This window comes from Tympanuchus pallidicinctus, unplaced genomic scaffold (genome assembly GCF_026119805.1).
Source record: "Tympanuchus pallidicinctus isolate F22 unplaced genomic scaffold, pur_lepc_1.0 scaffold20, whole genome shotgun sequence".
Taxonomy (NCBI): Eukaryota; Metazoa; Chordata; class Aves; order Galliformes; family Phasianidae; genus Tympanuchus; species Tympanuchus pallidicinctus.
This window is the reverse complement of record NW_026294722.1, coordinates 5,460,713-5,745,270: the sequence shown is the minus strand read 5'-3', so window position 1 is coordinate 5,745,270 and position 284,558 is coordinate 5,460,713. Positions and strand designations below refer to the sequence as shown.

At 43.5% G+C, this 284,558-nt stretch overlaps 10 protein-coding genes and 1 long non-coding RNA gene across 17 annotated transcripts; 8 read left to right on the top strand and 3 right to left on the bottom strand.

Annotated features, from left to right (window-relative positions):
- The first annotated feature begins 7,903 nt into the window (after positions 1-7,903).
- On the top strand, positions 7,904-33,411 carry SLCO4A1 (solute carrier organic anion transporter family member 4A1). 3 transcript variants are annotated; one of them, XM_052683902.1, is made up of 14 exons: positions 7,954-7,977; positions 16,043-16,121; positions 16,396-16,481; positions 19,945-20,845; positions 21,654-21,744; positions 22,550-22,671; positions 22,895-23,006; positions 27,266-27,420; positions 28,060-28,255; positions 28,800-28,965; positions 29,612-29,784; positions 29,927-29,991; positions 30,513-30,661; positions 31,495-33,411. In XM_052683902.1, exons 4-14 carry the CDS (start codon positions 20,083-20,085, stop codon positions 31,642-31,644), a joined length of 2,142 nt encoding a protein of 713 aa, XP_052539862.1. In that variant the 5' UTR covers positions 7,954-7,977; positions 16,043-16,121; positions 16,396-16,481; positions 19,945-20,082; the 3' UTR covers positions 31,645-33,411. The 3 variants fall into 3 exon arrangements, with proteins under 3 accessions (XP_052539863.1, XP_052539861.1, XP_052539862.1); XM_052683901.1 differs by lacking the exon at positions 16,043-16,121 and having other exon boundaries at positions 7,913-7,977; XM_052683903.1 differs by lacking the exons at positions 16,043-16,121; positions 16,396-16,481 and having other exon boundaries at positions 7,904-7,977.
- Positions 33,412-55,467: 22,056 nt separating this feature from the next.
- NTSR1 (neurotensin receptor 1) lies at positions 55,468-104,481 on the top strand. Its single transcript, XM_052683955.1, has 4 exons — positions 55,468-56,433; positions 87,171-87,372; positions 96,496-96,586; positions 98,917-104,481. The coding sequence occupies exons 1-4, from the start codon at positions 55,777-55,779 to the stop codon at positions 99,164-99,166; spliced, it is 1,200 nt and encodes a 399-aa protein (XP_052539915.1). The 5' UTR covers positions 55,468-55,776; the 3' UTR covers positions 99,167-104,481.
- Positions 104,482-120,871: 16,390 nt separating this feature from the next.
- Positions 120,872-122,889, top strand: LOC128081133 (uncharacterized). Its single transcript, XR_008207014.1, has 3 exons — positions 120,872-120,956; positions 121,892-121,985; positions 122,654-122,889. It is a non-coding gene; the product is annotated as an uncharacterized LOC128081133 (long non-coding RNA).
- Positions 122,890-149,912: 27,023 nt separating this feature from the next.
- Positions 149,913-155,214, top strand: MRGBP (MRG domain binding protein). The gene is made up of 5 exons (XM_052683963.1): positions 149,913-150,147; positions 150,864-150,985; positions 151,512-151,593; positions 152,588-152,662; positions 153,957-155,214. Exons 1-5 carry the CDS (start codon positions 149,913-149,915, stop codon positions 154,145-154,147), a joined length of 705 nt encoding a protein of 234 aa, XP_052539923.1. The 3' UTR covers positions 154,148-155,214.
- Positions 155,215-155,560: 346 nt separating this feature from the next.
- Positions 155,561-166,634, top strand: OGFR (opioid growth factor receptor). Of its 2 annotated transcripts, XM_052683663.1 has the most exons (9): positions 155,561-155,872; positions 157,660-157,713; positions 160,085-160,132; positions 160,752-160,814; positions 161,108-161,192; positions 161,589-161,667; positions 162,142-162,208; positions 162,510-162,658; positions 163,109-166,634. In XM_052683663.1, exons 1-9 carry the CDS (start codon positions 155,654-155,656, stop codon positions 164,472-164,474), a joined length of 2,130 nt encoding a protein of 709 aa, XP_052539623.1. In that variant the 5' UTR covers positions 155,561-155,653; the 3' UTR covers positions 164,475-166,634. The 2 variants fall into 2 exon arrangements, with proteins under 2 accessions (XP_052539623.1, XP_052539624.1); XM_052683664.1 differs by lacking the exon at positions 157,660-157,713 and having other exon boundaries at positions 155,562-155,872.
- Positions 166,635-166,760: 126 nt separating this feature from the next.
- Positions 166,761-199,841, top strand: COL9A3 (collagen type IX alpha 3 chain). The gene is made up of 32 exons (XM_052683665.1): positions 166,761-168,262; positions 169,438-169,506; positions 173,822-173,857; positions 174,533-174,604; positions 175,374-175,427; positions 178,866-178,901; positions 180,094-180,117; positions 180,566-180,619; positions 181,276-181,329; positions 182,038-182,079; positions 183,425-183,481; positions 184,100-184,153; positions 184,624-184,677; positions 185,225-185,278; positions 186,047-186,100; positions 186,710-186,763; positions 187,381-187,434; positions 187,728-187,781; positions 188,428-188,481; positions 189,242-189,286; positions 189,893-189,946; positions 190,193-190,246; positions 191,157-191,210; positions 191,855-191,926; positions 194,087-194,122; positions 195,070-195,114; positions 195,624-195,656; positions 195,776-195,922; positions 196,516-196,570; positions 197,140-197,322; positions 197,519-197,596; positions 198,825-199,841. The coding sequence occupies exons 1-32, from the start codon at positions 168,197-168,199 to the stop codon at positions 198,998-199,000; spliced, it is 2,028 nt and encodes a 675-aa protein (XP_052539625.1). The 5' UTR covers positions 166,761-168,196; the 3' UTR covers positions 199,001-199,841.
- On the bottom strand, positions 199,783-205,678 carry TCFL5 (transcription factor like 5). Its single transcript, XM_052683666.1, has 6 exons — positions 204,942-205,678; positions 204,117-204,303; positions 202,978-203,140; positions 202,150-202,393; positions 201,627-201,768; positions 199,783-200,963 (listed from the first exon to the last, which is right to left on the bottom strand). Exons 1-6 carry the CDS (start codon positions 205,553-205,555, stop codon positions 200,817-200,819), a joined length of 1,497 nt encoding a protein of 498 aa, XP_052539626.1. The 5' UTR covers positions 205,556-205,678; the 3' UTR covers positions 199,783-200,816.
- A 1,332-nt stretch (positions 205,679-207,010) lies between these two features.
- DIDO1 (death inducer-obliterator 1) lies at positions 207,011-254,645 on the bottom strand. Of its 4 annotated transcripts, XM_052683404.1 has the most exons (19): positions 254,597-254,645; positions 254,472-254,507; positions 243,149-243,336; positions 241,683-241,878; positions 240,234-240,344; positions 239,035-239,932; positions 238,415-238,733; positions 235,604-235,816; positions 234,659-234,884; positions 223,518-223,974; positions 222,534-222,693; positions 221,760-221,876; positions 221,431-221,538; positions 221,074-221,209; positions 220,400-220,943; positions 219,383-219,536; positions 218,626-218,715; positions 217,754-217,949; positions 207,011-212,122 (listed from the first exon to the last, which is right to left on the bottom strand). In XM_052683404.1, the coding sequence occupies exons 3-19, from the start codon at positions 243,311-243,313 to the stop codon at positions 208,752-208,754; spliced, it is 7,461 nt and encodes a 2,486-aa protein (XP_052539364.1). In that variant the 5' UTR covers positions 243,314-243,336; positions 254,472-254,507; positions 254,597-254,645; the 3' UTR covers positions 207,011-208,751. The 4 variants fall into 4 exon arrangements, with proteins under 4 accessions (XP_052539364.1, XP_052539365.1, XP_052539366.1 ...); XM_052683405.1 differs by lacking the exons at positions 243,149-243,336; positions 254,472-254,507; positions 254,597-254,645 and adding an exon at positions 253,610-253,742; XM_052683406.1 differs by lacking the exons at positions 243,149-243,336; positions 254,472-254,507; positions 254,597-254,645 and adding an exon at positions 253,610-253,742 and having other exon boundaries at positions 241,683-241,875.
- Positions 254,646-256,719: 2,074 nt separating this feature from the next.
- On the bottom strand, positions 256,720-258,679 carry LOC128081199 (basic proline-rich protein-like). The gene is made up of 3 exons (XM_052684222.1): positions 258,648-258,679; positions 257,447-258,124; positions 256,720-257,205 (listed from the first exon to the last, which is right to left on the bottom strand). The coding sequence occupies exons 1-3, from the start codon at positions 258,677-258,679 to the stop codon at positions 257,190-257,192; spliced, it is 726 nt and encodes a 241-aa protein (XP_052540182.1). The 3' UTR covers positions 256,720-257,189.
- Positions 257,516-264,835, top strand: GID8 (GID complex subunit 8 homolog). Its single transcript, XM_052683407.1, has 5 exons — positions 257,516-257,617; positions 258,734-258,863; positions 260,017-260,213; positions 260,741-260,938; positions 261,264-264,835. The coding sequence occupies exons 2-5, from the start codon at positions 258,746-258,748 to the stop codon at positions 261,435-261,437; spliced, it is 687 nt and encodes a 228-aa protein (XP_052539367.1). The 5' UTR covers positions 257,516-257,617; positions 258,734-258,745; the 3' UTR covers positions 261,438-264,835.
- Positions 264,836-267,523: 2,688 nt separating this feature from the next.
- Positions 267,524-282,783, top strand: SLC17A9 (solute carrier family 17 member 9). Its single transcript, XM_052683966.1, has 13 exons — positions 267,524-267,682; positions 273,570-273,767; positions 274,518-274,657; positions 275,760-275,859; positions 276,381-276,511; positions 277,228-277,324; positions 278,009-278,105; positions 279,733-279,820; positions 280,118-280,152; positions 280,238-280,353; positions 280,713-280,768; positions 281,082-281,111; positions 281,193-282,783. Exons 1-13 carry the CDS (start codon positions 267,570-267,572, stop codon positions 281,354-281,356), a joined length of 1,365 nt encoding a protein of 454 aa, XP_052539926.1. The 5' UTR covers positions 267,524-267,569; the 3' UTR covers positions 281,357-282,783.
- Positions 282,784-284,558: the final 1,775 nt, after the last annotated feature.

Here is a 284,558-nt window from a genome sequence, read left to right as displayed (position 1 = left end):
CATCAGGATCCCCAAGTCCAGCCCCAGCCCACCCCACTGTGCCCACTGCCCACATCTCTCAGTGCCACATCTCCACAGTGCTTGAACACCTCCAGGGATGATGACTCCACCACTCCCTGGTTGGTGTGCCAGCTGTGCCACTGCAGCACAGCTCTTTCAGAGAAGATATTTTTCCTAACATCCAACTGAACTCCCCTGTGCAACTGAAGGTGTATTCTTGGGGTGAAACACTTCTTGGCTATCCACATCCCAGGGAATCAGTTGACCCCCCTCCCCCCAACATTACTTTGGGAGCAAAAGAATCACACCCCGTTTTCTCCTCCTTTTCTCCAATGCCTTTCTCTTCCAGGATTGTTGCATCATAATGCTCACGGCAGTAACGTTTCTTTCTGCAAAGATTAAAAATGTGCTGATGCAACAGCTGCACTTGCAGGAGGGGAATTTGTGGCCCCATCTGACACCGGCAGCTGCACGCAGAGGATGCCCTGTGGCATTCATGCTTTGCTAAATTTACTTTCACTGCAGCATTTCCCATCTCCTGAGGCATTGCCTGAGCTTCTACCGGAACTGAGTGTGTTTGGGAATTCTAAAGTAGTAGAAACACTTTCTCAACCAAACCAATAATTGCCCAATTTGCCTATTTTTTTGTTATTAAGTGGTTTGGGGCTTTTAAGACTGAGCATGACTTCTTCCTTTTGGGATTTCACAGATTCTGGAAGAACATTTATACTGCCAATTTTTCTGACTCTGACAGAATAGGAAAATACTGCAACTTTGGGGGCTTTTCTGTCTGCCCAACCTCTTTAATTTGCAATCTTTGTAAAGAAGTGACTCAACTGGTTTGTTTAATGCTGGGGACATTTGTGCCCTTGAATGAAATAATCCTGACACCCCTCCATAACTGTGTCCTCGTTGCCTTTGCAGGGGTTTCCCAGCTGCCATTACCCAGCCAGAGAGAGATAACAGCCTCTTTGGAAGAGGAAGTTGGGTTGTAACGTCTTCTGGGTGTAATTTCTTCTGTTTTCCATAAGCAAGTCATCCCATCCCATGCATGTAACACCACTGCATTGCTCAGCACGGAGTCATGACCCACCCAGGCACCATGCTGAGAATGACCAGCTTTCCCAAGAAGGGAGCAGACCTCTTACATTTGCTGTAATTGCAAAAAAAAATTTGCTTAGAAGCAGCATAGTGATAGAAAATCCAGCTCTGGCAGAGTCAGGGCATGCCCAGTGGGGCAGCTTCTGGCTGTCATGTAGGGGCAGTGCAGGAACACAGAGATGGGGACGGATGTACCATGGGATGTCTTGAAGGGATGGGGATTTGTGTGTTTGCTTCTGCCCTTGGGCAGCAGTCTGCTTCTTCCCATGCCCCTCATTCACAAAGTTTTGGGTGAGCAAATGGGAAAATGAAAGCCCATGCACACAGGGCCACTGCTGTGACTCTGTTCTGCTTTTCTATGCTCCAGCATTGCCATCCCCTTCCTATTGTCTCCCTTTACCACCTTGGAAGGGAATTGAAACTAGGAAAGGAGCTAGCTGAGGAGATAAGCTGTGAAGAGCCTGGTGGTGGGGTGCACCCTTGTGGTAGGTGCAAGGGACCTATGGGACAAGCACACTGCTGGGACCCACATCTTTCTTTGCTGACTACAGGAGATGGTGGAGTTTGCTGCCCTTTGCCAACATTCCAAATGCAAATGAGCATCTCGTTCTTCAGGAATGAAGAATGAGATGTTGAGCTGATTAAGTTCCTCTTTAATTATAAAGAGGAAATGGCACATGCAAGGATGGCTTCTGCTGCCAAATTAGAGACGCTCCTGGGTGTATCGTGCCTGCCTTCCTGATGCATGGGGCTCAGGAGGGTTGAGGGTTGTAGGGTTGAGAGGGGAGAGAAAAAGTTTTGGGGCATGTTCGGAGCTATGGTTGATGGGGCATTCTATGGAGTGCTCAGCTACCTGTGATAAGTAGGGTATAGTCCAGGACAAGGCACTGGCATGCTTGGCATTTACTGCACTCATAACTCCAGCAGCAGCAGAAAGGGTGCAAATTCCAAACTTGCAAAGCACCAGCACTGAGGCCGGGGTGGGGAAGCAGATGAGCAAAGTGCCAGGAAACATGTTGCTGCAGATTGCAGTCTGAGAGCTTTGGTAGCTGGCTGTTAGCATTGCAGCATCTGCATCGTGATGGTGACTAAGGATAGTTCTGTGGACTGGGGGGTCAGAAGAGTTTCCATTCCCCAGGGGTACACACAGCTCCCAGCCAAGTGCTGCCTATGCTGGGATGCATGGAGGATGTAGGATGCTTCATGGATCTGGGATCTCTCCACAGGGGCACTGGGCAAAGGGTGACAGGGAGCACAGGGCACAGATTAATGACAAATGCTCCATGGTGAGCACCTCTGCCTGCACAACAGGGTCCCTGCATGGCAGAACTGTAGCACCAGCTGATGCTTGCTTGGATCTTGACCTCTTAGCCTCACGGGTGCTCTCAGTTAGAAAGAAGATAAGAGCCAGTCTCTCCTTTGGACCTTGATCCTGCAAAACCTATAAGGATGAACTTTTAAAATCAGACAGCTGGCAGGATTTAGCTTAATCTGAGATGGCAAAATCATCAGCCATGTGATTTCTCCTTGGTGTTTACGGTAGCAGTATTTCTCCCAAGTTCAAAGTCTTTGCAGAAAACACGGTGACGTGTTTCGCAGCGATACTGTAGTTTTGGTGCAATGAACAACTACAGAAATCAATTTCTAGAGCAATATTTTGTATGCTGGTAATCTCTGAACTAATTACAGGATGGGAAAATCAATAGCTATCTGGAAATCTTTCCAGTGCAGCCAACCAAGCATGCTGCATATCACGCTGGAATATATTCTTCACATACATGTGAGGCTGATGACTCCTGGATCTTATATGCAGATGATATCACTGTCAATAAGAGTCTGCACTGTGTCACACTGTAATGTTTAGCAAAACCTGCAGGGGGAATTGAGCAGAGCAAATAGCATTGAGCAGCATTCAGTGCCAACTCTTTAAGCCTGCAACAAAAAGAGCTGAAAGTCTCGGTTAGTTCAACAGGAATCTTTCTTTGAAAAGATTATGAAATGAAGTCATTAAAAGTTCATGCCTGAGGTAGAATGTTTTTTCATCAGATTTTTTTTTTTTAAATGTGAAACAGTGACTGACAATAACCTCTCTCTGGTCTCCCATCTGGAGAGAAGCAGGGTCAATGGGTGGTTCAGTGGGGCAATCTCATTTTAAAAATAAATGAACAAAGAGGAAGGGCGTTGCTCTGATGAGAAGATCTTTCCAGGCTGTACACACTGTGTTGACCATGGCACACCACTTCTAACCAGGGCCCAAACCTCACAAAGGCTGGGATGGGATGCAAGACGTTGCAGCCCCGCTCCTAACCTGTGGGGGCTCAATGAACTCTTCTTTGGCATGGTGGCATTCATGTCGTTACCACATGAAGAGCAAATATCTCCATCAGACACAGTGCCAAAAGTCCAGCAGGTGGGTAGGAAGCAAAGACTGCAGTGCAGTTGACTTTCCTATGTTCCTGCTTGCATTGCACACAGCAATGAATTCTGAGCTGTCATGCAACCATGAAATATTGGCTACCATTTTATATGTTTACATTTAATTATTCTCCATAACTGTTTCCCCTGGAGAATGGAGCCATGGAAAAACAGGACCAGGTGGACACTTGCCTTGCTGGACATTCCTGCAGATCCATGCTGCTGCAGTGGGACCCTCATTTGGACTAGGGCTCCAGATCCAGCATCTGGAGCAGGTAAGGTGCAGTGAGCCTCAGCACACCTCCAGAAACCAGGATTTATATCCCCCCTAAATAAAAATATAGCGGGTTAGTTATGCTTACAAAGCTTGGAACTCAGTTTAACCCATGTGGTTACCTGGATTGCAATTCTTGCTCTTAATAAATATTTGCATTTTTGTACATAGGTGTACAGAGCTGCACATATGGCACCAAGAAGGGAGAGCTGTGAGCTGCTGATGGCTCCAACAGGGCATCTTTCCTTTCTCGTTCCTTTCTCCTCCCCTTTTCCTTTCCTTCTCCTTGTTTTCTCCTTCCTTTCTCCGTACCATCTCCTCCCTGACCAGAACATGCATGCATGGGGTCACTGCTGCTCTGGGCTGCAGTTGGAACAACACTGTCCTTGTCATCTCAGAGCCACAACTCCTTCTGAAGTGAGCTCGGTGCTCAATCAGTGTGGTTAATTGTCAGGTACTCGATGGGATGGCTTGTGCAGTGAGATTGAGGGATATTTCTCTTTTAGTGATGCAGGTTGGATTTTCCCATGATTCTTTCTTCAGTAATGAATATCATTTAAATAAAACTCAATAGGAGTGTAAGAAATCACTTCTCTTTCTTTCCATTCTAGGTGGACAAGGCAGCATTCTGCACATCACCTGATGGAAGCGACCTGGCAAGAGGGAGCTCAGCTCCTCCAGAAATATTTCAAGGAACAGCTGAAGGAAAAGTCACAGCTTTCCCTCTTTTGCTGTTAACACATCACACTTTGTGTGTGCTCAGCAGCGGGGCTCCTGTTGCCATTTCCTGGCAGTGCAGAGCTGCAACCAGAACTGCAGGACTGGCGAGGCCAGCAGAGGCTGTGGCACAACACAGCAAGGACACAACACGCAGCACAGCACTCACTCCATCCTCAGTGCTCTCCTGTCCCTGGCAAACCGTGGCTCAGTGCCATCCCCAACAGGAGGTTTGCATTGAGATTATCAGGTTTAACAGCCGCCCAGGCAAATGCCATTCAGGAATTTGTCTAATCCCTCTCTGAACACGGTTATGCTTTCGGGCTCCACAATGTCCTCTGGCAACGGTTGCTGCTATTAATGAGGAGCTGGGAAGAGGTTGCTTCCAGCCTCCTACCTGATCCTTTCATTTAGAGGATCCCTTACACTCACAAGGATAAACACAGCAGGCAAAGCCCTACGGGAGGAGACTGATGGAAGCTGCTGCTCTCTGGTGTGACACCAGCAGTGTCTCACAGAAGTACAGCAACACAAAGACCAGGAAACATCCCAGGGGAGGTTTTCAGAGGTGCATTTTCCACTGCCAGCCCTTGAAAAATAAAGCCATTCTTATTGGCTATTTTTTATACATTTCCTGTGAATGACTTTCTGGCACAAATTGGAGTTATAATAGAACTCCAAGGAATATCTTGCAGAAAAAAAAAAAAAATAAAAAATCCAGTTCTGTACTTCCTTCCTGGAGATTCGCTGCCTGTTCTGCAACAGGAGATGTGAATCATGGAAGTATTTATAACAGCAATATTAGGAAGAGATCATTAAGGCACCAGAAATCTGTGTTAGGCAGTACATCTTTAAATAAACTGTTCATGGCTGTGTTAACTCAATCTTGTAAGTGCATGCACACTTAACTTTATTAAAAATGAACCTGTTCCCCGAACCAGACTTTGCCTGATGAACGTTCTGAAATTCCCCATCTTCCCCAGTCAGTTCTGTGGGTCTTTAAAATATGAGGATGTTTTCATTTGATTGGCATTAGTAAGCTTTATGTCTGCACAGATTTAGGCCAAAGATTGTCGTGATCATCCCAAGTCCCACCTCATTCAAACGTCCGAACCTGAAGAAACATCTCCCAACAGTTTCGGTCAATGGAGCAATTCCAGCTCAGAGTGCCCTCCTACAGCTCTGCATCTGCATTCATTGAGCCCAGAGTTTTAATGATTTAAGTAGATTGATCAGGGAGAGCAGCCCAGGAGTATGTGTCTGAACACCTCCCACAGAGGTACGAGGTAGCATAAATCCATCCTGGTGTGAAATGCTAAGTGAGCAGGCAGCTCACACAGTCATTGCACTGATATCTGCAAGTGTTAGCTTGACCCATAAAGTCAGGGTTTTCAACGAACTAAAATGATCAGAGCTTCCCAAACTCAAGGAATAGCAAGCCATATAGTAGTAAGGATACAATGATGACGGTGTTGGTCAGTGATAACACAAATGCAATTACCACCTGGAGGTGAGAGGATTCAGCAGGGCTGGCAGATTGGCTTGCTATATGCCACTGCCAGGCATCTCCCAAAGATTTCTGTAGGACACATTTCTTCGAGGTTACCACTGCCCTTCCTTGCCAGACCTTGTTCTTCAGACACATCATCAAAGCCACTTTGAGCTCATGCAAATCCATAGATTTACACCTCAATCACCTGAAAGGTAAAACGTAGGGAGCTGCTGTATGAAAAAACACAGCCTGGAATTGAGCCAAGTATTTCTTCTGCACCTTTGAAGAGGCGGAAGAACAGGGACACAACACCAGCCGAGCACAGCTTGGTGATGGAGCAGAGCAGGAAGCTGGGGACGGGGGGGAGGTTCTCCAGCTCTGGTGCTTTTGACGCACCATTTCACCTTCGCACATCTGCTGCCCTTTCTATCCTGTTTAATTAAAATATTAACGGTTTGCAGCAGGGCCAGGTTCGTCAGTGATGTACAGCACCAGCCAAAGCACTGCTCTAATTTCAGTGCACAGCTTATGAAACTATTCATGTTTAATAAACCATCAGAGTGTGGCTACGGAGCAAACACTTCCTGTTTTTCCTGACCACAGCACATCACAAGCAGCAGTTCTCCTACTTTTAATGTTGCATTAAAAGCTTATTCAGCAGCTCCCAATTTAGCCCATTTAGTGGAAGCAAAACCTGCCAGAAGCGCCAGCACCTGCAATTCACTGAGCACAGTGAAAGAAAGGTGTAAAGGCAGCAGCTTCCAGCACCATGCAGAGCTGCTGCCTCAGAGGGTGATGGGAGGCAGCCCTTACCTTCTGGCCTTGCCTTTCCCTTGCTCTCCTTGCTGTGCAGCACCAAATGAGGATTTCCATTACCCAGCTCATCCTATGCACTCTGGATGATGGAGAACTGATTGTGCTTTGGAGAGCTAAACACACAGTGCCTGAATTATTTATCTTTAACATGAAGAAACAGGCCAAATTCCCAGGTGATATGGAATGACCCTGATAAGGAACACAGAGATGGCTGTGAAAGCTGCACAGGAGCTGCCCCCCATGTGTATCTGTTGTGATTGCTGAGATCCTTCCTGCCCTGAGGATTTGTGACCTGGAGTGCATGGGGAGCTCCTGTGTGGATCTGCCCTATGCCTGTAACATTGAGCTCTGTCACAGCAGAGTAGGCACAGGCCCAGGAAAAGGGGTTTGCCCAGTGTCTCAGCACTGCTTTGGCTCTCCCAGCAGATTAGGCACTGGAGCAGAGCTTCCCCTGCAATCATTAACCCTACCACACCTGCCCCAGTAACAACATTAGGCACTATACTGCACCAATAAAGATAACGCTGCGATAGCTGTGTTTGTGTCCCAAAATAATACTTATGCATCAGTTCCCATTCCATTTTTTCCTCCTTTTATGTGAGGTAGGTTTGTTGGAGCAGCCAGAAGACAGGGTTAGGTCCTGCTCTGCTATCACAGCTGCATCCCCTGGCAGCACAGCTTCCCCTGAGGTCTCCCCTGGCCATTCCTCACAGCTCCCCCAGCACACCCTGGAGGCAGGAAGGCTGCAGTGCCCTCCAGCAAGAGGACAATAGTTCATTTTTCCTATGAAGCACCTGCTCTCTCTCACACCTGCCCTCTCCCTAGCCAGGGTCTCTCTTCCATCCTTTTCCTTCCTTTTCCATCCTTTCGCCGACACTCTCTTTTGCTCTCTCTTTCCTTCCCACCCTTCCTCCTTTCCCCTTTTCCCTCTCCTTCTCCCTCTCCCCCCACTGCCCCCAACCATCTCTCTCCTCTCCCCCCGACCCTCTCTCCCACTTTCACTTTACCCTCCGCGTCCCCTCCCGCCATTGGCCGCACAGTCTCCGCGCTCCGCCTCCGATTGCAGGAAGCTCACGTCCATCAGGACTCAATGCCCGCGCCCTCGATGCGGGCAGCGGAGCGCGGGGCGGCGACAAGAGGGCAGCGGCGGCAGTGGCGGCAGGTACCGGCCGGGGGGACCGGGACCGGGATCGCAGGGACATGGGAGTGATGGAGGGCTGTAGAAAGGATGGAGGACTGTAGGAAGGATGGGGGAGCACAGGGTGGGTACCGCGAGCTGCTGGCTGCTCCGTGATACCGGGAGGGTTCTGGTTGCACAGCCGAACCGGGGACAGTGTGGGCTCTGGGAGCGGCGGGACCACCGATGAGATCCCCTTCCCCACAGCTCTGCACCGCTCGGGGAGCCCCGAGGCGACAGGGATGGGCGCGGGAGGAGCCGTAGAAAAGCCCCGCGATGGGGATGGGGAGCGGACATGGGGATGGGGGAGCTGGGATGGGGGTGGAGGAGCGGGGATGGGGATGGAGGAGCGGGGATGGGATTCTTCACCGGGGTCCGGGGAGGAACGGATGGTGCCATGCGAGTGTTCTGTGGTCATCGTGTGCGGAAACGCGTGTCTCGCTTCAAGGGAAAAAAAAAAAAAATAGCCGCACGCGAATCGAGACTTTCCATTTGGGCTTTCAGCGCGATGCTTTCAGAACGATACTTTTTACCACGGTGTAACTGAAATTCGTCAGGACTGAATCATTTCTTCTTTTTCTCCCCTTCCCCCACCCCTCCCGTTACCATATTTCTACGGGAAATTAGAAAGGTGCAGAGAAGGAGTGGAAAGTAGGAAGAGCTGGTGTGGAGGCATGGCACAGCGATGCTTACAGCAAGTGAAAGGGATGTGAGCAATACTAGCATCCTTATTTCAAGGGAATAGTAACTAAGTTAGAGAAGGAAGGCACAGGCAGCACGCTGGGCTAAAATCGCAGTGCTCTCATTGTTTGACCTGTATTACTTTTGGTAACCTATTTGCTCAGTTGATATGAATCTGGAGTGTTGTAATAAAAACGTGCTTTTCAGCTTTAAGTCCTCAGAAGACTCTTCTGGATGACATTTATCACATGAGTTTGTTGCATGTGTCTTTTTATAACCATTCTATAGTCTGATTTTACCGAGCAAAACGCTACAAACGTGAAGTTATCCCAGTCTGCCACTTCCATTTCTCCACCCCCCCCTCAAACCCTCCCCCTTTTCTGGGCTCCTATATGGAGTCGCTTGGTTGTAAAAGCACACATTGAGATCGCATCTGATGGAGAACTAAAACAAAGGGGATCTTTAGAGACATATGCCTTGAGCTGTTGTAAACGTGATAAGTAGGATGAAACAGGGTGGGCGGGGAGAAGGAGTTAGTCAAATAACGAAAAGAAAAAAGAAAGAAAAAAAAAAAAGCGAAGCTATTTTTATGCAAAGAGATCCAGCCTGCAGGCTAGCGCAAATGATGTGAAGCGCTGCTCACAGCCCTGTGCCTTGGGGCTGCCCGCTAACTCCTGCCCTGTGTTTGGCACTGAGCGGTGTGAGTGTGCCCAGGTGTGCCAGGAGTGTGCAGGACAGTGCTACGTGGATCCTGCCCTCAGTTACCCCCGTGGAGATTCTGCCCTGGGATGGCAAAACACTGGAATTCCAACAGCAATCGATGCACGTTGTAGTTATTCCTGGCTCTGGGAACTTAGGAGCTACCTGAGCAAGTGCTTACTAGAAATCTATACAGGAATTAGAGATTCACAGACAAGAGACAAGATAGGATCAGCCATTACCAAAAGAAATAACCCCTGTTTTAGGAATATCAGCATCCAGCCGCTCTCCCCCTCATGATTTCCAGTTTCAACCCATCGAGGCTGCCTTAGTCTCTTTCATGTGCCTGAAGCATGCTGGATGCTGCTCCTGGTTTGGATCTTTACACCCTGCAGCAGCCTAAAATGACTCATGGCTCTGCCTTGTGCCGATCATTCTGTTCTTTCCCTGCTGAGCCCTTGTTCTGCTCCCCTTTACTTCACAATGCACCAAGCCCTGCTACCTGCCTTTCCCTGAGGGTTTGGTCACAACCCATGGGTGAAGGTGCCAAATACTCTGTTTTGCCATTTGGGTTTGTGGGTTTCTTCGTTCTGTTCTCTGAGCTGCTGCTCATGCATTGATTACTCAGACCCTGGGACATTTAAGTCTTGCACAGTCCCATTAATGCAATGATGAGCAGTGGAAATGCTTCGTAAGGTGCATGGCAGCACTTAGCAGAGCTGATAGCTTGCTGCTGGCGTTTCAGGATAGTGAGATGCTGGGCACGGTTTCAAGGGGAAGGTTCCCTTCCCCCTTTGGGTTCTGTTCTTGATAACAGGACGCTGGTGTTACAGCAGGGTGCAGGGTGGATAATGCTCTGAAGTGCATTGATATTCCAGTCTTTATTTCAGTGCCTGATATGAAATGAGTCCTGCTTACCCAGGATTCAAAAACTGTGTTATCTGGGCCCACTTCTGGGCTGATCTGTGCTGATGAGCACAACAGCACTGGGACAACAGCAGCTCTTCCTGCCCCATGCTTGACACACAAGCACAGCATGTTAGCAGCTCCCCCAGCTGCCCTAGGAGCTGCTATTGGAGCTGCTACTGTCCTTTTCCTTTTCAGAATGGATTCAGTGCTAGACCTCCCCATGACATAATTAGTTCTGTGCCGTCTTGGCCCCGAACAACATCCCAGTGATGCTAAACTGGGCGATCCAAGAGGAAAGAGATTCTGCAAACACTTCCATGGAAAGTGCTCTGAGGGAGCACTCATCTGTTTGATGAAACCCAGGCAGAACTGCCCATCCCACCCCAGAAGTCGGGATGACTGATTGTAGATGAGTGCTCAGAGAGGGCCACTAAGCAGTGGATGTTACATCAGACTTTTTGTTTGTACCGACAAGATGAGTAAGTGTAGTATTTAATATTGGCAGAACGATGTTATTCTAACTTTAAGTCTCTCTTCAGGCAGAAGTACTGATAAATCAGGGCAACTACCATATTGCTGGTACCAAAAATAATGTCATTCCAGGTTTACCAGCAATGGGAGTATGTCAGTGGTGGGAAATCTCTGCTTTATTCTTGTTATCCCTGTTGAGTGTTCAGCAACAAAGATGTTAGGCTGATCTCCCACTGTGGTGGTGCTGGGGAGCTGGACAAAACAACCTTTAAAGGTCCCTTCTGACTCACATGATTCTATGATTCTATGTGTAGTTACACTAAAACTAAATTTGATTCCTCTTCTTTATATATATATATAAATAACATATTGCTGTGTGATGTCAGCAGTCTTCAGCCACTTGAATTCTCAGATCTTGGGCTGGGTCTTCCAAGCATGAAAACGAAATGCTGACAAGTTTTTTTAACCACTGCTTGGTGGTTTGAAGGAGTTTAGGAGTCTTTTTCATGTGGAGAAAGCAAGGCCAAACACTTTTATTTCCCAAAAGATAGTTTGACTTTGCAGTGCTCTGGCTGAAAATAATCCAAGAAAAAGTACTTTTTGGCTTTTTTGTAGATACGCATTTGTGAACTCGAGTGCTTCAGATACTCTGAGATAGGGGTTAATTTTCTAAATGGCACTAAGAGATAGAAAAAGAATACATCTAGGTGACAGAGTTCTGCTAAGTGATCCTAACCCACCGTACAGAAATAAACAGTTCCCCACAGCATCTGAAGGGCACGGGCGCTGCTCAGTTTTCTGTTCCCTTGCATCCTCTTCTATGAAACTACATCAATATTTTTGACCTACCATCGTCCAAATAAAATAGATTTGAACTTTTAACTCAAGCTTTCTCTCACCTCACAAGCTGCACAGGAAACAGAAGGCTGGCTCCTTGTGGGACTGACCTGCTTCTGCTATGCTTTGGTATAATGGAGGCCAAGGCAGATGCCACAGGGCTTCGCGTTAGCATAAGAATTCCCCCAAAAAGGGATTGCCTGTCAGTGCTTTCAAAGCAGTTTTACGCTTTGTATTTTGGAGTGGAGTCAGTGCTGAGGAGGATTCTGACCAGATGTGGGGCTTCTTTACAGCGTTGCCCCACGGAGCTCATGAGCCCCTTAGCGTGTGTTCCTTTTATTTGGCAGAAAACCTTGAAGGGACTACTTTAAGATGCTGAAGAAAATGAATTTAAAATGAGTGCAGAGTAAATAACCAGGCTGTGTTCATGCCACACAGGACTGCAGGGGCTGTGAGGGGCAGGCAGGTCCTCAGCAAGGCAAACCAAAAAGTTCCCAAGTCAGAAACAAGAACCACGCCGTGCTGCTGCATGGGAGCAGGAATCTCTTGAAGGCAGTTTTCAGATTTCTGAGTATATCTGTCCCCTCACAGCTGCCCTCTGAGGCTGCGCTTCTCATCCATGAGAGCACAGAGGGTACAAAGCAGAAGCCGTGCCCACAGAAACGCAGGGACAGCAAACCCCTCTGAATTCCAGCAGATGTTTTGGGTTGACAATGGGAACATTATATGCCTGTTTATTCCTTTATCTCAGGAAGAAATACCATTTGGCAGCAATTTGTTCCCTGGCAGTGGGAATGAATTGCTGGCCTGATTGAGCCTTGTGAGAGGAGAGGGGTGCCATCCTGTAAGAGCTTTGCAAAGCCAGCAGCGTTTGTGCTGGCAGATCACACACACACACCTGTGCACTCACTGTCCTATGGGCCCACCTCACCACGTCATCAGTGCTGGTGCTGATCTGTGCTGATGGCTTCAAGCATTTTTCCGCCAGCATCTCCCAAAGTAATTTCATGTTTTCTGGTCAGCAGTGATTTTTACTCCTTGTGCTCAGCCACGTGGAAGCATCAGGCCATAACACAACTGCCTGTGTGCACCCTGCTGTGCTTTGTGGCCATCCCTGAGACATTCTATGCCTTCTGCATTAAGTCATGGCTGCAGCCATGATAGGGGATTGCAGCAAAGACATTGGTGAGGACTCAGCATTTTGGAGGTTTCTTTCTAAGGAAGCAATGACTTCAGGCTGGCTTCTCAAAACCTCCTGCAGTTCTCAGGCCATAATATTCACCACGTCGCTTCTGCCTGTCCCCATTTGCATGATCAGCAGTCCTGCACACTGCTCATGTGCTGCCCTCAATCTCTGATCCATTCTCTTTGGGTCTGTGTTCCTGCCTAAATTTCGTCACTGCTGTAGTTTGTGGTTATGGTACCAGTTTGGCATTTTGAGTCAGAGAAGGAGGATTCCTTTGACGGGGATCATCATTTCCTCTTGATTGCATAATAAGGATATGTTTTTCTTAAAGAAATCTCCAAACCATGATGTGTTGCGTGATCAGATGCAAACGAACCCCAGTCTGACGTGGTGTTTATTTTAAGAGGATGAAATACGACTGTTTTGTTTAGCTCATCATAGGAGGGCAGATAGTGAGTACTTGGTGCCATGAGACTGCAAGGAAGCACACACTGAGTCAGAAGTCCCACAGCTACATGACCTGAGCACTGGTCTGGTCCGAACACCCTTGTGTCACATCAGCTTTGTGCCCAAGGGGTCATTTTGCACCATCTGGCTTTGTGCTAGATCAAATACAGTTTCTGTTATTGTAGCTAACAGGAGACCAGAGTATATTCAAAATAATATGCTTGGCTAATCCAACAGAAATATGATTATATGCCCATTCCTGCTCCAGATCATATCTGTACTAATGGGTGATTTAGAAACACAAAAAGCAGTGATGGTGGAGACATGGCTAGAGAGCCATAAGCAAGCTGGACCTGATGATCTTTTCACAGTGAGCAGTAGAGACGATAGGAATGTCCAACTCCAGTTAGATATTTAACTTTTAAACAAGTGATTAAGAGAGAAATCCCATTCTTAATGCAGAATGACATTGCAGGGAGTCATCTGAGTCAGAGAAATCAGGGTTATTTAACTGTGTGTTTTGCATGCTGTAGTGCCTTCCTAGGTGCTCATCTGAGGTTAACCAAAAAAAGGAACAGCTGGAGTTCTATGGTAGAGTGCCAAATGGCCCATTTCAAGCAGCAAGTTCATTTAAGTGCTGTCTGGGAGTGCTGTGCTGTTCCTGTGCTTGGCAGGAATCTCAAGACTAATACCTCGGAGGATTAGAGAGCATCACTGAATGTTAAACAAGATCCAGGCTAAGCGGTGTGCACCAGTGAGCTTGTGCTCTGGAGGATGTTTGGAGAAGCTATTACTTGCTGATCTGGAAAAAAGAGCGAGCTTGTGTGGGTAATACTCTTCCTTCAGCTGAATCCTTCCTGTATTGGCTGTCTCTCTACCCTTCTCTCAGCCTGTCTTAGGGACTCATGTGCTCTCTGAGGATGGTGAATGTTGGGGGATGCACCTTGTGGGTTGATTTGTGGGTTGGTTTTTTTTGTGTGTGTGTTGTGGTTTTTTTTCCTGTGATGCGTTCATCTCTTCTAATGTGCTCTCGTTACCCCTGTATTATCTGGGTTAGGACAGGAACTGGGGAGGAATCTAATCCACCAACAAGGCACAGAGCTGGAGAATGTGTCTTAGAAGGCTGTGAGCTGCAGATGTCCTGCAGCCTGTGCTCTACTGGTAGAGCAAATGGCTCACAATGCATGGTTGGCCGTGGAAAGCCCACCTGCTGTAGAAAAGAGCTGCTGGAAAGCAGTCTCTTCTCAAGAAGAAACAAAACATGAGTTAATCTGGATATTGACATCCTACCCCACAGCCTACAGCATGTAAAAGTGGTGTAGAGGCTTTGTCCCATGGCAGATCTTCTTCCTCTGTGCAGGAATTCATAATGCCTGGGATTTCATGTCATTTTCTTCCCATGCTGCAGCAGTAAAGAAAAATGTAGAAATGTACATGTGTCTCCTGATTGCTTTGGGTGGGCTTTTTTGCATGGGAGACAGTAGTAAGAGGGGCAGCGGTCTGAGCTAGGGTATGGGTAGTTATAGCTGCAAGAACAACAGCATTTCTGCTCTTGCTGCGTTACAGTAAAGCCAAATTCCCAGTTCCTGATACTCTGCAAGGGGAGAGCAACTTGATGTAGTGCATGAATTGATTGTTCAGGGGAAAAAAAGCCAGATGGTGATATCTCAATGAAAAGCCTGTTCCAGCAGCGATGCAACAGACAAGCATGTGGAAAACCATGCAGAGGCTTTGCTGCTCCAGCAATGACTGTTACCCTCTATTTATGAAGAGGCTGCGCTACTGATATATAATGTTAATACACCACCTACACCACATCTTGCTGATGCCAAATCCACCTGTTTGTGGCAGGGCTTCCCCAGAGTTTCATGGTATCATTTCCTCTTTTCATTCCTACCTTTGCACTCATCTAACCAGGAAGTTTTAAAAAAAAATGTTCCTGTAAGTGGTGTTAGTGTCAACATCATGATATTATATTTATCCTACACTCAGCATCCTCGTATTGCATAGCATAGGATGTTGCTTTTTTAATATAATTGCTTTAGACACAGCAAAGAATGGTTGCTTCATTTTCATAATTTGGCCCATTCAGTTTGGTCACCTCATCCAAGATTTGCCTGAATCATCATTTCTTGGAAGCAAGAAGGGATATGTATAGGAACTAAGTGATAATCATGGAGGAAAGCTGACTCATGGTTTATGCAAAAACACTGTCCTGGATATCGAGCTTCCTTAAATGTCCTTAAGAATCCAAATGCTGGAGAATAATGTGTGTTGATCTAGATCATGGGAAAATACTGGGGCTGCATCCGCAGTGCTGGCATGGAAACTTTCTCATCATTGATCAAACTTAGGGGAAGGAAAAAGACATTAAAGCAAGAGTGACATTAGAGAGAGGGAGTTAGGCATTATGGCATAAAGGAACCTTTTGTCTGGCTAATCTTTGCTGCAGCAGAATATTGTTGCCTGGTTAAATCTGCTCTGTGTATTGGCACGGCAAGTTTTTGAAGATGGGCTGAGGCAGCTGCAGCCAATTGCGTTTGCACAGATAAGCTGGAACAAATAAGTAAGCTCAGAAAATCTGGCTAGATTTATCTTCAAAGCATTTTCAAGCAGCTAATTGAAAATTATCCAAGCCACCTTCCTGATTTCTTGCATATTATTGCATTAATTTGCCAGCGAATGGAAGAGTGCTTGGAAAGCATACAAAGGGTTTTGTGAGTGCTAAGCTTTGCTAGCTGGACGTTATTTAATTATAATTGTGTCCTTGTTCCGGTGATAATTTAAAGCCAGCTTCTGCTGCTGGTTTCTGTGTTTCAGACCCTGGTGGGACTGATCGCTTGACAACACACCTCTGGTGCACCTGCAGCGCTGCCACTGGTGGGGAGCACAGCATTAGGTATCCGTGAGCTCTTTGGGTGTGTTTCTCATTCCTGAAACATGTATGTGCAGAATGGTGCTGTTCCTATTGGAATTGCTGATGAAAGGCTGCTCCTGGCAACAGCAGCCTCCCCCGTATTGCTGAGCCGAAGGGAGGCTTTGTAACTGTGCTGTAACAGGAGGTCCTCACATCCCCTGAGTAAAGTTCCCCAGCTGCCAGGACAGCAATTTGCCGTGTTGCACATCCAGAGAACAGCCCGGTCACCGCGTGCCTTCTTTTATCTCCCTCTCAGCTGAAGCAGCCCTCGAGGACAGACGTGTTCTCAGGACCACGGTATGGATTTGTCTCACTTCTGCGAGGCTTTCCCCTGGTAAACCAGTGAGTGGATTACGCTTGATCCATATGGTGTGCATCAGCTGCAGCAGAATAATACCGATAATCCTCCAAGCCAAGTGCAACACAAATTCACTGTTTGTAACTGAAAGAAATTAAGGGTCCAAACCTCGATGAATTTTTATCCCTGTGTGGAGTGATAGCAGAGCCTCGTGTGTGAATGTGGGCTTTCCCAAAGGCAGGTTGGCCATGCAGCCAGGGCAGGCTCTCCTGTAGATCAGGGAGGAGGGCGGTTGCCCTCGTGGTTCGCAACACATTTTCTGATCACTTGTTTTCTCTTAGCAAGTGTGCTGCCATAGGATTGAAGAAATTATTAAATCTGCCCTGTGCTCGGCTGTGGAAAGCAGAAATGATGAGTAGATGACATTTGCCACAATAATACCTCATGAAATTCAAAAATCATAGAGTGAAAGGAAAGATTTGCTTCAGCAAATAGGATTATTTCACATGCCAGTTAGGAGTTAATTAGTGACATTAATCAAAGGCCTCAGCAGAGACAAAGCTTGTTTTTATGGGTCCTGTGACTTGTTAAGTGATCACCTGATGAAAAGCTTCTAAGTTTTGCCATTTTGCTATTGATTTAATGGTAAATATTGGGGAGAGGGCAATCTTTACAAATTTCATTATAAGATACATGCTTTCATTGCCTTGCTACTGCTATAGTGTTGATTTGGTACTGTTGGCAGTCTGGAATCAATTGTATGTCTTCAAAAATAATAACAATAACGAGAACAAGTCTTGCAGCAAAATGAGGACATCTATAGCTTTGACATAATAGTATTGGGACTGGTTCAAAGCAAGCAAGAACTTACCAGCTGAGTCATTAAAAACAGAGATGGATGAGAAGCAATAAGTAGATGAATAACAATGATTGGGAAGTGCATGAAGTAAAGTTTTATTGTGTGTGTGCATTTTTTGTTGTTGTTGTTGTTGTTCTAAAGTGGCACATGGCTCACGTGGAAGCTAATCTGCCCAGTGAATGTGTCAGTTCCAGTTTGGAAACACTTGGTGAGATAGCGGGCTGTGAGGTAGGCACAGCGTGCAGCACAGGGCTGCCTGCCTGGAGCACTGGGTGCAACCCTTCTGTGCTGGTGCAGGGGTTGGATCAGAGTGTGAGGCTGCTGGGCACGGGGGAGGCATTTGCTGCTCCTGTAAGGGATACACTGAAATGCTTCATTCCATGTTTACTGATAACTCAGTAGGATTAAGGGTAACAAAAGTCGGAAGGGAGGATGCTGCGGTCACTTGGAGCTGGTGGCCAGACTCCTCCTCCTCCTACTTTAAAGATGGGAAAACTTTAATGCTAATCTCTAATCTCTTCCTGACTCATGAAATGTGTACTGATGGAGGCATCCTGCTGCTGATAGAGGCAGTACGAGCGCTTCCCCCTGGGTGCCCCTTTGGGAACTCTTGGCTCTCCATCCTACAAGTTAGCAATATGAGATGGGCTTATTTAACCTGCTGAAGTTGGTGCTAGCAAAAACAGTTGCCAGCTAAGCAGCCTTCTTCATGGATAGACAAATGTAATGGCAAATGTGTGGACTGCATCTGCAGTCTGTTGATTTACGCTTTGGTACGTGACCCATTCTGCTCCTTAACGCCTGATCCAACAGCCAGTCATCCCTTCTGAGTTTATTTATTGTTTGCAATATTGCAAAGATGAGAAAAATAGATCTAGAGCCGCAAGAGTCATAGGGACAGTAGAGGGACAAAAAAGAGAAAAATTACAGCCATACATCCAAACTATTATCCTTTTATGCCAACACATTACACAAGTCTGTCCCTTCAGCTATACTTTGAAACCTGCAGATAGTTTTTGCATTTCCCTGTGTTAGCAGTAACACAGGGAAGGTTTCTAGTGCAGGTTTCTGTGCTGACAGCACCCACAGACACAGCTCTGGGTGTGGCAGTGGCCCTTTTGCTGTGAAATTCACCCTGCCTCTGTACTATCATCAAATTCCTACAGAAACCTGGACACAGATGTAGTCGGTGCCCTCTGGTCCTCAGAATGGGCAGTTATCTGCAAATGAAAGGCCTCATGCACTGATGAGTGCATCTCATCTGCTAAACCAGTGCTGTTGTAGCACTACTGACATCCGTTTATATGGGGTGTATCCTCTGACCTTCCGGGGTGGAAGCAGAACCTTGATAATCTTCTAAGCATCAAATTCTTCAAGCCTACCTGCCCTGGTGCCTCTAAGAACCAATGGTAGAGGTCAAACAATTCTACTGTTTACAGGAATATTCCTGCAACATTTCCAGGTTACAGCAATCTGAACGTGGCTCATTTTATTGGGACAACAACCTCCTCTTTTCTCCCATTCCCTTAGATAAATCTAAAGAGGAACATTTTTATAGGAGGCCCTTGAATAAATATTGACAGCAAATGCTGGGCAATGCTGAATGCTTTGAAAATATTCTGTAATAAAGCAGTTCTTGCCCAGTATTCGTTGTGTATTTAAGATCTGCACTCAAAAGAGAAGTTTCTTTTTTACATCATTTATAGTTCAGCCAATACATTTAACTAAAAAAGCTCTTTTTGTAAAAAATTTATTTTCTTTTTTTCTGCAATGTTGAGGTGCTGGGATGCTGGGACAGCACAGGAACTGTTTGAAAGACAGTCTGCATTGGTAATCAGGTTAACATCAGCTGCCTGTGCCCTCCAGCTTGCTCTGCAGCAGCACGTAGTCTAATTAGTTATAGAAAGGATTTTACTGAATAGTTGTAAACACATCTCAGGGCCTGGGATAAAATCAATCCAACTGTGGAAACTTCTCAGGATAATTATAAACTGTTATTAGCACAGTGTGAAAGAGAAACCAAAGGACTTCTAACAGTGGGAAACTTGTAGCTTTCCACAAATTTCTCTGCAGGAAAAAGGGAAGGGAAAGAGGCTGTGCCTAAGAGGGGAAAGGTCCAGCATCGAACTGGGATCACTTTTAGGGAGAAGTGATGAAGGACTGCATCAGGCAGGGAGCTGGTCTTCAGTGTAGCTTTTTAATGCTCATCTTTTAAGATAAGAGGTGGTGGTTGTAGAGGATGTTCCAGACGGATGGAAACATTTATTCTCCAGAGTGTGGTGATGCACTGATATAGGCTGCCCAGGGAGGTGGGGTGGATCACTGTCCCTGAAAGCATTCAGGAGCCATGGAGATGTGGCACTGAGGGAGATGTTAGTGGGATGGTGGGGTGGGCTGGGGTTGGACTTGGTGATCTGGAGGTCTTCTCCAACCTTCATGATTCTGTGATTCTATAAACATAATTTTCTTTTCTGTACTATTAATGGAACCCCAATACCTGAAGTACTGGCACACTGTGGTGGAAGGCAAACGCAGCCAAACTGCACAGCGAAATGCTGGTACTTACTGAGAAAAAGCATTCTACAAAAGGAAATACAATTATAGGTTATAGCATAGTAAAAGTATATGTAAAATTTCTCTGTTCACAGATTGCAATGATCCTGGCTCAGCCCTCTGCCATCTAATGTGTGTGCCAAAACTCACAGCCCCTCAATAGGCACACGCTGACCACCCCACAGAGCAGCCCCAGCCGCAGCCAACACTGGACCCACTCTGCTGTGCCGTTCATGGCAAAGCCCCATCACTTAACGGGAGAGAATGGCTTCCACTTCTCCCAGCCTCTCGTCTTCCCCAGCCCATCCCCTGTGGGTGAGGACAGCCCAGCCTTCGATTCAGCAAGCGGCACGCCACTGAGCAATGGCACTCCCAGCGGCACCGAGTCCTGCGGGCTGCCCCTCTGCGAGGCCAAAGGCATTAAATACATCTCAGCCGAGCAGGAGGAGCTGGCGTGCGGCTGGGGAGGGTTCACCCCTGGCTGCTTGCAGCTCTTCAACACCTCCAAGGGCGTTTTGTTCTTCCTCTGCGTGGCTTCCTTCCTGCAAGGCATGACGGTGAACGGTTTCATCAACACGGTCATCACCTCCATTGAGCGCCGCTTTGACCTGCGCAGCTACCAGAGCGGGCTGATCGCCAGCTCCTATGACATCGCCGCCTGCCTCTGCCTCACCTTCGTCAGCTATTTCGGGGGGAACGGCCACAAGCCACGTTGGCTGGGCTGGGGCGTGCTGGTGATGGGCCTGGGCTCCTTGCTCTTCGCTTTGCCCCACTTTACCACGGGCCGCTATGAGGTGCGCTCCTCGGCTGAGGTGGGCATCTGTGCCGCCAACCAGAGCCTGCCCTGCGCTGCGGCTGCATCCGGGCTCTCCAGCTACAGGTTTGTCTTCATGCTGGGGCAGTTCCTGCATGGGATGGGAGCCACGCCGCTCTACACGCTTGGCGTCACCTATTTAGATGAAAACGTCAAGACTAACTACTCCCCTGTGTACATTGGTGAGTGGCTGCCAAAGGGGCTGGGGGGAGGTCCGCTCCATCTGCCTTGGCAGCCCTGGGCGTTTTCACAAGAGCTGCTCCAAGTCTTTTGTTCCTGATGACAGACATGATGATAAGTAGAGAGAAGCAGCTGTCTGGGAGGTTTTCATTATTTTTTCCCCCTTCCAGTTATTGGCAGGCAGGCGCTGTGAGTGCAGCTGGGCATTTTTGCTCCTGCAGTCCTGCAGAGCAGGAGGCGCTAGTGTTCCTGGCACAGCCATCAGCTGAGGACAATCTCTCCTGTGTGCATGGCATTACCTTCTCTGGCCATCAATCATGTCCATGCAAGGCATTGCCCCTTCAGTACCAGAACACGGGAGGAGTGTTTGTTCGGATGCTGCTGGTGCAACATACAGTGCAGCTTTACTGAGAAAGAATGCTCCGTTCATAGATTTGTAGAATCATTTTAGTTGGAAGGGACCTGTAAATACCATCTGGTCCAACCCTCCTGCAATGACCAGGGACATCTACAGCAGGGTGCTCAGAACCTGCTCCAGCCTGACATTAAATGTCTCCAGGGAGAGAGCAGCCACCACTTGTCTGGGCAACCTGTTCCATGACAGACCAGACTGAAAGGTCTGAACAGACCTTCCTTGTTGCCCCTCTTTAGATGCTGAAAGGTCGCTATGAGGTCTTCCCAGACCTTCTCTTCTCCAGGCTGTTCATTCCTCAGTGCTGCTGGTTGTATTGTGGGTATCAGCACTCCCCAGCAGCAGCCCATCCGCTGTAGTTCTGCAGGTTCTCTAACACCGTTTGTTTTCCCTTTCAGCTGTTTTCTACACTGCTGCAATCCTTGGTCCTGCAGCGGGTTATCTGGTAGGAGGAATGTTTCTAAATATTTATACTGAAATTGGCAGAGAGTAAGTGGCTAAAAAATAATCTTGTTCCTTTTCCTTTATGCTGTATGTTTCCTTTGGGGTAAAAAAAAAAATCCAGGAAAATAACTCAGTGGCTGGGGGGAAAATGCCCACTGTGTTCAGCAGCATTTCTGTGGGGGGCGCTGAGGCTGGAATGGTTGATTGCAGTAATGCTGTCACTGGAAGAGAATTGCTCATGAACCTGTCAGCCTAAATCCTTCCTTATGCTGCACTGCCTGCTGTAACGAGGCTGGGAGCAGCAGGTGAATTTTTTGAATGAGTTCCCCCATCAGGCCAGGCTGCCAGCAGTGCAGCTTTTCCTCCTGGCTATCTGGCCACAATGCCTGGTCTGTCTCTCTTCGCTGTTTATTGCTTCTAATTTATTTTATCACCTCTTAGCCTATAGGCTCTTTGGCAGATGAATGGGCTGCAGTGGTTGAGTGGGTTTTTGGGGAAGGAATGGGTTATTTCCACCAGCTGTCTTGCTGAAAGGGTGGCTCTGGGATGGAACAAGGCTCATTGCAACCCCCAAAGCAGAAATGAAATGGGATGAGGTGAAAAACGCAAGCGAGAGATGAAAAGAGAAATAAATGATGTAATTTCTCAGGCTCACTAAGTGCTGTGCATCTGTCAGGCAGGACAGATGGTGGACATGGCAGAACTCTCCAGGAGAGGCAATTTCCTTCAGTGATATCCCCATCATTCCCCCAACCTCGGCCAGCTTTAGTGAGGGCAGTGCCCAGCTTTTCCCCTCTGTTTCAAACCACCGCCTCTCTCCCTTGTGTCCTTTTGCTTTTGTCTCTTGCAGGACTGACATCTCCCCAGAGAACACGCTGTGGGTGGGGGCATGGTGGATTGGCTTCCTGGGGGCTGGAGCAGCCTCACTCCTCATCTCAATCCCCATCCTGGGCTACCCCCAGCGCCTCCCAGGTAGGCAGCCTGCAGGGTTGGGCTGTGCCTGCACCCTCCTGTAGCAGGGAAGACAGGGTTGGACATGGAGAATGAGCTTCTAGTGTTCTAATTGTAATTAATACATTAATTTCACCCCTTGGCTCTTCAGACGTCTGTTTTCCTGCTGCAAATCCACCCCTTCGGTAACACCCATGTCTCATGTCTCACCTGTTCCTTGTTCCCATTTGCCTCTCATCTGCAGGGTCCCAGAGGTATATTGTTATGAGGGTGTCGGAGGCTCATCAGCTGAAGGATGGGAGCCACAAAAAAGCATCAGATCCAGACTTTGGGAAAACAGTTAAAGACCTACCTCGGTGAGAAAGCTGCCCGAGAGGGTGATGCACAGAGAGCTGGCTCATTTTAGTAGAGACAGTCACCTCCTTCACTGCCTCTTACAGCCTTTTTTGTTTGTTTGTTTTGCCTTTGTGTCTTCTGATCCCATTTATGTGTTACTACCTCTTAGCTCTCTTGCAAAGCAGTGATGCAGCAGCAAGTGAAATCCCAGGGCATGTCGTGTGGGCAAGCACACTTACACAGGTTTGGTAGGAAATGGTTTAAAGGAATCCTGGAACTTTGGGTAAAAACAAGTAAGAGGCCAAAATGAAATCAAGTCTTGGATCTTTGAAATCATTTATGATTTTCTGTTTTGCTGTTTTGAGTTTTATGTAAATGGAGATGCTTCTTTGTTTACTTGGCTTGGCTTCAACTGAGCATGGAGCTGTGGGTGCTGCAGAGAGATCTGGGCATTGCTTCATTTTGGATGGCAAGCTTGACATCAATAAAGGAGTTTTTCATTTTTGCATTTCTCCCAGGACCGTTCTTAGGGAGGAGTTTGCATCTGCATGTGTTGGCGACATGTTGCCAGAACCCATGCTGCTGTTATTTCAGAACTTTGTGCAGGCAGAGGAGGGCTGAGGCAGGTGCTGAGTGCAGGAGCTATCAGCAGCACTCCATCCGTGTTGAGTAATGCGGGTTCTCACACAGTGAGGGGTAGTTAAAAATCCTGGAGACCTCATGGGAAGTTTACCAGGGGTTAAGGCAGTTTCATAAAGAATATTACATGGAATAGATTTCAATACTGTTATTAAATGGCATACTTGACTTGGTGCCATTTTCCAAGGTCATGACTTATTCTCCACACGGAAATTAAATTCAAAACCTGCATTTAAATGACGATAAGGTTATGACTGAAACCAACACAAACTGGGCAGCAGGGAGGGATGAATTCAGAGTTTTGTGTTTTGCTTGCTTACCTTGAGCAAAGCTCCTACTATTCCTAATGAGGACTGTCCTAGCAGTAGTTAGAGGTGTCTTCCTCTAACTAAGGTGAGGAGTTAGAGGACTGTCTTCCTTCATGCCTAATGCCCTAAGAATGAGCACTGAAAGCAGCTTGGCTCATCTCGCACCATTCAGATCAGTCCAGTTCTCAACGTGCTTTTTTCTTGTTTTTAAACCTCAGAAATTTCTTCTCTTTTGAATGCAAAAACCCACCAGACATTTGTGTTCCCTGCTTTTGATTAATGAAAGGGAAGTGCCTTAAAGGCTTGCTGTACTGGAAACTTCCATTAAAGAGGAGACCACATCTGTGTGCAGCTCTTGGGTACGTGTGGCCCTGTGCACAGAGAAAAGCCAAAGGACACTGTTGCTTTTGTTTAGATAACAGATTGGCTGCTACAGATTTTCTCACAGTACAGACAGTAAGAGTCTCACAAAGATAAGAAGAAACACAGATGAAATAGAATACTATTCCACACCATCAGGTCTTTTATAAGAGAGCTTAATGCATTGCTGTATTCACAGTGCTCCCTAAAAGCAGGAGCGTGCAGGAACAAAGCCCAGACAGCTTAAGCTTCTGCCCTCTGTCTTAGTTTTTGGGCTGAGAAGGCATGATAAAAGAGCTCTTTCCTTCTGCTCGCATGACTGCTTGCATGGAACATCCCCTGATGTCCATGTATGGGAGTTCAAAGAGAAGACACATAGAGCCACAGCAAGGCAGCACAGAAGACTTGCTCCTTACTAGCAAGTAAGGTGGAGCTTGAAGATCACTCATTGGTTTGCCGATCTTCAGGGCAAAAAGCTACAGTCAGTATTTCGCTTGTCTCCTTTGGGCTACTAGGTAGGATGGGGCTTTGGCATGTGTCATGGCCTTACTGCAGCATCAGTATGGTAAGGAGAGGATGTTTTTCATTCCTCTGGGACATGAATGCTCCCGTCAATCCACTTGGTAGTGGTGATTGATCCACTTGGTGGAGCAGATGTCATTGCTGTGTGCTGGAAATATCCCTGTTCACATGATGTAAGATTGCACAAATGCTCATCTATCACTATTGACTGCTAGCACGTGGCTATGTGGTGTTACAGTCTGGCAGCTTGCTGTCCTGGGCATGCACTTCTCCTCAGATATGTTCCCCGTTCACTTAACAGGACCATTACAAGAGGAAAAGGTGCCCACGTGTCTGTATGAGTAAATATTTGTAGGATGAGGCTTTTATACATGGAAGGATACTTCTGGGAGGGCTGAACTCTCTGAAATCACTTTGGCTGCTAAACCCAAGTGCAGCCAAGACTTCTTGAAAATTATGTGGTTTCTGGGTGTGACTAAAATCCTGCTGCTAACGATAAAAAGATGTGTTGACTTTGTTGAGGTTTTATATGCATTATTTCCTAAATACCTCTTCTGTCTGCAAACAAGAAATGACGCAGGCCATTCATCATGCTGAAAGTTGTTCCTCTTAAATTTCCTACCTGCAACCTTTGTCCAACAGGCACAAAGTAATGCTTTTGCCAGGGAACCACTCTCCTCTTTTCTCTTCAACTGTAAATGGTGAAGGCATTGTATGTTTTCTACAGCAGTCAAGAGGCCCACAAGTAGTGTTTTCTAGCTAAGAGATTAGGCTTTTTTCTTCTGAAAGAAGTACAGTTGAAAAGACCATTCCTGTTAAATAGTTTAGTAAATTAAGACAATCCCAATAGCTGGACAATGGTTATTATAGAGTCCTCTGAAATCAAGGTGTAAGAACGTGTCATATATATGTCTTTCAGCCTCTTTGTTCTATTGACATAATGGAATTGTCCACTTTATTTGGGTTAAACCAGGTAAATCCCTGAATTCCTAGCATATCTAATGCTGACCACCACACACACTTGGTGGTTCTGCAGTAGATTTTTTCCCATTTCACATTTCTTCCCAAGCAGTAGCTGTTAACTGACAGTGCCTTTCAGTTCAGTGAGCATCCTCCTGGGTCCCAGTTGCTGCTGCTGCAGTGTGATGAGGCTGTGCCATACCCCAAAAACAAGATGATTTGCTGTACTGGTCAGGGCTAAACTTGGGGCAAGTTATGTGGCAGAATTTCAAGCTTGTTACAAAATGCTCCCTCCAAAGCAGTTCTCTTAGTCCAATATCCGAGATAGTGGGAAATAATTGAGGCCATTCCATGTGCCTGAGGGTGTTTCTGTGTCTCAGAGATGGAATTATTGCTGGATCATCTTTCTGCATATAAATGACATATGGCAATTTTTCATGAATATCTCTGGCTGTCTACTAAATCCCAGTAGGTCAAAAACAAAATGTATTGTTTCAACTTAGATGTTAATCTTCACATAAAACTATGCTTAGACTATGGGAGAAAGATTGCTTTCTGTTTTCCTGTGAGATATAAGGTGTTTTAGAGGTGCCTTCTCTGTACAGAAAGATTTGGCCTGGTATTTCCCACAAGCTGCAAAAAAAAACACGTGTTTGTAAGTGATTGTTAGTCTCTTGAGGACATGTATGCACTTGAGAAACACGTGTACATAGGTATATAACACAGCTTTATTCCCAGCTCATAAATGTTTCACACAGGAGTCCCAGGATAACTGCCATTAGGGACTGCTACAACCTTGGAGTGATTGAGATTTGGTGTCAAATAGAGTCCCTCCACAATTATGCCATTTAGGAGTGAAAGTTATTACATGCTTTGCATCCTGGACCCAAATGTTGGTAAATTACCACTGAAAAGACCCAAATAGAAGTGGTGGTCGTGTGGGCATCCTTAGTGCAAATCACATTACACACAGTGCTTTTATTTGCCTATCCATACTCATGTAGACCCATCTGGTGCCTTCATGAAGTCCACAGAGAAAAATCCCATATTGTCCCCTCCAGTTTTAGGTATTTGACTGACATTTCTCTGATTCCTTTGGATCCATCTGTTGGTGGGGCTATAAAAGCTGCGAAGGTAAACCTGTGACTGAGGGCATTTAAGACCACACAGAGTCTGGCTGCCCTGTAGTAGCAACATGTAGTAGACATGCAAGAGGTGTCCTATAATGCAGAGTTCAAGGGCAAACTTGATTCTCAACACGCAATCGAATGGGGAGAAGTCAGGGTCTCCTCTGCATCCTTCCTTGGCTGGTAGAACTCAGTAAGTTGAAGTGGAGAATGTCACTGCTCTTTTAAAAGCTCCTATTGGGATTCTTCTTTCCATGGGATACAGTATGGTGTGATGCTTCCCTGTCTTACATGTGGAGGGAATATATCTGAAATCGAAATGTGCCACAGCAAGTTCAATTCCAGTGTATTTGTCCTTCCCAGATCAGTATTGCTGCTCCTGAAGAATCCCACCTTCATCTTCCTCTGCTTAGCAGGAGCGACAGAAGCCACTCTCATTGCTGGGATGTCCACGTTTGGACCCAAGTTCTTGGAGTCTCAGTTCAGTTTAAGTGCCTCTGAAGCTGCTACCCTTTTTGGTAAGGAAACCTGGTTTTGCTATGTTTTTCAGTTTTCATGTAGAATGAGACAAACACACTTTGCCATTCCTTTACAGAAAGGTAATCGTCTTCCACTTATTAGGCAGTGAGGATCATTTCCTATCAGCATGTCTGTACCAAGTGTGTTTTCAGAGCTCTATCTACTGACATCAGTAAGAAATGCATCACTCCTGTAGCCACTGTCACTACCTGGAGAAAGGTGAAAACCTGTATTCAATTCCTTCTTGGACATAACCAGGCAACGTTAACAAGTGCTTCTAACAAGAATACTTTATCAGAAAATGGGAAGATCTTCAATTAACTCTTGCATTCCAGACCAAGAAAGTTTGATCTGAGTTCCACGGGTTCCAAATAAGCATCAGTATTCACGATGTGCTCCTTAAACTGTCTCTTTTAAGATCTAGAGGGAAAAGAATTTGCCTTACCAGGTTCAAGCCACATTACCCTAGGAACTGTGGAGGTTCACTTACTGTAGCAAATTTTCCTAAACTCCCACCAAAAAGCAACTCAACAACCAAAGGGTTATTCTCATGCAGACACACTGCATGTATGATAAATGAGAAACTCTTCACTGATATTTCTAAATCTGTTTGTGCTTTTTTTGTCTCTCTTTTTCAGGCTATCTGGTTGTGCCGGCTGGAGGTGGAGGCACATTCCTAGGAGGATTCCTTGTGAATAAATTCAAACTCCGCTGCTCAGGAATCATCAAATTGTGTTTACTTTGCACAGTGTCAAGTCTGCTAGCTATTTTCATTTTTTTCATTCACTGCCCTAACATGCCAATGGCAGGAGTAACCCAGATGTACAACGGAAGGTAATAACCATGTCTTGTACTGTGTGGCCCTAGTTGGAATGTAGTGCCAAACACATGGTCTTGATGTTGGCCATTGCTTAGGGTTAGAGATGGAAGGTAATGTCCAGTCAGTCTTAGAGGCAGATATTGAGGGTGAGAACCATATCCCCAGAATACATATATCCAAACTTTGGAATTTAACTGGGAGTGTAAGCCAGAAAGAGGGTCAGCAGCAGCAACGTCTCAGTCTGTCTACTCTTCTGTGGTCTTCACAAGATCTCCCCCTGTACAAACAATGTGGTATAGACTAAAAGTGGGATCTCCTGTTCAAAAGTAGATATCTCCTTTTGATCTGGTCACTATAGCATCCTTTGTAGCTGCAGAGTTCAGTTCCTGTTTCATAGCTACAATAAATGAGATGAAACCCTTCCCAGGCCTGGTGTTACATTCTCCAGAGCTCTTTTGCATCTTCTATTTCTCCTCTTCTCCTTCTCATTCTTTACCTTTTTTCATCCTGGAGAACCGTTCTGGCTCTCCCCACTGACTGTTCCCATGCTTCCTTCAGCACTTTGCCTGGTGGCCAGCTGAACCTGACAGCAGTGTGCAACGCAGAGTGCGGATGCCTGCAGGAGACCTACAGCCCTGTCTGTGGAAATGATGATGTTATGTATTACTCTCCTTGTCATGCTGGATGCAGAAAAGTGTCTGAAAACCTCCGGAATGGCAAGAAGGTATGTCCCACAGCACTGTGTATTGATAAGGCAGCAGCACACTATCTTTGCAGTGTTCTGGCTGGCTCTGCAAAAGCATGCTCAGGTTTGGGCTTTGTTGCAAGTTAGTGTAAAAGGCAGAGAGAGCACAGAGCAGATGGAGGATGTGCCCAGGGACCACCTGGAAGGATGTTAAAAGGTTCCTGGAGGTCACCCTGCTTTACTTCCCTCAATGTGCCCAACTTTGATTTTGCCCCACTCTGGGTCAAATTGCACTGAGATCTATGGGATGTCACCCAGGGAAAGAGGGAAGCTTTGTGAGCATCTAATTCCTAGCCAGTGCTTATGAGAGTTGTTTTGGGTATTCAGTGCACATGATGCACCTCCACATACTTTCTGAATACAGCTTATAGACATAAGAAAATGCTCAAGATAGGTAATGATGACATTCAGTGTTGAAGTGCTGCCTGGCAAACTTGATTTCTATTATTTAATAATCTGTTTTGAAGTAGGTTCGTCAAGAACACAGCCTGATTTCTTTTTCAATCCACACCAGGAGCAAAACCAGCTGCTTTCTGCCCTCTCCAAATTCATTTCTTTTTAAAACCCAGTCCTGACTATCACCATGCTCTCCCCAGCAATCTAGTCACCAGCCTTTCTTTCCCAGGTCTACCGTGAGTGTAGCTGCATTGAGAAAACTCTCCTGCTTGGCCCCGGTGAGGCAGAAGCAGGGAAATGCACTTCCCCTTGTGCAAAAAGGACTCTCCTGCTCTTCTTCATGTTCGTGGTGATCCTCTTCACCTTCCTGAGCAGCATTCCTGCCCTGACCGCAACGCTACGGTAAGCCCAGGATCCTCTGCAAGAAGCCTCAGTTATCCCACCTCCATTTTACCCCATTGGCACAAGCCCCAGTGAAGGCACAATGGGAAAGTTGGTGCCATGCAGCCTGGTGGAGCTGCTGAACTGCCCTCTTCTTCCCCAGGTGCGTCTCCGACAGGCAAAAGTCATTTGCACTTGGGATCCAGTGGATCGTGGTCCGAACACTAGGTATGGTACAAAGTAGCACAGCACATCTGTGTGGTCTGTTGTCTTTGAAGAGTGTGCCCTACACTGTTACATGTCCAAAAGAGGTTGGATTGGAAGTGGAAGGGGTAGGACATGAGGTACTGAGTGGAAGATGTTTTCCCTTGCTTGCCATCCTTCAGAAAAGAAACTTAATTTTGTTTGCATAGTGTTTGCAAAATGAATGAGGGATTCCACAACGCAGCACAGATGGAGCAAAGGAGAATGTCCTGGCAGTGTGTCATTATTTTAAGAAAAAGGAGCAGAGGCATTGAAGGCCCTCCTTGGGACTTGTGCAAGTAGTAGGTCAGGGTCAAAAGTCAACTGACTGGACTCTCACTTCTTGAAATTCAGTATGCTTTGGGCACATCTCTGAATGTCTGTGGGATGAGTTTGCTGCATCATAGTAGGCACAGTGCCTGGTTCATTTCTGCTAGCACCTTGTGTCTTGCAAGACTGGTGCACAGGTTCTGCCCAGTCTGAGGATTGGTTCTGTCTTCCCACAGGAGGTATCCCTGGTCCCATTGCCTTTGGGTCAATGATCGACAAATCCTGCCTGCTCTGGCAGGACCAGTGTGGTGAGCAAGGCTCCTGCTATGTGTACCAGAACTCAGCCATGAGCCGCTACACCCTGGTCACCGGGCTGGTCTACAAGGTGAGGTTGGTGTTTCACACTCTGATCAAGCAGTGTTCAGGAGGCAGCAGCTCATGCTGGGGGACAGTCTTACAGAACTGTGCTATGCCCATCTGCCCCCTTCCAAAGCCAAATTAGACCTTAAGACAAGTAGTATCCTCAGGGAAGGCAAAAGCTTCCCTTGCTTCTCAGCAGGTAATGGTGCTCCAGGCACTGTTCTTTTAAATTCCCATTCCATTCCATTCCATTACAGCTTCTGCTGAACCATAAGAAAAATCCAAACACCGAACAGTTACTGAATGATTTTTGCTAAAAAATGGAGTAAAGTATATAACTGCAGTGTTAGTGAGTGAATGATGCCGTTGTGGGCACACTGTAAATAACCATTTTCTGATCACTGCTAGAAAATATGAGAGCATAGCTGTGTGATTCCTATTTATTAGCTGAAAGCCATCATTTCAACTGCTCCCAAGTAGGCACTTGATGTAGAGATCAGTGTTTAGCAGTTATTGTGACAAAGTGGCTTTCAAAATCCTTTGCACACTGAAGCTCTGCTTTTCTGGTTTGTACCCACTGAGGGCCGGGCATCTGTTTATGGGGACAACAGGAAGTAATGGGATATAAGGAAAGATTTCATCCCAGAAAGAGCAATCAAACACTGGCACTGGGAGGTGGAGGTGTCACCATCCCTGGAGGTATTCCAGACATGGCAGATGTGGCACTGATGACATGGCTTAGTGGGCACGGTGGGGATGGGCTGATGGTTGCACTTGATGATCTCAGTTTGGTCTTTTCTAACCTAAATGATTCCATGATTCTGTGATTCTATGATTCTGTGATCTTGGTGGCTGCAGGTGCTTGGGACAACCTTCTTCACCATTGCCTGTGTGCTGTACAAACCACCGCCGACAGAATCAGCCCCCGGCAGCTCAGATACATCAGAAAATGGCAATGGGAACCTCCAGGAAAACAAACCTTCGCTCCCAGCTGAGGAGGATATATGAGGCTGTGCACATGCCAGTGACTTTCTCAGTCTCGAAAATACGACAAAAAGACATTGTGCAGCCCCGAAGTTTTTAATTATTAGTAACATTATCACTTTTTTTTACTTCAAGAGAAATAATTTAATTAATCACTGGTGTGCTTGCTATTTTCTGAACAGCAGAAGCACATTCCAAGTTGAGTGCTGATGCAATATGCAGTTATTTAATTTTATTTAAAGAAAGGGCTACCGTAGCTTTATTCTCTGTCTGTGACAAGCAAGGACCATGATCTCCATGAGTGGAAACAGACACCAGTAACTCCAATGGAGTGAGTGGGGTTGAAGCCACTAGAGGATCCGGTCCCTAATATCTCAGTTGTCAAGCCAACTGTAGCAAAACTTCCCATGAGACTTCCTTGCCTGAAAAGACACCTGCTGTCCTGCAATCTGCATTGCAAAGATGACTGGCCCTTAAACTCCTGGATGCAAAGCAGACAGCCCAGCCAGCACTGTCTTCCTGCAAAACACAGCTTCACATCAGTTCGTGCTGGCGTCCTCCAACCTTTGTGTTTAGAAGCACAGCATCTGGTTATGCAAGCTGGTATTCCTGTGCAATGGGAGATAGGTTTGGGATGAGGTTTGTCCAACAAATCCATCACTACACTACAGGCAGAGATCCCTGGGAGTTGCTGAGCACTGTACTTCGCTGCCTTGTTTCCTGCAGGGTTTGCATCGTGGTGACACTTCATTTTTTTGTTGTGTTGTTGAGAGGTGATGCCTTTTTGCAATGTACTGTGCAAAACTTTATTGTGTTTCTTGCTGTTTGTTGGATGCAGGAGGATGTGAGATACGGAGCTAAGTGATGGTTCTCTTCGGTTGCCTTGTACGATGTTGGTTTTGGGTACATGCAAAAAGTCAGAATTGATTTATTTTTCTCTCAACTGCTAGCTTAAGGGAGAGCTCACCATAATGAAAGACTGCTTTGTGGAAAGGAGATGCTGACCTATGCCCAGTGTGTGCTTCAGGCAGAGAGGGCAGCGTTTCCAAAATGGCTTTGAGTGTGCACCTGCAATACTGATGAGGAGTAAAGAGGGGGGAATCTAAGCATCCAGCAGGAGTTCCCCTGGCTTCCCCAAAGCCCCCGTTGGGTCAGAGGCTCCGTCTGCCTGCATTTGCACAGCCTCAAGGTTCAGGTACAGCTGTGGAGGGTGGGGAGGGTTGTGGGCAGCCCTGGAGGTACTGCACTGAATCTTCTGTTGAACAGGACATATGTTACTGAGCTGCATTGCTGGCACTGCTCTGTGCCAGGTGCTGCTTGGAATTGGTTTGTGGTTGTTTTGTATATTTTGTATATTTATGCCTTCGTAAGCAGACATGTAATGAGCATTTTTTTTTTTCCTGTGGCTGCTTAAACATTGTCAGCTGGTGCAGTATGATGATGAAGGGCACAACGAGTACAGAATGCAGGAGAGCCCTGCTGTCCCAGAGGGTCAGGATTGGACACATAGATGCAGGAATTGACCTCAGCATCACCCAGACACCAAAGGCTTCTTCACAACCTGGCCTGGTTTTTTGAGGCACCTGCAGACCATGAATTTCTCTTCCCTCTTTGCCTTTCTCAACTTACAGATATTTTGGGTACAAGCAGGGATCTCAAAAGGGGAAAACGCATGAATGTATTTTGGGAACATGTTTTATGTATGATGTATTTATGAAGGTAGAAATTTTTTTAATATATAAATATATATACGGATATCACAATGCAATCCTTGTGCTTATTAAATGAGCCTCATCTGCTGAACCTCTTGTTTCCAGGGCAAAATAAAACATTGGGGTGGGGTGGGAGAGGGGGGTTATCCTGATGCTGTGGCACTGATGAGGGATGGATTTCAGGAAGTAGTAACTGGACACTCCTAGTAGGAGTTATGTAGGTGTACAGGTAACTTCGAACAAAATATTTGAGAGTATGTTTCCTGGACCCATATAAAGTATTATAATGCTATAAAAGGCCTAGAAATGTGATGGGCATTTCTGCTTGTGTGTGTTTCCATCAGCCTAACAGGGTCCATCCAACTGGTGGGACAGCAGGTGACACTGAGACCCTGAGGGTGTGAGTCTTGTGGTGATGTACACCTCCTTCTAGGGAGGATAATAGCTTTTGAAGGCAAAATAAGCTAATTGGTTGCTGAGGAAGGACCAAGAGGGAAAATTCTCTGCTGCCACATCCGTACCCGCAGTGACCCTTTGCAGCCACACGACGTCTCCCAGACCCACGCTACGTAAATGAGGGCAAAGTCCTGTGTCGTTTGCTGAAGGGATGATTCACACTGCACAAGAATACAAACAGCAGTTGGTATTCAGGAAATGTCACAGGGAGGTAAAACAAATGGGAGCACGCAAGGGGCTCTGAGCAGGAAGAGCCGCACGCTCTTTGTTGTAGGCAACAACCCGGGCAGTCAATGAGCCTTTCTTCTCCAGCAAAGAGTTTGCAAACTTCCTGGAGGTTTTAAAACAGCAGCAAATAAAGCTGTACCTGCGGTTCAGAGATGGATTTGAAGTGCTTCCTGCCCTGGTTTGTCCCATCCTGGAGTGCGCAGAGAGGCCAGGCAAATCCTATCCCTCGTGGTTCCTTGCAGGGCTCTGTCAGTGGGAGCAGCAAATAATTAAAATGCACTTTTTAATGGAGTGGTGGTGGAGAACCCACCGGATTGACAGGTTTTTTTTGTGTTTGTTTGTTTGTTTGTTTTCAGCAAAAGAAAGCAAACTCTGGGTGCCACTAGATGGCAATGGAGACAGCAGCACTGTGGAGTTGGCTTCAGCATCGCCGGTGCTGCCCGCATCCCTGTGCTGTAACAGCAAACATTGGCTGCTTCAGGGAACAGATCAGAGCACTGGATTCCAGGTTGGCACTACCAAAATTTTAAATATATTTTAAAAGATCCGAATAATGTCCAAATTGAACTTTTTGGCATCTAGAAGAGGATATCAGAGGTATATCCAGGGAAAGCAAATATCGTTCGTAATCAGGAAGTGATGCAGCACATGGGGGTCCAAACAGAGCAGCTGTATTATCTTTATGGAAGCTGATTAATTTGTATTCGAAGCCTTTCCTTCCCAGGCAGGGATGGAGAGCGCTGAAGCATCAATCAAAAGGCAGTTTCTTCCTTGATATTTTCCCCATGTGATTTTCTTGTGATCATTATTGGTCCGAGCCTTTCAGCTCACTTTATGATGAAGACAGGCAGAAATTGCCTGTAAAAATCCTAAGCCTCAATGTGGGGTCCTGCACTACATCCCAAGTCCATGGGGATTCAAAGGAGCAAAATGTGCCGACATTTCCTTCAGCCAAAATAATTTCATTTGGAGCAGAATAAAAGCCAAAAAAATAAATTAAAAAAAAAGCAGTCTCCTACTCAACTGTACACCTGGCTCAGGAGTACAAAATCTGTCCTGAGCAGAGTGAAGTTTTGAAAACCTGTGAAAGCACAGATAAAGCCTTCCACCTCAGAAGTAGAATGAAATACCGTGAGCTGCCTCAGACCTTGAGGCATTATGGATAAAATCTAACAGCCATATAAGCAACAGCTATGAAAAACACATTCAGCAGGAAAACTAACCTACCTGCATCATTGCATGCCTCCATTCCTAAGGGTGGAAGCAAATCTGTGACATTTTGCTGCTGGTGGGTACTGAGTGGATCCTCAGCTGATGTAGATCACTGCAATTGTTCTTCGTTGTCCAGAGCAGACATGATGCAGCAATGGGAATTTGGAGTGTTCCTGTGATCTGACCATGTAAGAGAAGTTGGAGTTGGCCAGCTCTGCGTGCAAGTAAGAACTCTGCAACATGGCCCAGTGTGCTCTGGGGATGTGGTGGATCTGCCCAGGAGCATGGGAAGGAAATTCAGGGTAATATTTGTGTTTGCTTGGGAAAAAAAAAAAAAAGGAAAAAGAAAAAAAGTCAATAACGCAGATCTTAATGCATGCACTGAAAAGAGTGTATTTGTGCTGTCATGTTTGCTATAGAATCCCTGACCTCCTGTGGTCTCACAGCTAATGGCAATTAACTTAGTTCACTGCAGAACGCGTCTGTGGCAACTGAAGTATGGGCTGTGGGTGCTCTGTGGTTGCACAAGGTGCCGAAAGCAGCAGGCAGGCAGGCCAGCCTCTGTGCATAGCCAGCTGATGGCTGTCATTGCCTGGAACAGCAGAGCATGACACCAAAGCACTCAGACACTTTGCAAAAGATCACTGGTGCAGTTAAGCTTGCCCCTTTGTACATCTGGTTGGGGTCAATTAGGGGTTCCTGGATACCTCCAGCTCCCTCTGCAGCCATTCAGTAAAGAAAGCCAACCTGGGGCTTGATGATGGATGATTAATCTTTATTTAACCGCATATTAAAACATTTATTTATTTATTTAATGATAATCCACAATTCCCTACCAGCAGCTGTTGAGGTCATTTGGTTTTGTGCAATCCTTTTAACACTGTGCTTGGATCTGCTCTGTGACTTCTCCCTCCACGAAAACAGTGCAGCAGATTTCCTTCGTTTCTTCTCTCCTCTGGGGAGCCAGGCACTGAGCATGTGCTACCTGCCTTTGTGTGAATCTGATAACAGGGAGGAAAGCTGATGAGGTCTCAGGGCAGTTTATCAGTGTTTTTCAGGAATCCCATGCTTTGTAGGTCACTGTTATTCTGGACTTGTAAGTGTTTCTGGCTTCTTATCTGCTTCTTGTCTCACTCTGAATCAAATGATTCTCCTCTGTTAGAGATAAGCCTCCTCTCTTTTTCATAGCCCTTTTATTATCACTGTCTTGGAGTTCCAGTAGCTCTGCCTGGGGATCCTACTAACGCTCAATGAGCAAGACGTCCTCCTTGAGATTTACCCAACTAATGGAACCGAGCCCCTGGGTGCTGGGGGTGTCCTCACTGCAGGAAGAACCTCCTCCAGCCCTAGGGGTGCCTGGGGAAACATCTCCCCATGGAGCATCCCGGGGCCAGATGGGTGGTGCTCCTTGGGATGGCTGCAAGGGGAAAAAAGCATCTGTGCTCATGTTTTGTTAATCTGATTAGGCAAGAAAACATCATTAATGCTCTGCGTGTCTAATTGATTAACATTCCCACTAAGCACGGGGTTGTTCTCATTAGCAGGGCCTCGTATCTGTGAATGCTTCTTTGCCTGAAGATACAAGTATGCTGTGTTATCTAGAAGGCACGTCTCATCTCTGCCTTTATGAAATGCTCAGCATTTTTACATGGTTTTTAGTGGCAAAGAGATATGAGCATGGAACAAGTAAAGATTCTTGGAAAGTGAGGGTTTGCTGCTTTTTGTATATCATAAGTATTAAAATGAAGCAAGATTTTCCCCCCTACCTCATAGCAATTGTAAAGATTTTCCCTTCCCTGTGGCAAAATAATATGAATCTTTGAAGCGTGTTCGATGGAAATAAATAGGAGGCGTTACTTTTGGAGCAACCTGATTGAATTTTGTTTCTGTTTCACTGAAGTGGGGAAAAAATCTTCCAAAAACTATTTTCAAGTAATTAACTTTAGCAATTCTTTCGGCATCCTTGCCTCTAGGGGGAAGTGGTGAGAAAGGCACTGGGCCTCAGTGCTCCACTTGACCACCGCTACCGAACAAACCATGAGCTTCACTCAAATACAGTATGTCCTCTTATATCCATTTTGAGGGACACGGTTTAGTGGACACGGTAGTGATAGTTGGTTTCAGCCTTGATGATTCCATGCCTCTGCAACAGCACATCGACGCCAGACCTGAAAGCCCAGTTCTTTTCAAGTGCATCTTTTTCTTTTTCTTTTTTTTTCATGTATTTTCAGCCTAAAACAGAGCTTCTGTGGATTTGGGTTTTCCTGCCTGCACTGCATCTGTATCAGCTTTGGTTTCTAAAGCAACACTACTGTAGCTTCTCCAACCCAGGTTCACAGCAGCTCCTCTACTTTTTCAGAGAATGGGTTACCAGGCTTTATGGAATTCATATAAAAACCCCATAGCTAGATTAAAAATGGATTGAGCAGCTTCCAGCCCCAAGCACCAAGGGCAAGGAGCATTGCCACACACACCAGGCCAATGAGAGCTCACTTCCACCTCTCCAAAGCCCCATCAGGAAAACAGACAAACAGGAGGCCTGCATCACCCCTGGGTTTGCTCAGAAATAACTGCCATGACAGCAGTGTGCAGTGTCCTCCATGAAACCAGCCCTGGGGCCGTGGTCCCATAGGTGTTCTGTCACGTCTTCCAGCCCTTCGGGGGATGTTTCAGATACCATGTGGCAGATGGGGTCCAAAGCAATGCATGGTGCAGTTCAGGCACATGAATCCTTCCCCCAGCGTCAGCCTCTTCTGGGAATTTCACACTGCAGAAATACACTTTTCCTACCTCTGGCACTGGAGTTTTGCTTTTTGTTGCACGTTGCAAGAAACATGAGCGGGAATGTGGATGCACACACATGGAAGAAGAATGAAAGTTGCAAATGGAAGATCAAGTCATGAATTAAAGCTAATGGAAATGTAATTACTGTGGAAACCAACTGAGAGCATGCAAATGCTAAAATGGATTAAGCAGGAAGCGCTCATGGAGCGTTACCACATTTGCTTCTGTAACATCCTGTTTATGTAGACAAATCTGGGCACAATATGTGGTGTGAAATGAGCAAAACTTTGCACACATTCCCCACACTGAGTGATCTGGGACAGGGTCTCTTAATGTGCCAGTTGTAATTAAAACTCCTAAACAGCTGTTGAAGAAGTGAAAATACATCTTCTACCTGCAGCCAATCGAAGGTTATAATTGAAAGCAAGGATTAATAAGACACCAGAGAGCAATCACTCACGTTAACCTTTTCTCTGCACTCTGGTCTGACAGCAATATCATTATGAGCTCTCCTTGCCTTCCTCTGCACTCCAGAACTCCCCATCTCTGAAGGGTAGCTTTTCTCTAGAGAGATAAAGGCCTGAAATTTGGGCGGTGCATTTGCTGGCATCTCTGTGGGTAAATGCATCTCACGATGCTGCCCTTAGCCCTGTTTTAACACAGCCATTGGCAATTGGAAGCCTAAAACCACCCAGTAGCTCTCCCCTTGGGTAAATGCGTGCTTAAAAGCCAGGTGATGACAGTGAATGGGCTCAGAGTGGTATCACCCAAACTCTGGAAAAGATTGAAGTGAGATCAAAGCTAAATTTTGTCTTAATATAACATAAGAGCCAAGCATATTAAGTAAAACTCTCAGTACTCACACCCATTTCTTATGCCATCTATATTGCAGCACCTGCAGAAATATCCCTGGGACTGGCAAGTAGAACTTGTCTTCTTAGAAAGGCAGTGTGAAAGAGATGCACCTAATGCAGGGCATTCCTCAAGGCCAGTAACACGTTTGGAAAATGGGCTTCATTTTAGTGGCTTGGGTTTTCTAAGCACTATCCCAACAAAAGAAGCTGCCAGATAACATGGTGAATCCAGCTGCTGGGATAGAAATGATGCTGTCACATTTTTGCTCCTTCACACCCTTAAATTCCTACTGATCATCATTGGTCATCATCGGCTCTTCTGTATCAGTCCCCTTGGGTGGGCAAAGCTTCCTCCCACTGTGTCTTCCCTATTCACAGAATCACAGAATTGTGGGATGGGTTGGGTTGGAAGGGACCTTAAATATCATCCAGTTCCAACCCCTGCCAATTATTCATTGGCTCTTCTAAGCCATGATCAGACTATGGTCTAGAAAGAATAAAGAAAGGAAGAAAAATACATATACTCAGGGGATCTCTTAACTGCAGAGAACTGAACTGATTCCCTACATCCCATTCCCTTTGTCCTGCAGGTCCCTCCTGCACCCCTGCTGCCATCACACCCTGCTCTGCCAAGGTTTCCCTGAAGGACTGCGTGCAGTGTTAGGAGCTGTGTTCTCACCTGCTGATTTGAGGAATATTATCACTGTAATTGGAAGAGGAAAAAAACACAAGAAAGAAAAGAAATCCCAGAGTGTGCAGAGATCATGATGAGGCTTGTTTGTGATTCCTCATTGCTTTCTTTTATCTGATCAGTGGTAAATAGAAACACGCATACACAAATTCTCATGGTCTGGTATTTTTCATATTGTACTCTCCACAGAAAGAATACTAAAAGCATCATCATTTGATGCTACAAGTGGCAGAAAACTATTTGACATTTTTCATCGTGAATATCAAGATTGTTTTCTTGCCACTGCAAATCCCCCAGGATATATTATGCTTGGTTATCTCTGCTCAACACATTTCACAGGGGAATGTATTGTAAGAGAGGCAAGATTGACAAAAATAAAAATTCACTTGAATGCAGAAAGCAAATCCATTTCTTGTTTGGCAGGCGCTGGCAAGTGATACTTAAACAGCTCCTCGTGCTTATCACACACACAGCACTTTGATTGAGGAAAGGGCTGCCTTGCAGGCTGGAGGAGGAGCTGCACATCGCCCGACTGATCTCATGGGCTCTGAAGTTGTGCTGGGTGAGAGAAGGAAAACCTGAGCCAAGAGGTCCTGCACCCTGCTCACCTTGCATCGCACCGAGTGAACCATGGGAACACAGCGTGTGTCATTAGGAGGCCTCCTTGTAAGTTATGAATTATTATTTAGACTCATTGCCAGACAGCAACATTTAATCAGATGCTGTTGTGAGATGGCAGCGAGGGAACATTCTAGCAAGCAGCAGCAAATCACCGGAGGCACTGTGAAGCTGTCCCCGTGGTTTTAACTCCTCATTTTGCCACATTTGTTGACACTCTGGTTTTGTTTCTGCTTTATTTCCCCCTCTCCTTGCAGATCACTGTGCCTCAGGCTGGGGATCTGCACTTGGGATCTCGTGAGTGGTGGCACGTGGGGAGGAGAAATGGAGGCATTTTGCTGAAGGACACATGGGCTGTGCTGTGTTCGCACACAGAGCCAACTCTTGGGAGCATGTAAAATGTAAGGACTGTTCCTACTCCGTACTCTTTCGGGTTGTGCCAGTTAACGCTGGCAGCAGAATTTGGCTGCCTGCTAACCTGTTTTCAAGGCTTCTTTTTCTTGTCAGTAACTCTGCTGTGTTTGAGATCATCTGTCACAGCTCCTCAGTCGTTTTCCTTTGCCTTGCTCCTGCTGTCATGGGTGAACGAGAGAGTCCTTTAAACTGAAACGCTGATTAATTACCCTCGTTGCTGAGAGATGCTGAATTTCATGCATTCTGAAGGTGACCTTTTGATTAAAGTCTGAGGCACCCAAAGAGGATTACCCCATCCAAGATGTCAGCTCTGATGGGGGAGCACAGCAGATGTATGGGCATGAGATAAGCAGAAGATCACCATTAAGCTGGCAGCAGGGAGAATGGAGGGTGTGCAGGGAGGGAGGCATGGGACCTGCCCCACAGCAGGAGAAATCACAAGCTAAATGCAGTTTCTGGATACCCTATGGAGCTTGTGGGGGTTGCTATTTCTTTGGAAAAGTTTGTACTTTCTCTTGTGACCAGCAAAGGTGATGCTCAGATTAACACATTCGAATTTTGTTGCTATTAATGCAAATGGAAGCAATCACTTGTGCTGCAGGGACTCGTCTGAATCACCAGCAAGAAGAAAAGGGAAAATGTTCTAGTAATTGCTTTTACTGGCTTGTGGCTATTGGCAGTACTCTGAGAGGCAATATGCAGTGTCTGAGAGCTCTGTGGTCCTCTACCTGAGCCCTATCTTTTGTTTGGTTAAAATTGGACATATTCCCTTCTCGTTACCCTGATCACCTGGTCAGGCAGTAGAGCCAGACTTTTTAATACCTGTTGGTGACTATCGTAACCAAGCCCTTCTGAAGTCTGTTGTTTTCATTCATTTTTAAAAAATGATTGGACACGTTCATTCCTCCCAGGACTCTGGAGAAGCTCCTTGCACAAAAGGCTGGTTCTCAGAATCCATGCCAAACTGCATCACATCTCTGTGTTATAAGGAGAAGGAGAGGGGAAAATCCCCCCGACTCTGAAGGGAAAGGCATTAGCTTATAGCCTCCCTGCTCTCACTAACTCCATAATCTGATGGAATTAGGAGATATGGCCCAAAAACCAGGAAAGCAGATCATTTTCCCCAAAAGCTATAGGTCCCCCAAGCTCATGCTGCCAGCTCCAGCTTCACTGAGGATTGTGTGTGAGAACTGATGCTCCCACAGCCGAACAGATGCGAAGGAGCGGTGCCATATGTTTTAATGGGTTACAGTTCCCGAGGGTTTACTGCAGTCATTCTCCTGTGGACAACAGCCCTCATTAGGAAAGACAACACAGAGGCTGAGGCAAAGCGTGTGTCCTGCCAAGGGATGAGTTTGCATTTATAACCGGAGGTGTGTAAGGTCCCTGTGACTCCCTGGGAGAAGTGCCAGGATTTCCTCAGCACTTTGCCCCCTCTTTCTTTCTCTGATTTGCACTTGGAGGGGCTCCATCCCACAGCTTCATCTGCTTGGCTTCCTTCACTGAGCGCTGTGCTGTGCTCACTCCTTCACACGCAGCCTTCTGCTCTGCTTGCTGCTAATTGGGCACTACGGCTGCACTCCCAGCCACCTGGTGCCTTTGTGAAAAAAATCAGTAAACCTCAAACTACTCTCATTTCATTTCCAGGGATACAAATTGACAAGATCTTCACGTGTAAGATCTTGAATATGCAGGAAATTTAAAGACTCTGTACCAAACACTGACCCTGGAAGAGAGGGAGAGGCATCAGGTGCCTGATCCTAAATTAAATCTGATTCCCAAGGAAATAAATTCCTGCTTAATAATCCCATGTCTTGTGCTGTTACTTTCGTGCACTCTGTGTCCTCTCCCATGATCTGTATCATGCCCTTAAGCTCTCACTTGAGTTTGCACCAAATGGATGAAGTCATACCTACCAGTATGAGATGGGTTCAGAACCAAACAGGAAAGATATTCTGTGAATATTTCATCACTTTCTAACAGAGGTCAAATGGAGGAATCATGAAAAGTCACAGCATGTACTCCACCAAGAGGAAGTGATAGAAAGCATGAGTGCAAAGCTATGCTGGTGGATGGGCTTATGTTGCAGCTCTGGTACTAAGATGTGCTCAAAAGCCTGCAGGAGCTGCCAACCCCTCTGAATCATAAGAACTGCCATTAACATAAGGAAGCAGTTCCAGCATTGTCACAGTCTTCCTCTTCTCCATTTCATGGGCATCTTCATAGTGTAAGATGATAGCTCACTGAAATCTGAAAACTAATGAATAGACTATAATAAACCTAAATGATATTAGTTATTAATCACATTACATATGCTCATGATCCCTGCCTAGCCTTGTGCAAGCAATGTGGAGAAAGCTGATGTGTACAGTTTAATTAGACTTGGTCTTCTGGTTGTCAAAGAAATAGAAATTTGCCAAGCCATAAATCATCCAATTCTTTCTTTTTTATCTTGCTTTGTATTTTCATTTGCTGTCAACCGAGTTTAAAATTCCGATTCCAATGTAATGTGCTTCCTAAGTAGCATTAGAGCTGAATCTAAACCAAACATTATCTGATTAAATCTTGACCCAAATGAGTTTGCCTACTTTCTGTGCTTCTAAATACATATTTACCATATGTTGCCTCATATGCTGCTTTTCTTTTTTACTGATGCTTTTGTCCAAATGTTATAGTAATCATATGTTGCTTTTAGTCACGAGTAAAACAAAGTTTCACGTTTGTAACCACTTTTGCAGAGCTGAAAATTAAATAGCAATAAACCTCTGAGCATACTGACCAAGAATGATTGCTGTCACAGCTCCCTATCTCCAGAAACAGATGAAGCCATGGTGGATGTGCATGTTCCCCTAAGCCATGTTGAATCCATCTGAGCACGCAGAACAGTGTGACCCCCTTTTATGGAGCAATGTCAGAGATGGGTTAAATTCATCTAAATCTTATTTTGGATGAAAAACTATCTGTGGCTCCAAATCCTGCTTTCCTGCTCCATCTCCAGCTGATGCACTCCTCCTGCATAGGATGAGTGTTCAGATGGGCCAAGACCCTGTGCTGGATGCTGGTGCTGCTACTATGGCACAGAGACTGTTAGCAGTAGGGACTGCTGGAGACACAGCAATGCTGAAAACCAAATGAAAACGTACCTCTGCTTTTGTGGAGTTACTGTGCATGCATTCCCCAGGCTGCCAGCTCCTGCTCCTGGACCTTCATCTCCTTTCAGGACACCCTGGTGGGCAGCTCTCAACACCACAAGCCTTTTAGCAGCTGCTGTGCCTCCAGCCCTGCCTGGATCACACTCGATTTCCTCAAATAAAACAACACAGAAATGTGTCAGGTTGAAGCCGAGGCTTTGGCTGAATGGAGACTGGCTGGTCCTGGGCTCCTCATCTCCCATCATGAACAAGGAAGATACAGCTCACCTGCTGGGAAAGGTGGAGCACTGCCAGCACTGCTTCATCACAGCTTCTACTCCCTGTCTTCTCCACGTAGCTTCTCATTGTCGCACAGCAAACGCAGCCCCTGCTTCAGAAGCTGGCTGTCATCTTTTCTCTATGCACAGGAGCTGATTCCCAGTCCCGAGGGGCAGTTGAGATGGCAGCAGAGCCAGGAACACCAGGACAGATCCCAGAGCAGAGCTGGACAGGACCCACATGCCAGGCTGTTTCCAGCACTGCCTTACCCCATCACTTCCAGTCTGTGGGCTAACACATCCCAGAGGCTCCCTCAGCCACCTGTAGAAGCAAAAAGATGACCCCATGTGTTCCGAGCTTTGAATCTGGCTCTACCTGTCTGTCAGGTCCCAGAAATGGGAGAGATGAGGTGTTCTGCAGGTATTTGGCATGCCATCCCCTCTGCCCGCTCAATCATTCTCTCTGTTCTCCCGTCCAAGGCTGGTTACAAAATCCTCATGTTAGCTTCAAATAAGTGTCAGTCGGCAGCAAAGCAAGAGATTTTGTGAGCCTGGGGGTATTTCTACAGATACACAAATAGAAGAATAGAGGCACCATCTGCCGAGTAGATTCCTTTTCCCTTCCTACCAATTGTTTCTGTCCTTGTAGCATGGACAGTCCAATGAATCTGCCATGCTACTGTTTATTGACTTTACAAAAAAGACCTAATAATATCAGCTGCATCTAAGCAGGGGGGCATTGCATTATCTACATTTCCCTAAGGTGTTTGTAGTACGTTTCAGTGCCCTGATGATATGGAAGTGCTATTTTTCTTCCCAACCTTGTGGTTACACATCTGAGATGCATGAAGGGAGAGTTTATTTCAGTGAATCGATGGTTCAGTCATTCAATAATGAGAATAATGGGAAGGCAATGAGAAGAAACCAACAGGCACAAACCACATTGAGTTGGTGATGTTATAGGGCATGTCAAGTTAAAGAGAAGCATTTTGGATTCCCATCTCTGTTTTACTTTACACCAGATCTGTGCATCCATAACTGAAGGTTGTACTTCCTCATTTCAAGGCTGTAACGTGGAGAATACGTGGAATCTGAAGACTTTCAGGCTGTTTTCTTTATTCAAAAATAGAGCAATTCTTTACATTCAATCCATGGATTTGCTCCAGCCACCATTTCCTTCCTTGGACCTGAAGTTCCTCTATTTTGTTCCAACTTCCAGAGCAAATGTGAGAAGATTGTATGGATTCCATTTCCAGTCTTCTGTTTAAGATCGCTTTGCTTTTTTAGACTGGATGCAAAACTTACTAAGCTGTGCCTGTATGCATAATAGCCAATATGTTCACCAATTTCAATCAAATTTGACAGTACATGCTAGAATTCTGAGTGGGAGGGAGGCAGTGGATAAGTCAGACCCCAGCTAACACCAGCAAAGTGCCAAGTTGTGATCTAGGATGGATTCTGCTCCGTAAACACAGAATTGACCAAAGACTTCAGCAAAATGTTACACCTGTCAATGGTTCTGACATCACAGCCTTTTCCAGCAACTCCTTTTTCATCTTTATTTTAATTTGTTACTCTACCACAGGCACAAAATTTGCTATGGAAACTAAATAGGGCTTAGGAACTAAATGTTCCTAAGACGCATATACCACCACTTTGATGCATTTGTGTACCATAGGGGCATCACTAAATCTTCCTTAATGTGTTTAAGTATGAACATAAATTCAAGCTGAATATTTACCCAATAGGGTCATAGATTTTATTTTCAGAATTCTCCCGTCTGTGAGAGTAACATCAATACAAGTAAATTATTGATGATAAGTATTCACACTAAGCCCCTCTCTACCAGCACTCTCTATGTTCAAACTAGTTGCTCTTCCTTGAGCTCCTTTTTTTTTTCCCCCTCCACTTTCTAGCAAATTATTGTTTTAGGTGAAGTAATTTCTAGTTCAAGCCAATTTCTGGAATTATTCAAGCATTTCATTTGTAATTACAGCAATGTACTTCAGAAAAATTTAATTCCTAAACGATGAAACTGCTTTGGAGATTCTGGGAACACACAGAGATCAGCACAGGCAGAGCTGTCTCCCCAAAACAAAACCTGTGTGTTACCGTGTGTGGGGCTCCATGGTCATGCCTGGTGGACCCACCATTTCTGTTGGCTGATCTGACCGTGGTTCCACTGAACAGGCCTGCAAAAAGGCATCTCAAGGGAGAGAGTTCCTGCCTGAAGAGCAGACATTGCTGTATTTAATTTAGATGTTTAGCATCTAACATCCTGCTCAGAATAGATTATTAATGTAAGGAGTTATAGCTTCTTTCCGTAGAAAAAAAATCCTCAGTGAGCAGAACTGGGAAGAGAAAGTTTAGGCTATGACTTCTCTCATGGACCAAAATTCATTTATGCTGCCCATATTGTATGATGTATTGTATTTACAGATACTGTGCACATCATATTTTCAGCCTGTTGAAATAAGGCTAACTTCATGTATGAGGACTTAATTATACCTTCAAAATAACGAGGCAGTGCAGTCCAGGCTGGATGTGCTGCCTGGATCAGCTGCAGTTAGGGAGGCTGTGACCAGAGAATGGGCACAGAGACAGGTAATTATGCACTTTATTGCACTGCTGGGGCTGAGCCCAATTCTAACAGCAGCTCTGAGAAGCAATAGCAAGTTACCTGCAGCTTTATTGCAAACTGAGCTGCTACATCTGCTTTATTCCAATGCAAGAGCATTTCTTAGCAATTGATCACATAATATTTGCTTCACTCATCTGTGCCAATGTAGTGATAGTATTCCAGAATGATGCTTGCTGTTTGAGCCTCATGTAAGTAATCATGAAGTCACTTCACTCCATTCAAGCCATTTTTGACCAAATGTTGCAATGTTTCCAGCAAACACAGCTGAAACCAGAAGACTGTGTAAGGGATGTCATTGATTTTGGCCCTGCTGTTTCTCTATTCTGAACTCAATTTGATTTAGGTGGTGACGTGGGAAGGCTGAAATGTGTTGGTGATGGGATGTGAATCCAGCCTGTTGGTTAGCTCCCAGAGTTAGCTGAGAGGTGGCAAAAATCAGAAATTCCTGGTTTCTGGAGTAAGTCTGGGTGGTCAGAGACGAAGGATGGGGTTCGCCCAGCCACCAGTCTGGGATACATAAAAGAAAAGTAACCCAATAAAGCACAGTTTCTATATATCTTCCACAGAAATGTCAATAAGGAAACCTAACTTGCTTTGTACCGGGTTTTATGTAACACCTTTCAAGAACAACAGCAAAACTTGTGATTTCCTGTAGAGAAAATCAAAGATGCTCAAAGGGGAGTTCTGATATCATTGGCTCATCTGGGCTTTGTCTGTGCCATCCAATGAGAATGATGGTGATTATTGTTGTCATTTGTAGGTCCTCTTCAGTACAATCTAATGATGATCAATACTGTCTTGTTTGGACAATTCTAGCTGTGTTGGTGAGGCCAGATTGATTCTTCTACCAGGATGGAGGCTCAAAGGGGCTGCAGTAGGTCTGGATCTGCTCCTGCTTTCTTTTTGTGAAGTCTCTCCCAGACAGGGCAGCCATGGATGCAATGAGGAACCACCCAACCCTGCAGGGATGTCCTCACTCTATGGGAATGTCCTCCCGATCCATCTGGAGCTGCTTAAAGCAAGGGGGATTCAAGGGGGATTCAAGGGGGAAACTTTTCTTGCATGATCCAGAACCATTGCATTCAGATCTTCTCTGTGGGACTGAGAAGATGGTGCTCCAGGAATCCAGGAGCACATTTCTTTGTCGCCAACTTGCCCTTGTAGCCAGCAGGCACATCCAACATGGCTCTCTGATGTGAGTACAGGTGAAGCCATGTCTGTGAGCATTTTGAGGGTTTGAAGAGACACATCCACCAACAGCTGCTGTTTGCCACGGAGCAGAGCAGAGCAGCTCCCTGTCAGATAGGAGAGAAAGAACAGGGTTGGCTCTGCTAAATAAGCAGTCCTTGGAGGAGCTGTAATAGTAGGCTATCACACAGTGAGGCTGGTGGGAGGGTGGGCAGGGCTCAACAGTGAAGAGTGATTCACTGGTAAGTGTTTTACAGGAGAATTTGCAGCACTAACTACAACCTCTCAGTTGCTAATGCCTTTGAAGAGTTAAATGAAGACTGAAAAAAATTCTGGATTTTTGAGTCTTCTGCCAGCATAGTGTTTGCAAGGAAGTCAGCAATTAGCAAAAGCAGAATCTATAGAGAAGCTTTCCTTCAATTTCTCTAATAGACTGTTAGCACCAGAAGAAACTCAGCTCTTCAGTAAATGAGCAAAAGATCATTAGCAGCATCACTTTCTCCTAAATCCTCCGTTATTAAATTCAGAAACCACAGAGCAGGAGAAGGATTCATCCCTGAAGCAAAAAGTGACTGCTTGGATTCCTCGTCCTTAGCTCTTTCCTTTAAGCAATCCTTGCAGTTGGAAAAGACAAGATAAAGCTGCAAGCTGCCATTACAGAGGCTAAAGCAGAGTTATGTGCTAAATATTCTCTATTCATTCTCATCATGGGCAGCAGGAGAAGTTCTGTGACAGAACTGCTGCAATTGGGTTAGTGAGGGTGGGATTCACACATTTGCTGCCTTTATCTACCATAAAAATATCTGATTCAAACAAGTTTGGGTTAAATATGCAGACATAATCCCTTTTAAACCTTCAAGTGAGAATGCTTTGGAAATCTTTCTTTCTACGCTACTTGGAGATCAGAGAGATGTCATGCAGTTAACTCAATATCTACAAATGCCCTTTTATCCCAGTACCTCCAATATATTGCAATAGGATGTGTATCTTATTTCTCATGTCTGCCCTTTATCAAGCATGTTCTCCAATAGACCCATTTCTTATTCTATCCTCTGTATCAGGCTCATCATAAAAAGTGTTTGCATTTGTATCAAAGAAAGCAGATAACCTGAGGCACTGATGTATTTCTGAGCTCCTTGGAGGTGATCCTGGAAAGTGAAGATCTGCGTCATGGTATGGATAGAAGCAAATGGGCCTGTGTTCTTCTGGATTCTAAAACTCTTGCAAGCACAACTGGGGACAGATCCTGCCTCACTGAGTTCAGAGTGGCTTTTGGTTTTTAAGTCTTGATTTGTGCAGATTCTATTTCTCTTTGTTTCTGGCTGGCAGAGGAGCACTTATCCATGCTCTGAGGTTAAACCATTCCTCTTGTCCATGTAGCCCCAGGAAAAGCAGAGGCTGTGACTGCTTCTCCGCATCATTGCCTTATACAACATCTGTGCTGAGCTGACTGGTGGCTGCAGAATTTGTTGAAGGATTAGCTGAAGAATCAGAGCAAATTCTGAAGAATCAAACCATTTCAAGAAATCTTTCTGTTAATTGAACTCTGTTCCACCGTCTGCCAGTTCATCTCACAGCTACTTTAGTGGCAGTTATCTTCATTGTTACTTCTATGTTTACCATGTAGTAAAATATGACTTTCTTTCATGAAATGGACATTACTGAATGAGAAGGGCTCCATCTAATTTTTCTAACCTATTTCTCATCCCCTGTCATTAGTTTGGCTCTGCTGATGTTCAGCAATTTCTTGTATGAATGCACCCTTCCACCCAAATCATTTTCTGACTTTTTCCTCCAGCACTCAGCCCTGGATTCAAAGCTTGGTGCGCAGCTTTTGCTATTTTGAGCGCTGCCAGAGAGTCGTGTACTGCACTGAAAGAGAAGTGATTTTGGTTTTAGCATCTTTAGATGCTGTGAAATCTGAGCTAGAAACAAGCTGTTATTTTAAATGTTCTTTGCACCAGAGAAGGGGTCCTTATTTTGACATGAGAGGCAGATTTTCTTCTTTAAAAGTTATTCGAGAACCTGAGAAAAACCTTGCGCTGCATTTTCATTGCAGTGTTTCTCAGGTCTGCCAGGTGAGAAACCTTTCTTCCCCTTTCAGCCCCAACAGCAATAAGACAATTATAGGAAAGATACCAGAGAATCATCTGTTTGTCTTTGTGTTAGGATTTGACAAGATATTGGTAGCGTAGGCAGAGCAAACAACAGAAGAGGGAACCCTCAAGATACAAAAAGGAGAACGTGCTGCAAGAGCAGACATTGCTTTTTGTATAGTGCAAAAAACAGTTTGAAAATGTTTGCCCTTGGAGTCAGAACAGTTTGTGATTTATGAGAAGGTTTAAAAAAATGTAGCCATAGTCCAGAGAGCTCCTGAGCTCTGTAAGCATCTCGCCAAATCAACCAAAGGTTTATTTCATGTTATTTGTTGCCTTTTTTCCAGACTTCTCCTGTACCTGCAGTTCCCTGGACAGCTGCAATCAGATTTTCAAAAACTCTCAGGCAGTGAATGCAGCCCCAGTTGAGCCCCAGTATCACATTGAAAAGCACTGAATGAGCTCCCTGTCTAACTCAGGCTGAGCTGATTAGCCTTCCTGGCTATTTGTTTGCTGTTTTTCTCTTTTCGGCTTCCTGCCTGCCTCCTCTGGCTGTTCTCCTTCAATTTAGTTTAGAGCAGTCACAGGGCTGCTCTGTGTTATGGTTTGGGGTGAAATCCCCCCAGGAAGTCTGCAGAGATTTGTTCCCAACAGTCTGCTGGCCTGCAGGTATAGGAATAAACCCTTCCCTTCAGGCTCACACTCACCAGCAAGCAGCAGGTCCTGCACCTGCAGCAGTGTTACAGGTGGAGCAGCAGGTCAGAAATGGGACACCTAGGTACTGCACAATGGCATTGCATGTAATGGCAGGGATGGAGCTCATGAAGCAATGCCCTCTCCAGCCTCTCATTCCTGGTAACAGCCAGGAGGGACTGTTTCATCATTTGTGGAGGGTGCAGACCTCCTCTGCACATCACATCCTCTCTGCATCCTCTTCTTGTACAGTTAGAGGGGTGCCAGCGCTGGCTCCATCACTCTGCCAAAAAAAAATGGGAGGATGTGGGCTCTTAGAGGAAAAAATAGCAGGAACAAGGCAGATTGCACAGTACAAACAAAACAGATTCACAGCAGGTCACAGTGTGCTTTGGAAGGCAAAAACTGCCAAATTTTCATGTCTGCTGAAGTGGCACAGAGTGACTCAAAGGCATTGTAGGGTGTCCCAGGAAAATGGGAATGGCTCTGGGGACAGCCCCTCACAACACACCACTGAGGGAGGGCTGGGAAGGCAGATGGCATCCCTGCAAAGCAAAGGGCTGCTTGTCTGCACTGCTCTAACCTAACCCTAGACCTAACCCTAACTCTAACCATAACCCTAGCCCAACCCAGAGCCGGGCTGAAGCCCTGAGGCTTCAGCAATTGCAAACTGTTTCTTTGGATTCCTCTGTCTCATTTCATTGTATTTCTGCCTGGGTAAAACAGGATTTTCAAAGGGAAACTGCATGGCAATACATGAGCGCAATTCATCATGTGTTGGACGTTTATATTGTAAATGGAAAAAAAAAGTGTTTGTTGCCACAAGGAATCTGATTTGGGCTTGTTGCAGTCACAACTCAGGGGATCCAAAATCTGCTTTCATCTCTGAACTGAAGCAGCTGGCATCTTCTGTGTGTGTCCAGGTAACACATCTGGCTCCATCTGAGATAAATATTGCAATGCCTATCAGCCAAAAAATCTGCTAACTTTAAAGGAATTTTGCTAAAGTAAAGGGATGAATCTGAACACCCAGCACACAGAAGACAAGACTTGTATGAAGAATCTGGACATCTCATTTCCTAGCTGTCCATTCCCAGAGATTGATTCTTCTTCAGGGAAATTCTCTTACCAGCATCATCATACATACCCCAGTGTGCTCTGTTTTCCACTTTCCTATTTTCTTTTAAATCTGTCCAGGGACACAATGCTGGGGTATGTGATCATTGCTCTGTGCTGGGTATGGTCCCTCTGCTTTGCCAATGCATACACCAATGCACTCACACTAAGGAGCCTCAGCAGTTTCCTCTGCTATGAAAATCAGAGGCAATAAATAACCCATGTATCAACAGTTTTGATCTAAAATACTGTCCTGAAATCACTTCAGCCAAATACAGTAAGTAACGTGCACCAACTAGCAATACTTTATTTTGCAATACATTGAGTAATGCAGTGCTTGTAAGTAATGATGCAGTCAATATTATAGTCAAAAGAGCTGATAGATGCCCACTTTTCTATCCTTTCTTCCTCTCTTTCTTGAACAAATCTTCCTTGTACCTCCCAGGATTGAACCTTACTAACCCACCTTAGACACCCTTGACTTTTAGGGATGTTTGAAGAAGGGAGCACCTGTCCCAGTGATTTCAATGGGATCTGACTCCATAGGTTCGAACCAGGAATCTCCTCTAACAGATATATAGGGTGGGGAGCTGTGACCTCAGAAAAAGGAAAAGGCTGACACAGTCTTTTAGCATTTGCTTCTTGCAAAGCTTTCTCTTTGCTGCTTTTCTTGTCCTTCAGATAAATCCTACCTGGAGAAATCAGACTGCAATAGGGTTAACATGAATAATTCCTAGTGGTCCCAGCTGCAACGGGAAAAGCAAAGAAGAAAAACACTTGGGTCAACATGAAAGGGAGTGAGGCAATCTGGGGGCCTTGTATCCTGGTCACTGTGGGACCCTCAGCTCACAGTCCAGGAAGTTTTAATAGGCAAGGTCTTTAGGTGATATTTTCCTGCAAGATTTTAAGTAAATGCCTTGCAATAACATTTGAGATCAGGAGCCTGTTGGCTTCCATGATTCTTTTCTGTTCTAAGCCACAGACACACACATACAAAATATATTAAAACGAGCCCAGCTTAGCTAAAAGGTCGGCTAGTTCAGAAACAAACAGCAGGGATTTAGGCTGGAAGCTTTAGCGCACAAGGAGAGAAGGGTGCACCTCTGGCTCTGCTTTTGCTTGAAGGAGAATATGGATTACATCCCTGCAGGGAGCAGAGGTGAAGGCAAGAAGAGATGTTTTTGGCATTCATTTCAATACCTCACACAAGGAAAGGGACTGCACGTATCCTTCAGGTCATGCACAAGTGATGGGGACACTAATGGTGTGCTGGGAGATGTTCTCTGTGGGCTGGTGGCTGCTTGGCACTACAGCTCTGCCCATTCCAAGGGAAGGGTTTTCAGGGCTCAGCTCTGCACCAGAGGTAGGTATCTAGCTCTGTAAAAGTGATGTGAGGGCAGAAGGTAGAAAAAGACCTTCTTATAAAGATGAGAGAGGCTGACCCTTTTCCAGCTGGTGATACACTAAGGCTTGCTTTTATTTTCTTCTTTACAAGGTGACCCGTGCTTCTGCATGGGGAATGGCAAGGCTGCATGTCAGCAGGCAGACTTTGAGAAGGCAGCACACTCAGGCTCAGCTAGGATAAGCTGGTGGTAAATTTACCAGCACCGGTGTACATTGGAGAGCCACATTGTGATTTCACATCTAGTCATGCATTCATGCTCTCCGATGTCTCTACAAGAGGTGCAAGCTAGCTAGAGGAGCAGTGAATTGACATCCTAGCTATTTAGACTCATCTGCTAGGAAGAGCTGAAAAAGAGGTACCCTTCCAGGGGACTTTTATGAAAGCAGAGATTTGGCAGTTGACACAAACTGCACCAGCCTGATGAAGTGCTGATTGTAAATCAACAGCTACATTGATTCCTGGTAGATGATATTTCAGAGTGTAATTAGAATTCTCTTTTAGCTATATCTCTGAGTATTCTCTGCCAGCACTTGGCATGGAGGGAAAGTAGAGGTGGTACCTGGAGCACTTGGAAATGGCTGCTGGGACAGAGTGAGGAGATGTAATATCTTCCTTGTCTGCAGCCGTGCCTGCTTCGCCTGTGTGCAGAAACACGGGGCAACAGAATCCAAAACAGAGCATTTCTACAGACAGCTATTGATATAAACGTGCACATACACACTGTAAAATTAGACCAGCAGATGGGTATCTAGTTTATGGGGATAGCAATTGCTTTCCACAAGGCCAAAATGAAGTTACAGGGCCAGGAAGGGACAATAACTCTTTGTTATGGACAAGGATCCCAAAGGAACTCTTTCACTGCCTCAGGGAGAATCACTTTAGTGCAGGAGCAGGGCTTTGGGCTTGGATCACAGGACTATAAGCTACTGCTAAGGAATAGGAACTCATGGGATCCAAAATCTGCTTTTATCTCTGAACTGAAGCACACCCTCACTGCAGCTGCACTTCAGACAGCAGCATAAGGACATGGAACAAGGGGTGAGAGAAGCTGGGGTCCCCAGCCCTGACAAAATCCTCCATGCTGACAGAGACCTCATAACAAAAACTTGTAGATAAAAGGAACGTTAGTGCTAAAAGATTATTAGTCATTCTTTAAAGCAGTGTGGGATGAATGCTAGAAAACATTTCTCTCCATGTTTATATGACTACATAAGACTGAATAAATCTGATTTTGGTCAGCTTTCTGTGGTGATGCTGTCAGCTGGATACAAGAGAAATTTGGGGGAATGTTGGTTGTTGGTGACCGGCTGTGTAAAGTCCACTGTATGCATGCAGAGATTATTTGACCGCAGGATTAGATATCTTATGGCATCAAATAGATGAGTGGTCTGCAAGGCATCAGTGCACTCAGAGTCCACCGGTGTTTGGAAACACAACATCTGTCAGCATATAAATTCAGACAAGCTATGGTTGCCTTGGCCAAATCAGTGGATGGGAAATCCCTGGATGGGATTTCCTAGATCTCTGTGCAATAGTAAAGAGATTTATCATCAAGACAATTGAGTAAACAGCTCACTGAGGTTTTACAAGGCAGCATCCAGCTCAGCACCCCAAGCCTGAGAAAGTAACCCTCAGTAGCCCCTGTCCTGCAGAGCCCTTTGCTCTGGGGGATTCCTTTATCACTCTCAGCATCACCGTGGCATCCTCGCGCTCCCTGCAACAGAGCAGCTCAGAGAGGACGCTCATCTCAGAACTGGAGGATGTGGAGCTAAGGGAAAAGAGACATATGGGGATCAAAGCAAAGCAGCTCACTGCTGATGCTGCTGAGCTGTAGGGCTGAGAAGCCTCAGGGCAGAGGTAGATATCTTTATGTGCTTTAAATTCATTTTAAATGCATTCCTCCTAGAAGCAGCAGAGTTTGTGAGTATTTGGATGCTCACAGGGGATGGGAATGTCCAAGAGTGCACTGCTGGTGTTCTCTCATGACTGGCGGGTGGGGGAAGGGGGGGGAGAGAATCGAGCTGAAGGGGTAATAGGACTAGGACACTTTCCCAATCCCATGCCAGCCCTCACCTTACAGCTATGCCTGACTTCGCATGGGATGAAGAAGGCGGGTTCCAACGGGAGGAGGGGGACCCAGTCCCCGGGGTTCTGCAGCCTCCTTTCCCCAGCCCAGCCGCTCCTCCTCACGGGCTCCAGTTCGGGCACCGGGCTGGGGCTGCCGAAGCTGTTTGGCGGCGGGGCTCGGGCAGGGGGAAGCTAAGAGGAGGGGCTTCCCCGGGGCCGGGGGAAGGCAGCTCGGGGGGCGGCGGTGCGGCGTGTGCCGGCACGGCTGTGCGAGGCGGGCTGCGGTGTGCGTGTGCGTGTGTGTGCAGGGAAAGCCTACCGTGCACATCTGGGCTCCGGGAAGCTGCAGGGAGGAGATTCCAAAGCTGCGGGCTGCACACAGCTCGGCGAGGCTGCTCCGGTGTGTGTGTGTTTGTGTGTCACACACTCACACACGCACAGCAGCCCGGCAGCTGCAAGCGCCTCCTCCCCGCCGCATTAAAACGAGCCAAGTTTCCTCGCTGGGGGCAGCGGCACGTCGGGGCGGGCGGCGGCTCCGAGCTGCAGCCCCGGTGGGGCGGCCCGGCCACGGGATGCATCCCAACGCCACGGCCCCGGCCGTGCCCGGCGGCTCTCAACACCTCCACTCCAATGCCTCCAACCGCTCCGACCTGCTCTCCAAAGGACCCGACGAGGAGGATCTGGACGTCAACACCGATATCTACTCCAAAGTCATGGTGACCGTTATCTACCTGGCTCTCTTTTTGGTCGGCACCGTGGGGAACTCCATCACGGCGTACACGCTGGTGCGCAAGAAGTCGCTGCAGAACCTGCAGAGCACCGTGCATTACCACCTGGCCAGCCTCGCCTTCTCCGACCTCCTCATCTTCCTCCTCTGCATGCCCATCGAGCTCTACAACTTCATCTGGGTCCATCACCCCTGGGCTTTTGGGGGAGCTGTCTGCAAGGGCTACTACTTCCTCCGGGATGCCTGCACCTACGCCACGGCGCTCAACATCGCCAGCCTCAGCGTGGAGCGCTACATGGCCATCTGCCACCCCTTCAAAGCCAAGAGCATCATGTCCCGCAGCCGCACCAAGAAGTTCATCAGCTGCATCTGGATTGCCTCCTTCCTCCTCGCCATCCCCATGATCTTTACCATGGGGGAGATTTATGCTAAGGATCAGGATCCGGATTCCATCATCTGCACCACCATCGTGAACACCTCCACACTGAAGACGGTCATCCAGGTGAGGACCCCGAGCAGCCGGGGCCGGGCGGCCGCCTCATTCCCTGTGCTGGAAAAGCCCAAACTTTGTCGAGAGAAGGGCGGAGTGGGTGGGGGAGACGAGGCTGGGGAGCCAGCTTTGGGAAACGGGGAAGCAGAGCATCCCCGACTGGATGGGACAGGACGGCGTGGGGTGCGGGCGGGCGGCGGGGCTTGGGGGGCGGGGGGATGTCGGCTGTGTTTGCTGTGCCTCCATACTGCTCGTGCCCCTCCAGCGCCAGGCTGAGCACCGGGTGAACCCCGCAGCAGGGTAAGTCCAGCCCCGGGCTGGCGCAGCCCCCTCCGAGCAGCTATTCCTGCTGCCCGCACTCAGCCCGCCGTGTCCCGGAGCGGGGCCCTCCGTCCCGCACTCCTGCGAGTTGCATGCAGAGATCCTCCGCCTTTCTTTGCACCCCCTCCCCTTCGGCTGGTAAGGGACCAGCAGCATCAGGGCAAATAAACCCATCTTTCTGCTCTCCTCCCCCTTCCAGCTTCTTGGGATGACCTGCAGCTCATTTCATCTGTGAAGTAACAGACTCATCTCACAAAGTTTTGGGCAGCGTAGGCAGCCAACAGGAACAGCAGCTGCAAAACTAGCGGCTGCTATTTGGGCTGTTTGAGGAAAGCCATAGCTGGTTTAACTAGTGGCCCCCTCCCTGACTTCAGAAAGGCTTTGCTGGTCTCCATGCACTGCTTAATCTAACACTTCCGTGAGTGGAAAGGATTTCAGCATCACCACTCACAGCACTCTGAGGGGTTGAGGCATTTGTTCACTGGAGCATTAGGCTTGAAAAATGCAAGAGAAGTGGAAGGAGAGAGCAAGACACCAATCTCCATAGCTCCTTTGCCGCCAGGCTTACATGTGATAGCTTTTCAATCTTCTATTTGGAACATGAATTTCAGGTGGGTCTAATCTGTAGCCTATTAGGGTTTAAAACTGCAAGTGTACTAAAGCTTTCAAAATGTTCCTGCAGGTAAAGAACTTAAATGGAAACAGAACTAAAAGTGGGCGAGGATACAGACAGGAGTAAGCCCAGAGCCTGCAGATGTTAAGGGATGTCTCTCTGAGTTTCCCACTGCACTACTGCTCCAGTGACCAGCCCCCACAGAAGCACTGAATTCCCCCCAAATTTTGTCTCCACACCTAACTTTCACTTTCAGATCATGGAGGCTGTTTCCCCTTTAGCTTTGTAGCTTTTCATAGGGGCAGCCCAGTGTGCTTAACCCAAATTCCCTATTCTCTAAGGAGGCGTGAGCCGTCTGATTTAAGAACAATGTGGCTGGAATGCATTATTTTCACTTATCTTCCTTTAAAGATTAAACCCATGCTTTGTGTTAACACGATAGGGCTGAGGAGAGCGGATTATATCCAGCCATGTCTATGGAGATTGAACAATTCTCAACATATTTTACAGTCTTGCTGTTATTCAGGATCTACCTTATCCTGTTACCCGAGGAAAAGACAGGCAGACATTAATGCATTGTGTATGAAGTTTGCCTGGGGCCTCTTCCTTACATTTTTTATCATCATTTCACTTGTGAATGTACTAAAAAGTAAAAGAAAGGAGGCAGCTGTGGGGGAGGAGGGGAGCAGCATACTTTCCTTCTTGGGGACCTGGCTACAAATGAAGATTTGCTAAAACAGGAGCTAATTTCACGGCTTGGGGCTCATTCCTCAGCACGCAACCTGAAGCAGGGCCCTGGGTCAGGGAGGGTTGCAGAGTGAGTAAGCAAAGCAGCTGCAAGTCAGGTTTGAAGTGCATTAAGGGAAACCATTGCACAGCATGTGACTGAGCATTCTCATGTTGTAAGCTGTGCAGGGGTTTTAAAAAAAACAACGAATAATGGAAGACCTGTGAAGGAAAGGGCAATGGTAATGTGTGAGAGTGATGCGCTGAGGTCCCACAGTTCAGAAATCCGGAGCCCTTGAGTTCTGCAGAGGGCTGAGGCTGCTTCAGAGCAGGTCTCTACATCCCTTTTGTTCATTTTCTGCTTTTAAATTAATCAGAGCAATGATACATTTGCTCGAGCTGGCAAATCTCTCGTACCAAATCACTCAACATATTTCACTCTTCCTGTTTGGCCAACTGCCGAAAGTAAATTGGGATTTTTGAAAAATTCTTTTTTATTTTTTGAAACCATCGGTTCTCCAAGAGGTTTTATTTGGTGACTAATTGCAAGCCAGGCCCTGAACAGAGCAAATGTAACCTTTTATAGACTCAGAGCCCAGTGCTCACTCTGCAGAGCCCAGGAGGATGCCCCTCCCTGAGCTGGAGCCTCCCCAGGGTGAGCATTGGGTGTCCTCATTGAAGGCTCTTCCTGACAAAGTTCCTCCCTCTATGCTTGGACTCTTGAAGTTCTGATGGACATTCCCAAAGGGAACTGCACTGTGTGAACAACCAGGTTTCCTTACAGAAAGAGAACAAGAGCTAACCATTCAAACAACACGCCGCACACTCGATTTCTGCTCATATTACTTAACATGTACCTCTCAATGTGCACAGCTCTAAAAAGTAATTACTGGCATCCCTCTAGTAATTACAGATTGCTCAGTGCAGCACACGCTGCTAAGCAGGCAGAGCAGCACACGAGTGTTCTGTGGGGTGTCACCCATCAGCACCACAGGGTGCTGAGCATCCCTCCTCGTGCCATCACGGCGTGAGCTCCGTGCGACCTCTGGCATTTAATTCCTTACAGCAGCATTGCTTCCCAGCTTTGTTTATCAGCAGCCTCACAGCTGCTGAAGTCAGGCTGGTTTATTATGTTTTCCCAGTGCCAAGCTTGCCTGTTCCTTCTATCTGTTAGAGGCGTCTGGTTTGGATGTTGGCATCATTTTGGGATCTGATCGGAGGAGTAAGTCCATTATAGTACATCATTTAGGTCTAGTTAACACTTTAACTGGCACACATTCTCTAAAACAAGCTGCAGCCAATTTTATGGTGGTTTTTTTTTTTTTTTTCCCCATACAAATTAAGCACCTCTCAAAGCCATTTCCATACAAGTAAATTAATGTTTTCATGCCACTTCAGCTGGAGGAGGTTATAACAGCTGCTCGTTGTGGCACCGCCAGATAAAAGAGCTGCGAAGCAGAGCAACGTGTGGGCTCTGTTCTCCTGCAGGTCAGCACTCGTGCTTTTGGCTGCTCATTTTTTGCCCTCAAAACAGGAAACTGCTCAGTGACTGCCCCACATCCACCAGCATGCATCCTGTTCCAAAAAGACCTAAATTTTACTGTCTGGGTGGCAGTGCAAATACTGTTTTCCTTTACTGCCACGGTGTGGCACAGCCCAGATTTGGTGGCCTTGCTGCAGAATATTCCCCAGGATCTCACTGAGCCACCTGCAGCCTTTTGGTCTCAGCAAGATTGTTCACATTACCCCTTTCCAAACCCTTGCTGTTTATATAGGGCCTGTGTAGGGCGTCTGATGCAACTGGTGGTTTGCTGATGCAGACAGCTGGTGAGAACCCATTTATTGAAACACATGGCAGCAGGCCACAAGCTTCCATAAACCATTGCAGCTTCATGGGCTCCAGCCTGACTACTTGCTAGGGGATCTTCTTGGGAAGCACACTGGCAGCTGTTTATCTCTCACTGGTTTGGGTGGACTTTTTCCATGCTGTGCATCATCCCACTCTTGTGTGGCTGCAGCTCTCCCACCCTGCAGGTCCATTAGTTGTTGTTTTATGAAGTGTGCTCATGGTAGAGTACATGAGACATGGTAGAACACATGAAACAACCATTTGCCCAAGCAGGTACTCTGCTTTATTTCCTCTTGCATTGAAGTAATGTGCTGAAGGGCTTCAGATCTGATGGGATGTGAAGGAGGGAGCAGACACTGGGGCTGGGATGGAGGAGCTCTTTCATGTATTCAAGATCCCTCACACAAGGCAGCTGGCCTGAACACTTCCCTGGCCCTAAGCACGCTTCCAAGTTCATCTATTCAACCCCCATTTATCCAAGGGGCCCAGCATCCCACACAGAGTGTTGCAAACACTCCCTTACACCTTCTGCAATGAGGACATGTGGAAGGATGCCTGGCAGGTCCACGGGGCCCTGCAAATAAACCTGGCAAGGGTCTCTCTATAGCACATGAAAAAGAGCAGTGAGTAAAACCAAAGGGCTGAATTCTCTCCATATTTGCTTGCATGTCGTATCCAGGATTAGTCGATGGCTTCAGTTCAGGAATTCTGCGTTTATACTAAAGTTGGCTGGAGGAACTGAGGCTGGTCTCTTTTCCTTAAGTCACAGCCAAATTCCTGCTATGGCTTTTAGTAGCAGGGCTGTTTTCAGTCACTTACACGGTAATAATCTTACCCCTGAAGCCTGGCTGATAAACTATTTTGGATAGAGGCGCAGTGTCTCTGCCCACCAGGAGAGCCCACTCGGCAGCAGCACAGGTCAGCTCCTTTGTGGCTGGGCTGTGTCCGATGCTAGGTTTTAAAAGTCTTCCTCTTTCCACAGACTGCACAGGTCCTTGGGACTTTAATCCAGCAAACTCAGCCCGCCCAGTCCCAGGCCATTTACACACAGTCCATCGTACAGCTGGATCTGACTCGAGCAAGCTCCTGTGTTTGTTGCCTTACATAACCACTTGGTCTGCTGTGTTCTGCCAGTTCTTACATAATTTCTTCTCTTTTTTTTCCCCCCAATTGATTTTAATTCACTTGATATTTTTTTCCCTCCCCAACCCCCTTCTCGAGATGTCAGCTGAAGGGAATCAAAAGTGAGGAAATGTAGCCGATCAATTCAGCTCTTACATTTTCCTCTTAACAGCACTTTGTAAAAGCAGAAGAGATAAAGGTATTCTAGTGGCTCCTCTTCCTAGAGAAAAAAAAAATAATAATAATGCAGCTGCCTTTAATCTCCTTCCAGATCATTTAAAGCAGCTATTTAATTGTCTTCTCCCTGCTTCCCCCTTCTTCCCCTTAAAGGCTTTTTCTATCATCTCCACGCAGCATCTGCAGGAGATGTGCAGATGGCATTTTTGCTTCCTGTGTCCTGCCCAGCACACCTGATGGCTGCATCCAAGGGCACCACTGGTGTCACCATCCCATTTCTCAGCTGTGAAAGGGGTGGATGCCAATGTCAGGAGAGGACAGCAGCTGAGCAAGTGTCCGGAGAGGTTGGGAGCATGGTGGGACCCTGAGCTGATGAGGTCTGAGCGCTGTGGTGATTGAGCACTAAACAGGCATTGTTAGATGCCAGCACAACAAGCCCTGGTCCTAACATCCCTTCCTTCATTGCAGAAAGCAGGTGAAGCTCTGTTATTACACTCCCAATCTGCCTGGTCTTTCTCCAGCATGAAGCACTCACGCCATGTGAAGCTGGAGGTGCTTCCAACGCCTGCACTCCCTTATCTCCATTCCCCACATCCCTCTCATCGTTCAGACTGGTGTGGCAGAGAAAAGCAGATTACAAGCTCTGAGCTTCCCCAGTCATTTTTCTACCTTCATATACCCATGAGCATCCTGTGGTCTCCTGCCTGGTGTGACCTTGGTTGCTGGTCTCTGTCTCCCTCCGCAAGGACACATCTGAGCAGAGAGTTTAACTAAGACCTGGCCTTCCCCAAGTAATGCATTTGGCAAATTCAATAACATCAGCCCACATGCTTTGCCTCCTGTGGGTGCCATTTCTTCAATCTAATTTCAAAGCATCATAGGTGTGGGATTAAAAAAAAAACGAAAAACTGACAATAAATCACTTGAGCTGATGAGTTATTCAAGAAATAAGTGCCAGGGTTGGTTTCGAATAAATAGGTGGTGGTGATGGAGTACCAGCCCTGTCTGGGAGGCAGAAATTTCCGAGCCACTGATTCATTCCCAGTGTTTCTCTGCATTCAAAGTGTCAGCTGTTGAGTTTCCTATGGGTGGGAGGGCAACAGCAGTGAGAAATGTTTGTATCCTGTGCTTAGTCCCTGTGAGTGCGCTGTGTGTGTGCACTGGCCTCCTCCATTCTGGGCCACCACAAACCTGTCCCTCCTGCTCCTGAGGGGCAGAGGATGCTATGAGGCAGGGCTGGACATGGCTGAGTTGTGTGCAGGCTCTGTTTGCTTCCTCCCTCCTATGGCTTTGCCACTTCAACATTCATCAGTGCAATAAGTGTGCTCCTGGGCACGGCTCCATGGCAGCTCATCTCTACCAAAGAAATAAAATAACAGCGAGCAAAGTTCTTTTTAACTGAACTCTTGCTTGAGAAAGAAAGATAAGTTTCTCTGAGACTTTTAATTTCTCAGGGGCTGGAGATGACTGTCAGCTGAAGGCAGGCAGTGAGATTTTCTAGTTAAAATTTTTTAAAAATAACTTTTCACAAAGTCTTCCATATCTGAATGGGAGGGAAGAAAAGCATCTCTTCTATGCAAAGTGTTCACAAATGGAACCTAGAAGCATCTCTATATTATGAAGCTACAAATAGTGAAAAGCCCTTTGGATCTCAATAATTCAGAGCTGTCAGAGCAGCTGCTGGGCTGGGGCAGTGCCCTGTGGGCAGCAGTACCACCTGCCCGCCCTCACCCCATGCTCCTCACCCACAGTTTGCAGCCAGCCTGCAGGTTTTGCGTCTTACTGCACCCTGTGCTGTAAATCTCCCTTTATAAAGTTGTCTCTTTGCCAAGCAGATTTCTAAATATATAGAAGAGGAACAGGCAGCCTAGACAGAGCTGGGGATGTAATCTGATTTCAGCGACGTGTTCCCTTCTCTTTGCAAATACCCTCTGGTACTTCCTGCCAACTACTACTCCCTCTAGATAATAAAGAATAAATTTAAGGCCGCTGCTGTTATAGCCAACTTGTGCTTCTGAAGCAAACCTATTATCTTGCTCCTGGAGATTGGTCCCTCCTTCAGGGAGCTCTTCTATTGCAGAAGCTGCTTTGAAAAGAAGGAGATGAGAACTCTGAACTCTCTGTGGGCCTTCATTGCAGCCACTTGGAGCAACTCGATGACCACATTGCTTTCCTCCTAACCCCTCTCCTGCCCTGAGCAATGCTCACCTGCTGGGCTCACTTCTGCTGCTCGCCCCTCAACCATCTCACTGCCTTCCTCCTTCAGCCTTGATAATCAGGCTCTGCTCTCCCAACTCATCTTCTCCAAGCAGATCTCTGCAGCACAGAACTGCTGCACAGCAGCCGGGAGCGATTTGACACAGGGCGATGTTGAGCTCAGCAGAGCCCTGGTTTTGATCAAGGCTTCAAGCAGCTAATTAATGGGGTTGTTGCGATGCCACATCCCAGCCACTGCAACACAATCAAAAGCAATGCAGGTCTGCAGAGCTGAACCGCATGGATGCGGTCTCAGTTGGTGCTAGGGCTGTAGCACCCTGCTCTCCCAGAGAATGGATTTTGTAAGCCCTCAGGTATCTTAGTATGCTCAATGCCAATTTAATATTAATTTGCTTTTCACTCCTCTTCTGTGTTGTTTTTTTTTTTCAAGGCTGTCTCATTAAAATGCAATGCACGCAGCCACCGGGAAAGTTTAGCTCGTTGTTTGCATCATTCAATTGATTCCTTCTTGCATTTTATCCTCAAGAGGACAATTTCTACATTTAATTTACTTGTTTCATTCAAAAGAGAAACTCACAGAAATGTCCCTCCCCGCAGCCCACATTTTGTTCCTTTCATCACTGTCAGTTACGGTCTTACGACATGTCACACTTCCTCATCCTCCAGTTCTGAGTGTGTGATAAAGCACTGCAGGAGGAATGGTTTGCACCAGTGCAGAGATATCTGACTGCAGCCACCAACCCACGGTGCTGCCTGAAGAAGTGGAAGATCCCTTGAAAGGGGAAAGAGTTTTCCAGGTGTGTTGTTGGGACCCAACAGTGCCGCCGTGCAAAAGGAGGTTCACGTGTTGCCTCGTGGCCACATGAGGAAAGTCTACCATCAGAACATGGGGAAAGCAGAGAGCCTGAAGGTGGTGTTTCTGTAGCAGGTTGGTCAGCAGTAAGCTTACATGCTCTGAAAGCTGCTCAGGGGTTTAGGGATGGATTAGCAGCAGCGGCCATGAGGGCACCAGGACATGGCACAGCACGGTGCTGATGTCTGCCCTGACCCCAGAGCTCTGCAGGGAGCATCTCTGTGTCCCAGGTCTGAATCCCACACACTGCTGCTCAAATTCTACTCTGGGCCTCAGCCCTTGCACTTGGCTCTGCTGGGCTGACACTGCATTGCCCATGAAGGGGTTAAGAGTCCCCAGAATGAGTTTTGCAGAGCACTGAGAGCAGAACTTGCTGCTGCCATTTCCTCCAGGACTGAATCTGTGCTCTTTGTTGTAAACAGAGCTCACACAGGAGTCTGCATTCAGCAGTGGGACAGTATTTGACTTAACTGTGGACTTTAATTTATTTATAACTGCATATCCAGCAGTTGGTATCATATTTAATGCAAACAACATTCAAGTGAAATCCCCACTGAGAGGCACATTATGAAGATTAACAGCCTGGCTTTTCTGTTGCTCCGATTAATACAGTGCTGATTTGTGCCTGGTGCTTCATAGAGGAGAGTTGAATGAGGGAACCTGAGCTTAAAGCTGCCATTCTGCAAAATCAGTGTCTGACACCCTGCACACATCTCAACAGCTGGAGGAAAGGGCCCAGAGCATAAAGACCTCTGGGAAACACTGACATCCAGGAAAGGAGGAGAAAAATAGGGCTGGGACCTGCAAGGCACAGCACCAGAAAAGCAGGTGGGCATTGCACAGAGTTGCAGTGGGGGAATGTTAGGTTTTGTAGCCTTCACCCACAGGACAGCCTGGCAGCCTCACCTCCCCAGTTGCCCCCAAAAAGGTAAAGGTGAACCCCACAGCATGCCATCTGCATGGGTTGTATTTCTTTTAATTGCACAGACTGTTTCCATTTTAAACAAGCTGTCAGGAAAATTAATTTCGCCAAGCTTAAGATGACATTGAACATGTTCTCATGCCCTGCAATTATCTGGAGCTGTTTTATTCCTTTATGTATTCATGTGATGAATTTGTCAGGTGTAACGCTGTAGGCTTTTTAGGAACTTTATTAATAGGTTTTTGTCTGCTCTTCTGTCTGAGTCCTTATGTCTCCTTTTCCCTCTTTGCAATCAGATTATCCTGCTCCCAAATTCTTGTCCCATTCTCCTGTGCACAGAGGAGAAATGTGGCCAAACCTCTGAGAGCTGCCAGGACAGGGATCTGTTCTGCTTTGCTCTTTGCTGTGGATGACACTCGTGCTCCAGCTCTGCAGAGAAGCTGCTGTGGGCTCCACGGTGCTGAATAATGCAAAGGGGCTCTTGAGGGTGTTGGCTCTGGTCTCAGCATCTCTTCCAGCAAAGAAGGTCTACCCTTGTCACTGCCTGTGTGCTCTGTGCTGCTCTGGAATGGGTTGGAAAGATGTCTTCCTCAGGGGATGGCTGTCTCACAAGGAAACCATGCAGGAAGTCTTCTATTTCCATCAGTTCTTCTCTTCCCTTCTTCCTTCCTCCCCTTTTACCAGTGGAGACTTCTCAGGAAAGGTCACTCACATTCAGGGATGTTACAGCAGGAAAAAAGCTGCCTTCTGTCTTCATTACTCCGAAACAATTCTGGTTGAGAAAGGGAAAATTACTAGGCACACTCTAGAGGTTTTCTCTCATCCTATATTGCTGTGTTAAATTCCATTCCACAAGCATTAGCCAGGCAAAAAAATTCCTTTGGGGCTCTCAGCCCCTGTGTTGCAGAGGTCTGCTGCTGCTGTCACACAGTGTTATGGGGTGGGACAGCAGCAGCCTTCACTGTGGGGCAGGTGGCAGAATCTGGATGGGACAGCCCTGTTTTGCCATGCATGGGGAAAACCCGAGCAGTTGGAGGGGTGGCAGCTTGTTTTAAGGACACACAAATCAATCTGGAGAGATGATTTCGCCTCGTAACCTGTGGGTACTGTGGATAAAGCATTGAAGCCCAGCTGCAGATTTCCCAGACACTAATTCCTTTTCAGCTGTGGATTGTCTTTGCTCTCTGGGAGGCCTATCTGCAGCCCTATGCCTTGCAGTGAAGGCATATCTTGGTGTCTGCAGCAGGTGTGCCTCTCTATTTCCCTCCTAGAAGTCTCTCCCTGAGTGTCACACAGGAGCTGTTTGAGGCTCTGCTGTGAGCACCATGGGGTGTATGTCTCCCTTTTCAGTGCAGGAGACTTGGTCTAGATGACATTTAAAGGTTCCTTCCAGCTGAACCAATTCTATGATTCCGAGCCCAACCTTTAGCCAACTATTGCAGAATGATCTAGGGAAACTCACCCTGATGTGGTGCAGGGTGAGGATGCAAGGCTTTGCAAGCACATTTGGCTACATCACACAGCCACGACTCTACCTGCCAGTCCTTGCTCTGCAGATGCAGCATCTCAGCTGCATCTGAAAGCACTCAGGTGGAGAACAGGTTCTGCTTGGCTGCCTCCACTTATCAACAACACGGGGCTGGTGTGGTGGCCAGGCAAAGCTGGGTGTCTGCATGAGCCCACTGCTTCCACCATTGACCCCAAATGGACCCAGTGTTGCACCACTTCACCTGCTGACACAAATCAAGGAGCTGCACCTCAGGGAGATGGGGAGGAAATCCTTTTGCAGGGAGAAAGCCTCCTGGAAACTACTGGCAGCAAACATCAAACCTTGGAAATTGACTCTGCAGCCCAGGACAGGAGTTGTTTCAATGGAGTTTTCATGCCTCACTCACTATTCTTGTGAAGTTTTGTTGGGAAGAAGTGGTCTGTAGCAAACAGACTTTTGTGTCCAGTCACAAAAAAAGGGATTGTAATGACTGCTGAAGAAAGCAGAGAAATTAGCCAGGGGAAGAAGAAAATATGCATGGTGTTGTCATTAGCAGTTCTAACTGTAAATTGTCACAAACCTGGCTCCAGCATAGACTTAGAGATGGGAAAGAGGGGGACTCACCCATAAAACAGCACTTTGCTCCAGGATGTAACCACCAAACATTTCCAGTTTCTCCTGCTTACAGCATTCAGCAGAACTGGTGTTGTTCAGGCAGACCTCCCTTCCCCCAACCTCTTCCAACTGCTGGCCAAAGTCTTGTGTTTAAATTGCCTGGAGTTGAAGGAGACAAGTTTGCCTGGAGCACCAGCATCAATCCTGTGGCAAAGACGGACTGATAAAATAAACAGAGATTTCCCTGGCTTTAGAGCTGTTTAGATAACTTTGAAATGCTTATTATTCAAATAAACGAATCGCACAGACTTTTCCCTTATTTTTCTCTCAAGGAGTCGGTGAATTTCCTTTTTCAGAGCAGAACGTTTTTGCTTTTTTTTGGTCACGACTGAAGAAGCAGCACTGTAACCAAGCCCTTCACAGTGACACATTTTGTGTTGGCAGAGTGCTGTGTCCCCAGAGCACTGAACGGCCCACGCTGTGCCTCCCCAGAACCTGTGCGTGCAGCTGGAGCAGCCCTGGGGAAAGCAACTGCAAGGAGCTGGGCCCTGCAGCACACAGCTCTGTGCCTTGCAGTGATTTCAGGTGCAAGTTAGCATCAGGGCTAACAGACAGCATTATCTTTCTTTTTTTTTCTCCATTTTAATGCAAGGCAGGTGATGCAGCAGGAAGGCAGGAGCGTGGATCCCTGCCCACAGGGATCTGCTTGCTGCACTGCTAGGAAAGTCGTTTCCCAAAGGAGTTGTTCCTGGGTTATATCACTGTAAGTGAGAAGAGACACAGAGCAATGCATAAAGTGCCCTGGAAACTGCTGCTCAGCTCTCCCTTTAGAGCCTCATCCACCCAAGTAATTACATGTGGCTCAGGAACCTCGGGCTGCCAAAACAATATCATTGTCCTCTAACTTTTCTGTGTTCATTTACTTAAAGCATTAGTGGTCAGGCACTGGCACAGCTGCCTGGGGAGGTGGTGAGGTCAGCCTCCCTGGGGGTCTTCAGGAATCATGGACATGTGGCACTGAAGGATGTGGGCAGTGGGCATGGTGGGGTGGGCTGGGTTTGGACTTGGGGATCTTAGAGCTCTTTTCCAGCCTTAATGAATCTGTGATTCTATGTCAATTTGCATTTTAAATAAGGGGATAGGAACAGAGCAACTGATTGGTAACTGGTTCACTGCATGGGTGAAGGTAAGCATGACTCACCATGTCACGCTCGTGCTTTCTCTTTCCTTACGCATCTCTGGCATTCAACTGAAGATAAAGGAGAGAAAAAGCCTGGGTGTGGATGACACCTAATTGGTTTCCTCCATTGGGTCTCCCAGAGGGATGGTGATGTGCCCTGGGCATTTTGAGGAATGAGGAAAATTTCATCCCCAAATAGCACTCTGCTTTGGAACTCAGTGGCAAGTTGAGCACATGAAATGGGAGTGGTGGTGCAATGGGGAGCGTGGCTGGGTTTGGGGGGCAAGGAGCTGCAAGCTGACGGTCCCAAACCTGCCCTGCTCCAGGTGTTTCCCCAGCCCTGAAGCATGTGCTTTGCAGGGGATTGTTGCAGGGTATTTTTAGCATGCTTCAGTTTAGTGCAGGTCGCAGAGAAATAGAGCATCAGTATGTGGAAGAGCTGTCATTCCACTTCCAGTCTAGCAGGAGTAACACATTGACTTATTTATGAGAGCAGTCAGCTCCCTTCTCCCTGTGCCTAAAAATCTGCTTTACCACTCCCAGCACAGAACAATAATTTTACTGTCAACATTTTTGCCTTCATAATAAAACCTTAAATCAGGCTAAGCAGGATTTGAGGGAAGTGGACATGTTCCCAGTTTATTACATTTTTCACTCTTTCCAAAATATTCCACTCTTTCACTGTCTAAGCCATCGGGCAGCAAATCACTGTGCTGGCCAAAAGGAGGGAGAGGAAATTATTTTTTAAAGCATGAAGGCTGCTGGATAAACCAGTGGCTGTGACAGTTCCCAGTGGCTACACAAGCCTTTGGGTGTTCACACAACCTGGTGTGGATGTTGCTCTACCTTTCATCTCAGAAGAAGGGCTGGCAGGAGGACAGCATCCCCCCTTCCTTTCCATTCCCCTTAGCTGCACTTCCTTGCAAGAGGAGAGGAGCCCGAGTGCACAGCAAACATCAAGCTGTTCATTAAATCTCAAAAGACAACATCCCCATGCTTTGTGCCCAGTAGGAGAGGCTTAATCTGTTAGCTGGAAAATGCCCACGTTGAGAATGACTAATCTTGTACCTGGAGAATGAAGGTATTTAATGCTCCCTGCAGCAGAAGAGCAGGTGGATGCCTCTCAGTGGCATACCACATAGAAAGAAGACATGAAGAGCTGCAAGGAAGCCAATGTAGACGGCCACGAAGGCTTTCAACACCACCTGCAATGTCCAATGCTGTTCTGAATTCTGATGTGAATTTTTCTGCCTGGAGTGAAGATTTGAGGATTTGTGATTATGGGGATGTCAGGTTGATCTCATGGATTAGATTTTGGTGGTGCATCAAACGACGTCTGCCACAAGTATGAGCAGTCCTGAATGAGTTACTCAGGGGAGTGCAGATGGGGCTGACGACCAGCAAGAAGGGCTTGGCCAGAACAACGGAGATCCTAAGCTGAAATGTCCTCGTGCTTCATTGCTGTCATTATTTTTGTGGAAAATGCCAGTTCTTATTAAATAATTGTCAGTCATAATTGTCTCCAAATCTGTCATTACCAAGGAGTCAGCTGTCAATTGCAAAGATGTGCTTCTGGAAATGTCTTTGCCTAATTCCAATGAGATGATCCAGCAGAGCATTGCTGCAGAAGACAGAAATCACTCTGGGGTGAAGTGAGGGTAGAACAGCTCCGTCCCAATGCTCCCCAGATACTGCTCTGGTGTCTTGGGGCTGCAGCAGCACAGCCCAATCCTCAGTACTGCTCTTGCTCATTCCTTAGTGCTTATCATAGGAAAGCTGGGGTCAAAGGCTGCAGAGATGCATCTGCTGCCATTAGACAGAGCCACGACTTCTCCTTCATCCTCTCTTTTCCATTGGAGATGTTCCTTCTCCACTCAGCAGAACAACAGGGTTTGTGGTTTCATAGTGAAATAGTTCACATCCAGAGCAAAAAATGTGCTTGGGCCAAAATGAGAAAAAAAGAGGTGAGGAATTTATCAGGGATGAGATAAAGAAAGCAGTTTGGGGTTGACCTACAGCACTCTGTGAACCTTTATTCACGGCACTGAGTTTGAGTTGAGATTACACACTTTGTTTCCCTTTCTGCTTGCAACAGCCTTCTTTCTTAGCTCAGGACAACTCTGAAATAAGACAGAAGGTCAGCATGGTTTTTTAATTTAAGATGTTGAGGAGAAATATGTTAGCATTTCCAAAAACAAATTTGTGTTTAAAAGCAGTGGCCCAGTTCACTATTTCCCCCATTTTCTTGGTCCCTTCATTGCTTTTCAACAGTGTGCAATATACCTTTAAATGCACAAAGCTTTTAAATTACACAAACAGATCTTTCTGGTTATGTTTTTTGCACAGCTTTTACAGTCTCACTGTACTGAGTCAAAGCATTTCTGGTCTGGCTTCATCTGACACTGTGCCAGGTTCCACTTCTTTGAAGCATTTCAATTAGTGCATAATAGATAAGTAAACAAAGGCGTAAATTGCCCCCTAGAAGTTAGGTGCTGTCTTCCTGGCATTTTCTCCTGATGCATTTTGTTTCAAGTATCTCTCCTCTGCGTGCCCATGTTTTCCCTTGCCTGTGCCAGGTGTACACCAGGGAGAGTATTTAATAAGCTTTATAATAGGCTCTAAAGATAATAAACCAAATAGCAATCAAATAGTGGTACCTCTCCCATTTTACATTCTTTTGTTGTTGTTCCAGGGTTGTGCAGGGACTCTACACCACTGAACACCAGAAATCCCCTTTTCCATCAGTGTGATCCCTGCCTCAGCAGCAGCTGTGCAGCAGAGCAGAACTTGGCACACTTCACAACCAGCTCCAGACAGGTCCCCTCCTGTGAAATGCTTTGACACACCATTTGGGTGGCATAACGGTGTCATTAGGGCTACGCTTTTCCAAATTAAGCAGTGCAGGAAATAGAAGTTCAGATGAATGAAGGCTGTAAGTACAGGAAAGAGATGGCAGCGTGCTTGGGACTGGGGATGGAAACAAATCCAACAAATAAAAAAAAATCTAATTCAAAAAAATACTATTAAATAGAGCTGATTAGAGAGAAATTAAGGTAGCCAACAGCCAACACAGTGAGATGCAGGTTATCAAGGAAGGCAGCGACAGAAGGCAGAAACATGCCTTAGTGGGGAGCTGAGCAGGTGTCCAGCTGTAGTGCCTTCTCTGTGCAAGCAAAGAGGAAGCAGCATGCCTGAAAAACCTCCAAAGAAAAACATTTGCAGCTGGGATAAAGTAACGCTCAGCAAATTCCCTGGGCTGCCTGACGTCTGGCTCTGCTTTGGCAATTGTCCTCCTTGCTGGCGATCACTCACATGTTGATTGTAAACAACTCCCAGCAGGGAGTTGAGTCTTGCAAACGTTTACTTTCTGTCTTAAAATCAAGTAATGCTTCCCTGAGCTGGAAATTCGATATAAGCCAAACAGAAAGGATGACTCATAGGAGGGTTTCCCATTGCCACAAGTCTTACCTGCAGAGCTTTATCATTGCCAGCTCTATCTGAGCACATCAAATGTTAAGGATGTGACATTCACATCTTTGGTTACACCTTTTTTTGAAGCCATGTAGACAGGAGAGTACCAGAAGGGCAGTGTACTTTCACCCTTGTTCCTTTGCTTATGATACCCTTGGCTGAACCTTGCTTGGCTGTTGCACTACAGCTCATTACTCCATGAGATCAGACTTCAGTGTGCAACAAGCATCTGCCTTCATCCTTGCATGCTCTGCTCCAACATCCCTGGTCCTCCATCAGCAACTTCAGTGCCAGTGGAAAAATCAAAGGACACAGATGTGTAATTCCCATAGCTTGGTTTCAGAGTGCATAACATAAGAAGAGTCACTCTTTCAAGCTTCCAAGTATTCATTTAAACAACAGATGCTGTTAGCAGGCCAATTTCTCCCTGCCTTGGTGAAGCAGCATGCTTCTTTTCCCAAAGTCTATATACTGCTTTATTCATTTATAACATCCACGTATTCAGTCTGCTAGTCTGGCATTTCAGCTCCCCTGTGCATATTTTTATTGCCTTTAGTCAAAGCAAAATTACATGGGAGCTAGAGTGAAGAATGGGAAGTCAGATTTCTCAGGTCAATTTAAGGCTTTATTTTAAAATAAACTTTGCTACAAAACAGAGAGCTCCATTGTGAAAATGCTTGTGAAGGAGTAGTTTCAATTAGATCTCACTGTTTTCTGCCTCAGTTTATTAACTTGAAAAACAGGAATAATAAAATCTTCCTTGTACCCAGAAGGGAATGGACAGCATTGCTTAGTGAACAGGATAATGGCTTTGTCCATAAAACGCTGAATAAATTCAAGTTCCTTCCTTTCAGCACTATATGTGCTACTCTATTCTGTCCATGAAGATTCATCTCAGTACCCGAATACTGAGAGTTAATGAGAATTCTCTGCACTTAAAGGATAAATGAAAGTATCGCAATTACCAAACCGTCTTCCATTAGATGGAATTATTTATGAGAACTTGTCACTTAAAAGACTCTCAGTTTTTACTGAATCAGAAATCAAGAGGTTTAAGGCTGCTGTCATTTTTTTTTTTTTTCCCTACCAGTTTGACACAGGAGCATCTCTTTCTATATTGCAATGAATTGTTTGAGAGAACAGAGTATGGGATTTCTCCTTTATCCACTGCTGCTCAAGTGAAGCCTCTCAAATCAGCTCAGAGCTGTGGAGATTGATCCTCACATATTCTGGTGCTCATCCTTACTGTGACCAGCAAGAGGGTCCTTCGTGGCGGGTGAACCTGGAAAGACTTAAATTTATTGCCCTGACATTGAATTTGGTGCCAGGTGCCGAGCACAGGGAATTCAGTCCCACCAAATAATTACATTCCCCAGTATTTCTGAAACCCCAGATCTTCTATGCTCCTCCTCACACCCTCAAAACTTGAAGATGCAATTTCTTTTCAAAAGGAAGAGAAAAATATTAGAAGTGCTTCCATAATCCATTTTGAGGCAGGATTTTGGATGCAGAGCACAGCTAACTGAACAACAAGCAAGCAAACACAAACCTGGGCTAGGAGATTGTTCTTTTATTTCACCCAGAGCAGACACCTCAGCTCCACACCAGGACAGCAGTGTAAATGTGACTTGCCCATTAACAGATCAGCATGCATCAGTCAGCATGGCCCCATTGTGCAAAGAGCTGATTCAGGAAAGGAAGGGATGCTACACCATGGGCCACTGGCAGCAGGAGGGTCTCACAGAGACCTTGGGGCAGGGGTGAGCTGGGGGTGGTCCATAGTGCAGCTGGCACAGGCCCTTTGTCACCTCCTACAGTGGTGGATGTGGCACTGGATTACGGCAGCACTGTCCAGTAACTACTGAGTGTTGGAAGCTTTTTGCAAATAAACATAAGGAAAAGAGTCAAAGGGTGATTTCACCATCAAATCTTTGTCAAGTGGTCTGTTACACAGCAACGTCAGACAGAAATGTGGTGTGTCAGCCTGCTTGCTGGCAGCAGAGCCAGGTGCTCCATTTCCCTGTGCTTGTTCTGAAACCAGTATCTAAGGAGTGAATTAAAAATTAGAAAAAAAATTAAGGACTAAACACTGAGTTGTTAGCTATGAATATTTATGACAATATTGGACTTGCAAATTTAAGGTAATTTAAATGTCAAAACCAGTGTAAAGTCTTACCTTTGGTGGATAAGTCAGAGAAAATTTATCTTGATTACAAGTCATAACATAAGGAAATTAGCATCTTAGGGCAGCAGTGATAAACACTTCTGTGCTATCCCTTCATAAGCCATGTGCTTCACAAAGATGAGAGTTAATTTTAATAATAAAAAAAATCACCCCTTAATTAAACAGTTAGGTAATTAACAGGGAAATCCTGGTTGCATTCATGACACTGTGATTATTCCATCTAGCTAAATCAACTCCTCTACTGCACAGGCTCTGCCTCCATAGCTGTTTGAGGAAGAAAGGTTTCTATTTGAGACTGAGTCTTCTCGTGACTGAGAAACTTACCTTAGGGATAAATGCAGTAGTGTTTGCAAGTAATTACTTATATTTAAAAAGGAAATTCTTTTAGTTAATGTATAGGAAAGACCAGCTCAAGCTGTGTCCATGGTAGTGTCCCTGCAAGCAGGGGAAGTGGCTGCTGTCATCTTCTGCAGCCATGCTCCCTGAGCAGGATCAGGAGCTGCTGGGCATCTGCAGGGATTGCACTCCTGATTCCTGCACTGAGGAAGTCAGAGTGTCAGGAGCTGGTTTCTGCTCCAGTTCTAGGTCAGCATATTTTGCATCCCTCCATGGGCCTTCTTGGTTTTGAGAAAGGCAAATGTGAAAAACACTCCTACTGTTAGCAGGCTGCAAAATGCTATACAGGAGGCTGAGCTGCCACAGTAAAATGGAGATTTTTCTAAACCTGCAATCAGAATCTGAATTTAAGGAAGAGCAGTTTATAACTTTACAGGCAGTTGAGCCCCACACAGACCCCAAGGAGTTAACTGACCCAGCAACTCACACTGGCCTCATCCATGAGACTTATAGCCAATCCCCAACACTGGCTACAGCCAGCTGCTTTGGGATAAGGTTCAAAGAAATTAAGAACAGCAAAGAAACCAACCCACTGGCAGAATATCTGCCTCCCACCACTCATCTGGTAGCTGGATTAAGCCTCAAAGCAGAGGTTACATAAAGTCTGTACGCAGGAATAACTCCTCAGCAGCTGCACCAGAAATGAATCTGACATTTGCCCTATTAGTCTCATTTGCAGTCTTATCCTGTAGCATTTAGTTCCACGTGTTCATTTTGCACTTTAAATACTATTTAAAGAAAAAAAAAATCAGTTCTGAGAAATGGATGTGCAACTGGGACTTGGCTTTGCTATGGTTTGCAGCAGAGTGCCGTGACCTTCTTGGTACATGTTGTTCTGGGATCATTTCCTGAAGAGCTGTGAGGATTTGAAGTTCTGGTGGCCTTGCAGATCCCCACTGAGGCTTGGTAACTGCAGTTCTGAAGCCAGCTAGGGCACACTTAATTTGCCAACAGAGACAGTGGTACCAGCAAAGAAGGCTCCTGTAGCTGCTCTCCTCACCAGACACGTTAGATTTGCAATTACTCTCCCTGCTCCCACCTTCCCTTGCTCCCCTCAAACCATCACATACTTTCATTCTCTACCCTGTCCATGCTTACCTCCACAGTTTCTGAGGTGGCAGATCCCCTGAGATCCATGGAGCTGTAAGGTCTCCTACAGCTCCTCCATTTGCTTCATCTCCCCTACAAAATGGCAAAATGTGCCCTGTCCTTTCTCAGCATGAGGCATGTAATTCTACAGTGGGAAAAGCAGAGCACGCAGTATTACTGTAGAAATATCAAGTAGGCCCCTTCTTAAGCAGTCTGTAAGCCTGAGCATGAATAGTCACCCCATCTTTCTTAGGGAATTTCATGATTTCCAGCATTTCAAGACCTAAAGCAACAATTACTACAGTAGCCCCATGCCCTTACTGCATCACAAGCATCTCTCCCATGCTTCTGGAGGAATTGGCTTGGGGTGGAGACATCCAAGATGACTAAATCCACCTGGGAACCTCTTGCAGCTGCTCTTTTCCATGAAATCCTTTCATTTGCAATGCTGAGCCAAAGCTCCCCAATGATTTCTTGTTTCTGGCTATGGCTCCAGTTCCTGGCCAGGTCAGCCCTTGTGTCTGTCTTCATGGAGAGTAACCTCAGACCTCCGGTCATGCAACCTGCTCGCTCAATTGTAAATGCACAATTGTTCCCAGTTCTCAAAGTTCCCTTGAAAAATACAGCTCTGAGCATCTCTGCTTATCTTTCAGTTTTCGTCCCTTTCTGTCTTTATCTGAGCTATCTGTATGTAATCTTTACCCACGCAAAGAAAAGAAAGGTGATACACACATTGATAGAGAGTGAATGGGATTTTTCTCTCTCTCTGGACAGATTTCTTTTACTTCCTCCTCCAGCACTTCACATCCTCAGCTCTCCATCTCTCTCTTGCTGCATATATCTCTAGCAATGGATGGACCCTGCAAATTTGCTGAGGAACAAGCAGTGCTGTAGAAAAAAAACAACAGCCATGTTCAGATCACACAAGCTGGACTGAGAATACACCTGCAAATCATGCAGGTCATCAGAGAATGAGAAGCTGTCCAGGATGGAGGCTGCTGATCCCCATGCAGACAAGATCTCCTCTGCTGGGGTAGGAGGAAAGCAGCCAGGGCCAGCAGCCCCACTGAGTGAAGGAAACAAAGTCCTGGTTCCCTGCTTCCCCAGGAGCAGCTCCTGGATTTGAACACTGTGACTGCATTGTACACAAATTCCATGCTGGTCTGTTTGCTCAGCAGAGGCCACTGTACGTACTCTGGAGGAAAGACACCTTATCTCAGCTGCTCCCAAACTAGCAGGAACAGACCTACAAAAAACTGACTGTAATATAACAACAAAATGACACATCTGGTCATTCAGACTGCCTGAGGAAGGCAGACTTGCCAATGACAGAGTTGCTCTCAATTCATACTGTATTCCTGTTCTTCTTCTGTTGGCATTCAGCTTGTGATGTGGGGGAGGAAATGTAATTAATGGAGGACACAGTGTGTGGAAAAGGAAGACAAATCTGGTTATGTATTCTATTTAGGCTTTACCAAGAGCAAGAATGGGGAAAAGAAAGTATTTGGCCAGCAAGAAAGTGGTGTTCTGTGAAATATAAATGCACTTTCCTCCTTCAAAAATGGAAACTGCAGAGAAATGACTGAAATTTTCTCAGGTCTAACAAGATCATAAAAGCCCCGAGAGCTTCTTGAATAGTCCCATGATCACAAATCAGGGAATTAAGCCTACAGAAAAAAAAAAGTGCTGCTTGATTTGCCTTGGTCGTGCAGTTCAAGCATAGCAGAGGGAGATAATTTAGCCTTCTTCATGACACTACCTGGTCCACACTTTTTCCTCATCCAATCACCCTGATTAAGAGCTGCATAGCTGTGTCTCTCAGAGCAGCAGGGAGGTGCAGGAGAGCTGCACACACTCTGTGCTTCTTGACCTTGTTTAGTTTTGAGAGGTCAACCACATTTCCAAGGCAGCAGCACATCTTGAAGGAGAGACGGAGATCTCTCCATCCCACTTCAAATCCTAGTGAGAATAGGGATGAGTAGTGCCCCCTGGGAAGGACTGCCATGGAAATAGGGACTTCAAGAGGGTGTTAACAGCATTAATTCCCTCAAGAGAGAGCCCAGTGCTTTGCTGGATGTAATGATTCAAATCACAGCCTTTCCCAATCACTTTTTCCAACCCCACTCCAGAAAAGATTTAATTTCTTCAGTGCTGTGACCCAATCTTCTGGAAAGACCTCATGGCAAAGTCCTGCCGTTACAATAGTGCTAAAAACCCACACTGCCAAATGCCATCTCTATGACAAGGTCTGATTTTGTGTGGATCAGGCGTTGGTTTGTGCCCCATCTGCAGTTAATTTGTGTAAACTGGAAAAAATAAAGATAAATTATCTGTGCTACCACATTTTAACATTGTAATTTGGGGAGGAACTGCCACATTTTCTTAGTAAACTGAGGAATGTTCCAAACTTCTAAAGTTCAGACCCCCAGAGAGATTGTTAGATTTTAATTGCTACCTTAATCAACATTTATTAGTGCTAACCAAAGCTCCTCATGGATTTAAAATTCAACCCATTTGTCAACTACTAATTATTTTAAGTAGACAAGCTGTTATTTTACCAGCTATCTTAAATGCGACTTTTCAGCACACATGAAATATTACAAACAGCTTCAGAAATTTCGTTCATGAAACATAAATCAACAGACAAAGCATTCCTTGCCATGACCTCACTTGTCTCTCAGACATCTATAATATCTCTTACTCCCTTCTACCTTCATCTCACCTGGCAGAGATTGTAAAAGCAGTCTCAAGTCCCATGTGTTTCAGGAGGAGAATGATTTGTTCTTTCCATTTGATTCTAAATTAACTCTCCTTTGAATCCCTCTGTGGCCTGCGTGCCTCATGCATCAGGCTGAAGGATGTTGGCGTGGTTTATTGCAAAGCCTCTGCCTCAAATCTTTAGGATCATCTGGGGGCTGGAGATGATTTATTAATTGCCCCCCACTCTGAGCGTGTGCCTGCCTGTCACCTAGCTTCTTTCACCTTTGCCTGCATCCATTCCCTGTGGGCTGCATCCCCGCTTCCCTACCTTGCCCCCAGCAGCAGAGTTGCCCCCCCTCCTTCACAGAGCAAGACCCCACTGTTCAGTGATCACACCATGTGCTGGTGGCCACTGTGGGAGCAGAACAGTCCCATGTGTTTCCCTAGCATAATCCATCTGCCATACATTGCCACGGGAGTGTGGGAAGAGAGAAAGAAACCACCATTAGATTTAACTCTTCACTGATTTTACAGCTAGAAATCTTTGCCTCTTACATGTGCTACCATGCTCTGCCTTTTGCTTACTTCCAAAACTCTGGCAAGAAATTCCCAAGCTGGCCTGGTCCCTTTAATTGATTTAATATACACAGAGCCTAAAGCCATCCATTTTGATTATCGGGGCTGAAATGACTCAATATTACCAAATGACAGAACAAGAAAAGTTGGGGCATAATTGACTGTCGCCATGGTTTGATTATTTTTTGACATGCTCTCTGTGAGACAGTATCCAAGTATAATAGTCTCATTCATTACAATGACTATCCCAAGTGTGAACTGAAGAAGAACAGAATAACAAGCAGACATTAGGGAAGCAAAGCTTGCAAAAACAGCTGCTGTGATTTATTTACATGGCGATACACCAGCAAGACATAGGCATAGTCTGCACCCTCATTAAGTCTGCAGCAGCTGTTCCTGCTCCTGTCCCAGCTGCAAAACCTACACTGCAAGAGCAAGAGCTTTGCATATACTGAGTGCTTACACTCGTGGCATGAGAAAGAGGATGATTTTCTTGGTTTTGACAAGGACTTCATTAGACATCCCCAACAGGGAGCACCGTGCTGGGGAGGCACTTCCCATAGATGAACATCCACCACGTGAGCACCACTGGTGGGCACTGTACTGTAGAAAAGTTATGCAAGAAGATGGACAGAAAATAACGGCAAAATCTGGATTACTGTGACTCAGATGTCAGAAGCATGAGGCACTACATGAGCATTTATTGAAATATTTAGAGGGCTGACAAGCAGCAAGGCTGGAGGAAAAGAGAGATATTGTGATAGGTGCTATAGGGCAATGTCCCTTTGGCGAAAGCAGGTAGGAACCCAAATACCAGCAGATAGCAAGATCCAAAATCCAAATGCACTGGTAAATTATTTAAAGCATACTTCCAACCTGTCATTTGAAGCTGAAGTATTACTTCCCCTTCAGTAGGATATAGCTGGTGAGGAGGGTGGGAAGGAAGCAGTAGCAGCGACCTGCACATTCAAAGGGAAAATCGTGAACATTATTCACTGAGCTTTTGTTCAACCAAAAATATTGCCCTAAATTGTGTAATGGGTAACTAGATCTGAGAAGCAAAGCCGAGGCCAGTAAGCATTCTGACAGCAGACAAATTGACTTTATTATTGTTGCAAGAAAACCGAGTAAATTTAATTAATTTACCTAGTAGCTCAGTGCACGCAATGGCAGGAAAATAAGAAGGCCTGAAGGAGGAAGAGAACAAGATCTGAATCTTTCAGGTTAATGATGGGATGACAGAGGACTGACAGTGCTGCCCTTTCACTTCTTTCCTCCTCAGCAGGATGAGGGAGGAGCAGCCATGCTGGTCCAAAACCTTGACATCTTACCTTCCACACATCCCTCAAGTCAGAGACAGTAATCTTTAGACAGTAATCTAGATGAACGAGGCCCCAAACTTATCTTCATCATCTTCATCGAGTGTCACCATAGGGAGGTCGCTTTGGTTGGTTGAGGGTTTGGGGTTTTTTTGGTAATTTTTTTTTTATTTCCTTAAGAAATGTCCTTCAGTTTTACAGGGAGGTCAATGGTACAATAAGGCATTCTGCATTACACTCTGCAACCTTTAAAACCTTCCATACGTCCAGCTCTCCAGTGTGTTATTTTCAGGATTTCCCAAATTTCACAGCTTTTCTCTACCGCTGGGAGCCAGAACCACAAGAGCCATTCAGATTTGAGAGTGGTGTCCTAAAGATTAGGAGAGGAGGAAATTTTCTCTTATGAATGTTTACAGTGAAGATTTTCTGACATTTAGCAAGGTAATGGGGAGCTCTGAGGTCCCCAGGGGCTTTCATACTTGGATATTACCCTTGTGTACAATTAGGAATAATAAGCCTTGTAGCAAACACTTCTGTGTGAATCATACCTCTCTGCTATTACTTATGATAAGTCTGAAAATACTTTAGGTCACAGATTATTAACAATGCATAGAAATGAGGTTAAATGATCTTGTCAGGTACCCAGTCAAGCTCAGGAATGCCACCATTACTCAGTGTTGTGACATCTTTGCCACCCCATCATAAACAAGAGACACTTCTAAGTTGTTCTGCATCAGATGTTGTTCTTTATGAACAAGTGATTTCTCCATGGAGGGAGATTTATGAATGGAAAAGCTGGAGGAATGTTTTTGCCATGGAGATATGATGGATTTTTTGTCAGTATGCAATTTATTTCCATCTGTTCTGTATCTGATTAACTCCTGCAGAGTGTGTGATTAAGTTCACTTCTCAAGATCATTAGCTGCTCTGCATTCCTGTTACAGTTCATCAGTGCAGGACCTCACACAGGCTTGAAAATCTTACATGTTGATTATTTTTCATGTTCTGTTCCACACTGACTGGTCATTCTCTTGTTGTTTCCGTGGATTCAAGGAGAGAATGCATGTCACTTTACCACTGCTCTGGAGCAAGCACAAGATGCTAACAATAACAGATTTTAGGTGGATTGAAATGCAGCGTAGACTGAAAACAGTGCATGCTATCACTGTTAACCCTGTGGTAACACTCATTTTATTCTGATCAAAATATCTGCCCATACAAAACCCAATATTTTTTAACAGGAGCAAGCAGCCACAGCTCACACACAGGTCTTTTATATCACCCCTGGAGTAGTTTTACTTCTGTGGATAGAATAAGGCCAGTGAATGGATGTATCAGTAACTGAGGCTCATATGTCCTTGCCACACGATTAATTCAGTTTCATTGACATGAATGGGTGCAGAGCAGTAATGTCATGGGGACAAGACCCAGTCTGATGGCTTGGGAGCATCAGTCGGATTCATCTGACAGACTGTATTCAGGCTTGTGTGCTCTTTTTCTTCACCTAAGCAGCACTACCTGCAGCCTCCTATTTCCAGACCTTATCCAAAACAAGAAGAAAGCTGACTAGAAGAAAGAGACCCCTGCAGAGATCTAAAAAAGAGAAGTTTGGCCAATTTGAGCTCCTGCAGCTGATGCCAGCCGAGCTCAGCAAAACCCACTGAGTTATTTAATGAAAAGTGGATTGAGCAGGATGCGTCTGTATTTGAGGTTTTCCTCTGTTGTCTTTTCCCCTGAAGGATACATTTGAAGGCTTCCACACCTGCAGTCCAAAAAAGTGAACAGTAGAGCAGTTTGAGACAAGATTAGAGCAAATCACACAATCACATTATCACCTTGGGTAGGAGATACTGAGTCCATACCCCTATGGCTGAATAGAAGCACAGAGCATAAGGTGTGACGATAACCAGAAGTTTCTGTGGCCATGTCACGTCTTTGGCCATGTGCTATGATGATGATAGGATATAATGTCCCACCACCCAGATCCACATCAGATTTTTATATGCTCAGTCTGGTCATGAGACAAGGGGGGTTCATTTTGCATGGCTGATGAAGCACCTGCAGGTGATGATGGTATCAGGGCTGTTTCACATTGCAGAAATACAAGGTGACAGGCAAGCTTGTGTGAGTTAAAAGAGAAATGTGCAAAGATCAAGCTCCTGCTTAAGTGCCCTGTTAGAGCTCCAGACCTACACAGCATTCAGCACCTAGCCCTGCTCCTGTTTAACTATTGCTTGAGGTTCTGTGCCAGGATACACTTATCTGGGATAAGAACCAGCAGTCCTGTGCTGCACTGCATGTACCTCAGTGTTAGGTACCTGCTCCAGCAGCTCTGGTTCCTTCCTTTGTTGTCTCAATTTCATACAACTACTTTTAGGCTTCATCTTTAGTCTGCAGATTTAATTTAGATATTTATTGAATTAATGATCCAAGAGGAGAAAGACAGGAAATACTTTGTACTAAAATCTAATGCTAAATAGTATGCTCTGAACCAAGCCATGCTGAAGTTACTGAAATGCCTCCAAACTTTTCAGTAGAGCTGAACTCCCTTTCTAGGCTGTTTTCCAGCTTTCACATTCCTTCTTGTCCCAGGTAGAGGCTATGAGAGCAGTTGTTGCTCTCTGTCACCACTTACAGACACAGTCTCTCTTGCTCCATTGTATCCAAGGAATGGCACGGAGCTGCTCACTGCTAAACACTTGGCAAGGATGTTTGGAAAACTGTGCAGAGATCGGATTTAACTAGACAGGAACTTACAACAGGAGAAAAAAATGGGATTATTTAATCAGATATGTCCTGTGAACATCAAACACAAGTGGCAAAGCCAAATGTTTCTTTTGGCATGCCAGCATCATGAACACCTCCCAGTCCTGCTTCGTATTCCACAGATTGCTGCACCCACAAATGGAGCAGTGTGATTATTAGTGCTGAAGTTATTCACTGAGTGGTTAAAAAATGCTAATTCCAGTCACCAAGTGAGAAAACTAGTGACTTTTCAACTCAATGTAGTCACATAGAATTGTTTGGCAGCCGAATGATGAAGGGTGTGCTTTTCTGATTGACATATGCTAACAGTACAGCCTCCACAGCCAGGAGGAGGAGAATTTACATTTCCATTAGAAATGAGGTGAACCAGAATGTATTAATTTGTTAAATCCCAGCGACGTTTAATTGATGTGCTCAAAAGCATGACACCCTGCATCTTCAGCTTCTCCATCGTCACTGCCAGGAAACCAGAAAGGCAAATCTGAGATGCTTGCCAGCTCCTTCGGGGCCATTTTCCTTGTGTGTCCTCAGGGTTTGAGAAGTCTCTAGGACAGCTGAAGATCTCTGCACTGAGAAATCCAGGCAGTGGGGGAGCATCTTAGCTCTCTGCCATGAAACAGGAGTCATGTACAAGTGCTAATGCTGACCTAAATATCAGCTGCCCCTTTGTCTGCTCTGGAGTCAGGTCCATGCTGGTGGGAGCCCTGGTTCTGTTCCTTGGGACCCCTAGTTGCTGCCTGCATTTCAAGTTTTGTTTACTTTGTGTGACTTTAACAGTTAACAACACAAAGTCTGATTTTTGTTGAGCTGACTGGATAACTGACTGGACTGATAACTCCATTTTTATCCTCCGAAAATTTATTTCCATAAATTTCCATTTGTCTTCTCATGAGCCCTTGGAGCCTCATCCTCAGAACTGTTCTGTCTTTGGAGTCCTTCAAAATGCTGCATGGTTGTAATGCTTTGTGCTCTGGGGGTCCTGGAGAAACACATCTGACTGATCCCAAGCAGAGCTGCTCAGTGCTGGTGGGAGGAAAGTCCATGGCTCTGTGCTGTGTGAGATGAAGGCTTTGTATGATTACTTCGTCCTGAGCAGTAATTCCATTGCAGAAATGCTTCCAGCCTGGTGCTTGAGTGGCTTTTAGGGCTGCTCTGGCTGCAGGAGAGTCAGCAACATGGAAGTGGCTCTGTGTTTCTTTCATTCCTGCCAGTGGCAAACATTGTAGTATTGCATTATCTTTAAAAAATATGTCTATATGTAAGTTTTAATGGAGAGGATAAACAGCATGAACTCTTGGTGGCAGCTGAGATGAGGCCATAGCACTCTGCTTTTACATTCAAACAATCTGAATACAACGGTTTGGATGTGGTATTGCACAAGCTGTCATTTCTGTGGTAAGCCAGCATACAGCCTAAGACTATTAGATCAAAAATGAAGCTGGATACTGTCTAAATCCTCCTTCCCAGGGCTGTAAAGGTACGCAAGAAGCCAAAGGAATTAACAGTCATAGGTGTTCACTGGCAGCTACAGTTCCACTGATAATGAAGAGTGTCAGCACTAATGAAAATCTCATTAAACACCCATACAAGTCATTCTGATCCTAAACACTGTTCAGTATATAGTCCAGGGATTCCAGACCAGCTCCCGCCAATGCAGAAAGGAAACTTCTGCTGGCTTCAAAGTGCTGTTGGAGGCACACCAGCAGCACTGCCATGCCCCGTGCACAGCCCAGTGAGAGCCAGGGACAGCACGGAGCACAAGGGCTGTGCTGGGAGAGATCTGCTTCTCTGGCTCTTTTTGTCTTCGAGTGTTTGTATTTGAAAATGATTTTTTTCCACAAATTAAAACTCTCCATCCCTTTGAATTTTGTTAAGTACAGAAGGGCTTAGGTGCAAATCAGGACCAGATAGAAATCTTTTAATGGAGCCTTTCATAGAATGTATGCAATTTTTACACTTCTGCCGTAGCAATTCATAATGCTATTCCTGACAGTTTCTCAAGCTCTTTAAAATCTTCACAGTACTGGGAATGAATCAAAACCTTAAAGAAAGCTCAGAACAGACTTTTTGGTTTCTGTGTGATTCTATTAGGCAAGACTAATTTTTAGCTTGGGCAAAGCTATTGAGTGAAATTCAATAAACTCTGAATCTTCGGTGGCAGAGTGGAGCTCTTTATTTTGCTCATTTGCAAATGCTTCTCAGTGGTGGCAGAGGATATTCAGCAGCTAAAGCAGCACAAACAGCCATGTGGGACTGTAGGGCTGCAGGACCTGTAAGCCTGAGGAAGGCTTTTCACCCCATGTGTGCCAGCTCAGCACAACTGCATTGTGAAGGTTGAATAAAGCAGGTTCTTTACAAGCACAGATTGCTCCCACTGTGAAAAACTTATTTTGTGCTGGCTGTGAACGTGCTGCCTACCACTTAAGGATAACTCTTCTTTGTATGCAGGATGCTGTGAGATGTGCTATCTTTTAGGAGACAAGGGGAGCTTGGAAAAGTATATATTTAACAACAGAGACCATTAGTAGCTTGCAATGGGGAAGTATATCTAGGAATTTCCTCCGGAAATTGTCCATGGTGTAGCTCCATTATTATTACAAGAATAAACTGAAAGTCAATGCTCTCACAACATGGACTGCTGGAGATGAAACCCAGCTGGTACTTTTGCTAAGTGCATCAAGCTCTGGAGTTGTACAGAGACTTGATCTAAAAAAGAGAACTGGCAAGAACAGTGCTGCCTGTCTTCACCAAAAGAGGAGTTACATCTTGCTTAAGTTTATGAACATGGAGACTTCAATGTTTCTGATTGTCAGTGCACCTGTTCCCCTTACAGTTATGTTCTTAGTTCTTTGTTTTATGCATCCCATGTTACATTACGGGGGTCTGGGCATTTTTTCTTCATTTTTCCATTTACATTTGTATTTCTGAATTTTTCCAGAGCAAAGAGAACATATATCTGAACTAGATACTGGGGGTAGAACAGAAACCTGGACAGTGCTGTGATCTTGCTGTGTTGGAGAAGGGATTTCTCTAGATTTCTCCACCCAAGCAGACGAAGCACTCTTTGGTTGATGAGGTTTCCTGCAGAAGAACGTGGATTTGGCTCAGAGTGCGGGGCCACTTCTGTATTTTAAGGCACTGATCTGCAAGAGATGTGTCTGTCTGGGCGAAAAAAGTTAGCATGCCTTACAACCCTAGCACAGGGTGAGGGTCCCCATTGCTTTTTGGTTTTTATCCTTCTGTTGATATGGCTGTTCTATTGCTTTTAATGAAATTGCTTCCTCAGTGGTTTGTAGCATGCGGTTTGACTCTTGTTAATGTTCTGAAATTTTAAAACTTCCAGGCTTTTAGAGACTTCTGCTCTTTCACCCACTGATGTCAGTGATGTGATCAGCCTCCTCCCCAGCAGCGAGGATGAGTCTCAGGAACACACAGCTCATTTTCTTCCCAGGCTGCGTTGCTAAACTGAGCTCCAGTGAATTTTGATGCAGAGAGGCCCTCACGAAGGCTTTCTGTTTTCAGTTGACACGAACAGTGACTTACACTTGATTCAATCACTGCTTAATTTGATCCTCCATTTAATTTTATCAAAACTGTAGTAATCAAATAATTTGTACTAAAACCATTATAACTTCCACTTGTTTATTCCGATCAATTTTAATCCTTTAAGGCACAAGGCTTATTGGACAATTTGATTACTGGCTAACAAAAAGCTGTCATTAAATCTACAAGGGAAGGCCAGAGCTGAAATATCCCGAGTAGAGCTCAGAATAAAGAAAAAATATAATAACATACTGTTATTTAGGAGTCGTGCTCCGCACAATGAAAGCTACAAAGCATCCTGCCACTGGCAAGATAAAAAGATAATGATACCTTTTGGTCATGACACTTTTGGAAATGAGCTACCCTGAAAAGGGAAAGACATCATAATTGGGTGTGAGTGAATTTGCCTTTTTTTGAGTGTTGACACCACTAAATGAACACATGACAGTGGTGTCTGAGCTTTCTCTCTGTGCAATAAGCTTCAAAAGCAAAGGCAAAGTGCAAGAGAAGGGAAAATATTTCCACTGCAGGCTGCTACTCTTGCTGTGAGAAATGAATCACAATCTCCTGCCTTGCTGACCATTCCCCTGCTTTGACCATGCCTTGTTTCTCCCCCACAGGTCAACACGTTCATCTCCTTCGTGTTTCCCATGGTCGTCATTTCTGTGCTCAACACCATCATTGCCAACCAGCTCATGATCATGTTCAAGCAAGCTGCCCAGGAAAACCAGGTCTGCACCATCGGTGGGCAGCAGACGATGCTCAGCATGTCCATGGAGCCTGGCCGTGTGCAAGCCCTGAGACATGGTGTCAGGGTCCTGCGTAAGTAGCAGCGTTTTGACACTGCAGCAGCTAGAAGTCTCTATGTAGATATGATTTGAAGGGCGAGGTTGAAATTGGTGAATGCTTTCATTCAAAACATCTGAAATGAAAAGTAACATTTTAAAAAATCCAGATTAACCCTGAGAAATGCTTTGAAATTTGCCATTGTTGTCCAGTTCTCAACTCAAAGCCCGACATTTTGGAAAGTGAATTAATTTCTTCTCCTGGTCTCTTTCCTTCCTCTTTTTCTTTTTTGAGATAACAAGAGTTTCTTAGGGAATTTTATCTTTAATTTTCTTTTTCTCCCAGAGACACTTTGCATCAATCTTCCCTTAAAGGATAAAAAAAATTCATTATAGAGGAAGGAAGCTAGAGAGGGATTTAAGCATTATTTAATTCATAGTTCTCAATGGAGGAGAAGTTGAGACATGAAAATTCCAAATTTAAGGAAAGAAACTATGTTCTCTTAGACAGAAAGAACATGCTGATACAAAGCTCTTGTACTCCTTTTCCTATCCCTGGCCACCTCCAACCTGAACACCTCTCTTCCAGCTGGTGCTGGCTTTGGGCTCTGTGTGTGGTGTGGGAACTGATGTTGTTTTAGAACCAAAGGTATTTTGTGGGGTTGGGTTTGAACAGATCATCCTGACTGGGCACCTTGCACAGGTCACTTGTGGGCACACTGCTCATGGCCGTGTAGGCAGGCAGATCCCCTCCAGCTGCTGGAAGCAAGGCACTGATTTCCTCCCCCTTCTCTGCAGGCAAAAGTAGGGGCTGCTCTGGTGATCTCTGCCAGAGGGGTGTGGAAAATTGATTTCCCCCTGATGGCACGCACATAGAAATGAGTTTCTTGCAGACGGTCACAGCTTTGATTCAGATTTCAATTTTCCTTTTTTTTTGACAGGAAAAAAATCGAGTAGCTGAGATTAAAAAAAAAAAAAACAAAAATCCTAATCAAATCAGGCTGTTCTTCCTCTTCAAAACTTTGACTTCCAATTTCAATTACAGAACAATGTTAAAATGTCACTATTTCTGTTGATGAAAAGGTAAAATATTTTCCACACAATCCAAGCCTGAAGCAAGTCAGTGGGGCAGTGATGGGCGACCGCTGTATCATCTGCAGAGAGCATTCCTTGTTCCTGTGCTGCACACAGCCAGGGTCAGGCCAATCTTCCCTGGTGCTCTGCTTATTACAGCAGCAGATGACGCATAATCTTTCCCCCAGACCTCCCAAACCAACATATGGAGCTCTATATAAACACACTGCTCTGAAGATTATATCAAACAGGGCTGAATATGAAGCCCTACTGACCGCTGGCTCTGCTGGGAGAGGCCTCTGCATCCCCCAAAGTCAAGTCAAGCTCTGGGGGAAGGTTTTATCTCATTGATATGCTTTTTTGGGGGCCGAAGTCCCACTGTCACTCCAGCAGGGTTCTCAAGGGACACGTCTACACCCCTTGAGTTGCATTTTGTCTGCTCCCTGCCAGATTTTGCATGTGCTGTTTTGCAAACTTTGCCTGAGCTATTCATGATATCGCAGAAAAGACAAAATGCATTCCATCCCAAGCCAAATTAGAGTATTAGAGTGCAATAGAATTTTTTTATTTTTTTATCTTTTTTAAAAAGCTACTCAGAGGATTTTTATTAAATTTTGCAGGCCTCAAAGCAGCTGCAAACATATTTTGGATGAACTCCTAAGCCCAGTTATTGAAAATGCCTCTATCCATATTTCACATGCAATAAAGGGTTCACCTTTGTACTCATAATTACTGCAGTGTCTCAGACAACATTTATAGCTGTGAGCACAAATGGCAGTTTATAAACTGATGGGTGAGAATTAACATCAGAGAAATGAGGTACAATTGTGATCTCCCTGGATGAAGACAGAAAGCGATTCAATATTTTATTCTTCTTCTGAACAACCACAATTAGAGTGGTAACAAATAATCCTTTTCTTTTGCCTTTGCTTGCCGATATGTAAAGCTAAAGAATAGACCTGATCTCACACACAGGCTCTCTGAGGAAGAGCTTTTGAATGAGTTCAAAAGCAAAACTGGCTCAGCATTTTAATGATTCCATCAGCAGCAACTTAGGTCTTAAATATCTGGCTTCATTCCCTTCCTTTTTTGTTGTTTGGTTTTTTTTTTTTTCTCAGAGCTTTGGTTCAGACAAAAGTTACGTAAAAGATCCAGTAGCCAGGAATCAAGTGGTGCTGTGAAATTCCAGAAGCCTTAATTAAGCAATCTGAAGAAAAAACAAAGAATCTGGTAGCTTAAACTCACAGATGATAAAGAAAAGCAGTTCAAAAATAGCACCCTAAAAAAGTCTATTAAAATATGCCGGTTCTGGTTTTGCACTGTGAGGGCCCTCATGCACATGAGATTTGAGAGCTGGTTAGATGAAAGCCTTCCAACTGCTGCTTTTTATGGCAAGGCTCTTGGTGGCTGCAGTGCTTTGGCCAAGACCCCCTTTTCCATAGGGAAGGAAATCCTGGCCCTAGAGAACCCACCAAAAGTCCCACTCCCTACAGTGAAAGAGCATCCCTCACCAATGAGTCCAGGTAAACTCCCGGTACTGATGGCAGCCCTTCTTTCTACGACAGTGCATATGATTTGTGCTGGGCTCCATGGCAGCCAAAATCACCCACCCAGACTGATGAGTTTATGGAAGTCAGTAGGAAAAGAAAACAATGGCCCTTGTCCACACTAATAAAGCTGTTGGCACAAAATTAGACTTTATGAGGATTAAAGTATTTTCCATTTCCAAAAGTAAACTTTGGCCTGATGTATAAAAGCTTGGTTACGTTTTAATGGTGAAATGTTTCAGAATACATACAACCAGTGCTTAAAAAACAAGTTTTTTCAGTTCATGGTGTGCAGAGTTTGATAAGATCGAAGTAGCAAACACTTTCCTTCCTTCTTCCACATCTACTGAGTTTGTACTTAATTACTTTAAAATAGGAGCGAAAATTGTCAGGCCAGCAGCTTCATTCAAATGTCCACAGTATTACTTTCCTCCTCTTTTCTAGCTTGATGTGTTTTCTTGGCTCTGTTTGACTCTGGTCATGTACAAAACAATTAGGGAGATCAGGATCGAGGAACTTGTCAGCCCTGCTTCCTGTGAGCCAGTTCATTGATTCATTAAGCGTGTGATTTCTGACTGTAATTCCCTCTCTGCTGTCAGCTTTCTGTAGGTGTGAGGATCCACATGCCGAGAGCTTCAGGAACTGGTGGCTTTCCAGCTCCTTTGTGAGGACTCCTTTATTCCTTGGTTGCGCTGTAGCAGTGCTGCTCAGCCAAGTCCCTCAGGCATTAGGTGGCGCTGCACAGAAGGGTGAATCTGCTGGTTATGCATCCTGACACACCAACCATTAGATAAGGAAGAAAGCCACCTAAACAAATCTGAGCTATACACTAGTTCTCAAACACACATGCAGATATGCACCCTTCATAATAAGCCTCTTTCAGCAGATGAAACCTCACACATGCTGCCCAGACTATTGCACACTGCATCCAATATAAGTCTTTCTAGGGGCATATTTGAGCTTGGCTCAATCTGGAAGCTCTTTTTGGCCAACCTTTCTTCTTGAAAGGGGACAGTTCTGTGACACAGACTAATTGTCTCCATCAAAACAGCCTGCAGCCTATCCAGCAACTGCAGAAAGAAATGCCTATTCTTGGAGCAACTGCCTCCACAACTGCATGTCCAGCAAACGGGAAGGAGTTACTGAAGGGCACAGCCAAGTAATGACAACAACACCAAGGCAAGCTGGTGGACATTGAGTGCAGGCATTATGCATCCCTGGTGGACGTATGCTAAGCTCATTAAAGCGTGAACTCTCCCAGGTAGCATTTGCTCTATTACAGAAGCTGCTTAACTGAAGCAATTACAAAGCTTTTAGAGAGGTTTAAAGAATTAAAAGAATATCCTTCAGCCTCCCACAGTTGGCTGGTTAATGCCTCAGTATGGTAGTTTTTAGGAAATGAAGTCACACCATATTTTTTAACTGAAAGTTTGAGAATGTTAAAATGATGATTCTGGGGGCTCTACATTTCTTCAAGCGATACCAGGCAAATGCCAAGTATTAATGAAGCATCCGTGCATCCTACGTGTTTCATTACTTTGTGTGTGAATAATTCCCCTCCAGAAGAGCTTGTCCATTTCTCTTTTCAGATGTTCCAAGTTTGAGCTACCAATTTGAGGAGAATAATGCTATGAGATTATAGTGTAACTATCCCACAAATAGGAGTAACAAATAGCAAATGCTTTGCAGCCACAAAGGTCCACAGAAGAACAGCAGTCTGAAAGTCTGCACTATAAGGAAATCAGATTTATCCATGAATCACTTTGCTTGCAAGAAAGGAACTAAATTCATGACAGTTTGTAACCCTAGCAAAAATCTGAGCTGCTGCAAGTGGAGTTCAGCGAGTCTCCCATGACTTGAAGCACGGATAGAAGTGTCAACTAAAATTCAGGAGGATAAATGAGCCACATAATAGCTGTATATGTTTCTTGGAGGTGTTTGTACGTGTAGGTTTACTTTGCAGCCTGCCAAGTGACATAAAGGGAGTTGTACAGAGCACTCTGTAAACAGCCTCTGAGGAGCAGAAATGCAGCACAGCTGTGCCTGTTGGGAGAGGAAGATCTGTGTGCCAGTCCTGCGGCTGCTGGGCATGGCTGCAGGGATTCAGGCTCCTAGGGCTATGGGAATTCAGGCTCCAGCTGCTGCATCTCTGAATACAACTGTAGGGCTGGCCAAGCTGGGCAAGTAGATTTTCCAGGTATTGAGTCCTGCCTTGTATGAGTGTTTAAAAAGATAACTGATGCATTTTTTAGACATGAAATCTAGCCAGGCCTCTGTGACTTCAGAAGCATGCAGCAAATACAGTGCCAGGATCCCTCAGCAAGCAGAAACAGCTCAGGGAGGAATAAAGGATATGTAAGACTCAAAACAAGAGGAGAATGAAGAAGGGGGCTGCAAAGGATGTCACCTTGGATTATAGCTGGTTGTAGAAAATGTCTTGAATGGGGTGAGGAGAAGACTGAGTCCTCATCTATCCTTCCAAGGGGAAAATTTCTTCTTTCTTCTTCCTTCTCCTACCAACATCCTGACATCCTTGGGGGTAATGACACGAATGAAACTTAGATTGAATCTAGCAACATCTACGACTAATTATCTTAGAAGGGGACTTGGGAAGAGTCCCTGGTTTGCAGTGTGTTGGCAGGGATGCGCTGCTTGCTGAGCCCCATTCTTTGGTTGGCTTTTAACCTTCATATTCTGCCTTGCTCCTTTTGGATGAAACCAGGTCTCACTGGTGCCAGTAAATGTTTTAATCACATTGCCCTGTGTGAACAGAGCCAGGAATTCACATTCATTTTCAAATCTGTCAGCTGAATCCTCTGAAAATCAAGCCTGGAGAATATAGTCAGAGTACAATAGTTGGGGTTTTTTTGTGCTGAAAAGGTTTTTCTATTCACTCTGCAAATGATACAGGAAAATAAAAGAAGATCTCCGGTTTCAGAGAATGTAAATTAAGGAGTCAAAACTAATGATTACACTGTTCTGTAACATATACAAGAGAACGGGAGGATTGCACCCAGCAAAGTCTATGTGCCTTCAGCAGCTTCTGAAGGAGCTGTGGGCTCCCCGGGCTCCTTCAGTTCCCAGTTTCTCCTTGTTTCACTCTCCTGGGCACTACTGGTGCATACTGGTGGTCTCCGCTCTCTGCTGGTAGTTATCGACTTTTATGGAAATGCTTTGTTCTACAGCCTTGTGACCCAAATACCAGCACAAGCAGTTTAACTTTTACTAGGCTCCTACTCACACTGTAAGTGCCACAACCCCTAGTTTGGGGCCTGCTGGTGTAAATATTGCTGATAACCTGTCAGGTACTGCATCACTTTGCATAAACAGCGCCTTGAGGTTTAGCCAGGCACTGCCAGCTGCATCTGCACTTGGCCCAACTTTCTCCAACTCTCATATCAAACCACACGGTAACACTTGTTCTCCGTTGTGATAGATTCTCTTGTAATGACATCAGCTAAATAAGCATATAAAACCCCCAGGGCTTTGAATGCTCAGGGACTGCTTCTCTACAAGTCAACATCAATGCAAATTAATGAGCTCCATTCCCCTGCTTTATACTTTATTCAATACCGGCCGGAGCGTGCATTCCTTGAGCAGCATTGGAGATGAACAGCTGTTGATATGCTGAAACTCAGAAAAGGATGAGAGGTTTTGTTCTGCTCAGTCTGCCCAGACCCAGACAGCTCCTGTCTTTGCTCCAAACTTATGACATGCTGTCTGTTTTTCAGCTCCCTTTGAAACACAAAGAATAAGAAAGAAATTGGCCAAAATTGACTGAGCAAAGCTATTGAGGAAGGCTGGATTTGAGCTTCTCTGAGCAGCATCTCTCTTCTGTCTGTCCAGCAGGCACTGCCAGGGCCCATGTACAGGTAATGTGCTACACGCACATTGCCAGATTTTTGAGACATTGGCCCTGGAAAATGGCCATCTCCCAGCCACAAACACAGGATATACTCGTGGTGAATAAAATACTCAGTGCAATCTAATAAAATTTAGCTTCCCGGCTTGCTTCCACATCCAGTTTAGTCTGAAAATCAAGACTGGCACAGTCTAAATCTTCTCTTGCACAATGAAGAAGACGTCATTCAAGATTTTTGTTTCCCTCTGCGGACTTCCTGCCCTTCTTCCTTGGGATGCAGTTCCAACAGGCAGGGCATCGAGCCACAAGACAAAATAGAAAATCACAGGATGCAGTAATTCAGGTTTGCACTTTTAAATTATGAGTTTGATTTAGAAGGTAAACGAAGACCCACTGTGCCTTGTTTTGAACCCTTTCCCAGGTGGTGCTCAGCTCCACCAGGCTGTCCTGCCCCATGTTATAGCACCAAAGAAATCCAATCCATGTGGAGCATCAGATGATGGAAAATAGGCTTTAGGAGCCTATAAGTGTAATAAATAATCATTTTGGCAGCAACATTGCCCTTGATACAGCAGGGTTAAGAGTGACAAATGCAGATCAGGGCCTCCTCACCTTCACTCCACAGAGTCTCACAGCACGCTGCCCAGCCAGGATTTCAAAATCAGCCCCTAAAGTGCCTCCATTGCACTTAGCCATGTGTTTAATAGAGTTCTAATTGCAGAATGATTGCTTGGGATATTACAGAATTACCACAGATTATTTAATTGACTATCTGTTTGCTGAGGTCGAGTGGTTATTTCTCCCAGCGTGTGTTTTTGTTGATAAGGACCCCTGCCTCTGTGCTGTCTGGCATCACACTCTCAGAGCCACGGAAGCAGAGCTCCTTTACAAGAAGGGAAACACTTTCAATTAACGTGTTGGGAGATTTAATGGGCAGATGTGCAGGATCATTAAAGGTGGCATGAGAAAGAATCCAGGCCCTGCAGTGCCTGAAGAGCTGCAGACGGAGGCAACACCTGGGACCTGTCAGTGCACGAAGGTTTCTACAAACTATCTGGATGAGATGCAAGTCAAATTCATCCACTTGGTGGTGTCTTTTAGACTGCTGAAAAGCTGCAGACCCTATAGTGATAAATTATATCTGAGATCACAATGACCATATAGCAGCCAAAAAACACTCAGGATGAAATAATGAATTCAGTTAGATGAGAGAATAAAACCAGCCCTTCTTGCCTGCTTTCCAAAACATATTCTTTCAGGTGTTTAAAATTTTACTGAATAAGTGACTTTTGCAGGGTTCCTGCTTTGGTGCATCGCACAGGCTGATTAAATAACTAAGTAAATAACTTAGCCATCTCCAGTGATAGTGATGTGTATAATAAATGAGAACCCATGCAGTTGAAATAAAGTGTGAATACAGATCTGGGCACCAGGAATTACTGAATTTCTTGCCCCATTGAAGGGATCCATTCACCAGAGCCTTCACTTTGCCTCTGTGCTGCGTAACAGTGATGGGGAGGTGCAGCTGCCATGGACCGTGCTTTTAAGAGACGCTCATCATCTGCACCTCTCCTCCCACTCTGTGGGATGAGAGCTGATGAATTTGGGACATGGCTGCCTAAATATTTTCAATCAGAAAGCAGAAGGAAAAGCAGCCTCCAAATTCACATTGCACTGGTGGTATGGAGCTCGGCAAGAGCGCATTGCTACTTCCTAGTCCTTACAGGTCACATAAAGGACAAGAGTGATGAGGCCCTTACTGTCTGTAGAGCAAATTTGGAATAAAAAAAAATAACATAATTATTTTATTTAGTCTTGATTTTCTTCTTGGCTTTTATTATGTTATGTTTTAACTGAGATTTCTTTATTTCCTGCTGGGATTCTGCCAGAACATTGTCATTTCATACAGAGGTTGAAATACATATTGCAAAAGGAAACAAATCTTTCTCTTGATTGCCTGATATATCTGCTTTTTAATTTCAATTGATGATTGCTCAGCACCAGCAGAGCTTTTATGCTTCAGAGTTGTAATATTCTGTTTTTCTTTGTTTGACATTCCTTGGCTGGAATACAGAAAGGAAAAAGATATGCATCATCTTTTTAACTTACAATTTTTATTACAATAACGTCCAGACCCAAGCATCTTGTAATCACTGTCTCAGGTATTGCAGAAATGTAGAATAAAAGGACAAGCTCTGCCACCAGAAAGCAGCTCCTGAGGCCGTTTAATGATTCCCAGCACTGAGGGGACTGTGGCCAGTGGCTCCACGTAGCAAATTAATGAGATTACTGTGTCTACCTGCCTCTGTAGATATTGTAGACAAAACTCGCAGTGCCTTAACAGCATAAAATGAAAGGATAGGTGCAAATACAGTCTGTTTTCATTTGGCCTCCTTCTGATCCAGGCATAAGCAGTCCCTTATCACTGTTATATCTTCTTTTGTTTATAATTTCTCTGTCCCCAGCTTATAGCTATTTTTTCTATTATTTCTGTTGTACTTGTTTTTATAGATATTTTCAGGCTGTTTGTCCCCCAGGGTTATTAATATCTTCCACAGCAGCAAGATGTGAGCAAAGCGGGGCTTTAAGAGCAAAGTTTACAGTGATACAGGTCCCTTTTCACCCTCGAGGAAAAACTCCTCACAAAAAGTAATGGGCTTTTTTTCACGGCTTGCAGGTGCGGTGGTGATTGCCTTCGTGGTCTGTTGGCTCCCTTATCACATACGGCGCCTCATGTTCTGCTACGTCCCCTCCAACCACTGGACAGAGTGAGTCGTGGTCCGGGGAGCAAATCTCCCTACGCTGGGTTGTGGGGCCAGGCTGGAGCTCAGCTTGGGGCACCAGTAGACTGGGGATAGAGGTGGGGACTGGACAGAAAAGGAGGGCAAAACCTCCACCTCCTAAACGTTGTTTTTCCTTACGGTTACTTGCCATGATTATCAGCCAAATTAAGAGTCGTTGCTTTGACATCTAACTCCCCCAGATGTAGCTGAAGGAAGCATTATTTGAACCAGAATGCATCAGCAGCCCTTCTTTCTGTGGCTATGACCACAGAACAATCCCCGGTGACAACAGCAGTGGATATTCACCGCTGACAGCCCTTGATGAAATAACATTTGGCAGAAGGGTTTATGCATCCAAAGGGGATAACTGTCTCTACGGTAGAGATATTGATCTTCAGCCCTAAGATGGAGCAGCTCCTGTCAACACCCAATTTAGTTGCACAGTGCCACATTTCCTTAGTGACAGGAGAGATTTCACAGATGGGAAAATAACTGGGATGCTCAGAATCTGGGATAGGACATTCACTACGTTTTGCAGGGAGTGCAACAAAATTAAACACCAGTTTTCACTGATCAGAAAATGTCCAGGCTCACAGACAGTGTAGGGATACATACATACATGCAGTTGCACACCTACACTGAGCACACCTCTGGTGTTCATAGATGGGCAAGGGCACACAAACAGCTACTTGCAGCTTTTCTGCTGCATCAGGCCCAGTTCCTTAGCAATGCAGATACAGAGCTGATTATTCATTTTAAATATGCATAGTGCTAACACTGCCTAGAGATCTAAACCCAGGTAACCCAAGAGAGAGAGATAACATGAAAGGTTCTCACTGTAAGATGTCTCTCTCATCCCACAGCATTATGCCCCTGTTCTCTCTGGATCTGGCTCTGCTTACTGCAATGAACAGGAAAAGAAAAAAGATCTATGATACCAAAAGGCAGAGCAACAATGAGACATTAAAATTTCATAAACTCCAAGCATATATAATAGTAATTTATCATACAGCAGTTTGCTGCATGGAAATATACATACATCCATAGTAAAAGCCAAAAACTTTGATCATGAAAACAGAGCTCTAGGCACACACTGGGGCACTCTGTTGTTTCTTATTTGCTTTCCTATATGTAAAGCACTTAAAGCAGCAATCAATTATGTAGTGGCTGGTTGTGCTTTGAGTCAAAGAGGTAGAGAATTCTGCTGGCAGTTAGCATGAATTTATGCATTCCAGTTGAATTCACTTTTTTTCTTCTTTCAAAAGCTGTGAGTGAGTTTAGGAAAATGTTGAATTTACAGGCATGTTATGAATGGTGAACGATCTGTATGGCAGCTAATCAAGAGCTTGCAGCAGCTCAACAAAATCATCTATAAATGCAAGTGTCTGCTCCTGAAGAAATCTTTGCTAAGTTAAGTTTTCACAACTACATTGAGAAACTCGACTTGTAAGGGCTGGATGGGCCACACCATACTTGGCACTGCTGAGGGGGCCATGGGGAGCTGGTGATGTACTCCAACACTCATTGATTTATCTTTCGTTAGACAGCGCTCAGACTAACAAAAAGGTCTGCGGTTTCCACTGAGATAAACGAACCTGGGGAACATCTTGCTGAAAATGAGATCTGTGTTGTTTATAAACCTTTTACCAGCACAGAGATGATGATCTCAGTTTTCCCAAGGAAAGATATTTCAGGAATAAAAAAAAAAAATAAAGCTGAACATTCTAGATGAAAACATCATTTTGTGATGGCGAGGATATGTTCCAAAAGCATACTATTACCAGCTTGCCCCCAGAGTTGAGAATGTCATCCCAGAGTACAGGCAAATCCCAACCCAGGGACCCATTGAATGAGTTGATGCAGCTCTCACTGCCCAGGGGAGGAGATATCTGCATCTGTTACAAGATGTTGGCTCTTCTGCAGGCTCTGTATACCAGAACTGCAGCCAGAAAAGTCAGACTAATATATATGCATTACACAGAAGCAAATTTCCATCTGGTTTCTCAATTTCAAGCATGTCTATTTTCAAAGAAAAAATGAACAGGAGGCAAATGTCTCACGCAGTCCCAGGGCATAAATGAGTTTCTAACTGGCAGAGACTGGGGCAAGACCTCTGTAAAGGTATTTGACCTACACTTGCCCAGTCTCAGCTGAAACCAAAGGGCACCTGCACTGACTCCCACTGGCAAGATTATGTCCCTAACAGAGAAAAGTGAGCAACAAGAAAAGCTCGTGTTTTCTTCACACTTGTGACTTTGAATTATTCCAGTTCTCTTCACTCTTCTTAGAATTCTACCTTTCATCTGTTCTTCCAGTTTCCTTTTCAACTTCTACCACTACTTCTACATGCTGACCAATGTCCTCTTCTACGTCAGTTCAGCAATCAACCCCATCCTATACAACCTGGTATCTGCAAATTTCCGACAGATCTTCCTTTCTACGCTCACACTCGTGTGCCTGCCATGGAGGAAGAAGAAAAAACGACTTGCGTTTACCAGGAAATCCAACAGCATTTCCAGCAACCACACTTTTTCCAGCCAGGTCACAAGGGAAACTACATACTGAAGCCAAAGGAGGAAGAGAAATGCATTTTGTGGAGTCTAAACTTGAGAGAGGCCTCTGTGACTTTCATGCACGGTCTCCGAATTCATGTAACACAAAGCGTGTTTAGCAAAGTCATTTTTGTTGGAGAAATAGGCTTCATTCTGCCAGTAACTTCGAGGTTAATTTAAAGCATTGGCCTTGCCTCCTGTGAGTGATGTCTACACGATTTGTAAGTTCAGTCTGGTGTAAATCCAGGTACAGTGTTAACTGGGAAGCCAATATATGTTAAATTTAGGCTACTTCATACTTTCATCCTTCTCTCAATGCAGAGATGCCATGTTCACATCCAAAGGTTTGAGATCATGCCTCTTGGTGGCACTGAGCGGAGTCTAAGGAGGAAAAAGCGGTTTCAAAATGAAAGGGTTGCTTTTGGCAAATGGACATGCTCATCTATGGATGGATACTCAATGAGCAAGGAGTGAGAACTCAGGGAGTCAGATGGGTGTTCTAAAATTACATCTAAATTCTTACAAATATGACCTGGGTGCTCAAAAGAGCCGTTCTGGCTCCTTGAACTTAAACACCAACAGATGATGCCTTACTTAGAATAGGGTGAGGATATACAGGGGGGAATTGGAGTCAGCTTTCACTTTAGGGCATGCATAGTGCCTGGCGCAGGGAGCCCCACTCTCTGGTATTGGTATTGCAACACCTATAAGTAACAGAGTCTCTGGCAAAGTCAAGAATGTAGGAACTGTGCCCAGCTGGAGTGTTGAAAATGAACAGAAATGGAAAATCTTACTTATGCCACACAGCCAAACTCTTGTTTCTTTTGCCAGGGATAACAGCTAGCTGGCCTGCATTAAAGAGGTGAAAAAACAGTAGGCTGCCGAGAGATCCAGCCTGCTGATGTAAGAGCAACCAGCCCAGTTCTGTAGGACTAAGATTTTTCCCATTATTTTCATAAGCTGACATCTCATAGGCTACTGGCTGTAGGCGGCAGGGCCTCTTCTTCTGCCTTTCATTTCTTTTTGCTACCAAAACTGTTGGTACACTGATCTCATCACACAAGGTCTAAGCTGGGGAGACTTAGCTCTAAAAGAACTTTCTTTTAACAAATCAGAGGAACAGAGTTGAGACCTGTTTACAGCAAATCAGACAGTTTGGCCCAGTCAGGTTTGTGCTGAATCCTGACTATGAGTGGGTTCTGAACAAAAATCAGAGGACATACATCAAAATAAGAGGACATACAGCATATCTTCCTCATATTTTTCCCCTTGATTATTGCTTTCAATTTGAAGTTTCTCAGCTGGCCAGGATAGGTAGCATGATGGTTTTTTCCTATATTGTTCTACCACTAACAACCATCTCTGAGGTGTAACAAATTGCCCAAGAGCCTTTGGCACCAGAAATCAAGGGCCTCTGGGACAAGCTAAAGGGCTTTCCCTGCTGTCACAGCACCAGATGGTGACCTGCACGAACCTGGGAACGAACCCATCATCTTGTTCAACCTGTGCTGTGATTTTGCTGTTAGTGACCTTATGTCCCCCTTCACACAGAGGTAGAAAGTAAATCAAAGCTGTCCCTGCTCACATTCTTGCCGGAGACATTCCTCAACACCCATTTGTGCTCACACAAAGGTGAGCCAAACACATCCTATCAGGGAAACCATGCATTTTGTTAAAGGTCTGGCCTTTACAAAGTGATGCAGTCACAAACCATTAGCAGGAATTCAAACATACTCTAAAATAGAGGTAAGCCATTTTGGGGCAAGAGGCAGGCTGGAGAGCATTGGTAATAAGGTTAGGTTTTAGTCTTATCTGGAGCTGTTTGTGAGAAGGGTTATTCTCTATTGGTGACGGACTTTGCTGTTTGCTTCTGCTGCTTAGAATGGCTGTGGGAAAGGAAAGGTGGGTTATTCCTGTTCAAAAGCACAGAAATGAAGAGATTCTTCATAAAGAGAGTTCTAGGGGGAGCTCTGTTGAAAGGAGGCTCTTTGCAAATCCCTGCACACTTGCAGAATGGGCTTGCTTCTTTATGACAAACTAGAAGTGATGCTTGGCTCCATTCAGCTTTCCAGCTTTGCCTATCCCCTGTCACTCTGCAACTACTGACCACTCATGGAACATAGGATTAGTCTCAACGCTGGACATGTGCTTCTGGCCCCATGCACAGCTGTGTGGGCCTGCAGATCTCCAGTGTCCTCCGCAACGCAGATCAGTTCCTGATACATTCAGTACCAGCAGCATCTCATGAGTTAGGTCCTGCTGGGCTCAGGACATGAAGGAAACACCTCCGGGGCATTTGTTGTTCGTTGTGTGTGACAGCTCTCTGCTCCTGAGGCATTTATTGGCAGTGGTACAGAGGTTCATCTGTCTGCTGCCAGCCTTGACCTCCAACCACACCTAGAAGGGACAGGAGATTATTTTAATGCCTACTACAGAAATACTCCAAAGGAAAGGGCTCAAAACAGGAATCGGTCGGGCTTTAGTTCCTTCTGATTCCGCCAAACTACAGGCTCTGTCCTGTCATGCCTTCTCTGAATTTCTCGCCCTAGTTGTTGTACAAAACAGAGGGCAGAGTTTACAATTGACAAAGCACTTTTGTTGCTCATGTGCAGTTGACTCTTCTTTGACAAGGAAAAACAGTAAAGGGGCACACATACAAAAAAAGAACAGAGGAGACTGGCTTCTCTTTGCAAGGAAATTTTTGTGCAACCAGCAAATGTTATTATTGTGTGTGTGCTAGAAATGGCTCGGGCAGATTGGAAGAGAAGCTGTAGAAGATCAATATATCCTGCACCATGGGCTATGTGAAACACATAGGAATAGCAGAACCATGTATAGACCTGTATGTTCTTGGTTTATTCACTTTTGCTACTTTCACCTAATGTCTGTCCATTACAGCTCAAACTTCTATGATGTTTGTAGATGACTGTAGCTGAGAGGGGGACACAGCACTTGTGGCACCTTGACAGCTTCCAGCTGACTGAGGAAGGTGAGCTGCAAACAAAATAACTAACTCATGGACACCATCCATAATAGACCCTACAAACCCAATTATCTTCACTGCTCTCGTTCCTCCTGCACTAACAAAGTCCAGGTATGATGAGCAGAGGAAGAGGAGTCTTAATGTTGCACACTTAGTGCCAGCCTTGCAGGCAAGACAACCTTTAAATAGTTCTGGAGAGGACCCAAACTTTTTAACAGTACTTCTAAATAGAGTCAACAGCTGTGAGGTGGTTTCTGAAACCTCCCATGGAAGCTGTAACTGTGTGTTGCTTTGACTTTCATTAGGATTCCTGTGTGTCTCAGTTGCTTTCCAGTATTCACCTTTAAAATGTTTAATGCTATTAATATGCTCATTAAACACCAACCTGCTGAAATGTGCTTGGTTATCTTAGGAAACACTGTACTGAAATATTCTCACATAAGATGTTTGGCTTTGATTTTTATCACTGAGATACACTGGCAGCTTACGGAACTTTTGATCACAGCTCTGTGAAGGTGGTGGCTTTATTTTTGGTTTGACATGAAAATGAAAACAAGCTGGAGTGAAAATGAACTTGTCATAAAGATCTTCTGCAGTGTTTGTTGGAATGCTCAAGTCCTGAAGAGCTGCCTGCAATGGGAGATTTATTCAAGCAGTTTTCTGGCTTCTAAAGCCCTGTTCCTTCAGGTTAATGTGGGAGCAGGCCAGAGTCTATGGCCTTAACTTGGGATTGCAGCTCAAAGCTACCTCTTCCATTGGGCAAATCTGATTACCTGAGTTGAGAAGTGGAAGTTACAGCTGATTTCATCCTCTTCCCCCCCCATCACCTAGTTTTGCTATACTCAAAATAGTTTTGGTTTCCGTGAGCTCAAAGAGGTGAGGATAAGTCACTATAAGACCCTGTGGTTTTCTAAAGAAAAGCATGGTACTCTCGTGAAGAAAAAGGTACCAAAGGCCCAGTATATACCTAGGACACGGTTCTCTTTCTTTCCATGCCTTTCAACAACTGCTAACCCTACGGGGTTTAGCTTTAAACCTAGTGGAGTATAATTGGCTTTTGCCATTAAACAAAATGCATCCTCACATCTTTGTGTCCCTGTCTTGTCTGAATTCTCTTTTGGGGCAGAGCGGTGAGCACTCATGCAGCGTGCTGTTAATCTATGCAAATGTCCTGTAAGAGTTTCAAACTGTTTGTTTTGACTGAAAAAAAAAAATAAAAAAATCTGTTGAACCCACAGACGTGCAGTGCTGGCAGATGGATTCAGAGCGATTCCCATCTGAGGACAGTTTATCAAGTGACCTCTTCAAATATACTTTTGAGGTTTCGTTTGTCTTCACAGTCTCCATGTCAGGGCCGTCTATTTGGCAGTGTGTGAAATTAGATTTCCAAAGTCATTATGCTGTTCAGAAATTTCCCCCAGACAGGACTTTCTCACGCAGGCCCCATACGCAGAGGTGTTTGAACGCTCTGCTGAGCTTGTCTTTTTGCAAAGCGCATGAGATCTCGCTTCAGTGACTGCACTGTAAAGAAGAAAACTAAATGGAAAAATGGGTGAGGAGGGTTGGCAGGACACGTGCTAGAAACACAACAATCACAGGACCTTTGCATTTATAGCATCAAACATCCAGTGAGCTAAAAGTCTGCTGTTGCTGTGGACAGCTTGTCTTGTGGAATTGAGCTGAGCATCTGTGCAGCTACCATTTGTGCATGTCCTCAGTGGGGGCTGAGAGCGCTGGAGTTTTCCTGTGCAACGCGTTGAGTGTTAGTTCTGATATCTTCCTGGCTGTGTTGTTTGGTAGCTGTTTAAACAAAGCTTTATCTGCTGGAGCTCTGTCTGATTCTCTAAATTGCGGATGAACGACTTCTGTTTTCAGTTCATACTCACTGAGCAGGGAAACAGAAGTTGCTAAAATTCATGGTGCTGTGTCCTGGCTTTGTGATCAAGAGTCCTTCCCCAGCTGTGCCACCTGATAGTCCTGCATATACTGTATTTATGGCAAACATTTCTTAAAGTGCACCTTTTTTTTTTTTTTTTTTCTGAACTACAAAATGTTGATGTGCTTTATTTTCTGTGGCCTGTTGTGCAATGGGAAAAAAATGAATGTTCAAAGTGTGTCAGCGTCTCCTTTGTAAGATTTTCTGTGACAAAGGGAAGGGAAAGGGTGTGAAATCCTTTTGTACAGCAATGGGAAACGCTCTTTTGATGTAACATGCTATTATTGATGCTGTGTTTACTCTCAAACTGTAATGAAATGGTTACTTCCTGATATTAGCCTTTGTACTGTATGGTATTTTATTTTATTTTGTCATTAATTGAACCTAAGAAATAAATATCCAAATTTAAGGCTTGGGTTGATTTTCCTTGATCTGGTGGTGGCCGTGCCTGGGTCACACACCCTGCTCATCAGAACAAGCTGCTGGCTGCTCTCCAGCCCTGTGAAATCTCCTTAGATCAGGTAAAAGCAAAGAGAGTGTGTGCCGGTTCACAGCCCAGCCTGCTGTGGTGTTAGGAGCAGCAGCGCAGAACATCCAGCTCCCTCTGGTTGAACCCCAGGGCTTTGAGAGTGTGACAAGCCTGAGGGATGGGAGTGAAGATGTCCCAGCCTTCAAGACAGTTTGCTGTGCTGAGATCCAGCTGGTTCTGCGAGAGTCCTGCTGTTTTCTGAACTCCTTTGTTTCTCTTTCCTGCTTGTTTTCTCCTATTGTAGGGAAAGCACTAAAAAACATTACATCTTGGCTGTTATTTTTACAGCAGCTCTGCCTGGAACACTGAACTGATCGGGGCTTTATTGCATGAGAAGGTGTATGTACACAGCAAAGGAGACAGCCTGTGCCCCCCAGAATGTGCTGCTGAAAGACAACGCAGGATCCTGGGCCTTGGCTCTGAAATCTCCCCTCCTATTCCTTGTCTCCTCCTCTTTATTTTGCGTGACCCACTTCCTCCTGGCACTGATTTTTCCAACACAGATGTAGTTTTGTAGGAACAGGATACTCAGGTATTGCCTTTGTATTAAAGCATCTTTACACTTCGTGAGAAAAAATGAGGCACCTCCATTCTCCCTGCAGCTCCCCATTAAAATTGTCATAATGTAGCTCAGCTGAGCAACAGGACAACCCACAGCATCTTCATACTTTTTGGCCATTCCACATGATTGTTCTGATTTCTAGCAGCTCAAAACGTTGCTTGGAAAGCAACATCAAACTAATATTTAATTATTTGGAGCCATTCATGGATACAAAATTCATCTTTTAAAACCTCTCGGAGAAATGCTGGCTCTCCAAAAGCATTTTGGTTCTGCTTCCAGTTGAGAAGAGCAGGATTTCTGTTGTCCCTACATCATCAATTATTGAAGAACCCAATAATTTATTCGATGGATCCTTTTATTTGGTCTTCAGCCCTGCCCTGTTAATAGGTGTATTTTCAGTCAGCTGCCCACAGAGATGGAGTTAAACTCTTCAGCAGTGAAAATCCACGATATGCAGCAATGTCCTTTTTTCTGCATGAGATTTTCGTGCAGAGCAAGATGCTCCCAGCAGAGTCTCAGAATACCCAGACCTGGTTCAAACTGAGGTGAAAAATGTTGCCCTCTACTCATGAATTCCCTTGTTCAGAACTGATTCCTTGAAAAAGCAAAATTCTCAGAAACCAGTGAGCTGTGCTCTACCGATGAAACCTTCCCTCCCAGTATTGTGCAATCAGGCATCACAGCATGCCCCACCGATGCAAAGGAAAGCAAAGCACTGTGGATAGTCAGTGGGTTTCTTCCTATTTTAGAAAGGGAACAGGGCTACAAGCAAGGAGGAATGCTTTCAGCTTGGCCCGTATTTCTCATTTCAGTTACAAAGGTAATTTCCATAGTTAAGAGGAGGAAAAATTCAGATGCTTTTTGAAACAAACATTGCAGTTGAGTAATTGGCTTCATAAAACTTAATAAACATCCATCCAGAAGTTAATTTATTTAAAATGTCTTTAAATCCTCCTCTGCCTTATTGAATTCATTTGAACTGTAGATCAGGTTGGAGTATATTCATGAGGGTATTTAAGCAGTAAGGCAGAGCATCCTGGTTATTGTTGTAAGTCCCATGTGGGCTGTGAAGCATGAAGTGTGAAGAGACGATGGGTACTCACATGCAAAATCCTTCCTGCAGTGCATGAGCACAGATACAGGCCTGAGTGCTGATGGTGGCTGCACCCAGCAAAATGCCAGCCTGCAGGCTGAGGGCTCAGTGATCACTGCTGGGCTGCCTGGTGCTGGGCTCAGTCAGCTCCAAGCCACAGAGAAAGTTGGTGTCAGCAAGCTTAGGATGAGACATCTGAGCCCACTGGGGACTGCGGTTGGTACAGAAAGGAGAGAGTCCAAAAAACTTATGTTTGTCTCAGAGATGGCCAAAATACCATTGCAGGTGTGAATACCATACACGTACAAGACACATACTTGTCCAAGCATACACTCACCAATTTTCAGTCTTTCCAGTGCTTACTTGAAAGCTCAACTGGTTTGTGTTACCAGTGACATGACATTTCATTACACTTGGCTGCTTCTTTATGAAATCCTGAAGAAACGGGAAGAGATATCTTCCACAATTTAACACAAAAATGTAAAACCATCTTGTAAAGCAGGAACAGTCCACTTTTTCCCCTTTCACACCACTGCGGTTCTGCTGTACACAGCTGACATGGGTAGTGTAAAATCTCAGCTTCACTGTAAACTAAAGTACAAAAAGGAATGATTACGAACACATGGCCCAGATGATCTGTTTCAAGATCTCCAAAGGTACAGAAAGAATAATGAACTCCTCACTTATCTTACCAATATCTTAGATGTGCTGTTTTATCCTCCTTCATCCCAGTATGCTGTTGAAAGGATGGACACACTATACTTTGCCACTGCATCAACTTCAGTCACATTAAAGGCTGAAACAGTTGGACCACAATTTCTTTGTTCCTTTCTTCTGCTTGTTCTTTCTTCTGTCTTTGGAAGCTATTTGTTAGGAAGGGTATGTCCAGCATGTATACAATGCAGCTTTCAGCCTCAGGCACTCAAACACATCATAATTAATCAGGCGTTAGCTCTCTGCAACTCATCTCTGTTACTGAACTACATAAATTCCAGTGAAAGCATTCACATACCATTTTCTTCCTATAAACGTCTCAGGATTGAGTAGGTATTTGCACCACGTCAATCAGGCCCATGGTTTGTTTCCAGCCAAAGAGTCCTTGCCAAAAGGGAAGAGTCCCAGAGTCAGAGCTACAAGGAAGGTTTGTAAAGGCTTTTTTTTTTCAAGAACTGTGTGAAGGTAAGGTGCTACACAGCCAAGCTCGTGTTAACATCTTAGGTACTCTTAATAACCAGAATATGGACTGTATAGTGTAAGATTAGTTTCTGAAAATCATTTTTGCTGAGGAATAGACTGATGGGCTCATCTGAGAGCAAACTCCATGGATTTTGCTATCCTGTGCCTGCATGTAGTCTGCAGTCATTTGTGGACTTGCCAACACCCCAACATTTCAGGAACACAACTGAGATGTAATGGCAGTCATTAGCAAGGTTTAACAGTGTTAGCACAATGCTAACAACCTAGCAAACTCCATCTCTTTGCTGCTGCAAGTGTGCTCATATTTTATAGATATAGATTTCAGGAACAGAGAACAAAATAGATTCACTCAGGGTCTCTAACGAGATCTTTCTGCAGGCCAGCAATTCAAACCCCAATGTTTCCATCCCAGTCAGTTCTGATTCATCTTTTCCTTCATTCAGCATAAACATTGCCTGAGAGCTATATATAACCTCCATTTGAAGAGGTGTATCAGCTAAACATGCCAACGTTCAACCATTTAAAAGCAGCTCTTGTTGCTTTCATCAACAGCAACAACCTTGGCATAGCACTTGACAGCTTTCAAAGTACTCTTGCCGGAATAGCAGTGCTGTGCTTGGTGTCTGCTTCCTTACAGAAAACATACGCACTGCCACTCTAAATCTCAAAAATAGCCAAACAGGAATGAACTCTATTAAATGGGAATAGCCTCAGCAGTGTCATGGAGAACTCTAAAAGAATCTGTGACATCTGACATTTCCAGAGTTCTACCTCTTCCGTCCACTTGAAAAGCAGCTATATCTGTCAGCAGCGTTCTCAGTAGTGCTCCCACACAGACTGTGCATTCTTACAAAGTTCCACACTACTGCAAGAGATTATTTTTTGCCTTCCTTCAGTCCAGTAGTTGGGGTAAGATGAATGCATTCTTTGCTATTATCACAAGCATGAAATTAGAGTCTTCAGGACCATTCCAGAAAAACATCTTAGGTAGTCAGTGTTTTCTGACTAACAACTTTTCAACCTTCTGCTTCCTCTGAGCTTCATCTGGACTGGGACAAGCAAGGGTAGAAGGATATTAAAGCTAATGACTGATGGCATCACAGCAAGGTAGTGAATATTCTTGTCCAGACAATGCCTGACCTTCCTAGGGAGGGTGATTTAGCAAGACGTGTAAACACAAACCTGTACACTTTTGATACAAAATCAAATACCAATTTGGGGAGCATTTATAAACCCAGATGAAGGCCTGTGTGCACAACTGTATAAATCAGCCTGGATTTGAAAAGAAGCACAGTTTGTGTTCGTAAGTGACCCCATCTAGCTTTGTTCCTCATTTCTACGGCTTTCTTTTTTTAAAATAACATTTAGCAGGGGAAAAATAAAGCAGTTCATTATGTTAGCAGCTCCAATCTTAAATGCCAGAGGCGCTGATCAGATTAAAACAAAAATCACATTTTGTAGCTGATGTGTGGAAGGAACAAAGACTGTGGTCCTCATTTTGATTGAATACAGGATGATATCTCTTGCTTATTGTATATATTACAACTGCAAGGAAGGATGTCGTTCATCACAGCATGCTTCAGTGCTTTTTAATATACTGTTTATCACAAGGAGCTCACTGGCATTCACAGAGCACCCTTGCAGATTTCACTTTGTATCTTAATAATTTTTTATGGACTTCAGGAGACAGAGAAAAACACTTCTTGTTCCTATGCAGCCACTCTCACTCTGTTCATGTGCAGTTAAAACCAGCTCCTCATCAAAGCCAGAGCAATGTCCTCAGCAGAACAGGCAAGAGTCAGTTCTCTGAAAGAAAAACACATGTAATGGTGCACCACCTCTTCTTCCAATTGCTGCTGTTACTGCTACAAAACTTTGCAGATCTAGCCTAGCAAATGTACAGTGTCATACTGAAGGGCAGACCTGCACTTCATTCTCTGTGGTCTCTCTGATGATCTCTGGGTCAACATCTCATTTTATGAGCAGCAATTTTACCTCTTGTTCCAGTGCCAGTAAGACTTTCATACATCAGTCCTGTGGAAGTAGCACTGGCTTCTGCTGGGAAAACATTTCATCATCAAGCTGGAGAAAGAATTTGGCTATTAGTGGGAACTTCACAGCTGTGGTGAGCAGCAAAGGCAAAGCTGCTCACAGATGAGCACCAAAACTGAAATTATGGAACACTATCTTTGGTCCATCTGTCATTCTTGAAAGGCAAATGCAAAATTAATGAATCTCTGTACATGGAGACAGAGACAGAGAAGCTCTCTGCTGGGAGATGTTGATTTGGCCCCTGTTGAAATGCATGGCAGCCCCAAAGCTAACGACTTTTCAGTGCTCAGCTTCAAGGAAGGTTGTGCTCTACCAGCTTAATATGGAGGATAAAAGGTTCAATGAATTCCAACTGTCACCAGAAAGCATGGGAGAAGTAAATGTACAACCATCATTCTATTTGCTTTCAGTGTCCCAATGTGCATCATGACATCCAAAGGATTTGCAGACGTTTTCCAGAGAGAAGGCAGTTGTGTCAGCAGCACCATCATCTAGTGAAAAACACTGGAAGAGGAAAAGAAAAACAAAACCTGCATTCTTCTCATGTCTGATTTTCACATATTCACAAATCAGTCAGTAGCTTTTTCTTCATCCACCATTTCAGTTCCTCTTGTTTATGACAATTCATCCCTCTGTGCTGTTCGTTTTCCTTACGGATTGCCTCAGGGCTCAGAGTCTGTCCATTTTTTATATCCATCTCTCCAGGAGGCACTGTAGGGTTTGAAGATCAGTTGTCTTGATCAATATGAAAAGGCTGTTTTATGTAAGAAGGGGCTGTGAGTCACAGCAAGACTCTGATGAGCCCAATAAACTTTCTTAGCAACTGGCACCAGGGTAATGGAGAATTAGGAGCTACAGGACTTAAATGAAATACTGAATCAGATAGGATGGGAAAGATGGTTTTGGGGGTGACAAATGACAAACCTGAGGATATTGCATGTTTCTTTGAAATGGAGCCTATTTCTTGTGAGGGATAAAATGGATTTCTCAGGAGGCCATTTATTTGTGCAAAGACAAAGAAACAAAGAAGAGGACAATAATCAAAATGAACTGAAGGGAAAAGAGGGCTGTTCTGCACCCAGTGCACTGGGATGAAGGTGGGATGTGGGTACAGTCCTGTTAACCTGCTGCCAAAGGAAGCTCCAGAGCTTGTCTACCTTGGTCCACTGCCCCCCTCTTCACATTTAACTTTTCAATTGCAGGTATTTTCATGGCCATTCCTAAGTAACATTTGGAAAAGAATTGTGTTCACTTAAAATTAGTGTGCCTGTTTTGATGAAAATCTCCCTGATAAATATTCACTTCTTTCCAACCAGCTCCTTCTATTCTGGGTGATCAAGTAGAAGTTTCACTTGAGCAGCTGTTGTTACATGTCAATGGATGTTTATATTGAAGATAATTTGTTTTCCTCTTCACAGTAAAGTATCTGTTCTATAAAATGGCTTTAGTCAATTCTGTATGTTTGTTCTTTGTGAACAGAAATACTTCTGGCTTATTGGTCTTGCAGATTTATTCCTACCTTCATTTCCTTTAATAAGATTGTTACTTTAAAAAGATTTAAATACTGAGATTAACAGTACACAGATTTGAGATAAATTTGCTCACCGATCAAGGCGCAAAAGAGAAAATATATCAATTAAATTAAATATTAGTTTCTATCCGCTATTCTACCAGCAGTAATGAATAGCAGTCTGAAATACAATTCAACTCTAGCCATCAATATTCATAGCTAAAAGTCCTTATTTTCCCTTAAACTGTTCTGTGCTGCTAGAAAATGAGAGCTCATCTTAACTAGATGTACCCAGAAAAACTGAGATGCAGAAAAGTAGATTTCATTTCAAATAAATAATGAACTGGAGGAAGCAGTGCTGTGTACTATGAGTTAATGCATGAAATTTGCATAAATACATAGAAAGCCAATCCAAGACAGGCAAAACTGGGAATGTACAGTCAGGATTAGGTGAAGACACAGATTTGCAGCCAGATAATCAAGCCCCATCTTGGGAATCATGAGCAGCGAGGTGTGGATCTAACTTTTGCATCTCATCCAAAGGACAGCAGTAGGTAAGCAGAGTTCAGCTCCCCTTTAAGCATGATTTTGGAAAAGGAGCTCACTTTTACAGCAAAAATGTTGCCTTCTCTAACATCCCAACTAGCCTCCAGTCCTGGTTTCATGCAAGAGCTGACTGTGGCAGGCACCCCTTAGACTATGTGTAAGCAGTTCAGTTGTATTGTGACAAAAGATTTTCTCTGCTACCAGTGAATTTACATCTCCTCAAGGTCCAGTTTTGCAGATAACTGTTAGTAGCTTCTTTGTAGAGGTGGGGATTAAGTGCAGGTTCTTGGAAATGCACCCAAGACTGCACCAGAGTGCCACAAGTGGAAACCATGAGCTTTTACTGCCTGAGCTGCCTAAGGCCAAAGGCAGCACAAGGTAACACGTGCTGCAGCATCCTTGCTCCTTCCTGCTGGCTTGCTGGCACAGAGGCTGAGGACTGGAGGTGTGATGTCAAGCTACTGTCTGTGTGGAGCCTGAGTGATGGAAAAACAACTAGAAAAGGCCTTGTCTACCTCTGTAAAACAGTCTCATCAAAATTCAAGAGGTGATTTAGTACTGGTGCAGGAACCTTATGTTTTCCCCTTTCTGCTCCCATTCCCTTTGCCAGAAGCTTACCATCACCAGGAATTAAGTAGCCTGGGACAAAGGCACCTTGAACCAATGCTCACACTTTAGATCTAGAGGCAGAGGCTATTTGTTGTGTTTGTGTTCACAACTGCAAGAGGAGGGGGGAAGGAAGGAAGAGTGTCCCATAAACCTTCTGACAAATGGGAAGACAAAGGTAATTCAGTCAGTCTGCACAACGATGCTACCAAAAACAATGAAGAACTTAAGTAGATAATAGTTAATCCTTTATTTCCATTGTTGATTCAAAGCTAATGCAATTATTTCTGTTGGTGATGTCTCAGCTCTGGTTTACATGAAGGAATAGTCCCTCTTGTCTCTTACAAACTGTTAATTCAACATGACAGGTTTTACCTGAGAACACTAATAACTTTGTCATCTCATTTTCCTTTTCACACAAAGCTGGACCAGTACATCCTGTCTCACTAGTTGAGGTGATTCTGTGGAAGCAGATCTCTATCAGGTGACAGTGGTACACAAGGGGAATTTCTTTCCTTTTTTTTTTTTTCTTTTTGTTATAAAATAAGCAAATTGCATTTTACCCATTTCTTAAGTTATGATTCCCTTTTATTTCAATTTCAACTCGTAAGTCTTTCTTCTATAGCTACTGTAATGATGAGAGGAGAAGTCATCTGTGGAGAAGAGGTTGGAGTAGAGCTAGACAATGTGGCTGTGATGGGCTGGTCAATCATCTGCTTCTCTCTTCTACTGTTAGCTGAAAAAAATTGTTTCCTTTCTTTCTCAGTCATACCTGACTCTCATCTGGGAACATGCCCATTCACGTTTGGAATCCATCTGCCTCTTCCCCTGAGAAGAAGCAGAGGCTGTACCAGGAGCATGCTTTCTTTTTTAGGGGGGTCACATTTAGATTTCTAGATATTCTCACACAGACACTGCGAGGTGGTCACTTTGGACACAAGCTGTAGCCCAACCACAGCTACCTGTGTTCCATGCTTCTGTGGTCCAGAAAGTGCATACAAGAACTCTCAAGAGCTTGGGCAAGCCTCCAAAGTTACGTGACCTCAAAGACAGACCCCTCAGGGTCAGGGAGGCTCAACTCTTCCTCCCCTGTATGCTCCTATGATTTGATCTGATTTTACCTGCTTTGAAATTTTTCCCACTTGTGTGTACTATGATCTTCCACTAGAGAGAGAGACAAGGTTAAAAGAGATGATTGTTAACACAGATGCTGCAGGTTGCAGTGCTGAACTCGTTGAGATTCACATACTGCTATCCTCAAACCCCCTGAAAACTGAAGGGTTGCTGTAGGGGCCATGTTCTAACACTTGAAGCTCTTGAGATGGGTCTCTCTGAAGGAAAGCTGGAAACAACAAATGTTGGATGTTATTGGCCGCTGTGTATCTTCAGAAAACATCTCCTTTGCCCTAAGCATCTGCACTGATCCATCTCAGCACCTTGTTTATCTTCGTGGACTGACTGTAGAGCTTTAGTTAAATGCATCTCCCTTCATTAAAAGAAAAACAGCAGAGAAGAGAGACTCCACTTTCACACCTCTCTATTGACACCTTTTCTTTTAAGTCCCACTCGGTGGTAGAGATGAGTATACACTTGTTTTTGGAGTACATGGGAGAAGAGATAGAAGCTCTCTGTGTTACAACTGCTGCCTCATGATTTTCACTTCTGAGAGCAGCAGCCTTGTTATATGAGGTTTCCCACTTTCCCTTTTATCCATTATTGCAGTAAGCACTTTGGCTTGTTCTCTTTTCTATCCGACAGCTATCATGCACAAATGAATAGTATGGTACCTAGGACCTTCTGAAGAAGGATAGATCATTCTGATCACCCCATCCTAGCTTCTCAGTTCTACAAAGTCACATAGCACCTGCACATCTCAGAAGCTACTTGAACCTAAAGGCTTAGAGCATCATGACAGACTCAACAGTATCCAAAGGAAATGATACCCAAGCACAGTTCAGACACAAAATATCCGCTAGTGATCAGGGCTGTGGGATGCCTCTTCTCACCACTCCTCCACTCCTGCTGACAGCGGATGCAGAAATAAACTTGCTCACGTACCACATTGGAGTCTGGAGACAAACCAGCAGGAAGGGAGGAGGTGTTGGGGGTGGATGAGGGGGAAGGAGTTTTTTTCTCTGTGCAAACATCCAATTTCACCACTGACAAGTCTGACAGATGGAAACCAATTAAAAAAAAAACCTTCTGCTGGCAGGTGCCAGCTTCTTCAGTGAAGTTCAGCAGTTCTCTCCACCCATTTGTAGTAGCTGCTGGGTGCTCACACATGGCAGTTAAGCAGTTAAGCAGCCTTGTCTTCCCGTGTCACAGACTTCTTGTTTAAAACGGGGAGTTGTCAGCTCTTGGGTAACACAGCCAAAGCCCCTCTGCATCCACAGCTTATGGGGCCACACATCACTAATGTTGTTTTCCAGCTGCTGGAATAAGTTAGCACAAAGTTTGGCTGCAGCCTCTTCTTCACAGTTTCCCATGGGATGCTGATGAAGTGTCTCAGAAGAATATAGGCCATTTCAGCAGGAATTATATTATTAGTTACTTCTCCTCAAGAAAGTATTATCATTGTCAATATCAACAACAGAAAGAAGTCACTGACTTTCCTCAGACCACAAAGATCTCACCTCAGTGATGAAGTCCAGATTCAAGTCCGAGAGGCTTTTTATCTCCCTGAACTATCAGCTCTTTTTACTTAGTGTTTGTTCAGGGATGCTCAACAGGGCTTCTGAGGCTGCTGCTCACTCGTCCTTGCTCACATGAGGTTTGATGAGAAAACTCATGCTGTGCAACCTTTTGAAGATTTCCCCCTTAATGAGAGCCACTTCTCTGCAAGGAGCCTCTGTGGCCTGGTGATCAACATCCATCATCTTGGGCAGAGCTACTTCGTTGTTATACTCCCACCTTGCTGCATTACAAAGCTCATTAATACAACTTGCATTCATCTCTGGCCATTACATGTAGGGTTGACATTTTGAAATGCCTGGCAAATCACACAGCAAGGTCCCCTAGCCCCAGCTTACTCATTCCTTCCCTAAAAACAATCTGCAGAGTAATGATGGACAGAAGGTCTTATTCAGTAATGTCTCTTCATCTGCATTCATGAATTTTTATACTGTCGCTTTCCTCACAGGGCTTTTAGAATGCTAAACTGATTTTATTAAACGTGACAGGAGATAACAGCACCTTATAATAATTTCTTATTCTTTTCCATCATGAAAGTTATATAATGTGGCAATCTCAAGCTCACTGATGAGCAAAGGGATATCTTCCTGAGTCACAGGCTATAATGTCAGCAAGTCTACTTACACTCACTATGTCCCACACGAAATGGATGGCTCAGGAGGTTAGCAGCAACATCCAAATTATCTTATGATTCAATTAGTTGCCTTATGGGCAACAAAGGAGAAAATAGGATAGCAGCAGAAACACACTGGAGTGCATCTCTCTCCTGAGGAATATCCTGCTGAGATGGAGAATGTGGAAAATGGCTTGCTTTACCTTGTTATTCTAATTTATTCCTATAGATGAGCTATTAACTAGTGGATAATGCCAACAAGAGAATTTTCTCTCCATGGCCAGGAAAAAGCCTGCCTTCATTTATGAGACTCCAAGAAATCAGTTGCTGAAAAGTCATCCAAAGTGAAAGAGAAGTCTTCTGCCTACATCTACCTCCCTGAGATGGGCATTGCTCACCAGCAGGGTATCAAGAGGGCAGGAGATGTAGCAGGTTGGAACATGGAAGGCTTGAGAACAGAGGAGCTGGTTCCATTTGTACTTGACTTGTGTTCTAATTACCACAATTCTGTGTGTTGATCAGGCACTTAGCTACACAGCAACTCCTGGGAGTATCTGCAATTCATGCTACAAGCGCAGAATAAATTGCTGCAAAATTTATTACAAGAAAGAAGGTCAGGCAGTATGGTGAAAATTAAAGCCAGGCCAGGAAGCAATATCATTCATGATTTCTGCCTTTTACACAAAACCTTTGGTATGGAACTATCAGCATCCTAAAAGAGTGCTCCTGTACTTCATTTTTTCTTTTCATCCTCATCATTCTCCAGTGACTCTCAGTTTGCTCCAGCCGTATTTTTTTTCTTCCAACAATAATGAATTTTATGCTATTACCCTTTAATTTGCTGCACATTCTAAATACATTCTTGGAAACTGATACAGGGAGTGTGCTGCTGTCATTTGGAAACAAGAAATGGCTATGGGGCTTATAGCCAGTCCTCAAATTCAATTCCCTGGCTTAGCGCAGCCAAAATGCCTTGAATGAAGAATTACAGTTTAAAGGGAGCATAGAAATCATTCCTGCAGCCTGGGGTACTCTAAGCTCTAAGGAGACACATGCACAAATGCACATACTGTATATGCACACAGGCAGTCATTTTGTGACATCATGGTACAGGTTTCATGCATTATTCAATAGACGGGCATGGAGGCTTGGAAATGCATGTGGCTGATTGGCTTTCTGACCCACAGCCTATGCCAAACTTTGGTCTATTTGCACTGCTCAGTTTGGTGGGTTTTTTTTGAGATGCTGGAACTTCACCTTGTTCTCAGAAAGATTGAGCTTGATGTTTCTCCTCATGACACCGTTCTGCATATTTGACAATAGCAAACTACAGTGAAAGAGATGTGAAATTGTATTAATGCTCTATTTTCTTTGCCAACAGGAATTAAAGCTTCTGGGAAAAGATCTATGTTTCACTTGATTTTATCTTGTGTCCTGGATTTAAGTGCGAGCATCCTTTACCATCTCTGTTCATTCTCCTCATAAGACTGCAGATGCATACAGAAGGACATACATCAGTCTTCCTCTGCTATTTTAGCTATTCCTTAGAAAGCATCAGTTTTCAGGGAACCATCAGTGGGTTCTGAGATGCCAGAGGGCTGCTTAAATGAAGCTGGACAAAAACATACATCCAGTTAAAACATACGGTGCTGTAGCTATATTAAATAAGATGTTGTGGTTGAAAGAACATGTCCTAACATCAGGATGTGGTACAATAAGGATTTAAAGACACGAGGGGAAGATTTTCTTCTGAGAAGACATTCTGGGGAAATGATCACCTGTTTTGCATACCTACTATTGCCTACAGATTTTCTATATTTGCCTGTTTATCAAGGTCAGCTGTTACGTATTTCCTGAGCCTCCATGTTTTGCTGCCTATTCAATTGTTTCGTGATTTTTCCTCTTGCTTTCTCTGTGGCCTTACAATCCACTTTTTAAAGTTCCCATCATGGGTTGGAACCAAATGCGAGCGACAACATGATTTTGTAACACACAATTACATAATGAGCTTCTTTCCTCACACCATTTCACTTCAAGCATGTTCACCCAGAAGTGGAAGCCTCAAAATAGCACTACTGCCACAAGTTCATACTGAAAACTGGGGCCAAATACACAAGGAGTCTTTACAAGTTTCCACAAGTGTGAGCAAGCATAGCCTAAGCTTTGAATGTAAAACAGAAGGAGAAGACTAGCAATACATAATAACTGTTGGTCAGTGACACTGAATGTAGTACAAACATTGTTGTGAGAGACCAGCTTGCAATTTTGAGACCAAGCCAGCTGAACTCAAAGGATGGTTTCCCATCCCCGCCGAGAGGCTTTGGGATCAGGCCCAATTTGCCTTAAATCAGGCATCTGGCTCTTAAATAATTAGAATTAGTTCAATTGGAAGGAGCATACAAAGGAATTGTTCGATTAGAAGAGGCCTACAAAGACCATCAAGTCTTGTTACCTGACCACATCAGTGCTAACCAAAAGTTGAAGCATATTATTAAGGGCATTATCCTAATACCACGTGAAGCACAGGGCATCAACAATCTCAAGGAAACCCGTTCCAGAGTTTAGCCGCCATCAGTGATACAGAAATTGTTCCTGATATCTACTCTGAACAACCCCTGGTGAAGCCTTGTGTCATTCCCATGTGTCCAGTTGGGGTTAACAATATGGTACAAGTAAGCTGATGCATAAAAACCTCTGGATATTAGCTAGAAAAGACTGTCCCTACTATTTACTCTGTTTCATTGCTATCTTCAGCTTTCAAAACTTCTTCATTCTCAGTGACACAAATAGTTTCTGTCATGTCTAGTTGATAATCTGGCTGTGATAAAATGCCTCTTATGTTATTAATCTCTCATGTGGAACAATGCAAGCAGAGCTCACAGCCTTATCAAAGCCTGTATCAAGAGCCTGTGAAAGCAGTTCTCTTGTTGAATCTGGTCCCATAGACCAGGTTTCAAATATGATTGCAAAATGTCAAGTTCACGTTAATATGCATAGAGATTTACTGCAAGTTATAAATACTAATGTTAGCTATGTGGTTATCAACCATTATTACATCAGTGGCACCTGCAGCATCTTCAGCTCTAATTATATTGATTAAACAAAACAGGCACAAAGCAAAAAGAACCAATTGCTGAATACAATGAAAGACTTCCTCCATTTCACAAAGATAGTTGTATGTAATTATAGAGATACAGGTTGGCCCATAGTGGCCAGATTGTGCCAGGGCAATAGGCTGCCCTTTGCAATTTCTATCATCTATTAGGCCTGTCTCCCTCTGCTCTTGCCTCTGCCAGATTTACAGTGACATCCACTGCAAGAGCTGCAGAACCCTTGAGCTTTCTGCCATTCACATTCTTCTTCTGACACGAATTGGTTGCATCAGGCAAACCTGGCGGAAGGTTCAGGACAGAGAAGCAATTAGCAATCAATCTCGTACAATGATGAAGCCATTTAAACTTCAGCAGCTGTGTGGAATCAGCTGAAAGTAGTACTTTATTTTTTCATTTTTTTCTCCTTTAGAGGAAATGAAATCTCTCTGGATGTTTCTGTTTTTTTCAGCATCTGTGCTTGAGTCTCTGGGCTAAATGGCTGGATCTCGTGGCACTGTTTCTCCTTTCCCACTCTTGATGAGGGTGTTTTTCTAGTAGCTTGCCTTGTAAGTTTTGTATTGGCTCTGTTCTGTGTAAAACTGGCATCTCAATCAGATGTGAAAGCACTGCTGTTATCTTTGGAAAGCAGAGACTTGAAATGCACATAAGCTGTGGAAAATTGAAATATCCTTCCTGCTACATCTAGTTAATAAGAAAAACTGAAAGAATTCTCATGCTATGGACATCTAACTGCTGGTAGAAGTTATTCCTTGCCAATATTATTTAGATTGCAATAGAATCTGAAGATAACTGCAAAGCCAGACTGCCTCTGGGTTTGTTGTTGCTCTAAGTCAGACAGTTCCTGGCCTACATTTGGAACACCAGGATTTCCTTGTCCCTAAGATCTAAAGACACAGGAGCATCAGATTAAAAGTTTTGTGCTTTTCACTGTGACAGGCAGACAAGTTTTCTCCCATGGTCTGAAGGATACTCAATTTTCATCTCAACTGTCAGCATAACTTTTACTGAAACTTCACAATACAGATTTTATTGTCTAGTTGTTTAAAAGAGGAGTGATTGTCAGTGCTGCTGTGCACTGGCATCTTCTCTGGATTTGAGCTGACTGAAAAATCAGAATTAACAGTTTGCTGTAAAAATGAAGAGATTGCAGCAGCTGTCATAAATCTGTCTTTCTGTGAAAAGGAAAGAGAGGTTTGCTGCTGATTTGCAGATGGCAGATAGGAGTCTCAGACCAGCATGCGAAATGGAGCTATGCTGAGGTCCAATGAATTAAACAGCAGTAACTGCACTGAGGATACAAACCTATTCCCAGCCAAAAAAATCCTGTTACAATCCAAAAGTTACCAGTCGAATTATTTCCGCCTTGCTATTTCTTATGTCTCACCTTATTCTGAGGAGGAAGAACAGGATGAAAGGTGATGGTCTGTCTGGCTCTAGGAGGTTGCTTGGAACAGTTCAACAAATGTAGTGAATCGCTTTTCATTGCCTCCTCTGTTGGCAGATCAAAGTGGGTGGGGAAAAAATCCCCCGTTGTAGGGGGATATAATGGTGCCATAGATGAAAATGACTTGCAATGATCTGCAGAAAGCTGCCAAAATCAAGAGATCTTTTACTGTGACCACACCGGGGAGCTGGGAGTAATGCAGTTCTGCCCCACATAGAAGTACAATATGGGGAATGTGAATTAATGAGCAATCAAGACTCTGTAATTCTAAATACAACAGGGCATGCCATAATGGAAGATAGAGGCACTCAAATTTTCCAGGTAGAGTTGTGCCTCACTTAAACTTTATGTTTAAAGGAAAAAGGAATATGAAATTAAAGCAGCTATTGACAGCTTGAAATCCAGAGGAACCATGTGTTATGTCAGTGTTTTCTACCAGGCCTTCAATACAGAAAGTACATCTTTGCCTGCAATACAATTTTGTTATTTCCTCTGAGGAAGGAGAACAAGGGAAAAAAAAATAGAAATGCTGTTCTGCTGTTGTAGATCATCTCATAAGACATTACATCTGATGTGATAGCTAGGAATGAAACTGGGTCACTCTGCAACAGCAAGTGGCTTTAATTAAACTTCTTGGCAGGATCCATGCAGACTCTGTGCTCACACCTCTAATTTAATCTTGTTTGTGTGGCTTCATTCAGCCAGAGAATCTCCCCTTTCTCCCTGGCATCCTCCACGACCTCTAAGCAATTCATTGCCATGTAAAAGAAGTAAACAGAGAAGTTTAATGACCTCACTGGCAAGGGACTGGGCTGGTGGCTCTGGGGGATTCTCTTCAGAGAGCTCTTTTTCCCCTGGTGCTCTCCTGATAGATGACCAAGAGAGAAGATGGCACAGAAGCAAGCAGCTACCCAGCTGATACCAGCAGGTACCTAAATCCATCCCTCCCGCAGGCAATAGGCAGCCTCTTTACAACATCTTCACTATTTTGGTGGAGAATGAGAGCTTTCAAATAAGTCCTGTGCAGAATTTTCCAGGATAATTTATCCTGGTATTAAATACTGAGTTGTGCCATGGTTCCTCCTACATCACGTTGTATTAGATTACACTCAGCTGCAGGATAGCGTATTACACAGCATTACTGTGTATTAACTTGAGTTTGTACTTAGTGTATGTGCATCACATGGTAATGGTTTGCTGTTAGCAAAGGTTGTTTTAAAGGGGAAGGCTATTAATACAGAAATAACGAAATCAGAGAGAGAAGGAATAACTGCAATTTGTAGATCTTGTCGTAGGTTGTCTGGGGCTTAGAGAGTGACATGTACAGCCTGATCACAGCAAGAAAGGACCAATTATTGGAATTTAGAATGTTGGGATAAAGGAATTGCTGCAGAAGTTGAGACAGGTTTTCTTCTTTTTAAGTTAGGAAAGGCCCTACTTTGTCTTCCTGAAATCACATGCCAGCAAGTAAATAACTATTCATCAATATGCTTTTTGAAAACTGTCTCATGGAGAAGCTCCATCCCTGCTAACAAAAAAGCATTTACTGAGTTTGTAGGAAGAACATGGTGTTTCTTGGTAAAGTTCTTAAGTTTCAACCATCTTATTTCTCCTGTGTCTTCTAGGTTTCTCATCAGACAAAAAAACTTGATTTAATGTTCAATCACTGTCTATGAGTCACCTGTAATTTAGCAGTCAGTGATTGAGAGAGATATCAAGCATAAGTGGAGAGGGAGTAACAGCCAATGTACAACTGAAATTTTTTAGAGATAATTTACAATACTGAAAACAGGGCACAGCTAATTTTAAAGTGATCTCACTCAGAGAAGCAGTGAAAATCCTGTTGATCTGTATTTTCTGCAGATATATTTTCAACATGTGTATATTCAGAAGAACCTGGAGGAACTGGGAAAACAGATTTGTAAGCAAAACAGGCTTTTAGTGTGCTACTGGACGAGTAAGTCTTGACGTCAAGATATTTGGCCATGAGCTAGTTCCTGGCTCTGCACAAAATGCTCCCTTTGACCTTTAACATCTCATTTATTCTTCTGCTGATTCCAGAATAAATAAAATAAGTAAAATCTTATAATCTTATTATTTCCTGATCTGCAAAGGGTACTACAATAATAAATGCCTTCCGACCTGTAAGGCGCAGAAGCAATGCCATGACTACAGCTATATTAAAACAAAGACAGATGCTTCACGCTTTGGCCCACCACTTACCTACAGGGCACCAAGTTAATTTGTACCCTATGGATGGAAGCAACTGTTGCACAGTCAATTGCAAGGCTGTAGGAGATATGGATTTGTCATGTGCTTTCACCCCTATCGCCCAGTCCCTGTCCACAAATACATTTATTTTATATTTTATATTTTATATCCTTCCCCATCTTTTCCAGCTTCAAACTGCCAGCATTTGACAACTGAATCTATGTTTTGATAAGAAATATTTAGAAAACTACTTTGTAATAGATGAAAGAAGAGTACTATTCTAATTCAGCAGTGCTCAGTTATCAGTGTAGTAGGGTGGGAAGTGTCTCTTGTCTTCTCTGTAATTCTATCTAAATAACTGCTTTGATCTAAAGAATATTCAAATGAAAACCCAACAACCAATTTCTTTTCCAGTGGAGTGGAATAAGTTGCCATACATTGCCAATAAAAGGAAGGAGAACATAATAATGTAGACAGAAACACTGTTTAAAAGGAACCCAAGTAGACTCAAATGGAATAATACAGCTCAAAAAGATCACTGCATCTGCTTCCATCACCAGACATTTGTCGCAAGCTCAGCATCAGCCATGCTACCCCAAGGCACCTATCAGGATCAGTGACATCTTTAATTAATCCAGTCAAGACGAAAATAAAACAAAGACATTTCTGCATTCAGTATTTACTTTGAACATTGTATATCCCACTGATTTTTGTGAAACGTTGGAGATGAGAGTAGCGTGATGCATTTTGCTACCCAGACACTCATCTGCACTCCCTGCCCTATTCCTCCAAAGGCCTTCCAAGCCCCACATCCCACCAGCTGAGTGAATTACATGGGAAACAGTTTTCTGCATCATACAGTGTTCATATCCCATCACTGACCGCAAGCATTCAGGTTCTAAGAGTCAGAATATTTACCAATATTTTATTAACCCTTTAGCAAGACTCCCTCAAGTTTGTCTTACTCTTCTTCTGAGAACATTTGCTTATGTGCTCTCAACACCCAGCCATACCCAGCCCCTGTTTCAGTTTCTTTGAAGCAATCCAATGAAACATCTCTCAGTCTCTGGTCCTTAGCATTTGTCTTTTTTATCTATTTCTCTCTTTTATTTTATACTTCACATGAGAAAAGAAACCACCAGAGGCTGAAAATTTAATTTGGTTGGATCATGCACCTAAGTAGACCTGATAAGCCAGTGTGTTGGCAATACTTCCAGCCTGAAGACAATGCTGCAGATGACTGCATGGCCTCAGGTAAACCAAATAGTTACTAAACATGATCTCAGAGCAGTTAATTCTTTAGAAAGTAGGAGTTAATCAGGTTCTATGCTGATATTCCAATCTCCTACAGTTGACAGAAAAAGAATAAATTCATCTTCTGCCTCACTGGGCAAGCCTCTGCTCCTCTCATGTTGACAGATCTCATCTGAAGCACATTTTCAGTTTTCTTGGCAGATAAGTCAAGGATTTTTGCCATTTGAGCTGTCTCAGTCCAAATGAATTCACTGCCTCATACATACATGTTCAGCTGATGTCACTGGGCACATTACCTCCACGTTGGAAACACGTGCTTGCTGGCGGGTAAAAGGGCATCTCAAAATCCAGAGCTGTCATATAGCTCTGAAGTGAAAAATGAAAGTGTGGCTTCAGTTGTGGGCACTGAAAAAGCTACGTACAAATTTTATTCATTCTTGCTTATACACGTGTGTGTACGTAAAGTAATATATAAACATACACATATGGGGATGTTTGGGTTTGTGTGTGTGTTTGTGTGTTGGTGCACAAAATCAGCCTGAAGAGAAAACAGTGCTGTGTCCAAGTGATTGGATTAAAAAGTAGGTGTTTGACTTTTTTTGTTTCTTAATGGAGTAATAGAAGGCATTCACTCACCAGACTCAGCTTCCCCACATGCCTTTCTCTATTCTCACGGGCATTATTCATGATATGCTTGGAGTTGTTGATGACTGCTGATGGCTTTTGCATGAAGACGAAGAGCATGGATAGGCTGTGTGCTCCTGCACCACCAGGCTTCATGTGTGCTGCAATGAAGGCCATTCAGGTGCACAGTGGCTTCAGGCAATGAGCAACTTACCCAGAGCACATGGTGAATCAGAGATGGTCTAAGAGGCTTGAGGAGCTTCTCCAATTTAAAATGTGATAATAATGTTTTGACAGAAGTAGCACCTTGTGCTTGCTCTTAGCAAGACTGTATCTTGAAGAACCTCTTGCTGCTTCCACTTCACACATAGTTCTTACATTGCACAGGGCTGCTGTACAAAGCAGGGCTTTCTCAGACTGCTTGGTTTTCTGTGGTTTCTAAATAGTACACAGAAAGGCAGATCTTGCTGGAGAGAGCACGTGCAGAAGGGGCAGAAAAGGGGTTCCTCATCAAGGGGACTGCTTGCTCAGTGTTTCTGCTATATTCACTGGAATTTTGTCTATACTGTTAGTAAATTAATGTTAAAGAACACACAAGTCAGGCATCAAACGCTTCTCATCTTAATGGAAAGATCTCAGGAAAGCTGTAATTATTAGCTGGTCACACCAGTGAAATTGGCAGCAACTCTATTAGCAAACCCATTATTATCACAGTACTAGTTTCTTCACTTTTGAGGACACTGCAGTAGACTATGATAACACCAAGATGCATGATAAAGGCAATCCTTGGGCATGTGTTTATTGAGACTTCTTAAGTTTGTATACATCTGCCATCTGTAAGAAACAAAGTCCTTGTTTGAATCTCTGAATTTCTGAATCAATGAAACACACAGAATGTACTCAGGGACGTCCATCCTGCACAGCATTGGTGTATGGCAGCCACTAAAGCTGGTTCAATTTCTGAACACTTGCTGGTGGTTGCAACACTACTGTTTTGTTAACTTCATCATTTTGGATCCCTTTCTGTTAACTTTCCTGATACGGGATGTAATTTAACTTTGTATATCATCTCCTTCAACAAATCATCAACTCAGACAGCAGTGTGCAAAGAGCAAGTCGCTAATCAACTGGAGAGCAAAGACGAAATCTGGTCTTTAGAAGGAGATGGAATTAAAACAGGAAAACACGGGATCTCCAGAGAGTTTAAAGTGTCTGTCAAACACACACCAAAGCTCCAGTTAAGTGGGCTGTGGAAAGTTTAATAGGGTGGCATTAACCCAAACTGAATTCATTTGTTTGTGTGTAATGTTAATGAACCTCGGCTGCTGAAAGTAGGCAGTGAATGCTCACTATTTGGAGTGCATGCATTAGCCACCACTAGTTCCTTAATTAGTTTTTCAAAGGCGGTGTCTGAATGGAAAGATCATGGAATAATAAGTGATAATGGACTCTCATTTTGTTTAGAGCTCTTTCCTAGTTTATGGTACATTAAGTAATGGTAAAGAGAAATAATTTCTTCTCATCACATGTGTCCACGTTGTGGGGAAAAAGAAGTACTTATGGTTTCCAGACAAGTTTGGCTTTGATGGAACTCTCTTTTCAATGGGCTATTTGCCTACCAAAGACGAGTGTACTTTTCATAGAGCTTTTGGAACCTGCCAGCCTCGCTGCAATCCACTTGACTGATGCTCCAGTTCTCTCTAAAGATCAGATCTGCATCTAAACTACTTCAGATGTTGGACAATAGAAACAGTGAAATTCCAAGAACTGAAAACCATTGAGGCACTGGCAAAGGCATTGATATCTATGAAAAGAAATGGATTAGAGCAGGCTTTAGTGGAGAAAGAGGACAGCTTGTGGAAACAAAACAAGACCAGGGTTTTAAATAAAGGCAGTGTCAGGCTTCTGTAGAAAATGGGAACAGTCCTTGAAAGCAGTTGTTCTACTGTTTTTTATTAAAAAATAAAACACAAAATATGTATCTGTGTTCACAAAAGCAGAGATAATGAAATACCCAAAAGAGGGAGCACAGACTCTTCCCACTGAGCAACCTCCTGACAAAGGGATAATTCCCAGGCTGGTCTCAGACTCATGAAAAGCAGAATGGTACTTTGCAAAATAACACAGCAATAATCAGCTTCCACTGACATGGTTTATGCCTTGAGAATAAATGACTTAATAAAATGGTGGCAGTCGTTTCTCTTTGTATGAATCACTCTTCTGCATTAGAGATCCTTGCAAACATTCTCACAACACAATCAGATGACAATATGCTGTTGCTGTTCTGTTCACAGCCGTTTCCTTCACCTGCACATACAAGCTCTCTTACCTTCCCTTCCTTTGCCATCACTTCCTTATTACGAACTTCTGATGAAGCAAAGTATATTTTCACTGAATTCATTAAAAACGAAAGTAATACATAATTGTGCCTCTTCATAATTGCCGTAATTGTGCCAGGCATGCTTCTGCTTGTAAGGGGCCCATTTGCACAAAAAGGCTCTCCCTGCCTTAGCTATTCCCTTTTGCTTTATTGCTTAGAATGAAATGTAAACACCCAAGCCTGTGTGTGGTTATGCATTTCATTGTATCTCATTTCCATACTTCAGATTTCCTAGCAATTCATACTTTCTGATTTACAGCATTAGAGCAAAGAATTGAGATTAATCTGTCAGCTCCATCACCGAAAAACTGACATGTTATAATGCCTACAGAGCTGCCCTTAATCAAACAAGTCGTTAAATTGCAGTGTATTTAATTATTGGTAAACTTTCCGGATACTGTAGCTCAGAACAGTCAAAATCCCTTCAGAAATCACTTTCCCTGGAAAGCTCTTTTCTTCTGCCAGGATAACATTATTTGCTGTGTTCAAACTTTGCACCTTAGTTTAGTGGAGTCTCTAATACAGACCAGGATTACTGTAATATTTGAAAATTTAATCAGCAAATGCTGATGCTGTGGTGAACAGAAACAATATTTTTCTGAAAGTCTGGGATATGCATTAAGCCCTGAACGTGACAAATATCTTCCCTGCTCTGAAAGTCATGAGGAGACACATACTCTTTCATTTTAACCAAAAATTAGGTTTTTAGAGCTCTAAAAACAATCTCTGGTAAAAGTTTCATTCCAGCTGTTGTTTGATTGTTTTTCTGTTCTTGTGAAGCATTCCTTTACAAAAAGAAAAAAACCTGCATTGTCCAACAAAAAAAATTCTGATCAGCTGTGCTCACAAACATGTCCCAAACATGCTTAAAGAAGCCAGAATTTTGACAACAATGGCCATGAGAGGGAGAAAGTTCTGCTGCTCTGTCTGTCAACCAGATACAGAGCACCCAAAAATGCCCCAGTTATTCCAGTGTTTGTCTTTAAATTCTGTAGAACCACACTGCAGTCCTATGACTATAAAGCAGTCCTAGGACAGAGCTTCTAGTGTAATGCTATGGCAGTGTCCTAAGGACATGGTGAATCCCTCTTGAGAGAGGAATTTGGTTCCAAAGACCTTCTCTGTGAGCTCCTGCTCAGGAACTTTTCTTTCCCAGAAAATAAATTTCATCTTCTGAAAATGAACTGCTGTACATTTCTGGCATCCAGCGCAAAGAAGGAAGGAAACATATGGAAATTTCAATTAACAAACTTGAGAAGAAAGACTGTGGGGTTTTTTTGGTGCTGCATGTTCTCACTGGAACACCTCCAGCTCCTTACTCAAGGCTCTTTCTGTCTCCATGGTGGAAACATTAATAACTGTACTGATGTCCTGGTGGATTAGACACAATTTCTTAATAATTAATGACAATTTCCCTGTGCAGCTTGGTCAGCAACCCACTAAATTGTGCAAAACAAATGAGATATCAACAACAAAACAGTTAATCTGTAGGCAGCGCAGGGCAAGAGCTCTGAGTGTTCTTTGATTTCACCATGTACCTTCAGATGGCTAGAGCAGGAAGATGGTTGCATTTTTTAAATAGGTTGCCAAGGAAATGAAAATAGGTTATCATGAAAACGAGCTTAAAATTTCACTATCAATATTACCCCCTAAAGTACTTTAAGTTCTGTTTCTTGAGTGCAATATCCTGTAGCAGCTCTGCAGAGACTTCATCACTGCACTGTACTACTCACCAAGAAAATACGTAGATGGGCAGACCTGACTGCATGTCTCAAACACCTCCTGCAATCAGCTCACTTTGGCAGGGCTCTTGGTCAGTGGGAAGAACTAAATTTCTCCAGAGGGCAAGCTGTAGGAAAGTCTGTTAGGTTTAACCCAAAATGCAGTAGCTCAAATTGCTCTTAAGCCGAGACTTAAGGTTGGTCTTCTAACTGGAATGCTCCTTACAGATACCTACAGTTACCTACAGATACAGATAGAACAAGTCCTAAAGCTTCCCTAGTCTGTAAAAGCTACAAAGCAGTCATCCTGCCCATGCTGCCCTCAGACCTCATCTCCACTGATTCAGATCTCCCTCAGCAATCAGAGTATTGGGGACTGACAAGGAGATGAAGAGATGTAACACTGCCATTAGGGAGGCACTGACTTATTAAATTATTAATACACCGTGTTTGTTTGTTTGTTTGTTTGTTTTTCTGAATGCTATTGAGAAATTATTGTTTTGTGAAATTAGGATAAAATATTAAGGAAAAAAATCAGAATCGTGAGGAGTTTGTTCCCATAGACTTCGGTTAGTTATTTTCACTCTTGTATTTAATTACTTGAAGCTTTTATGCTAAACCTGGTCATAAAAAAACTGGCCATATAGGATGGCTGAGCACACAGATGCATGGATCTTCAGTCTTTCTGATACAGAAGCAGAAGGAAATTATAAACACTGAAGTCATCAAAACCACATGCTGCAGGAGGTAAATATATGGGGAAAAAAAAAAAGAGAGAGTGCTGGATTTGGAAGTACTTATATTCTGTTGCAGCTTACAACCTCATTCTTTGCTTTGTACAAAAGATCAGTACCAGGATCTGTTTCAGCAGAAAAAAAAAAGAAGTCTTCTAAACCTGGCAACAAAAAGTGCAAATTTTTGTTACTTCAGAGATGCACAGGGCTGGAAAAGTGTAGATTTGAGGGCTGCCTCAAATCAGAGCGTATTTAAACTTCTTACACTGTGATCAAGTTCAGCCCCCAGTCTAGGATTAAGGTTATGAAATGTTAAAATTATGTAATCAGGAATGACGGCAGCAGATAAAGTACCAAGCTGTTAGGGTAAGAGGGCTTTTCCAGCTATGGTGTATGGGCCTTTATTTTAAATATTCTCCATGCAGAATTAAAAGATCTCTGAATGCGATAAGAGAGCAACAACTAAAAGCTGGAGATGCTAATAAAAAGTGATAGGCTAGATCCTGAACTTGGGGTATAGGCTCTTCAGAGCTGCTGCGACTGCAAAATGAGATCGGTGCTCTCAGTTTGGCTGAGTGTTCTCTGAGTTTTTTGACTCCCAGTCCAATGTCAGTTTTTGCAGTATGATCACTACAGCCAGAAAGTTTGGTCACCCTTTACTACTGAGTATGAGAATTCCAATGAAGAGAGCTGCCTTTTTTTCCCTTAAAAATTCTCAAGATTCTCTTGCATTGCAGTTACCTACATTGCCATCTCATGAGTAAGTAGACGTGATCACTGATTAGATAGGAATTTCATGCTGTTGTTCTAACAAAAAGGAGATGTCACCTTCACTCTGCCAAAATTCAGGCTGTTGTGAACTTGGTAGGAGTTTGATTAAACTGTAAGTGAAAAGTTTGAGTGCTTCCACAAAAACAGAGTGCTATCACTGCAGCTGCAGCCCCACGAAGCACTCGGTCATCTGTAGGTATTCTAATTAATAAGAATTACAGAATTGCTTGATCAGAATCAGAATTCCTTGATTCCAAGTAATACTCTGAACCTTCAAACACAGGGGATAAAGAGGCAGATCTGTCTGTAGACAGACAGATGGACAGAGAGGAGTTGTGGTACTGAGGGCCAGTACCATTTGTGCTGTGTAAAGACTTGATTGTCATCAAAATGTTCAAGTACCATGAGCACAGTGGAACTCACTGAGGGCTAGAAAATCTCTTGTGGAAGTTAAGTAAGTATTTGAGCTGTCAAGTAAATTATATATTTGGGCAATGCCTCCAATTACTCCTGATTTAGCTAGTTAAAAAGTAATCTGGTTAGAACTGTATAATCTGACAATTTTCGTAGTCTAAATATAATTAGGCATAATTAGGAAAAAATGACAGCTGGTAGATATGATTTAAACATAGGTATCAGTTGAAACCATTTTGAACAAGAAGAGGGCAGTTAATGTTAGTCAGTCCTTTCATCTCTCCTTTACAATTAACTGTTTTCTCTCCATTATGCATTCATCTCTGCAGTGCATTGAAATTTCATACTCCAGTTCATCCAGTGTTTACCTTTTGAGTCTCACCAGTTCTGCTCTAGCAGACTAAATTTATAGGCTGTTAAGGCTGTCCTTATATGTTTCTGTTCTAGGGAGGACTCCTGGTTGGTAGATGCCATCTAAAGATAGAAAACGAGACGAAGCACTGAAACAAACTGCATTGCCCCAGGCTTTCAATTTACTGTAGCCTTCCTGCCATTGCAGTGCTCTGCCTTTGGACAGTTGCCTGCACTGCTCTGCAAGCTTTGCCTTGATTGATGATTCTTGTGCTCTACTCTCTGGGGCAGAAGATGCAGAGACACGTGCCCAGCACTAGCCAAAATGGCTAGAGGGGTTAACTCATGTCACTTAACAGCTTTCCACTTGGCTAACTCACGAGTGATGCTGAGAGGTTTGGAATTTGTCTTGGACCGGCCATCCCAAGCCTGACAGCCATGAATTCTGGGAAAGAGTCAGAAATTGGGGCCATGGAATACAGCTGGGGGAGATTCCCAGGTTACAGAGCCCTGTGGGAGATCCTGGAGGAACAGGGAAAAGTGAAAGTCTCTATTGCTGTTCATTGGGCAGAATAATCACAGCCGGCAAGCTGAGGATGACAAAACCACGCCGTGTTCCCATACCTGCTTCATAATTAAAGACTTTCTCAGCAAGTAATATTGCACGGTGGATTTTATAGCAGTCTATAAAGATACATAAGGTTTTGCCTTTCAAGCTCAGTTGGGAAGCGTGTATTCAGACAGGAAAGTTGTTTAACTCAGCCTGCTTTCTTCTTCCCCCACCTAACACCTCTGCCATGAGGAGCTCACTTACAAAATCAAGCCTCTTATAGGTCAAGGCATGTGATGACAGCTAGGGAAAAAAAACCTGGATGCTCCTAGGATACTCGTAAACATATTGCTCTGTGAGCAATGAATTCCTACAAACTGGTGTTCTGCACATGAATTATCTACATTTATTAAGGTATGTTTTCTATTTGAAGACTTCCACAATGATTTCAGTATTTATAATCACCGTTGTGCATCTTCTCCATTGTCAGCTGTGCTCAAACCACAGCTGTCCCTTCATTAAGAGCACTAATAAAGTCCACCCTCCTCACCAGTTACTTTCTGCTGAGAGGTTTGTCAGACTCACTTCTTCAGGAACTCTTCCTGTCATCTCAAGTGTAACCAAAACTGATCATTTGGGGAAAAAAACTACCTCAGATCCACTAAAATACAGCCCCTTTTTCTGACCTCTTGGAACTCTGAAGGACTACAAGTCCATCAGGGGAGTTATAGCTTACTTTACCACCACCACTGCTTTAAAATTATCAAATCACTGAAGGATTTTGTAAAGCTTCTCTTTTTCCAGTTGCTTCAGAATTGCCTGATGTTACCTCAGGTGAAATCATCAGAATACAGCATTCTGCAAATGACTCAGGAAACTTTTCCCAGGACATCTCTCAACCCACCCTTTACAAACCAGTGCTTTCAGCCCCGCGTTCTGTGGCTCTGTAGTAACAAGATTGATGTGGCTTTTACTTGCCTCGGACAGGTGAGCCTCTTTTGGTCATTCATCACTGCTTTTCACTGAGTGAGCTTTTCACTATGTGAGCAGCAGCAAGTGTGTATCCTAGCGCTGTAAGAAATAATGTGCTTCCTAGTCCTTTGTGTGTTAATTCACCACATAAACTCAATGAATTCCCATAGGGATTCACGGATGGTCAACAGCAGCATACAAAAGGGGCTACTGTATAGAAAAGGACATTTCTCGTGTTGAATCCATGGCTGCTCTGTGTAGATAACGTAAGTATCTCTTATTTAGCTGTCAAAAGGAATGAAGATTTTCCTTTCTGCAGGCCAATGTTAGTAGGTGCCAGTGCATCACTGAAGAACCTCTGGGTTTTTTGGCTTTTTTTAAAAATTATTATAATTTTTTCCATAAAAACGTATCAGAAAGGGTAGTGAGAATAAACACTGTCTAAAACCAGAATGGAGTTTAAGATAAGCGAAGGGGTGAAAAATGCATCTTAAGGACACTCTGGCTCCCACAGAAACATGTTAATTATAATCACAATTATAATCATAAAACATAAAACAATCATAATTAATAATCACAATTCTGGGCTCAGATACACATGGAATATTCTTGTTCACTTCCTCCACTGGTGTCCATTTTGCAGAAATTTTGTAAAAATAGGAGTTAGCCTTGCCCAAGAGAAAGCAAGATGAAAGTATTCAGATTTATCTTAAAAACAAACAAACAAACCAACTTCATAATGAAATCAGGATGTCATTAATTTAGCAAGGACTTTAAGAACCGTTTTAATTTCAGTAGAGTTGCTCTTGTCATACACTACTGAAAGCACTGTGTGGTGTTAAAGCTGTATAAGTTATCTTTTTAAAGCTTCTGAATGAATACTTTGTGTTTCGTAGCATAAAAATTACACTGTAGGTGAACTTCTGAAATCCCTGGTGAAACCAAAGACCTTGTTCTTGTTCCACCCCTACATTCTCGATTTATAGTGATGAAAGAGATGAGAATAAATCATCCCTGGTCATATGCTAACACTGACCAAGACTTACTGAGTTGATGGTGGTTTAAAATAGAGGCCTGATCCCAGTCTCACTCCTCTCTGCATATAGACCAGCACAGCCGTGGGCAGCAGAGCTATATATATCTGCTATATAACACCAGAGCCATCCTCAAGATGACTCCCAAGGAAAAGTACAGCACAGCTGAGAAGCATGAGGGTAGTATTAGTACAGCTGTGTTCAGTGTGTTCCCCACAGATGCACAGAAACCATCGAGTGTACAGGTAAAGCACTGAGTGGGACCATATTTACTCTGAAAACATTTCCCCCAGGAAGCCAAATCACATTTCTTCATTTAACCCAGATCAGTTAAATTGGTATTCACAAAATGAGTACCCATTTCTTCATGATTTTTGCTCTCCCAAGACAAATTTTTAATGCTATGTCACATTTCCATCTCATGCACAAGTTCCCCATTCAGTATGTTACAGTATGCATAGCTTATATATGACCTTAAACGTGCATATATATTGCCATAAATGTATATAATATCTTAAACATGTAGACTTACATACAAAATATATATGTGTTATATATGTGTTGGTCTGAAACTCAAAATCTTGCCTGTACCAGTGATTTTAATGAAAACAAACGCAACCTGCTTTAGTGCATGTCTTCTTCCCCAATAACAGATTTTTATTTTTTCTCTAATTTGGAGTTTAATCTTCATTACACAGGTGTGACTATGAATCTTCTTAGGCGACTTCAGTAACTATCACATTGATCCCAGTAAGAAGATCTGAGTGTACTGACTTGCCCAGTGTGTCACAGTGGATTTGTGATACAGATGAAAAGAAAATCCATAAGTCCTGATGCACTCCCTGCTGTTCTCCTCATTACACAACACTTTGTTATATAAAACTTTTTTTTTCTCGTTTTGTTTTAGAGAGGAGGGGAAGAGAAAGATGGAACAAAATAACATAATTTTGATCGTAAGCCAGTTTTCTGTATCAAGATGGCAGCAGCGTGTGAAGCGAAGCAAGATTTCCTTATAGCACCATGTGACAAGGCTAATCAAAATAAACATCCAAAAAATAAAGAAATTAAGGATGAGGTAGCAGACTGTGGGGAGAGCAGATGGTTATTTAAAATAACAGCAAAATTTTGCATGCTGAGTTCAGCTATAGCTCTTGTCACAAAATATAGCTGTTAATGGCAAAAAAGAAGGCAGAAATATCATCAGGGTATTTTGTGGAGCTGGCAAAAGCAGGAAGATGAAAAATAAATGGAGAAGTGGGCATTTTAGCCTTTTGTAAAGTCTACCCCAAATATCAAGAGAGCTACACCAGAAGACGGGGAAAAAGAAGTGCAGTAGCTGGAAAAATAGCATCACATTGATTGAGTTTGTCACACAACACAGAAAGTCTCTCAAAAGGACAGGAATCAGATACTGAACTAAATACAAAACTTTTGTCTCTGTAGAAACAGAAAAATGTATAATCTGTAGTTTATAATTGTGTGAAAGCCAGGAAAGAGAGCTCAATCCCTGAGAGAAGTGTGCTGGGTTGTTTTAGCTTCTTCAGGAGGATTTTTCCTTAGCGTGGGGCAGCAATCATTCCTGACAGCAAAGTATTGCCATAGTCTCTCAGAAATGCTGTTCAGGTGTTACTCTGAGCTCCTGCTGCAGTGCACACTGCCCCTTGGTTTTGCTGTGAGGGGGGTAGATTATTGCTAGACTGCAAGTGACATCAAATAATAATAACACAGTTTTAAAAAGCCAACAATGGGTCAGTTTCCAGACAGAAAAGGACATGAGGCAGTTCACACAAAAACTGAGGCCCCCAGATGTTTATTCGCTATCCCAGTAGCTGACAGTCTCTGATTAGGAGCAGTACCTTCACTCACAAAGGTTACTCCCCCCTCAGAAGGGCTAGCACTCATCTGAACATCCTCAATGCCTTGGCAGATACCATTCCTTGGATTGACCTTCTGAAAGTTACTCTTGAAATATGCCTGGTCTCTAAAAAAAAAAAAGCCAGTCTCCTTCTGACACAGCTTTTCTGACAAACTGAACTGAAAAGAACTTCCCTCCATACAACTAAATGCTCAAAAAGCTGTGTAGGTGGGTGGGAATGGGAGAGGAAGCTATCTCAAGTAGTCCAAAAGTACCTTTAACTTCGTTGCTGATCCTCTGGTACAGAGTACAAGCAGATTGCTATTGTGCTGTGCCCTGAGATCCGTCATCCAAGGGCGGTCAGCTGAGCAATGACAGTAACTCAACAAAAGACATATACGCTTTCCTAAGTTCACAGAAAATACCTGTTTTCTCCCAAGTCTCAGACTCTGAGCCGCTCTGTACTCTGAATCACTCTGTGAAGCTAAATAATAAAAATAATAATCACAGGCTGCAGACAAATTGCTTCATTTCTACAGTTAAAACTTTCAGAAGTGAGCTGTCAGCACACTGAAAGAATGGAAGGCAGCCGGCTCTGCTCTGCGCTATTAAGTGTTTTTAGCACACCAGACACTTTAGGATCTTGGCACAGTGAGAAATAAATGCAAAGAAGCATTTTTTCTGTCTCTTGCAGAGGAGGGGGAAGTAGAGGGACATATTCTAAAGCCTCAAAATCTGGAGATGACAGTGACATAGAGGATGCAGCTGTATGCTTTTTCCAAGAATGATGGGTTTCCATGGAGTTCACACCACACATCATCTGCTCTTTTGTCGGCCACGTGTATTACCCACCCCTGTCTGGCCTTCACGCAGGAAAGCCTGCCAAGACTCTGTGCATTTTAAAGATGTAGGTAGAGCCACACAGCCCTCTCTCTGACACCTGTGCTCTGATTTTGTGATTGTGTCTCTCAAAAACGTGAAAACTGCCAGGTTGGATCGCCCCCAAGGTCCATTTACTCCACTCTCTTTCACCAACAGCGGCAGCACCAGCTGCTTTGGAAGAAAGTGAAAAAAATGCCTTGAAATGCCTTAAGTACAGCAGGCTGGGCAGAGACCCTCCGAACTGGGAAAACACCATCTGCCTTATTATCCGAATGTTCCTGTCCTTCCTGTGGATTTTCTGCCCTAATAAAACTGGCTGTGTTTTCCAGGGCTGTGAGACAGCTTTTCTAAGTGTTCTTTCACTCCTTTGCTGGGAGAAGGAGGTGGTAAAGAAAAAAGTTCAGTTTTAATTTTATTTTTAGGTGTTTCTTTATTTCATATGGCTTGATTAGAATGGATTTACCGAGTAGAAATATCGTTTTGTAAAGGTGATCGTATCTGCTGGGACCGAGGGCAGGATGAATCTCATCTAACAGACAGAACGAGGATATTTCCAGGGTTATGATGTGCATGTGGGAAAAAGATGCAGGTAGTCCAGAGCACCATCCCAGAGCCCCAGTTTGTAAGGCAGGTGAGCATGGTTAGAAGGACCCAGGGCAAAAAAAGAATAAGGAAGGCTGCAGGAGAGCTGGCAGAGACAGTATTCAGTGCACACAGGAAGCTCTGCCCCCTATGTAGCACAGGCAGATGCAGTGAGTCATACTGCTGTTGGAAAAGCAGAATTATAGATATATACACATGTATAATAATAGCCAATTTTCTAGTTCCTGCCAGGGCATTTGACTAAAGCTCTTTAGTCTGTTTAATTCAGTTTTACAAATATATCCTACCTCAGTAGTCTAATGAAACAAAATATTATAGCTTTCTTGATTGCCTCAGGCCTTGAAATTCAGCATGGAAACTTCACTACAGAACCAGTTTGCCAGATTTCACGACAGTCCTTCAGATTTAAATAACGGACACCCGGTGAGCTTCTATATTAGATTTACAAAGCTTACTGCACTTAGCAACATTTTCAGTGAGTTTCTTTGCAAATTAATTGGCAGCATGATTAATTTCTTATTCCTGTTCTCTATACAGCGATTCAAGCACCCATGCAAATATGGAATGAAACATAGGATCAGACTAAAAATAAAAGCAGAACAGGAACAATGGCTAGCAGTGTTTTCTTGTTTTTCTTTTTTTCTTCTGAAATTACAGTTCTTGCCATACAGCTCAAAAAAATTACATCTATGCCTCTAATGCCCTAATGAATATTTGCTTTGCAAAACATCCAGACTTGAAGATTAAATTAATAGGTCTAACTCCAGAAGATACTATGGAAGCCACTGCCTTTACAGGTTTTGATTCTTTTTGAAAAGCAGAGAATCTCTCTAGCAATGGTTGTCTGTCCGTAGGCTGCTGACTTGCTCAGGTAAGTACCAGCCAGGTTCCAGGTAACCTTCAGACTGCTTTCAAACCATTTGGTTTCAGGGGACCTGAGTGCTTAAAATATCTTGACTGCTCAGGCATTGTTCTCTCCTTAGAGGGCTCAGAAAAAGGAAATGACCAACTAAAAAATTTCCTCCCTAAATTAGTGTGGGTTCCTCCTGCTCAGTGCCACATCACTAATCCATGGCAGGAACTATTAGGACTGGAATTAGAGGACTTTCTGAAGGGAAGTGCCCAAATTAGCTGGTATCATAATCTGCCTGCTTTTAGAAACACACATAGAAATGCCCCCCTGCCACCTGGCTGGTAAATAAAAGCACCTAATCTGCAGACATCTTCCTCATAAGCAGTCTGATCAACAGTTTTATTAAGGTTTTGATCACAAACTTCGATGTGATGTGGCTCCTTTTGAAATTTGGCATATTGTGCTCATACCAGTGCTATCTGCCTAACGTTACAAAGCGCCACCAGCGTTTCTGTTCCAGCCCTGATGGCAGTGCAAGTGTAGATACAAACCACCAGTCAGTCAGACAACACAATAAAAACAAGTGATGTTAACTGCCCACTTAGCCTGATGAGCAGCACTTATCTTGCTCAATGTCCAGCACTGGAAACACTTTTCTCATTCACCTTCCTGCTGCCGACCAGGACCCCGCTGCCACGCGCAGAGCTGCTGTCACTGATTGCACTGTGCCAGTACACCAGCCATTCGGATATGGGAAAGCAAATGTAGAATGGCTGTTGCCACTCAGGGCTTTAGATTTGCCTACTGAGCTCCCAGCAAAGTTACTGTCATTAAAGCCTGCTGTTTTCACAACGCATCTAGACTCTGCACTCTGTCATTTCCCCCTGCATGCTGAACTTTGTTGCTTGGCGCTGTGTGTCTGTCTGGCTCACGTGGATTCTGGTGTATGGTCTGTTAGCCAGCCATAGGAACAGAGAACACAAAATCAGTGTCTGTGAGGGATTTAAATTGAAACAGAAACACTGTGTTCTCAGCAAAGAAATGGAGGAGATGCAAGAATGAAAATGGGGTTGTGGGAATACCTGAATCCTGTTTCACTTGAATACTTGGTGTGGTATTGAAAAGGCAGTTATGTGTTTTCTTCTGTTTGCTCAATTATACAATACTGAGATGTTCTTATCTGTGGAGCATTTGAAACTCCTCTATTATTCTGTTGTTATGAATTTTTAATTACTACAATTTATTTTAAAATCCTGTAAGGAAGTTTTTTTTGTCTACAACTTGTGTGTGGTAAAACAGTAACAGTCCAGCAGGACCAGGAATATAATCAGCTACGACTGCAGTGTACGAAACTGAAAGAAGGCTGTAAGAAGAAATACAACTCAGATCCTGCTCCTTCCAGCTCTAATGCCCTTTTTTATAAGGTACCACATTCAGTGTGCAGAAGGAAGGCACAGCTGTCACCTCCAAGTTTGCAGAAGTCCCAGCTGTATCCGTCAACCAGGGCAAGGCGTGAGGAGCCAGAACAGAGGCAGGTAACACTCAATACTGCAAAGCCTGCTGCTATGGGAGGAATTACACCTCTAAGGCTATTTCCAAATGATTGCTAATGCAATAAAAGACACTAAAAATAAGTGTTTTGTTTGTAAAACAGCCATCGCAGGCAGTTCCAATTAAACACTGTGAAGCCAAATATTTTCCAGTTATTATTACAGCCAATAATGGCACTTCCTGATGCTGAAGAAATTGGAGTCCAAATTCAGCCTGCCTTACTAAAATCTATTCTAGCAAGAATATAAACCAGAGCATAACTCCAGTAAATGAAGCTCCCAACAACCCTGGAGTGATTTCTGCTCCCATTCTGCTCCTTTGGCACTTCAATCTTATCCCTTATATTAATAAGGGATTAATAATCATATCTCTGTGTGTAAGCCAGAGTGGATGGAGACTGAAGGCGTAAAAACGTATGTTAAAACAAACAAACAAAAAAGGACTGATTTAACAGTTCTTGTCCTCAGAGTGGGGCAGTGGTCATCTGTGAAAAGGTTAGAGAACTAAAACTTTCAGAGTAGAAAATGTTTCTCCTTTGCTCTATCATACACAACACCACCACTGAAAGGACAAGTACAAATAAATGTAAAGCTATGCAATTGGTGCTGCTAGTGCTAATTTCTAAGTCAGAAGAGACACAGTGCCAGAGAAGGAAAGAAATGCTGTGAGAAGTTTAAAATTCGGGTATGCCAGCATCCATTATCAACTTAGTAGCCGTGGCATTCTTAAAAGCAAGCCACCTTTACATTATGAAGTCAGAGCCATGTTTAATTACTTACAAAATTTAAATTTTGAATTTTGAAAGAAGGAAGAAATTGTCAGGGAGTAGAAAGAAGACAAGTAATCACTTTGCATTAAGCTTTGGTTGCCCTCATTTCCTAAGAGGACCTGAATTTGTATGTCATGTGAGCTCTGAAATCCATGTAAACACTGGGTCAAGCCATGTGGATTACAGACTGTTTACGTTCTGAGGCTGAATGCAAATGCACAAAAATGCCTTTATTCATTATTGTGAAGAACATTCACGTTTTCAGTTCTTGACATCAACGGAGCTTATAAAGCAGCAAAAAGGCATCTCTTACATCAAGCAACATCCATTTGATACCTGATGCTTGATCTCAATTACATTAGTTATAAACTTCCATTAATGTTCTAAAGAGAAAAACGAGCATAATATAGTATCTCCTGGCAGAAGACTCAATTCAACAGTAAATTGAGGAAAAAATTCAGACTCAAAATGCAATAATAGTCATAATGAAAAGCTTTTTCCCTCAGCTGCCCTCTCGTTATAATAGGTCACATCTTTTTAAAATTACATTATCTTAAATGATTGGTGGGGTTTTTTTGCAATGTAAATAGCAATTTTTATTCCAATCTGAAGACAAAGGAAAGCTTTGTATAAAATAAATAGCTATATGGTATGAACTGTACTGCCACATAGACACAGTGTCTCTTTTTGTTTGCACTAGCATGAATCAGGAGAAATTCCAGTCACTGAATTTACTTCATTAAGTTCAGTGTCGTAGAACACAAGATCATCATCTTGTTCAATTGTCTGTTGATTAATGTGTAGCATGTTTTTAACAGAAGAGTAAAGAGAGAAGCATACATGGTGTAGTCATTGTTCCAGTAAGACTGTGATTTTTAAATTCATTTTCTGGAAACTTGTTCAAACTTCTATTATAAACCTGAATTTTATTTGTATTGGAGTCGTAAGTTTCAAATAGCTGTTGTTAGAATTAGTTTTATAAATTAGTCTGGAAGACAAGTACAAAGCCAACTAATCAGCAATTCTGCACAATAAAAGTGATTAGAAGAGCACAGTGTTGCCTTGATCATGGTGAGAGCAAACAGAAACGGTTCTGAATTTGAACAATTTAGAAATAATCCCATCAAGACATAAAAATAAGTTGGTACACTAAAGTGAATGGTAGCGATAAAAGGTAAAACAGAAAACAACAGAGGATTATTTTTCTCAACAACCCAGCTAAGCTGACCCGAAGAAGAATAACTTAAAAAAAAGCTTGAAGTGGTGAGTGCATCTTATCCTGTTCTCAGATTCTGACTGCAGGTGTAGAGGAAAGGACTTCAGCACTGCCTGCCATTCCTACCTGAGGACACTTCCATACGTGGCTACAGAAACAGCTGAACACCTTTCACTAAGGGTAGAAAGGTGCCCCTTACGACCCACCTTTGATCGTGGAGAATATTCAGATGGAATTAATTAGACTCCCTTTGAATGGAAATAAGCAAAATGAATGTAGCGGAAAGAATCTTTAAAACAATTTCAGAAACTCCTACACACAAAATGGGGAGAAACGGCCGCTTTTGTGCTGCGCCTTTGTTGGAAAGCCACCACAGATCATCACAGGTGGACACTGTCAGAAAAGCAGTAGCAGATTAAATGTCTGTGCAAGACTAGAACTTCTGAAATGAGAGTAACATCAGAATCACCTCTGAGGATGAAAATCAGGCAGCTGTAAAAGGACAGCAGTCATGCTGGGGTCCTGGGCAACCTGATCTGAATGTGTACGTTTGGTGGCCCTGCTAGGCAGGGGGGTTGGAACTACATGATCCTTGAGGTCCCTTCCAACCCGGGTGATTCTGTGATTCTGTGATTCTGTGATGTTAGTCCGAGGGCTAACTCTACATTCATGTTCTAACATTGAGGAAAATTCTTCCCATAAAAAAATGCCAATTATGAGAGCAGTTTGCAGGGGATCTTTTAACAAAGTCAGGGAATGACCCAGCATTTTAAATTTGCTGCAAATCTTATTTTTTCTATTCCTCATTTTAGATCTTTCTGTTTTTGGCTGTTGAGCATTTGGCCTTTGGATTAAGGAATAAAACAAACAACTGCAAAGCCAGATACAGGGGAAAAAATGACAGAATAAAAAGGGAATTTCAGAGAAATTCAGCTGATAAGCAGGTTTTGTGGAAGGCTCTTGTACTCAGCAGAGCTGGATGATTTCACCCTCTGACCAAGGTCGGGTGATATTTCTAAGGCCATACAACTCTTCCTTCAAAAGCATCAAAAAACGTTAGCAGACATAAATTCTATTCTAAAACTATCACAATTGTAAATATTTTCTAGTGGAGGCTTAGTCATTGGGTTGAAAAATTGAAGTGATTATGTTTAACATCACCAAAAGTAGAAAGCGCTTCAGGTAATGGCTTCCAAGGAGGATAAATAAAACCCTGGGAAGAAAGCCTTTCTTTTCATCTTGTAAATATTTAGCATCATTGCAGGAGAAATTCAGAATTCTGTTGTGCAATGTTAATAGGACCCATTATAGTTCACCTGAGCCCCAAATTCCCCACTGTTTTTCCTTTATTTGTATTATTTTCTTAAAGTACACTACATGCTATTATACAGCAAGATGTGTAGAGATTCCAAATGAAGTTGCATTTGCTTCTAGTAGTGAATAAGAAAAGAAAAACTTTTAAAGTCAGAAATTGATTAAATAATTCCCATTTCGGGAGCTGGTAAACCTAGGGCCTAATTTAGTGTCTCTAAAGTTGTTGGGGAAAACAAACAAACAAACACAAAAGACAGCTGTTTCTTTTAGGTTTCGTTATCTCTTAGCAGCAAAGAGAGCTGGGAGAAGAACTGTGTTCTGAGACACCTGGAGTTAGCTCTGAGTGTAAATTTGACGAATGCAAATGAAAGACATAACATTTTCCTTCACAGATGCGCAGTCTCTGAACTACAAATGCACAGATAGCTGACTTCACAAAACATCCCTTAACCAGGATGACGTTAGGAGTTAATGAATGTACTGATACTGTGTGGAAGAAGGGTCAGCTCTGCCATTATCTCGTGCAGACAGACAGAGGGATCTTGGCCAATGAGAAAACTAGCCAGTGAAGGAAGATTAGAAAAAAAGGAGATTTTTATCCTCTCTAATTCTTTGCCCATACAGTACTGTCTCTTGTATGCTAAATGACCTCCAGGGCCTGAGATTTACAGGTAAGTACAAAGTGGTTGAGGGAATCACAAAGCTCGATGTTGCCTAGGAAATTCTTAAATTACTTTTCTCCTCCAACGGTAAGAGGACAATATGTAGCAAACACTACTCCTTTATCTCCCATTCCTAATGGCTTCCTAAGGGCTGATCTAAAGTATCCTGAAGCCAGGAGAATGTCACCCACAGATATCAGCACATTCTGTATCAACGTTTCTTTTGGACAGGAGGCATTTTTCTAATGGGAATGTAAGAAAAGTGCAAGCTTTATGAATGAGGTAAGAGAAAGAGGTACTTGATTACTCTTACCCGAGCTGCAGGATGAGTCAGTAGCACCAGGATGTGTAGGTGGGATCCAAACCAAGCCTAAGCTTAGTATCCCACGTCTCACATCATTGCTCCAATCTATAAAGAATAGCTGAGCTTTCAAACGTATGCCCTACACACACAAGACAAAACCAACTAGATAATTTTTGTAGATTTATCGCAGAGCTAAATGATGAAGTTACAGATTATGATGGAAACTGGGGCCTTCCTATCATTTAGAAAATTGCGTAAATACGGTACTTTACCTCTGATATTGTGTCAATGAACATAGAACCAGTGTGAATGGCTGAGGCAATTGAGAAATCCTAGGTAGGAAAAGAAGTTCTGTCTCCTTCCAAAAAGCTTACAGTCACAGCTTGCTGGGAAAAGCTGTCAAATGTGCTAACTGGCTTTGTTGCTAATGTGATTATGCAAAGTAGATGATAGTAAGAGTGCTACCCTGTCATCACTTACAATGGCATCTGCTCTCTTTCAATTTTATGTAATTTTCATTGAATTTCAGTCCATCAGGTTGCCCTGCCATAGAATCTGTGTGAAAAATGAGATCCTTATTCCATGCAACTGATGCACTTGAAGGAACAGGATGCGTTAAGGCTGCTATCCATTATGCAAAGGGAAGAAGATTATTTCAAAAATGCAAAAAGAAAAAATGTACTTAAATGTGCAAGGTTTCAGTTACTTTCATTCCAGAAGAAAATTGAGACTTTTCTAAAGAAGAGATCTGTAAATCTCAGCTGGTCCCAGAATACTCAACGTATGTGTTCATGTGGGAATTATGATACATACATAAAACTGCTTACAGACTGAAAATAATGCATTTGGTAGGTATCTGAGATGGGGGTTGGACTTAATGCTTATTGCTGCTAACTTTAAATAGCAATTTTGGGGTAGGGAATGCTGAGAAAATTAATAATTGGCAAAGGAGAACCAGTAATTCGAAGACAGACAGTGATCATAGCAAAGCAGTAGAGCACGATGGCCAAATCAGCATGTATCAACCCACTCTGTGTTCTTCCAATTATGTAGTGCTTCTTGTAGTAGGAAACAGAGCAGAAGGTGGTAATTGAAATTTTGGGAGTGAAGTAAAAAACTGCTGATCCAATGAGAGGCTTATGCAGATGAGTCTCTCACAAAGGTAAGACAGAATTTGCCAGACTTCTTAAGCAACAGCTTATTGGCATCACTGACTTTTACATCAGCTTACATGTACATGATTGTACAATTTATAAAATCACTGATTCAATATACAAGCAGCAAAGCACCAGAATAAAGTTCTGCCTGCTGAATCAGAAAACAAACATGGTAGACTTCCCTAATACAAATAAATCCCTCATGTCATGGGTGCTGCTACCCAAAGTCTTCCAGCCACAGGAGGTGCTGGGGAACTACAGGCAGGTACAGCCTGTAATAGCTTTGATTTGTTCTACGAATGACAACTGGAGAACACATTGGATGACAGACTATCTTTGCTTAGAAATATGGGATTTAAGAATGAACTCTTTATATTTAAGTAATATTTTCATACAGTGATATCAGTCATGACAGTGTTGACTGCAGCTTTTCTTTAAACCTGTTTATTTATTCGAGGGTTTTTTCTTCCTGAGATGCCCTAGGCATGCACATGGTGCAAAATGACATTTCATTGGCTGTGAAGATGAAAACACTTCTATGCTTCAAATCTAATCCAAATACTTAAATTACTGCTATGGTTTCTCTGGCGTTTCTATGCTGTTTTAGAGGGAATAACCGGCTTTGAAATATGTGCTGTAAATTACAACAACAAAAAAGCAAGAGCTGCAAGCCTGGAATATAGTAACAAACTGTCTCCTGTCTCTCCTTACTGATGTCCCCTTACCTGCTGAACAAGTAGAGACAAGAATACAGCCTGTATGAAATTCCACTTTTGCTGATATCAGTGGATTTTTGTTCCCCTTAACACTGAAGCATAATTTTTGCAATTGGTTTTACTGTTCATCAAAGACAGCGGTGGATTCATTGGCAATAATGAAGGCCAAAACTCACAGACCTTAGGCAACTCCAGCTGAAGCTGCTCCCAGTCTGACACAGTAGCATCTGTTTGCTAGAAAGCAAGCTCTGACCTAAGTTAGAGCATCTCCTACCAACAGAGTCACTGAAAATACACCAATGATTTCTTGGAATCCAATTCCTTTTTAGTGTGATGGACTCTACTTCATACACAGTGAGGAATTTACTTCAACGTGTCTAGCCCTTTTATCAAACAAGCTGATTTATCAAGTATTTGTTTATGTGAATAGTTATGTTCTTCATATATGTGGACAAACTGAGAACTATACAGCTCTAGTTTGGCTCTGTAAATAAAACATCAGGCTTAAAATTTTGGAATCAAAATGGAAGCGTTTGTAAAACACACAGGAGGTAGGACAGGTCCATTCTCCACTGCTCATGAAGAAAGAGATACTAACAGTTTGTAGACTCTTGTTTGTGAGACATGTCACATCTAGAGCTGTATTTCTATGTACTGGGCAAGTTCAGACTTTCTTTGAAGAATCGACTCACATTAGTCCTGAATGGTGCTACTGACATCATCATTGCAAGGCAAATTTCAAACTGGCCTGCAGTTTCCACAGTTTTCTGTAACAGCACTGCCTGGCCTGCTGCACCTGGAGCTTGTTCCTGGCACATCATTGTTTGCCAATGCATGGGATCCGTTCTAGGAAGCAATCTTAGTAATGTTTATCACCCAGATGTTGTTCCCTAACAGATGCTGCTGAAGGGTAGTTGTGAATGTCCTCAGGTATTCAAAGTTGACATGCAAAAGAAAAAGCCTTAACAGAATCCCCTCAATCCCTGACTTGCATATTCCCATAAAGGCTTGCATGTGCCTATAGGAGTGTACTTTTGTACCACATACGTAGTGAAAATCTGCTGCCACCCTTCTCCACAGCAGAAGGCTGACTATGAAGTGCTGTTGTTTTACTGTCAGCTGGTCAGGTTTAATACTTGTCTGTTGTACTTCTGAAGACTGTTTTTAAGTTTATGCAAGCTATTTATTTTTTTTTTAATTTATCTTAAAGTAGTAATTTTGTTTTGAAAGATGGATAAAAAATAGTGCCTCCAAGAAGAAAACGGTTATTAGAACAATTCTGATTGCAGCAATGCCACTGTCAAGGAAAAAAACACGTCCTTAAATTTCTACTGACCAGATTGGATAGTGTGCGTTTAGGTTGGCAGGCAATTTAGGCACTATCAGTGAAAATCACCTTCAATAAATTGTGCTGTGAAGTCTTCTGATGTTGACTTGGGGCATCCAGGCATTCATGAATTGATTCTTGTGCTTACCTGGAATTGGTTCATGCTACAATCACTGGTTCTTTTTTAAAGCTTCTTTGTAAGCCTGGGACATGATGTATGTTTCAAACTGAAGAAATAAGTGAGATGGCTTTTCTTTTCCCTCTCCTCACTCTGCACCGTGATGTTTCGAAGCGTAACAGTAGCAATAATGAATGCCTCTGTGCGTGCTTAGAGATAATTATTTGCGCTGTTTTCAATCTATTTTTCTAAGGCTTGCCATCTGATGCCCATCTAATATGTAGCCTCTCTCTGCTGGGAAAATGAGCACAACAGATCACAAGGGAAAAGTTCAGCTGAAGAACATATGTCTCATCAAACAGAACGTATCCTCTGTCTGACAGCTGCTTCTCTTTCTTATGCTGCTTCCCCTTCACCACCTTATTTAGAACCAAATGCAGTATTTGTGCTCCTGTGAGAAGATTTGCAGGCCAAGTTTAAGAGAGCACTCCCTGTTCAACGTTCCTGTTTGAAACAATCAAACAGAGCTTTTTGCTAAGATCTTGGGTAATTGGAAGAAACCTGGGCAGCATCTTCTTGCCTCTCGGCTGGAAGAAGCAGCACTTCTCTAAAGAGCTCTGTGTGATAGGACTCCAACAACACAGAGGCTTCTCATCCTTTTGATTCTTCCTTCTTGACAGGTCCTATTGGAGAAAAGCAGATCTATTTCAAACTACCACCACTGATAGTTCCAACTCCCCATCCAGCTCTGCTAAAGAAAAACTTCCCACACATTTCACACTGAAATAACAGATTTTGAAAAGCTTACAAATCAGATCAGAACTCTTCAGGAGGTCCTTATCACAAAGAATATGTTATTGGGGAATATTGAAAGATGTCAAGGCACTGAGATTACTTTTCTTGTTTGAAGGTCTGCTGGTCCCTGAGTGATCTGCTGCAGGAAGGTGCCTCAAATGCATGTATTTCTGCATGTAGAAATCTATGTGTGCTATTCTATCTATAGAATAAATGGTAATGCTCGTTAAGGGTCTCAAGAGGTGTCATCTACTTATATTAGAAAAAAGATTTTAGATTCTATACCAAAGATGCACTAAAATCAATTAGCAAACTGATTTTAATACAAAAGTATTCAAATGTGATTCCTTTTACAAATGTCTATATGATGTACCAAAAGTCACTGGGTATTCAGAGTGAAGTTTTAATTTTATTACAAGCATTAACACACGGTGCTCAAAAATAATGACAGAAATAGCTGTAGCTATATTGCTTATCCCACAAATCTGATTCTTCTAGAGACAATGCCAAATGCTGAGCATAATTCTCAGTTGTTCAGACTTCAATGCCTTATGACATATCATGTCTCTTGGGGAGAGCAAAGGGCTGAGCACCCTTAGTTGTTACAACAGTCAGCTGTATTCCTAAGAATGAATTCCTTCCTCAAATGTGGGAAGAAAAGGAGAAAATCTAAATGACGCATGACTTATATTGCTGATGCCTACTTAAAGCTGCGAGTGAGATTTAAACCTGAACAAGCAAAGGGTAAAAGTGTCAGAATCTGAAAAATCTGTTCAACGAGGGGAAAAAAACATCTAACGTATAAGAAGAGAAAAATTTAACTCTGGTCCTAATCCATGCAGATGCTGCACATGGCATAATTATATGTTCCCATATGTTTCCTAGAGGCATTTGAAGAAATAAGGACATTTAGACACAGGGAAATGTAATTATTTGTGATTGAAACAAAATAGCAACCAATTTATGTATATACTCTTCCTGTTCAATTAATGTTATTGTATTGAATTAAATTATTTTCAGATGCTATTGTACTTCCAGAGGTAGCCATATGTTCTGTACATTCAGTTTCAGTCTCCTTTTTTTAATCCTTGGAACTCAATGTCATAAAAATTGCTATCTGAGTTAATACAGTTATTCCCTCTTGATAGCATTTAAGCAGAAGCATAATTTGACAGATGAGATTGCTGAAGCTCAGCATTTCATACAGACTTTACAAAAATAAAATAAAAAATTCTTGTAAAATTTAGAAAACTACTCTATTGGGGGACAATTTTTCTACTCTTCAATTTACTTTCTTTCCTTTCGTCCTTCATTTTTCTGTGCCTAGAAACATGTGTATAAAGCAGGAATTTAGTTGTTCAGGAACTCATTTACTCCTGCTGTGCAGCCATCACAGAAAATCATAACCCTCTCTTGATAGCAGAGTAAGACTAGGTAGCAGCATAGATCAAATAAACATTGGAAGACTAAACAAGTCTGAGAGTTTTCTTGGATTTAGGGCTGGATTTAATGGGAAAGTATGTGGATTTCTACTGAAGACCAGCAAATTTGAGTTGATATGTAATTATGGCTCATAATGAGGAAACTATTGTGAAGGCAAAAGTGTGCGGAGGCAAATTTGTCACAACCAGGATGTGGGTACAGAGCTGACAGCAGACAGAAAAGATATTTTGGAGAATCCTGATGTCTTGCAGGAATGGCTTTCCCACATCAAGATTTCTGTCACTGTGATTCAGGCTGTCACAGAAACAGGGATTCCTGAAAAATTTCAACAGCATCTAAACCAGACTGAGCAAGAGATTCCTCTCCATTTTCTACCCAAACCCACGTAGAAACCAGAATTTGTATCTGGGCATTCATATCCAACATCAGAGAATCATGGAATCAGAGAATTGTTTGGGTTGGAAAGAAATCTCAGAGATCATCCATTTCCAACCCCATCCTTACCTCCAAACCTCGCAGGGCTTGCAAGTTTTGGGTTCAGCTCACTTCAAATGTTTCCTGAATGTTAATCTGCTTGAGGTACAAGCATGGTATTGGGCAATAAGAGTTAGTTAGTTCTTTGTGTATCAGACATACAGAAAATTCCCATTTCTCACAGTAGCGTTTTCACCTTCCTATTTCTCAATGTTTGGACAATTTGCATGAAGATGTCTTTCTCCTTGTTTCTGCCCACACTGTTTTATTACTGACTCACAGCAGTTGTTCTTTACGTATATCATCACTATTTGTTGTAGAACTCATTTTAATGTCACCTAAAGGATTAAGTTCTGAAGCGAGCAACTGGAAAACCTGATCCCGTCAGTGACAGAAGCCCTGGTGCGTGCATGTGTGCCGGTATCACATGTGATAACAGCCAACCACCCCAAAAAACACCAATCCACACTACAGAGGAATTGCCGTGTTCTTCCCAAATGAAACACTTTCATGCCTTAAATGACGAACACAGCAGGTGAGTTCTGCACTTCTCAACGCATGAGATGTAGTTCCTAAAAACAGAAAGTGACAGCGCCGTGACAGTGACGAGCAGTTTTGGGTACTGAGGCGCGCAGTGCCACGCGAAATCTCCCTCCTGGCAGCAGCTCGAGGTAAAACCCCTCACAACTGCCCCCCCCCCCCCCCCCCCCCCCTCCAGCACAGGGCGGGTAGCGCGCCCAGCCCGCTCCTCCGGCCGCCAGGAGCCGCTGCGGAGGCGGCGCGGGGGAACGGCAGAGGGCGCCGCGCGGCGGCACGGCACGGCGCGGCCATGGGCGAGGCGGAGGGCGGCGCGGCTAACGCCGCCGCGGAGAAACCGCCGCTGCCTTCGGCCGGCCCCGGGACCGCCGCGGCGGTCGCTGCCGCCGCCGCTGCTGTTGCGGCCGCCGCGGCGGCAGCCGCTTCCGCCCCGGAGCCCGGAGTGCCGGCGGAAGAGGCGGTGGTGGTGTGGAGCCCCGAAGTGGAGGTTTGCCTCTTCCACGCCATGCTGGGCCACAAGCCCGTAGGTGAGAGCAGGCCGCGCAGAGCCTCGGCCTCGAGTAGCGGCGTCGGCCGGGTTGGAGATGCGGGCGCCGGGGCCGGGCGGGCGCTGCCTGGGCTGCCGATCCCAGCGGCCTCCGGACCCGGGCGGCCCGAGCGCTGTGCAGAGCTGTGCTCGCCCCTCCCGATCCGCGCTCCTCGGCGCGCACGGCCCGCCCTCCTGTCTGCCTGTCCTGCCGGGGTTATTCAGTGGCAGCGTTTCTCTTGGAGCTGTGGCTGCGGTCTCACGTGGAAGTACCGCCAGTGCGGCAACCGCAGCCTCTCTCCAGAACAGCGCCTGCGGTGCAGGGTGCGGAAACAGCCGGGCTGTGCTGACGGGATGCCGTTCTTCTCGCCGTACTGTATAATGTCCCCATCAAGGGAGGGAAGATTTAGGTTGGATGTCAGCGGGAAGTGGTGAGGTGCTGGAACAGCTGCCCAGAGAGGCTGTAGGTGCTCCATCCCTAGAGATGTTCAAAGCCAGGTTGGATGGGCCGTGGGCAGCCTGGTCTGGTATTAAATGTGAAGGTTGGTGGCCCTGCATATGGCAGGGGTTGGAGATTCATGATCCTTGAGGTCCCTTCCAACCCTGGCCATTCTGTGATTTCCCTGTGATTATAGTTTGTTTGTTTAATGATTGATATTATCTTGTGACACAAATCAAGCTGTTGGCGGTGTTAATTGCACTGAGTTCTCCCCCCAGGTGTGAATCGCCATTTTCACATGATTTGTATCCGAGATAAATTCAGTCAGAATATCGGACGGCAGATTTCTTCCAAAGTGATTTGGGACCATCTGAGCACCATGTATGACATGCAGGCTCTTGTGAGTATAATGGAGTCCTGACTGGTTGTAATCCCTGGCACCTGACAGCTCTCAAGCTACAGAACGCTGTGTGTGTTCTAGTGAGGTGATGTTTTTCCTGTATGAAAGTGCATTGGGTGGGAGGCAATAAAACTTACCGTGTTTTGGTTTGTGTTTTCGTTTTTGCCATACTGAGTTCTGACTTTTTACTGATTTTATTCTCTTTTTATTTTTAATCGCCTAAGAGCTGATCCAGCAAACATTTACACATGTACTTAGGTACCAAACAGACAGCTTATATATATATTTAAGAATTTGCCACAGTATCATTCCAGAAGTGGTCTCTAATGGTCATGAGTTGTGATCTCAACTTAGGAACCAGTTTGATATCAGGAGCATCCTTACGCTGTAGTATCTGAGAATCGTTAAAAATTATTTGGCTACTAAGTGCACTTAAAATAGAGCTTGAGATTGCATTTCTATTCTATATATATATATTTTTATTTTTACCAAGATCAATCATAAAAATCTTTATTTTCTTACCAAGCATGAATCTGAGATTCTTCCATTTCCAAATATAGAGAAGAATTTTATTCTTCCTGATGAACTGATTCAAGAAGTGAGAGAAGGTAAGATGTGATAGAAATCTTTTATTTCTTTGTTGCTCTAGGCCCATCACAGAACAAATAGCTTAACAGAACTCCCAGAAAAGAACATAACAATGTACCCTACTAGCATAAATACATGGCTATTCTTTCAGACTGGTGTGTTAGGTGTACTGATGAAAAAGAAGAGAACAGATACATCTCTTGAATCTGCTGGCTGAAGGAAATAATCGGGGAAAGGATCACCCTGCTGGTGTTGTTCATGTTCCCCATTTATCAGCCTCTTTGATTCTCTGCTGTAGAAAGTAGGCTAGTGGGCAAGACAGACCTTTGGTCAAACTCCACACAGTATTCCTTGTATTCTTAAATGTAATAAAGATGAATGCTAATATGGCACAAGCAGGTTCTGTTTGTACCTGCTTGTAGATTCAGCTTCTGGGGGTAGACAAAAAATCCACGTGCTTTACTGCTGCCTGTTTGTGTTTCTTTGCAGTTGGTTGTTTATTGTGTGGTTTTGCATTTTGTTGAGACTTCTGTTGGATTGAGGTGGACCTTTTTGCTGAAATTGATCATCTGTGCACTTTTCTGTGGTCCGTAGCAAGATCTTTTCAGAAGGAAGCTGTGGAGTGTAATAACATTTCTCTATATACATTGTATATAATATTTCTGTGACTACATGTTGAATATGAATGATTAAGGCCACTGAACAGCACTGTCAGCAAATGTTTCAAAGCATACACTGGAAATATACTTTTACTGTATATCTATAGTTTCAGTGCAGAAGAAACTTCCATTTGACTTGGACTTGCAGCAAATACCTGTTGCTGGTATAACCCTTGCATTTTTATTGTTAGGACGTGGTTATTTTTAGGATAGTTTGTATGCTTTAATTCTCAAGAACATTACTGTTATGTCTAATGTCTGCACACACTGCACATATGCTGAGGTTGCTAATGGAAGAAACCTCTGTATGGTTCTTCATAACCATCTAACCATTGCTTAATGACCAATTCCATAGGAAAAGTGATGATTGAAGAAGAAATGAAAGAGGAGATAAAAGAAGAGATGGAAACACATGCAGGTCCAGAAGAAGGTAAATTTGTAACTCTCTGCTGTGTAATGAGATTTAAAAAACCAACTGTATTTCTGAAAAATTGATGTTAAAATGTAAATATCATATGTAAATATCATATATAGTGGATTTTGTGATTTCTGTTCAAATGTAAAGAAGTAGAGTAACCTAAGAGTGCACAGAATAAGCAGTTGCCAGCATATGATTCTTCTGGAGATTTCTGCCTTGCTCCTAATTCATGTGCGCAGTTCTGTAGCTTCTAATTTCAGCCTTTCAGTACCTAAAAGGAGCCTATAAACAGGAGGGGAGTCAACTCTTTGGAAAGGTTGATGACTGCAGGACAGTGGTTTTAAGTAGAGGGAGGAAAGATTTAGGTTGGATGTCAGGGGGAAGTTCTTCACTATAAGAGTTCCAGCACCTTACTGTAAGAGGGAGGTGCTGGAACAGGCTGCCAAGAGAGGCTGTGGATGCCCCATCCCTGAAGATGCTCAAGGCCAGGCTGGATGGGGCCCTGGGCAGCCTGGTCTGGTATTAGATATGGAAGTTGGTGGCCCTGCACGTGGCAGGGGGTTGGAGGTTGGTGATCATTGAGGTCCTTTCCAACCCGGGCCATTCTGTGATTTTATTTGTTTAAATTAAATTTATTTGAATTAAGATAAATTAAGGCCAATAAATCAAAACTTGAGATGCTACAATGGGAAGGAGAGCAGAGTGGGATGGGGTTTTGTCTGTTTGTTTTGCATTATCTTGCCTCTTAAAATGACGGAAAAGCTTACTTTTGAAAAATGTTTTGCTGTAGAACAAAGTCAAGCACAGGCAGTAGAGATCCTGCTATTTCCCTTAACAGACCAAGCCAACTGTTAGCTGCATAATGTCATCATACTGCAGAATAAGTGTTTTAAAGATCAGTGTAATAAAAGGTCTAAAAATGTATTTTAAAAATATATGAAGTTTCACATTTTGGGTGTTCTGTTTCAAAACCTATCTCAAATCCCAAATGTAATGAGCAGTGCTAATTATAAATCTCACAGATTGGTCCTATATAAGATATTCCCATTAAGTATTTTAAGTGCTGCTTGTTTCCACTTAATGAATGTCATTTCTATCCTTCAACATGCATGCCCATCTTCAAAATCAAGTAATAAAAGAAAGCCATGCCTTTTTAAAAATGAAAGTAGTACTTAAAGGATCTTTAAAGGTGCTGAGAATGTATTTATTGGATAAGTTTAATGTAATATGAAGAGATTTTATATCAGTTCTTGTTTGCCTACGTGCATGAGTCTGATCTGGACTCATTACTTTGGTCCTATTTCAGTTTTTACACCCTCTGGAAGTTTAGGAAAAACAACTGAGAAGCCAAGCAGCAAAGAGAAGGAGAAGACTTTGTCAGATTCTGGGTCCAAAGAAGGATCTGATAAGAGGAAACGCAACAGAGTCACTGAAAAGGTCTTAAATGCCAACAGCAACCCTTCCAGCCCCAGCGCTGCGAAACGACGCAGGACATAAAGCTGTGAACAACAGAAGTAGCTGACTGTGGAACGTGAGGAGGGAATATTAAAAACAAATAGTAGGATTGTCATTAGATAAACGTTTCTCACAAAGGAAATGATATCTGAGCCAGGTATTTGAAGAACCTGCACGTTGCCTTTATGCATACAGGACTTTGTGCCCATCCTTGATCTGTTTGTGCCGTGGCACCAGACTGCACGGTGGCAACCTGCTCAGGGAGCTCAGGGAGAAAGCTGGCAGCAGGGAGGGTTTATGCATATGTAACAGTTGCAGTGTTTGTATTTCCAAGGAACAGCTCCTGAAAGAAGTGTTCAGTGAGACACAGAGCCTCGATTCATGGAAAATAGAGGGGTTGTATCTATAAATTTTGAACTGGTTGTTTTCGCCTTTGCTTGGTTGCTGTCTTTGAACATCACAGACCCTCTGTGGGTAATGCTGTTTGGCCATTTGTCCAAACATACCATTTGTATCAAATATCTGAATCTGTTGGTTCAGTAAAACCAAAATCCTTTTAAATACGACTGCTGTGCTGAGGTATTCTTTCACACCATTTGCTGGAGGAAAATCTACTTCTTTTACCGTTAGTAATGTAACTTTTTTCAATCTTGCTAAGCTTGTATACTGTAACTGAAGTGAAAATGACAACACCTGTAAGGAGGATTATTAATGAGTCCTAAATTAAATATCCACTGGACTCGCGTGGTTTTGAAAGGGATCAGCTGAGCTGTGCCTGAACTTGGAGATGTTGCTTCATCTGTCTGTACCACAGTCGTATGTAACAGCAGGTTTTGTACTTCATTATTTATTTTTAAGCAGTTTTATTGATGTGGAATTGGTGTTGCAAAGCGTTGTTCCTGTTCTATAATTTAAAATGTTACTGATGTTGTAACACTTACCTTTTATATACCAGAATAGTAAGATTTGATAGAAATTACTATTTTTGAGTTGTGAAAAGATGGACTGCGGTCAACCAACGTGTGAAATGGTGACTGAAAGAGGCTGAAACGTGGCTGAATTTGTCTCACCATATCGACGAGCGGTTAATAAAAAGAATTACTTTATCAGTATTGTCTTTAAGGTGAGGAACCAAGAGTCCTAGCTTCCTTTCCACCCCACGCTTGTGTTCACGTGCACTGTACTGCAGCAGCAGGGGTGTTCGCGCACCCGAGTCTTGCTGATGGAAGGAGAAAAGTTCCCATTCGTACAGCACCCCGTTTCCACCACCGTTTAGCTAGCACGGGAACAAGAGCCAGTCTCGCTCTGGCCGCTCGTTGACTGCAGGCTGCCGTTCCCTCCTCTCTTCCCTCAGCTGGACTGGCTGCGGGCCGGGCGGGCGGGCGCTAGGACCGCGCGGAGCAGCCTGCTGCCCAATGGGGCGCCGCGCCGCAGGAAGGGGGCGGGGCGTGCCGGGCTTCCACCTCCTCCGCCCCGACCCACGTGCTCCGGCTTTGTGCGGGCCGGCCCGGCGTTCCTTTCGCTTTCCTTTTCCTCTGCCGGCTTTCCATGGCGGCCTGGTTCAGTTTCAGGGCGGAGGAGGACGAGGACGGGGACGAGACGTGCTTCTGGAGGTACGACTCCACCTGGGAGGAAGACGACGACGACGAGGAGGACAAGGATGGCGGTGAAGGCCAGCCTAAGGGAGCGGAGGCGGCCGCCGGGGAGGAGCCGGAGGATGCGGAGAAGTCTGTGCTGAGCTCGCCGCGGGAATCCCGGCAGGCCCAGGTGGGTGCCGGCAGGCCCAGCGGTGCTCCTCAGCTCCCTCGATGCCGGGCTGGAGGCACTGGGGCGGGCGGCAGAGCCCTGCGTGCACCTGTCCGAGCGCCTCCTCCGGCTCCAGTCCCTGACTCCTCGACGCGTCTCCCCTTGTCCGTGCATCTTCCTGGCCCGGCTGCTTTTCCTACTGCCTGTATTTTGGGCCGCTTTTCCCTCCTATCCCGATTTACAGCCGGGGACTGGAGCAGATGAAACGCTTAAAATAAGTCGGAAGGTTTGTATGTTCTGGCAGCGATCGTTAACGTGTAGCTCTGTCCTCATCTCGATGGAGCCAGTCTTCTAACCTCGAAGAGAGGAGGCAGTGTGAGGCCCACTTGGAAATGATGTCTTTGCGACTCAGATAGCAGTGGCGGAGTTGTGTTGGAGCTTTAAGAACTAACTTTCATTAGGCTGCTATGTGCAGGGTTCTCGCATTTTCTTTGCCCTCACACCCTGTGGTATGGCTGCTTTACCCCATAAATAACATTTTGTTTTCTACATGGTGCAGCATGTTTTCTCCATTGCTTACGGATGCTGTTTTGGCACAATAGCATGGTGTCTGCATCAGATCCTTGCTTTACGTTGATGTCTTCTACAGTGTCCTTTCTCTTTCATGCCATGGAGAACCATCAGACCATTACTAAAATGAGCTGTGAGTTTTTCTTTCCTTTAGCCTTTTTTTTTTTTCTTATGCGAGATATTATTTATATAGCAACTCTCTGAAAAGATCCATTGATGTTCTCAGAACTGCATTTATATTCTGCAAAATGTTAACACTTGTCTCCATTTTTTAATGTTGATTCAACTTTATGAGGAGCCTGTCTATTCTGAAGCTGCTATCTTTACAATGTTGCTTTGCAAATGCAAAACTATTCAGCCTTTTATGGATCCAACAGAAACACTGTTAACTCCTCCCCTTTTGGGGAAATGAAAACTGATCTTTTGCTTCTGGTTTCATTTCAGGGATGCATCCATATTCTCAAGGTGGGAACAATATATTAGTATTAAACTTTAATCTTTTTTTCTTCTATGAACACTAAGTGAATAAAATAACCCTATTTAAAAAAAAAAAAAAGTAACTTCTATGCAACACAATATTCCAAACATCAATGGCTTAGTACAAAGCCACACCCCCTATACTTTACAAACAAAATCAAAGCTTAAATAAAGCAGCTGGGCATGCACATCTTCATGGGGATGGTGTGAGGCCTATTGGCATAGATCTTTGTGAGGTCACAGGTGTTTTAGGTGGAATGGAAGATCCTTCCCTGTTCCTTTATGTGGTTTGCGTTGTTTGATGGCACACGGTCAATTTTCTGCTCTTGATTAGAGCTCTGGTTTTGTTTACGAATTTTAAAACCTGATAAAATCCCTTGAACTTTCAGATTGTGCTTTCTGATGTTTGTTCTTTAGATTTTTATTTTCTTAGAGCGACTTCTGGATTGTGACAACAGTAAAAGCAAGGACCGTTTTTTTCACTTTGCCTTGAGGAGGATGTTGTCTCTGGGATTTGTGCCCCTGGAATATTGTTCTTCACCTTTAAAGTGGAGCTCTTCCTTCATGGATGGATATATAATCACCTCTGTCTTACAGTGCCTGATTCCTTTTTAAAGGGAGTGAGAATGAGTGCAAAAAGAAACAGTGCATCTTCTGGTATAAGTCTGTGCCTTTGTAACTTGCCAAAGCCACGAGTCAGGTTCCAAAATAAGTTCCTACTTCTGCTGATATTACACTAACTTTAATTCTTCTCCCCTCAGCCTAGATGGTATGCTATATTCCTGAAGCTGCTAATGTATTTATTCAATACTGAGGTTAGAGGGTTTTTTTTTATTATTTTCACTACACGCTTTCAAAACCTTCAAATCCTTTTATGCTTGCATGTCACTTGTTTCTCTGCAAATACCCCGTATTTGTAATTAAAAATGTCTGCAGGTGTCTTTTTAACTCTTTTGCACTCCAGTGCTTTAAGGTTCTTCCAAGAGTGACCACAGAACATCTTGGGGCTTATGCTCATCTTCAGAGATCACCTCTTCGTTTGCTGTAGCGCATGGGGTTTGTGCTGCATTGCTCAGAGCCTCGTAACAAGCCCTGTAGTTCTGCCATCTCCTAACTATCCCCAAATGGAAGGCTTCCATCGCTCGTCTAAGACTGTCTTCTTTCTTGTTGATAATCTCTGCATCCTTTCAGTCCTTTCAGTTGGATTTGATTTCCAGTTTCCAGCCAAACACAGTTGGTGTTACCCTTTCCAGCTTTGTTCTCTGCTCTCCTCGTGCTCTTCATGAAACAGTGCACGTTCTGATGCTTCAGCAGTGCTGGAGGTGGAATCCCACCTTAAGTTGCTTATGAGTGTTGTGAGAAGTAAGGTTTGATTTTTTTTTTGTGTGTGTGTACAAGTTTGTCTCCGTAATCTGGAAAGAAAGTGAAGGTCACATTTCTGTGTGGCTTGTACTGAAGTCTGTAGAAATCCAGGAACAACACCTCCATGGGCAGAGGGCTGAGTTCTTGCTCTTTGCTTCTCCACATTGTTTTTCCTCATGTTGTGCTCCAGCCTGCTTGCTTCCTTCACCCAGCTTCTTTCTGAAGCAGCCCAACAGCACCTTACACTGCTGTGCCATGTCTGTCTCTGTATTTATGCTTGTTCTTCAGCAAACCAATCATTTTTCAGAATTAAAACTATTTTCCTATTAACTCAGCTCAGCTAACTGTGTTAAAAGACATTGTTTTTGATTCTGAAGTGAAAGGAATGTCTGAAATTGATTCCTCTGTATTTGGCAGTTAAGTTCTCATTAATTCCTCATGTATCAGGATTTAATCTGTGGAGCTCAAAACTTACAGTTAAAAGCACTGCTGAATCCTAGAGCTCTAAATCTTGATCAGTGCTTACATCTTGAATGAAAGAATAATATTGATCTGCTTTGGCTGAGCAGATATCTCAGTCTTTTGTTTGCGTCCACGTTTATTTTCCAAATATTAACTGCATAGCATGGCTTTTTGTAGTTATGTGCATTTCTAGCTGCTCTATTGGCAAGGGGTGTTGCAGCAATGGGATACCAGCACTTGATTTCTAATCCTGTGTGGATCATGCAGCTGTGGGAAATGTATTGCAACGTAGACAGGTATTATTTTAGGTCACATCACAGCTTTGTTACATTAAAAAACGAAAAACAAAAAAACACAACAAGGAAACCACATAAACCTGGAGGTTTGTTTGTGTTTTAATTCCTTTCACCCAAATGAATGGGGACCATATTGTGTGCAAATGTATATTTAAACAAAATTTTAAAAATTCTTCATTGACCATCTCCCCCCAGCTGTGCCTGCTTCTAATTTCAAGTGCTAACGGTGGGCTGTACAGTTGGAGGGATTGCTTCATTACAAGGAGGTGCTGGGAAATCTCACCCTGCTCCTGCAGTAGTGGAACCACTTCTGGCTGTTTGCTGCTCGATACAAAGTGGTTTTCCTTATTTTTCTCTAGGCAAAGGAAGTTAAGTAGTAGCAAATGAGGCTTTCAAGTAACTTGAGAGACCAGTAGCTGCTTCTTTCCACTAAGTTTCTTGGAAGGTTTAATTTGCAAGATTCTGCCTGCCTCTTCCCTGTTCTCAAAGGCTCGGCTCTTGTTGGCTATTGCTGAACTCTCTTGCTCCTGTGTGCTTTGCACTGGGTGGATCCTTTTATTCACAGTAATCTTGTTTGTTTTGATGGTTGTGCCTTGACGTTTGCGAGTGCTTTGCAGCGTTGTCATGGTTTGAGACAAGGTGTGTAGCATCAGCAAGATTCTGCCTCTGTTGCTTACGAGTTGTCACAAAAATCTCTTACCATGGAAGTAATGCACTTAAATGTAAATATACATTAAAAAAAAAAATGACATTGTTTGCAACTTCCATTGTTCAGAGGTGTGTTCTTTATGATTGCTTTATACATGTTATGACTATAATGAATCCAGCATGCATGTGTAGCAGGTAGAGCCTGATATCTTGCTGTCAGGCAAATGTGGCAGCACAGGCTTTTTTCTATAGTAATTTAAATGATTAATAAAGACATGTTAATTCAGTTGTCACTAGGCAAATCTGTCACTTGGCAACTAATAGGGATCATGTGAATTACTGCTGTGGGTATCTTCATGTGGTATTACTGTATTGTTTTGTTTCAGTATGTTTCCTTCTAATTGCCTTCTCTTTGTAGGGACAAAGAAGATCCAATTCATCACCATTGTTTCAGAGGAGTTTTAAGGTAGGCTTGGCACACAGTTAGGTTACTTGGAAACATGAGCAGCAATGAAAATGAGGATTGTTATGGGAATAAAACAAATACCTAGTGTGACCATGTGGCTGTTGTTATCCGAAGGAGCACAATGCCAGATCAGCAGGACTGCTCTAGAGTAGAAAGCAAAAATGAAGAAAATGCACGCTGAATAATGTCTGGAGGAAAGAAGAGTCCTGAATTTAAATGATCTTTATGCATCTTGAATTCTACAGTTTAAAGTATGATCTCTCTTGACTGAAGCACGTAATGATTCAGGGACAGGCAGATAGAACTTAATTTGTCTACTTAAAACTTTGTGAGTTAACAAACTAAATAAGATTTATCATTCAGGGACTTTCCAGCTACCTCTGACCATTTCTGTAGGAAAACCTGCCTGGGATAGAAGGCAGACATCAAACACAAAGAGCCCAATAAAACTGGGAAGAAAAATCTTTTGAGTCCAGTAAGAACTGGCTGTTCTTGGGGTGCTGGAGCTGTGGATTGCTGGGCACAGGGGAACAGGTGTGGGAAATGCTGAGTTCAGGCTGCGTTTTTATTTTCAGAAGGCCACGTTATCCTGGGTGTCTGATCTGTGACTTTTCTCTAGATCTCAGGCAGGCGCAACTGGAATGCAGCAAGAGACTTGCAGAGATACAGGCATCGTTACCCGGTATGGACTTCATGATAGTGCACCTGCTCTCGTGGCTTTTCCTTGTTGCATGCTGAGTTTAGGAATGTGTTCTAGCTTTGAAGATGCCCTTTCATCTTCACACTGAGGCTTCTAGCTTTAAAGGATTAATTTATGAAGGGAGGGGATAATGTTCATGTGGGTGCATCAAAAACAAGCTGTTCTTTCCCAGAGGTTTCAAGGACTTAGCCTGTGCTCCTGATGAGAGGGAAGGAGAAGTGCTGAGGTGAGTACTGCATTACTGCTGCTTGTTGATTTCTTGTTCTCATTTCCAGGGTTTGATAGAATCAGAAACTGATGAGGAAGAAGATATGTGGAACTTGAGCTTCTACAAAAATGAGATTGCTTTTATGCCCCACGGTGAGTACCTTGCTTGATGACTGCTCAGTGCAGCTCTACTGTGGCTGTTGGAGTTGATGGAGGTGTAGCATAATCCATGTGGAACAACCATTAAAACAGAAACCAAATGAAAATAAAAAAACAAAAAACAAAAAACCCTCTACAATTTCCATTTTAAAATGTCTTTGTTCCTGCTGAATTTCTTTAATTTTCTTTAATTTTCTGTTTGCTGGTTTGAAAAAAATACATGATTCTTTTTTAATTATTCTGACTTCCCAGTATAGCTGTACAGCAGATAAACCAGTGCCTGAATGCTGACCCCTGGCTATGGCTAATGAACTGGCTGGGATGACTGGCTAACTTCAGTTTTCATTTGGTCTCATTTATTCTTGCCTCAGTTTTGTATTTTCTCTGCAGGTTTGCATATTGAAGATCTGCTTGAATCTTGGTGGGACAACTATGAAGTTCTGGAAGAAAACCATTCATACATACAGTGGTAAAATACCTGTGTGAATATAGTGCCTGTGTCAGTTGTATATGTGCTGTTGAATTCACCTTCCCATGAAGTCTAGAGTTACTCTTAAGTGAAACTTGCCTTTTTTTTTCTCTCTGTACCTTTGGAAGCAATGCTCTGGAAATCCTGAAGACACAGGTTCTCAGTGCAGCTGTGGTAATAGGTCTCAGTAAAGTAATGCTTGGTCTTCTAACGTACTGCAGAACGAAGTTTTGCTGGAGTGAGGGTTGGAAATAAGCAAAGTTTAAGTGCTGTTATTTATCACCTTTGTGTACGATTCTTTTATGGAAGGGATTTGTCTTCTAATTAACTACTTCTGTGTTCATAGGAATATGAACTGTCTGTGAGATTCCTGTGATCTCACAGTTTCTGGAATCATTTGAGTTTTAAGAGAGTGGGTTCCCTGGGTTGGATATCATCTGTGCTCATCTGGGCTGAAAACTTCTTTCTTCTTAGGCTATTTCCTTTACGTGAGCATGGGATGAATTTTCGTGCGAAGCCGCTCACGTGTCAAGAAATTGAGGTATTGTAAAGCTTATGTGCCTTTTTTTTTTTAAATCTGAAGAATGTTAGAATTTTCCCTAAAAGACTTATATTTAAAGTGTAGGGCTTTTTCCCCCCCTTGCTTTCTTGGGGCCCTGGTGTGAACAGGTCTCATTCAAGCACTGATTAGCAGTTGTCTGTCTTGTGTGTCTGCCAGTTGCTAGCAGCAGCACATGAAGTGATGAGTGATATAATTATGCTTTGTTTGACATTCAGATCCTGCTTAGGGATGTAGGTTATGAGGGAATTGCAACTTGTGCTCATTGGTCTCTCTTTTTCAGGCCTTGAAGAAGTCAGAGGAAGCTATGGAAAGGTTTATACGTGCTTATCGACTCATGTTGAGATTTTATGGAATAATTCTAGTGAACCAGGAAACTGGAGAACTCAAGAGAGCAGAGAATTGGGCTGAAAGATTTCTAAACTTGAACCGGTGAGTCTTTGTTTGTTTGTACTACTGATCATTTAGCTACAGCCATGCACTTGTCTGAGGAGGAAAAAAAGTCAAGAAAATCTTCTGTACCTGACAAATCAAGGTGTTGTTAACACAAAGCTTACCACAGCCAGGGACAAGATATTGGGCTGCATGGTCTTGTATGTATGACCCAATATGGTGGCTGTTTTCTACTGGTGGGTGATTCAGGAAGTCAAAAAGTTTTTAAGTAATTGAGTTAATTTCAAGAGGGGTTAGGAAGGTACTGCTGCAGATAATTGCTGTAAGTCCATTAGAAGTAGAACAAGCTCATATTTCCATCTGCATTGTGAAATAGCCTTTTATAGATTACTCAGCAGTACACAAAACATTCTGCAGGTGCCCCACAGGTTCATTATGACCTCAGGATTGTAAAGGTTTCACTTAACTTTAATCATCTGTTTGTCTCAGGTTTAGCCACAACAATTTACGGATTACTCGCATCCTGAAGTGCCTGGGGGAGATGGGATATGAACACTATCAAGTGCACTTGGTAAAGTTTTTCCTAACAGAAACTCTTGTTAATGAGACATTACCAAATGTCAAGAGAAGTGCCTTGGACTACTTCCTGTTCACCATCAGAAGCAAGCAGAAGAGAAGAGAACTAGTCCACTACGCTTGGCAGCACTACAGACCTCAGGGCAGCTTTGTGTGGGGGCCCCATGACAAACTCTTGAAGTACAGACCCCACTCCAACAAGTCAAAGTTGCACCAAAAGGCTGAAAATGAACAGAAAACTCCTGGTAAAAAGATTGATGATTCAGTGGAAGAGGGTCAGAACCAGACTGTAGAGGAGGAACAGAAGGCTGGTGATGCTGCCGACTTGCAAACTGAAGCAAATGAAGAGGACACGACGGAGAAGATAAGCAAATGTGTTTCAAAAGGTGGGGATGATGAAGATGAGAAAAAAACTCAATTTGCTCAGCAGGAGAAGGATTGCAACAGTGAGGCTGAATTGCAAGATGCAACAGAGAATGACTGTGGAAAGGAGAGCAAGAAGAGAAAACTGGATGCAAACTTGGCAGACGCCGTAAAGAGCGGACAACTGAAAAGCCCTTCTGACATTGAAAAAATCTCCAGTAATCTGGAAGAATGTGCAATTGATGCAGAAATCCCCTTGGATCCACTCTTACAGTCAGAAAAAGACCAAGAAACACCAAAAGAAGAAAATGCAAACCCCAAAGACTTAACAGTGCCAGAGGCTGGTGATGCAGCCATAAAGAGGAGGAAAGTTGATAAGAGAACACAAAGAAATAAAACGTTCAACTTGGCCATCAATCTGAACATGGCCCCACCTGCTCACAGTGCCCAGTCACATCCGTCTGTTTCAAATGCTAAGACTGAAGATGAAAAAGTCAGTGAGAAAAAGGCGGCTGTGGAGGAGATGAATGAGAAGGCTGAGGGCAATGCAAATGGTGGGGCTCTGAACTCCTCGGCTGCCTCCGTGCTTCCCAGCACTGCTCAGACTTCTCCAGTGAGTGATGGCATGGAGTCAAGTGCAGATCAAGTCACAGCAAAGAGTGATGAGCACCCCTGCAACGCCACCCTCCTGGAAGGCAACAGTGAGGCGGGTGGGGTAGAACAGCATAAAAACACAGCAAATGCAAGTGAAAAAGAAGGTGTGCAAGCCACAGGCAACGAACAAATTCCAGGGAGTCCTGAGCAGAGCGTTGCATCCTCTTGTGCAGAACAAGGCAGCACTGAGGTTGCAATACAAAGAACGGGTAGCACTGAGCGTGTGGCAGAGCCTGGTGAAGAGCACATAGCAACAGTGTGAGAGCAGCACGGTGAGCACTCGAGCAAGCAGAGGTGTGCTGCCCTAACTACTGAGAGCCAACTTCTGCAAGCTGTACGCTATGGAGAAAATAAACACTGACTGGGCTGATTCAGGCTCACCCCTGTCTCATTGTCACCCTTCCTCGCTTTGATAAGGTCATCAGTAGTGACACTGCTGAGAACCAGCACTTGATTGCCCTACAGGGGAAAACTTTAAATTAGTCATCTTCCTCAACAAGCTGTGGTGTTTGTGTTCCTATTTTTTTATCTGATGTTCAGAATTCTCTTGGAGCAACAGGGATTTTTGCACTTTGCTTTGCTTCTGGTATGTCCCTTTTTAAAGAAGGAGAATGTTAATCAGTTTCCTTGATTTGATTTAGTATTTAATAAATACATGAATTTTAATGTAAGATAGCATGATGTAATTTGCCAGACCTTTCTATTGCCATATAAATTCTTGGTTGTTTTGGAAGGCAGCACCTTCACAGTTTCTCTTTCCTGGGGCATTTGCCTGAAAGAGATGAGAATATTATGTAAAGAGATGAGAGATTTTGCATCATATAAGAGTTTTGTTGCCTCTCCTCCTGTAAGAAAACAAGTTTGAATTAAGACCAGGATAAAATGTGTAATATTAATGTGTCTGTGACCGGTATTAACCTTTGTGTACAGATAATGTTCTCCGTGGTGCAAAAACATTGGGCTACTTGTTTTCTTTATCCTCTGCAGTTGTTGTTTCGTAGCCCTTGTTGAATTTATTGAGAATACAAATTGTCTACGGGTTTCTAAGAGAAAAACCTTCAGACTTTGCATAGAGCTGTCTGGAGCACCTCTTCCCCTGCTTTTTCCACTGTGTTCAGGAGCTTGGTAGTCTTCCACATGAACTTACCCACTGCAGATGCAAAGCCCTTCCTTCCTTGATTGCTAAAATGGAAGAAATGTTTCTGTCGTTGTGTTTTCTCTGATTCTGTTGCTACTTGAAGTGACCTGAGGGGCTCTTTTCTGCTGGCCTGCTGGATGAAGCTGGATGTTTCAGCTCTAACCTGCATCCCAGTTGTGGCAGGATCATTCTACCATTAATGATCAGCTTGTCAGACTGTGAGGTCGTGCTTGAGTGCAGCATGTCTGGTTTCTGCTGGAGCTTTGTTGTGGGTCAGTTAATTGAAGCTTTAATTGGAGGGGATATGCTTGTCTGCTTCATTCATTTACAGCCATCAACAGTTTACTTTCAGACCTCGCCCACTGTTCTCCTGCCTTTATGCTACTGACCTCTCTGCTAGCTGTTCTGCCTGACTTGTGCAGGGTCCAACCGAGTCTGAGGGAATACAAAACAATTTAGCACTTCTGCTCAGAGAGATTTACAGCAGAGGATCCATTTCGTGAAGCAGAGAAAACGCTTTCACCAGCTGTTGAACAGAGAAGTCCGACCTACTGCTTGCTCAGATTGTTTTACTTTTGGTGTTTTTAGGAGGTGTTTATTTCGTGTAGGAGACAGAGGCTCGCCCACCTCACCATTGAGCAGATGCAGCAGCCTGTGCAGTGTTTGGCCTCTCTCTGCTACAGCTTTTTGTTTGTTAGAAGCTTCATCTTTCAAGGAACTTGATCTGTGATTTTCCTCCCCAGGCTGCAGGCCCTGCTTCAGCACATCATATCCTCACGTGTGGGAACAGAAGTCTGCAAGCTTAGTATTTAATGGTGATGGTCACACATGTGCTGGAAAAAGGCTTCAGTGTTTTTAAAATATTTTCTTTCTTATGAAAAGGTGGTGTTAAATAGCCAATAAGAATGCACTTAGCTCTACAGATATAAAAACTTGAAGATATTGAGTAAAAATTCTTTCATAAAAGGTTCATAAAGAATTGTTAATCGTGTTTTTTTGTATAGATTTGAGTATTTTATTTAATGACATTTCATTGTGAATATGTGCTCAGCTGGGGCATCGATCATAAATCCTGTATGCTAATGTGCAGTTTGTCTTCTGTTTAATGGGATTTCACAGTGAGCCCTAATCTGGAGTGCTCAAAACAAACCTTTCCCTGTTGTGTTCAGTTTAGAGTTTCGGCTGTAGGTGTTTGCAGTGAGTTCACAGGATGTATTTCAGCAATCAGAGCTGTATGATGGTCTGTTGCATTAACATCACCAATTAAAGCATGTATTTAATGCATACCAGTTTCCACTTACGTTTTTCATCTCTGAGGGCAGGATGTGACCATGGACCTGGTCTACCAACCCATCCTGTAGCCATCTGCAGTTGCTTTGGAACCTCCCAAGTGTATGCGATGGAAAGCTACAGTGATGCTCTGTAGAATAAACCAGGATTTCCCTTTTGAGCAGTTTCTAGTGTGCGTACAGAAGCTTTAGCTGTAGGGCCTCTCCCTTTGGGACATGAGATAATACTCTTTTTCAGTAAACCCTTTTTGAGCTGAAAATGTCATCCTTCCTTCATCTTACTCAACAAATGCATGGCAGAGCTGTTGAGTGGAGCTGGGGAAAGCTGGATCTGCTTTGCCATCGGTTGGTCTCTTTGAAGGAGAAGGTATGAGCTGTGAAGTTCCTATGGGGTTTGAGCTGTCTAACAAGCATTCAATTTATTTTTAAGCTGTGTGAACACAGGCACACTCTCCTTTTCTGTCCCTGCCTGACTGTTCCAAAAATCCTTGTAGATGCTGGTAAATGTTTGAGCCCTCTAAGTCTCTGTAAAAGCTGGTGGTGAAATATGGGCTGCTGGAGAGCTGGGCAGACATGCACTATTTGCCCATACAAACCTGGCATCAGGATGTCAAATAGAAGTCTTGGGATTAAATTTGTAAAGCCTTGGTTTTCTACTGCTCTCCTCTTGATAACCAAATTAGCTGTTTTATTCCTGAGTCCTACGGTTTATTCTCTCCATTTCCAAGTATTGCTTTGGATGAAGTTGTCTTTAATTCAAAAAGGGAAACCTGAAGCTGTCTGCTTCATTGTGAACAGGCTGCTGTTTGGGATCACCTTTTGGGGATCAGTTTGGCAACTGTTGCCCTGCTCCTTCCTTGCAAATATTTCAGAGGCAATTCTTCCATAATTCCTTGTAGTTCCAAGAATTTTTCCTTCTTTCTTCCTGCTTGTGTCTCTGTAGTCATCTCTCCTCTGGTCAGGATTCATCACTTCCTCGAGAAATAAGCCTGGCGTTCTTTGGGTTTCCCTCGAGGAAAAACAAAAAACAGTTGTAGCAGAGCTAACAAACCATCTCGCAAAGCAGTAAGTGCATTTCTCTGTAATTCTTGCACTCGTTACGTGTATAATAATTTTTTCAAGTAGCCTCAGGCAGTGGATGACTGTTATTTTTCATCTGTCCAGCACTGAAGTGATGATGCGCTTTGAGAAGTGCCTCAGCTGAGACCTAAGGAACGATGTATTTCCAGCTGGAGATGCAGAATTTTCTCCTGTGTGTGTCTACAGTTCAGTTGTTCCTTATGTTTCTTCCCTGCTTGCTGGGGCTGCCCAGCAGGGCATGAATGAGAGCCTCTCTTCATGACTGCCTGCTGCTCCCCCTCCTGCTCCCACCTCCTTGCAAAGCCTTCTCTTTCCTCTGGGCTCAGCCCCTCTTGCCTGTGCTCCTGAGCACTGCCCCTCCAGTGGGAGCTGCAGGTTTATCTGGAGGCGAGAAGTCTCATTTGTAAGCCAAGATCCAGGGGGAGAGAAACGGTTTGGCTGCCCAGGAGTAAAAAGGAGAGACACAGCCTGGGCACGATGACTGTATTCCCCACTCTTGGGCTTCTCGTCCTTTGTCAGCTATTAGCCGCAACGTCAGCTCAGGTAAGAATTTTCACATTGGTTTTATGCTCAAGAAATGAGTGTCTAAGAGAAAGACACGTTGCAGTGTGTGTATGCTATAACTACAGAATGAAACGTGGGAATAGCAGGTCATTAGAGTTGATTTAAAGCATGCGCTCTCTATGCCTAGCGAGGAGCTGTTTTCATACCTGCATCAGTAGGCTTTTACTTCTTAGTTCTTGTGTGCAGGAGCTGCTGCTTTACACTTTCTGTGCAAGTACTGTTTTTTTCAATTAGAGCTGCAAGAGATAAAGCCCTAGGAAAGGGAGAGTTGTTATAAGAGAAACAGGTTTTTTTCATAGTGAAGCAATGAGGTGCCCGTGAGACTGGGATCTCTTGATCTGGTTCTCCGTGAGTCAGAGAATGTTTTATTCTTTCCCTCCGAATTTTTAAAACTTCACATTTATGAAATAATGTATTGAATCCTTATTCACTTTGCTTGTGAAGCTATATTCAACTTCCCTGCATGATGTTAATATTTTTGCCTGGGGAAGTAACTCCTCAGTGAGTTTTTTTTTGTTGTGCCAGTAAGGAATTTTTGCAGTCTGGCTTGGAAATTCAGAGCTGCCCTCATCTGCTGTGAGCAGAGCTGCTTCCACAATGGCTCTTTGTTTTGCCAATGCTAAAGCAAGTTGCTCTCTGGAGTCCTCTCAATACAGAAGTCATTTATCAGACCTTTCTTTCCTTCCCCCAACCTCACACATCCAAAATCCCAGATTTTCAAATGACATCCTGCTCAGAGAGGAGACGTTTTTCCCTTTCTTATTCTGACTTCAGCAGACTCCTGTCTCCATCGCTGCCATCAGGCTGGGACTGAATACATTTTTAATGCTACACATTATCACTTATTTTCCATGGACCTCTACCCCATAAGGATCATTCCTATAGGCAGTGAGGAACACAGCCTGTACAACCAAGCCCATTTGCTTCCCATCTCTCCTTCCTGTTAAAGGAGCTAGAGACCCTGAGGCTGTGCTCACTTAAAAATGTTTTCCACAGAGCCTTGCTTTGAGCTCCTTCAAGTTTGCCCAGAATGGTGCAGGGCCCTGTGAGGTGAAGCAGCTGTGGAACTCAATGATTGCTTTCTTATTTAGCTTGTGTGTTCATTCTGATGGAAAAATAATCTTTCTTCCTCTTCATCCCCCCGATCCTCTCAGAGAGTAGGACCACAAGGCCCTCCTGGACCCCGAGGACCCCCTGGACCATCTGGCAAGGACGGCATAGATGTGAGTGCCACATGGCAGAGGGAGGGAGGGGGTGGAGCAGAGGCAGGGCGAGCTGAGCTGAGAAGTGCTGCTGGTCCTCCTGAGCCTTTGGATCATGCTGCAGAGGTGGATGGATGCGGAGAAGAAGATCTTGCCCTGCAACGGTTAGAATGGAGAATGGAGGCACTGAGTGACCTTCTTCACTGTGGGATCTGTACCCCATATCAGGAGAGTTCAGGACAAAGATAGCGTGTGTACAAGAACTCACGGCTATGCCTGCAGAGCTGTGCTTTTCTCTTTTGCTGTCTGGAGAGGAGGGGGGGAACAAAATGTGGAAAGTTGAGTGCATGAATGTGATAGGGGTCAGTGTTACTGCATGTTGTGTAGCTCAGAGGGGTTTGTGGTGCTTCAGAGCATCCACGGTCATGGAGAGTCTGAAGAAACTTGACATGGATGCTGCTCTTATGTATGTTTTATTTCAACAGAATCAGTGCGGTATCTCCAATCTACACTGACATGTGCAAAGTCAGAATCTGGCCCACTGGTTTTCAGACATGAGTTGCTTTCAATGGCACAAACAGAAAAAAAAAAACCTTTATTTCAGGGGGCAGTTCTGTAGGTGTACCTGTGTCCTGTGTAGGTAGAATGCTGTGTACCCCAGGGTACACAGAGAGGGAAAAAATCTTGTCCTATTGCCTTTAATAGCTGTCTCCATAGAAATTAAACATTGCTTCTGTGACTCTGGTGGAGAAGAACTGTTTGCTCTGTAGGTGACAGTGGGTTAGAGTATCAGATAAATGTTCAGCAGGATGGTATCAAATACAGAAGACCAGTTTCCTGTTTTGTTGCTCCTTTTGAGTAGTGCTTACTGCAATTGGGCCTTTTAGCAGCCTTGAAAAACTCTATTTACTCCCTGCAGGTCATTTGCTTTTGGATAAGAATGTAAAGGGGAAAAAAAAAAAAAGATATATGTTAGCTCCCTGGTAAGCAGTGAACAAGGAGCTTTTTTGTTTGCAGTGGAGAGCTTTCGTAGAGGCTGTGTGAGCAATGCTGGTCTGAAGAGAAAACCTCATTGATTTGCAGCTATTCCCTCTGAAGTGTCCTTTCAACTAAAGGAAGCTGTTTTACTGGAAATCTCACTCTGGTTTTGTAGCACGTGAAGTTCAGAGCTGATATCTCCCCGCTGTTCTTTGTGATAAAAGGCAGAAGGGGAGGAGGGCAAAGGAAACACATTCCTTGCAGCTGCAGGGAGCCCATGGTGTCTGTGGCCAGAAGACTTTGTGGAATGGGGACTGGTTTTGTATGCAGAGGAGTTGTGTGTAAAGAGGAATTTAGGGGGGACAAAGTCCTTCAGGTTGTAACCAACTTGTAGGTAACAGTATTTGGAAGGAAACAAATCCCTGTGATCCTGCTGTTCTGCCCCTTTCTACAGCATGTTTTACACCTTATTCAGGAGCTTCATCAGCATTGCTTCTGATGGTTGTTGGAAATGGGAACCTGGGGAAACACTTATAGAGTGAATCTACACCTTTTTATCCACTGCTAAAAGCTTCAGAAAGTTCCAGGTGTGACAAGACTAGCATCTAATTATTGTGAAGAACTTAGTCCTAATAAATCAAACTGCTGAGTAAAGAGTTTGAAGCACCAAGTCTTGCAATCCCACCTTCAGACGTGGAGTTCTGTCTGCATGGGAGCAGTCTGCCATTCGAACAGGCATAAACTACAACCCTCATTCAGATGCAGGTTGAGTCAGGTGCCCCGTTAATGTGAGAAGCCAGCTGTTCAGAGATAGCTTCTGCAGTTCAATCAGGCAGTCAGACCTTTAGAGAACTGCATAAAAGAAGAGACTTGTGGCTGGTGTTGAGGATGCTCATGCAGCGTTCCAGTTGAAGGGCTACTGTTTTTCTGGCAGTACCCTCCAAAAAGTTATGCCATATAAAATGCAGCAATGGATGGAGCCTGAGTAGCATTGTCAATTCTGTAAGGAATGAAGGCACTTCATTGTTTTTCTGAAATGGTGCAACTTTTTTTAAAGCACAGTCAGAACTCTTCTGGCCCTATATGTGCAAGTTGTCTGAATTCTGTAGGCCACTCCAGCTGGATCAGCTTCACAGATGGCTTTGGAAGGATGCTGTGTGGGAAGAGTTGCTCTGAGATTGATGAGTGGTGTCAAAGTGCTCGGTGCTTCCATACCATAGGCCCCGAGCCATGAGTGGTGCTCAAAATACAACTGAGTTAGTCAGAATATCTTGGAATAAACACCATACGTACAATTTCTAGAAGCTGCTGCTGTTGTTCCTTCCTTCATTGAGAGCTGCAGCATTCAGTTCCTCTGAAATCTTTATAATTACAGCCTTTAACATGCTTCACATTTCATACGCAGCACCAAACAAAATCTCCCTCCCAAGAATAGGAACAGCATGTTGTGATCAAAAGAATTAGTGCCAAGTTCCTGTGAATTATTTCTAGGAATGTAATTCCCCAAATTGCTAATAAGCAATTGTCGCTGTTCAAAAATCAAGCTCTTTATTTTTTTTCCCCCCACTTTTCATCTCATGGCTTGACTTTAATGCAGGCTTGCTAAGAAAGAGTAAACTGACTTCCTTCTCATGAAGCACCCAGGGGAGCACTTCCTTTTGCTGACAACCTTTGCCTCTAATTCCCAGTGATCTGGCATTAAGGGCATAAACACTTATTAGGCTTTTGATTCATCCGACCGAAGTTCTGGAGCTCCTGCAGAGTCCCTCAGGGGTCCTTGATGGCAGGATCAAGGTCTAAGATGGTCCCAAACAGCATTTACTAATGCTGTGACCTTGCTGTATGGGTTGCCACAGGAGTGAGGGGGGAAAAAAATGTGCAGAGGGTTGGAAATGTAGTGTGGTGAAGGAGGGATGCTGCCTTTCCAAGCCATTCATTGCAGAAGAACTGCTCCTTTCATTCCTTTGGCAAGGGACCTTCCCCACCTATGATCACGATAACTATTTATGGAAAGTCTGTGGGTAATGAACAGCAAAAGGGTTTCTTCATCAAGCCAGAGCACAATGCTACCTCTGTGCAATGTCCCTCTGGTCTGAGCATTGATCAGCCACCAGCACAGTGTGTAAATCCATGGCTGAGCAAATCAAAGCCAGTCTATGGGGCAGCCCAGGGCCTTCACAGCTGCCGACACAGTAAATGCAGAACTGTGCTATAAATTGCACACCTTTGTTTACTGCCTAATAACCCCTAATTATCAGACCAATGGCAAGAATGGGTTATTTCTAACCTTGCTCGGTTAGCAAGCAGTCTTTTTCCATGCAGATTTTTCTCTTCCAGGATATCAACGTGCCCCGTGTCCCCTCCTCACCCACAAAAAATGAGCTGCTCACACTATTAAAGTACTTACCCTGAAGCCGGGAGTAGAAGTCCTCATTCAGGGACCTAAGCTGGGACATGGAGGAGCAAAACGATTTGCCTCTAGACAAAGCAAGGAACTGAGCTGAGACTGTCCAGTTTCAGCAGGCTCCTGTCTTTTGCAGGCAATTGTTTTTTTACAGAGACTGACAATAAAACACAAATATCTGCTGGGATATTCTCGTCTGGGATCTGTGTGAGCTCCTGAATGGCATTATGGCTGGCTGAGCTGAAGGAGCAATTCAGAGGCTTTTTAAATATTATCTTCCAGGCAATAACTCAGTTTCCATTAGGATCAGAAAAAGAAAAAAAGAGCACTTTTTAAAGTAAATACTTTATTTTTTTTTAATCAAACTGGGATTTCATCCAGGTTGTGCAGTGGGATTAGGTTAAAATCAGTTGGGCGTTTTGTTCATTTGCTTTTCCTGTCCAGGTTTAGTCATATGAAGAAAGTTGCAGGAGACTTTTCTTCCCTTGTTGTTAGTCCCAAACTTCTGGTAGCACCACCATTTCATAGTGGGTCCTGGATACTTGGATCTCATAGCATCTCTGTTTTGTCATGGAAGATATTTGAAAATCGTAGTCACCATCCAGTTTCCTCTGTGCCTCGCTTGCTGCGAAGTCAAAGTGCAAACAGTTCCGAAGCATATGTGGAAGGAAATGCAGATGTTGGGGATGGTTCAGAACACTCTCTAGTGATACACTCATGCTCAGCCTCCCAGACTGCTACTGGCAATGTGAAAAGGGTTATCCAGCTTCATCTTGCATTAGGAGGTAACAGGATCCCATAGCATTACCTTCTTCATTCTGAGCATGGCAAATCTTGGAGTGGGCATGGAGGGAGCTGTGAGCACCGTGGCTGTTGTGCATACTGCTGCCACAAGAAGCCAACAGAAAGGAGAAGTTCATCACTAACACTGATGTCTTTTCTCTTTTTACTCAGGGTGAGCCGGGCCCTCCTGGTTTGCCAGGCCCACCAGTAAGTATTACCTTACTGATGCCAACTTATTTGTTCCCTTAGGAAGAAGCGATGCGCAGGAGCTCAGTCTTATGGCTCCCTTTCCTCTTGATCTGCAGCAGCATTTCCATAACTCAGCACTGGTTCTGGGGAGAAACAAATTTTTTTGTTTCGTTGCTAGAGGTTGCATGCATGGGGGTTGAAACAGGGTGATCATAATGGTCCTTTTCAATTCGGGCCATTCTATGATTCTATACGTGAAATACAGCTCACCCATCACCAGTGTAACAAAAACTGGCACCTAGCCATGTATGCATGTTTATTTTTGGTGTCAATTTAGATCTACTTCAACTCCCAGTCTGTCACGTGGTGGTGGAAAGTGTGGCGTAGCTCTGCTTTGGGTCACCTGTCCTGTCCCTTTGTTCGTGTTGCATATGCTGTCCCTTTCTTCTATTAGGAGCAGCTTAAGGGTAGCTGTGTCTGTGAATATGGTTGTGGGGAACTGAGCTAAAGCGCTGAAACATTTAGGATTTGGATATGGGTTCATGACAAATTTCACCTCTCGGGAGTAATTCTTCTATGTTATATGGTGTAAGATGAACACATCAACAGATGAACCTCCATCTTGTAGTCTTTATCAACACATGACATGTTTCATTTGTTATGGTATAAAGAATTGCCTGTTTTCTGATTTAGGGACCAAAGGGTGCACCAGGAAAGCCTGGAGCAGCTGGTGAAGCTGGGCTGCCTGGCCTTCCTGGAGTAGACGTGAGTATTTTGCCATCTCCTCTTAAGCTGTTTAAGCATTTTGTATACATGAATGTTGTTCTGCATCTCATCAACTTGCTCTGTATCTACTGGAGAAGTAAAGTGGGTACAGAAGGTACATCTTATAAATCAGGAGAAGTTTTAAGAGTTGAAAGCATCTTTAGATTGAACTAAGCAGTATGAGAGTGATTTTGGGATGCAGAACTGATAGGACAGCACACTTACAATGAAACATTGCAGCTCTTGGGAAGTGTGCTAGGCAGGGCTGGAGAAATAGGAACATCTGTTGGCATCTTGAAAGCAAACCACTTGAGCCTGATTTTGGAGATCCAGTGTTCCTTATTTGCTTGAAGCTTGATGCTCTCTTGCCTTTTTGTTTGTTTGTTTGGTTTTTCTGTTCAGAGCTGGACAGGTGACTGTATATAGTGAAGTTTTCCCAACTTAACAACTTACTGCCATAATAACAGAGCATAGCCAGCGTATTTTCTTCTACTTCAGGCTAAGAGGAAGCACATAGGCAGCTTCTACAGCTAAGTTGGGGACAGCAACTCAGTAAACTCCAACAACAAGATCTCTTGGTGGTGTTCATCTGTACTTAAAATGCATGGGGTATTTGCTTCTGGTCTTCTGTTTAACTGCAGAGGGAACTGAAGAGGTTGGGCTTTCCTGAAAGTTTGACATACAGGTGGTATATGACAGTGACAGGAGTTTCCTACAGCTCTTGTTTCTGTGTTTCTCTGTCTTTACGTTTATTCTTGTATTTCCACAGGGTTTAACGGGAACTGATGGCCCTCCTGGCCCAAATGGGCCTCCAGGAGACCGTGTGAGTACCACATTGCATCCCCAGTGCCTTGAAATGGAGCTCTGTCATTGCTTACATTGATGATTCCTCCTACCTTTGTGAATTGGTGACACTGGGGAATTGATGATGGCGGGTTATCTATCTGTGAACCCTTGTAGAATGCTTAGATCTTTGAAATGAAGACCCAAATGGTTTTTCTGTAGGTGCAAGGCATGGGATCCATCTTTCTTTCACATGATTTTGAATGAGCTTTGGATAGTTTTAGTGCAAATACCAGTGCAGAACATCTCTTGTGGTATTTTGAGCATCCAAAAAAGCAATCCGTAAACTTAATTAAAGCATTTATCAAAGTGAAGCTCTTTGGGTCTTTATTTTCAGGCTGATTTTGCAGTTCTGTTATGGATATAATTACATTAGCTGTTCAAACTTTTGCCTTTTGTTAATTCTGAGGCTGTCCATGCAGTTGACGTTATTAGCTGCTTTGGAATAAATTTCCCTGGTTGATAGAGAAAGAAAAAAAAAAGGTTCTTCTTACTTCTTATGTATTATGGCTCTGCTGAAAGACACTACAGGGAGAAAAGGCTGTCTGTGATGCTACAGGTGTCCTTCAGGTCATCTATAATGGGGCCAGAAAGATATGTAGGCCTCTGTTATGACACTGGGAACACAGCATAGGTGAGCCATTCAGCACAGATTTTACCCAGCATGGCCATCCTCCTCTCTTCTATCACAAGCCATTACGGGTTGCTACGAGCTGGTCCACAGTTCTCTTGAACTTGGGGCTGCAGTGATGGGCTCAACACAGATTGCAGCGTGCAGAGGTTAAAAAAAAGAAAGTAGTGCTGCTGGCAGACCTCTCTAGGATGTTCAGTATTTCTCAATCTATATATATATATATTTTTTAATATATATATACATATATATTTGCCCCAGAGACTCAAACAAAGCACAAAACTCTGAGTTGTCTTAGTTAAAGCAATGAGTGGTAGAGCCATGTGTCTTTGATACACTCTTCTTCCTTTCCCATGTGCAAGGCAAAATTAGCTTGGCCTCTGGGAAAGTTGAACCCAAGCATCCTGACCACAGCTCTGAGCTTCTATTCATCAGCACTGCACTAAACATCTTGCATCCTGCACTCCTCTTATGATAAACCTGTCTCCCCAGAGTCGCATCTCGGACTGTGATGAGACTTCAGGAAACTGAGCTCTGATTTTTGAAATAGAAATGTTAAGGAGCACACAGAAAACCGTGAGATTCTGTTCCCCTGTTTCACGTTCAGTGGTAATATTTGGCCATGCCTACTTTAGCTTATGAAGTCTGAGTTAGCAGGGTAATGGAGCAGATAATTCCTGGGCACCAGAACTTCCCCTCCAAGTATTTGGTAGGAGCACACAAACAGTGTTCTAGCACACAGAGTTACTGTAACTTTGTGTTCTGATTCGACACAATTTCCCCTGTCTCTTAACTCAGTCTGTTAGCACGGGGCAAACTTGGGGCATGTTGTCACTTATGGGAGTTTTTCGAGGTCAGTGATCTGTCTGGAAAATCATTTTAATTGGACTAATAAAAGCCTGCAAAAAGAAAAGAAGCTCTACAAGCCCTATCACTCCTGAAGGGCAGCATGGTTATCCTGACTTTCTTTCTTTTGCACACGTTTAAGAAGGCAGCTGGGTCCTATGGGAATCACTGAAAGCAGCAGATGTCCATTGACTGCTGTGGGATTGAATGCACGTGTAGCACTATGCCTTGTTATGAATAGACATGTATTTCTGAACTGAAGTGCCTGAGAGTGAAGTTGTTTGGCAAATGGAAGTAGGCTCCTGGGTGGTTGTTTTTAGCTGTGCATTATTTATTTATGAGCTCATAATGCCATATTAATCAAGAATTTCCTGCTCTCAATAGATGTGTATTCATAAAGTGTATGGATTTAAAATGGAAAATCAGGGTAAGATTGTTTTCAATAGAGAAAGAACATTGTTATCAGGAGAATGAGTTGAGTCAGTGTTATTAAAGTAGAGGTGTAAATTAGAGTTTTTCATTAAGATTTAATGGAGTCACATCAGCTTGCTCAGGGGCTCGGTGATTCATGACTGCACCAAAAATGTTCACCACTGACTGCTGCACTCCGTGCCCTCGATATTAGGGGGGGGAAAAGACCAGCACTTGGTACTTTGAGAACAGTGGCAAAGCAGGAGGGGCCTGTCCAGCTTTTCTGTGTGTGTGGGAGCAGGATTAAGGGTGTAAATCACCCTTAAGGAGTCTACCTTAAGGGTGTAGATGCTGGAAATACTGTTTTTTTTTACAAGGAGAGATCTCAGCTCATCCCATAGGCTCTGGTGTACAAAGACTTCAGCCTAAAGAGAAAAGTGACCGGGTGAAAACCAGAGTAACCTGCAAGAAAAATGAATGAGCTGACATCTGCAGCAGAGTTGATTTTGATTGGATTACACTCGTCCCCTCACAAGGCTATTCTTAATGAGGCACTCGAGTCCTCAGTATCTTTCTCTTCAGATTTAACAAGTGAAAACATTTCTAATCTCATTTGGTACGCCCAACATTATAAGAAAGGCTGCAGTCATCCTTGGGATCACAGTGAGCAGCCGTGTGCTGGGATGCTTTCCTGGTTCCTGGTCTGCCCATCTGCCGTATCACTGTGGCCCTAGGGATGGATATGACTTATTTCCAGCTCAGGAAATCATTCCCCGAATGTGTTTGGTAGAGCATCCTGAGAACTTTTGGAAAGCAGGTTTAGTCAGTCCAGCTGGTGAGAGGCTGAGGAAGGCTCTGCGGTGCAGCAGAGGGGGTTGAGAGTAAGCTGAGTAGCTCATCATCTTTAGTTAAGCAAATTTTGTTTCAGCAATTTCAGGAATGATTCGAGTCTAAGACATAAGCTTGACTAGAATTTGGTGATCTTAAGAGGAAGAATGCAAATGGCAAAAAGGAGATTGGGAATTGATTCCCCAAGGAAACCAATGAGAAGGCAGAAGCTGCCCCATCAAAACCTTTGCCTGCAGGGAGATGCATGATGTGATAATATACACTAGAACAAATCCAAATCATGTAAATGATTCCAGATAATTTCATCACTGGACCTACATTATGAAAGTACTATGAATGAGAATATTTCAATGAATGGAATTACAGTTTGTGTATGTTTAGATGTTCATAGCCAACAAATGGGGGAGGAAGTTTTTGGGGCAAGTTCAGAGCTTAGCTCCCTACTATCTTAGAATATTGTTCAATCAAGTAATTTATAACAACAGGATCATCATTACCCATAGGTTTCTGTCCTTGTACCTCTAAATTTGGTTGAGCATCCCCAGCTGTGTGCTCTTTCCATCCGTCACTGCTGGAGTTTCCAAGCAGAGTATTGTCAGGCAGAGCAGACATTGATATCTATCTGATATGGAAGTTTCTGATTGACCTGCTAATTTGCACTTTGTTGTTTTATTCCTGTAGGGTGCATTAGGACCTTCTGGGCCTCCTGGACCAGCTGTAAGTAACTCCCAGATCTTTGCATGTAAGGGTGGTGATCACTGTATGCCAGAGTCTGCCCTGAGAGAAGGGGGGGAAGCCTTGTATCTCAGATCAAGAGATCTAAACCTGAATGAGTGAAAATATCATTTTAAGCATTTAAGTGTCTGTATTTGAGCTTTTCTGGAGACATGGAGCCTGTTCTTAGTCTCAGAGATGTTATAAAGTCACCTGACTTGGGATGAAGACTAACATATCAAACCTTCCATCAGATAACATCTTTTGTGTTGTATAAGTAAATGAAACAGACTTTCATGCATCAAGCTATTTTGCTGCACAAGCATCACTGGCTATTCTGTGCTCATTTTGAACTACGTATTGCTATGTTAAACTTCTCAGTATCTACAGGCAAGACATGTTTAGCTTTGATGTCTATATTGATAGAATAATAGAAGAGTCATGCTAAGTTCATAACGACCAGAACTGATGTCTCTGTAAACAAAGCCCCCTTAAATCTTTTCCATCAAATCAAGTGGTAACTGTATATGCATATTTTAGCATCAAGCCTAAGGGTGTCTGAATACAGCTGCTGTTGCATCTACAAAGACACTCAGTTAATGCAAGCTAACACCCTTCCCCAGCAATTATCAGTATCTCTGTTTCTTCATGAAGCTGAGCTCAACTGCAGAGCTTGCTATGCAGATTCGAATGCCATCAGCAGATGTAAGCCCTTCCCAGACATGGCAGCACAACATGCATAGATGCTCATTTTGTTGGATGGCTACAGCTGACTCAGTACCCCCACTTCCCTGAACCACGCCTGGATCTCACATCACAGCACAGCCAGTGGGTGCCAGCTGAGATGAGGTCTCAGAAAGCAAACAAATGTTTGAAGACAGGGAAAGCAGATGAATAAGTTAGAATGTTTTCTTCATAAGTGTCCCTGTCCCACTACCGTGTCACCGCCGTATGCGGCTTTAATTAGAGATGTCTCGTAGGTAACAAGGATGTAAAGGGAATACAAATTACTAGAGGCAACAAAAGGATTCATTAAGACTCTAGCTGTGTTCTGATTATGAATTGCAGTAGGTGGGGGCAGGAGAGTGCTGTGAAAACTGAAAGGAAAATTAAAATTAAGCAGCATTTTCTGAGGTTCTGCTCCTCCTGTTACATGTTCATTTTTTAAGTGATCTCTTTCAAATGTTGTTTCCAGGGTAAAGGACTACCAGGACCTCCAGTAAGTAATAAGATTCTTTTTCAAAAAAAGAGGTTTGAATTACTATATAAGAGATGGATATGGAGTCCTGCAAGTTGGCAGCTTTGTGGACCATTTCTGTGTACCCATACCTTAATGCAGCTGATCACTGCTCTTGATTCAAGGCAGAGCAGCCTTGGCATTGCTGGAAGTGGCCATTTCTGGAGCAGCAGCTTTTGTTCAGCAGGCTCTCAGAGTGCCTCAGAGCTGAGTCAGCGTGGGGCAGATGTTGGCAATGTGTGGCAATGCTAATAGAAAACTGTATGGGAAGGTGGAGCAAGAAGAAGTGCACTGGCAAACCAGTTGATGGGTGCGGGGCTGGCAATTCTCTGGGTGATTAGACAAATGAATACAGCCAGACTGTTTGCCCCTGGGCTTTGGCAGCTACCCAAGGTCACCAAGGTGTAAGACTTTTTATTCTGTTCAACAGGGGCCTCCAGGACCCAGTGGACTTCCAGGTGGAAATGGATTTCGGGGTCCTCCTGTGAGTTTTTCCCACTTGTCAAAAATGCCACATCTACAGAAGAGTGAAGTTCATTTCTGTTTTCTTACTCTGTTCTGGAAGCATGATGCACGAGGCACTGCAAGCTCTACAAATGCACATCGGCAATGCTATCCCTTGTATCAGCTTGTGTAGGGTCAGCCTTGTCAACAGTGCAGTGCTTTGGTGTGCAGCTGCTTGCAGACAGATCTTTTACCAACAGTGATTAACAGCAAAAGAGCAGTCAGTGCCACGAGAAGAGAGATCTGCCCCCTTGGCATGTGCTTCCAGCACCCTCAATAAGAAGCTGTTGAGCAGAAAGAGTCTAATTGGAGGGAGCCCATTCTGTAGAAGCATACCATCATTTTTGGATGCCCATGGCTCCACTGGACAGGAGAGGTACTGAGCCAGTAGAAGCAGGGGTGTAGATACAGAATATATTCTTCCATCCTACTCCCAGTACTTGCACACGCATCTGTTATTCTCTTCATAGCACCAGAATCCTCTGCAGACAGAAAGGTGCCATTTAGGCTTATTTGAGATACCTTGCCTCACATTCACAAATCTGCAGTGCCATTTGGTAGCTGTCCTTTCTCTCTCTTCATGTTTTTGTCTAAATTGTTAAGAAGATAAATTCTTGATATTTTTTCTCTTTTTAGGGGCCTTCTGGTCTGCCAGGATTCCCAGGGCCTCCTGGGCCACCCGGACCTCCCGTAAGTTGAGAGTTGTGAATGAATGTGAGAAACTTCCCATGGGGAGTCTACAATTTTCATCTTGCTGCCAGAACGTGTGTGTTTTATTTGCTGCAATTACCACGAGCACTCCCTCTCTGGGCTGAGTTTCAGCAACCTGTAAACACTGCGCCCCAGGGAGAGCAGTGACTTCACTAGCTGCTCTTCATTGTGTGGATCATTTCCTGTTTGTTTATTATTTGTTTTGTTTGCTGCTTGCACGTCTCTTGAAGATAAAATGTGTGCCTGTCTGGGAGCCCCTGCCACAAGCAGATTCCCACAGGAGCCCAGATTGTTGGAGTGTGTTCTTGTTGTGCCAGCGAGGGGTCTTGAAACCAGCAAGACTTAGCTTGGCTGAGTTTCTTTGGAAGGTCAGATTGGCCTTCCCCCAGTCCCTAAAGAGGGCCAGGTACAGCTGCTCTCCTGAAACTGCTGCCCTCATGGCCCGAGGCTCGAGGACCTCTCCCAGACTAATCTGTGCATCTCCAGTTCGGGTCTGCCATGTCCATTTTGAGGACATGCAGCTCATAACTAACACTCTAGGTTCAGGGGCTGTTTCACACCATGTGGTGAGGTATCTGCCCTGTGCTAATTTGGCCAAGCTGGGTTTGTAAGGTGCGTTGTCTGGAGATGATGTTTCTTCATTTGTTTGCCTCGATATGCTTAAAGCCCACTTTTTATGAATTTCAGGGTCTTGCAGGCATCATTCCCGAAGGCGGTGGGGACCTTCAGGTAGGTTTGTCTTGATGTAGCATGAGAATATTTTTGCTGGCATACTTGGAGGAAGGTCAACGTGTGCCATTCAGACCTGCAGACATAGGTCTGGCATGCTGCTATACTGCAGGAAGCGTAAGTGTTGACTGAGGAGGTGTTTGTAAGACTGCAGTGTTCTTGCAAGGAGGTAGATAGATCAGCGCTGATTTTTTCACATGATCTTTGCTTTCCAGTTTGCTTCCCAAATGCAGGTTTTGCATACATCCTTCCTCTACAAAACAACTTTAGCATTTGGCAAGTGGGAACAGATTTTCATGCATCTGTTTCCAATCCTGCTTTGCAAGAGAAAAGGTTGTGCGTGTTGCACTGTTTATTTCTACAGATGATGGCATGGAGCTCCTTTGGGCATATGCTTTGTTTAGACTTTCTTTCTTTATGAGAACGCCTTGATTCCTTTCTTTCAAGGGAATGAAGGGAGTGTTAAGCCCACGAGTGATGGAAGTGACATTTCCAGATTTCACAGCTGCTGTTGTGACAACATCTCTGGTTTCTTAATTGGCATGCCCCAAAAAACTCAGAGTCAGTTTAGACTACCTTATGGCAATTTGCATGGAAGTTAATAGGAAAGGATACTATTTCTGCCATTTTAATTTAAGTTACACTGTGGAATATACCCGAAAACTAAATTCTTGTCACATAAATGTAGCCTGAAGTTTTATTAAAAGAAAAAATAAATAAAATAAAAGCTGCGGAAGAAAATACTGTTCATATCAATACAGTTCTTAGAGAAAGGCTTTTGGAACCCCCATTAAATTTTTATCTATGCTCTTATTCATTCCCACTCAAGCTAAAGTCCCCACCAGAGGCTCAGACAGACCTCAACACCCGCAGGCACCAGCTTGTTGGTATTGGGGTTAATTTGCTATTCATCCCCTTCTGAAAAGCCTTAAGGCTTGCCCTTCTTTCAGTTAGGTGAGGTGCCTCATGGAAATCAATAGGGGTCAATGCATGCATAGAAATGTTCCTAATGATTTCTAAGGTGTCTGTGCTGCTTTGCTGAGGACCTGTGGTTCTCCATTATTTCTGGATAGCTGTCAGCCTTCAGAATTCCTCATGCAAGCATGCTCTGAGTGAAACTGACCAAGCAGAAATCATTATTTTGTGGGTTGCTATTGGCCTGAGAACCTGTTTTAGGACCCCTTTCCCGTAGGGAAATGCCACTGAACATGTTATGGTATGAGTGAGTTAGTGGATTTAGAGCCACACCTGCTTCCAGACATGGCCCTTTCCTTTACTAATGAAACCCACTTCCATGGATGCACTGTGTGCATTCACTAACCCAGAGTGCTCCTGTTTCTTGCAGTGCCCAGCTCTGTGCCCACCGGGTCCTCCTGGTCCTCCAGGAATGCCAGGCTTCAAGGTAAGAAAACTGCTATCTGCAGTGACAAAGGTGTCTCCCAAAACAGATGTCACTGTGAACCCCGGGCAGCTTTCTGTTTACTTGGTTGTGGTACCTAAATTCTAGGTTGCAGCCCTCAAGAAACCACACTCAGTCATTAAACTTCTCTTTCTGTGCCCCCTACTCCAGTGTGAATTCTGAAGAGCAGATGCACTCCAGCAAGCCCTATGATGCAGGTGTTAAAGATGACTTAAACAAAAAAGAGAGGCTAAAAATGTGGAAAATGGTTATCAGAAACATCTCAGCCCCGTGTTCAGAAATGATGGAGCTGAGTTCTGCTGACTGACTGTAACTGAGAATTGCACCTGGACACCTGTAGCCTGTTCCTCATGCAACTCAAGTCTGGGTATTTCCTGACACAAGGTCCGTTTTGACACGGTGATGCCAAGCAGGACTGATAGGAACAGGGCAGGACTGGCTGGCTTCAGAACTGACCTGAATTTTCACAATTACATGTATATGTATTATTTCCCTTGTTCTTTCCACTGTGTGGATTTAGGTCGTGAAGTTATCTGATAAAATTTGAGTTCTGTAACAAGACTGTACTGGAATTGGGGTAACTTGAGCTCTTATTTCTAGGGACACACTGGTCACAAAGGAGAACCTGGTGAAATAGGCAAAGAAGGAGAGAAGGTAAACTTCAATCTAAGGGGTGGGGAGGGACTTTGGCACTTAAAAACACCACAGTAAACAGTTCTATTGAGGAGACAGGGAGATGAAAGGCAATGACTGAACAGCAAAGGGAAGTTATGCCTGAAGTCTAATTGCTTCTGTTGCTCTGCATGTGTGTCTATGTGCTACTACTTCAAGGAGATTCATCTTCCCAATAATCTTCTTGTTAAGGTCAGCTCCATAAGTTAATGCTATTGTTTCGTATGCAGGGATGTCAGCTCAGGAAAAAGCCATGCATTGATCATTCAGGTAAACTCCTGGCTGATGGAGTGTTCTTGCACATAGAAGAAATTGCAGGTGATGTAGAAGCAAAACCTGCAGCAGAAATGTGGGTAGAAGAGAGCTCAGGAAGGAATAGGATGGGAAGGTACTGGCTTTGGGGGGCAGACTCATGAGGCCTCTGCTCTTCTTAATTAATTTTTCTCTTCCAGGGCAGCCCTGGCCCTCCAGGTCCTCCAGGCATCCCTGGCAGCGTTGGCCTGCAGGTAACACCTGCTCTTCAGACTGGTTCCTTTTTGCTTTGAAACTGAATGCTGCCATTGATCATTTCACATTATACAGGCAGTTCTTGCCTCTATAAAAAAAAATATGAGAAAATTGCTGGGGGGGAGAGGAAGGGAAGAAAAATAAAAGTAAAATCATATTAAATTGACAGAGCTTTAGTTCAGGTCTTGGTTTTGGCACCTCACCTTGGATGAAACATCCAAACAAATAGCCTCTGTCTGATAGAGCCCTGGATGCTTTGCCCCTTTCTGATGCTGAGTGCTGGGATGGCTTGACAGCCTGGCAATTGGGCTGGAGAAAGCAGGCAATCTGAAAGCTTGATCACATGGAGTATCTCCACTGTGTCACTTACTCTGAGGTCATCTCTGAAGGGGGAAGGGTCATTTTTGTGCTATAGGAGACTGAGTTTTCTGCCATTCCCTGGAGTTTCTTAAGGTCTTTTGTGTTGATGAATCGCCGTGCCATTCTGTTTCATCATTTTGTGTTTTAACAGCAATTGGGTTTTAACTGATTTGTTTTCTTAATTAGGGCCCAAGAGGACTAAGAGGTGTCCCTGGTCCAATGGGTCCAGCTGGTGACAGAGTAAGAAAAACTTTGATTTCTCTCCCTCCACCATTGATTTGTGCCATGTGAAGTCCTGATGGCAGGTGCCCATTTATCTTTAATGAAGACCACTGGGGAACCCATAGAGATGCAGATTGCAGCCTCTTTCCTGCACACCCACTGAACAAAACAACAGAACAAAACAAGGGCAGAATGAATCTGCATACCTGGGGGATTGGCAGGATCAGGCCTGGTGTTGATTGAAACATTCAGACAGGGACAACCTGCTGCCTTTGCAGGACTGACAGCACTAAAGAATCTTGGAAGAAAAACAAACAACTGAGAAATCTATCATGAATATTTCTCTTTCTGGTCTCTCTTTCTAAAAAAAAAGAGTCAAAGAACTGCTGATGAGCAAAGATTTTCAGGATGTGGAGTCTCTTCAATGAGAATGAGGTCAATATCTCATCATGGCTTTGGAAGCTCACCAGTGTCCCCTGACCATTGTCTTAGAGGCTGAATGGTTTTGAGTCTGATTAAAATCATGCATTGATTTAGGAACGAGAGCAAGATATTGAGGCTGTGAATGATATCAGTGTGTTGCAAACATAATGATGGGGAGATCCGGAGTAAAAACCTGCTTGTCCAGAGAGGGATCTTTTTGCAAGTCTGTATTACAAAATAGTAAGAGATATGAGGTAGCTTTTCAGGGTTCTGTGTGTTTTCTGAGACTGTGGGATGAGGTAGGGATATTGTTACTTCCCCTCTGCCAACAGCAGCATTAGAATGATGTGTTTTTCTTTGCAGGGTGACATCGGTTTCAGAGGGCCGCCTGGAATCCCAGGACCTCCGGGCAGAGCTGTATGTGCTGCTTTGTGGCCTGCCTTCCACAGCCAAAGCCTAATGTTTGTCCTTTCTGAGCAGAGCTTTCCACTGCCAACGAACAGGAAGGAGAAATACCAACTCCAGCAGATTATTCCCATCACCTTTTTCCTTCCAGTTAAAGCAGTGCCATTTCACCTGACCCAGATCTTACAGCGTCTTTCCCTCTGTCGTGCCTTGTGCCTATTCTGTAGACTTGCCTGTGGATAGAGCCCTGTATACCCGCCTCAGTGTGCCCAAATGCAAGACCAGATCTTCATCTGCAGAATTATGGCCTCTGAGAGCATTTTCCATTAGTTCTTCTCCTACGCTGTTTCTGGTGAAAGAAAATGTTTCAGTAAATGAAGGGGAAGTGTCTCTGCCCTGAGGGATTGCTTGCAAAGTCCTTGTTGCAATTCACCCCTGTGTCAGGAATTACAGAATGTAACAGAAAGTGCAGCCCAGCTCCTAGGGGAGTGTGTACACTGTACACTCACACCTCTGCTAATGCTTGCAAACAGCAGAAAAAACCCTTCATCGTTTACACTCTGGAAGCATTAGTCGTTGAGAGCCATGAAAATTCTTAATGCTTTTCCCCTTTTGTCTTAGGGAGACCAAGGAATCAAAGGACCTCAAGGATTCAGAGGGCCCAAAGGCGATACTGTAAGTGCAGTAAAACCTCCATCCCCTTCAGCGTTGGACGTGACATTCAGAGCAGTCTGTCTGACAGCTTTATTATGGCTTGTCCCCTTGGTTTGCTTTTTTTTTTCCCGCTGTCCGTTTCTAAAACACAGTAGAATTTGAGAGCCTGTTTGTTACTGGCTGAGGAGCTGTTGCAGGGAGATGGCGTGGTACAGGGGGTAACTGGCCATCCTGCCTTGGAGGAGGTTTTGCTCTCAGTGCTGTTTTCTGATGTTTTATCTAATTATGACTACAAAAAGGGGATAATTGTTCTTATGCATTCTTCTAAAGTACTGCAGGCGCTGTGAATAGCAATTAATGGTAGGGATCTGATCTCGTATCTCCGTCACTTGAAACAACCAGGAATTGTCTCAGGCACTGCAGCCAGCACTGGCTCACATTTCTGGTGCTTGCTGAAGGCAACATCACAACTATATGAACAAGACAAGAGTTGGTGCAAACTGAATGAAATATCCCCACAGAGTCTGAATATTGTCGTGGTTTACTGATTGTTCATGAGGGTATAACACAGGATTTATAAGGGTGGATATAAGGATTTTATAAGGGTGGATAACACAGGATTTATTGTTGATTTCTAGGGTAGACCCGGGCCAAAAGGAAACCCAGGGGCTCGTGGGCTCATAGGAGAACCTGTAAGTCAATTAAGGAGGATGTAAGTCTTTCTGTCTTGCAGATGACAAGATAAAACATAATAGGAGAAATCTTGCATCCTAAATGCTTTGTTATCAAGCCTCTGTTCTGTGAATCTGCATAACCTTCAGTGTAATCCTGGTTAGACCAGACTCTCACGTTTCTCTTAATGACAAATCTCCCTGTTTCCTAGTATAACTGGAGATCCCACTGCCCAAAGGTTCTTTGTTGTAAATGTGTTTTGTGACCCCGATGTCTGCCTTGTAACCTTAAGCTGCACTGTATGTGATTGTAGGGCATACCTGGCAAGGATGGACGGGACGGGGCTCCTGGACTCGATGGTGAGAAGGTTTGTAAAGTCCTACTTACACACTGTGCAGGAAAGACTTCTGTTGCTGCCCCGTGGGTGTTGCAAAGCTTCTGATTCTTGTCAAGGAAAAAACACTGCTGGAAAGCTTTTGCTTTTAGTTTTCTGACAATGTGACTAGTGAAGAAGAGGGAAATTACTTGCATTAATTAATCCCAAGGAAATTCCCTAAGGAAGGAAGATGCACAGTAAGGGCCTTGCATGTATGATCTGAACTGTGTCCTTGTGCTCTGTGGTTCCTACTGGCTGACTTTAGGCCTTCAGAGATGCACTCTTAAGAGCTGCTGACAGAGACAAATGTTTGTTTTAATTGCCTACAGACAAAGTGCTATCAGGTACTTGTTGCCTGATTTTCAAATAGTGATCCCACAGCAACAATGTGCACCACGTGCTGCCAAGGAAGGAAAATTATTGGATTATGAAGGCTGGGAGCTGCAAGGGAACTTGGGAAGCATCCAGCAGCCCTTGTGTCCAGTGGGTACCCACCTCCTATGAGCACAAGGGCTCTTGGTCCTGCACACGTGGGGAGGGAGAAGATTGCAAATGCCTGTTAGGGAATGCATCTCCTCCTTGTGTCAGTTCATTTTCCAGTAGCAGAAGCTCTCTGCTAACCTCTCGATATCCACAGGGTGATGCAGCTCGTATGGGGGTTCCTGGAGAGAAGGGGCCAAACGGACTTCCTGTGAGTATGGCAGCATTGGCTGCTCGCCTCTGAGGCATTAAGGCAGCGTAGCTGGGAGAGGGGAGCTTCATGTTGTGCACTGTCTCACAAAGGGACCCACTTAATGCAAGAGGAAGTGTGATTTCCCCAGCATACAGACAGGGAGCGATGTACAAAACGGGATGGGAAGCATCTGGACTAGCACCAAATAGTAGTACAGTAAAGCCCTGGCTTCTGGCCATCTGGCCTAATTTAAAATCTAAATCAGAGAGGGATTTTCTCTTTTCCATCCTAGTGATGAGCATCCCTTATGCAGGGAAGTAAAATTTGGGACACAGTTGACCATGATTCAGAAGTGTGCTGATCCCTGCCCTATCGGTATGCATTGGCAAAGTGTTTCATGTCTCCAGTCTTCCAACCATTTACATAGAGATAAAGCTTTTCTTTCTTCCTGTCTTACAAAATATTTTCAACACCCCAGGAGGGAGGTTTCCACCGTGCAAAATGTTGCTGCTGTTGCGTTATTTGTGTATTTCTCTTCTTTGCTCTAATTGTTAAGGAGTAGTGTGTGTAGAGCAGCTATTACAGTGGAGGAGAGGAAAATGGAAGGCATCATTTGCATGGTGAAAACTGCAGAAATGTAAATTCCTCCATCGCTTCAAGCAAAGCACGCTTCATGTGTGACAAATCAGACTAGAATAAATACACTTAAGAGCTTGACTGCTTCTGACACTGCTTTTTTTTTTTTTTGCTTTTTTTCTTTCCCTTCTGTCTTTTCCAGGGACTGCCTGGAAGAGCAGGGATTAAAGGCTCTAAAGGTGAACCAGTAAGTGAGTCAGTCTCTCTAAAGATGGGCTCTGGTGGGGAAGCCATTAACCTGCACAGTAAAAAGGTTTGGTGCCTACAGGTGTGCCCTGGGGGAGGGCTGACCCTCAGTGAGGGTGTCTGTGTTCCTGAGGAGGTAAAGCAACAGAGGTGGCCCTGCTCTTGCTGAGACAGCTGTTGTATCTGGCTCACTGAACATGTACTAGATGCATAGGAGTCTCACCAACCATTTACTGAAGCTCAGAAGAGAAGTGTGCCCCTTTTTGTCAAGGTCCTGAAAGCAAGGTTCATCTTGACAAGGACTGAGCATTTCCTAGCATTATTATCTCATCTTTCCTTCTGGAGACTTTCCCCCACTACCTCAGGGGAAAAGCTTCCATGGAGCATTAGAGTAATACCTATTTACTCTAGTTATGTCCCAGCACAGGGTGTATTGGTCCCCCATTCTTTAAATGTCCTTTGGATTTCTCTTCTTTGTCCTGAAACTGTAAAAGCTTAAAGCTGTCCCCTTATTTTCTGACTCTGTTTTCCAGCTTGTTTCTCTAGATAGGACAGAGATGGCTCTCTGAAACTGGTCCTTAATGGAGTGTTGCTTTTTCATCTGCAGGGCAGTCCTGGAGAGATGGGAGAGGCAGGTCCCTCTGGAGAGCCAGGTATCCCCGTACGTATCCCCATCGTTTACATTTATTGTGAGCTTTGCTGAGTGTGCTTTAAACCAAATTGTGAAGCTGGAGTTGATGTGCTGCTTGCCTGCACAAGGAAAGCTCTCAGTAACGAGACAGACAGGCAGAGTGGTCCAGTAGATTGCAGTAACCTGGGATCCGCTGTAAAGAGGCTTTTCAGTGAGCTGGGAAGGGTGGGTTTGCTGCTCCTGAGTGTGCCAGGGATGACTTTGGTGTTGTTTCAGGGCGATGTTGGTATTCCTGGTGATAGAGGTCTGCCGGGACCCAGAGGAGCAACTGTAAGTATAGTGCTGCTTGTGAACCAGGTACCAAAGGAGACCTCAGGACATTCAATTAGGCTCTGCCTAAAATAAATGGCCATGTTCTCTAATTGTATTGCCCTCAGGCAGTTTCAGTTAAGCTATTTCAATGCATGCTGCCACCAGCAATGTTGTCCTGTCCCAGTAGCAATGCACTGCAAAACCTGAGCTATCCAAGCAGCAGCACTGCAGAGCCTGTGCACTGCAGTCCTGAGTGACAGGAGCTTAACATGTGCTACAAAGCTGGTAGCCCTGCTGGGAATCTTGTGCCGGAAAGGCACAGCACTGCAATGCTTGAAAAGACCCCAACACTCACAACATATGGTGCAGAGCCAAAGCATTTCTCAGGTGGGAATCTGTTCTCACATTTCTTTGCCCATGCCTGGTACTGCAGCAGTCTTATCTTGCTGTGGGTGTGAAACAAACCCAGGTACTGCTCTGTCAGTTTTCATTTCTGCTTTCTGTACTGACAGCTTTGTGAAACTTTGGGCTGAAGAGCTGAGGTCTCAGTGGTGCATGAGAAACCATTTACTGTCTTATTCCCCACCTGGTGCTACCATTGTAGTTGAACTTGACCTTCCAGTGGTTCTTATGGACTTTTTTGTTTCCTTTTTATCCATTAATCTCATTTTGAACTTTTGCTGTCACCAATCTCTACCATTCATGAGTAACCACAAATTTATGCAAATAAGCATTTTTATTAATGGTAACAGTATATTAACAAGTGTCAGCAAAAACACAAACAAGCACCACTGTGATGGCTGTTCAGCAACACTGCCTCTGGGGAAAGTGTTCTGCAGCATGAAACTGCATCTTTTCTCTGTTAGATGGAGTCATTTAATGACACAGGTGAGTTACCTGAGCCTGAATCATCTCCTTACTTTTTCAGGGCCCCGTTGGTCTCCCAGGCCCCATTGGAGCCCCTGGTGTCCGAGGCTTCCAGGTCAGTGTGCAGACAAGAGTCACTTCACACACATCATGTTCTGGTCGGCTGCTGTGTTCTGCATTGTGCTCACCATTGTGTGATGGCAGCAAATGAGGGGAAGCAATGTCTTTCCACTTGCCAGGATTGGATTAACACTGTCATTAACACACTACAATAGAAAGAATGTCAGGGTGGACAAGCTGCCTACTGGAACTGATGTTTAGCATTTATATCAGAAGGCTTTGAGCTTGACCCCTTGCTTCCTCCCTCACCTGGACACCTGGTGTCAACAGCGAGCTCCTTTTCCCTTTTGTAGTATGGAGGACTCTCTTCTTCCTTCCTCTCCTCCCCTTCTTGGTTTACAATCACTCTCTATCCCCAGAGAACTGGCTGAGGCGCTGTGTGCTGCCAGATCCTGGCTGTAGTTTTATTAAGAAGAAGCTGGAGTGCCTTATCAATGTGCTTGACCAGAAATGAGAGCAGGCTGTACTGGCTGAGCACTCAGTAAAAGCAATGCCAACAGCAAGCAAATGGTCCCTGGGGAGCAAAGGAGAGAGGAAATCCAAGGCAATGCTTTCAAACGTGAGGAGCTCTGGGGATGTCATGCAGAGTTTCTTGTTCCTCTAGGTTGTAGCTCTCTTTTATTGCTGTTTTCCTAACAGGGTCCTAAAGGTGCCAGTGGGGAACCTGGCCTTCCTGGTCCAACTGGAATTCGTGGAGAGTCTGGCGACAGGGTAAGGAGGAGATGATGTTTGTAACTCCTTCCTGTTTGGGAGATGTGAAATCAGAGCTTAGCAGGTCCCTGACACAGAACAGCTGATGTCATCACACCGAGTGAATGCAGACTCAGCTGCAGGCTGGCACATGGGGTCCCCCCCCTACCTCCCTGTCCTGTTGCTGCTGCATGCCTGAGCTGGGCTCCAAGCAGACAGAGGATTCGTGCATCTGCCTCTTTTCTGTCTCAGCTCCTATTCCTGCCTATTTCCCTTCCAGTACAAGAACTCCTGCTATTTCCAGGCAGGATGGGGATCCATCTAAGCCAGAATAGACAACTGTTGTCTCCTGCTTTGCATGCACTCCTCCTCCTCCCCACACCTCAACCCCCAACAGCAAAGGAGATTCATGCTGTCATTCAGATGCCTTGATTAGGGTTTCAGGATATTTTATTTTTAATTACAGTTTGCTCTGTGATTTCTTTCTGAACAGCACCGCAGGGCCCCGCACTTCAGAACAAATCCAACTTTTTTCTGTAAATGAATTCCTTCTCATTTAAAAGAAGGCAGCAGGGCAAAGCGAATGGCATTTGCTCAGGGCCTGCAGGAGAGCAGCAGCCGTGTGTTGGGTAGCTGCCCTGACTCCAGCTTTAAGGTGAACTTTCTGTGTCAGCGATGGATTTTACAAAGGCCCCTCTTGTGTGGGTTTAAAGAAGGCTCTCAGTGCAGCCTGAGGTGTGAGACAGGAGCAGCATTGTGACCCTGCCCGCCTCCAGGGCTTTGCTGCCGTGAGAAATGCATGTTCCAGAGGGGAAAGAGGCCCTGCACAGAGCAGCGTTATCTGGAGAGCTGCTCAGGGGAAAAAAGCATTTGCTTAAGAAAAAAAAAAAAAAGATTTTATTTCTGGCTCTGAAGTTAAGCGTGGCTGCTCTGAGATGTAATTGTTGATTATTTCTTAAACCCTGCAGCTTGTTAACAGTTTTCTCCAGGAGAACGTGCTGTATCAGGTCTGGGTAACCCAGGAGCTTCTCTCCTCTGTGTGCACAGCTGGCACCTGCAGTGACTTTCCAGGGTGCCTCTGCTGTTGGTGACAGCCCTGTGTGCGAGAACATGAGGAGTTAGTGCAGCTTACCTTGCCTGTGCCTGCAGTCTGAAGCAGCAATAGGCAAGTATTCCTTCACAGGATTTAGGTCAAAATTCCTGGAGATCCTGTATGCAGCATCTCCCATTGAGGAATGTTGGCTGTGTTTGGTGGATAGAGGCACCCACATGAGGATGGTGCTGGGTGTGGAACTGGCCGTCCCCAGAGCCACGAATGTCACTTCTTCCTGCTGCTGGGAATTATGGCTGCAGGAAATTCCACAGTTTTGAATCAGTCCTTTCTATTTAAGCTTTTTTCTAAGGGAGAGTTCCTCTCAGGGCCCCCTTTGGTGGTTAAGATGTGTTACATTGCCATGAACTTCCATGAAGCCTCAGGACTCCGGAAAGTTGGAGGCATAGATCATGGTGGTGATGTTCAGGAAAGAATATAAGGCCTCTGTCACATGAAACAGGAGTTACAGCTATAGCAATTTCTGCATTTCCACGTGCTGTTGTCTGTTTTGCCAAGAATTATTTCTTCCTTAGTAGAAATGCTCCCCCTTCTTTTTCAAATGTGTTCAGTTCTTGACTTGAGCAGAATGACGTGCCCTTATTCTGCGTCTGTCCACCTCTCAGGTTCCTCCTGCTGGGCCATCTGCAGGTTTGGTTATTAAAGAAAGATCAGATTGCAGGTGCCAGGTTGATGTATGTGCAGTAGAAACCTCATCTGAAGGGCGAAATGGCTCATCACCAGGATGTATTTTATTCCTGTGGCTGTGTCATTCTGTAAACCTGCATGTGGAGGAGCACCTGACTCTAAATCTCCAAGAGAACTGATGCTCTAAAGCCTTGAAATGCCTCCTGTTGCTCTTAGGGTATAAAATGCATGGGTTGAGGCCTGAGCTGCTGGCTGCAGAGTGTGCTGCAAGAACAGCAGGATGCTTTAATTCTCTTCTTATGTCTGAGAAATGTGAATGAGCATTGATCCCTCCTACCTGGCAGTTAGGCTGACTCATTGCTGTGGGAGTGCATGTGTGACACACCAGGAATTCACAAGGAAAGAACAGTTTGAACTGATGGCCTTCTTTTACTTATTCTCAGGGTCCTACTGGTGTTATTGGTGCCAAAGGTAACCAGGTAAGTGACATTGTTCTTTCTGTGATGAGTTTCCTGCAGACGAGGCATTTAAACTGTGCCAAAGGTGCACAGACTGCTTTTCCTTCCCCGGGATGTGAGTAGTCTGCAGCAGGCACTGACAAAACACTTTCTGATCTCTTTTTTTTGTGTGTGTGTGATGATGAGAGAGATGTAATCTGTTCTGATAGAAACTTATGAAAACACCATGATTGGAAATGCTGGGTTCTTGCTGTTCATTTTGCACCCACAAGACGTGCTGCATGTGAGCTCCTTGCACACCAGCGTTTCACTGAGGCAGTCCCTGAGATCAATGAAGAGGATTCGTTGTAGCCCCAGGGCTTGGCAGCCTCGTAGCCTCGTTTATTTCATCTTTTACTCCCTGCTGTTTACTTTCATAGCTGGACTTACCTCAGTGCTGAGCTTTTTGGGGATAAATTTCATTGAATATGTAAATTAGGTCGGTGCTTGACTTTGTTCTTGCAGAAAATAAGTGATGTTCCAACAGGTACTGCTTGTTCTGTTTCCCAGTTTGTGTCTGTGTGGTCTCCGTTGTGTTGCTAAGCAAAAAGCCAACCTGTCCTCTGTTTGTCTTGAATTAACTTTCTCCCTCCAGCCATACAGTCACAATAACATTGTTCATTATCTGCTCTAATTGCCTTGCAATGAGCAAGCTTTGCTGCACAGCACGTGGAGTGGTTCCAGAGCAGCAATGCACCATGGTTTGTGTTGCTTCCAGTGCATTCCATCAAGCATCACCTGTGGCAAGGGGCATCTCTTTGTCCTCTCCGCAGGGCAGCTCCTGGGCAGTGCTTCCTCTTGGGGGCCGTGGATAATAAACTGCTAAGTGCCCCCGTCTCCCTTAGGAGCTGAGGTTGTAGAGTGAACCTTCTTGCCAGTAACCTGAGTGTATTGTTAGGTGCTGTGTTAATTCTGTCATGTGCTTTCAGGGCATTGCTGGAGCAGACGGTCTCCCGGGTGACAAAGGAGAACTGGTAAGTGTCCTCAAGTTCAGTAGAATTGAATTTGAAGTAATAGAGCAATGTACAGAACTATGAATTAAGAACTAATACAATCAGTGTGTTAACTGTGCAAGTGCTCCAGCTGCCATCACTGCACCACTGGCTGCAAAAAGGGGACTGCAAGCCAAGCTTTCCAGCCACAGCCTTCTGGCCACAACACTGGCCATGCCTTCACACAGCAGTGGCACATCAGCACTTGTAGTCATTTTGAGGGGCAGGTGGACATTTTTCTGTCCTTCTCTCAATTTCCAGAACTCTCCAGGCTGCCTGGGCTTATGTTCAGCACTGGTGATCTGGTCTGGTGAGGCTGGATCTGGTCTGCAACGTCCTGTTATCGTTCCTGGCCCCTTCACTGGAGTGGCCCAATGCCTGCCATGTGCATGTCAACACTGCTTCCTGGGCCTTGCAGAGTGGGAGAAAGGATTTTCAATGGACGTTTTCCATAAGATCTTTCTTTCATGTTTCCATTTTCTTTCTAACAGGGTCCCTTTGGTCCTCCTGGCCAAAAAGGAGAGGTATGTGTCAGGCACTGCGGACTCTGCCGTGTAACATTTCGCTATAAATGTGTTTACTGTATCTTTCAGTGATGCATCTCCTTAAAATCTAAGTGCTGCATTATTTTTCTTTATTATAGCCAGGAAAAAGAGGAGAACTGGGTCCAAAAGGTGCTCAAGGCCCCAATGGGACAGCTGGAGCTCCAGGGATCCCAGGACACCCAGGGCCCATGGGCCATCAGGGGGAGCAGGGTGTTCCTGGCATCACAGGCAAACCAGGGCCTCCTGTAAGTATTGCCTGCTTCTGTGGTACATTTGTTCACTGCAAATAATGGAAGGATTGCAGGTATTGGATGCATGTTCAGAAAAGAAGGTGGCATCCTGCATTTGAACAGTCGAAAGTAACTGTTCAGGCAAGCTAGCAGTCTTGCATCAGGAGTTCTGCAGTGGAAAAAGATCAGTGGTTTGCAGGCTTCAGAATTGCAATCCCCCCAGATGTTTACCTTGGCGAATGAATCTCATTGACATGCACATTATCTGTCCAGTGGAATGGGCTGTAAGTTGCTGTTGTCTTTACAAAAGTGAGTTAGAAACGGGTCATTTAAAAATACAGCTCCTACTCGGGGCTCTGTCTTGGTCCAGGCTCACATTCTGGCGTTAGGTGAGGCCCAGATTCAATAGCTGCCCTGAAATGCTGGTGTTAATCATTTATAGCCATTTATATTGTGACACAGCTTCTAAATTGAAGCTGTCATCTTCTGAAGAGGGGCTGTGCTGCTTACTGAGCTGCTGGAAGGGAGTTTCAAGTAATGACGTAGCTGTCAGTGATTATTATCAATGATGTGATTTGTATAAAGCAGGAATTCTCTGTTAATTGCAGGGCAAAGAGGCCAGTGAACAGCATATAAGAGAACTCTGTGGGGAAATGATAAACGGTGAGTTTTGCTGGGAGAAAGCAAACTTCAATTATGTATTTGGCTGAAGAGGAGATCTCGAACATGGGATGTCTATTGAGATTTGTTCTTTTTCATCTTAAGTAGGCTATTAATGGAAGGAAACACTTCAGAAAATTCTTGTTTGGGATGTCTTTTATTTTCTTAAAGTTAGTTTTTTTGCATGATTCTCTGGGGCAACATGCAAAACGTGCTGGCAGAAGCTCTGACATCCCCTCACCTGTGTCATTCAGAACCTCAGCTCCTAGCTTTCCTCTCCCCACCATGGCACATCCCAGGCCTCAAGGCAGGACTCCAAACAGGTGCCAGCTCCCAGCAAGTGTCTTTCTTTCCCTGATGTTTCTGCTTTGCCTTTAGAGGTTATGTTCAGCACTGCTTGTTTCGGAGCACTTGGTTTTTAATTATCGTTCTCCAGGATCCTTGCCGTGTTTCAAAGCGGTTTAGGAAACAGAAAATGGCATAAGGTGCCAGCAGGTTTCTGACCAGATGGCAAAGAGTGAAGGTGTTAGATGTGTAGTTTTTACTGTAGGTGCTGTTATTCTGTTTTTCAGATCAAATTGCACAGTTAGCTGCTAATCTGAGGAAGCCTTTAGCTCCTGGGATGACGGGGCGCCCTGGCCCTGCTGGTCCACCAGGTCCTCCAGGAGCTAGAGGAAGCGTTGGCCATCCTGGTGCTCGTGGTCCCCCTGGGTACAGAGGGCCAACAGGAGAGCTTGGTGATCCTGGTCCCAGAGGTAAGACTGAGCCAAGTAGTTTCTGTCTTATGGCCATTGAAATCAGTGATCAGCTGTACTGATTTCAGCAGAACGGATCAGTCTTTGGGCAGAGTTCTAGAGGAGGGTTTTGCTTGCATCTTTTAAGATCTTAGCACTGACCTGAGGCTTTTTGATTTTACAACTCAGTGCTGAAATTGTTTATTTGTGATTCAAGGTGACACTGGTGAAAAGGGAGATAAAGGACCGGCTGGACAAGGAATTGATGGGCCTGATGGTGATCAGGGACCTCAAGGTAAGCCTGTGCAAATAACGTCATGAGTAAAAGCTAAGGACAGCTCTGCCTATTTGATCAGAGGATTCAGAATTTCTTTTCTGCAAATTAATAAGCATCTGTTAGGAAGTCTGAAAGAATATCTTGCTTACCTATTAAAGCAGCTTTTCTAGTTGTGATTACATCTTCACAATGAATAAGTTACAGGCACTAAAATCAGGCTCTGCATTCACTTCCATAAAAACAGACTATTTATATGCCACTGTCTCTCACATTCTTCCATAAAATAATTCCATCAATAGATAAATAGCATCTTTTTATATGCTTTAGAAAATATTTTTCATATATTAAGTATTGAGGGTATTTCTCTTATTTATGAGGTTGAGTGATATCAACAGTAGGCGAATTTTAACTGAACTAAAAAGGATCAGGTCTCATTTCTGTATCATAATTCAGCCAGAATGCAGGTTTAGAGATAGAGTTGTCCCTCAGGGAGACAGAAGCTCATTTTGCAGTGCTTCTAAAAGCTTGTTATTATGGAAATTAGAGTTTTATGAATTATCTTTGGCACGTGAAAGAAAAAGAATAAAAGAAAGAGCAGCCCAAGCCTGCTCAAAACCAAAACTGTTTCTGCCAATAAACAAAATGTCTGTTTCACTATGAGGAAAATTTTGAAATCAGACACATTATAAAGGAAGCTCCTTATCTTTAAGGTCAGCGAGGCCTTCTGTACTGTCACTCTCCTTCCCCTATTCAGAGTCTTAATGATGACTGTGGGACACACAATGAGTTGAAGCAGCTGAGTGCCACTGCCTCCCACTAAGGAGGGACCTGGGCTCACACAGAATCCCTCCAGCAAACGAATCAGGGACCCTACAAAAAAAATCAGGTCACAAATTCATTATTGTCCCTCGTGGTCTGAAGTAGCAGCAAAGTGGAATCCAGTTCTGCTGTGATCAGCAAGTGTTAAAGCAGACATGTGGTAACCATATTAAACATGCATTGTAATATTAAACACCCACCTTTAACTACACTCAGATAATTCCAGTAAACCCAAAGGTACCCTAAAAACACCCAACACACAGACTGCAGACTCAGGGTAAATTTATTCAACATCTTGTATTCAACAAGTCCGATATACAGATACTCAAAGTACTGAAGAACTTTGAAAGTTATAGATACAATTTTTTTTTTTTTTAAATGAAAGTCAGGAAATATGACATGGAATGTTTTCCCCCTTCTTGTTTAGGACTTCCTGGTGTACCTGGAATCAGTAAGAACGGGAGGGATGGAGCTCAGGGTGAACCCGGCCTTCCAGGGGATCCTGGTACTCCTGGTGCTGTTGGGGCTCAGGGAACTCCAGGCATCTGTGACACATCAGCCTGCATGGGAGCTGTTGGAGCATCGACTTCCAAAAAGTCATAAAGCAGTACAAGAAGTGGAGAAGTGACTGAATATTTAAATAAACAGTGCATTGTAAGAAAACAGACAAATCTTCCTAGTGATAAATGGACACGTGTTTCTTCTGTTATTTTAAGTGGAGACTTTGACACAGTAATTCAGTTGTATGAAAAAAGAAAGCATCAGATGAAAACCGTAACTAAAGATGCTTTATGAGCATTTTTTTCCTCCTCCCTCAATACTTTTCCAGAATTTTCACTTCTAAATCACCTCACCTTCTTCCTTGCCTCCCTGTGTTGAAGAGACCTGCAAGAGGAAGTGGTCCTTTTTACCATCATCTCCAAGCTGTACTAGTGCAGCTTTTCTGTACAAACGTTTGAGCCTTTGTCAATTGAATTCCTCAGTGCTGCTCCACTGACTTCAGCCATGCAGGTTTGTGCACTAACATCCACGTTGTTCAGGTTTCAGGCACCTAACTGCTGCTTACAGCAGTGGAAATAAGGCATTTAAGCATCCAGTACTGTAACACCTTAACACTCTGTGCTAAGACCATAGCTGAGGTATGTGCTGCCTATTGCCAGTATTCAGACTGCACCTCAGATATTTGCCCAGCCTAATAATTACTAAGCCTCTTGCAATCCAATTCTGCAAAAGGTGTAATGTATATATTTTAATTTACAGGGGAGAGTTTTTGTATTTCCATATGATAACAAAGGAAGTTAACAGCATTTTCATGTCCTCAACTTAAGCTATTTGCACAGTAATCGTGAAAGGAACCCCAAGTAAGGAAGGATGCTCTTCTAAAGTTCAGCCAGAAAAGACTTGTATGAACTGTTGTAAAAATAAAAGGAGATTTTTTTTTTAACCCTTTCTTTGTGATGTTATAAATGTCACTATACACATGAAAATGAATCCTATATTCCAAAACTGTTTTTCCTAGGATTGTTTGGAAATAAATTGCTGCAAAATTGTCAGTATCCGTGATTTCAAACAGTATTTACTTTGGGAGACCTTTTTGTATCTCAAAACCTGCTGGCATCATCTGTTATCACTGAAATTAATAAAGCTCAGACACTATTCTACTTCTGCCCTAAATGCTGAAGCTTATCAACAATAGAGCCATGTTAGTCTTTAAATATTAAGATAGTTTGTACATTTAAATCATCTGCTGTTTACTATATGCCATTTTTGGACTAAACAACACAAGAAACTGTTGGACAGCTGTGTGAAATGCATTAAAGTAATGCACCACTCTAAAAACAATGCTAATAGCTTTGTATCAATCTTTGGGGTCAAATGCATTAAAGTACAGCAAACAAACTCCATCATAGCAGTGCAATTTAGGAACTGTGCACTTATTCAATTAACCTACATAACTTTCAAACGTTTAAGGAGAAAAATGGGCATTTTATTACAGTACCTTATATTTCTTTTTACACTTAAAGGATATATTTGCACGTAGTTATTAAAGTAACAGGACAGGGTGATCTACAACAATTCTTAACTGTACTGTATCACCTTAAAGGAAAAAGAAGGGAAAAAAATCCAAAGCAGAACCACAAACAGAAAAGGAGCAAAAGGAGAAAAATAATTACTAGCTGCCATGGCATTTTCTTGTTTTCTCTAGTCCCAAAGCCCCTTTAACAGAACACTGATTTATATTGCTGGCAGTCAATTTCCATTTTCATTTGGAATGATGAACGTTTTCTTTAAAGCTCCATTTATGTGTTTTTACAAGTTATAGTTTTTGCAAGTCTCTCCCAGAGCTTCTCAAATAAATTAATCACAATAAGCCAAAGCCCCACACGTAAACAGAGATAAATGCAGGTTGGGTCATTCCTTATTTATCCACGCTCAGGCAATTCAAGGCTACTTGGTCTCCATAGCCATGCTGCGAGCTCTCCTGAACTGGACACGTTACAAACGAATCCGATCTGGGTGCTTTCAGTCTCCTGCCTGTTTTGCCACAGAACACGGTCTCAAATTCCTAGAAAATAATCAAAATACAAGAAGAAACAACAACCAAGTTTGATGGAGGTATTTACTTGAGAGTTGTGTTATTGTTTCACTGATGTCTCGAAGAAAATTAATGTACCTTTAACAGTAAGCACCAAGGGACCATGTTCCATCTGTTCTCCTAAGACACTTATAGAATTGCTCTTGGGCTGCAAGGAGGGCTGTGGGAGCTTATGGGACATACAACCCTTCCCTACTCTCAATCACTTTAAGTGTGGGCACAGATGCAGCTCAGAATCCCATCCTGTGACCACTGGCTCATAGCAGCCAGCTAGAAACATCTCTGTGAATAAGTGGGGAAGAGAGAAAAGAGACAGGAGAAGAACAGGAATGACTGAAGAAGGCCCTAATTCTACAGGCAGCCCCATTCCTGAGTATGATGCTAACTACAAAAATAAGTAAACTCAATCTGAAAATTCTAACCCAAGGCAGCCCATGATACCACAACACTGAACCGAAATTTTGCAAGGAGAGCTGGTCAAATAAAACAGCTTTATAAAGGACAGTTCAGTGACACAGTGGTCCTTCACCAACAGCACCCAGAAGAAACATTCCATACACTTCAGCTACGTTATGACAGCTTTAAAAGTGTTTCACTATTTGATCAATTACAAAAATGAAATTGGATTTGAACCTCTTTCAGAGAATCGCCGTGCTTTTCCTGAATATATTTCAGAAATGCAGTTGTCCACTGTAAGGTCGTTGCTTTATCAGTTTCAGAAGTGCAGAACGGAACCAGAAGATTCAGTTCATCGCAACAAATCCGGATTCTGCGCCTACAAACAAAAACAAGAGGTCATCAAGATGGAAGAAAAGGGAAAAAGTAATAAAAGACAATTACATCTGATACAAGCCATGACCTCTGGGGACTGCTTTTTGTTTTATTTTAAGCTATCTTTGGTTTGTATTTGCAAGTTCGTATATTAGTGGTGTTATATACAAGTTAGTTACCTCATCTCTCCAGAGCAGCCTGCAATTAGGCACACACTCTTTCTTCTAATAAACACCAAACCCTCACCACCTGCATTGCTACTTCTTCCAAATAAAGATACAGCAAATTCACCTCCTACTCTGGGAAACGACGGGATCATTAGAGTAGCAATATCTTAGGCTCCAAAAAAACCACTTTGCATTGCAGCTCCTCATAGAAAAATTACCTTCTGTCTCTCTCCATGCGGTTATGTCTTTCTCTCCGCTGAGTAACTCCTTCCTGCGTACCACTCTGCACCTGCACACTGGAATGTGACTGTGCTGACTGCCAGGGGCCCTGTGCAGCTGCAGTGCTCTGGCTATCTCGCATATTTTGTATCTCACTAAGAGGTTTGCGATCTATGTTTGCATCCATTGGGCTTATTCGGCTGCAACTTCGTTTGTTTACCGCTTGCTTGCATAAGGTGTCTTCTTTGCAAAACAAAGAGGAAAAGAACCTATTGATAATCCTCCTACTGGTCATGGAAAATACTGAGCAGAGAAAATTTGTTGTTGTTTTACGTGGAACAATCCTGGCAGCTTTACAGCCAACCCAGATTGACTCTTAGAGCAACACGTGTCCTAAACCCAAAGGCACCGATTCAAAATCCATCTAATTCCATTTGCTCAGAGAACATACAGAGATCGTGCCTACCTTTAATTAGCATTTGAAGAAGTCCTTCAAATGTTCTTCAATTTGATAACTGGATCTGCTATATCAACTTTTGGGTCAAAAAATGTAGAAAGAAACCAGTTACTTACTCTAGACCCAGAATTTCAAAGATATTTTACAGCCTCAGGTTTTCTCTCTTCCAGCCAGAAGAGCTAAACACTTTTGTAAATATAGCTAAAATTACTGGCAACTTTTTTCTTTAATCTACTTCCACACTGCCCACTGTGCATCTCAAAAGACCACACCTGGTATGATTCACTGCACTCAAATTCATTGTAGAACACATGCACATTAAAAAGGATTTGAAGGACAGAGAAAGCTAAAATGAAGATAGATGGCTTACCTCCAACTTTAATCCAAACTTCCTCAGGCAAAGCTTTATTCATAGCACCTACTGTCTGTTTAGTGGATTCCATTTCCTGATGGTAACAGAAAGAGAATGTTCTGGGAATCCCAATCTCTTGATGCGTGGCAGATTCCAAGATAGCACAAGATGTTCCAGAGGCCTGTGAAAACCAAAAACGGAACGCTTAGGAGGATTATATACATAAAATGGAGACAGTTTTCACTACCTTTGTATGAAGATCTTAAATTTCAGCTCCATTAGTCAACACGTTGTATGAAAATCAATCTCAATTACTTCTGCACACCACAACCAAGGCATTTTATCAGTCTGCTGAATTTAGTTCTACTTCTTTAATACGCTTCTGGCATTTCCTGAGTGCCACACCATCTCCTTTGCTTCAGAGGTTACAAAAAACAAAACACCACCTTTCTCATCAAAATGAATTAGAAAATGAACAAACAATAGAAAATCTTATTTGTTAAACATCTCCTCCTGCTCTGGTACAGAATAAGAGATATCTGTATCTATGTTCTTTTACTGTATCATTCTCCTAAGACACCTGCAACACTGTAACGTGACAGAAAACACAGCAATGACAGTGGAGCAGCAGAGTCCCAGGCTACAGCAACGAGGATAAGCCCAGGTGCAGCAGCAGCAGAAACAAAGGAGTAAAGATGCCTACCTTTGGAAGGCCTCAGTTAGGCAGGGATCTCCAGCAAGACACACTCACCTCCACTGCCAGCCCTTAAATGAGGCCTGAGAAGGAGTGGATCCTGGCTCCACCCCTTCCAGTCACTCAGGTACATTGCATGCACCTGAGCTCCACCCTGGCCCTGCCTTCCCACCAGGTGCTCCATCACTGCTTCCAGATGGGAGTCAGCATTTCTGCTATAACACCCAATGGCTACTGCTCACTACCTCACGCACGTTACTGCACGGCTGAACCACCACACAGTCAGTTTGAGTAATTTTGATAGCTTAAGATTAACAAACTACAAATTGTACTACTCACGTCTATCCAAACCAAGCCACACTTCAACATAAACCTTCACAATTCTACTACGTAGGCCTGGAAGATGAACGCTATTAGCATCTGACATTTGCAAAGTACAGTTAATGGAGAACATACGACCTACCTGAGCCTGTGAGGAATTAGCAGCTCCAGCAGCAGAACACGCACTCATGGCAAACAGTGGATGCGTGAACTGTGCAGAAGGCGTGGTGGGTGTGCTCTTGTTTTTCACCACCGCTGCACACTTGTTCTGATGCTGATGAAGGGGGACGCCGACCAGCTCTGACGGCTGCTGAATCAATGTTACCAAGCTACACAGCAACACACAAAAACACACCGAGGTGAATAGCGAAAATGAGGAGCACAGAAAAACAATCACAGCTCCGTATCCTTTGGTAGTTATCATCAAGAAACCGCTTTCATTTGTTGCAAAATAATAATTAGCTGTCAGCTGAGAAGGCATCATATTCAGCGCCGCAATAGCCTCAAGGAAATGCTTAGCAGAACACTGATACAGTTACAAGGCCAAAGTGTTCACAGTGTATAAGACTTCCACCCAAAGTGTTTATCATAGCCAAGCCTCTAAGTTGTATCATTCATTACAATAACCAACTGCCCCACATTATTTTGTTAGGATCAAGAAGCTGCCTTGCTTTAAGTTGCAAAACCAGGCAACTCTTCTCTCACCTTTACTTAAATCACAGCTTGTTATCAATAATAAAGTTGTAAGGTCATTAATTTTGTGATGACATTCTGTGCCACTGATGCGATACACAGGAGGGGAGAGAGCAGCTGCAGCCACGTGGGAATGCCACAGATTAGAAAAGTGCCACTTACGATAACATCGTGTGTATTAAAGGACCCACCGTAGGTTTACTTCGGAAAAACAGTTCAAACTCTATGAAAATACATAGCTTAACGACAGAAACTGAAATTAAGCACAACACACTTGTTAAGAGTCACTCCAGATTCTTGGGGTTCTTGGCATCTGGGACTTTCTGTCTGGACGCCGTTCAACGTGTCCTCCAATCGAACTCTGACTGCAGATTTCGATCTGGGCTCGGCTGCCATCGCCACACGCTCAACCACTACGCTCCCTTTGCTCACCCCAGCAAAGCTCTCACCGTGTTTCGCCCTCAACAAGCCGCACCCCGAGACTTCCTCGGAGCCACCCTTGGGCGTTTTGTCCGCTTGGCCGGCAGGGGGGTTCACCTCACCGAGCAACATCATCCTGCGCTCCTGGAAGTCCGCGTGCCCCACGCAGGGGTTCGAACCGGGCGCGCCGCCGTCGGCGGTCACTCCCGCCTGGCACAGGCCAGGGAAAGCGGGCGGGCCGGCGGGGCCGCGGGAGGCGCAGCCCTCGTCCGGGGGAACCGCAGCGTCGGGCCCGGCTTCGGCCTCGCCTTCGGCGGCCCGCGGCTCCGCTTGCGCGTACAGCGCGTGCTGCAGCTGGCCGTACTCCACGTCCGCCATCTCCACCAGGCTGAGCTCCGCGGCAGCGAAGCCGAAGCTCTGCTCGCCGAATGCCGCGTCCGCTCCAGGCTGCGGGCCGGGCCCCGCCATGGCGCGCCTACCCGACAGAGCCGCGTCCGTCCCGCTCTCTCAACCACCGAACCCGCCGCCGTCCGACGGCCGCGGGGCAACGCCCGGCACGCGGCGCACCACGCGAGGCGGCGGCTCGGCCCTCCCCTCCCGCGCACCGCCGAAACGCCCTTCACCTGCTCCGCTCCGCTCGGCTCCCTCAGCCGAGCCCCCACGCCAGCAACCCGGGGAGCCGCGGAGCCGCCTACGGCCGAAGGGCGGCGGACCCTCACCCCCCGCGCTCTGAAGGGGAAGCGGAGCGCCGCCTCCGCCGCCCCCCCGTCCCGCCCTATCGCTCACGGGTCGGACGGCAGCGGCCAAACCCGCCTGCGCCGCACGCGCGGCACGGGCCGCCGCCAACCGCCGCGCGCAACCGCCCGTCTCGCGCATGCGCGCTGCGCCTCGCCAACCGCCCCGCCGTGCGGATGAGTGCGCGGTGCCGGCGCTGCCCGCCCAGAGGCGCCCGCACGGAGTCGTTCTTTCCATGGCAGCGCCGTGCGTTCGTGTGTCAGTGTCTGTCACGGCTCTGCTCGTGGCCCTGTACTGCAGTACTAAAAACACATGCTGTTGTGACAGGCTCCAGAAACAAGTCGGAGTCACAGGCACAGAAGTACTATTTTAGCCCATGAATAGAATGTAGAGATCCACGCTGTACGGAAGCCTTCATACAGTCTCCCTTCAGGAGGTTCAGAAAATTTGCTTTACTATGAGAGTGGTGAGGTGCTGGAACAGCTGCCACAGAGGCTGTGGATGCCCCGTCCGGCCATGAAGGTGTTTGAGGCCAGACGTTGGGGCCCTGGGCAGCCTGGTCTGCTATGAAATGGGGAGGTTGGTGGCCCTGCGTGTGGCAGGGGGTTGGAGATTCGTGATCCTTGAGGTCCGTTCCAACCTGGGCTACTGCTGTGATTCTGTGAAAACAGACCTTTTCCCTACCTTCCTTTGCTGTGCACCAATGACGGTAACAGCACACGTGGGTATTTTCTATGGTAAAGGCCAATCCAGAAAGTGCATCTGTCACCTCTAGAAAGGAAATCAGAAATGCTGACAGCAGTTGTGCACATGCTGGGCTCTATATTCCTTCCCCTCTCCCTTCTAACCCTGCCGTAGTTGCACAGAGCACAATGCAACCTTTTGTGGACATGTCGATCCTTCAGCTCACACTGCTCAGAGCTCAGTTGAGGGTATTTTGTCCCAATTCAGATAACAAAAAACTTCAAAATAAACCAGAATAAATCCTAAGAACAAACTTTTATGCAACTTTTGGAACAGCTACATATAAATATCAATTAATAATGGTGGCATCCTGCAAAATTTCATCTTTTGGGGTGGAAATGAAACCTGTGGGCCATCAGCCTCTTGTGGTGACCCTCTGGGCTTGCTGAAAGGTACCAGAGATCAGTAGGAAATGACGGACACAGGCATGCCTCAGAGACAAAATTTAGCTGTAGATGTTTATTCTACTTACAGTAACAAAAACCTGTGAACTCCCATGTCTTAATGTACAGTGCTATATTTTGCCATATAAAATACAATTTACAGAAATTTCTATCAAGTAAACCTAAACAAACACACTTGCTTTTTGCATACTTTTATGTATGTCTTTAAATTAGAAACATCTCATTAAGAAAAAATCTTACACCATAGTAGATGTTTGTATTTAATAACACCTCTCTGCATGTTAACGTGTTGTTTACAGGTTCATTTTGCAATCATTCCAACCAGCAAACCCGTGATGTGTGAGGACTTGTAAGACACACCAATATGAACCTTATAACCTATGGTGAGATACATGACATGGATGCTACTTGTAATGTAGAATTCAAGGTGCAAGTATTTGTAGGAATCTAATTTTACCTTTTTCAAAACTATTTTATAAAAATACGAAAATACTTAAGCAACTGTTAATTTATGTAGTCAAATTGTAAATAACGGGGTTTTCTTATTTCATACTTCAGAATTACGTACTTGAAGAATACATGAAAAGTAGCTGTGTAATGTATTTCACAGTAAGGACTTTCCCCCTTGAATCATGACATCAGGTGTTACCAATCTTTCCAAGCTTAATGCATTTAGACCATTTTCATTGGACAGTCTTATATACAGTGCCAGAATGAGCAGAATGACAAAAACAGGGGCATTTTGGTGGGGTTTTTTTTCAGGAGCACTTTTTTTCACACTTTTAGAGTGAAAAGTAGAGGAAAGCGGTGACACTTCTTAAATCTCTGGCAGTTTTCTGCCAAAAGAAAACAAAACCCCCAAAATGCCTCACGTAAATCAGTTCATCAGTTCAATAAAGTTATTTTTCATCCCTTTGGTATCCCCATTCTTTTGTAGACTTGATCTTTTGCCAATAGATCTTGGTGTTTTTAAAACGTTTCGCTGGTTATAAAGGTGCTACTCATATATGCTCTTTAATTACGGGTTTGTAAATATGTGGGATTTAAAACTCCTCACCCTCGTGAAAAGTATGAATTGCTTCTTTGTTGTACACTTAACAGATGGATTTCAAAGCACAAAATAACTGTATAGAGAAAGGAAAATAGTGCACTTTAAGCTTATAACATTCCATTTCCAAATCCTCTGTCAAATAATAACACTGTTCTTCTGCAGCCTTTTCCTAAACACACAATCATTGCATTGTAAAGAAAGACAGCAATATTGGACTCCTTTTTTAAAGCGTGTGCTGTAGGAACAACTTGGACATCAAAATACCACACAAATGAGATGTAAAGGTATGGCTCCTAGGATTTTGATTAAATTCTCTTATAAAATTACAATTCAAGTTACTGGAAAACATAACTTTATAATTTTAAAAAGCAATATGCTCTTCTTAGACTTTTCCCATTTCTGTACCGTAAATGGAAATTTTAAGATAAAGATGCGAGTAGAAAAAAACAAAATTTCAGAACAGGTAACGCTGTGAATTTTTATAATAAAAACGTTATGCACAAAATGCAGCAAGTGAAAGTCCAGTATGTTCTTGCCGTTTACGTCTTCGAGTATTTTCATTCACAGTTCTTCAAAAATTACTAATTTGTCAGTACATTGTATAAGGCTAGATTTACAACAGCACTTTTGCAAAGGTGAGAATATACAGTATATACAGAAGACACTGACTCGGTCCTTGCTATGTTGTAAAAGTGTCTTATTTAGGGAAAATACAGTAGCAGCCATATTTCTACGACTGAGCAGTGGACGATGAAGCTTCTGCCTCTGTTGGTTTCTGGCTTTCCTTAGGTGTTTCTGGCTTTGCTTCTTTACCAGTGTCCCTGGTTTTGCTCCGATCTTTCCGATCTCTTCCTCTCTCACGATCCCGATCTCTCTCTCGATCTCTTTCTTTTTCCCTGCTTCGATCCCGGTCCCTGTCTTTATCTCTGTCACGATCTCTGTCTCTGCTCCTTGATCTCTCCCTGTCACGTCTTCTGTAGGATTCTCTGTCTCTGGTTCTGGCTCTGTCTCGGTCTCTGCTTCTTTCCCAGTCCTTAGCATGCTCGGAATCTTTCTCTCTATCTTTGTTTTGGTTTCTGTCTCTGTTTTTATCCCATTCCTTGTCCCTGTGTCTCTCCCAGTCCCTGTCTCTGTTCCAGTTTCTGCCACGGTCTCTTTCCCAAGGTCTGCCATGTTCACGATCCCTTCGTCTTTCCTCAAACGGTCTACCTTGGCGATTATCAGCTTGCTGAGGCTCTGGCTGATCTAAACCCTTGTCTTTATTTCCTCCCTCGTATCTGTCTCTCTGCCTCCCTTCAAATGTCTGGCCTCTATATTCAATATTTTTGCCTTCTCGGAAGTCAGGTGCTGACCACTGTCCTTCTGACTCATGCCCTTGTCCAGAAACATTGGAAAGAGATGCAGACGGTCCAGCCTCCTCCCACATGTCTTTTCTGTGGGCTGACAGATGGCCTGGAAGGTCTAGGAGTGGTCTTGGGGTTGACTTCATACTTTGCTGTGACTGACCTTGGAAATGAAATCTAGAAGGAGGTTCATTTTGCTCTGGAAACATTGCAGGCGAGGGTCCTCTTGGTCCTCCGTACTGAGGTGGTGCTGGACCTCTCTGGTTGGCAAATCTGGGAGGGGGACTCCCTCTCCGTTCTTCAAATGGCTGTGGCAAAAGTCCTCTTGGGCCAGGTCCGTGATTCGGAGGTGGACCTCTTTGCCCTTCAAATTGATTTGTGTGAGGCCCTCTTGGTCCCCCAAAATGACTAGGGGCCGGACCTCTTGGCCCTCCAAACTGAGGGCCTCCTCTCTGTCCCTTAAACTGAGCTGGTGGAGGTCGTCTTTGACCTCCAAAAGGAAAAGGTCCTCTGTTTCCCATAAACTGAGCTTGATCAGATCCTTCAAATGGTCCTGGAGGCCTAATCATCTCATTGTATTGGGAATCTGAGAATTCCCTTTGTTCCATGTGAGGTTCCATGTGATCTTCAAACTGAGATGGCGACATTCCTCTTGGAACACCGTAAGATGGGGCAGGGCCCCTATTATCACCAAAAAGCGGAGATCCATGCTGTGAAGAAAATAAGGAAGGGATGGGACCCTTCTGACCTCCAAATCTTCCAGGGGCAGATCCTCTTTGCCCATCACTGTTTGGAGAACCGTGCTCTTCTGAGAACTGTGGTGCCGGCCCTCTAAAGTTAGGTCCGTGAGGTCCTCCAGGTGCACTGTGTATTGGCGGTTGTGGAGGTCCTCCTTTCTGCCCAGACAAAGAAAATGGAAGTCTGTTTTCCTCAAAGTGCTGTGGGAGAGGGCCACCCTCACCCTGAATTGATGTAGACTCAGTTTGTTCCACAAATTGATGAGGCTGAGGGTTTCTTTGTTCTTCATACTGCAGTGAAGACAGACCTCTCTCGGGTTCATAGTGACCACCTGCATTATCCTGAGAAGTAAACATTGCATTTGAAAAAGAATCTCTTCCTATTCCTTCCTTTGGCTCATTTGACCATGGTACTTGGTGCATATCTTGCAAAGACTGACTGTCATTTGATGTGGAGAAATTAGGCTGAAAACACGTAGTCGGAGGTGTTGGAAGCAGCACTTTGCGTAAGGGTTTGGATGTGGAGGGTTCGCCAGGAACTGTTTGACTTACATTCTCCAAATTAACTTGAGCGGTGTTTTCAAATTTGCCACTAGGTGCCTCTTTCTGTGGCACCGTACAAGCCTGTTCACTTGAAACCCAGTTACCAGCAGTATAACTAAGCTGAGGAGCAGACATTAAGGTATTATCTTCCTTACCAAGTGAAGCTGACAGAGCACTTGGAAAACTTGCTGAAAGAATTTCTCTTGCGGGTGTTTCATTCTGTACTGCCTGTGGCTTGATTCGAGCATCAGTACTGTCGTTTATTTCTGTTGCCATTCTTCGGGCTTGTCGAGGATCTCTAGTCTGCCGTGGGTCAGAGCCCTGGTTTAAAACTTGTGCTTGTTGATTTGCAGATGAAGGTAAATCTACTTTTTGTACAGCTTGCTGGCCCTGTTGGAACAATTCAGTCTTTATTAGGGAAGATTTTGGTGGTGGTGACATTAAAGCATCAGACACTGAAAAATGAGCCATTGAAACGCCAACAGCCGCTCTTTGTTGTCTGAGAGCTTCTTCTTGCTCCTCTAGTTGCCTTTTCTGTTCTTCTATTTGTTTGTTTAATTCTTCCAACATTTTTTGCTGTTCCATTAAGGATGAGGACGCAGATAAGTCAGATACGTATGGAGCAGATGCTTCTGGAGCACTGCTTTTAGCATCCGTATACATTTTGTTAGGTAAATCATCAACAGCAACTTTTGCTTCTTCCAAGATAGTTTCATCTTCCGGATCATAGGCCTCATCCTCTAATACTGCTGTATTACTTGGCTTTTCCACACTGTAAAGTTTTTCACTTTCACCTGTCTGCATTTCGAAAGCTTTCTCTGGATCATATTCTTCCTCGGGATCATACGGTCTGTCATCTTCCTCCTCCTCTATCGCTTTGTCTTTCGACATCTGTCCAAACTGCTGTACAATGGGATCTAACAAAGGAACAGCTGCCACACCTCCCTCAGCAGCTGCCTGAGCTTTCTGGTTTGAAGACTGGGCAGTTTCAGAATCCTTAGCAACAGGTTCGAAAGATTTCTTTTTTCCAAACAGCGTCTGCAGGATGTGCTCGAGAGGTGTGGCAGTTTTTGAGGACGAAGAATGCGTAGCGGTAACACTTGGAGAAGCAGCGGCTGGGATCGGAGGCGGTGCAGTAGCTGTGGTTCCACTTTTAATCGAGGACAGTATTTTTAATACTGAAGGTGTAACTGCTGAGCTTTCTGGAACGGGAAGTGGGGGTGGAGGTGGCGGAGGAGACCCAGGGGGTGTTGTACTCACAGCTGAGTCTCCAGAATAAAGCCCGTATTTTGGGGTTTTCTTTTCTTGGAAAGAAGCTACTGGCCCCTTCAAGAACTGCGATGGTTCTGCTTCCTCCTGCAACTGAATCCGACTTCGCTTTTCCTCTATTTTGTCTGCTTCCATGCCGGTAGCAAGACGTTTCCCTTTCTGACAGATAACCAATCCAAGAATTAAATTTGGACGTGACGATTCAAGACCTGAAAGAGAACACAAAGATTGTATATGTAAAAACCATTTTTATCAGTGCTTTCAATAGAAACTTATTCTATTATACAGTGGTAGCTACAAATGTCATAACAGTAAGTTCTTCTGTATTTCATGCGATGACTTATTGGCAATTCTATTAGTCTGCACACGTATGTATCTACATTTATTTACTATTTATATTTGTATTCATATGTGAGAAGAAATATTTTAATCCCTTCTTTGGTACTCCTTTAATATTGTAGTTTGCTACTACAATACAATACAGGAAATTTTGCTGATGTTGCTACTGTTCAAATACTAAAGAAAACTGTCATTTTTGTATGACTGCTTTTATTCTTGTCCACTCCCACTCCCTACTCAAACATTTCCAGTAAAATAGTTTATAATAATGTCGTATACACAGATATGTTGGACAAGCAATCTACCTTTCTGTAGGGCTAAGCTAGAATTTAAGAAGCACAGCTGAACAAAAGTAAGTTCTAATGCTATTAGAAAACCTTTCTTTGTTTTTTTCTTACAGATAAACCACATGGCACTATTAAACTTCATAACAACATCCTCAAACAGGCTGTTTGGAAACAATATTAAAGCTTGTAACTGACTCTGATTCCTTTTTCTGTTGTTGTTCTTTTCCCCAGCTAAATATCATTTTTAACATACATTGAGAAGTAGAGAAACTGATAACTAACACACCAAACCAGCACATGAGCCCTTAAGCAGATACGAGTTTAGCATGTGGGAGAAAAGGACACTGCGTATGTCTGCCTTCTCTCCAAGAAAGCATTTATTTGAGTATGAATTTGGCATGCTTGGCAATTTGGCAGGTTGCTTTTTAACCCCTTGGTGTAGGATTCAGATTGATGCTATGGGCACTGGGAGCAGAACTGCTCTGCTGTGAAAGCTTCTGACTTGAATCTCTGGAAACGTTTATCTGAAAATGACCGGAAAGTTCCTGGAAAGAGGAAAAACACAAATATCTGTACGTCTGCTTCATGTGATTGTGTTTCTTCCCCTTACATTCACAATTCCCACTGGCAGTTGTGGAAAACAAACATGACTAGAACAAAGAGCAGGGAATGAATCCTTTAACATACATTTGAAGGCAAACGTAGAAAAACTGTACGAAGAAAGGCTTTCTTAACTTCTGGATTTTATGACTTCAAAGAATCCCTTTTAGAGTCCACATTAATTCTATCTGCAAGCAGCTAGGAAGCAGAAATACAAAAACACAAAACAAAAGGCCAAGTAACATAATATTCAGTGCGGTTAAATGGCCAGGAATCTAAAACCTACACTGCTCCTTCCACTCATGAACCTGCAACAGTTTTAAAAGCTAAGATACTAATTTACGTGCATCTTTGGTCCTACTAAACAAAACCCTCTGCTCACTAAGGAACAGTTTACACCACCAAAAGCTTCTAGATAACAGCAATATATGCCTAAATACATAAAAATCCCACAGATGCAGATAAATACTATTTGTGAGTCGTTAAGTACGCACTTTCGGCAACACAACGGAATGCAAAGCTTTAAAGGGACTCCTAAGTTCACTAAGTAGATACTAATTGTATCAGCTGCTTTTGTTTATGTAGCTGAATTTCTATTTGTGTTCAACAGAATTCATCTTCTCCAAGTTATGGTTGCTATGATTAAACTCAGAAGCCATTAAAACGAGATTAGCTATTTTTAACTGAAGCTTTCTAGGTGAGAAGATTCCACTGCATACAGATGAACCTGAGTTACATTTTGACCAGGCAAGTCAAAATTCCTTCTTCTGTGAAAGTTTGTACTGCAAGAACTATGTACAGTCTGCTGCAATAACACTGCAAAACTACCACTGCTTTAAACCTAGTGTTGCCAGCACTTACTGTATATTTCATTAAGCCTTTCTTTCTGTCAACAAAGCCTTGCCCCATCATCATCAGTGCTTGCATTTCTTATCCTCAATTCTTGCTCAATTTAAGCCTCACTCTGCAAAAACTTAACTGTAATTAACAAGGCCTGGAAATTTTTTCGAATAAAGTAAATTAACTTGAAAGTCTGATGAGATCTCTTCACAGCTGAGGAACTCTCTCTCCTCTGTAATTGTGTTCTTCTGATGGTAACTGGTAACAACACAGTGAGTCTGTTTTACCCATGTAATGGGGAGAGCAGCAAAATCTGCAAAGGCACTAGAAGTAATCTTTACAAAAGGTCAGAAACAAATTGAGAACAATCTGAATTTTACTCGAGACTTCCTATCAGAAATAGCTCTCATTTTAAGTACGATGAGAAACAAGAACAATTAAATTTGACTGAATGCATCCTAGATATCCATAGTTGATTTTGCAGTTCAGTGTTTGAGTTTGACGTAGTTCTGTGGTTGAGAGGGTGCTGGCCGTGCTGCTTTCTGTAATAATTCCCAATCTGCAATGTATGTTATTTCCTATTTGTACATTTAAAAATTCAGTGCTATCTTTATCCTCCAGAAAAAACGTTTTGGTGTTCCTTAAGTGTTGCCAATTTTTACTTTCTTTCAAAGTTAGAAAAATATATATGAAAGAGCAAATACAGGAAGAAAGTGAACTGGCTATCTGAACCAGAACTAAGACTAGCTAATAATGTAGTACATACACAGCTCTGCCACCATAAGGGAGCAGGGATGGTGAGATGAACAGTGAAAGCAGGCAGGACAGGAACTAAACAAATAATTATCTTCAGCGAATCCAAGATCATCTGGAAAGCACCATATGAATTGTTGGCTCATCCAATTACAAATTCATTTGCATCCTTTGCCTGAAATCAGCTCCAGCCGTTCTGATCACAACGTATTACATGCACATTAAGTTATAATCCCAAGGCACAGTTCAAAAGACAACTTCAGTGGGAAAAAGACCAGCCACAGCATATAGCCTGAATGGACTCAGTAGTGAAGTATGGTTCACACTGAGTGAATTTACCAGTAAGTGAGTAATGACTCCACACTTGGTCAGTGTTGACCACTGCAGAGTAGCTGACAAATCCTCCCAAAATTCCTAGCAGGCATTCACTGTTCTTCTGTCATTAATTTATAGCTCATTTACAGAGAGACTTGTGATTTACACAACTGATCACAACACGCATCTCAAACACTGAATTACTGAATCACTCTAAAATAAACAACAACAAAAAAATCATTTCTGAATCCTTGTTAAGAATCAGAGATTAAGAATCACTAAATAGGGTAAAATTTAAGTACACGTTCAAGACAAATTCCAGTGGTAAGTTAATAACAGCTGTAACTGAATCTGTTTTGTTCAGTCAGAGAACAAATCACGTTTTAAAATGTTGAGACTGTAATTTTACATGAATATTAGAAGTTTGGCACAACCCACTATCTGCACTCATTCATTCCAGAGTGAGCAAACAGGAAGAGCTTATTTTGGATGGAAACCTCTATCTCCACATCCATAAACAGGTTTCATGACCCATAAATAGGCTGAACGCCTAGTTTTAGGTAATACTGAAAATGTTGGCTGAAGTCTCCAACTACTGCTCAGTAACTCTCTCTCACAAGCCAGCGTTTTAAGTGCTGCAAGCTAAGTTGGCAGAGCTTTCAGTGCTAAATTAGTTATACAATATTTAACTCTTTCTGATTTGAAGCCCATGTGCTGGTTTTATTGCAGCTAAAGCCATTAAAACATTATATGCTAAGTATCAGCACTGGACATATATTTGCTTTTCTTGCCCTTGAATACATCTTTTCATAAGATCAGTTTCGCCACATTTATATGTATAATGGCCACATATTCTATCTAGTTTGTTTGTTGTTGGCTTTTTTTTCCATTTGTTGCAATTTTAAGAGCATTCTAAATAGCACGCAGATATTTCAGGCCTTCATTCTGTAAGAAAACCCACTTCCAGTTTTAAACTGTCAAAAGAGATAACATCTGTGGAATCTCCTTTGCTGAGACAAGGGCTTTTGTTACAATCAGTCTATTTTAAACATGAGGTCCTTGCGAGGTTTGCAGTACTGCCAATAAAGCCCTCACTCAATACATCACTCTTTCTATTGATAACCACAATTGATCTTTGTTTTTTCTTTCTCTCCACGAGTTGCTTTGACATCCACACGTGAGAAGTGCTAAGTAACTTCAGCGTGTATGTGAAACAAAGTAAATTCACATACAGGAAACTATCACACAATGTAGAGTATCCCAAACACACATTACATCCAGTGATAAAATATTTGAGATGACGTAAATAAATGTGAATTTTCTTCCATTTTCCTCTCTTTTTAAATCACCCATGTCAATGTTTTTGGAGATCTTCTATGCACTACAGCAGTTCAGAGGTCCTCAGTCACCTTCCAAATCCAGTTCACCAAAGAACAGGAGAAATTCATAATCTGTGTGTGCCTGATGGAACTGGCTGAGACAGCAGGAATAAATACTAACCAGGACTTCTGGAGTGACAGGGTTTTATTGTCCTCTCCCTCCTCCCCCCTCCAGCCATATTAATCAGCACATCTTACACTGTCTACAGCATAATGCTTTTAAAGTACTTTCAAGTCTTCTGTTAGAAGGCACACGATTAAATTTAAGGAGACAATGACCACTTTGTACAAAATATTTTTATTGAGTATAAAAAAAAAAAAGGTGAATTCCATCAGATGTCATTAAAGAGTATGGATTACATGTATTTTATGCTATGGTTTGAATACATACACAAAAAGCAAGAACAGCTTACCTGATATTTTTTCCCCCATGTAGTGGACTCTGGTTTTAAAGTGCGAATACAACTGAGCACAACTATGAGGTAAGGCCTGCTATAGAAGCTTCCAAAAAGAGTGAAGACTAAGCGGGTCCTCCATTACTTAAAGGTGGCTAAACCTTTGGAACCTTGCATCTATGGTAGTGCTGTAACACACTTTGCCTAACAAATGTGGATTTCTATTTGCCTCAAACACACAGAAAATTCAAGCCAAATATTACTTCTGATAATTTTAACTATAAATAGAATGGAATGTAACTCACCTACACCAACTGCTGTCTACTGCCTAACCAAAGGAATATGATTTCCCCACTCCCAACAAACTGACTTTCAGAAGTCAGTGATTCATCTGGTTGGCCCTGCCAAGCATGGAACACTTCAAACAGCTTGTGCATATGCATTGCATGAAGCACAGTGCAGAGCAGCCCAGCAGCCAGTGTAGTGAAACCACTGTCAATATTACCTTTGTCTTCATACACTTTGACTCCTCTGAAGGCTGAGTCCTGCTTGATGCAAGTGACAATGCACCACTTGTAGGGACCTAAGGCTTTGCGGATTTGTGGGTTGCCGAAAGTAGGGTGAGTTTGTTGTTTTCTTTGTTTGTTTGCTGTCACTGTTTGGTTGTTTAATGTGGCTGTTCTACGTACTCAATTTTATAGCAAAATCATCCTCCTAATAGCACTTATGCAACTTGGTAGAAAGGCTATGTGAGTTTCAAACTATTTTACTTTGAGACGGTTGACTTTGCAACTTTTCCCTGTATGATCTGTAAAAATGTTTTTATATGAAATATATACTTTTAATAACACGTTAAACATTCAACAACTTGTTGCTGATTCTTCTTTTGTGATTTTACCTAGCGTTTAATCTCCCCTATGTTTTGTGCTTACCTGGTCCCTCAAAGGGCAAGAGTTTGGAAGGTATTGGGTCCTTAGAACTCAGTGGGATCAGGTAGAGATCCTTGACATGTCTGTTGTTATTAGCTACAACACCAAAACGACCACGACTGCTAAAATAGGAGTAGAGAGAGATATAGGCCACTTCTTCTTCTTCTGTGGCAGGATGGAAACGAATCAAACACAATTCCTGTAATACAAAAGCAAAGTGGAAAAATTCAACCTGTAGCATATCAGCAAATAAAAAGGTAAACGGCAAATTCCAGGGTTAAAAATAAGCTGTGTACTTATTGATCTGCTATTTCTTCAAGGGATGCTCTATCTTTAAGACAATGCTGTTGTTCAATCAGCAAAATTAAAACAGAATTAGGCTCAGAATTAGGCTCCCAATTACTTATGTATCTCACTTCAACCTATCTCTCTTGAGGTTCTGAATACTCGATTATGAAGGAAATGGGAAAATCGTTTAGTTTCGTAATTATATCTACATGCTGTGCTTAAGTTTTACCACTTCTAAAGTGGTTTTAATAGTAAAACTAAATACAGACACTTAATGATAATGTCCTGGTTTTTAACATTTGAGTTTCTGTCTTTGATACTGAATATGTAATTGTTTACAGTTAATCATTAAAAAACAGTAAGTAGTATGAAGTCTTAACTGCTATGTAGGGGAAAGATGATCAGCACCTTAATAGGCAAAGCTTTCTTCAATAAATCAAAAATTTCAAAGTAGTATGTGGTGTCACTATTTTTCTAAGTTTGATCTGTGCCAGTATTTCCTGATTATTAACTTATATTATCAAAAGTTGTCATTTTTCATTGCTGCACATTTCTTCTGTATTTTGCAAAGGATTTTAAGTGAATACCTTAGAAAGCGAAGATTTGAGTTTGCCAACATAATCCCAGACTGTCTTCGGTGAGATCCTCCCACCAATATGAATTGTATCTGGTAAATCCTAAACAAGAAGTATTACATGGTAGTATAAGCCAAGAGACTTTAGCTTTAACACAGTGCAGACTGCCCCATCCCAGTAGCCCAGGGGATAATGCATTATTCTATTTTAATGAACTTGCACATACACATTTCTAATTTCAGACATTCCAATTTCCAAATTTCAAGGTGTTATTGCCAAACAATGACAGCAGTGGAAGGCCAAGTACTTTTATTCACCCATCAGCTATAGTTCTCAGCTTTGTCTTATAGGAAAGCTGTCATTTATAAAAGCTAACAAATTAAAGACAAGATTTTTAATAAATGGCTAAAGAAATATTTTTAACAGATCACAACAGTGATCCAACTGGCTGTGAGCAGAAGGTGGCACCTATTTTAAAACACTGGCTATAAAACTTCTTTTCAAAACCTGAATCTGAAATAAAGCTGTGATTCCATGGTAGATACTCACATATACATATACACATTTAATAAAAGATGTGAGACTTCTTCACAGATTTGTGAGGAATTTTTTAAAGGCTATTTTTTTCCTTTAGCTACCATTCCCCTACTTCTAAAGAGATGCCCATTCACCACTGTCAGACTTCCAATATAATATATATAGCGACCATAGCTTTCCTAGCAACTGGAATTGCAACATATTCTGAACACACAAACAGGTCAGTGCTAACCTCACTAAGATAATCAAAGCACCCGGAGACAGGATATGCTTTAGTGACAAATTTGGCCACACTTTGCATGTTAATAAATCCTTTCCAAATGGTGTTGAGACGAGAGAGGAAGAGGGAAGTGTCGCTGTCTTGAGGTAAGCGTGGCTCTGCAACGCTGTAAAACAAATCCAAAACAGAAAAGTTACAGATCACAGCAACAATGCTGCTTTCCTTTTTCTTCTCTTGCCTAATCCTAAATAACAGAATGCTTTATAATTGTTTTGTTAGTGTTTTCCATTAACTAGGGATTAATGAGAAATGTGAGGAATAATTGAAAATATACTTGTAGCTACAGACAAGCAAAATGATGCTGAAAGACATGATGTTTATAGAACTAGGGTTAGCACTGTGAGTATTGTGATCCTGAGAATATAACAACTAATTTGAATTACGTAAGCGAGACAACAATGTGCATCTGAAAAAGAATCTCATATATAGGGAGTGGGTATGAACAAAACTATTTTAACTGCAGTTCCATAAGCATATCCTTAGCAACACTTATTTTTTCTATTTTATATATATATAAAATATATATACAATATATATACAATGTGCTTCCTTCCAAGCTGATCAAATGGTTAATTTTAATTTATATTCATAAAGTGAGACATAACTGTTCTGTGTTCATATACTTATTTTAATACGTGAAAATCTGAAGTGCCTTTAAACCATCTCTCATTTATGCTTACTTTCTATATTGAATGTATATGGAGATTTTACCACCAATTACTTTTAAGTTTTATTTCTCTGTTAAAGCACATTGTAGTGTCTCTGCTGTCAATTTATACTGATGCTCAGAAAAAATTTACCAACGAGAGAAGGTAAATGAGGAGATTATCAATTAAAATTTTGAATCAAGTTATTTGAAGCCTTTTGATTATTGGCAGAGGGGGAGTGAGAGGAAGAGGAGGATAAACCAACTTTGAAGGTAACTAGGCTAAAGATTCAGTAACTTAGCTTGCTATTAAATATACGCACTTGATACTGGGTAACTGATGAACAGCTAAGTATCTTGGATCTGGTGAAGACGATGGTTTTGTTAATATTGATTTGGGGACAGTCATAACTGGTTTTGACGTTTCCTGCTTTGATTCTCCCACTGAAACTTTCTCAGATGCAGGACCAGATCGTGGGGCAGTTGCTGCAGTACCAGAGGAGGTACCCAAGGCCGTCCTCGGGTCTCTACCAGAAACTGTTACAGTTGTGACAACTCCACCAGCACAAACAGCAGGAAGAGCTGAAGCTTCTTCAGGGACAGAGGAGTCAGCATTGTTCTGGACTTGAGTCGTAGGAATGTAAGATCTTTCTACATTTGACTGGGAAACCACTTCTGCTGCAGGTTCAACATCAGTTTCCATTGCATCTTCAGCTACTGCCTCTTTGGCAGGCTCTGCTGCTGCTGGTGCAGAACTTTCGTACTTTGGCTGAACTTCTGGTTTTGATTTTGTCTCCACCTTTTTAACAGAAGCCGCTGACTTTGACTTCTTAGCAGGCACTTCATCTTCGAATGCTGAAATCTGACCTATAAATTCATTTAAAATGCTTTCGGTTACTATTTAACACTGAAAATGTTCTAAGAGAAAAACAAATAAACATGCAGACAAAGCTCTTAAGAATTCTTCTAACATCACACATAGTCAACATGTAGATACCTGTACAAATTTTGCAGTTTAAATCAAAAAGATGGGCTCGGTGCTGACTTGTTGTATCCTTCAACATACTGCTAAAAACATCCAAAGAAGGAGCACTGTTTGATTTTGGTACACTTCGTGCTGACTCTTGCTGCTCCTAAAAACAAACAAACAAACATTCTGGTTGATCACCAATTTCAATCACAAAGAAATACTTTGGGAATGTAATTACAGGAAAATGCTCACAGCACACCTACGAGGTAATACTCTTACAGCTCAGTGAAACAGGTCACATTTCTGAGCAAAAATTTGAGGCCCCAGTTAGTTACCACTGACCTCCTTTGAGGTCTTCATGCTAAAGCAACAGCTGATACTTACATCGGAATCAGACACTGGTGGAGAGTCTTCCATATTTAGATCAGGTGCATGTTCCCGTTTCACAGGTACTTTCTTGACCTCCTGTGATTTTTTTCTAGACTCCATCACCTGAGAGAAACAAAATCACTTCAATAAGAAGACTGCACACTTACTTTATAATTGCATTCTGTACTTTCTTACTAGCTGGCTAGTGGAAGAGAAACAGCCTTCTGAAACGTAGAATTATTCCTACTTCATTATGACAAAAACAGTAACAGGAGGGCTAAGGGCTGGTGAACCTGCTTTTAATTCATACCTAAGCACATACTGGAAAACTGTACATCACTTACTGCTTTGGTTGGTTTCTCTTTCCACACAGACAGTTCTTTAGACAGAAGTTCTTCTGGTTTCATTCTCACAAGTTTTGACAGAGAGATTTCCCCATGAAGAACACGATGAAAAAGTCCCTATAAACAAAACACACTGTTGCTATGCTGAAGATAACAAAAATGATATGCAGTGTTGAACTGTCAAAACATGTTTGGATTTATTAATTCCCTATTAAAAATATTAATTAATTATAAGCAAAGTGGGAAAGGTGCAGCAACCAGAAAACAAGGATGAAATAAACATCAAGTACAAATTTTCCTGATTATCATAAAAAAGTCAACTTAACTGAACAGTTATTTCAGAAGTTGAATGGCCACTTCTGTTTTATATCTATTGCAGAAATTAGAGGGAAAAGTCCCACAAAGTTTGAAGTGTTTTCTAGTACATATTTCCACCTGCAAAAGGTTTTCTTCCTTTTAAAACAATCACGTACAGAAGCAGTATCTGATACATACTACAGAATGTCACAGGAGGAAGAATGAAGCCTACAATTAAGAATGCCATTCAGTGAATATTCCACTCCAAAGGCCCAGACTGAATAAATACACATGATCCAACTGAAGTTCAATTCCTACTAGATTTTTTTAAAGAGATTTGGAAGGATTTAAAATAATCTTGTATTGTATAACTCATAAATTGCTATCTCGAAACTCACAATTTTCAGGATAGATCTTAACATACTAAAAAAATATTAATATATTTCAGTACATTTACTGCTTAAGGAAATTCCAAACCTGGTTTTTTGGGTCCTTGAGATTGAACATGATGCTGCGGTATTTGCTCTTGTATCGGTTGTCTGTAACTTGAAACAAATTAAACATCTCCTTCTCAATATTTAGTGCTACTTTCCCCACTTCACTCTCTGTCATGACCAGATCATCGCTATCGTTGACTCTGTTAAAAACAAGATGTCCATGCATTTATGTTAGGCACGAATCTTCAGGTAGCATTCATTAAAAAATAACCTTCCAGAGGAAGGAGCGAAACTGAGCTCCTCTGCACCCAGCAGGGACTCAGGTCTCTTTTAAGACATCTCAAAATCAAAGCGTATTTCAGGACCTCAAGCTGAGAAGTATGGCAGCCTCTCATCTCTGTCTACAGAAGACAGGAAAGACAGCCTGGATGAGCTGAGGTCAGCCTCTGTGACTGCTCCTGGCACCAAATGGAGCTTTCTGCCATGAGCTACACAGGAAGCCTAAGCTCTTGAGTTTTAAGCTCAGACTTCCCGCTGTGAACATTTCTAGTTCAGAGACACCACCAGAACGCAGTGGTGCAAGCCTTGACAGCCGACCACAGCTTTAACAGCACTTGTGGGACAACATTTCAGCATTCTTTTTTTATTTATACATATAAGTGCTACAGTTACTAGCTCTTCACTGTGACATTCCCAATACTATTTTTGTACCACCTCTACATCTGCAAACACCACCACTGCCAGATTTTAACTTCAGATCACTGCACCTCAAATGCTTCTGTGCGGTTTAATGATGTCACTGTCTCAGCAGAAATGGGGTAGGGGCTTTGTGGCTTTTCTTTAAAAGCCTTTTCATCTGCACGTTGATTTTAGATCTGGATTTTTTATTTTTAATAAACCTGAAATGCTAAATGTATTTTCAGTTTCTAGTATATATACCAGTTTCTAGTATAAGTTAAATCCTTCAATTTTGCTTATTTTCAGATATAGCTTCCTATACAAAATAAGTGCTCTGAATTCCCACCTCTTCCACAAAATTTCTTTTAGGGATCGCCGAATATTTTGTCGAATCTGAGAGTTGGGCTGTGACTGGATAGGAACAGCCGATACTTTCACTTGACTACTTCCAGATGCAGTGGGAACAGAAGATGGAGCAGGCCTTTTGAGTCCTGCACCCAAACTGGACGATGCAACTGGCTTTTTGGGTAGCGATGAGGCAGGAGGAGGAGCTGAAGGCTTTGAAGGAACGCTGTCTGATGAAGGCCACGGCTTCTTGGGAATTACGCCTTTGAAACTCCCAGTAGAAGACTTCAGTGGCTGTTTGGCTAGTGACAAGCTAGAGAAGGTTGGGGCCTTCTTGGGAAGAAGATTTTTAGTGAGAGATGTCTGTTTCTCTGCCACAGATGTTGAAGCAACAGCTCTCTTTGATGCCACAGTGTGCTCTGCTGCTTTGTCTTCCTTCTTTTTATCTCCCTTTTGAGCTGTCAAAACAAAGAACAGTACAATACTAAATACTTACATTTATGGCTTGCTGTTTACAAAGACTGTTTATTAATCTATAAGGAAGTCTGTGAAATGACACTTCTAGAGAATAACTACCAAGGTTACAAATACTGAGAGAAGAAACTTGCCTTGAATGCAAAATAATATATTTTGCCAGAGTGAAGAGTTTAACAGCTCCACTTCAGCTGTGCAGACTGAAAATCTTATTTACACACCATGCAAAAAATCTGACATAGGCACCACCTTCAAAGATTCCCTGGCTGGATTTCATGATCAAGCTTCAAAACTCCACACTCACACAAAGTCAAAACAACCCATATCTTATATTCAAACAGAAAAATTCTCATAGTAACTTGTAGAACTGTTTCACTGTGGAGGTTGACTAGATTCCACCAGTTTGTGGCTGAATTAATGTCACCCCAAGCTGAATATTCTTGAAGTTTAAGAAATCCCTTCTACAGACTTTTTAAGGAGGAAGGAAAGAGAGCCAAGTTACATAACACAGAAGTTGCTGAAAGTTTTAACTGCATTCTCCATCTACTTGGTCATTACCACAATTAAATTATGATTAGATCTTCCTGTTCAGTTTCCAGCTAAACTCTAGATTTACAGAATTAAACATTAAAAGCTGTGGCCATCTAAATGCCATCATGTCATTCACCATATCCAAAACTTGCTTTTTAAACTAATTATTCTTTCTACCATTACTAAACAGATCAATAGCCATATCTCACATTTAAGTTAGACTTCAGTGGGACACAAAGCCAACCGTTCCTTCAGTTTTTTATCCATTCACCTTCTGGCATCAACAGAAACAATTCAGAATATCAAAATAAACCAAAAACAGCCCCTTGTACAGCAAACAAGATTTGTTCCACCTCAGCTTACCAAAAATACTATGTTTACAGTGGGCTAGCACTAACACATGCATCACAACAGTTCAAACAACGATGAGCTCTGAGTGAACCTACCTACTGAAATACAACACTTCCAATTAGAAAAGTCAAACTTACTCCCTCAAGTCTTTTTTCCCCTCTCACAAACCTGCAGTTAACTACCAACCAATTAACACACTAATTTTTATCTGATGCTTTCAACTAGTAGGGATTTGTCAATGGAAGAATTGGCCCTGAAGCTCTAGATGCAAAAAGCTGGATGCTTTCTGGAAAGGATTCAAAAACTTTAGATAACTTCACCAAAGACCAAATAAATCCCTCTTCACCTTCCACACCTGCTACAACAAGAGCAGCAATTATCAGGAAGGGTCTGATGCATCCAATTCTCATGGGTTCTGAAATAGTTTTGGAATGGACAAAGGTAGAAGCACCTTTGTAAAGCCTGATCCAAGAAACGTCAGACAGCATAGATTTTGAATGGAAATACAGCCACAAAAGGGGAAGGTTTGAATTACTTAAGAAACATGCTGCAAGCACTCCCTTTGTGAATGAAACCCCAGACGAAACAGCCTCCTGATCTTTCTCTACAACTCAGTTCTAAATGACCCTGAACACTTGTACACTCCTCCAGCAGAAGGAATGCTTCCAACAGCTTTGCTACGTTGGCTCTTATCATCGTAGTTTCACTACAAATACAGAAACTGGTGGTTCAGATCAACTAAAAATAAACGCTGCACCTGAACTTCTACAAGGCAAAGTGCAGAAGTGTGTCTAAACTGGAACACAATGCAAAAAAGCTGGAAGAATCATTTATCCTGTTTTCTTTTGTGTGTTTGTTTGTTTTGGAAGCGTGTATTATTTCAGTTTTTCAGAGCGAAATTTATCTGAGGTGTAAAATGAGACAGCTACCAAAATATATTGAAACCTTCCAAAGAATGTGGAGATCTTACTCTAAAGCAGATCGCTGTTCTCAAGCTATTCCCTAGAGGCTGTCCCACTCACTGTCAGACTGACCATGGAGCTGGGGAGAGCCTCAGCAGGACCCACGCTGACTTTTCTGATGCTCCCCCCCACTAAGCACACCCCACCAACCCCACGTTATTCGTCAGGAGGTCTTCAGCCACCCCAAGAGGGATTAGAAACTATCGCTGATGGGTTTGGTTTGGTCAAATGAGGCATCCAGAGCTAAAAGAGGTAAAAAGGCAGCATTAACATTATTGAGAAGATGAATATCCAGAATGTGTGCATAAGTCTGCAGGAATTTCTGTTTCCCAGCTTACTGCATCTTCTGCACAGACTTGCATCTCTTCAGCCAAGTGGGACACCAGCACCTTTCTGTGACACACTATGGAAGGCAGGACAGCACAGCTCAGGTTTCAACAAAATGACCACAGTACAATCCAGTCCTCAGTGCTAAGAGCTTTAGTTGTGCACAGTATAATTACAAGCCATTAAATACTAAAGTTATATTTAATACCCTATCCTCTCGAGTCATTTGTTCAAATTGGTTAACAAGAAGCACGCTGATAAAGTTAACTACAGCACTGCCAAGATGTTGTGTTAATCAGATGATGTATATGTTATAAAAAAAAATAATACATCCATACTCTAAACCTTACGATCCAAATAACTACATCATGAGTAAGAATACGTACATGTAATGTACACAAAAGGCAGTAGTGCAAAGGTAGATTGAAATTCCCAGTACAGAAACAGGTGCACTGAAAAGGTTTCCAGCACAACGTGTGCTATTTTAGCCAAAAGAGAACGTGCAAATATTTCAGCTTTGTGAAAGACTAATGGTTTCCACAAGTCAAAATATTACCTTACACCCACTGTCTACCTAATAGTACTTGATGGTAGTGATTCTGTGAACATCTCACTGTATTTGAAGATTATTAAAATGGTGTGTGCATTGACAACAAATCAGGGGTACTTAAATCCTTCATATGCTGATAACCTGCAATGTCAGCAGATGAGCCTTATCTTAAAAGAAACCCGTATCTCATAATGACTTTGAGAAAGCAAGTTTGACCTATTGAGGTTTCAGTTCCACTTGCAGACAGTCCAGCCGCACCAACTCCCTCTGCCTTTGGACAGGTCTTGCAGTCAATGCCCAGGAGGCAGGAGCCGCAGCCGAGTGCAGGGAGGGAGCAGGACTGCCTCTTCTGCCAGCAGCTCTCTGCCCTGTTGCCTTGTCACAGTGGCAGCACAGCCCCAGGACTCGTGCTATCACCAGAGCACGTTTGGGAAACTTGTACAGTAATGTGCACTCTTTCCAGCGAGCAGAACGTCAACATTTGTGGAATTTAATTTCTGAACAGATGTCACCGTTGCTCAGCAAATTGATGGAACAAAAACAACCCGGTATTTGTTTGGACCACGAGTTTCAAATCACTTCGCCTTGTGGTCACGAACAGCTTGAAGACACAGTCAATGCCTACCACTCACAGGGCTGCTGTGCTTTGTACTGTGATGTTTTCAGTCCTTTTTTTTAATCAGCAGCTCCAGCGTACCTACAATAAATGCTCTTAAACCAATTTTAAAATAAAGACTACTACAGAACATCAGCTTAACCAGCCTGAATGAGGTTTCACCAGACAAAAGATCAGTGCCAGAAGGAAGCATCTGGTGACTCTTCCATCCAACACCTCCGAATCCCTGGGCTTGATGTTAAGGATACTTGAAACAGAACAACTCCCCCATCTTCCCCCATTCAATTCCCACATTACCCGTTCTGTCCTGTGAACCATTCAGATAGCAACAGGATTCTTTCTGACCAAAGAGAGGCATAGGCTAAAAAAGACTGAGGTACAGATGGACCTAATGAGTCTGCTCATTGCCAGTGAGACCCAGTGAGCACAAAGCTAGAAAGGTGGGTTTGTTGCTTTTTTTTTTTTTTCATTTTGTTCTTAAGGCTTATGAAACAGCATTACTGTTATCTTAACTACAGACATTACTACAATCTCTCCCACTAGACATCATCAGATAGAGAATACCTCCCCTAAGGAAATTCTTGTTAAAGCTAAGCCAAATATTGCAACACACAGCTAAGAACGAAACTCCTTTAAGTGGTGCAGAACTGCCATATTATCTGCTGTGTTACAGATGAGCTGGTTGAAAGTTAGATGTTCAAGCATACTTCTAAGGTTCAGCATTGATGCTTCATATCATAACATGGGTTAGATCCAACTCAAGAATGACTTCCACAACGTAGCACCGGTCATTTTCGGTGACGGATTTGCAGGATGCATTTGTGCTGTAATCTCTCACCTGCATGGAGAAGTTGTGTTTTGCACCACCACCACCAAAGCTATCCACAGGAAACTTCGTTCTTCCCCCAGTCTCTTCAATAATTTTTCTGCAGAGATAACGCTGAAGCCTATTTCAGGTCTCTCTTCTTCTCCTCCCAATCTTTGCAACAGTCGCTTTAGAAAGCCATTTCAAGATATCACATCACAGAATTGTAGGGGTTGGAAGGGACCTCCAGAGATCATCGAGTCCAACCCCCCTGCCAAAGCAGGTTCCCTACATGCACCATCCCCTCACAGCTCAAATTTTAATTATTTCATTTGTGACATTATTTTGCTGGAGACATCTAGTTACTCCAGTATTCAAACATCTGGAGAAGTGTGCTATATTTTACCATTAACTGGATCACAGCTAAGATTGCCAAATTTCTTGCTCAAGTTGTAAGCTATGCTTTAGATGAACCACGGGTGACTGAAAAGCGTTTTGCAATGAGTTTGTAAGGCTTAGATTTAAAACAAAACCTCACAACAACAAAGCATCACAATTAGCAGCCCAGAACACTACAGAAATTCTGGTTGTGAAAAGCATCTTGCAGTCATGGAAGTTATTTGCTACAGAATTGAAAACTTTGGCACAAGGTTGCTCATGCACAGAACTAACGCCTCTTCTACCATCTACGCTGTCTCTTATTAGATGTGCTCTTCCTTCTCCCTGCCTACAGTAATGTTTTGGGTTCTTTCCCCTCCCCTCTATGGTAAGAGCTCCCTCAACAAAGCACAGGGAAGATGGGATGAGGGGTGCATGTCATTCAGCTTGCTTAGAACTTTTTACTGTCACAATATATTGACAAGTGAGCAGGACTTCACCAACGCAGCATTACCTTGCAGATCAGTGAGCCTTTATGCGCCCACAGTGCAAAGATTGCTGGAACATGCATGGGTTCCATGGATACTCTTAATTCTCCCTGCTCACCAAAATAAAGAATTTTAGAAAAAAGTGCACAGCTACTTGGGATCCACCTTTGGAAATGGATTGGCTGTTACATCCAAAAGGATTTGGCATCCTTTTCAGAAAAAAAATTAGAGCAAATTCACAATATTAGTGAAGTTTTGCAGTTAATAAAGCAAGAATATCTGTATCAGGATGTATTCTCTGAAAACCTGTGTGAAGATTACCCTGAGCCGAGTAATCACACATTGTCTCTAAGGGCCGGACACAGCACTCGCCTTAACCACAGCTTAAATGTCTGATAGAAATTCAGTTGTGAAAATTATTTAAGAATTTAAAAACAAAAAACCACAACGTACACCAGCATTAGCCTATGGAACAGTGAACTTGCAGATGGTCGTGCTGCTCCTTGTTCAAAGGAAGGCAGCAGCAACACCATCAGTTTTTGTCCTATCACTTATGTACTGCAGCTGTCCGGTCTGAACGTGGCTCCGCGATTAAATGTCTCACCCCTATTTATCGATATTTAAGAGCTCAGGAACAGCAAGTTTACCTTTCTAAAATGTTCAAGTGGAAGATAGGAAAAAAACTTCCCCAGCCTCATTTGGAACTACTGTTTTCCTAGAAGCTTCTCTTCATTCATTCTCTTCATTCAGCCCACGTCTTGCACAGACTTGGCTCATGCAGTTGTGGTATGACTGAGCCCTTTCTGTATGACTAGTGACAGAAGCAATCTTAGAGCAGAATGTCAGCTCTGTACTCCAATGCAGTGGCTGTTACAGAGCTTTAACCCATGAGTTTAGGTGAGATCTCCCGATGCATTAGCTAACTAAAGACTGAACAAAACACATGGGTGAGCTGGTGCTTTAGATGTCAATTATAAAGCACTCTACAACGGGAAGTTACTTACCAGTCAAGAAGCACTCCTCATGTGCAGCCATTGCAGTCACACTGCTGGGATGCATGCCTGACATCTGAGCCTCAGAAACTCGTCGAAGAGTCAATCCTGTTAGGTGCCACTGAAGCACCCTCTTGTGGCACTGAGCACTCAATGCCCAAGGCTGTGAAGGTGAGGTGTAGCTTGTAACAGCTTCTATTACAGGGCTGTGCAATTGCTGCACTCCTGAAGCTTGGGGCTTTTTCAGGTCTGCTTTTTTTTGGCCTTGTCATTTCTCTCAGATAGCTTAGGATTAGTTTCAAGTCATTCAGAAGATCTGAACTATTCTTAAGCAGGTTTGGGTGTTAGTTTCCACTGTTGATTGCCTCTGAAACAATGTGAACTCTGCCCGTTTTCACTTTTAAGATCAAATCAAACCTCATCACCAAAAACTAGCCTTTTTTTTTTTTTTTTCCCTCCAAAAGCATTTATCCATTCTGATCTACAACAAGCAGTTCATAATAAAACTGATTCTCTGTGTCAAGCCTCCACATTCAGGCACACAAAGTGAATCTGCCATTAAAACTGATTTAGGAAATCAAGAGAAGGGGCTTTTTTTTGTAGTGGTGATTTGTTTGCGCTGAAGCCAGCACTGTAGCTATCCTCATGCAAACCTGTAACTCAGACGTGCAGTGCTTTGCTTTCATTTACATGAAATTATGATTCAGACTAGACAGCTACTTCATAACTATGTCAGCTCCTGAGAGAAAGAGAGGCACCGTCCACTGTTAAAAACAAGAGATCTCCTTGTTTTCAAGAACCTTTTCTGGATCAGCACCATCATTCGTTGGAGGGACAGGCCATCTTCAGGGTCCAAGTTCAGTATAGAGATCAGCACAGCGAACCATCAGCACCAGTATCAGCAGCAATACTCGACTTCAAAGTGCAAGGAGATGGTCTCCTTAAAACCCTTTTATTTGGGGACTATCAGAGGAAGATCTTTTTCACCAGCTCTCCAGTCAATCGAGTTAAGTTCAGAGAACTAAAGCAATATTAGTAAAAGAACGCAAAACAGCAATAGAGGGTGGTGAGGTTTTTTTAATCAAACTTGCATCACTTTCAGTTTTGGTGACAAGAGGTAAACCACCCTGATAGTCATAGTGCATCTGTAGGTTGTACCACGTGTCTCCCCCATCCCAGCCCTCCTGTGACAGCTCCTCACACTGAAACCAAGCACCCATTATGGCAATTCTGCTGGCATTCTGTTATCCAAGTGCCACAAGGATGCTGGGTGCTTGAAAGGCACAACAGAAAATACGCTGTCAGCAGAGACCAGCCTTCCTAACATAAGACACATGGCAAAAATCTTCAAGTGGCTGACAACCACAGGACAGATGTAACATACCTGGTAGAGCAGAGAAGGGGAGCTCCGGGAGTTCACAGGCAGGAGATGGTAATTGCTCCCCAAGGATACCACTGCTCCTTTTAAGAGGATGAGTCCCAGGGGATGTTAGCTTCAGCAGCCAATACTGGTCTGCCTCACTCCAGAGCCAGGGTTCAGAGTGCCCAGCAGCCCCTGTGCCAGCACAGCCCCCACCACGCTCATGATGCAAGTTTGGCACTGGAGCTGTGCTATACCAGAAACTTCTGCTCTATAATCTTTCCACAGCCAACTCCAACGTGAATTTCTCAGCAGTTCTGGCAGCTTCATTGTTAAGTATTCAGATCATTATTTTATCCCTCAGAAAGCTCCTATAGTTACAAAGGGTTAAGCCTAGACCACGTATGCAGCAACCACATCCTAGGAAACTGCTATTAACAGAAAAGTAGGAGCTCTTCTTACTCCTTCAGTGCTGTTCGATAGTTAATGCCCCATGGAACAGGCCTGTTTTGCAGAATAAATGTAGCATTAAGCAAAGACACCTTAGCTTTCAGGTCTTAACTGAGGTATCTGAAGTAGTTTAGATGTTAACAGTATGGAACTTGGCCCAGTATGTCATAAGGGAGCACTCACACAAAAATAAAAGCAAATTTAACAATAAATAGTGTAGTCCTCGCAGTCAAACATACTTATGACTTAAGTAAAACCCTTTCCTAACATTTAAGCTGAACCATACCAGTGTGTCTACATACTCAACTGCAGAGTCACAACGTAAGCAGGTACAAACTTGTCTGAACAGGCAGCAGTCTGCACAGAAATGGCCTTGTTTTTTCTTTCTACAGTGATACTTACATACTCTAACATTAATTCTACCACCTGAGCGATAACTCCTCTGGTCTTGAGTATAAAGGTTAAGGAGAGAAAATGTGTTATAAATGGCATCTTTCCTGCCTTAACACAGCATTACAAAAATCACATTTTCATACACCCAAACTTTCTGATTATCAGATCCTAGCATTACTGTATTGCCCTGAGAGTTTCCATGTTCTGTTGGAGGTGTATAGGAACAAGGCAGTCCAGGTGTCCTTTGAATGTGGGATCATAAGTTATATAAGCAAGCACCAGACTGGGATTAGTTCTTAGATGCACAGAAGATGAACTGCACAAAAAAATGAAGAAAATTGAGAGAGGATAACAAAAGCAAAGTGTTTTTTTTTTGTTGTTTGCTTTTCTTTAAAAATCACCAGAACTAGTGCTTTGAAAACCTTGCTACCTCTATTCCAGAAGGGGGCAGCATTCATTTGTTTCTCCCTAAGTACTGCTGTAAAACAGGACAGCTGTACCAGTTAGTGCACTTTGACCTTCTGAATGGAAGACCTCCCCAGAGAGTCCCACTCATTAACAGCTCTAGGAAATATGAGCACTGGTATCATTTAGTGCCAGGTTAAACCACAACAAATACCCTTGAGGAAGATGCAACAGCAGCTTCTCATGATGATGACAGAATACACCAGTCCAGTCAAAAAGCAGGACAATCTTTTTACCCAAACATACAATTTACCTGGGATTTTAGTAGTGCCACGGTGTCCCACACATTAGCACAGCTTACCTTAGTGACAGCAATGTGAAGTTCTTCACTGCATTTGATATGAGAGTTTGTCATCACACAGACTAGGCTGTTTTTGTTACTGAAGCCTGCTATAAACATAGATTTTTTTTCGCACTAATTTAACAATTTAGTTAAGGGAGCCCTGTTTTCTACTGGAATTGGTTCAATCTGTGTAACTTTGTGTTGTAAAGTTTAAGAGCAAGCCTCTCAAAAATAAAAAACCTCTTGCCTCAAGATCTGTATTCCTGTCTCCAAGGAAAATTGAACTACAGTAGTAAGAGCATTTTAAGTACTGTGCTTGTATCAACACTTGCAATTATACTGAGATAGAGGTGTGACACGAATTTGCATGCAAAATAGGCCCTTGTTCTTTCATTTTGGTCTTTTCAAATTATCAGCTACATTTAAACAATGCTAGCTTCTGATTAAAAAGCAAGTTTCTTTACAAGAAACTCAAAATGCAATTTTATAGAAATTTGTATTTTAAGACTTCATTGTAGAAAAAGGCACGGGGCATTTTATCAACCAACAGTATAAAAATATGTAAGGAAAAATTATAACCTTTGAATTTTCCATTTGGGTAAACAAAATTAAAATGCACCTAGTAACTGCCATAGTAGAATGGAGCAACATAAGGTACACAGTGCTCCCTGTGTTTAAAAATTAGACTGAGAAGATTTATGAACGTACCAGTTACTTTTATATATAAAGGGTTTAATAACTATGTTTATTTCTAAATATGAAAGTTGGCTGAAGTGTGGTTAAGAAAGCTGAGAGCACTGAACTCCTGAATTCATTAATTTTCAAGTGGGAAAATACTAGATACTAAGTCATGTGCTTCATAAATGTGCAATGTAAGATTTCATTTGAAGCTCCATCACTGCATCACAAAACTACTTAGTTTGAGTAAAAGAACATTAGCAAGACCACCTGTTTAGGCTACAAAGCAGTATTTACTTACCTTTGTGTGTTACAAGGATGCTATTCAAAACCTGCAAAAATATGCAATATTTCTGCCCAATACCCACTCAAGATGTGTTCTTGTGTGTGTGGATAATGTGTGAAGTATGAACATAATAGAAAGGTAAAAAAAAAAAAAAGTACTTCCTCCCCCCAAACTTAAAAGTAAAGAATGGCACTTAAATCATTTCATGTAAAGAAGAAAAGCAGTAGGAAGAGCTTGAATATACTTGACAGTTAAAAGCTGTTTGCAGAAGTGTAAAAGTGCTGTTGGATACCACGTCGAAGACTTCATTTTCGTCACTAACAATGAAAATGTAAGGCCTGAGAGACAGGTGAGAAATCTAAATCACAAAAATACAATTCCAAGTAGTACAGTCAGTTGCTGATTCAAGCTGCAGACTATGCGACCTTTTTGTTAAAACTTTAAAAATGTTGCAATACTTACCTTTTCTACATTACAGACAGGTATTGTCTTTATGGGAAAAATTTTAAGCTTAATCATGAAGTTTGCATTCACAAATCAGCTGTTAATCATACAACTGTCCCACGATACAAATGAAACTTCTGCTAGTGTCTCCATTTATCTCTGCGTGTGAATCTTTGAAGGTGGAGAAAAGCTCTGTGCCACGTTAAACAACCAACCCTAACCCTAACCTCCCTAGTCTCGCAGAGCCAAGAATGGATGGGTATTCAAAGAAAATGTGGTTATTCATGAATATCCCTATGCGATACATACATTTGAACAACAGTGAAGATGATATGGCAGCAGTCTTTTCAGGCTTTACAGCATTGTAATTATGATCGCTTGCCCATGATGGCGTGGTGTTTTCTGCTGCTGGCTCTCTAGCAATAGGTTGAGTGTTTGCCTCAGTCTTGGCAGCTGACAAAACAGTCTTCTTCACATTCGTTTCTTTTTTCTCAGGAAATTGTCTCTTCTGGTTTGAAAGAGGCTTAGTGCCTGCCTGTAATGGTTGAAAGAAGCTTAATTACTAATACTCATCAAACATATTGTATTTCACAAACGAGCAGTGATACAGTTACATACAGGTAAGCAAAGTTATTGCACAGTAAGCTCCTGTAAATACAGCTGACACTGTGCAATCTCAAATCCAAGTCTTTAAAGTACAAGAATATACACTGTAACTTCAGGAGCAGGGAGTGATTAGTAAAAAAAACTCGTAGCAGTGTTTTCTTTCCTTTGTTTTAAAAACTACTACCCACTTTATGGGCACTTCAAAAGGAAAGAAAGGCTTTAATTTCACTGTTTTGCTTCCCAAACCACACATACAATACAGTAAGACAATAACTCATAGTTTTTATAATTTAATTACTATTTTATGTAGTAATTAAAAAATATTACCCAATCCAGCAATTTGGAATTAAACAAGGAAAAACTTGCAATTAACTTTAGAATAAAATGGTATACTACTGTTTGTATTAAATTATACAAAGAGTGTTCCTGTCTGGAGAGTCCTTTCCAGAAACTCTACCTACCTATCAAAATAAGCCTCAGGAGAGCAATTCATCAGAACAAAAGGAACAGAAAACAGGATAGAAAAAAAAAAAAGGATGTTTCTCTTTAATGAACAACTTAGCAATTTTGTTTGCCTCAAAAAGGAGAGCACAGAAACAAGCCACTGTCCTTCCACACAGCTGTTTCAGATCACAAATATTAACTTACCTGGAGATGAGATTTTGTCACACCAGGTTTTTCAGATTTTGGTTTGGTCTTCTCCTTAGGTTTTGGTTTTGTATCTTTGCCTGTACTCAGATACTTCATGGTGGCTGCAGCATGTTTGAGAATGCAGTCACTGCTACAATACACAGAATCAGGCTGAGCCACATTGAAACATCCAGGACCAATGCACTTGGACACACCAGGAGCATCAACTACCTGAAGATTGAAGTAGAACAAGTTCAAAAATGAATCAGAAACCTTTACAACATGAAGAACTTACAAAAGTTCAGTCTACAGCTATGACAGTGACCTGAGCAATTATCTACATAAGAATAATTTTCATCCTTAAGATGCCACAAACAACCCATACAAATTAAAAGCATTTCATTCTTGCAACAGTATTTTTAGGATGTGTTGTACTGGTCATCCTGCTAGCAGTGAACCAACGCACCCTCATTTTCAGATCCCATGAACACAGAAATGCTTTTGCTCTGATCCCCCACATAACGTGAGGAACTTCCTGAACAGCATAGAGCTGGTTTCACAAGATGAAGATTTCTAAACCACATTTTGCTTCTATATCACTCCCAGCAGCTGTTTTCAGCACCAGCCACATGCAAAAAAAGGCACTAAGCTCCTGCAGCATACAGGAAATTCTTGCTCAAGAGGCTTACCAATTTTAATACTACAAGTCTTCATCTGGCATGAGCACAGCCATTCTCCTACACAATTCTGTCATACTCTAATACTAGTTACATATTTAAAAGTTCACATACAAAACCTGCATTTCCTTAACACTACTCTCAATGTCACTTAAATCTGAACACTGGAGAAGAAAACACAGCACATCCCTCAAAAACGACGTCCGTTAAGGTCAGTATCACTTGTTCCATCTTCTAGATTACTCATAAAAATGTTATACAACTGACCTAATATTTGAAATAGCTGGGATGGAGACAGCCTCTCACTCCTCTTCCATAAACTGTGATTTCTAACTACCAAAGTAACAGTTTCAAAGCAATATTTCCACTGGAATAAGTAATCTTGACATAGCTTAACATCTTTTAACATCTTCTTACCCCAAAGTCAAGGATTAGTTAGTTGCTGTGGTCTGATAGAAGCTGAGTTTAAGGACTTTTCCCATAAAAACTGACATTGTGATTCATATTCTTTTCCATCACATATACACTTAACTAAGAAGTTCAACAAAGAAGGATGAAATTCCCTTAGGAAGCACCTCAAAATTCAGTTAACAGCCATCATTAACTATCAAGGACTGTGACTCAGATAACGACAACACTTTCATCACTGATGTTTCTATTTGAAGAATTCCTAAGAGTTTTAATCACAAACTACAGTTCTTAAGTAATAGGTACTTATGGGCAGCAACAAGGAGGAGCCTTTTGTGAAGTGCTCAGAATTCTGGTGTCAGAACACAGTAACTGTGTCAGTCATAACACAGAGTGGTTTCAGCCCATCAAGATATGAAATAGCAGTGATTTCTTTCCCCAGAATTGGGCAGGGAATTCTGCACAAGAATGGGCTGCTTGCTTCTATACAGAGAGATCCTCACTGGGGCATGAGGGACAGCATGGGGTAACACAACAACGTGGACTCATCTGCCAAACATGCTAGCACATTAATACCAAACAGAAGTAGCAGCAGTACTTAAAATTAACACTAATGCTGTCAGAAATGCAGACCCCAGCAGTCAAGCTTTCTGAACTTTCTGTGCAAGTATGTACAAGTTTGCATTCAACACAGCTGAAACAGTTTGCAAACATTTGAGTAAACATGTAGCATATTTACCTTAAGAGAGTACTTAGCATACACTAAGCACACATTGCTTTCATTTACACTTAGGATCACTATACTGATATTAACAGTTCTGATATTTAAATTGCTGAGTATTTTTTCAAAAGTATTTTTTTCAAAAACATTCTGCATAAAAATTTTCTACAACAGGAAGATTATAATCCAAGTCACTGACACCAAAATTCAGAGACTGTCAAAGGACAAATTCACAAATCTGAACAGCTGTAGCCTTCTGATAACAAATACACTAAACATGGTCTTCAAGGCATAGTAAGAAAAGGAAAACATGGGCATTACTATGGTAACCCCAGTAATACAGAGATTGAACTGCAGCACAAAGTTTTAAATCTACATGGCTTGAGCTGAAGCAGCTTCTTTGGCTCTATTTTGATTTAAGCAAGGAACTTGCTAGTACAAAATTACAGGAATTCATACCAGAATTCTTAATTTCCAATGCATGTTTTTATGTTACCCTTTCAAAAGGCAACACAAAATGATTTTCTGTATACTAGTAACTTAAAGAAGCATCATGACAATAAATACCAGAACTTCAACTAGAAGTAGAGGTAATTGGAAGAGCTGGAACCAACTCCAACAGACACTTGCCAACATTAAGTAAAAACTTCCATTATCGCTGAAAACGTAAGAAATTATTTGAGATTTTAAAGCTCAAATGAGGTGGTCCAGAACTTCGACTTTTATTTGATTTCCAAAACAGAATTTTGAAAAGTTCAGTATCACAGAGCACACTGTGTGGCATTTCCTTACACCTGAATAAAAGTTTCCAATCACCTCTTCCAAAAACATTTTCTTTGTTTTAGTTAGCTCCTTCATGGATATAATTATGGATAAACTGTTGCTGAACAGTAACATTTAGAGAGCTGGTCAGATCTATATTTAACTTTAATGAGCAAAATTGGATTTACTGCCATACAAGTAAGGTATTATCTCAGTGTACTCCACAAAGCACAAAAAATACTGAAAACCTGAAATACTTACAGGTTGAAATATCTTGAGTTTTTTCTTCCCACTTGGATTTGCAGCTTTTTCAATCCTACCCTTGATGCCTTGGTCCTCAACAGACTTGTGTTCAACTGTTCCTATGCTCGTGAATTCTGTACCATCCACATTTACTTGCCCTGCTTTAGCTTCCTGCTGGTCTGTTTCTGAAATAGACTCATCCTGTCCCTGTAGAATGGTGCAGTTTGGACAGATATAGTCCTCACCATTCCTTTCCAACAGCCGCCCTCGAGCCTCAGAAATACCCACACAGTCACCATGAAACCATTCCTCACATCTATCACAACAAATCATGAACCTGAAAAAAAAAAGCAACAGTAAAACATTAAAAGACTACAGTCAAAACTTGATTTTTTTTTTTTAAACAGTAGATATTAATTTTCCTGCTAAGATATCAGCATACTGTTTTACCTAGCTGTTCATTTGTTTTCATTAATATTTCCCCTTGAATATTTGTTACAAACTCTCCCCAGAACTTCAAATAAACCCAGTAACTTATTTACACATATTCAAAAAGCCATAGCAATCGATTTATTTTTTCCAATCACAAAAAACTTCCAGCTACTAGCACTGCATTTTTAACTGAAAGTTTTGCCTACCTGTTGTTATGAGGCTGACGGCAAATACAATACAGTGCATTGGGGTCATAAATCTCAGACTCTGGTTTGCTTTTGGGCAGTTCTTCAGGTTGCTCATCTGTAATTCCTTTTGCTCCAGCAGGAGGTTTGACCTCCTTTTGAACCTGAAGATCTTCGGTGTTTTCCTCAGACACAACAACCTGACTTGCAATCTCAGTGTTATCTACAATGTCAGGCTCCTGTTTCACAGGTAATTCAGTCTTAACTGGCTGATCAGGCTGGACGTTATCTGTTTCTGCAGGATCTTGCTCTGAAATCCTTTTTCTCAAGCGATTCTGTATTTCTTTCAGTGTCAGTTGTGTAGGTTTCTGTTCAACACGTTTGTTTCTCAGTCGGTTCTGCAGTTCTTTCAGTGTTAACCCATCACTGTCACTGTCAGAAGTATCTTCCTCCTCCTCTTCATCCTCCTCCTCCTCTTCCTCTTTTGTGCGCCTGCTTTTAGAGCCTTTCTGATCCTTACTGCTCCTAGTTCTGCGAGTTCCAGGCTTTGTATCTGAAGCACTTTCAACACTATCTTCTGATGCAGTTTCAGCATCTGTAGCTGGACAGGATGCAGGTTCACTTGAATCTTCCAAAGCAATAGGAGCATTTCTCCTCCCCCTGCGCCTCACTGTTGTAAGAAATTCTTCCACTCTTTCTGTTCTCTTTGGTTGTCGCCCACTACGCCTGAGATTTAAGCTTTGTTGCTGTTGTTGTGGCTGTTGTTCACTAGAGTCCATATCAATGTCTCCAGCACCTTCTCTCTTGGCAATTGTAGTCCTTCGAAACCCCCAGGTTTTCCTGAATTCTTTGCTTGTAGGCTTGATAGATTTTTGTTCCTCCTCATTGCTTTGCTCATCTTTTTCATCCAAAGCTGATGCTAAAAACCAAGAGAAAAGTTACTGAATTAGTAGTGGTGAATAATGTTTTTCCTAAACTTTTTCCCCAACAGCACAGCATTATTTTCTTTGTAGTAACAGATGAACATATCTCCACCTCATTTTATGGCCCTGAAAACAGATGAATATTTCCCTGTGAACTGCCACAGCAGCAGCAGTTAATTACATAACTACACATTGTACCAAAGTAACCCAAACGCTACAGTCTCCTGCATTATTTGAAAACACACATATATGATGGACAAATCACTACTTTCTGCCCAATTTAAGAAGAAATCTTACCAGGGGAGCTGTTTTCCATGTTGTCAGTATTAGATTCAGATTCCATAGACACCGGCTGTAAGCTTACAGCTTGTTCCATAGTATAGACACCACTCTCCCCACCTCGAAACACTAAAGACAAACATAAGATTTAAAACTTAGATCCAAAAATATATACAGCCTTCACTACTTCTTTAAAAAGGTTTATTTGCTAGATGAAATTATAAGAAACAGTACTACAATCAAGATCTTCAGAAGTATTTTTCAGAGAAAAAAATCATTTGAATGATACTTGAGAAAGGTTGCTCACTGATTTCATTATTTGCAAGGAGGTTTTTGGTCTACATGATCTACCAGAATGAGGGAGAGGAGGGACAAAAACCTCCATGTTCTCCCCAGTGTGCCAGAAGACCTTCTCACAGGAGAAGGAGCAGCAAGTGACAGGAATAAACAAAGCAAGTCTGAGACTACATTTTGAGCATTCAGGAATAATCTAGTTCAAATAAGTTTTTAAAGTTAGTATTATACCACAGTGTCACGTTTTCAATGAGTTGTATGCCATGCAAACTGCACTCCTACAATTCAGCAACTATATTTTGCAGTCACTGCACTTGCATTGCTCACATAAGATTATAATGTGCAGTATTAAATATACAAAATAAAACGGATGAACAGAAACAGTACTTTCAAAGCACCAAGAAGAAAAGCTAGCCATCTCCCAAACATGCTTCTGGAGCAGGTATCTGTATTTTCCTGGCACAAGAGTTACCCAGTTAATGCCAAAGGGCACTTTAAAGAATTCTCACCTAACAGCATTACTGAAAGCATCAAAGCTGTATGTCGTAAGTTTTCAGAGGCATTCTTTATTAAACTTCTCAATGTTTCCAGCATTGCAGTGTACCTTGGTAATAAACGCCTCCTTATTTCACACACAGCACAACAGTAATGCAATTGATGCAGTATCACATATGATCTCTCTATGGTATAATTCTTGTTTTCTATTATTATATTCAATATGGTGTTAAAACACAAGGGTAACTATCACTACTAGGCAACCAATAAAGAGAGAATTTTAAAGCCCATACTTATGTTTAAAATGTAATATTTAAATTGCAATTCAAGTCATTCAGTGAAATACTATAAAAAGAAAATTACAGATCACCAACTTAACATTCCTGTTAGAATACAAAGAATTTAAACCTCTAGTATGAAATATGAAATCCCTTTAAATCCTTAAATCCCAATCCCTTATCAAAAAAATCATTAACTACAGCTTTTTGCTCTGTCTTTAAAGGCTAAAATCAGACCCCCATCAGAAAAAGGCTGCCACGGAAGCAAGAGCAGAACAAGATGAAACAGTTAAAATTCACACCTTTGTTTACTTCAAAAGGTGAAGACATGCTAAAAATTACAGACAGAGGTCATCTAAATAAAATGAAAAGAAATAAGTCTCTTCAAAATGTGCTTTACCTGACACAGCATTAGAGGTTTGAGCAGTTTCTCCCTGTTGAGCTGAATTAAAAGGAGAGCCAGAAGAGGGCAGCAAAGGATCAGAGTCATTCAGCATTATCCTTCCAGCACATGCTGAATTGCCTGACTCAGAAGCACCAGACTGTCTCTTTGAGTTGTCAGCAGAAGATACCAAAAATTCTTTTTCTGACGACTGCTGGAAAAGAAAAAAAGAAATGAAATGAGACACCAATGTATTTACAAAGTGATCTTACCACCGAATGCTTCAGCTTGCAATTGTTTTATCTCCATTATAAAACCAACTTTTCTTACTTGGCCTTTTTATCAGTTCTCCATTTTCAGAAAGATGTTGAAACAGGAATGAAAAATTTAAGTAAAGCAACACTACCTCCACTTACCAACAGATGAGACTCATCAACTCATGGAGAGTCCATCAAGATTCCAAACAGTAAAAAGCTGCATTTGACAAATTCATCTCCAGTATTTAAAAGTACTCTGAGAGTTAAATTTACTAACTATATATCACGCAATGAAAACACAGAAACACTATTAAACTGTGTCAGCACACCAAGGTTTACCAGCAGGGAAGATAAACCAGTTTGTGAAATTCATCACAGAAGAATTAAGGAGCATTCCCTATCACCGTCCCTTTTGCTGAAGACATTTGCAATGCACAGCATTTCAGAAGCTTCAAAGAACAGAAGGTGACATTAATAATCACATTTGTTACCCCCACAAAAAATGAGCCCAGAAAACGTTTCAGAATCAGAGCACTTAAAGTACTGAAACAAGTCTGATCTTTAGACCAAGGGTTCATTTAAAAAGTGAAACACAAACACTGACTGTTTGCTTCTGAGTTAAATAGGCTGAAAAACCTCAAGGAAAAATCATTATTTCCACCGCTCCAGAGCAACACTGGAAAAGAATTTGGGAAGTAGGACCTGATGAATGGGATAAACAAGTCACTTTTCAACTGGCCTGTAAAGAACAGTGATAAGGGCCAGATTCTGCATGTTAGGATTCTGCAATTAAATGGAGGGGAATAGCCATAGCAGGTGTAGGAAATCCCTAATACACTAATAACTGCTTCAAAGCAGTACAAACAGATTCTGATAACCATCTGCTGTTTAGAAACACTTCTTACTTCCTAAACAAGAATTATCTCCAGGTGAACACCAATGACAGGGAAAAAAGAATCCCACCCAAAACGTGATTCTCAGATATTATTTCATGAACAGTAAATGTCACAATGTGCACAGCTGTGGGAAAGTGGAATTCTGGGGTCAGGAAGGGAATGGAACTATATTATATAGCTAGATCTACATCAGCATCTCCTGCCTCTACACTTTCTCTGCAGAGGGCTCCATACATTATGTACATTGTGCCAACTATTCCCACTCAAAGAAAAAAAAGAGAGGAGAATAACCTAGTTTGAAGACCCTACTGCATCTCATGAGATTGAATACCTGCTCTAATTCGTATTTTGCTCCAGAGTCTGAACCAGTGATTACATCCGAGTCTGTCAGTGATGTCTGAAGACAGTCTGAGTTATTCTTAGTGCTTTCTTCCACGCTGCTGCTCTGCAATAACCTTTCAATCTCCCTGTTCAGAATCTCCAACTCATCACACATCACGTAATTTTTAAGTGATAATCCTAAAGGAAGAGGGAAAGTCAGCTTCTTGTTCAACTCGAACATTAAGCTATGAAAATAAACTATTTCTTAAGCACTCAAAAGGAACACATTATTTGAATAATTTATCTAATATATACTAAAGAACTGTCGATCAGAATACTGCCCTCATTCTGCAGTCACACCTTGGTGCATGAAGGGCTGTTTGAGCAACATGCTCTTCACAATTTTCGTGCTGAGCCACACAGCTGATATCACTACCTTGTTCTCCAAGTGCAATCAGCATCTTCTCAGGAGATATTCTGGCTCCCTGAACATAATCTGATTTTCAGTCTGAAGTCATACCCCACTGAGAGGCATGGCTACAGAGTATACAAACAGTTCATAGTTTAACTTTTTTTTTTTAAACACAACTTTAAATCAAGAAATTCTATGCAATAATAACATGGGTGAGGTTTTTTGTTTTAAATAAAGACATGATACCATTATTACTTCTATTACCTATTATTCTATTACACATAATCTTAACAAAATTAAAATTATTTTAAAATAATTCCAAGGTGGAAGGCTTAAGAATTTAATGTTTAAACTATCCCCTACATTTGGTATGAAAATGCTTGGTTTTCTAATAAAATATCCTTAAAGTAAGCCTTTAAGGCTACCTACAAATAAAGTTGGACAGGTTATGAATTTCTTTAAAAGGCAATAACTCTATCCCTTCCACAGATGAAGCAAGCCTTAACAATAGAACTTTAAGCTTTGTAGACTAAAATGGTAACAAAACAAAACAGTTCCTCATTAAACAATGGATTCAAATGCTTATTCAATTCACAGTTACGGACCATGAAAAACAAAGAGCAATGCTAACATTACTTGGGCTGCTTGATTATGCTGCCTTCCCCCCAGCCACCTCCCCTTGGTGAAAGGATGTAGAATTAGTATCAGAACTGCAAAGACATACAAGAGAACAAGAGCCCTTTTAAGCAGCAACAACAGCTCAGCTGCCACTCAGCAGGAGCTCATCACACCTTACCCAGCCGTGCTGCCCCAGCTGCCCCTCAGCCAAGATCGCCTTTTCAAACTGATCAATGTATTAAGACTGCAAACCACAGTGTGAGCATTCCAGTGAAACAAGTCACTTGTCTAGAAGTAGAGCAAAAAGCTACACAGAGTATCTTGAAAAATAATATTTGGTCAAGAAAGCATTTACATAGGTTTTTTCATACTCCATCACTTTTCAGGAGAATGCTCTTATATCCCCTGAAAAAGTCAGGCTCTTGAATTCATCCTGGACCTCAGTTTCAGAGGCAACCAAAGTATCCTAAGCATTAAAACAAGAAATAACCTTGTTTAAGAAAACACATTCACAGCTGTCACTAAACAAAACACGCAAAGCCCTAAGCTGAAGTTTTCAGCTGAAGGAAAAAAAAAAAGTGAAGCCACTGAAAGTCCTTATGGCATTATAGCTTTATCTGATAGAAGCTTACAGTTCCAGTGTGATCAGCTACTCTCAAAACGTGAGGAGAATAGTGGAAGCCAGCACTCCCATTCAGCATCCTTCTCGATGCAGTACTGTATCATTCAGTCTATGAGTATCAGCAACTGATTTAACAAGAGGCAGAAAAGAAATTCCCAAATTCCAAATCCTGCTACTGTGACAGCAGTTGTTCACAAACACACTGCGTACATTAAAATGAAACAAAAATGGAAAATCTATGATTTCCTCTTTCCTGTAAGTCCACTCTCATTCTCACCTTCAGCCAAAACCTCAGAAGCTGCCATTGCTGGAACCAAACAGATGACAAACGTCACTCACAAGAAAGGAAGTCAGCTACCAGAAGTTACCTATGGCTGAGAGATGGCAACTGCAGGACAGGCAACCTGAAGATACCTGTAGTTGCAGAAGGGTAATTAAATTAAGCTGTTCTAGATGTCTCAATATAACATCGTAAGCCTGAAGATGACAGAACTTCTCAAGGAACAGCTATCTTTCCCCATCTTTTCTGTGTTTCTGTTTTTTAGACAATGATCCATTTAAAAATAAATTATCTCCAACTTACTGGCCCTAAAGAGGTAGTAAGCATTCAATGTGTCCACAGACTGCATAAAGACCTTGTCTTTTTCAGAACTTATCTTAATTGCACAATTAATTTCTTGTCTCAACTGGGAAGATCTCACTTGACAAAAAGAGATTGAAAGACAACTTAGTAATATTACTTTTAACATGAATTAAGAGCAACCAAGAGTTTCTCCTTCATCTGAGGACTTGGGTACAAACAAAAAGCAAAGGCAAAATTCAGGGTAAATTCTCCAATTCCAGCTTATGAGCTAATTCCTGAGGAATTCATTAGGAATAATGTTATCTTCTCATTAGTGCTAGGCCCTGTTAATGGGTTCACTTAGCAAAGTATCCTGCATCTCTTCCTGCATGTTCTTAAATGAGAGCCACTCTTCTACGCTCCAACAATACGCTGTAATCTGTACAAGTTCCCAAACCTACTAAATTACAGGCTATACAAACATCCTCCTAAGCGTTTTAGTCCAAACAATGACATCCAGCTTAGTTCTCATCTCTTTATGTGCCTTTAAATCTCCTTACAAAAATGTATTTGGTTTTGAAACGCCTCACATACAACACACCCCACATAAACACAGAAAGCGAGTTAACTGCGTACTCAGACACTTTACAGGCTTTAGCACCCAGGATTTGATTCATTTAGCCCTCTTACTTAACAGTGGGGACTTACTTCTGCTCTAACAGGAATTCACAGGCTTTGGCTGCTTTGCTAAGTCCACTAAGACACCAGTTAATGCTTCAGACACATTATTAATACTCAGTGCTATGACCCAAAGACAAGTCAGAGATCTCCAATAATCACAAGGATCAAAGTAAGATTCAGCAACTCTCCAAAAGCTAGAGCTAATAGGAATAAAGAAAGGTATTTCATCCACAAAGAAATTTAAAGCATAATAAAAGTCTTACTTTTATTAAAAGCTATTAAAAGCAAGTACCATTAATCAGTCACCAATTTCAACTCTGTATCCAGACAAGAAAACAGTCTTGGCCCCAACGTAAGATCCTAGCTTCAACTAGAAGACTTCAAAAACTCTGAAGTGAATAGGTTAATTATCACATCATATCATGTGACTGTCTGAGAAGTCAAATAAGGACATCATTTCTGACGCAAATGAAAAAACTGCTGGCATAGTTCAGTTCATGTCACTCCCAGTTGGATGTTTGATTCCACTGAAAATCTCTTTTTGTCCCCAACTTGTCGAAGATGACATCGAGGAAAACTTGCACTCTTTCTCCTTCACATTAACAAAATTAATTCTTTGCATCTGAAGCATCACAAAAGCAGCTTGGAGAAATTCAGTAGGGCAAAACCTATTATGTATATAGACCAGAAGTTTTATCCAGAAAGCAGAGAAAAGGTAAACTTCACTGACCCCTTAGAACAGCAGGAAATAGGTTCATCACTGGCAATGGAAGAAGCTGCACACACACATGGCTGCAGTGCAGTTCTCTCCACCTGCTCCTTCAGGAAAGCTGCAAGAGCAGACTACTTCTGTGAGAAGCAACAGATACTGATGGTAAACGTGATGTGTTCCACCACTTCTCTGAGGACTCAGTCCACACCTATCTCAAGGCTGATGGAGTCCCTGACACCTGCAGGTGTATGTCAACACATAGAGATCTGACACAACCGACACACCTATGCTAAGAAAGCTTTGATTGCACAGTGTACCATCTTTTCCCCTATATGTTCAACTAGAATATAGTCTACTTTAATATAAAACGTGCCCCCTGATTACTAGTTCTGATACTTCCCTTCTGAAAGAAGGAAACTGCCCTTCCAAGAGTTGTGAAGTGGGAACACTGCAACAGAAGAGATGCAGCAAAGTGAGAAAGGCAATGACCACAATGCTGAACTCCCCATGTGAGGAAACTGATTTGTTCTATTTCCCAACTCCACTCCCTGAACAACTATCTCACTATTTGACTGCAACAGATACAGCAATGCAACAGTGTAAAGGTCAGAAGCCCAGACATTCCTAGTAAATACATTTTATACCAGTAAAAACAGCATTTGAAAGCTGTTAAAGACAATTTGCGTAAGAGCTCTTCACTGCTTATTATTAGATGTAAGAGTGTAAAAAGCAATCAAAAATAATGCTGCAAAAATCTACTGCAGTACCAACAGCTCAGAAGTAGAAGTTAACTTCTTCCTATTCCAGAATCAATAAATTATTTCCCTTTAAAAAAATGAACACATTCACATACTCAAATTTCAACAATGCATATTCAGTAATGCACAGCTTAGTAATACAGCCATATTCCTCATAAATACCCCCACACTAATAAAAGGAAGAAGAAATTTAAGCTGCATGAAGCTGCAATATATCTAGGCAAATATCAACTCTGCACACAACAGCACAAAGCATCAAGATCTACTTTCAAGGTAGCATTTACTACCACAGATGTATTCCAATCCCACGTACAGGACACGATATTTACTGGTCAGAGACGGCAGCAATAACCTCCACAAGTCTGGTCCTACATCCACTAAGAGCTCCTGTGCTTCTGCCTCACCTGCCCACCCACCTTCACAAAGACAGGAACATTCACAAAGCCCAACTGCAGTAACTGGGAAGTGTTGCATAGCACCCCATCTAAACTCCTAACAAAATCAATGGAAGAGAACAGACACGACTAATGTGAGACTATGCTGACCCAAGACAGAAAGTAATGCACTACAAGTTAGGGGAGAATTTATACTCTTGGAAGATCAGTTCCTCCACTTAAGAAAGGTATCAAGAAACAGAGAATGAAATCCACTAGCAAACAAGACCAATTTGACAGCTTATGTAAAAAAACACATTTATTACAAGAACACATACTTTCATGTGGTGTTCACTCTTGTAATAAAGAAGCTTTCCAAATTAAAACTGCTTCAGTCATTATTTTAAGTCCCTCTACAGTGTGCCTACACCATCATCCCTTCCCTCCCATGATGTGTGTCAAGTTACTCACCTTACATGAGCCTAAGAAAGCCATTGCCACAAACAGGACAGCAGTCCTGCACACTGCAGTGAATGTGGCAAGTCTGGAGGCAGTGAATTTAATGTGCAAGCACAAAACCATGTCACCACAGATACACAGTGGACTCCAGTCAACGGTAAGACTCCGAAAAGACAATGAGCAGCCGCAGAGTATAATACAGCTACCCAACTAAAACAAGGTGTAGGCAGCTCCCTGGCTTATGCAACACAGAATACAGAGACTTAAGTTTATTTGGATGTCTCAGGCCTTAATCTTCCCATGAAAAACACTGGAAATATCCTACTTCAATAGGACTACACTAAAAAAAAAAAAAAAAAAAAAAAAAAAAAAAAAAAAAAAAGGATGAACCACTCTGTAATGCCCCGGAATGAACACAGCACCAAGTATTATAAGTTTATTTTCCTGAACAAGTAGCAGAAATACTCTCCTTTGAATCAAAGTGAACTTCTCACAGCTAAATTCAGCTAAACTCCCATTTCTCACAGAAGCTTTCAAGGTGCTTGAGCAGCAAGTCCACCAGAGTCCTGGCAAACATCAAAATTTTACTTAGCAGAACTATGAAAACATCTGTACTATTTATTTTCACCAGCACAATCGCACAAGTCAGAAACATTAAGGGGTGCAAGTTCTTAATGAACAGAGCAGTGGTGTATGTTCCTCACACAGAGGTAATGGCACCATTACAACTGTACTTTCACCTGCATGTTGTTTTCACAGGGTGGGGTGGCAGGTATGCACCATTTCAGGGCAATACAGCTCCATCAGTGCAGCTGCACACCGACTCTGAAAGCTCTACCAGCACATCAGTACAGGCCCTCCTATGTGAAGAGGTTTATCTCAGGATGAAGCAAGTTCACACATTCTCTGAATGAATAAAGCTACATCAACAGAGCCCAGTGTTATCTGTGTACATGAGTGTCTGCCAGCTGTTAACAGCTGGGAAAAGAACTGTAACCAACAATACCGACAGAATTTTGATAAAAGCCAAACCTCAAGGCACTCTGACACACTGCACATCTTCCAAAGTGCAGGCCATAATCACTTCAATAAACAAAGCTGATATTTCCGTGTTTCCAATTTAAGGATACAGGAACTAAGAAAAAAATATTATAGAGCTGTGACTGGTATTTTCTACCCCACAGCTTCACACAAGGCAGACTTTAATGGCTTACTACCAAACTTTTAACTTTCTTACTACTCCTGTAACACCATCTAAAGCTTTCCTTCACACTCTTCTGTGCAAGCTACACATCTACTCGACTCTAAACCAAGAGTTTACCCAAAGCAACAAGAATAAATGTGAAGTTTTTGATCAGGTTTACCTCTCAAGTTCTGAGCAGTACAAGCACAAATGACACGGCCAACAGAACATTAGGAACTACTGTAAGCACAATCCCAAGCAGCACACACAGTTCTGCTCTTTTTTTCCCTTTTATATAGAAAGTGGGGTGGAGGAAAGCACTTTCCTGTGGTCAAAAACTTGTATTCCAAGAAAAAAAAAAAGACTCTTTATGGCTTCAAAACCATGAAGCCAATTTTGTAAGCCACAGTTATGTTCAGTAAACAGAGATATCAACTACAAACTTAGACTGTCACTGCTTATTACTCACTACACAATAATCTTTACTGTTCCTTTTCCACCACTTTGAATGGAAATATTTGACAAAAACATACAACCTACTTTTTTTAGACATTCAACTTCTGCTACAAAACCTGACCTCCTCAGCACCACAAAAATGTATTTTCAGCAACCACAAAGGAAACAAAGAGCTTTGGAAAACTGATTCACACCATCTGATATTCCTCCACTGAAGTACCAATGAAATCAGTTCTTTCTTGTGACTTACAAATACTGGGCTGTAAAGTGAATGAAAACAGTTTAACTCTTCAAGATCCCCTTGCTTGTTTATTTTTAAACACTGTCAAGTTTCAGCTTGAATATTTACACTATACTTAAAATCCCCTCTTCTCCTTCTCCACTTTTATACTAATCCTTAAAGCTGTGCCAGCTTTTTCTCAAATTGGCACTACTACAATACACTAATTATACTCCCTAAAGCATATGCAAAACCCTTAGTTTTACACTAACCTATCTGTATCCTCTGGCATGTCTAATCACAGTTGTCAGCAGAACCAAGTGTACAGAAATAGACTCAGAGCAACTGCAGGATTACAATTTCTGATCCTACCAGCCCAGCTGTTGAAGAAAAATGCTTCGTTTTTACACCTTTTTCCCTTTCTAATATGAAGTAAAAAGTGTGTTAAAATACATCTGAAACCAGTGATCAATTTCATTCTCACACCATCAAAAAGGTGCCATTATATAACATAAAAAACACAAGATCTTCCTTCAGCATACAGTCAAGTACATTAATTACAGTATACTGATTATGTTACTACACAGTCAACACTTCAAATACCAATTTCAATTAGGGTTGACCACAAAGCACACTAAATACACATTTAATTTTTGTGTCTTCCCTAGTGGGAATTTTAAGATACTAGTTAACCTTGACGCCTATCTATGCCTCTAAGAGTAACTCTACTGAAACTCATCATTTTGTTAACTTATTTCTGAAGTTATAAAATCATGATAGTAATACAACCTTCAAAGTGTACCTGACAGTGGAACTAAAACGGTCCTAAGGAGGAGGACTGAGAGCAATGCCTGCATAAACGGGGTAAAATTTACCTCTGCCACTGTCCTGCTAGCTCAAGTACTACAGGAGACGTTTGGCAGAAAAAGCTGAGTGTAAAACTAACACAGACAGACATTAGCACTTCTGTCCACAAGAAGCCACCTAGTCTTACTCTTGCTTAGTAGAGTCCTGTCTCCTTCCATTTCTATCAGTTACATTTCATAATCCTCCAGCCTAATCCTTGTAATCCTTCCCCTTCCTCTCTCTACTTAATATTTCTGGCTGAAGTTTCAGGTTGTGCTAAAGACTAAAAGCACGCAGTTAAAACTCTAAAAGACAGAATCTTAAACTGAAATAATATAATCTACTCCCAGAAAAATCTTAGAATTAAGACATCTTTCATCAAGTCCATCATACACCAGAAACATACTCTGTTTTGTTTGCTATTTTGTGCTCTTAAGCATTGCTTTTCAAAGTTTGAGGTTTTTGTTCATATTTTCCTGTTGGTTTTGTTTTGTTTTTTAAATTCAAAGAACAATACAGCATAAAAAGTATTACATGAATTGTATGCATCAACTTACAATTTTTTTTTTTTTTAAATCCATATTTTGTTGTATACAAAGTATACAAATTTGCAGCACGAAAACAAAGTTCATCTGCACACCAACAGAAATTAAAACATCCCCTATAAATCAAACCAAAACATTTGGAAAAAATACTGAAACTCTAGTCTTTAATTCAACTGTTATCCGATTTGCAAATCACTGGACTCGTGCAAATCAAAGCAGGCTGAAGGCCAACACAAGTCGCTACTCTTCCACCAAAGTTTTGTGCAATATTTTTCTGCAACCATAAAGGAAAACATCTGAAGGCCCAACTCCCAACAGCTATTTGGAGCATACTTCTGTATTTACTCCTATAGAAAGCTTGAAATGTCAAAGAATGAACATAAAACACAAAGCACAACCCGAATATCTATTACAATTAATATAGTAAATCCTACACTTGTATAGTAACTACATATTGACGTTTTTCATTATTCAGCAATCCAACTGCTTAAATGGCTGCTAAATTTCATTCACAAATGTATCACCAAGACATAGCTGAAGCTATACTTCTAGACATTCCCACTTCAAAAAAAAAAGCCTTATATAAAATAGTTGTAAGAAGTGGAAAAGTTTCTATAAAATTAAAAGACAGCTGAATATCAACTGCCAAAGAATATAATTAAACAAGGCTGTGATGGCTAAGCACTGAAAAAAACTACTTTTGCAGTCTCAAAAAGATTACCTAGAGTCTAAAATATTAAAATTTTTTAAAAAGAATCTTAAGAATGCTACACACAACTTTGCACATTAAATGAATCATTATTTTTTCCCCATCCTGAAGTTCCCAGGAAAAAAAGGAAACAAAACCAGTGCAACAAAACAAGAACATACACTGTCTTTAAGTACTGAATATACAGAAGAGTGTAATCCATATACATTTTTCAGTTTATTAAAGAGACTGAAGCGTTCTTTCCAAGTTAGAAATGACAAGCTAAGATGATAGGATCTTATTCACCCACTACTAACATGGAGCTACTGCTTGAATAACTGTACGAAACAGAATTTGGTCATATTCAAAGCACAGCTTCATGCAAGGCACATAAACAGCTCTAAAACATCATTACCTCCAAGGGACAGTATTGAAGTACACCAGTGGGGAGGGAGAAAGGTAGACAGTACCAGACGTTGACTAGTATAAACATTCAATACAATATTGGCTTTAACTACCTAACGATGCAACCCCTTCACCTTCCTCTGCAAGACACCAGCACATCTTAAAATTCTGCTTTTCTCCTTGAACTCACCACAGAGGAGCCTTCTGCATCACCCAGTGCCAGACCCCGTAACCTCGTGCCAGGATCCACCCCTAACCCCGGCAGCGCTCAGGCGGCATCCGGAGCAGCAGCGCTCAGGGGGCATCCGGAGCAGCAGCGCTCCGCCCGCACCCGGCCGCTTAACGGACCAGCGGCGGAGAAACCCTCGTCCGGTAGCGGGATTCGTCGTACGGGACCGAAAATGCGGTTTATGTCGGTTGCAGCGTCACAGAGAATCTCGCCGCCGTCAGTTGGAACCGTGACGTCGCTCGGCTCATCGCACGCCTGTCCTCTGCTCGTCTCTCCCCCAAGATGGAGGAGCCCGCCTTCCTGCCCGCTCCGCCCGCGGAGGCCGTCCTCTCCGCCGCGGCCCAACCACGTTAGGAGCTTACGGGGCGGCGGCTCGGGGCTTCCTCCGGGGCCCCCGCAATGTGTCGCCGACCTCCTCTGGAAGCGGGCCAGGCCTCCGACGTGCCCTCGCCCCGCAGCTGTACCGACGGTTCACTGAAAACGGGCCGCGCCGCCCCCTCCCCCCCCCGTCCCCGTCCCCGCCCGCAGCCCTGCGGCCGCCCGGCCTGCACCGCACCGCCCGCCCGCCTCCATTTTCTCGTCGAGCCCCGAGGCCTGAGGTGCCGGCCGTCCCTTTTCCGTCACCCCTCCGCCTCGGCGGCGGCCCGGCTCCGGCTCTCCCTCCTCTCGCCGGTACTTCTCCCCCTGCCTCCCTCACTCACCGTGGGGAGTGGGTGCGGGATCTCGCCTCCGCCACCGAAGGTCTCAGCCGCGCCGCGCCGCCATTTCCTTCTCGCAACGGCTCCAGAGAGCTGGGCGGGGCCGCTCCTCCCCCGCTACCATAGAGACGGATATGGCGGCCAACCGCTGCCTAGAACGGCCACCGTGCCTCGCTTTGCGCACGGCTCCCGGAGGACTTCGGCCGATACAAGCTCCACCCCCAGGCTCAGCAGCGCGCGCGCTCCCTCACAGCTGGGTGTTGGGCGGGAAACCTGCGGCCCTTCGCTGCCTGCCCTGAGCCCTAGCGCGGGGAGCAGAGCTGCTCCCTCATGGCCCCGCCAAGCAGAGCTAAAGTGTAGCGAGTCCTATATACTGTTTTACAGCGACTTGTCTTGCAGAGGATCTATGACAGGATTAACGTGGCAGAGAGTTTGCCTACTGCTTGCAGACTCAACTGCTCCATCAGCTGTGTTCCACACCTCTGCTTATTCCATTTTTCACCTTAATTCCACCTGATTCGGAAAAATCAAGTAGCAGCTGCTGCATTACTGCCTACCTGCGGATCTGGATGCTGTGGGAGGGCTCACTGCATTAACTGACTTCATGCACAAAGGCCGCTCAGTAAACACCCTTCTATCCCAAAAAACATCCTTTCAAAATGTCTAGGCTCCTAAGAAACACCAGGAGCCAAACTTTCACAAGCAATTACATTTTATAGAAATCTACATTCAAGAGCACAGTATGAGACTCATGGGAATAAAAGCTAAGGGTGGTGACATTAAATTTTCCATTAGCTTTTTTTTTTTTTTCCTAACAACACAGGAAACCTCTCCACCTGTAAAACAGGACTGTATTAATACTTACTCCACGCAGGAACACCAAGATGTGAGAAGCAGGTTCCTGTATGAAAGTACAAGACAAGCAGTAGTTTTTGTTCTGTATCTACAGAGCTATAATAAAACAAAGGCACGTGGAATGGAAATAAATACCTTTTGATGTAGTAGATCAAGCCCCTCTGTGATTCGTGCCTGAAAAAAGCTAATGATATCATTAATGGTCAACTCTAGCATCCAGTGATGCTCATAATGAGGAATCTATACCAAGGAAAAGGGAATGTGCAAAACAAGGAGGTGCACATCAGTAGTGAACGGGGACCCAGCAGTGAAAGAAGTATTAATCTGCTCTTACACACATTTGGTAAGAGGCTTGTATCATCTTAATGTGATAATTAACTCAGTCTGCACACCCAGCGAATACCAACTAAAGCACATAATGCTTTCATCCCACAAAACCCCTACATCATTGTGTTAAAGACTGCCTTCTCACCAAGTCCATTATCTATCCTTGCTGATAAACTCCTATGTCACCTTCACTTGACCACTACATTCAGCACTTCAGCTTTTTCTCTGCTTCATTTGATTCCTTTCCCTTCCACACTGTTTTCCACTTTTAAAGCCTGATTTCCCTTCATTAAGGGAAGTTAGTCCTGGCTGGTTTATGTCTTCTCTTGCACAATGTAACTGTAGCTTCTAACAGAAAGGTAATTATAATTTGAGCTGAAAAAAAACAAACCTCACAAATCTGCCGAGAAATCCTAGCAAAAAGATGAATGCATATCAATTTGCTTCTCAAACAGTTTAATAAGCACCTTATCCATCTATCCTTAAGTACCGGAAAAGCTTATGCTAGGATATTTACCAAGCCCTCAGCACTACTCTCCTTAAAACCTTTTTCCATTGCTTTCCCAGATTTTGTCTACCATTAGGCTGTCAATACATTGAGATTTTCTTCTGCAGCTAATACATATGGGCTTGACTATCCCTGGGGTTTCTCTGTGTTTTTATTTATTTGTTAAGAACAAGAAAACAACAACAGGTGAAAAGTAGAGACAGAGTTAGCCCAGTAAAAGGGTAAGAATGAAAGCTAATGAGCAAGTTCTCATCCCTACTCCATTGCTTTTTAACATGAATATTGATCACTTCAAGTCAGAAGAGACCAGTTTTTGTTGGCTGTGCTCCAGCTTTACCTTTTTTGGTTTACAGAAAAAGGCCTGTGTCCCCAGAGTCCAGCACATCAGCCAGTACAGATACTCCAGGTGTCCAGTTAGCGTTTGATATTACCGTCAAAATGCTGGGGAAAGCATTGGCAAGGAAAGAAAGAACATAGCAAATCACATTGCCCTGAAAATAGGTTACAAATTCATTTTTGTTAACATAAAAGTCTTAAAAAAGGCCTACTCCTGAAAATGTCTGGGGAGAAAGAAAGCCAGCAGTATGCCTTTTTTTAACAAAATCAAGGCTACAAAACAGGAATGGTTACTGGCTCATTTTTTGCATTTCTTCAGCTTAGAGACAAAAAAAGGAAAGAGAAAAAAAAAAAAAAAGGGGACATACTGTTGCAGTTAGCTGAATATTCCAATCTGTGAAAAAAACAGTGCCATCACTGCACCATCTAGCATGCTGCCAACTAGCAGCTCATGCATTTTCAGTTTACTTACTCAGTATATTATTCTACTGTTTAAAAAGCAATTACGAGCTAATCTTTGCTTTTCACCTGTAAACAGCAGCTAGAGTAGCTCTCACGTGTCTCCTCTTTACCCAGGGTGCGCTTCCCTCAATACTGAGCTCAGGAAACCCTTCGAAAGAGGGGCACTCTGCTACTCCTCTGTCTTTATGGAAGTCTCCTGAGAAACTCCACCTTTTGGGGGAGGAGCTGACAAGAATCAGGAACAAGAATCTAAAGGAAAGGTTGACATGGTGGCTGATTCAGATGTATAAGAAATAGAATGGGAACGTTTTGTCTTTCCCTAAGTATCAAATTTGTTGAGAGGGTTGGGTGTTGTTTTGATTTGTTTCTTTTTTGTGTTTGACTGATTGCTTTGATTTAAACTGGTGAAAATCTCTTTCCAAACAGGATGAATACTTGCTGTGCTATAGCTTTCTGTCCTGTAGATAACAACTAATGGTATATATTAGTTTATATTTGAAGTTCTCTATCCAAAGCTTTCTATTGTTTATGAACGATGAGAGATTTTTTGAGAATTAAAAAAAAAAAAACAAACTATAGAGAGCATCAATTTCAATGTAGGAACAATTGTAATGGGAAAAAAAAAAAATTGGAAACTGCATCTTGTGGTGCAATTACCAAAAACAAAAACAAAAACACAAAAAAAACAGGAGTGAAAAATGAGTAATTGTATCCATATTCCCACTCAGTATAAGAGAAATTATATGTTCCCTATTACTATCATTTGCCATATTTCATATGCGAATGTATCTCTTAAGCCCTGCTCTCTTATTTAAATACACAAATAGAACTGTTTTGTTGTCTTTGTGCCTTGATTCATAAACCTTATTGGATCTAGTTGCAGCAAGTTTATTAATTCTCTGGAGCCAATATAGATTTTTTACAGATTGTAGATCAGAGTCCTCATTTAGGAGTCCAGTGTGGCAATTGAAGAAGGTCTGCAGACTGCAAGTTGGCTGTCCCAGAGTAGGCTGGCACTGTTGCTTGAAGCACTAAAATACCAAGGAGGAACAGGAGACAGCGGGCCCTGCAGCTGGGACAGGCGGCATGATGGAGTCAGCAAAGGCCCTGCCTGACAGGTGAGACCCAAAGAAGGGAGATGAGGAACAGATGAGAACTGCTCCCCAGCCCCACTTCATGCAGCCTCGCTGCCTCCAGCACCGCTCGCCCTGGTGGCAGGGTGGCCATCTTGCGGCCTGGCCTCGATCGCTCTAACTCTATGGTACTCCCGGCGGGACCAGCTTCAGTCTAGCGGTACTGAGGCGCCTCAGGTCTTCTCTATGGTACCCCACTGGATGTGTGTGCGTACATACGTGGTGTACACTCTGTCCCGCGGCCCATCTCTATGGTTGCGTTTTCTCGCTTCTCTCCGGGCGCCGATTGGCTGAGAGAGCAGTTCTCGCGAGATCCGCGCGCCAGAGGCCTGGCAGAGGCGGCGGTGGAGTCCGCGTTCGTGCGTTGAAGCCGGTATCGTAGCGCGCTCGGTAAGATGGCGCCAGCGAAGCCTCTCCTTTTCCGGGGGGACGGGGGCTGCCGCGGCCCTCGCCTCGCCTCGGCGGCTCGATCCCTTGCCGATCGCTGCGGACGGCGGGGAGGCACCGGGCCTGTGGCGAGCGGAGCCGTGCGCTTGGGTGGCCTGGGCCCGCGGAGGGCCGGCTCGGGGGCTGCGCCTCGGAGGGCCGGAGCCGAGCGGCGCGTTGTGAAGCGGGGGAAGGTCAGGGTCCCTCAGCGGGACTCGGGCCGTAGCAGTTCGTGGGGAGACGCCGCGTTCTTGGGAGCGCGGGCCGGGAGCGCTCGGTCCTTGGGGTGGCTCCGGGCTCGTCCTGTGCCCCGCTGCCTGGCGCTGTTGGGGTCCGTGCGACTTTGGTCGCGGAGAGCTGGGGGAGAGAAGGAGCCGTTCTGATGGGAAGGGGCGGGAGGCGGTGCGCTGCCGCTCGGGGCGGTGGTGCCTGTTGCTGTTGTTGCCGCCCCTCCTCTCCCTTCCGCTGCCCCTGTCAGAAGTGGACAAATACCGGCTTCGGTTTTAGCGGCGCGCACTGTTTCCAAATCTGAGAGAAAACACCAGGAAATAATTTAGTAGCGATGGTAGGAGCGCTTCTGGGACGGTCACACAAAGCCGTCTGGTTGCGCACTGGAGTACTCACTGCTTTTTGTGGCTGTGTGACAAACACTGCTGTCCAGTCAGCGTTCTTGTTTTTAACAAACTTTAAAACAAATGTTGTTTGTATAGATTTTGCTTTGGAAATTTGTTACAGGTTTTCTGGTTAGCAGTAAAACTTTGATTCATTTGTTTTACTTTGTGATGCTGTGGGTCCTGTATAACTTTCAGACAAGATTTTATTTGGACTGGATTTAACGCATGATAATGGTATTTGAATTTTGTATTTTGATGATGGATGAAAGCGGCTTTAGAAACTGGCTGAAAGTGCAGGAAGGAGGAAAAGAAAATGTAAAATAATGCCTGCAGATAAAAGTGTCTTTTGGAATATTTATGAGATCTCATTAGAAAGATACAGAGATAGCAGGAGCACAGTGCTTACACACATTAAACTTGCTTTTAACTGAATTGTGTTAAATGAAATGCTTTTCTCTCTTTGTAGTAAGAGACCAGGATGAGTTATGCAGAAAAACCTGATGAAATCACAAAAGATGAATGGATGGAAAAACTTAATAACTTGCATATTCAGAGAGCAGACATGAACCGCCTTATCATGAACTACCTTGTTACAGGTAATGCTAGGGGGCTTTTATTGTATTTTGTTGGGGCATACCACTTTGGTTGGAGGATGGTACTATAAAGAGTGAAATTAAGGACTTAAGGATTTGGTGATTGCTTTTGACTTTTAGCAATGTACAGGTGCTCTTGTATTCTCTTAAGTGGACACAGAATCAATTAGATTAAAACAGGGACCCAGCAGATATATTGAAATAGAAATTACTCTGACCTTAATTCTTATGCTAAAAGATATAGAAGAAAGTATTTTTGGATTGCTGTAAACAGAAATAACCTGCTTCTCTATGATATCCTTTTTTTTGTGCTGTTACGACAGAATTCAAGATATGTAGCTGTTTTTAAGTAGCACTCATAAAGCTTCACAGAGCGTTTATCAGAAGCAAGTTTTAACTGTCTGGAAAGGTAGACTCTGAAAGGACACTGTTGTCAAAACAGTTGAAGACCAAAATTATTAAGCCCTTCAGCATATGGCCTAACTTTACACTTACAGCAATCAAAAACCCTTGGGAATTGTCCCTAGCAATTACGATGCATGCCATCACAGTAAGCTATACTAGGGTGGAGGCATTTATATTTGATCTACACCCCTGTTTACATTGGTGTGCAACTGGATCTCCTGAGATGAGAGAAGAGCATCTTAGTGGCTTAATAAAGTAAGCTAAATCATTTCTGCATGTATAGAAATAAAACTTAAGATTCAGAGTGGCCGTTAAAAACTTTTAGCAACACTGTATTTGTTTTAGAAAAGCAGAGTTTGTTTTCTTTTCCTGTTTGTTCTCTGTAAAACTATAAAGACACGATTGGGGACTGGAGGGAGAATCAAAATCATGCAAATTCTTCAAATATGAGCCATTTTTGGAAAAAAAAAAAAAGGAACAGTGCTTTATTAAACATAGAAAGTTACATGATGCTTGCATCCTTAGAGAGTGAGGGCACTTGAGTTACAAATGAACTAAGCACGTACTGCTAAGTGCCTGTTGGATCAGATGCTTACATAAATAAGAATTTTTCAGAAGTTTAGAATTCAGTTTTTAGAGTTAATCTTTGAATCACAAAAATATGCAAGCAATGCTCACATCTTTTCAGTGAAACTGATTTTTTTAAGGCGTTTTGTAAAACTGACTTGTAGGTAAAATGTTTTTATTTCAGAGGGCTTTAAAGAAGCAGCGGAGAAATTTCGAATGGAGTCTGGAATTGAACCCAGTGTTGATTTAGAGACTCTTGATGAAAGAATAAAAATCAGAGAAATGATACTGAAAGGACAGATTCAAGAAGCCATTTCATTAATAAACAGCCTCCATCCAGAACTGTTAGATACAAACAGATATCTTTACTTTCATTTGCAGGTAAGAACAAGTGGAAATTCTTATTTTTGTTTCAGAAGTTGTTAAGAAACTCTGGAAGAAGTGTGGGCTTAAGGGTATTGCAAGGGATTTGTGGCTGAACGTGGCTGCAGTTTGAAATGTGTGGTTTTGATATCATTTTATAGCAATGGGAAAATCTGTGGCATGGTGCAACAGCTGTCAGATACAATTAATTAGTAACTTGGAAACTTGTAACAGAAGGAATGATCTGTGATTTACCAACTCGTAATTTGGGTTTCTAGTAGCTCTTTTAATGAGCTTATAACATGTTTTTCTTATAACGTGTTTTCAAAACATGTTATAAGAAAACATCAGCCTGCCTTTTCTAGTAAATCTGGTTGGCAAGTTTGTTACTTCTTGTCTCAGATATTTAGAATTGACCTTAAACTTCCATAGCATGGATTAGTGTTTGTCTCAAATTACACACTAGTGACTGAAGATCGTGGTCTTGAAATACGGAAGATTTGCTGACTTGTTGAGCTAACATTGCTGTGTTTTTCTTGATGCAGCAGCAGCATTTGATTGAACTGATTCGGCAGCGTGAGACAGAAGCAGCTCTGGAGTTTGCTCAGACCCAATTGGCAGAGCAAGGCGAGGAGAGCCGGGAGTGCCTGACGGAAATGGAGCGCACGCTGGCTTTGCTCGCCTTCGATAATCCTGAAGAGTCACCATTTGGAGACTTGCTTAACATGATGCAGCGACAGAAGGTAGGATTTGCTCACAAGGAAGTTGATGTATTTTGTTCGTATGTGGTGAAAACAACGTCCAGAGAGTTCTGAGATTTTGATGCAAATGTGTACAGCATCATGCAAAAGAGCAGAAATATTTCTTACGCAGCATTCAAAACACTGATGTTACCATAATCAGCTGTTTGATTTTCTTCTTTGTTTCTCTAGGCTGTTGGTACGTGGAGCTTTGCCCTTGCTTCGTTCTGAGAGATAACAAGCTGTGTTGATGTTAACCGTGTCTGTGTGACATTACAAGTGTAAATCGTAGGAAAACTATTACTAAACTCCAGTATTTCTTTTCCAGGTATGGAGTGAGGTTAATCAAGCTGTTCTAGACTATGAAAATCGTGAATCAACACCCAAGTTGGCAAAATTACTGAAACTACTACTGTGGGCTCAGAATGAGCTAGACCAGAAGAAAGTGAAATACCCCAAAATGACAGACCTCAGCAAGGGGACAATTGAAGAACCCAAGTAAAATGTGTGCAGATGGACATCAAACAATCATAGTACTGCACAGTATACATTTATATCAGTCTGTGACTGAAATATTTTTACTACAGTACAGCACTCAATTCAGATTTTTCAATGAACATCTAATTTGAAGGGAGAAAAGTCCCTTTTGAATGCTGCAAAAACTGCATTGAAAGGCGCTGTATCTCTTTGGAAGTCTGACTTAGGCTATGCACTATAATACATTTTTAAAAAAACAACCCATTAAACAGGACAGGAAAAAAATCACGTTTTTAAAAGTACAGAACTCAAGCTTTCTAATTGGCTACTGATGCTTAGTTGAGTGGTCAGTGAGTTAATATGAGTTACATTGGCAATTATTCAGTTAAGTTTAACTGTCTCCTGTTTGAAATGTGTATATAGAACAGTGAATATTTTCTACCTTTAAGTTATAGCAAGATATACATTCCCCTTAAGAGTAACTGGTCTTGTTTTCATCTATAAACTTTGCAGTAAGGTCAACCTTTTGCCTAGGAAATAGTGTACAAACTTGTAAATCTTAATTTAAGAACTTTTTTTTCCTTGTTTCTGACTTTTTGGTGCTTTATATGGTGAGAGCTATGTTCATAATGGATCAGTGACCCAGCTTTTTTCATGAGAAGTATTGTTGCAAATAAGTTTTTTTCTTAGTTTTCACAAATGACCAAAATGGCCCTCAGAGGCATTTGAGAGTTTTTCTTCAAGGGGACCTTTCCCCTCCATATTGAGTTTGCAGCTGCAGACACTGCAGTGATTCCAGCAGGCTCGTAGAGCTTGGAGGGCCACTGGATTTTTCTAAGCTGAAAGACATACTTGTGTTAGGAAATGAAGTGGGGGGAGAGATACTTACGGAAGCCTCTGATGCATCTTCTTGTGCAGGATCTGCCTTTACTCTTGTCGAATAAGAATCGTAGTTTCAGAGCTACTTGGGCTGTTTTTATGCCTTGAGCTGAGCAGAGCAGGGCTGTCTTTCAAGACTGAAATGTCAGGTTTTGTTTGATTCTTTCCATACCTTTCTGAAGAGATGCAATTCATCTTCACCCGTATCGCTTTGTTTACTGACTGCCCTCACTCCAGTTAGGATTCTAGTTTTAATGTTTTACGTGTGAAGTCCAGACTTTCAAGTCAACAAATTGTAATCTTGTGGGTATGGGATGTTCAGGTCAACTTAATTTTGCAGCACTGTTCACTGGTGTACATCCAGTGGTAGGAAGCACTAATCTTGCCAAAACAATCTGTAGGTTTTGTAGGTCTGTACATCAAGTTATTAACGATTTGTTGAACGAAGACCGACCTGGTGGGTGAAGTAGCTGAACATCACGATGCACTGGCAGTCGTCACACCAGTCCCATACTGTACATAATCTAGTCTTGTATGGTAGATATTACCCTGTAGAATGAAACTTAGTTTTCACTTAATTTTACTGGAATACTTACGCATTAAACTGTATAAAGCTTTGCAGATACACCTGACTTATGGAAACTAAAAAAAAAACAAAAAAAAAAAAAACAAAAAAAACCTGTTACTGGTTGCATTACTGTGAACACTGTTTACTTGTGTAGCTGTTTTTTTGTGAGGGGAATCCATTGTTCGTTAAGCACCTATTAGAGATGCAGAGTACTAAGTTTAAGCTAGGTGATGGATATAACAAAATGAGTTGTTCTCATTTATTACTGATAGTTTTGTTCTGCACTTTTAAGGCATTTTGTGGCATGGAGGTCTCGAAGTTTATACGTAACAAGCAAGCTGTCAGTTGCCCCCAGTTACAGCGGTGGTCTGGCTTTCCTTCTCCCAGACTGGTTATTTTAACACCAACATTTTAACAGTTGTGTTTTTTCCTCTTTTTTCTTTTCTTTCCCATTCGGTTGATGTCTGAAAACCATGTGTAACTTTGAGTTTGTCAGAAACTGTGTGGTTAATGTCACTTTGTTTAATAACAAACTGCAGAAACAAAACTGGAATAGCTCTATTTTCTTCATATGTAACTGATCAGCTTTTCCTCTGTTCTGATGCTTACATACTAAATCTAAAGCTTCTCCCAGATGAAGTGGAAAGCAGTGCGGTTCTGTGGCATGACTAGCATTTTTCTCCATGAGAAATGCAGTATTGCAGTCCTGGTTGAGAAGTTCACTGTACTTCTGGAACGCTACGTTAATTTCACATAGCATTTGGGCAAAGAGCGAGCATAGATTACTTGAATTTTCACTAGCTTGTTTTTTTTTTCCATTTAAAAAAAAATGTTTTTTAAGGGGTTTAATATAAAGTTAGTCTAGAACTATTTCACTTTGTTTTTATGAACATGCCACATTGATAAGCAGCTTTAATCTGTAAAGTTTTTTGGTAACTGCAAGAAAATATTCGAAAGCTATGCATTTTAGAGAAAGCATAAAGGTAGTCATAATGGTACTTCTAAGGATCTTTATATTAGTGTATATAAAATAGTTTGCATATACAAATATAATATATAATCTGTTTGAAATATTCTTGGATGGTAGGGGCTGTGAAACATAATTTATGGAAATATTGTACACAGTAAACAGACCTCTGTCAGTACACGAATGGACTTTTGTCATATGCATGAGAAATGTCTTATTTGGTGACTACTAATGAATGGGATTTTGTTAACCCATTTTTGTTAGATAACCACTTTAACAAATACTATTAAATGCCACTTTGAACAGTTTGCTTTAGCGTTAAAATACATATATTTTTTTCCCCCCCACTTAATTTAGAATACTCTGAGAATAACTTTTGTATGAAGATTTGTTCCAAACTCAACGGTGGCAAACAAATGTGCTGCACTACACTCATTCTTCCCTCAGCCTTCCTCTTGCTGAAAGCAAGTAAGATTATTTTCTTTTCAGCACTGCTATGAACACGAAGAAGTCAAGTTGTAAAATATCTTGTCTTGGCTCTGCCAAAAGACTTGATATGAAACGTGCTTTGATTGGGCTACGAATCTCATTCCTTCTCCAAAATTGTCTCCTTAATGGCTGTCTCTTGGCTGTTACCATGTTTCTTTTCTGCCTGTCCAATCTAAGCTAAACTGGTTGCTTCTGTTGAGTCGTTTGTGAAGGGTTAGGGATGGTGGGTTTCCATGAAGATGAAATACTGGCAGTACTTTGAGAAAAAGTTACTGAACTGCTCAATTTATATAGCTGGAAAACCAGAGGCTGCTGAAACCAGAAACTGACAGCAGAATTTTAAGTAAAGCATTTCCTCTCAAGACCTTTAAAGAGGAGAACACAGCTTGAAACTGGAACAAGTACCTCTCAATCTTGAGATGATTTCATTGAAACACTTCTGCTCCTTCCACCTGCATTAAAAGAAACACTGAAATGAACGTGGAGAGCACTTATGTAGCATTAAAAATGTGTGAAGTTACCTGGACGTAGTTCTGTCTCCTTTCCACTCCTTGTACGTATAGGTGAAGCTATTACATTCTTCCAGGATGATTTCATTGGTTTTAATTTATGATGTTTATGCTTTGGATGCTTGAGTCTAAGCTTAAAAGCACTGCTTTAAAAAAACAAAAACCAACGCCGTCACACTCACCCAGGTGAGTGGTGCTCAACTTATTTCAAACCATTTTCTGTCCAAGTTCATTCTGAAGCTTAATTCAATTGAGTTGGAGTGTGATCCCTGTGTGTCTGACCTTCATGGACCTCCTGTTAGCAGCAGCTGAAAGCACCCTTCAGGTGATCACCTGAATATCAGCAGAGAAGGAGTCGTGTTTTGCTCTAGGCCTGTCTTCAGCACTAGAGCAACCTGTGGTGGCTTCTGAGCCACTGCACATCCCTCTTCCACATAGAAACATTGTGACTGGTGAGCATTAGTTTCTGCCATCAAGTTCTTAGTGAAAATGGCCCAGAAAACTTTTTGAGCAGTGTTGTCTCCTGTAAACTGCAGTTGGAATTTCCCTTCAGGAGCGGCAGTTGCCTTTTATGGAACATGTGAACCTATTACTATTTCTCATATACTCCAAAAAATGCAGAATTGGGACATAATTTGTGCTGAACTTCCTAAAGTACTCAAATGATGCAACCATTGTGTGGATGAAATTCAGTGCTGGTGTATGTCAGCTCAAATATTATCCCAGTAATCTTTTGTTTGGTTTAATCTTTTGGCAGATTAAACTGAACACAGGGAAAACAAGAGGAGATTGTGTTCTCAATTGATTTTTGAAGTCGGTGCTGACTTGTTTCTGTTTGCCATGTAATCACCTTGATGGGATGTTTGCCTCCAGAAAGTAATGCTGCAATGAAGAGAATGCTATCGATGTTCTCACTTTTTTAATGGTTCTCACTTTTTTAATGGATGTTCCAAGTTTGCTGTTAATTTTATATTCAAACATATATATATTATAACTACAGCTATTTCTCAAGGTAAAATCAGCTCCCTACTGTAGAAGCAAGTTAGTCACAGTGTTTGTGAGCAGTAAGGAGGAAGTGCAAGAGTATTTACTTCAGTAAATAGCCAACACTGCAGTGTCGGATGCATCCTGCAACAGAACTGAAACTTCACATAACAGTGTCTCAAATGAGTGTAAGTGGGTTTTCTCTATCCGTGATTGCATACCCAAGTCCTCAGCTCCTCTGTGCCCTCCTGGGCTCATGAGATAATTTCACTTCTGTACTTATACATAACTCTAAACACACACACTATTAATATCCATACACATCTCTCATAACAGACTGAAGGATGTTTGATTTTTGGCTGCATTTTCTCATGCCTTGGCTCCCCCTTCTGGAAACAGTCACAGCAGCAGAGTGAGTTAAAACACCTTTGCATGGTTTCCAGTTATGTATCCAAATAACTGAAAGAAAGCTGACAACACGACGAAGGCTGAGCCCTGTGGTTACTCTGCATAGTTCCCCTCGGTTTGCACTCACACCAAAGCTTGTTGGTGTTGGTTCCTTTCCCTGTGGGTAGGCAGGTGACTGCATGTGATTAAGCCATGGGTGTTTTGGGGGAGACCTCTTTCCTCGAAACACAGAGGCAATGAACATGGCATGATTGTGTGTCTTTTGCTGGAGCCCTCCTATTTCAGGTCTGGAGCTGTCTGTGCGTGAAGAACCTTTTGCTACTTCACTCTCTAGAGTTCAGCTCAATATTGCCCCTCTTGATTTAAGTTAATTGCTCTTCACGGACTTGAAAAGTATTCTTTCTCAGAGAAGAATAGGTAAGTTAGCTTAAGAGCTAAGTTTTGTTTTTACTGAGCGGTCACAGACCCCTGATTTTCCTGGTTGTAGGCAGGCTTTACTGGCTGTGCACATCACTGTGCTTTTTGGTGCAGCCAGGAGCTTCAGCACCTTCCCCAAGGGCTGTGTGCCACCTGGCCAGGCTGAGTTGTGCCATACCCACATCCAAGCTGCTGCTGGTCGTACAGTCACCTCAGTGATGTCCTAACAGCTGCTCATTCATATTCCTGAGGTGACTCATCGGTCCTCTTGGAGTGAGATAACCATTATTTTAATTATCTATTTCCATACAGAAGTCTGATTGTATCTGACATTTAGAGGATAGCAGCAGCTCTGTCCGGCAGAGTAAAATCAAACTGCAACAACATGAATTTCTATTCAATTTCTCCTTAAATTGGGTGGGCAAATCCAGAGTGAGAGATATTCCTGCTGGCGCATCTATGAAAGGCAGAGGAGCGAGGGGCTGTCCCACCAGTAGTGCAAACAGCATCGCAGTTTTTGGATGTTGAAGGGTGAGGATGTTCTTTCTCTTAAGCCCCGGCGATGTTGCCGGTGAGGGCTTAATTATTTACTGGAGGAGGAGTTAAAAAGAATAAGAGGGGTAAAAAAAGAAACCAACAACACAAAGACCAAGTTTGAGGGAAAAGGACGGAAACGCCAAAGCTCCGTTCCGCACCGACCGCCGGCCGAACGCTTTCCCAGGGCACCGCGAGTTCGGGGCTGCCCCGGGGCTGGATGCGGAGCCGGGATCCCGCCCGCCCCGAGAGCTATGCGGGCGGCCCCGGCATCGTGGAGGGCGGCGGGACTTCCCGGAACGGCCCGGCGGGGAGGCGCTGACACGTGGCCGCGGCTCGGCAGGGGGAGGGAGCCGGCGGCAGCGGCGATGTGAGTCGGCGGGGCCGGAAAGCGCTGCCCGCATGGCCGCGGGCGGCGGCAGGAATGCGCCGGTGTACGGAGGAGAGCACGGCTACCGGGCCCCGCAGCACGACGGCATGAGGAGGGATGGAGGCGGGGAGCCGTGCTGGTCCAGGTAAGGTTGCGGCGTTCCCCGGGCGAGCTGGGCAGGCTCAGCCGGGAACCTCTCCGCAGCTCCTGGGGCTGCTCCTGCGACGTGCCGGATTCCGGACGGGAGATTTCGGAGATGCTCGAGGGTCGGAGGGGACTCGGCCGTTGGGTGCTGGGCGGTGGAGGAAAACCCCCGATGGGCGAGGTGTGGAATTGCTATGAATCGCGGGGGGGAAAAAAATCTCTCCGATCTATTTCTGGCCTGCAGTCAGTTATTTAAACATGCCGTCGAAACTAAGGCGAGGTTTATCAAAGTGTTCCAGCCGGGATGTTTGTACTGCTGATAGCGATTAATTAAGATGAAGTCTGGAAAAGGAGGAGCTCACCAGCTCGGAACTATTCCTGTTCTTTTCCTCTCCCCAAACTGCTTTGGTACGATGCCATGGAGGAAAAGGTTGGGCACTGGTGGGCTGGATGCTGACTTTCCAGCACTTCAGAACCCAAAAATTCCATGCTGTCTCTATGGTGTTCCCTGTGTTACACCACGATTCTCACAACGTGCTTCTACCTCATCCCCACCCGGATGCACTTCTGCATGGGAGTCACAGTTTGGTTGCAAACTGCCTTCCTTCAAGGAGTGCTGAGATGCTGCTCTCAGGTGTAGGGTTTGGGTTTCGGCTTTGCTGCATTCATTGATCACCGTGGATCCCTTCCAACTCAGGGTATCCTACATTTCTACGAAAATATTTAGCTCTCCTCTTAGGTCAAAGTGACCACTTTAAGCAGTTGGGGTGTAAACGAAAGAGGTGGTTGATGTTGACTGTGGGTGAAGTATTTATCAAGAAAGAAGCGTTTTTAGAGAATTCTGACCAAGTTGCTGTTAGTGATTGAAAGAATTTGGCCTGTGCCAGACCCACACACACCCATACCTTCTCTTGTATGGGGGTCTGAAGCAAACAAGTGGGAGAGGAGCGTTCTGCCAGGTTAGATGGGTGGGTTGGTGTCTGGGTGGTAGAGGTGCAGAACGTGGCTGGTGAGGTGGCTAAAAATCAGCGTAGCGGACAATTTTTGATCAAGGTATGCGATTGAATAATAGCTCTTGACATTTCAATGCATGGATGAATTGCCGTGGAGGCAAGGTTTTATCAAGTGGGGGAAGTGACACGAGTTCCGTGTTCATGCTCCAATAAAAGCCCCGCCGGGCTGCCTCCCAGGATCTGCCTGCACTGTCAGTGCAAGGAGAGATAAGCGCTTATCTCGGCGGGTTTATTGTTCCATCTTTGTTCATGATGCTTCTTCTTTTGTCCTCCTTTTTCTCAGCCAGCTCTTCCTTCCTCTTGCACTGTTCTTTCCCTGTGGTTCGCCCTACCTCCCCAGCTGCCCTTGTCAGACTTTTTGGTAGGTAGGTTTCCCGTGGCTGTGCTATCACACGTTATTATCTGTATTGTCTTTCTCATTCAAGAACAAGGTTTGGGGATTTCTGCTTGGAGCTTGAAAAGATTGCTCGTGTTGTAGCACATCTGGACATTTAGATAGAGCTTTTTGTTGGAGATCTTAACATGCCAAGCGGGGCCTTCTGGTTGGACTGGTGGGAAGGCTAAGGCTCCAAGAAATCTATAGCCAAAAGTTAGAAATACAGCCATGGGCAGATCCACCAGTGACGCAGAGACAACATTTTGGATGGTGCCTCCAGAAGAGGAATAAAGCACAGAAAAGGCAGTGTGTCCTGGGAAGAAAACGGCTCCTGAAACCACTCTGCCTCTCCTAGCCTCTGGCTACACCTAAAGACAAGGGATTATTATTATAGCTGTTTCTCTCAACTTCACAGATGAAAGGAGCTGTACCATGGCCACGTGCTGCTCTCCAGTCTCTTGACTGCACTTCTTGCCCCAGAGATCACATTGTGTTCCTGAGCTCTGTACCCTCGTCTTTTGTCAGCCCCGTGTTGCAGCTTTTGTTGCCTCTTTCTTTTCTTTGCTGGTTGTTTCATTATCCAAGTTCGTCAGTCTGATTTTAATTGTGCCTTTGCTGAGAACTTTTCACATAGAGTATGTAAGCAAGAAATGCATTTCATTTATGTCTGATCCATGTCCATTTTATATCAGTGTGCAAAGCATGTGTGTGCTTTGTTATTACATTTTCCCACCTTCTCCACCTGGACTAAACAACTATTTCCAGCTCATGAGAGCAGCTCAAATCTAATTTTCATCTTTGCTTTTGCCGAAAGCAAGAAATGAAGAGAGGGAATAAACTGAGAGCTGCGCTTGCTGAACACCACTTTGTTGCCATCTGTGGCTCTGCAGAAGTCTGTGCACAGGAGGCGAACAGGAAATCAGCAGCTTTCCCAGTAAAAAAAGCCCTGTGTCCTCTGTGCTCTGGCTGGAAAAAAGCTTTCTCTGAACCAAAATGCTGCTTTTGACAGTGAGAAATCACCGGAGTGGAGCCAGTCTGCAGCGTGAGGAGGGAAGAAAAAGCACTGCCTGAATACTTGTGTTGGGTTTTTGAGAGAGGGAGGAGCTGTTGATAGGAGGAACAAAGAGAAGTGAGAGGGTTGTTGGACAGAGTTAAAAATAACCACCTGGGTGTTATCACCTTGCACCATGGCAGGCAGGTGCCACTGTGTCCATTGCTGTCAATTAAAGCAGGCGGTGGCTGAGCTGGGGCTGAGGTTTGCTCTGGAGCTGTCATCCTCCTGCCAGGTGGCCCCATGCTGGTGCCAGCGATGCTGTCCCATGGTTTGGTGGCCCTGAGGTGTGGCTGGGAGCTGGGTCTGTCCCTGCTGATAGCCCGAATTTCAGCAAGTTCATTTCAACAGTGACCTGCAGTGCCTGCAAACAGAGCCGCGGGCTGAGGGCAGGCAGGGGGCACATCAAGAGAAATACAAGTTGAATCAATATTTGCTTTGTGGCACCTGTTACAGATGTTCCTCCAGCAGGATAACAGGCTGCAAATAAAGGTACCCTGTGCTTCTGGTTCTCTTTCCACTGTGGCTTTCCTTACACACTGGTGTCAGCCATTGTGCTCTTGGATGGGGCACGGTGGGGTCTGAACCCTACAGAATCGTTGGGTGCCTCTGAGCAAAATGGTGACCCATTGCCTGGGGCTGTAGTGGGGCAGAACCAAGGGACATCACCAGGGCTGCTCACCACAGCGCTGCTGCCATACAGACAGCAGCCCAGAAAAAGTCATTAGGGCTCAGTTACAGTCCTCATGCTAACTATAGTCTGTCTGGGTGGTGGTTGGAGGTTTGTGAAGTAGGAAGTGTTTTCTAGCTGCATGGCTGCTTTGTTTGCAAATTGGGTCCCAGAAGGGGATGCAGCTGCAGGTGCTGTTCTTTGCACAAAGGAAGCTGCTGAGCAAGGCTGCAGGTTTAGGCTTAGATGTGCTTCAGTCTTACTGGTTTGGTTGTTCCCAGCTCAGATTATTACTCCCTCATCAGAGAAACAATTTAGGTAAATTTACTAATGCTGCTAAAGCTCCACTTCTCAGAGGGCAGCTATAATCTCCAAAACCTTACATTTGATTTGTCATTACTGCTTAGTTCTAAAAGCAGAGTTTTTTCTCCCTTCTGCTAACCCAGGCTTCTCCTGTAACCTTTGCTGCTGTTGTTTTGCACTGACAGAACATTGACTCATCGGCAGCCTCTGTGATAACTATAATTAGGAGAAAATGCGTTTACAAAGCTCTTTCCTCTGATGTAAGCACATCATTGTCCTTGCAGAGAAGCAATTCTTGCCGTGCTTCAGGTGGGTGTGGGCACACTCAGACTGTCAGAGTGGATTTTCCTTGCTGGATATGCTACCTATGGAGCAAGTGGTAATTTGCAGTCCTTATGACAGTCCACGCTTGTTTTGAATGGAAGTGTCTACTGATAACAATATAGGAAAAGGGTATAAATGCAGTGAAGCAGTGATCGAGACGTGCACTGCCTCAGCAGCCAAATGATAGTGAATATTGACACTTATTGCAGGTGCTTTACTTGGTCGCCCCAATTGTTCAGGTTCACTGACTCAAATTAACAGGCATCGTGCCACTGCAGATAAGAGGGAAGATTAGGGCTCCAGGCTGGCTGCAGAATGAGTAGGAGCCAAGCTCTGCAGGTGATGAATAAACACCTTTGTTTTTGCTGCAAGTTAAAGCGTGATCATTGGATCATAAACTCACAGAATCATTTAGGTTGGAAGAAAGACCACTAACACCCCCAGGTCCAACCCCTACCCACTCCACAGCACCCACTGACCCTTGGGGACACAGGTCTGGAACAGCTCCAGAGATGGTGACCCCACCACCCCCCTGGGACCTCACAGCTCCTCTGCCTTTCTCTGGACATGCTCCAAGGCCTCCATGTCCTTCTTGTAGTGAGAGACTCAAAACTGAGCACAGCACTCAAGGTGAGGCCTCAGTAGTGCTGAGTACAGAGTGACAGTGTCCCTCCTACAGCACATGCCCTTCTGACAGCATAAGACCAAGAGAGTGTATGTCACCTGAGTCAAGTGACCGAGGCAGCACAACCCTTGGTTATTCATTCTTCCAGCAAAGATAAGTGAGGTTCCTGCACTATTTAGTCATGTGTGTGCACAGTCAGTACAGGTCCAACCTTCAAAGCCCCCAGTTCTTCCTGCCAGGGCTGGCATAGAGCTGCCTGTTTGCCTTGGCAGGAAATAGCAATAAATTCACCTGGAACAGCCCAGAGGCTCTGAGTGCTTTCCTTTCCATTGTTCCCTTGTCTCCCTCCTTGACGGACAGGTTTATTGATGGTCTTGTGCTGTGTGGGATTAACCTACATTGGTCATAAATCCAGTACAGGGGAATAAGTGCTCCTTTCAATACAGAAGGGATGCAGGTTGTTTCCCATGCAGACAGTGGGGTGGAAAGCACAGAGATCAGTGCCCCAGTACAGTGAATTCCAGTCTACCCTGGAATGGAGAAAGCTTGTTTGCCCAATGCTTTGTGCTCTGCTCAATGGACGCAAAATTAACCAAATTTAACATGGAAGGGTCGCATCCTGTTTATTTCCATGGAAGCTACAACAGCTACAAAGAGCACAATAACACCATTTGACAGGGCAAGTGCTTAGCTACAAAAAAGCACTTCCCATGTAGTCACCACCACTAGGTGTTTTTGCCAAGGATGAACAAGAGTCTGTATGCCACACTTGGACAAGTCTGCACTATCCACTGCCTCACTGTGCATACATCCACTGTTTGGTTTCCATCAACATTCAGCAAGCATCAGTGAATGTCATTGGGTGCCCTTTTTTCCACGTGGAGGAATTCAGTTCCATACATTCTTCCATGTGAGGTGTTTTTCTTCTGCCATCTGTCAGTGGAATGGAATATTGTTGAGAAGGTTCAATCTCTATTGCCGTACCACTGACTTCTCATACGTACCACATACCTCTCATGGGCCAACATAGTAAAATAGGAAGCACTACTTTCGGAGCAGCCCTCTTGAATAGTGTATGTTCTCACTGAGCTTATTTTTTTCATGGGCACTGGGAGACCCAGCCTGCAGACCGGGCAGGAGTAAATATCCCCTTCTGCAGGAGCACTTACCTTGGGGCTGGGTGCTCATGTACCAAAACTGAGCACGGGCTGCAAACCCATCCTTGCTTATACGCTGGGTTACTCTGCTCCTCGCTCTGGGCTGTTCAGCCCCACAGTCCCATCTCTCACTAAAACACTCTTCTGTCCATGTCACATTTACACAGGGTAACGTGCCACCTCCCCTGAGGAATGAGTTGGAGTGCCAAACAGCAAATATTTGCTTCCAACATGGTCTGTCACGTGCTGCCCTTTCCTTTGTTACCCTCTAAAGAACACTTCCCGGAGCTTTTGTTTGGGACAGAAAAAGACAGCTCTGCCAGGCACATCCACTCAGCCATTTCCCCACCTTCTTTTTGCCCCGTTCAGGCCCGAGTGCCGCGTGTGGACGGCGATGCTGCTGCTGGGGACGTGCCTGCTGTACTGCGCCCGCGTCACCGTGCCCATCTGCGCCGTCGCCCTGAGCGCGCACTTCGGCTGGGACAAGAAGCAGTCAGGAGTTGTGCTCAGCAGCTTCTTCTGGGGCTACTGCTTGACGCAGGTCATCGGAGGACACATCAGTGATCAGTACTGGGAGTTACTTCCATTTCTATTTTTATTTTTTTTTTCCCCTTCCATTTTCTGTTTCCATTTTTGGTTTCTGTTGTTTCCATTTCTGTTTTCCCCTGCTTGGGTTTTCTCAGTAGCACAGAGCTTGGTTTTGACCTCTCGCTTCAAGTTTTGGTAGTGTCACCTTTTACCCTGAGAGAGTAACAGAGCAAAGGGTGAAGCCTGTCTGTGGGGAAAGGCTTGATGGGTTTCTTTATCGGCCCTACCCAGGGTCTTTAGCCCTGATTCAGAAAGTATACATGCAGTTTTGACTATTTGTTTGGATGTCTGGGTCTTAAAATCGGTGCTGTGGTTACAGTGCAGCATGCACCAAAGGACTTTGCACAGGCATAATTCCCATCAAACAGAGAGAGTGCCCCAACCATCCCACAGAGCTGCCAGAGAGACCTACAGGTATGTTAATGCACACGTAGACCAGCCTGGTGGTTGTAGACACGTAGACCAGTGTGGTTTCTGTTCACCTTTAGACAGTGAAGACCACTTTTATACCACCTGAATTTTTCTGACAGAAGTGGCTTTTGCCATTGGTTCAGTAACTGTGGTAAAAAAAAGCAAAACAGCAGCTTGGAATTTCCTGCATAGGGGAGAATTCGCTCTTAAAAGCTAGCAGAGCTGGGAAAAAGGCTTGAGCTTTGGCAGGGGCTTTGCCCTTTTGCCTTTGCCCTTTTGCCTTCTGCTCACTTTCTATACATGTTCTTTTCCTTCCAGAATAGGGGGTGAGAAAGTCCTCCTCCTCTCAGCATCAGCATGGGGCTTCCTGACATTCATCACCCCACTGCTCACCCAGATCACGTCTGCACACCTCGTCTTCATGACCTGCTCCAGGTTCCTCATGGGGCTGCTGCAAGGTGAGAGCCACGTCCTGAGTGCAGGCAGTGAGTGCGTGCAAGTTCAAAGAATTACTGAATCATTTGTGTTGGAAGGGACCTTTAATGCCCATCTGGTCCAATGCCCTGCAATGAGCAGGGGCACCCACAGCTCCATCCGTGCTCAGAGCCCCTCCAGCCTGACTTTGGGTGTCTCCAGTGATGCGATGGGACACCACCACCTCTCTGGGCAACCTGTGCCAGTGCTTCACTGCCCTCACTGTAAGAAACTTTTCTCGTATCCAATCTAAATCTCCCCTCTTTGAGTCTAAAAACATTTTCCACTGTCTTATCACAACCAACCCTGCTAAAATGTCCATCCCCCAGGCAGCTATCAGGTCTCCATGGAGCCTTCTCTTCTCCAGGTTAAGTCCTTTGGTTTGCAGTGCATGAGCACTTCTCCTAGGTGTTCAAGCAAGCCTCAGTGCTGCCTCTGCACCTGCAGCATCCATAGGAAGGAAAAAAAAGAATTTCTAGATAAAGTCACCCACAAATCATTCCCCACAGTAATCTCCCTGCAGGACACAGGCTGCCACAATAGGAAACTACAGCTGGCTTCTGAAATTGGATTGGAATTTGCTGGGTTTTAAAACTCCTTCAAAGCACTCTGTGAAAATCAGTCCTTCCCAAAGCCTTGGCATAATTTGGGGTGATTTTCCTTTCCTCTTGCCAAACTGCAGCATTGTGGGGATGTAACTGGCACTGATGAGCTGATGAGGTGGTGGAGTCGCTGTCCCTGGACGTGTTCCAGAACCATGGAGACGTGGCACTGAGGATCAGTGGGCATGGTGGGGTGGGTTGGGATTGGGATTGGGATTGGGGATCTTAGAGGTCTTTTCCAACCTTACTTTTTTTTTTCTGTAATTGATGGTAGAAGCAGTGTTGTCAGCATGGGATTATGCAGAAGCACAAGCAAACCTTTCATGGCCACAGGTTCCTTTAGTTTCTGTTATGCCCCTACTACAAATTCACCCAAAGTCCTGCTTCTTTATCTCAGTGCTTAGCTCCTGCTGGATCTTGTAAATTTGCTTTCAGCTTGCTGGTGAGGCCCCCTACCCTTACAGCTCCTTTCCCTTGCTCACAGGGGTCTACTTCCCATCCCTGGCCAGCCTGCTGTCTCAGAGGGTCCGGGAGAGTGAGCGAGCCTTCACGTACAGCACAGTAGGGACTGGCTCACAGTTCGGGTAAGTTCAGAAGGCAGATGGCTTTGAGCAGCGAGTGACAGTCTCAGGACATCCTGATGATGAAAGGACATTAAATAGTTGGAGGCAAAACTTCCAGCCTGAAGTGCAGGCAGGTGCCTGGGTCCTTGAGGATGCTGCCTGCAGCTGGGGAAGCCTCAGGCAGTTGCTGTCTGTGCTCTCACGCACACGTTGCTGAAGACTGTGTGTTCTCTGAAGTGTGCTGTTTGCTCTTGAGCATGTCAAAGATTTCTGTGTTGTTTTTTTTTTCACTTTCCTTCCAAGACAGACTTTGAAGAGCAACATTTAATTACTCTGGGAAACAGCCTGATCCGGTAGGAAAAGCAGGGGTCAGCCCAAGACTGCTCACTGTCCTCTGACAGATGACAACAATAGAATTTTCCCATCTCTGCTAATTTCCTTTCTAAATGGAAGGGCTGCTTAAAAGCCATACAGCAATTTTTCTGTGTTTAATCACTCGCTTGTTGGGTTAGAAATGAGCCATCCTGTGGTTTGCCTTACAGGACGCTGGTGATCGGAGCTGCAGGATCTCTGCTGCTGGACTGGTACGGCTGGGAGAGCGTTTTCTACTTCTCTGGTTTGCTCACTTTGCTCTGGGTTTACTGCACCTGCAAGTACCTGCTGACAGAGAAAGGTAAAATCAGCCCTCCTGCCTCGGGTGGCAGCTTTGCATTGCCAACGGTGTGTTATGTGGTGGGTTTTCCTTGGGTCTCTTTGTGTTGTATGCAGTGTCTGCCTGAAGATGCTGAACCTAGAAACAAGATTTTGAGCTTTTGAGCAAAGCTTTTGCTTTGCTGAGTTTCTGTTCCCAGTCCCATGCTGGATTATATTGCTGTCAAGAGTTTGCTCTGACTCTTCCATTCCTTTAAGCACCGGTGAAAACACCATGCAGAGCCTGATCTGCTAAGTGGATTAAGCTAAAGCAGGGCAAGATACTTATTCCCAGCTAAGGGCATCTACACACAGAGCTTTTACAAACCAGTTAATCCTGAATATCTCTTCCAAATAACTCCGGGTGTAAATCCACACATGGGCAAACAATGACACCTGGATACAGTGTTATTAGTGCACATGGGATGCAGGAGCCCAGCTCACCTTGTGCCTGGTGCTGCATGGAATCCAGAGCTGCCCAAAGAGCTGTTGTCCAGAAATTCAACAAATGGTGCGGGTGGCTGGGTGGAGTGGTGGGTGGGTGCTGTGGAAGATCTTGGTGAACCTAACAGGAGCATCCAGTGCCAGTATTGCAGAGTTAGAGGAGATCGAAGTGCTTGAGTGGTCTCTCAAATCTGGTCCAGCTTGCACAGCATATTGCTGATCAGAGCTTTCTTTTGGCTGTTTTTGTCCCTTCAGATCTCATCATCCCCATAGACTATTTAATGAGAAGCATCTCAATCTCGAAGCAGAGCAAAGTGCCTTGGAAGCAGCTGTTTAAGAAGGCACCGATATGGTAGGCAGCTGACGGAGCTCTGAGTGCTGTGCCAGGGCAGTGGGGCTGGAGAGCATCCTCCTGCCAGGGCTTCTCAACTCGGTGTGCTTGTTTGTTCTGTGCATTTGTACTTTGCCCTTTTGCATTTGGAAAACATCACCAGGTTTGCAGGCTGCTCCCTGGGTGAGTCCTGTGCTTCTTCAGAGCACCATTCCCCAACAAGCTTGTTAGAAACACTGCTTGCAGTGAGCTCCTAAGCAGTGCCGTGGCCCTGCATTCTTGCTGTTGGAAAAGCATCTCTTTACAGCCCTTTTTTTAGGGAGGAGGATTCTGAATTGGGCACTGAGGCTCATTGGAGCACAGCAGTGGGTTCCCAGGGTCTGCTAAAGGCAGGGCAGAGGGGCTCACTGCCCTGAACAACCGTGGGCCATCTGCTGATGGCAGGGCCTTAGGAAGCCCTCGGTGCCACCTCCTGCAGCTGGGTGAGTGAACCTGTCCTGAGCCTGTGCTCTGATGTCAGGTACGGAGAGAGGGATGTGGGAGTGCATGGTTAGAGCAGAGAGCTGCAGTTATCTGTGAAAAGATCTCTGGAAGCAACTGCAGCACTCAGAGGGATTTAATTATAGACCAGGAACTGCAATGCTGCACTGCTGGGCTGGTCCCTCTCACCCAGCTCACTGCCTCCTCCCTGCTGTGTATTCCCAGGGCTGTCATCGTCGCACAGCTGTGCACAGCCAGCACGTTTTTCACCCTCCTCTCCTGGCTGCCAACTTTCTTTAAGGAAACGTTCCCCGAGTCCAAGGTAAGCAGTGGTGGGGGGAGGAGGGCTGGGCTCCCTGCATTGCTTTCAGAGAGTGGGGTGGTTTTCTAATGAACAACGCGGGCCTTGCGACACCGTGCTGTTGCAATGACTCCATGACTGGGTTTTCATGGGGATTTTAGCTATACTGACATTGCACAGCTCAGAGAGATCTGCAGAAGTGGTTGTTACCATTGATAACGTGCACTTACTGGGAATGCTTCCCTCTCCCCAGTGCAAGCATTCCCATCTTTCAGAGTCCTGCTCCTCTGGGCTGAGTGCTGCTGCCTATCCTGCACTCAGAAACTGACAGGGCCTTTTCCACAATAGCTCTGTTAGGATTGGGTTTTGTTCTTTTTTTTCCCTTTTTTGGGTAATTTTCAGAGCTTAAACATGCCTTTTATTATTATATCCATAAAGTCCTTTGCGGCATCCTTGGTATTTATATTACAATCATGTATTAAACCAGCAAACATATTGTTGTGACGGGATCTGTGCACCTCTTGTAATGCGCTCGCAGCGGTAATTTACCATCTGCTGTGCCTTATATCATGGTTCCCTTATGTAAGATGCTCCATACAGTGCGCCTGCATCCAATGATCGCTTCATATATTTTAATAAACCGGGGCTTGACGATGCTTGATTTTAAAGGATAATCCTTAGTGTGGTAAAACTGTGTCACCTGCTGGTCAGATGCCCCTGCTGCAGGTGAGATGCCTTCACCCACCCCCAGCCCACCTGGATGGATGGAGATGCAGGAGCGTTTTGGCAGTGGGATGAGACAAGGGTGGCTTTGGTGTGTTGGGACCGAGTGTGCTGAGTAACCCCAGCTGGTGCTACAAGAAACACAGACCTGCAAGCCCTATGGTGGTACATTTTTGAAAGTGACCAAGAACTAAAATTTCACCGGTGCTGAGATGCAGATGGATGCAGTTTCCAAGAGCAGCCAGAACAGGATTTCTCAAACCAGGAGCACTCATCCCTCTGTGCATCCCTCTGCTGCGGGGTGTGTCCATGGGGTTCTGAGCAAAGGGGCACGGAGGGGATGAGCTGAGATGAACGCAGCCCAACACACAGCGAGTTCAGCTCCTCGTGGGATCTGGGCACTAAATGCCTCTGAGCAGCAGTAATCCAGATGACCAGCAATCATCTGTGATTACAAATGTAGCAAGCTTGCTGAATTGAAAATAGACCAAGGCATGTTGTTGCTATAATGTTACCTAATCCTGGCATTACAAAATCCAGCTACGTTCCCTCAGCTTCCTGCTAATGCTGCTAACGAGGCTGAAGCCCCTGCTGAAAATGCTGCCAGCTTCTTTGTTGGTGACCCACAGGGCAGAGCTACACCCGCAGCTCCCAGAGCTCCCCGGCTCTCTGCACATCGCTGTGCTGAGCACCAAAGTTTGTCATGCTCAGTCCTCACTGCTGGGATTTGCACAGGGACAGAGAGAGCAATGCTGCCTGTCCTGGCCTGGCAGGCAGCCACAGCCTGGGGGCTGTGCTCTGGGAAGGCAATAGAGGCCTGTAAGAAGTTCTGCTCCCTTCATGTGTTTCCTTTCTGCAGACTTTTGCAAAACATTTGCAGACAAGCTCTGACAGCAGCCCTCTCTTGACTTTTGCTGTCTTTCAGGGCTGGGTGTTCAATGTAGTTCCCTGGCTGGTTGCAATTCCAACAAGCTTGTTCAGTGGATTTCTGTCCGATCATTTAATTAATCAGGGTAAGAGCCCTTCTGGCTTTTCCTCAGCTCTTATTTTATGCGTTGTGGGAACAGAACTGGGAGGAGGAATGAGAGAGGCTTGTTGGGAAGGAGGAGAAGTCCCAGCAAACAAACAACATGCAGTCCTGATGACATCAGTGGGAGTGCTGCCCCATCCATGTTGTTGGAGCTCTCTTTGGTCTTACAAGATCCATCCAGAAATGAGCTCTGGCCATCTGAAATCACTTTGTGCTCTCCTGGCTGGGAACAAGGAGAGCTGTTGAGCTGCCTTAACTGAGGCTCTTCCTTCTCTTCCAGGGTACAAAACCATCACCATTCGTAAGTTCATGCAGGTAAGAGAACTGAAGCCATGGGAGTAGCTTGAGCTACCTGCTCATGGAAAACTCACGGAGGTATTTGATTTTTCTCTTTTTCCAGGTCATTGGCTCTGGAGTCTCAAGCATGTTTGCCCTGTGCCTGGGTCAGACATCTAGTTTTTGCAATGCTGTCGTGTTCGCCTCAGCCTCTGTTGGGCTTCAGACCTTTAACCACAGGTACCCACAGCCCCTCAGCTCCCACCCCACACTGGTGGGGCTCTATGAGCAGCCTGCTTCCATCCCACCATTAGTGCTAACCCTGAGCATCGCCCTCTGATCTGTGTGCTGCAGGGCATGCAGGACTGAGCAGCTTGTGGGGGCACAAAGCAGGAGGTGGATTGCATTTCATCCCTCTGAGCGCTTGGAGCTGAATCCTTCTATATTGCTCTGCTTGCAGCCTCTTCCCTCCTTGTCCTCTCTCACCGGTATTATCTGGGATCCTTTCCTTCGGTTGGACCAGCTAAATTCAGTGCAAATGATGACAAATCAAATCCTGCTCCATTAAAGCTGCTGTTTCCCTCTCTGTTTCTCACTAGTGGCATTTCAGTGAACGTGCAAGACCTGGCCCCATCCTGTGCTGGCTTGTTGTTTGGTAAGGAATCCTCTGGGCTGTGTGGGGGACAGACAGGGCTTGGGGTGTTGAGCTGTGTGCCTGCAGCCTCAGCTCCCTTCTGTGCATGGAGCTGCCCTCATGGAGCTGCACAGACATGCTGCTTTGTTTGTCTGATGGCTGACAGCAGGAGGGGTGAAGCGTTGGTTGGCCCCACCATTTGCATGGCATTTTGCTGTGCACACAGAACGAATGGGTTGGGTTGGCAAGCCAGGTGGAGATGTGCATGTCTTCATGTTGTTAACACCCAATTCCTGTGAGATGAAACAAAAGGGCATTTTCCCTCTCTTTGCAGGTGTTGGAAATACAGGCGGAGCTCTGCTAGGTAAGGCACTCCCTGCAGCTCATCCCATGGGCAAGCAGGATGCAGCCCCTCTGCATTTCCATCTCTTCCCTCTGTGCACAGGTGTGGTTTGCGTGTACCTGGCTGGATATCTGATGGAAACAACGGGCTCCTGGATTTCTGTTTTCAACCTGGTGGCTGCTGTCAACAGTGTTGGTCTCTGTGCATTCCTGGTGTTTGGAGAGGCCCAGAGGGTGGACACAGACTCTGCCTACATTGACATGTAGCAATGAGTCTGAGGAGCAGTGGAAGGAGCGGGGTGTATCACGTCTGTGTGCCACTGATGCACAAGTGCCAAAGAACATTATTGTTTTGTGGGTGTTTTAATGGGACGAAAATGACTGGGACCATGTGTGCAGTGGGTCTGAATGAAACCCACAGCAGAAGAGAAAGGTAGAGTTCCTGTTTTGCTCAGGGCATGGCTGGTGGTTGGTGAGGCCATCCAGTTCAAAGTCTACACGTGAGAATGTGGCCTTGGTTTGCCCCTGTCCCTTTCAGGGGCCATATATGCTGGTGGCTGTCCTGCTGGACGGGGCTGCAGTTTGCACTCTCAGCTTACAGAGTGCAGAGCATGGGAACGGCTGTGCTTGGCCGCCCTGTGACTGCGTGGGGTATTTCCAACGCGTGGCTTTTTGTCTGGACTGAAAGCAAAATCCAAAAGAATGCACCTCTGACCTTAACCGCCCCTCACGTGCCTTTGTTTTGCAATCTGCTCTGCAGGTCCAGCCCAGGTGCACATGTGAAAAGGTTGTGAGATGGATTCAAGGCTTCCTTCAGGGCAAGTGAGGATCTCTAGATGGGAGCCCTGGGCAGGACATCCCATCCACACTGCTTTCACCACGCTCCTGCTGAGACCTCAGAGCTCAAACCCTTCACTGGGGGGGACGTGGAGCTGTGCTGCCCTCGTAGTGCAGGGACAGCTGAGGAATCCTCCAAAGTCATTTCACTGTATGCTGTGAATGTATGTGAAGAACTGGTCATGTGCAGTGTTATGGATCTGTGCTCCCTGCTCTGTCAGAGGTGTCCTCCATGTGCTCTTGAAGCACTGGGGGCAATCCCAAAGAGCACACAGTGGGCATGGAGTCTGCATGAGGTGTAAAGCCAATTCCTATATTGGGGACCCATAGTGCTGGATGTGGATCCACACTGTTCCCTGTGTCAGGGGGAAATACTTGGCTGTTCAAGTCTCTGAGCCTGAATGTCTGAAGTTATTTATAAATATTTTTAAATTTAAGTACCAAATTCTATATTTTATGTACTGGAGGCCTGATTCTGCATGCCTGTTTTCTGTGGTACTCCCAGCAAAGCCCATGGGATTTCTAAAGGGGAAGGATTTAGCAGCCTACAGCTTCTGCTTTTGTAGGATCTGTGTTTTGTGTGACATTTCACGTTAAAGGAAGTCACTGCTCTGTCTCTCACCCTTCTCTCACAGCTCACCCAGCACTTCAGTGAGTTGACTGCATTATCTGCCTCTGTAAACTGGCCAGAAAGTTACAGATCTAAGGCCAGGTTCCACCTTCAGGTATCCTCAGCAAAGCATTGAACCCCCTTTTCCACAGCTGTACAATTATTAGTTTAAGCAGCATTGCCAAAGCTTGCTATCAGAGATTGTGTTATGGAAGGACCTACAAAATAAAGGCAGCAAATTGTTTCACACTGTGTGGTTTCCCTTGGAAGCAGAGATGCTCAAGAGACAGAGCTCAAGTGCACTCAGTGTCACCAACCCGCTGGGGCTGCGGAGGGGGTGGGAGGCTTTGCTGGGAGAAGAGCAGGACTGGTGGATCACAGCATCCTCACGTGTGTGCTCGTATTGGAAAAATGACCAACAAGCTGTTTTCTGGACACTTTAGCATCAGAGGACATGGTTTGGGGTCATTTGTTGGAGTGATAACAGGATTGAACCGAGTCTGCTGTCGGATGGCACATTCCCTGCACACAGACCGTCTTCTGCCTGGAGACTATGTAAAAAAACCAGCACAAATTGCCAACTTTTGTGCAACCTCACTGATAGGTTCGTGCAGATGCCAACAGAGGGAGCTGTTAGATTTGGGATGTGGGAACTGCTGCCAGCCCAGAGCTGCTGCTCCTGGCCTTGGCACAGCTGGCACAGTTGGAGCAGGCACTGTGCATGGCACTGCTGGCACAGCTGGTTGTGCTGGGCAGAGAGCAGAGCTGCTCACCCCTCCGAGCAGCAGTGAAGAGCAGAGCCATATAGTGGCTGTCTTTGTCCACATATGAGATGTCTTTGAGGACCATGGGATCTACTAATTTTCTTCTGTGCAGGCTTAGAAAAGAGGCCACAGAACTCAGTGCTATCAAAATGATGCTGAAGTCAGTTGAATAGCATGTGTGTTGTCTTCAGCCCTTCCTATCCTGCTCCTCTGCATATAAAGATGCAAACCACCTCTGGTAGGCACACTTGAGCTCTTCTGGCCTGAGGAGATCTGAGCAGCCGCAGATCACCCCAAAACCTGCCCCGTTCCTCATCATAGTGTGAAAGGGACTGGAAATCTGCAGCTGTGCTGATTAATTGCAGGTACATTGTACTGCTGTTGTGGGTTAGAATTGCTGGGTCAGTTTGTATTTAAGTTGTTTAGAGTACATTCAGTAGTTGGCATTGGCCTGAGAGCACTGAAAGAGCACTGGTTTACTGCAGTTAGCCTAAGACTAAATCAATGTAATCATTCAAGCAGATGGGAAGCAGAACACAGGAGTAAAGCAGCACATTTGGAGGGGAGAAGAGATAGCAAGGAGCACTTCTCCCTGGTACGTCCTCACAGGAAACACAGGCAGGTGCTCTCGAAGCAAAGCCCTGCTCTGACACCCACCTGGCAGCTCCCCAGGGTCAGGATGTGCCCCAAAGGCATCGCTGTTCTGCAAAGGGCACCGCGCTCTGCGCTGTCACAAGCAAAATACCACCATTTATTGCAGCCGTGACCTACTGCATGCCACCTAATGAGGAATTTTCCATCTCAAACTTTAATGTGATAATTAAGATGTCCATTAAGGTCTTTACAGTTTGACTGCTTGTAATTAAGAAGCAGGATCAGGGGGTGGGGGGGGGGGAAGCAAGGAGTTACAGCTGAGAGCATCAAGCCGCTTCATGTACTCTCCCCTTTCCATTGCTCTGTTTTGTTTCTTGCCTTAAAAGCATTTTCCTGCAGATGTGGGGTGTCTCTGGCCAGGGTGATCCCTGGGGATGAGATCTCTGGAGCACAGAGTGCCCTGGGATAACCAAAAATGCCATTGTGATTATCAGTAATGGGGCTTTGTGCTTCAGTTCCTTTCCATACCAACGGAGTTCCAAGCTTGTGGTGTGGGATTAAGGGTGGGGAAGGCTTTAATCCAATAATAAAATGAGAAGAATCCCCCTCCCCCCCCTCATAAATCCACATCTTCCAAAGTGCCTTTGCTCCTGAGAGGCCAAAG

What these genes read in the sequence shown, in the direction of transcription:
- SLCO4A1 (XM_052683903.1), top strand. Translation starts at nt 20,083, where the DNA reads ATGGCAAAGCCCCATCACTTAACGGGAGAGAATGGCTTCCACTTCTCC. An exon ending in ACCCAGATGTACAACGGAAG is followed by an intron (nt 28,256 to 28,799) that starts GTAATAACCATG and finishes TGCTTCCTTCAG; the next exon opens with CACTTTGCCTGGTGGCCAGC. An exon ending in GATCGTGGTCCGAACACTAG is followed by an intron (nt 29,992 to 30,512) that starts GTATGGTACAAA and finishes GTCTTCCCACAG; the next exon opens with GAGGTATCCCTGGTCCCATT.
- NTSR1 (XM_052683955.1), top strand. Translation starts at nt 55,777, where the DNA reads ATGCATCCCAACGCCACGGCCCCGGCCGTGCCCGGCGGCTCTCAACAC. An exon ending in ACATGGTGTCAGGGTCCTGC is followed by an intron (nt 87,373 to 96,495) that starts GTAAGTAGCAGC and finishes CACGGCTTGCAG; the next exon opens with GTGCGGTGGTGATTGCCTTC. An exon ending in CCCTCCAACCACTGGACAGA is followed by an intron (nt 96,587 to 98,916) that starts GTGAGTCGTGGT and finishes CTGTTCTTCCAG; the next exon opens with TTTCCTTTTCAACTTCTACC.
- MRGBP (XM_052683963.1), top strand. Translation starts at nt 149,913, where the DNA reads ATGGGCGAGGCGGAGGGCGGCGCGGCTAACGCCGCCGCGGAGAAACCG. An exon ending in GCTGGGCCACAAGCCCGTAG is followed by an intron (nt 150,148 to 150,863) that starts GTGAGAGCAGGC and finishes TTCTCCCCCCAG; the next exon opens with GTGTGAATCGCCATTTTCAC. An exon ending in TGTATGACATGCAGGCTCTT is followed by an intron (nt 150,986 to 151,511) that starts GTGAGTATAATG and finishes TTTCTTACCAAG; the next exon opens with CATGAATCTGAGATTCTTCC.
- OGFR (XM_052683663.1), top strand. Translation starts at nt 155,654, where the DNA reads ATGGCGGCCTGGTTCAGTTTCAGGGCGGAGGAGGACGAGGACGGGGAC. An exon ending in GATACAGGCATCGTTACCCG is followed by an intron (nt 160,815 to 161,107) that starts GTATGGACTTCA and finishes TCTCATTTCCAG; the next exon opens with GGTTTGATAGAATCAGAAAC. An exon ending in TCACGTGTCAAGAAATTGAG is followed by an intron (nt 162,209 to 162,509) that starts GTATTGTAAAGC and finishes TCTCTTTTTCAG; the next exon opens with GCCTTGAAGAAGTCAGAGGA.
- COL9A3 (XM_052683665.1), top strand. Translation starts at nt 168,197, where the DNA reads ATGACTGTATTCCCCACTCTTGGGCTTCTCGTCCTTTGTCAGCTATTA. An exon ending in CTGGACTCGATGGTGAGAAG is followed by an intron (nt 187,782 to 188,427) that starts GTTTGTAAAGTC and finishes CGATATCCACAG; the next exon opens with GGTGATGCAGCTCGTATGGG. An exon ending in CTGGTGTCCGAGGCTTCCAG is followed by an intron (nt 191,211 to 191,854) that starts GTCAGTGTGCAG and finishes TTTTCCTAACAG; the next exon opens with GGTCCTAAAGGTGCCAGTGG.
- TCFL5 (XM_052683666.1), bottom strand. Translation starts at nt 205,555, where the DNA reads ATGGCGGGGCCCGGCCCGCAGCCTGGAGCGGACGCGGCATTCGGCGAG. An exon ending in AGTTTGGATTAAAGTTGGAG is followed by an intron (nt 202,394 to 202,977) that starts GTAAGCCATCTA and finishes TGTTTTGCAAAG; the next exon opens with AAGACACCTTATGCAAGCAA. An exon ending in ACGGCGATTCTCTGAAAGAG is followed by an intron (nt 200,964 to 201,626) that starts GTTCAAATCCAA and finishes ATTATTTTCTAG; the next exon opens with GAATTTGAGACCGTGTTCTG.
- DIDO1 (XM_052683403.1), bottom strand. Translation starts at nt 243,379, where the DNA reads ATGTTCGAGTTGAACAAGAAGCTGACTTTCCCTCTTCCTTTAGGATTA. An exon ending in AAACTGCAAAATTTGTACAG is followed by an intron (nt 220,944 to 221,073) that starts GTATCTACATGT and finishes ATGAATTTATAG; the next exon opens with GTCAGATTTCAGCATTCGAA. An exon ending in CATCAGTTACCCAGTATCAA is followed by an intron (nt 219,537 to 220,399) that starts GTGCGTATATTT and finishes TTTGTTTTACAG; the next exon opens with CGTTGCAGAGCCACGCTTAC.
- LOC128081199 (XM_052684222.1), bottom strand. Translation starts at nt 258,679, where the DNA reads ATGTGTGTAAGCACTGTGCTCCTGCTATCTCT. An exon ending in ACTGTGCTCCTGCTATCTCT is followed by an intron (nt 258,125 to 258,647) that starts GTATCTTTCTAA and finishes CACTTCTGACAG; the next exon opens with GGGCAGCGGAAGGGAGAGGA.
- GID8 (XM_052683407.1), top strand. Translation starts at nt 258,746, where the DNA reads ATGAGTTATGCAGAAAAACCTGATGAAATCACAAAAGATGAATGGATG. An exon ending in CATGAACTACCTTGTTACAG is followed by an intron (nt 258,864 to 260,016) that starts GTAATGCTAGGG and finishes TTTTTATTTCAG; the next exon opens with AGGGCTTTAAAGAAGCAGCG. An exon ending in ACATGATGCAGCGACAGAAG is followed by an intron (nt 260,939 to 261,263) that starts GTAGGATTTGCT and finishes TTTCTTTTCCAG; the next exon opens with GTATGGAGTGAGGTTAATCA.
- SLC17A9 (XM_052683966.1), top strand. Translation starts at nt 267,570, where the DNA reads ATGGCCGCGGGCGGCGGCAGGAATGCGCCGGTGTACGGAGGAGAGCAC. An exon ending in GGAGGACACATCAGTGATCA is followed by an intron (nt 273,768 to 274,517) that starts GTACTGGGAGTT and finishes TTTTCCTTCCAG; the next exon opens with AATAGGGGGTGAGAAAGTCC. An exon ending in CCATTCGTAAGTTCATGCAG is followed by an intron (nt 280,153 to 280,237) that starts GTAAGAGAACTG and finishes CTCTTTTTCCAG; the next exon opens with GTCATTGGCTCTGGAGTCTC.